Source organism: Vanellus vanellus, assembly GCF_965231255.1.
Source record: "Vanellus vanellus genome assembly, chromosome: 1".
Classification (NCBI taxonomy): domain Eukaryota; kingdom Metazoa; phylum Chordata; class Aves; order Charadriiformes; family Charadriidae; genus Vanellus; species Vanellus vanellus.
Window position 1 is genome coordinate 86,945,551 of NC_138905.1, and position 288,358 is coordinate 87,233,908.

A 288,358-nucleotide genomic window follows, 5' to 3' on the forward strand; every position below is an offset into this window, starting at 1 on the left:
TACTTGGTTTGCCCAAATGATAATCAGTTAAGATCATGCAGGGAATTTTACAAACATTAGGTGAGGCATGACAACCCGTGATTACTCAATAGTGCCTTTGAGCTCATAGGCTTTTGGGAAAGCCTGCTCCTTTTGTATTGATACTGTGTGCTGTAAAATTGAGCAAGTTTGGAGAGGGAAAACTATTTACATCTGACCTCCTAGAATGAATTTAAGATAAAATTATAGCCAAACATAAATATATGCAAGTATTTTCATGCAGGGGGTATAATACAAATTTTCACAGAGGCTCTTCAGAATGTGATTAACTTATGAAGTCTTCCCACCAAGTTCACTAGCAATTAGTTCTCCTTCACAGGTTAAAGTCAAAGCCCTAAGTAATAAGGATGAATCTAAGGAAATGTTTCAGAATTCTATAATCGATTATCTTTCTCTTAATTTTACTTAATTGATTTAAACATCATCATCCATCAGGTTCCATCAGTCATCAATCCTTTTCCATTCTGTAGCTATTGTATGAACTGTATTCCAATGCAAATTGTGATATGTGGTGTTAAGATCATCAGAATCAAAAGGATACCAGTTGAATAGTTGTAGTGACTTTAAATTATTTTTTCTTTTACCTGCATTTCTTGTGTTTTCTTGTTCATGTTAATCGATTGTCTATATTTGTTGTTACACTAGCTGATTTTGCTTTGAGATTCCTTTTCAGTTAGTTTTGTCTTCTCCTTCCCTCAGACTCCCCCTCCTCATTCATCATCCCATTTGTGGTGTCTTTAGTGCAGCCCATCAAGAGTAAGCATTTTCAAAAAGCTTTTTCTTCTTTTAAGCTTTAGTGCCTAACTAAAGAGATGGTTGCTAAGAGATTGTGGAAAGTGTCATTAAGAGGGTCTGATTTGCTCTTTTCCTTACCTTCCATGCACAGGTTTCAGATCAGAATTTGTGAGTAAATGGGATAGCAGCATCCTAAAATATTCCTGTGCTGAGATTGTGACAATGGACAGAATACAAGGAAACTGTGCCAGTCCTGGCCCACCAGGAAATGCGGAGAGGAGCAGGACTGGAGAACAAGACTCAGGACTAACTATGTTGGAAAAAGCACATGAGTTCTTTCAGATTTGTGATGTGGAAGGCAAAGGCTTCATCACTCGTCAAGACATGCAGGTAAACCAAAACTGACTAGGTGAAATGCACAATGAGAGAAGCTCAAAATGCCCTTAATGAGTTGAGACTGGTTAATTTAGACTTAAAAATTGTAACACCCTCCTGATAACTTTAAAGAGATATCTAGGATTTAAAATAATCTCTTTGAAGTCTTACATAATGCTTGCGTTTGTTTCCACAGATGAAGCAACAAAAAAGTGGAAAATCAAAGTAAGTGAAGTTTAAAAAATGCCCCAGGAATTTAATTTCATTCTCGCTGAGAAAGTTGAAACTCTGGTAAATTCATTACTTTGCGATTTGCCGCAGCATCATGGATGTATTTAGTCCACCAATTTTATCCTGTTTTTTTCAGCAAAATTGTGTAAAGAAAGTCTTTCACTTTGGTTTCATCTGCCAGACAATGGTGAACTCTCAGCTGGATCACATATATATGTAGGAAGTATAAAGGAACAGTATTTTAGCATTATTCAGTGTTCACAATAATCTTACCAAAATGTTCTTAAATTGTTTGAGGGGCCAAAATCAGATTTGCTGAAAATGCAAGCAAAGCACTTTTAACTACCTATGTTGGAAAAGCAAAAATCTCATAGTAAATTGTTCAAATTACTAGCTCTCAAGAGCTTTCTGGGCAGTTGTGTGTGGCTGAGTTTTGTGATGACCAGTGCTAATTCTGCAAAGTTGAAAAAAGACAGGAGTGCAGATGCTTGCTCTGCTGTCGGCTTCACCAATATACTCACATTACATACATTATCTCACTGAAGTAACTGAATGCAAACAAACAAATATGTTGTTACTGTTAATTTTGGTAAATTCAGACCCATAGAGAAGTTAATGGATTATAATTTTATTATCTTTCCAAAACCTGAGTGGAATAGTTTTACCTAGTGAAAGACCTGTATATATATGTAGGTGTATATAAAAGCTATTAATATTTGTTTTTACAAGGAACGTAAAAACATTTGTTTCTGTTTTATTCTAAGTGTTATGCTTAGAGTGCTGATAAATTTATACTTCAGGTTCTAAAATGGATGTTGCAAAAGATGCAGTAGAAAAAGGGTTGCAAAGGGTTGCAAAGAACAGATAAATTACATTTCTTCTGTTTCACCATGAGTATTTGTTTACCATATCTGACAACTTCAGTATGTATGTAAGTGTCTGGTTCATCTAAATACAGAAATAAGGGTGCTCAGAACACTTGAGAAGATGTTTCTTTATATTTGCTTTTATTTCCTGCTGGTCCGATTAAAGATAATACTACCAATACAGACCTTTTTAAAATACTGGATTATCCTTATTCCACTCAACACTTTCGTAAATCAAGAGTAATTCAGCTGAAATCAATGTGGTTCCATTGACAAAAAAAACTGGGGTGAGACCCCTGTCCTCCATTTGACTTTACAGTAATCTAGTGACAGTGAATAAAAATTATAAATGAAAATCTTCTACATTAATTCCAGCAATTCAGAAACCCTGATTCTTTGAAGCCAGTGATAGCTTTCTCATTTTCCCATCTTCCTTGTAATTCAGTAGTGGATTAATAGAGATTTATTTGGACACCAGTGACAGTAATCTAGAATGTTTTCGAATGGATTTTATTAACATACAAAATAATGATGTTTTATAATGAACAACTGCACATTAGACATGTACTGTTATAGGTATTCATTATGCTTGATTAGAATGTCTAGTTATCTGCAATCTCTTTATAGCAAATGTGAATTCAAAATCAGTATAGTTGATTTTGATTGCACTTTTCATGATGTTCATTCCCTATAGCAAAGACGTAACTCAATAAAGTAAGTAATTTTTTTCCTTAAAAGGTACTAAACATTGATCACCTTTGCATTGTCTGAAAGCAAATTCTTCTGCCTGAGACTTGAAACCACAGCTTTGCACTGTGGGCCTTGAGGTTATCATGAATAATAAGAATTAGTGTTGCAAAATGTTTTGGTTTAATGCATATAGCAGAATTGGATTCAGATCTTGCTCTTAGCTATTTGACCTGTCCTTTTATTTAGCAGAGTAAAAGATTGGTGTTTTCAAATAAGTAAGCATAAAGGTCATGAAAGCACAAAGCACACTGGGTGGCAACGCAGATAATTTCTCTTAAAGCTCCAGTGGTATCTTTGGATATGTTTTATTTCTTTTCTTTTCTTTTTTTTGTAGTTTTTAAGAGCCTCATGTTGAAAGAATCTATGTATTTTTACATTAAGCCCAAAGTGAGCAAATAAACAAAAGCACGCCTATGAAACCAACAATAACATTTTGTTTTCCTAACAAAAAAGAAACTACCTTAAAATTTTTTTTGAAGAATAAAAACAAGAGATTGGGAAAACTTTGACTTAATCTTAGTAACAATGGTAAGTGTGGTCCCAGTTCATCAAAGTCAGTAAATTATCATCAGGGAGTTTAATGGAGCAAAATGTTGGTACGTTCTTCAATATCTCTTATTTTCAAAATTTTTTCAAGAAAATGCAAGTAAATGTGGTGTTTTCTACTGCAAAAATAGTATAATTCAGTTCAGAATTTGAACTCTGCAATAGAATGCTCTAGCTGTAGTTGGAGAAGCATGTATTTATCAGTCAGGTTTGCAACAAGACCCACAAGCAGTTGCACTGGAGTAGCAGGTGGGTCTGTGTTGTATCACTGATGGAATAACTTGTTTAGACTGGATTACATCAAGTTTTCTTAGTTTTTTTGGAAGCAAGCAGCAACGCACAATTAATCCTGTTCAGAAAGCCCTTTGGGACTATTTCAGATAGTTTAGAAGTTTCAGATGCTTTAGAAGCTTGGTTGCTTTTCCTTCTCAAGATCACCCTGGAATTCCTTTCATTATTCTTCCCTTCAACTCATACAGGTTTATACCCTAAACCCTTCATTCCAGGCAGGGAAGTTCTGGTTAATACACTCAGCCAATTCTTACCTTGGTTATATGGCCTGGTATATTGAATAGTGGTTTCTATTGTTCTTGGTTTGCATAAGATACTTTCTTTGGTGTTAAATCCCTTCCCCACAGTGGAACGGATGAGCACTTTTGTTCTGATGGTCTTTATCAACCTATTAGCTTGCAATTTTAATGTTATATATACAATAGGAGTTCAGGGAAGAGATTAAAATATTAACTAATAAAGCAGAAGACTTCACTAGTGTATATTTATATTGCTTCCCAAGTTGAGGAAAGGTTTTACTCTTCCTAGTGCTGTCTCCCAGTAGAAATCACGCTATTGTAGTTATTTGCCACTCCAGTTTCCTCCTGTTTCTGGGAATCTGTCTATACTGTTAAAAGAATTACAGTAAGACCATTAGGCCCAATTTTAAAGAAAATATTTTTTTCTTTTATGCCTGTCTTTAGATTCTTAGAAAAAAAAAAGTGATTTTGTGGAGCTATTTTGATGAAATTTTGTCATTTTTTGGTGTGAGCATGCTGCATTTCAGAAGTAGTCAGGAACTACATTTAACTCGTTACAGGAGCATCAGGTTTGCTCCTTGGACCATGGGGCTTTCTTAGCTTTATTTATTTATTTATGTACACATTTTAAAGCAGCTTTAATTAGGACAGTATACCCCTATAATGTTCTTGTTTAGGGAATCTCTTGCTTGACCTCATGACAAGGAAGGAACTAGGCATACAGTTCTGACGGCAAGTTTGTCCAGCTATATGATAATGAAGGCATTTCACTAAGATAATCAAGTCATCTCACCAGGATGCTGAGACTCCACCTCAAGTTCTAACTCTTCCCTATGTGATTGGAATATGTGTCATGAGGAGATTGTTCTCACTGATTTGTCGTAAAGGATTCATAAAGGCAAACAATGAAGTCATAAAGGCAAATAATGAAGTCATAAAAGCAAATGTCCCTCAGTTGATCTTGTTTTACTCTGTGACATATTTGAATTTTCACTCTGGGAAACAAAAGGGCCCATCCTTTTGTATAATGGATGTTCTGTAGAACCTAGTCGTCCTCTCATCCTGTAGTATTGGGTAAAGTTGCTGCGTGTTTTGTCGTTCCAGAGGCTGCATGCTGAGTTACCTCTTAGCCTGGAAGAGCTTGAAAAAGTTTTTGTTACATTGGATGCCGATGGCAATGGCTCGCTTACCCCAAAGGAGTTCACCACAGGATTCAGTGAGTTTGGAAAGCATGTCTCCTGTGTAGAGCTTTATTCGTATTCTGTACTCTCCACATCAATAAAGAAGCATTCTATCTTAACAGTACATTTAATGATGCACACAGGGAGCCAGACTATTTCCTAGATATAGCAGATATATGTAGCAGATGAAGAAGTGTTAAAATAATGTCTATAAATAGACAAAGGTCTCCAGGGTCTTTGTCTCCTGTGTAAGATGGCAAGCCATGGCACAATATGAGACATATGATGCAACCATCTGAATTACACCTGTTTTAAGCCATGGAGTAGATCTATGAACAAATTTTGGAAAAGTTGCTTTGGGGGGAAAAAAAATTGTGTGGTTTATTTCATATCAGGTCGTAAGACCTGAGAGGTAATTAAGATTATCTCCAAGATTAATGTAAGACAATGTTGAAAATGTGTTAATACCACTATCCTTACAGCTGTGGGAATGCTTTCTACAAGAAATTAATTCTTCAAGTCATGTTACTTTATTTCAAAACAAAACAGGGTAAGGCAATTATTATTACGGCGTGATTGGGGCTGATATGTTCTTTGTAACTCCCTGACTCTTACTGTCATGTTCTCTGTGTTTGTGAAAGGGTTGTTTTCTCCCCAGCTGTGACGTTCCAGATAAGATGACAATGTTAGTGAGACTGTTTGGTTGTTAACGCAGAATCATTTTTGTACTTAAATTTTAGCTCTGCTGCCTGTAAGCGTCAGGTTTAAGCATTTTCTCAAGAAAACTGAATCTCTTCTATGTGTGAATTGTAACATTAAATCTCCATTTAAATACTATGTATAGGCCCCGCAAATAGGACCTTCATTTTTGTTTGCAAATCATCAATCATTTGAAATTTTAATTCTCTCATGTCACACCCCTCCCATTTTAGAGCTAGATCAAGTATCTTAATAAAGAGTATACTTTAATCTGCAAATTGCCATGATTTTAAAATGAAATAATGTTTTACTGCTTTACTTTTCATAAGTAAATTATACATATTTCTTAGTTAATTGAACACTATTTTTGTAAGTAGTCCCTGCAAAATCAAAATTTTCTGTTCAGGGAGTTTGTAGGTGGCTTTTATCTCCAGCAGCTGCAGAGCCTGGGGATTCCTCCTGCCCAGCTGGTGGACCCCGGTCTGGAGGCCCAGCTGGATGTGGCCACTGCTTCCCTGTTTGCAGGTTCAACTGATAGTGAAGTTAAAGTTGTATCCCAGAGACACCCACACATGCACACACACACACAAAGGACATGGATGCACACTGCCACAGACAAGGTGCTGCCTTCAACAGCAGCTCTGTGTAGAATTTACGTAAAACGTAAGGATGGACAGTGTAAAGCCTGCTACATTTTAAGCTGCTACATAGGAATGACAGGTATTTTCCAGGGATCCAGGCTAGGTAGTCATACCTTTGGCTAGCTGATGATGTTGGCGTTCCTAGTAGAAGCAGAAGCTGTACTAGATAAAGGCTGCTTTAGAAAACTAGAGAATGGAGAAAGCAGAGTAGTGTCTGAATAAAACTTGTACTGCACCAATTAGTATAGGAGAATTGTGTTCATATCTGTAAATGATGGCAAATCTGAAATTTACTGTAACCTCTCTTTGCAACATATTCTGTTGTCTCTGTGGTCAACATGCTCTGCTGGGTGATAGGAGAAAAAAATGTGCGATAGAGTTGATAAAACCATAAAACCACACCAGTATTTCTGTTTCCTTGTGTCTATGGTGTCTTCTGTACTAGAATTTAGAATATAAGATCCTCTGCTGAAAATCTGCCTAGATTGCTTAAAAATTCTGACTTGCAGATATTCAAATAAAATAGCTGGCACAATTAGAATTTGATGGAATGTGTCTGGTCTTCCCGAACCAAGCAGAAGTGCATTGATTATTCAAGTGGCAATTTCACTTCTGCATCCTCACTGTACAACTACTGTACTTCTTTCTTCCTTTGTTTTTATGGTTGTAGCTAAAAAGCCTGTAGCTGTTTGTTTTAGTATTCTTTGCAGGTCTCAGTATTTTTGGCTCTCTTGTCTGTATCTATACCCTTTTTATCTCCAATTCTAAGATACTTTCAAGCTTCACCTGTTTGTTAATTTACTTGAACCCTTCAGACCGGTTGGTTTCAGTAATATCTATTCTTGCTTAGCCTCATGTGTAATTTTAACTGAATCAACTCATATGTCAATCCATGGTTATTTCTTATAGTCAATTCTTCTGTAGTGTTCTCAACACTTCCTAGAGCAAATACAAGGTAACATCATGTTTTGTTGGCTAGTGAAAAATTGTTGAGAACATCTCATAACTTTCATGAAAGTCTCTCATGACTATGATGTGGTGTCAATAGCCAGGAATAGCTGAATCACAGATTCACAGAGTGGTTGAGGTTGGAAGCGACCTCTGGAAGTCATCTGGTCCAAGCCCTCTGCTCAAGCCGGTTGCCTAGGGATATGTCCAGATGGCTTTTGAATATCTCCAAGGAGGGAGGCTCCACAACCTCCCTGGGCAACCTGTGACAGGTGCTTGGTTACCCTCACAGTAGAAAAGTGTTTCCTGTTATTCAGATGGAACCTCCTGTGTTTCAGCTTGTGCCTGTTGCCTCTTGTCCTGTCACTAGGCACCACTGAAAGAAGCCTGGCTCTGTCCTCTGTGCACTCTCCCTTTGTGTATTTATATCGATTGATTATATCCCTGAGCCTTCTCTTCCCTAGGCTAAACAGTCCCAGCCCTCTCAACCTTTCCTCACATGAGAGATGCTCCAGTCCCTTAATGATCTTCATGGCTGTTTGTTGGACTCTCTCCGGTATGTCCATGTCTCTCTCTTGTTCCGATAAGCCCAGAATTGGACACAGAACTCCAGGTGTGGCCTCCCCAGCACTGAATAAAGGGGAGGGATCACTTTCCTTAACCTGTTGCCAATACTCTGTCTAATGCAGCCAAGGATACCATTAGCCTTCTTTGCAGCAAGGGCACATTCCTGGGTTCTGTTCAACCTGGTGTTCACCAGGATTCCCAGGTCCTTTTCTGCCAAGCTGCCTTCCATCAGGATGGCACCCAGCATATATTGGGGCATGGGGTTGTTTCTCCCCAGCCGCAGGAATTTGCACTTCCTCTTGCTGAACTTCGTGACGTTCCTGTCAGCCCATTTCTCCAGACTGTAGAGGTCCCTCTGGGTGGCCACACAATGCTCTGGTATATCAGCTGCTCCTCCCAGTTTGGTCTCATCTACAAACTTGCTAAGGGTGCACTCTGCCCCATCATCCTGGTCATGAATGAAGATGTTAAACCGGACTGGACCCAATATCAATCCCTGGGGTACATGATAGTCACTGGCCTCCAACTAGACTTTGTACCAGTGATCACCACGCTCTGGGCCCAGCTATTCAGCCACTTTTCAGTCCACCTCCCTGAATGCTCATCCAACTTCTCATCAACAGCTTCTCTATTAAGGATCTTGTTGGAGGCCTTACTGAAGTCCAGGTAGACAGTATCCACCACTCTCCCCTCATCTACCAGGCCAGTCACTGCATCATAAAAGTTTATCAAGTTGGTCAAGCATTACTTCTCCTTGGTGAACCCATGCTGACTGTTCCTAATGATTTTCTCATTCTTAATGTATCTGGAAATGGTTTCCAGGATCAGGTGCTCCATCACCTTCCCATGGATCAAGTTTAAGTTGACTAACCTGTGGTTCCGTGGGTCCTCTTTCTTGCCCTTCTTGAAGACTGGGGTGACATTTGCTTTCTTCCAGTCTTCTGGCACTTCTCCTAGTCACCGTGATCAATCTAAGATTATCAAGAGTGGCCTCACAGTGACGTCTTCCAGCTCCCTTGTCACTCCTGGGTGCATCCCATCAGAGCCCACAGACTTATATATGTCTAGTTTATTTAAGTATTCTCTGGCCTGACTGATCCTCTTCCACCAACTGTACATCTTCCTTGCTCCAACCTTTCTCTATGACCTTGGGGTCCTGGGGTTCCTGAAGGCCAGCCTTGCTAGTAAAGACTGAGGCAAAGAAAGCAGTCAGTACCTCCACCTTTTACATGTCCTATGTAACCGAGTCCCTCATCTTGTTGAGGGACACATTTTCCCTAGTCTTCCTTTTGTCTCCTGTGCACTTTTTTTTTTTTTTAATTATTACTTTTTTTACATCCACCTCCAGATGCAATTCTGTTTGGTCTTTAGCTTTCCCAGCTTCATCCCTGCAAGCCCAGACAATGTTTCTGTATTTCTCCCAGGTTACCCATCTTTGCTTCCACCCTCTGTGTGCTTTCTTTTTGTGTTTGAGTTTGACCAGGAGCTCCTTGTTCATCCATGGAGGCCTCTTGGCATTTTTGCCTGGCTTATTCTTTGTAATGGAGCTCTCGAGCTTGGAGGAGGTGATCCTTGAATATTAACCAGCTTTCTTGGGCCCCTCTTCGCTCTTGGGCCTTATCCCAAAGGACTCTTCCAAGCAGATATTTGAAGAGACCAGAGTCTGCTCTCCTGAAGTCCAGGGTTATGAGCTTCTTTTTCACCCTTCTCCCTGCCCTCTGGATCCCGAACTCCACCATCTCATGATCACTGCAGCCAAGGTTTTCTTTTGACTTTCACATCCCCAGCGAGACCCTCTTTGTTGCTGGATACAAGGTCCAGCAGAGCACCTCTCCTCATTGGCTCCTCTGTCACTTGGAGGAGGAAGTTATCGTCAGTGCATTCCAGGAACCTCCTGGTTTGCTTAGGTCCTACTGCATTGTCTCTCCAACGGATATCAGGGTGATTGAAGTTTCCCATGAGGACCAGGGCCTGTGAACGTGAGGCTGTTCCTACCTGTCTGTAGAAGGCCTCATCCGCTTGTTCTTCCTGGTAGAGTGTCCTATAGCAGTTACAGGCCTTTGCCTGTCCTTTTTCAATCCTAACCTATAAGATCTCTATCAGCTCCTTCATCCATCCCACAGAGTACTCCATGCATTCCAGCTTCTCTCTCACATAAAGAGCAACTCCCCCTCCTCATCTTCCATTCTTGCCCCTCCTAAAGAGCCTGTATCCGTCCATTGCAACACTCCAGTCATGGGAGCAATCCCACCACATCTCCGTGATCCAATCTTTCCGTTACTAATAGAAATATCCCAAATAGATGAAAGAAACTACAGTAGGGGTCAAGCTTAGAGGAATTCAAGTGCATGTGAGTCAAATGGAGGGAAATAAGTGTTTATAAAATGAAGCTTTCTATATGCTGTTTGTACAGGAATTTGAGGCGTGCCTTTGGTCATGCACTAAAAAGAATGTTAAAATAGGAGGTACATTTCATTAGTAGCAATGCTGTGGTTATTTTAGATTCCTAACTTCTATTTAAGCATATCAAGAAATAAGGCCACAACATTTATAAAGTGCTTTTTGCTGTGATTTATGTCTTTTGTTTATGGAGATCTGAATTTTTTCAGTATATTTGTGAATAATGAGGTGAGTGATTTACTGAACATTAGACATTAAACTGGGCAAAAAGTCAGGCATAGAACTCAGAGATCATCGTGCCCTGCCTCATCCTTTTGTTGTTTCATTATACTCCCTTTTTGTGCAAACGAGCGTAGGTGTTTCCCTCACAAATTATATTTACTGTAAAAGTTCAGCTTTAGTATGTTGCTCTTCAATGACATTGCTTCTTATAGTAAGTTCTGAAAATGCTAACGTGTGTAATTTCTAATTCTTAGGCCAGTTTCTTTTGGGGCAGATTGCTTTGAATAATGAGATGATGCAGCAATCAGGTGAAACAGCCTGCCCACTTAAATGCAAAGAGACCATGAGTGATGATGAGGATGAAGAATTCCACTTTTCAAATCTGATGGATCGGCTTGGAGCTAAAAAGGTTTTGGATGAGTGAGTCTTCGCAGCAATAGTTATAGATTGTATGATCTTTTATGGTTTGGCTCTGGGTTTGATTTTGATGGAATCCAAGATGAATGATGAGAACCATGGCTGCTCGTAACACAGTGATTCTTTAAAAATCAATTTTCTTGGTTGCCAGAGTTGATAAAATGCCATTCAACCAACATTTCCAAGAGCAAAACTGTTATACTCCAGGCATATGAAATGTATGTTTGTGCCGTATGAAAGCTATACTGTTAACGCACTGTCGTAGCATGGGTTTTGAACATAGATAATTACAAGCACGTAATCCACAGATGCTACTGATTTTCAATCAAACAATGTGTGATGAGTGCTTTTTTGGCAAGGGCTGTGTTTAAAGTGCAACAGTTAACTGTAAGAATGTTTTCTTCCCTTTTTCTGCTTTTTCTCTCCTCCATGGATAATTGCATGCTGTGATTATTCTGATAACACTACCTCTTCCAGGACCAGGATGACTTACTCTGAAACACAGAACACAAAAACTATACTAAGAGCTTCTTGTGGGTTGGCCTGACACTCATTGGCCAATCACAATGAATGTTCTAGATCAAAAAAAGCATGGGGCAAAAATGGGAGAGAGTCTGGACAGATAGTAGGAATGGTTAAGAAATGCATCAGTGATCCTTACCATGAAGTAGAAGTCCTCACCAGTTCTTCTCTTCACCTGACTGCCTGTTACAGGAAAGAGTTGATTGGAAGTCACCCTGAAAGGCTTTCATTATGAAAATATTTTTGTCACTCACTTTTTTTAGCCTTATCCTCATTTTGTCCTGTAAATGTAGCACTGTTTGCTGGCTAAGTTCAGGCTTACAATGTGCATGGAAGAGAATGAGTCAGGAAGAAACAAACAAAGTAAGTTGTTTAGGAGAATTTTGGCAAAGTATTTAAAAACCCATTATCATTCACAGTTGAACATCTTTTTTCCAGTATCCACTGAACAGATTTGGAAACAAAACATTCTCTTGGTAAATCTTTAAATCACAATTTTCAAGATGTCCTGTTCTGATTTTTGTAACAGTCCCACTGTGGAATTAAAACAGGTTGAAAATTAAAGAAGACAGTGCAAATGCAATTTGTTAACTTGTCTAAGTAACTTAGGAGACAGGGTCTCATTAATTTCTCATGAGGAAGTGTTTTTGATTAGCTTTCCCACTGCCCTCTCCCCACTAGATTAATGGGAACTTCTTTACTTCTAAGAGAAGTGACAGGATGGTACAGCGTATCTCGTCTATCTGCTTTCTTATCCATTCCTTTTTAGATGAAGTGTCTGGCAAGGCACCCACTAAACAAGTAGTTCCTGTGATTCTCTGCATGCATGGCCAAACTTTATGATGCATTTTTTTGAATAAATGCAATTTATTCATCATTTTCAAATCTGGCACTGCTAAAGTAGCCCATGTTTTTAATAAGCCTTGTGTTCTGACTAGTGATGCTCTTTAACGCAACATGCTCTGAAGCCTCCATCCACTAGGATGCTGTGAACATTTATTGCAGCCCAAGAAATGTTCCCTCTTAATGAATCCTTTATGATCTCTTCTTTCAGTGAGAGTGATGTGAAGCAACTTTGGTTGCAGCTGAGAAAAGATGAACCTCATTTACTTTCCAGTTTTGAAGAGTTCCTGGTCAGAATTTTTTCCCAGCTCCAAGAAGCAGATAATGAAAAGAATGAGTTGGAATACGCTCTAAAAAAGTTAGTGCTTCTCTTTTTTGGACTGTTCGCATAGTTTTACAACAATCTTACCTACTATTTGAACCTTTGAAGTAAACAAGGTATTTCAGTGATGAACTGAGGACTGTAATCGCAATAGTTCCTGTAACATAACATAAAGAGTACCAGTAAAATTATTTATACTGCAGAACTGGCTGAAATTAGCTTTTCTCTTCCAGTTAACAGATTTTGTTGTTTGAAATTCTTTCACAGATGTCTATTATTGCATTGCAGTTTTAAGACAATATTAAGCAATTCACTTCTAGTTAAATCAGTTTGATTCCAGAGGACAGTCAGATTTACCACTAAATCTGATAGATTGTCTGTGTGCTTTGCAAACATTGCGTGCAGATAAGCAGTAAATCTGGATTAACTGGCCAGAGAAATGAGAGGTTTAAGATATTAAAGCAGCACAAAGCCCTCATACCAGTGAAAATGTAAGTTAACAGATATATATAAAACAAATATATGAAATAGAGTAAACAATATATATTGGGTTTATATATAAAAACATATATAATGTGTATATAAAAACAAATCTATAAAATACATAAAAAACAAATATATAAGAACTAAAAATTATTAGGTCATCCTTTAATATGTTGCTATCTAGAGGGAAAAAAATTATGATGCTATATCTAAATAGAATACAAAATGATGCTTATAGTTGAAGTTCTCTTGTATTTTTATTATAAAGTGTCACTTCTGAATTTCACATTCTTACAGATTGATTAATAAAGGCAAATATATTGTTGAACGTTTACTTTGTTTGTTCAGCACTGTCCTGGCTATTTTGAGAATGTGACAAGGCTTCTGAAGAAAGAAAAACTAAAAACATATGGTAATTAAAGACAATTGGTTTATATTGATAGCAACATTTTCATCTAAGTCTACAAATATGGTTTTAGCCTTCAGACAGCTAGTAATTTGTAAACAGCATAAAGACTAGAGATTATTAACAACCCTATGTAGTGACGGGTTTGTTTTGTGGTTTTGTTTTTTTTTTTTGTTAGACTCTTGTCAGTGTTTTTTGGGAACTGAATGAATAAATTTGTCTGTTTAATAGCTGTGATCAGCACAGAGGTACATGGAGAATACATTAGCATTACCTGACTTTTCTGGCTGACACGAAATCTCTACCTTGAAAATACATTGGTTTTTTATGCCTTTGTAGTAAAAACAGGTTTTAGCTATTTTCTTGGGTTTGTTGCTCCTGATAACACCTCTAATTTCAGTACATAGATCATTGTTTTGTTTGTAATCGATATCTGGAAGGAGCTAGAACTATCAGAGGAGTAATACTGTCTTTGGTGACAGTGGGGCTGAATGACTTATTTTACACTATATACAAATAACAGCAAAGCTTGAGACAAGACTATATAGAGGGGGAAAAATTTTATTTTTTATACCCTCATGCGTATTCTTAGCACTAAGATGCATGTGCTCACATACGCTGGCCAGGATTTACTGTGGGGTCACAGAAGATAAGAGATACTGCATATTGAGGTCTTATAATCATGGAATCACGGAATTTTCAGAGTCGGAAGGGACCTCTAGAGATCATCTAGTCCAACTCCCCTGCTAAAGCAGGATTGCCTAGAGCACATTACTCAGGACTGCATCCAGGCGGGGCTTGAAAATCTCCAGAGAAGGGGACTCCACAACCTCCCTGGGCAGCCTGTGCCAGTGCTCTGTCACCCTCACCGTAAAGAAGTTTTTCCGTGTATTTGAACGGAACTTCCTGTGTTCTAACTTGTGCCCGTTACCCCTCGTCCTGTTACTGGGAACCATTGAAAAGAGCCTGGGTCCATCCTCCTTCAACCCACCCTTTAGATACTTGTACGCCATAATAAGGTCTCCCCTCAGCCTTCTCTTCTCCAGGCTAGAGTCCCAGCCCTCTCAGCCTTTCCTCATAAGGCAGATGCTCCAATCCCTTAATCATCTTAGTTGCTCTTCACTGGACTCGCTCCAGCAGTTCCCTGTCCCTCTTGAACTGGGGAGCCCAAAACTGGACACAGTATTCCAGTTGTGGCCTCACCAGTGCAGAGTAGAGGGGGAGAATGACCTCCCAGGTTCTTCTTGATTGGTGACAATAGTACCCTTTGGAAGTGGAGAATGAATGTGATCTTCTATCTTTCCTTCCCAACCCACCTCTGTGAATCTGTTCTCAGCCTTTTGTCTCCTATAGGCTGTGCTTTTGTCTTAAGTTGTTCCCTTTATTTCTAAACTGGATGACTGAGAAGTTGTCTTTTGCCTTTTCTTCTGGAGCTTTCAAACACGCATATTTTCATTCATGAACCTGAATCTGTAGTCCCAGGGGTTTCCTCCCATCCTGATTCAATAGATACAGTATGCTGCTGCTGTTACTATTTGTAGGTCCAGCTAGTAGTGAGGCTGAACATATATTCTTGATACACACACACGTAGACACACCACACATGGGGGACTGTGCAGACTAATACTGATTAGAAAGCATTGCCCCTATTGGCAACCACCTAAACACAAGCAGCATTCACACCAACATGAAGATGAGAGCCTGATCCTGTTTCTACCATCCAGTTTATCAGGAGTGAATTTTATTAGTGAAAACATACACACATACAGCCCTCCCCCACACTTACTTTATTCAGAAATAAACCTACATTCACAAATCCTTTGAATATTAGCATGTACTGTAGTCTATCTAATGTCCCTGCCTGCACCCCGGGCCCCTTACCCATTCTTTGGCTCAGACTTTGGGTCTTTCCAGATGTGGGTCTCCTTCTACTTGCCGACTGGTTCAGCTGGTTTGAAGTTTGCTACCAGAATGTGTTCATTTGCTTGCTCATTAACAATCACTGATCCTTTGGATAGTAGCATGAGGGTTTTTAAGTCCTTGCTGAGACCTTAGTCCCTTTACTTCCCATTGTTAGCTCAGACCTTGAGTTTTTCCAGATGGAGATCTCCAGCCTTGCTGGCTAGTTCAGCTTGAAGTATGTTAATGAATGACACCCACACAGAATAGACATTGAGTTCACACAGTTAGAAATAGAATGTAATAAGAAGATAGCATAGTCTGTGATAATCGGACACAGGACTTGAACAGACAAACATACTAACCCTCAGATTGCTTAAACTTGACTAAGCCACTTATCTCCCCTTAACATCCACCTTGGTCCCTTTCTCTATTGTCTCCTCATAAATAAAAAACTTGTCCCTAAATACTTTTCTTGACATTGGTCCCAGTTTTTCTACATCTGTATGCAAATTTCACGTTTCTGATAGTGGTACCTAAGTAATCTTGCCATTATATGGTGTTACTGATGTGGTTATCTAGATGTAGTTTTCCTTGGCAAAATTCTTCTCCCCAAAAGGTGCCAAATACTCTCCTTCAGGTAGCTATGAGGTTGGCTGTTTACTGCATAACTCCTCCTAGAACACCTGTGAAAGCCATCCATCAAGGTGCTATCTGTAAGTGTTGTCAGTTTCTCACTGTTATTTGCCATGTCCAGCAATTTGTCATATAATGTCTAGTAGTTTCTCATGCTCTGTTCAGTTAGTTAATCCTCAGGCTAAGACCTAGTCATCTCAATACTTTAACACTTAATCTATATAAGTGTTAACATGTCTCTTACAAACCTGTTTTCATAGAGCTCAGTAAACTTATAAATAAGTTTATAACACATACGTATAACATGTAGCATGATCCTGCACAGAGGAAATTTGTGGTACTTTTTTGGATGTTACTCAAAGGCATATCTCCCTGTGATTTTTTATTTATATATTTATTTATTTATATATATTTGTGTGTATATAAATATCAGTGCAAACTTTTAAAGAAACCTTCTATATAGCAAGTAAGTTTTTTTTTTTTTTCCTAGGAAAAGATGTTGGTAACTTCTAAATAGTCTTGAAGAAGGGATTTGAATATTGTACTGTCTGCTGCTGACTCTCTTACAGATACTAGTATTTCTGTCCTCTGAACATGTAAATTATGGCACTGTACACACTTAGTGTGTGACTATTTTTATTACTTAATAACAGGCCATAATTTTTTCAGGTATTAAAGGTCTGCTTTAGTATTTCAGGTAAATTGACTGACTCTGATTTTGTCAGATGTTAACCTCACCTCAGTTTTATATTTTATTTTAAACAGTTAAGATGATTGTTGGAGAAGAAAGTTAAAACCTACCACTGTAATCCCTCAGTTAAAATGTTTCAACAAAGATTCCTAACAAGATATCAAATGTATTCCTGTTACACTCACAGGAGAGGTCTATCAGTGCATCAGACACATTCTGTGCGGTATAGCCATGGGCATGTTTTTCCTTTTAGGTGATCTGTAATTCTGGTTCAGTAGAACAACAGTCAAAATACTGCTGATGAGTTTTTGCATAGAACTGAATAGACTTTAATGAAGAAAAAAGCAAAAGGCCACATTTTGATCTCAGAATTGGTGTTCTTCTCCTCACTGGTGTTTATCATCATAAAGGAATTGATGATGAGCTGTTCCCTGTATTTGTAGATTTCAAGGCAAAATAAAAATATGAGATTTAAACCATCTCCTTTTAAAAATAGTAATTTTCTTCTTTGTTTCTTTTAAGGGGAAAGAATCATAGAATCATAGAATGGTTTAGGTTGGAAGGGACCTTAAAGGTAATCTAGTTCCAGCCACCTGCCATGGGCAGGGACAACACCTCGCACTACACCAAGTTGCTTCAGCCTTGTTTTGAACACTTCCAGGGATGAGGCCTCAACAACTTCTCTGGGCAACCTGTTCCAGTGTCTCAACACCCTCAGAGTGAAAAATTTCTTCTTGATATCTATTCTAAATCCACCCTCTTCCAGTTTGAAACCATTATTGCTCATCCTATCGCTACATGCTCTTATAAAAAGTCCCTCTCCAGATTTCTTGTAGGCTCCCATCACATACTGGAAGGCCGCAATAAGGTCTTCCCAGAGCCTACTTTTCTCCAGTCTGAACAACCCCAACTCCTTCAGCCTGTCTTTATAGGAGAGGTGCTCCAGCCCCCTCATCTCATCTTCATGGCCCTCCTCTGGACTCACTCCAACAGGTTCACATCCTTTTTATGCTGAGGACTCGAAAGCTTGATGCAGTAATCCAGGTGGAGAATTGGGCAGAGAAGAACCTTATGAAATTCAGCTAGGGCAGGTGTAGGGTACTGCATCTGGGGAGGAATAACCCCATGCCTCAGTACAGGTTCAGGGCTGACCTGCTGGAGAGCAGCTCTGTGGAAAGGGACCTGGGAGTCCTGGTGGACAACAGGATGACCATGAGCCAGCAATGTGCCCTTGTGGCCAAGAAGGCCAATGGCATCCTGGGGTGCATCAAGAAGAGTGTGGCCAGCAGGTCGAGGGAGGTCATCCTTCCCCTCTACTCTGTCCTGGTGGGGCCGCATCTGGAGTATTGTTTCCAGTTCTGGGCTCCCCAGTACAGGGAGGACAGGGTACTGCTGGAGAGGGCCCAGCAAAGGGCTACGAAGATGATTAGGGGATTGGAACGTCTCTCTTATGAGGAAAGTCTGAGGGACTTGGGTCCTTTTAGTCTAGAGAAAAGAAGAGTGAAGGGGGATCTTATTAATGCTTATAAAAAAGGGAGGGTGCCAGGTAGATGGGAACAGTCTTTTTTCAGTGGTGCCCAGTGATAGGATAAGAGGTAACGGGCATGAACTTGTATATAGGAAATTCCACCTTAACATGAGGAGAAACATCTTTACTTTGAGGGTGGCAGAGCACTGGGACAGGCTGCCCAGGGAGGTTGTGGAGTCTCCCCCTCTGGAGACATTCAAAACCTGCCTGGATGCCCTCCTGTGCAACCTGCTGTAGGTGACCCTGCTCTGGCAGGGGGGTTGGACTAGATGATCTCCAGAGGTCCCTTCCAATCCTGACCATTCTGTGATTCTGCGGGGTCTCACCAGGGCATAGTAGATGGGCAGAATCACCTCCCTCAACCTGCTGGCCAAACTTCTGATGCAGCCCAGGATACGTTTGGCCTTCTGGGGCTGCAAGCATGAAGAAGGACCATTCCAACAAAATGCATGAATAGCAGTTGTGAAACACAAAGAGTTCACATTGCAGCTACATGAATGGGCAGAAATTAAACCCTTGTGAGTGTGTTGATCCTGAACTCATCATCTGAATTTAGTGAACTCATGTTACATTCCATTTTGGTTAGTGTGCTCAACAACAGCTCTATTTCCATTTCGTCTCCATCTCTGTTTATTCCAGATCATTACTGGAAAGAGAAAGATCACATTATCAAATATTGCTGAAATTATGCAATTATGCATTGAGTAAAACTGGATGGTATGATCCCAGGGAATAGAGATTTTAATCAAAACATTTAGCATTTTTCACATAACAATGATGTGCCCTTATGGCTTTAATTATTCTCCTTTGACTGCATGTAGGGAATATTTGCCAACTAATGTGTTGGATTATTTTTTCTGCTGCTTGTTAGTTACATTACTTATAATTGTTGCACTTTTGATTATAACAGGATATTATTTTATCTTTCTATTTAATTGGATCGGAGTTAAGGATGGTAAGCCATGGATGAGACGCTTGGGGAGTATTTAGCCTGCGGAAATGGCATGTGCTTATGTGCCAGACCAACTAAAAAGATTCCTACATTCAGAAGTACCTCCTGGATGTAGTCTTGATGGTGCTGCCATATCCTTTGATTCCAAACACAAAAGAGGAAAGAAACATCTAAATCACCAACTTAATAATATGGGACTAAAGTTATTCTCCCTGTCACACAGAAGCAAAGAAAATCTTTATGATTCCCATGGAAACACTGACTTCTGTGCAATGTGTTCTGTCTGTGCAAAGTTACAGGGTTTTTCAATACATTGTCAATCTAGCCCTGATCAAAGTGACATTATACTTCGTGAATGCAGTATTTTTAAATATGGTCTTAGCATCTCTGCCATACCTTTCTAAATAATTAATACTTCATGAATTTATGTAATTTTATTCCATTGATGAATGCTAATTTCTTATGAAGCATTTTCTTAGTTTTAAGAAAGTAAAATTTGAGATCAAAACATGACCTGACTTTGCACTATAAGGGGAGTAAGGCAGCAGAAAAAGCTTCTGGATTTTCTGGCACTCTCTTTTGGAAGCATTGCGGTCACATGAAGAGGCCCTTGTCTGGGCTGCTTTTCTCACCTAATCAGAGTTTACAAAAATCTGACAGCAATCATTTTCCTAAAATTGGTGTAGCTTGATATTTGTTTATTGCTGCTGTAAATCCTGAGAAAATTCCTTCCCCCTCATTTTTTACCTATGACTAAAAATGCAAACTGGCAGTCAGGTGTTCTGATGTTGCTTGGCTTTTACTGAGAAGATAATCAGGCCTTTAATAAGTGAAAACATAGACTATGTAGAGCATTAGGTACTGAAAAAATAATAGATACCCAGGTTAAAAAATTAACGTTTTGGGTTTTTTTTTTCTACTGTATATTTCCTGGCTTGCTTTTATTGATGTGAATGCCTTAGGAGATTATGTACTTTATTTGTAGCATGCATTCTGCAGATTGCTCAAAGAACAGCTCTAGCAAGAGGAATGCGGGGGAATATACAGTAGTGTCACATAATGGCTCTATTTATCTCTATTAAAAGTCTTTCTAGGATGGCCTCTGAGTTTGATGCAAAGTGCTTTTTGCTTTTCAGTTTTTTGATTAATGAAAATAGAATAAAATAGAATAGAATAGAACAGAAGCAGAACAAGGCAGCTGTCTTGTTCCCTATCAACAGTTAAATATTTTCTGCCCAAACTAAAGCATCTGCTCAGTGTAATCCTTCATGCATCAAACTGCGGTGATATTAATTGCAATATTCTATTGGAAAAAGTGAGCTTTATAAGTTCTTCTTTTTTCCTACAGTCAGATACACTTCTGCATAGCGTATTTATTTCTGTTCTTCAGCTGGGCTTTTCAAATTTGTTTTGGGAAAGCTGTTAGAGAGGCAGTAAGGCAGCTTTCGAGAAGGACTTTCAAGAAGTCCATTCTAACTAAAATGTCGTAGGTATGATAGAAGTATCTCATTCAGTGCTCTTGAATGGTGAAGTTGTAGTTGTAGTTGTAGTGAAAATACTTCTAACTGGCAAACTTAGGCTCTGATATTCTTAGTATTGTCACTAGGAAGCTCTGTTCCTTAAACCTAAGATTTAGTAGTCATTAAAACTGCATAGTGAACAGCTGCTTTATACAGAAATATCAGATGTGTAGCTTTATTAGCCTTTGAGCTGTTGAAGCTTTCCTTCCATGAGAAAAAAATAAAAATTTAATCTGTGACCTTTGCTGCACAAAAATTCTTATTTTCTTAACCCTAGAACATTCTCTGGAGTCTTGTGTTAAGTCAGAAATGTGGAGCTTAATATAAGCCATGACTTGAAGCAGCGCTACAAAGACTCATTCAGTATACTTTTATCTTTAATAGGAAAATTGCTGCTTATGATGAAGAAATTCAGCATCTCTATGAGGAAATGGAACAGCAAATCAAAAAGGAGAAAGAGCAGTTTCTCTTGAAAGTGAGTGTCTCTTTGTTATTGTAGCCATGGATTCTGCTGCCACTTCCAGTGATTTTATACTCATTGTGAGTGTGAAATGAAAGCCCACAAAATGTGTTTCACAACAGAATAAGAAAAAAACATCATTTGCCTCCCTGCTCCTTTTGTACTGATCCAGGCTCTGCAGCTTCAAACTAAGTGACTTGTTGGATGCAAGGAGCATCTATGTCCTGTGCTCAGTGGTTGGCATGTAGTAGCAGCTGGCGTTCTTTTGAAAGTCAACTGAACTACAGCCTCATTGTATACTGCTATAGGTCCAACTTCTGGCCACAATTAAGAAAAATGCTCTTTGAGGTTGTGAAGAGCAGCACTAATCCTGTTGAGTTCTGCAGTCTCTGCTTTTGAGGAGGGGCTAAGTTCTCACTGAAGAGCAACAACAGATAAATCAAGTGATGGTAATTTCTGAAAACACCACAGCTACTTGCAAAATAAACATAGGTCAGATTTTTTTGTCACTGCCATAATGCTTCCAGAACACCTGATAATTAATTTCCTTTTCTTATGAAGTCTTCTTTAAATCTCCTTTCCTGCTCTTCTAGTCTTTTCTTTGGATTTTTCCATCCTGCTTTTTTTTTTTCCTCCTAAAACAAGGGAACTAACAAGAACTCCCAGTGTGCTCCAGGAAAGAGTGATCTTAGAATCATTTAGGTGGGAAGGCACCTGTGCTGCTTTTAACTTTCAAACTAGATCAGGTTCCTCAAGGACTTGTCCAATTGAGTTTTGAGAATTTTGATGGAGATTCCACAGCTTCTTTGGGTGGCTGGGTCAACCAATCATGAGCTACTGGCTCATGCCTCTTTGTTGTCTTGAGAGCAGTCAAATGAATCAAACCAATATATGGTTGGTACACAAAACGTTGCCAAAACTAGTGGATATCCATCAATTATTGCCTCCATTCTCAATCAAATATGATATCTAAAAAATTCTTTTGTGATCCAAATCATAGAATCATGGAGTGGTTAGAGTTGGAAGGGACCTTAGAGATCATCTAGTTCCAACCGCCCTGCTCTGGGCAGGGACACCTTCCACTAGACCAGGTTGCTCAAAGCCAACCTGGCCTTGAAAACTTCCAGGGATGGGACATCCACAGCTTCCCTGGGCAAACTGTTCCAGTGTCTCACCACCCTCAGAGTAAAGAATTTCTTCCTAATATCTATTCTAAATCTACCCTCTTTCAGTTTAAAACCGTTAGTCCAGTCAGAGTAGACCAACACCCCCAAGTCCTTCTCCTCAGGGCTGCTCTCAATCCATTCTCCGTCAAGCCTGTGTTTGTACTTGGGTTTGCCCCAACCCATATGCAGCACCTTGCGCTTGGCCTTGTTGAACGTCCTGAGCTTTGCATGGGCCCACCTCCAGCATGTCGACTGCACCACACAGCTTGGTGCAAACTTGCTGAGGGTGCGCTCAATCCCACTGTCCATGTCACTGACAAAGATGTTAAACAGCGCTGGTCCCAGTACCAACCCCTGAGATATGCCACTCATCACTGCTTGCCATTTGGACATCGATCCATTGACAGCAATTCTTTGAGTGTGGCCATCCAGCCAGTTCCTTATCCACCGAGTGGTCCATCTGTCTCTCCAATTTAGAGAAAGGATGTCATGCAGGACAGTGTCAAATGCTTTGCACAAGTCCAGGTGTATGATGTCAGTTGCTCTTCCCTTATCCACCAATGCTGTAACCCTGTTGTAGAAGGACACCAAATCTGTCAGGCATGATTTGCCCTTAGTGAAGTACACCTTCATTCCAAGCTGAGAGCAGTGTTTAGTGGTGGATGAGATGTCGCTTTTATATAAAGTTTGTATATCAGCTGAAGGATAAAAATTATTTGCAACTTTGTCTGACAGCAGTTGTTGTGGAAGAAATGGTTTCTATGATCTTAATAGCCCACAACTGAAATTGTATTGAAAATCCTAAAACAACAAAGACTTTTCCGTAAGCAATGATTGTTGGATCTCCTAGTTAGTTGTGTATTTGAGGTAAAACCATTTCTTTCAAGCGTTTTCATTAAAGCTTCCCACTGAAGCTTTTTACGGTTTAGTCAGCATTCACACTAATGGTTGTCAGACACTCGAAGTATTGTTTCTTGGCATGACTAATTTGGGATTTGGGGAGATCTGACTGTTAAATTCTTTCTCTAATGCAAAGTCTCACAAAGACTTTACAGCCTGGAGAGATGCATTGATGCCATATAAAAGGGGAATTATTATGGCTTGAATGAAGAGCAGCTCATGAAGAATAGATTTAAAGAAATTGGTAAGATGCAAATAAGTACAAATTGTAGCTATTTACGATACTTAATACCCTGCTGACTGAAGGTTGCACAAAAGGGGCAGTTAGTCTGTTGTTTTCTCTTGCATGTATATTCTTCCACATAAGAAGCCAGTTAACATGCTTTTGATTACCCCATTATGTGTTCTGGTGAAGGGGAAAAGCATGTAGGAACCACTGCTGTCTTGAGGGAATTTGTATTTTTGTTTAGAGGCATTTTCTTAGGGACCTTAGAGAGTAGAAGGCTGTTGTGGAGGAATAGGACAGATTCGCAGTTGATATGAACTGCTGGAACCCGATTTTGCTCAGGGAAGGTCTGACAATTTGTCTTAGCTGAGGAGTGCCTGAAGGAGTAATCCCAAGTAAGGCAGGGAATTCGCAGTGATTGCAGGATACTTAAGTAGTGGACAGATTGATATAATTGCTAAGTGAATGTCAGAGCCTGAAGCCCAGTTCACTTTCTTACACCGGTGGAACATCTGTGACAGATCGTTGTTAGTGAAGGAATTTAAAGGTAGCAAGTATTGTTTCTTTTACTGCATCCTGAGTTGCTGGGCTGTGTGTCAGTAGCCTGTATCTCCCACGTCAATCCTGATATCTTGTATATGAGTTGCAGTATGACTCCATAATAATTTAATTTTGTCCAGCTTGTTTCCATCAGTGCATTCTCATCAATTCTGTGTGTCAGTGGTTGGCTGGTTCAGGAAACCAAATATGCAGAAAGCTATTCACTTATTTCCTGTGTTTCTTCTGCTTGTTTAGCTCTCTGAAACAGCTCACTGCTGCAACAGATGAGCATGAATGCTAGTGTATAAGAGGATGAACGTATGTGAAGCTGGAAATGGGAGAATGCATTCTAGCTTCATTGATTTAGATTGGCTAAGCTGCTAAGGCTTGTGCCTAAGAAGACTTCTGCCCACTTTGTAGACTTGATGCCTACTCATGTGCAATCATCACATCCTGTAGCAATTGCAGTCATTGAAGTTGCTGAACTACACCAGTTTACAGAAGCTCAGAGTCTAGATTAGTGAGTGATACCATCCCTAAACTGAGTTCTATCGGTAACTTGTTACGTTCACTGTGAAAAGCCTATTATTTTCATGCCTGATTCCTTATGTCTCCTCCTGTTGATGAAAATTAATCCATTTCCTCTTTGAATTTTGCAGGACACAGAGAGGTTTCAGTCCTACAGTCAAGAGCTGGAATGCAAGCTCCTGTCAAAAGAACAAGAACTGGAACAATTGGTTCAGAAACAGAAAAGGGTATTAACCAATATCCTTCAGAGTTAAAAAACAGATGATTTTTTTTTTGTTCATATGGTTTTCTTTAGGTACTATTTTAGGTCCCAAAAATCCAATTTGGTGTGATGTGGTTCTGCCAAACTGTGACCCTCTGTTGCTTTTGTGTTGTGAGTGTAGATACCTGAATGCATTTAAAAGTGGAGTTGTGACTGCTAGACCTCTACGTGTGTGCTTAGGAAAAATCTATTTTACCATCTTTTTTTCCTTTTATATGATAAAATGAAAAAAACCCAACCCCCAAACCAAAAACGCTCCAGGTATTCTCCCCAGGTACTGGGTTAACTTTATGAAAACGTAGCAGAATTCCACTGCCTTCAATGTGCTAGGAACTGGCTTAATGCCCAGACAGCTCAAAAACAGAGAACAATGATTTGGGTCTTACAGCGTACACTTTTGCTCAAAGCTTGTACCAACTACTCATTTACTTGTTTTGGACAATTCAGCACTATGAACTTGAAATGCTCCCTCCTGAACATCCTGCTCCTGATACATCTCTGTGATAACAGTTTATAGAGGTGCATGGTTCTTTTGCATGGTAACAGCTTGTCAAGTTCCCATATTAAAGCCTGATATGTTTTACTTCTTAAAATGCATGGTGTTCTTGGCAAAGCAGAGTATTTCTGCCTATGTAAACTTGCTGTAAAGTGTCTCCAAGGTCACTGCATGGAAGACTAGATATAGGAAAAGGGGGTAGTGCTGGAATTTAAAGGGCTAAAATGGAATGCTGTGAAACCAACTCCCTCTGGAGAATATGCATATGAAATACATGTAAATTTTCTTTTCCTGGCAGCAGTGCTTGGGAGAGCCAGTCCTGGGAAGTAGGAGAGAAGTAAGAGGGGAAGGGAAAAGAGGAAAAAGAAGTTTGAGGGCATTTTCCTAGTTGTGTGTAGTTTTTAGATCCTCTTCTGAGGAATGAATACAGGTGCTGCTGAAGCTGATGGGAATTGTAGACTGTACTTGAGTAAGAGGGGAAGCAAACCTGTAGCTTACTATAATTATGCAAGTTAGCTGATGAGGATACAGGACTGAACTAAAAGGCCATTACATAATTGAAATCAACTGAATGATGTTAATTATCTTTCTTCAGTTCCACTGTGAATCAGAATGGATGTCATTTTATGCAGGCTATTTACCACATTGCAGCACCATAGTGAAATAATCTATACTTTGAAGATGTCTGTGGGAGCACACAAATCAGGCATTTTTAGTCTGAAGTGAACTGCAAAAATATAAGACATTATTTATCATATATTTGTAATGATTGTATTTTAATATTCTCCTTTTTTGGTTGGGGAATTTTTTCTTTTCTGCTTTAAAGCTACGTTTAAAACTTAGTTATCAACCAGTAGTTCTGTAAAACCCTTTTCCTGTGGTTCTCTGAAATATATGTGTTCTGAATTTGGTATGAAACCCGCAGAAGCTATTCTGTTCTATTAGTATAAGATAATTGGCTTACATTCAATTTTTAGCCTGGTCTAATCGAGTAATACAGGCAGCAGTATCAGGAAGTTTTTTCTTATGATTATGGTCTACGTTTCCTATTGTCTACTATTGCCTATCATGGAGAACATAAAACAATATCTGTGTTATTTTTATTAGTATTATTTTTTATCTAATTCTATGTTTTCAGTTTTTATTCATTGCATTGTTTATTATTAATAGTATTACTGTGTTTTCTATTTTATTTGTAATTTCTATTATTTATCATTTCACCTCTCCCTTATGAATTTGCATGAGTCTCAACAAGGGTGCTTTTGAAGGACGGGATCTCCATACTACTATAAAAATTAAACTATCCTAGTTTATTTTTATGGAAAAGAAGCTGTGTTGGACAAATGGAATTCACCACTTCCAATGAAGTGATGAATGTGATAATTTTATTCAGATGATTGATGGCATTTGAATCTTTCATCATTCAACCAGCTGATTGGTACCCATTGTCAATCTTATATGTAATATTTGATAATTTTTTTCTGATATAGCAGCCTAGCCTGTTTATTTAAATGCTTAACTTAGTGTAGTTAGAGACAACATTTTGTACATATACTGTTCTAATTCCTAATGATTGTCTATGAGAGTGACTCTCATCTTTTCTCTGGTCTGTTTTTGTAATACTATAACCTCACTCATTTTCTGGTATTACTCTTCATTCACCTAGATATCAATGTGTGCTATGTCTGTTCTTGCAGATGGTAATGGTAGCTTGGTTTAATTACAACTACCATGCTTGATTATATGAGAGAACTTCTTGGGAGTAATGCAAATGCTTTTTTCCAAACTTCATTAATAAGTCCCTTTTTCCCCTTTCCCCTTTCCCCTTTCCCCTTTCCCCTTTCCCCTTTCCCCTCCTCTCCTCTCCTCTCCTCTCCTCTCCTCTCCTCTCCTCTCCTCTCCTCTCCTCTCCTCTCCTCTCCTCTCCTCTCCTCTCCTCTCCTCTCCTCTCCTCTCCTCTCCTCTCCTCTCCTCTCCTCTCCTCTCCTCTCCTCTCCTCTCCTCTCCTCTCCTCTCCTCTCCTCTCCCTCTCCCTCTCCCTCTCCCTCTCCCTCTCCCTCTCCCTCTCCCTCTCCCTCTCCCTCTTCCTCTCCCTCTCCTTCTCCACTCCTCTTTGTGTAATTATTCCTGTGTTGGAAACTATTATAAAAAATGTGAAAGAGAACTTCCAAAGACTTCAGTGGGAGCTGATGATGGCTACCATTGCAATTACATTTCCAGGCCAGTTTCTGTGTAAGTTTTCAGATGGCCATGGTAAGTGGGATTTCTGCCTGAAATTTGTTGCTCTTAAGCTTTTTGAAAGTTCATCTTTGTGTGATCACTTTTTGCTTCTCCCAAAACCACTCCTCTGGAATGGAAGCAATACTCAGGTACTGAAGGGATCTATCAATGGATGTGTTCAAGGCCAGGTTGGATGGGGCTTTGAGCAACCTGGTCTAGTGGGAAGTGTCCCTGCCCAGGGCAGGGGGGGAGGGGGTAGTTGAACTAGGTGATCTTTAAGGTCCCTTCCAAGCCAAACCATTCTGTGATTCTGTGATTCTAATATATGCCAACATTGCTCAGCAGTAATTTGATGCCAAGCTTGTCAGTGTTCCATATGAACTGTGAGCTTGCTAAGGCTACAGTTCAGCAAACAGGTTAAGCTGGTGCTGCTGCTGAGATAAGTGCTACTCTTGTTCCTGACCTTTCACAATCCTAGCTAGAAAGTATTTTCTGCTTTTGTTTTGAACCTGGGTCTTAAGGTTGCATTCAAAACCAAGACGAGATCAACAGCAGTGTTGTGGAGTGTGAACAGACTGGCAGAGCTGGGTAAGGATAGATTTTGGTTTGGTTGAGCTCTGCTTGTTGGGATGTGCAAAATGAGAGTTCTAAGAAAATCCTCTGTTGTTTCTCTGATCTGGAGGATTGAACTCATCGTTGTAATGCTCCTAGTACATTTTACATCCCTTGAAACACATAACACTTTTTTTTTTTTAATATATATAAAAGCGCTTTTATATCTTCAGGTCAGCAGTGCCTTCCCTAATATGAAGTGGACTAATTTTAGTCTACGTAAGTTTTGCTCTGTCATCTTAATTTGCTCAGTTAACCAGGGAGAAGCAGGTGGAACTGCTTTACGTACCAGAAACCACTGTCTTCTGCTGTTATCTGTTTCACAGGGAAGGTGTATCTTTCCTTTGTATATACTTTGCAGAGTGAATATAAAAGTGACTAATAAAGCTCTGTTTCACACTTCTTGGCAGATTTAGCTGAAATGGCAGAAAGGTTACTACTTGTTGATATAATGGGGATGGGAAGGTTTATCAGCTACCAGATTTAAATAGAACAGTTTTTAGGCAGAACTCTGAATTGTTCTGTGTAGGCCTTGTCATTGTGGGAAATTGTCTAAAATAGCAGTTGTGAACATCAACTAAGTACTGCTAATCTGCTCTGTAAACACCTTTTTTTGTGGTTTGTCCTGGTGCATTTTTGAACTGGATGGAATTCAGTTGTTGAGTGGAACGGATTTGGTTTTGTGTAACATAATTATGTCTGTACACAGAGCAGTGTAAGAGCACTATATGTGTTTTATTCATATGTTGGCTTTGATAGAAAGCTTCCCTATTCAACTAACCTTTAAGACTTGAATTGAAAGCCTTCAAAACCAAGAGGGCTCAGTTAGTTATCATACTTTCTGTTTTCTTCCATCCCAGTTAGAGCAGCAATGTACAGAACTTCTCAGTGGCAAAGAAGAAACCAAAGTAGAGAACACCAAGCTTAAGCTGACTAACCAGGAGCTGCTGAGAGACCTGGAGAGAACGTCCCATGAACTAAGCCTGGCTCAACAACAGTTACAGGGGCTTCAGCAGGAAGCATCAAGACTACATGAGGAGAAGGAAATGTAAGTCTCCAGCTGCAGTGGTTCTAGTGCATTTGCTTAGCATGCCAGTAAGCCTCCTTCTCATGTATTCAGTGCTGCGGTTTAAGTTTGTGTTATAAGCAGAAACCACCAGCAAAACCAAGTGCAGATCTAGTCATTTTTCCCCAAGTAGTTCAGCATGTTTTCTGTAGTGCATCTGACTTCTACAGAATCATTTGCTACTTCAAAATGTCAATGTTCTCCCATCCCCCATTTGTTGAAGGTGTTTGGAATTAAAAATCAGTTTATATGGTTAAAAAGTATGTCTTAGTTTTGAAATACCAGTGAGATACCTTACAGAAATTACAGTTGTGGCACATGATGCTCCATCCTCCTCAAAGCTAAGTCTATATGAAACTTGCTTCTCAGAATGTACTCTGGCTATGAGATGGCTAGGATGTGCTTCTTTTCTGCATCAAAAGCAAGTTTAATACATCATTTCTGACCAAGAAGCCTGGCTCGCAAGATAAAACATAGTTTATGCAGCTAAATATCAATTCACAATAGGCCTTATGGTGACCCAGAACCATCATTTTGGGGTTCCCGGTTCAAATATTTTCAATTTCAGATTCTGAATCTGAATTAAAAAATATTTTCCAAGAAAGCATATTTACAGTTCACATTTTGAGGGATGGAAGTGGCCTTTAAGTGATGGATCAATCTACCTGTCTTGCTCCAGCCTTCTGAACAAAGCAAGTTACATTACCCTGAAGCGGTAATTGGCAGAAGTGTTCACTGAAGTCCATTTAATGGAAGATAGTTTTAAAAAAATGCTGAGGGATCTGTAAAACCCTCTTGTTGCTGATGGAAAGCACATGGATGCCAGACTGTGGTGCATATCTTGCCAGACTCTATATATTTCAGCAATGAACTACGTAACTCAGAGCTGGGGTTGTTTGGCTTATTTCATTATAGAGCAGAATATCAGATCAAATGTCATATTCTTTTTCTGTTAAGCTTTGTGCCAAACTCTACTTAGTTTTAAAAAATTAATTTTTCTTGAGGGTATAAATAACGAACTTTGTTGATAAATGGTTATTAAAGAACGGCCACTGTGCTTAAGAACACTATTTTTAGTTTTGCATGTTTGATGTGTATTTTGGAAGTAGACAGTAGAAATGTTCCTCCTCAAGGTGGTTTGTTTCCTCTTTGAGGCCTCTCTTTTCAGATCCAGAGCAAAGACTGTGGAATGATCTGGTCTTAAAGCTACAGAGGAAATCTGCCCAGTGGTCAGACTGCTGAATAATACTACTACTGCATTTACAAAGCACTTTGGATTCAATAGTGTTTTATGGAATTAGAGCTCAGCCCTACTCAACTGCACCTGCAGTGTTGCTTTAAACATCTGTGTCAGTCTGGTAAGACCTGAGCTGTTGAAGCAGGTGTAATGTTCAGACTGTGCATAGGGAGAACTTGAGGCTTCACTGAAAGGCAAAAAGCATTTAAGGCCAGACACCGAGTCGCATTAAGTCAAAGTAATTGGTGTAAATCTAGTGTAAAAATCTGAGATGCTATGTCCAGTGATTCAGGCAGAATAACTGTTAAAGTCAGGAACTGAAAAGAAATTGTAGGGAATGTAGATATGTGAGCCTGACATATGGTTCCAGCAGCAAGATAAACTCTAATTCTAGATAAAATGTTACATGGTCTTTTGTGGCCATGAGTGAGAAGGGTTTCAGCAATATGTGTTCTCTGAATGATGCAAGTGCTGGTATCAGCTCTCTGGATGAAGAAATTTTAAAGCTGTAGTTTTTTTTTAAAGGAACCTCTACTTCTTCTTCAAACTGCTGTGGTACTGTGGGCCTTATACAGAATAAACTTTTTTTAAATTAGTAACCATTCATGCAGAATAAAGTCCACAGGTTTGTAGAAGATGAAATCTCTAATGTGGATGCTCCTAGGGGGAAGCATTTTAGCAGTGCTGTTACCATGATTAGAACAATTTTATTTCTTTTCATTACAGGGAGGTGTACCAAGTGACAGAAACCTTACAGAGAGAGAAATCGGGACTTCTGAAGCAGCTGGATTTTTTAAGGTAATGCAGACCTTACATTCAAGAACTTCTTGCGTCATTCTAAAGAGGTACATTAAAGGATGAAGTTATGTTGGGATAAGTACTGGGTGTAGGTGTCCAGGTGTTGGCAGTGGGGTGCCGCGGGGGAGGCCTCCATGCTAAAAAGGAGCAGCCAGGGCCTGCCCCATGCCAGGCACAGATCGCTCTGGTTGGCTTAAATGGATCCACCACAGGGCACAGCTGAGCCCCTCAGCCAAGATGGTAGCACCTCTGGGAAAGTGTGTGCAAGAAAGAGCAGAAAATGCTGCGCCGCAGTTGAGAGAGAGGAGTAAGAAAAAAAATACATGAGAAACAGCCCTGCAGACACCAAGGTCAGTCCAGGCGTTGGAGCAGATTCCCCTGCAGCCTGCAGAGAGCCCACGTAGGAGCAGGCCCATGGAAAGAAGCTCATGCAGGAGCAGGCTTTCTGGCAGGAACTGCATCCCGTGGGGGACCGACACTGGAGCAGTCTGTTCCTGAAGGACTGTGCCCTATGGAAAAGATCCATGCTGGAGCAGATTGTGAAGGACTGCAGCCTGTCAGAGGGAACCCGCACTGGAATAGTGTGAGGAGGAAGGATTAGCAGAGAGGAAGCATTATGGACTGACCACAACTCCCCCCATTCCCCATCTCCCTGTGTCATGCGGGGTTAAGAAGGAAGTAGAAGAGTCGAGAGTGCAGGAGTGAAGATGAGCCTGGGAAGAAGCAGGGGTGGGGAGAGGATGATTTGAATTTTGTCTTTATTTCTTGTCATTCTATAGTTGAGTCTGTTTTGTCTGTGATGGTAGTTGATAAGCAATTTTCCTGTCTTTATCTTGACCCACAAGCTTTTCCATCTGTCATGGTTTAACCCCAGCTGGCAACTAGGACCATACAACCACTCACGCACCCCTCCTCCTCCACCCCTGCCAAGATGGGTAGGGAGAAGAGGGAGGAAAGGAGAGGAAAAAAAAACCAACAAAATGAAACAACTAGACCCTCAAAAACAACACCTCTGGCCTGAGATAAAGACAGTTTAATAGAACAATAACAAAAAAGGAAAATAACAACAATAACAATAACAATAATGACAAGTCACTCTCACCACCTGATGAATTGGTGAAATTGGCACCTTCCTGAGCAGTGATCGCGAGTAACCCCCCCCCTCCCCCCGGGCTAACCCCATTTATATACTGAGCATGATATCTATGGTATAGAATATTCCGTTGGCTATTCTGTTGTTCTGTTTATGCTCCTTCTCAGCATCTATGGGAAGCTGAAAAAACTCCTTGAAAAATATAAACATCATCTGGCAACAACCAAAACAATATGCATTATTGACATGCTTTTCATACCAAATTTGAAACACAGCAACCACTAGAAGGAAAACTTACTCTATTCCAGCTGAAGCCAGGACACCATCTTATTTTCCCCTGTCCTGTTGAGGAGTGAGAGTCAGAGAGCAGCTGGGTGCACATCTGGCAGCCAGCCAAGGTCAACCTGCCATGGGATAATGACCCAAAAGATAGCAAAAATGGTTACAAAAGACAATATATCTTTTCTAAGCCCCATTCTGGCACACAGTAGAAGGCAGTACACATGAAAGATTTGCTTTGTTTTGGCTATTCGGTATTGTAGGTCAATCTCCATTCCAAACGTCAAATATAAAACAAGACAATGGTGAACTGTTTTAAGCTGGTTCTGTGGTAGAAGCCTGGCCACAGGAGACTTGAAGCTTACTGAAAGGCTCTGTTATTTTTAAAGTGATGTGAGTACAGCCAAAATGAAGATTCTTTCCCCAAAATAGTTATTTGTAAAATAATAACAAAATATAGTTAGCTAATTTTCTCTGTAACATTTCTGTATTGATAGACTTTAAAGTTTGGAGTTCTGTTCAGACAACTGTAACCCTCTTTTTACTGTGCAGCAATGTTAGTATTTGTTTGCTCAATGGTAAGTTTGCAAGGGCTATAGAACGTACTTGCCTGTAGGCCTTCATTCACTGCATTTCCTTCAGGAGGCCTCATTTTAAAGTTACCTAAAAAGCTCCTATGCTTGAGGAAAGGCTCTTACTTTGCCGTGTGTTTCCCATGGGCCACTCCATGTGGTGTGCTCCTGTCTGCTGCTGGTAATGGGGTCATAGATAGAAACATCTAACAGCAGAGGTTGTTTCTGTTCACCAAGGCCGTAATGGCTGCTCAGTCTCTGTTGTGGCCAGGCCAGCAATAGATGGGGACAATGAATGATGTAATAAGCAGGTGCGTTGTTAGATCTGATCAGAACTGGCTGATTGCCTGGAGTCTTCACTTGACATTTTAATCTATTCTGCATAATGAATGGAAGATGGATGTTTTCACAGGGAGACTTTTCCATGGCAGCTACAACTGTAGCTCTCAGAGGGACATAACTGGCCTTCACAGCTGTCACCAGTTGGATAGAGATGGTGTTTATTACACTCTTTCCACACTAAGAAGTCATCTTTACTATGAAAAGCTTTAAACATTCTAATTTAGAATCAGAGAATGGTTTAGGTTGGAAGGGACCTTAAATATCATCGAGTTCCAACCCCCCTGCCATGGGCAGGGACACCTCCCACTAGAACAGGTTGCTCAAGGCCCCATCCAACCTGGCCTTGAACACTTCCAGAGATGGAGCCTCCACAACTTCCCTGGGCAATTTGTTCCAGTGCCTCAACACCTTCATAGCGTGAAAAATTTCTTCTACCCTCTTCCAATTTGGAGCCATTACCCCTTGTCCTATCACTACATGCTCTTATAAAAAGTCCCTGTCCAGCTTTCTTGTAGGTGCCCTTCAGATAGTGGAAAGCGGCTATGAGGTCTCCCTGGAGTCTTCTCTTTTCCAGTCTGAACAACCCCAAGTCTCTCAGCCTGTGTTCCTAGGAGAGGTGCTTCAACCTTCTGATCATCAGTTTAGAGTAAGAGAAGGCATATTGACCAGAACTGATTTCTATGTGTTAAGGGATTTGTTTTGATAAACTACAGAATGAAGGTGAGATGCCAGCTGGCTTTAATCAGCATAGCCCTACTGGAGATTCAGTGGCCCAGACAGACAACTGGCGGTGGTGAGAACATAAATAAAGCATGATCAAGGGTGGAGGTATGCCAAATTAAAGTGCATTTGTCTTGCCTTTTATACTGCCAGTCTGTCTGTTAGTGCTGCATAGAAAAGTCAGCAGTTTAAGTACTTGGCCTCAGTGTTGTTTTTATTTGTGTTCTCTTTGCAGGGAGAGGAACAAACATCTGAAAGATGAACGTGACATATTCTTACAGGTAAACAACTATTATTTTCAAACCTAGTGTTGAGCAAACGTATCAGAACAGCCTCAAAAGAAGGAGATCAGAAGGCTGTTCAGGAGACAAATTCCTGTGCTACTTAAATCTTTCCCCATTCCTAATTTATATCATCTTTTTTCTCACTTGAAAATAAGATTTTTAAATTTGCTGAACAATTTTAAGAGCTACATTTTTAGAATTATAAAGTTGGAGCTATCTTGAAAGAGATAAATATATTTTATAAGAAGCTAAGGATGCAATCATGAGCAGATGAAATAAATAACCTAAAAATTGAACAAACTATTCAGTCAAGAGTAGCTAATATCCTGAAATGTTTATGCAACAGTGCAATATCTGGGTACCTGAATCAGTACCTGAATACCTGTCGATACTGGGTAAGAGCAGATCACATTAACTTTTTATCCAGCAGCAGAGAATGGGCTGCTAAGAAGTTCCAGAAGTACCCTGGCTTAAGGAGACTAAGGCCACTTGGTTTAGACTTGTTTGTGTTCTAGTTTCTACAAGAAGCTGCTAGAGTAAATTACCATATATCTATTGACTCCTTTTCATGATATTATGCTGTTTTATTGTGGTCCACTTAGTTTACTAAGAAGATGAATTCTTGCAGGATCTGGAGTTTCCATGTTCTGGTTATTTATCAATCAGGACTTTGACACATTATACCTCTAGGATTTTTTTCTACATTTTTTCTTTCATATTCATTACATTATTTAAGCATTAGAAATAAAGGCAGTTAACCATAAGGAATGACGGGTGTAAATGAGTAAGAAATATTCTGTATTTCTGCAGAAATGCAAAACAAGTGTTCCAAAAGCCAGCTGGAAGCAACGATCAGGGTCTGTCATTGGGAAATACATAGAGGGCAAGATGCTGCCTAACAGGTAAGAACTTTTTTTCATGTGTTCCCGTTTGAGTACAATGAGGCTTTTAGGAAGATGTGGATTGTTTTCTTTCTGATACCTTCAGACTTTTCAAAGCATGTATTTCTAAAGTGTCTGTCACTGTAAGGTTACTGTGCTTTTTAAGAAATTTGGAACTGAAGAGGCTAATTTTCACATAAAACAAGTGTACTGTCTGCAAAGGCAAGAGACTTCTCCATTGTGGATGAATATATGCTGGGAGGCACAAAAGCTTGCTCATTACCCCATGTTGATGGGGTATAATGTCCTTGGTAACTCCCTGAAAGAGTGTACCTCCTCCCCTCCCATTGTAGAGGACAGCAGCCCTGTTGTAAGGTATGGGATGTGGAACGAGTAAAACATGGAAAATTTAATTCTTAACTGTGTGGTTGCAAACTTGAAATCAACAGGAGCAAGATGTTGATCTCAGTGAAACTCTAGCATGTTTCCTTTGAGACAAGAGAAGCTGGAAAGAAGACTAGTATTTCATTTTGAAATAGCAAGTAAGACAATGTTCCTGCAGGCACAGGGTCATGAAGTGTAAGGAGGGAAAGCTTTCAGAGACACAGATTAGTAAGTTCAGTACTGACAAGTGGAGCCTAATTGGCAAAAACAATTATGGCACAAAAATCAAAGAAAAATTTAGGTGGGAAGGACCTCTGTCTCTAGTCCAATCTCCTGCTTAAATATGGACCACTCCAAAACTGGATAAGGTTGCTTGGGGCCTTGTTCAGTTGAGTTTTTGAACTTCTGGATGGAGGTCCCACAGCCTCTTTGGGCACGTGTTCCCTTGCTGCACCAGTCTCATGAAGAAATTGTGTTCCCTGTATCAAGCCAGCACGTCTCTTATTGTAGCTTGCATCTGTGGTCATTGCGCACATCTGAGAAAACTCTGGATCTATTTTATCTACACTCTCCCTTCTCTTGAACCCCCACTTAGCCTTTTTTGACATCCGTATTAAACAAACCCATCGCTCCTCCTCCCTGCTAAAAAGAGAGTTAGATTACACATAGAAAGGGTTGGGGGGCTGTTTTATTCTTCCAGAATAGAGGGGGAAGGGAGTAGGAAATCACAGTAGGAAACTTGCTTTACATATTCCATGAGGTTAGAAATTAGGCTAGTCTTATATTTTGTATTCTGGTTCAGGTTTTCCCTGTAAGTTACTAGCTTTCCCCATGATGTTTATAATTATCAAGCACACTATGTATATATACATACATTGTATGATTAGCTGACTTTTCAGTAGATGTTCGATTGAATCTACTATGCTTGCTGTAAGTAGTAAAAATCATGGGAGATTAAATTCAGTTCCACTAGAATAAAACAGTAGGAATAAAACCAGGTCCATTATATTTTTGTGATGTACTTAATTTTTTCTCTGTCTAGCCATTCATTTGAAGAAGACGATGTTTTCTATAACTCAAAGAGAAGGAATTCTGCTGGACTGAATGGAATTCTCACTGTAGAGCCTGATGCTGGAGCCACTGGAGGAATGTCTAAAGCATCGCATCTCCAAAGAATAATATCAATTGAGGAAGATCACCTACCCCAGCTTCTTGACAGGCTGGTTGACAAGCAGCTGAATAGATGGACTGGAGAAGATGAGAATACTACTTCTGAGACAGAAGTGGATAAGCAAAACACAGAACAATCAATGGAACTCTCACCATCATCTTCTAGAGAGCAGCATGTAGGGAAGGAAACACTGTCAAATGTAAGGGGGCAAAAGGGACCTCACCTTGAGAATTGTGTGCAGTTCTGGGCCCCACAATTTAAGAAAGATGTGAAGGTCCTTGAATGCTTCCAGAGGAGGGCGACAAAGCTGGTGAAAGGGCTGGAAGGCATGTCCTGTGAGGAGCAGCTGAGGACTCTGTGTTTGTTTAGATGGGAGAGAAGGAGGCTGAGAGGTGACCTCGTTTCTCTCTATGGCTTCCTGAGGAAGGGAAGTGGAGAGGGAGGTGCTGATCTCTTCTTCCGGAGATCCAGTGATGGGACGTGGGGGAATGGTTCAAAGCTGTGTCAGTGGACGTTCAGACTTGACATTAGGAAACATTTCTTTACCGAGAGGGTGGTCAAACACTGGAACAAGCTGCCTAGAGAGGGGGTCAATGCCCCATGGCTGTCAGTGTTTAAGAGACATTTGGAGAATGCCCTTAGTAACAAGCTTTAACTTTTGGTCAGCCTTGAAGTGGTCAGGCAATTGGACTAGATGATCATTGTAGGTCCCTTCCAACTGGAACTATTCTATCCTATTCTATTCTATTCTATTTTATTCTATTCTATTCTATTCTGATCTGATCTATTCTATTCTATTCTATTCTATTCTATTCTATTCTATTTGGAAAATGTGAAGTAGTGTTGAAGGGTAATGCATTATTCTTAGAATCTTAAATTATTTAGTTTTCTGTTTTTAAGTTAAAGCATGATAAATTAAGCCATTGCATTGAGAGATGGAAATATACTGCAGATAAATGTTGATGATGCAAAGAAGGGAAACGCAACCTAAAGGAGGGGTAATTTCAGACAATGCGTGTATATACCTACGTCTGAAGGACTGTTTAGGAAAAGTGAAGTTAAGCCTAGTAATAGATGACACAAGAAGATCAACTGAAAGGTAGCAATTTTCTAAAAAAAGAAGCAACTCTTATTTTGAAACGTTGGTGGTGGGTTTTTTTTTGTCAAAAAGTGACATTTCTCATGTTCTGATACTTTTGAGTCTGCTTTGGTAGCTCTTACACTATCTGAGAAATAATGAGAGCAAATATCATTACTTTTTAATTATTTTTGAGAAGACTTTTAATTAGTAAATTGAAATCCAGATTTTTTTTTCAGCTCTAGCTTGTATGAGCATGTTAACAATGAATTCACCATGCAGTAATAATCCTTAAAACAATATGCTGGAAGGTACGTTTCTTTGGAGCCTAAAATCTTTCTTGCACCCCTATTGCTTCAGAGCTAGCTGTGCTTGTTTTCTAATTTTAGTGTCATTGTTAAGTATTACTCATTTTTAGATTCTTGAAGCACATATTAAAAAGATTAAAGTATGGGAAAATAGATATACTTAGTCATAATTATATAGTTCTTTTAGAAGAAGCAAGCTTATCTTGAAAATTATGATAGGATTATGCCATGGTTACATAATAAATTCTAAGTGGTACATTTTAATAAAAAGTCTAGGGCACAGAACAGAGCTTCATCCTTCATTGTGATTTATACAATGCATACTTCTTGCTTGCTGTATGACTTACTTCATATCACGTTTTCAAAGTATGGCATCATTGGACTTCAGGAGAGCAAAAGCCAGGTAGGTCATCAGATTCAGCTAATACAAACCTGTCCTGCCTGCTCTCTTTCAGCAGTCATGCCCCTTGAAAGTACATCGTCTCACCTGGGTAGGAACTGGGCATTCTCTCAGATGTTTTTTCTTATATTGTTGGGTTTTTTCTCAAAACCAATTGAAAGCAAGAAGGGAGGGCAGAGAAGAAATCATAAAATACCTTCTGCCTGGTTGTTGAAAACATTTTCTTTCAGTTTCTAAAGAAACATCATGAGAGTAAACAAGAAGTTCATTTCCAAAGGTCACTTAGAACTGGGAATTTTTTTTTTTTTCCCCAAGAAATGTCAGTGCTTTAGCCCAGCCCTTCATTTGCGTTGGGTTTTTGCTTGTTTTTTAAAATTCAGTTTAAAAAAACATGCAGCAGAATACTCATTTCTGGTAAACTGTCCATGGGACACCAAAATATGTGCATGGTTGTGCATGGTCCTCTTGGCCTGCTGACTAGGCCTGCCAACGACTATTTAGTTGATGACTTTCCATTTTTAGGACAGTCTTTAGGCTGTGGAAGTGTCTGACCGCTGCCACTTTGTGTGAGTAGTGTGTCTCCTTCAATACGCCAGCTGTCAAACTCTAATTAGAGTTTCTCATACAACTTTGCATTGCCTAAATGATAGCTCTTGGGATCACCACTTTTTGACCATGAGATTTAGATGTCAGAAGTGATCTTGTTCCATACAGTGCTTGCACACTGACAGCATGCCTGGGCTAGGAGGAGTGGTATTCAATTAGTAAGTGTTTACTGGGCAGCTCTGCATATAATCCTCAGCTGCAGCTGAAGAAGACTTCAGAAAAGGATAACTCCCTGCTTACTGCATCGTGAGTTGTGAGGTGTGAGTCTTGGGGCCATACATCAACCAGACTGTCTTCTGCAGCCAGTCCTTCTCTCCCCTCATGTTTTGCTGCTCAAAGGATTTGCAGTGGGAAGGAGCGTAGGATCTAGAAATACTTGTGCAAAGGAGGCAGAATGATTCCATGCAGTTGTTACATATGTAGCTCACTCAGATATGAAGTCCTGTCATTCTCTGTTTTGCAGTAGGAAGACGAAGGGTCTGAGACAACCTGTATTTTTCAGTTCATCGCTATTTGTGTTCCCATAGTCTACGTGGCTTTGTATTACTGCATTACATGATCTCATTGCTTACTATACTGAACTCGGGCTCCTAGCTGCTGGCATTAAGCCTTCCTATTCACCATACATTCACAATCATTTAGCCGCTAATCCTTTATGCCCTACCGCATGTTTTAGGCAAGTAGAACCAATGTAAATTTTTTTCTCCTTTTAGAATTGAACAAGTCCATTTCCATCCTATGGAAGGTGACTGCTGAAAGTGTCTAAGTATTTGCAGCAGTACATGAGGCCAGCAACTGCTCTTTTGTTAACAGTCAGGTAGAACATTTTTCTGAGTGGCTATGAAGATGAAGCTGCAGTTAGGATAAGCAGAAATGTGATTGGGAAAACACCTGAAGGAACCATAATGGAAATTAAAGCAAGATTTTCTGTCCAAAACCTCTACCTGAGATGCAATTCCTCTCCCCTCAGTTCTTTCAGTATGGAATATGAACCACTATGTTTATACCTGCTATCTTCCACATTTGTGTTAAATTGCACAAAAAGTAGGTATACTGCTTGACCTGGCTACTGTTTATTGAGGACCACGCAAAAGACACATCTGGGGAAGACTTTTTCAGGCTGCATTGTAAGCTAAAGTAAATTTACATCCTGCTGCTATTCTGTTATTCCATCAGCACTTTGTTGAAGCAGACTATGAAGTAGCTCTTCCCTTAGTATAGTGTTGCTATGCAGTTTTAGAATCAAGTTTGATTATTAAGGTTATTTTCATGAGTGGACTTAATACATCTCCATGAAAAATGACTGCCTATTATGTTGGGAGTTGAGCTGAAGGCCGCTGGTGTTTTTGAGTGCTACTGAGGTGTATATGACCACCAGGGACAAGGTATTTCAGGTCATATAGTCCATATATTTTGTTAGTGTTCTCAGAAGCACTTTGAAAATGGTGCCAAGCTGATGATTGTATGTTAACTTGTTTTATTTCCTAGAGCATACAGACTAATAAGCTGGGAAAGTTTTTCAGCGGAACTGAAAATGTGCTTTATATAGATGTATGTGTATTACTAGCAGCCTATAGTTGCAGTGGGGTTTGGGATTTTAATAGAAAAGGAGAAGTGAACAATGAGATGTTCACTTCCCCATCAAGTGCAGCTCTGTATTGTTTCTGCAAGGCTTCAGTACATTTGTAGAAAACATTTGCCAGGCCAGACTTCAATGTCCCATTCAAAGGACTGTCGGGCAGTGAGTTCAGCTCTGATGTCTTCTTGAAGTCAGCAGTCTCAGGGATTTTGTACCTCAAATGCCTGGCAGAGGGCTTTTTCCTCCCTTCCCTTCCCGTCCCTTCCCTCCCCTCCTCTCCTCTCCTCTCCTCTCCTCTCCTCTCCTCTCCTCTCCTCTCCTCTCCTCTCCTCTCCTCTCCTCTCCTCTCCTCTCCTCTCCTCTCCTCTCCTCTCCTCTCCTCTCCTCTCCTCTCCTCTCCTCTCCTCTCCTCTCCTCTCCTCTCCTCTCCTCTCCTCTCCTCTCCTCTCCTCTCCTCTCCTCTCTCTCCTCACAACCCCTGGCCCAACAAACTCATGCCAGGAGCATCCATGATCTTGCTCCCCTTCTTGCAGCACTAAGAACAAACTCACTGTCTCCCTCTTCCTCCCCCACCTTTGCACAAAACAGAAGAGGCCAGCTAGGTCGCCCCCTGCAAACCAGATGGTGCTACAGTGTTCTTCCCTAAGCAACTCCTGAGCTACATACAGAGGTCTTGAGAATGATGACCTACTTGACAGAGGATATAAATATTCTCTCCAGCATGCACTTAGCTTAGCCTGCAGTAAACAGGACATGAACAAATTGTTCTTCTTTCTGCTTAAAAAACTAAATGGCGGAAACACAGCTGAATGTTTACAGCCTGATTAACTGGGTCTAATTCTCTGTCTGTCTCTTTCCCCTGTGCTTCTGCCTATAATGTTAAACAGATGTAGAAATGCAGTAATTCCGTGGAAGCTCTTAGCTCCACAGTAGTAGCAGAGAGAAGAATCTGGTGATAGATGGCATAAGCCAAAAAATTGTGACTTTGCTTCTCTTATCTAGGTGAAGATGTGCTGTTTCCTTTGTGTCGTTGGTATAGGGTTAAACAACAGAGCAGACCTGTGTTAAGCTTTATGGGTTTTGATTTGCAGGGATGGACATAAACCATGTTCTTTTGGGAGTTTCCTGCATTTTTCACTGCAGTCTCATGTCAAGGTTCATATTCAATATGCTTCCAGAGCTCAATCCAAATCACTGCACTTCAAACGATATGGAATGATGCATGGCAAACATTTGAAATGCTGAGTTATTTTAAGAAACAGAATATTGCTTTATGAGTAATGTTGAACGTGATAGGATAAAATCTCTTATTTTTCCCATCTCAGTTAGCCTTCAAGACAAGGCAAATTGGAGAGGTAGCAGGATTTATAGAGCAGTTGGAGACTAATGTTTGCTTTTACTTGAAGGAGGAGAGAATAAACTCTGTCCCAGACCGCTTGTTCAAGATTATTTTTGTGGGCAATTCGAGCGTTGGAAAGACTTCATTCTTAAGGCGATTTTGTGAAGATTGTTTTTTCCCAGGCACAGCTGCTACTGTAGGTAAGTTTAAGAAACATTATTACTATTACTATTTTTGTTCCAACAGTACTTAGCAGCTTCTACTGAGATCAGGCCCTGTGTTATAAAACAGAAACATACAGATGTTGTAAAAGTCATTATCCAAAAGGAGAGTAGGACATGCAAAGTGAGTTCTAAACTGGGAAGCAGATAATTAATGGAGACATTTCAGAGTAGATTCCATACTGAAATCCTGGCAGCACTGAAATAAATCAGAAAAAATTCTATTGATTTCAATGAAGCTAGAATTTCCTTATAGGTCTCACTGTTCTGAAACTGGTATCCTGTCCTCTGGACCGCACTGTGCTAACCATCCCACCGCCATACCCCATCTCTATCCCTCTAAGTAATCTGATTTTGTTTTAAAGAGAAAGCAGAACATCTGAATTACATTTGAAGATTTAGCATTATGCTAAGCACCAAATAAATGTGTTGGACCAGTGTTTTCAAAGCCAAACATTTCAAAGCCTATATGGTACTTATATTGCCTGAAGTTGTAAACTAAACTTTCAAAAGTCAGACACATAATCAGACACATAATGGGCACAAGTTAGAACACAGGAAGTTCCGTTCAAATACACGGAAAAACTTCTTTACGGTGAGGGTGACAGAGCACTGGCACAGGCTGCCCAGGGAGGTTGTGGAGTCCCCTTCTCTGGAGATTTTCAAGCCCCGCCTGGATGCAGTCCTGAGTAATGTGCTCTGGGCAATCCTGCTTTAGCAGGGGAGTTTGACTAGATGATTTCTAGACGTCCCTTCCAACTCTGAAAACTCCGTGATTCCGTGATAATCAAGGTACAAAAACTGAAGTATAGATTGTTGCAATGCAGCTGAGTTACTGTAAAAGACTAGATTCATTATACTTGGTCTGTATTTAGGTCTTACTTATTCTGCAGCATATATGAAACAAAACTTGTTCACAATAAAAGGTATTTAGATTAATGGGTTTGTCTTGCATTTGTGACAATCAAAGAACATCCAGGCGAGCAGTTGCTGTAGCTCCCTTGACTTATGGGGTAGATAAAGACACACGAGTTTAAATTCCTACTGGTATGTTGAGTGTCTATGTTCACATTAGGGTCAGAGAAGATCTGAGATACAAAGATTTAAATTATTTTTGGCACTATGAGGTATTTCACCTGGCCTTCAGCTGCTATTTTGGAAGAGAACAGGTCTCCTGGATGGCCTGCCAGATTGAAACAGATGTTTTGAATACCAGATGTCATCTCAGACAGCACTAGGTGCCTGTGAGCAAACGGATGAATTCTACCCCACCATCCTCTCTCCTAATCAGTCCAATCAGAGAGGCCTAGGGACCAATTAATCTGACCCTTGATGCCTACTGCAGGGCGAGCTTACTTATTTCCTAGACTCCTAGCTCTTCATTGACTAGATCTTAATTAACTGTAATGGCAGCATAGACACTTACATGTAACTGTTTACATTTAAGAGTCTGGTGCTATATCTTAGCCATGATGTCTTGTAAATGGCTGATATGCTTCCCTACACTCTGGGATCTTACACAGTGTGTGCAGCTGCCTGGAGCTTCCAAAGGAAGCACCGGAACGCATCTGACCTTTTCATCTTTTGGCTGGTGGTCCAGTGTTCTTGCAAATGCAATGGCAAGAAAGTATTTGTCACAGCTTTCATTTAGTCTTCACATCAATGAGTTTCACAGGTGTGGACTATGGCTGTCAAGATACAGACGGTTGAAAAGTCAAGTGAACAAGCAGGAGAAGAATGTTACTGAATTTCTACAGAATAGCTCAAATTTCTTCCATTGATATACAAGCAATGGATTTATCCTCCACTCAGATTTCTTAACTGCCCATTGAAGGAACATGGGCTTGGATGCTTCTTCATTAATGCCAGTGGTAAAAATCCCATTGATATGGAAGAAATTGTTGATGACCTACTGAGGTCCCTTCCAACCTGAATTATTCTATGATTCTCTATGATACAGTACAATGTGATACAAGAAAATGCAGGTTGTCATTAGGAAGAGGCAGTGATTGATTAATATTTAAGACTAATTATTGTTATAAATATCCAGAAGATACTTATATTGTCACAGGTTAGGGGAATTGGGAGAAGATTAATTTAAAAATTTAGATAAATTAATTTTTGTCTCACTTCCATTTGGCCACATAAAAATTAGGGGACTAACCTAACAGTAGTCAGCTCAACTTCTGTGTTCCGTAGCGGGGAGGAGGTTCTCCACATATTCAATCCATTTATCTTCAGCATTTATCTTAGGTTCCACTGTCCCCTTAGTGTGGTGCCTTGTGTTTTTCCACTGACTGTAGAAGGTGCCTATGTGGCTAGCTCAGACTAAACACTGAAATTTCAGACAACTGGAGTTATACAGCATGAATTCCAGGCTAAATGGCTTAGACTGCTGTGGACTGTCAAATGGACCCTTGACATATGTATCCTGATTTGGAAAGTTACTCATTTTACAGCTTTTACAGAATTCAACTACTCTGTTAACATTCAGTATTTTATTACTGAAGAACTTCAGGCAAATAAAAGCTCTTGTTTTTCTGTGATAGTTAGAGACTATGGACATAATTTTTAATGAAGTATCTATCTTGTTCGCTCTCTGGAATTGTTTGTATTTGCTGGATCAGGGTTTCAAAGATCAAACTGAGCATATAAAGAGACAACCTACCTTGTATTTCTGTTACAGGTGTGGATTACAATGTGAAAACCGTCACGGTAGATAATACCCGTGTAGTCCTGCAACTCTGGGACACTGCTGGCCAGGAACGGTGAGAAACATTCTGTTGTGGTTTAACCCTAGTAGTCAGCTAAGCACTACACAGCTGCTTGCTCACTTCCCCATCCAGTGGGATTGGGGAGAGAATCAGAACTGTGAAAGTGAGAAAACTCTAGTTGAAATACAGTTTAATAATTAAAAAAAAAAAAAAAACACAACAAAAAAAACCAAACCCAAAACCAAACACCAAACCTACCACCACCACCACCAAAAAAGAAAAAATAAAGAGGAAAAGAAACAAAACCAAGAAAAAATGCAAAAAATCCCAGTTGTTACCACCAACCAATTGATGCCCAGCCAGTCCCTGAGCAACTGCAGCCTCAGCCAGCCTCTCTTCCCCCTGCAGTTTTATTGCTGAGCACGTCATATGGTATGGAATATCCATTTGGTCAGTTGGGGTCGGCTGTACCAGCTGTGTCCCCCTCCCAACTTCTTGTACACCCCTGCCTACTCACTGGAAGGGCAGTCCAAGAAGCAGAAAATGTCTTGATGCTGTGTAAACACTGTTGAGCAGTAACTAAAATGGTGTGTTACCAACACTGTTTTCATCACAAATCCAAAACATAGCCCCTGTACAAGCTAGTACAATGAAATTTAACTCTATTGCAGTCAAAACTGGTACACATTCTAAGATTTTGTTCCTTCAATCATTTGTTTGAAGATTAGTAAGCATGGACTTAATCATGCTTCTTGGGAGAGAGACAAATATAGGAGTACTCTTAATACATCCAGTGAATTCGCAGTTTAGATCATCCCCTAGCAGCAATAACGTGCTGATTTGGTGCTAAGTGTCTATAGAAAAACTGCAAATCTGTAAAAGAGATTCTTATTAAAGGTCTTAAAAGTGTAGTACCACACGATTTCTTTAGGAAGAAGGCTGATTTTAAAATGTACCTAGAATTATTTCTATAGCAGAAAATGCCTTAATAGCTCAGAAAAGAAGGTTTTTTTTCACCAAGACAATGTCTCAATCCTTGTCTAGTTTATGGAATTTTAGAATACATATATTAACCAAATTAACAAGGGTTTCACCCTTACTAAGACTTGATAATTAGAAGAAACTGTATGGCAACCTCTTCCTTTGTGGGGGTGGCAGGGGGAAATTACTATAAAATTTTACTTATATTGTCAGATTGCCGCTTCTGTTGAAGAGAGCTATAAACAGGTTCTTACTTGTAGGTACCGAAGCATTACCAAGCAGTTTTTCAGAAAAGCTGATGGTGTCATTGTGATGTATGATATAACAGCAAAAGACACATTCACAGCTGTCAAGCAGTGGCTGATAAGCATTGAGGTAACATGACATAACTTTAACTAAACTAACTCTGGTGGCATTATTCTCTACCTTCTTCTGGACAGGGAGCGTTAGCAGGGCAAAACACAGACAGCAGCATGTTTCTTGTGCTGTCACAATTACATTTTTGTTAGTGATTTTGGTCTGCAGTTACCAGTAAAGCTGTTTTTTGTAATCTCTGTGTCTATGAAAATAATCACAATTCCAGGGTTTTAAGGACTTCAAATGAGTTCTGGGGAAAGCCCAGCATGGAGTTCTCTTATTTCACATAAAGGTTATCTAGCTGATGACTCCCATTGGATCACCACTGGCAGTGGGAGGTGCTTTGGAGCAGTGATGATGATCTGATGATCACTGATTGTCACTAGCAGTTTAACAACCAAGTATGTAGCTCACGGGATATTGACTGTGTTGTGAAGCTAAGCAATAACTTAAAGCTATAGTATCTATATTAGTGCTATAAAACTGTTATCGTACACAGTTCAGTTTCCTGGGGATCATCCTTTCAACCACATGAAAACAAAATCATAGCCCATGTCACAGAGTGGCTTCAGTTAATTAAATTTTTTTTCTCTTGGTATGTATATTTCTCTTGTAGCTCATAGACAACGTATTGGGAGTGCAAGCACCTGAATTTGCTTGTGGCCAAAATAAAAAAAAAACAACACAAAACCAGAAACTGAGGCTGCTGCCATAAAGGACTGAGTTGCTAGAGAGAACAAAGTGTGACTTCCTATTTCCTCACTATTGCAGATTATTGTTGCTAACAAAGTAGGGATAAATTGGTATGCAAAGATCATTTAGTCTGATTTTATTGGACATGTGTTCTAGTATAATACACTGTTTTCTGTAATGGCCAATAGGTGACTTTGCAAGTTGAAGTTAGGACTCATTCATTCAGAGAATCACAGAATGGTCAGGGTTGGAAGGGATCTCTGGAGATCATCTAGTCCAACCCCCCTGCCAGAGCAGGGTCACCTACAGCAGGTTGCACAGGACGGCATCCAGGCGGTTTTGAATGTCTCCAGAGTGGGAGACTCCACAGCCTCTCTGGGCAGCCTGTTCCAGTGCTCTGCCACCCTCAAAGAAAAGAAGTTCCTCCTCATGTTAAGATGGAACTTCCTATGTTCAAGCTTGTGCCCGTTACCTCTTGTCCTATCACTGGGCATCACTGAAAAAAGACAGTTCCCATCCCCCTGGCACTCTCCCTTTAAGTATTTATAAGCATTAATAAGATCCCCCCTCAATCTTCTTTTCTCTAGACTAAAAGGACTCAAGTCCCTCAGTCTTTCCTCATAAGAGAGATGTTCTAATCCCCTAATCATCTTTGTAGCCCTTCAAATATTTCCAAACAGGCAGAGTTATTCCTCATCTGAGTAGCTCTACTGAAGTAATAGCAGCATGCATTTTGTAAGATTGGGCTTATTAGGTATACGATATTAATAAATCAGTGATTGTTTTATAATTCAGTATGGTAAAAGCTAGAGGAGAATTCCAGGTTTTGATCCAGAAAAATCAAATACTGTGGTCAAAGTCTTTTTCCAAACTCTAACAGTTCACTCATCTTTACTGACTAATTTTGTTTACTACAAACTATTGCTAAATTGAAGACAGAAGGCCAAGGGCATTTACTGCTGCAGCATTCAACCCACTTTATGAATGTACTCATTTTGATAATTTTAACCATTTTCAGAATGAATTTTGATTCATGCCTATTCCGTGTATTTTGGGGGGCCTATTCTGTGTATCTCTTCATTACTTCATGTAATTTATTTGGCATAATTGTACCCAGGTGTTGTCATTATATTCCTGTCCACGTAATTAGAAAAGCAGTGGCTATAAACACACAATGTCAGAGCCTGTGTAGCATGGTAGTTTTCTCTCTTCCATTTTAATAAAGTGTCTGATGAGCTTCTGTGCTGTTATTAAAAAATGCCAAATTAGTGCAATCTCTAGCGTTCTGTCTTTTTCTTGCCTTTTATCCAACTTTAATTCCTGACATGTTTGTAAGTAAAACAGCAGGTACCTGGCTTATATGTGATGTCTTAAATGTCTTGTTGCAGTGTGACATTTGTTAGTTTTTAGGCTCTTGATCTGTGATTTTTTAAATACAATGCCTCAGATGATATTTGTTCTTTGTTCTGCAGGAGACAACTGGGGAGAATGTACCTGTGCTTTTGCTGGGTAATAAAACTGATAATGAAAAGGAACGTGAGGTCCCTATGGGAATGGGAGAGCATCTTGCTAAGGTACTATAGTTAGGCGAGAACCCCTTAAAAAACTTGAAGGTGAAGGTTTTAAAATGGAGTCTGAAAATGTCTAAATTCATAGAAATACAGATTTATTTTAATCAGACAAGTATTTTTAAGGATTAGAAAGCCCACCAGACTCATCAATTCAGCTCTCAGTGATGTAAGTGCTGATAATTATAGTAGTTATAAAACTGTCTAGATGAAGAAAAACCAAAAAGTGAGTGGTGTGAAAATACCTGAGAATTCACTCAGTCTCTTCTCTCTCTCTCCCCTCTCTTTCTTTGTTCTCTCTTTCTTTCTGTTTTTTTCCTCCCTTCTCTTCTTCTCTCTCTTCTTTCTCTCTTATCTCTTTGGATAGATTCTTTACAGAGAGATAATTTGGGGATATTTTCTCCCTCCTACCTCCTGTAAAACCACAGAAGACCATCTGTTACTCCTATGGTAGGAGTAGAAAACATGTTTACTTTTAGTAACTTTCCATCAAGGAGATAAAATAAGTAGAGTTAACAGTCTGCGTCTACCAGAACACTGGTGATCCATGGGCCATAATTTAAGCATTAAGGGACTGCAAATAGCAGATACTTCTTAATATTCCTGTGTACCCATGCTCATCAATTTTTCTTTTGAATCTCTCTATAGAATGCATATAGTTTGAACAGTAATGCCTCCAGAATATTCATTTATTTAAAAATAAGTCATCCCAATGTTCCTGAGAAATGAACTGAGTTGGTAGGAATTTACCTAAATTAAACAATGTGCTGGATTTCACATATGTACTTGTTTCTCCTTTGAAAATAGATTTACAGCTCTGCTTGCTGGTAACAAAAAAGGATATTTTCAAAATTTGAAATACATCTGAATTGTTCTTGGTTTATAGGAAAGATTGCTGCTGGGCACCTCTTTGTAACTGAAAGAATTAGGCCCAGATCTCTTTTTATCTTATTTGATTATTCATACAGCCTTTTACAAGCATACCTCTGTATTCAGGTTTGTGTCCATTATTTTATTTTTCTAGGGGAGTAATATCAGTCTTGAACTTCATCGCTCAAAGGTTCTCCCTTTAGGAAATCTGCTTTATTTTCTTGTATGCATGGAAATGCAGATAGTTTTGAGGCGCTGGAGGCTAGGAGGGACTCCAGGGTGTAACACTGAACCCTTCTGTGAAAAAACAAATGATGCATGAATGCTAAATGGACAGAGTAGGTGTCTTGCATGTCATTTAGCTCTCTTAAAAAATTGTACTAGTAAAACAAAGATGAATCATTCTAATAGATAGAACTCACAGCCCACCAGGCCATTAATCTTAACATGTCATGCAAGAAAATAGAACGTTTTGCATAAGTAAAACAAAGAAAGTTGTCAAATTAAAGATGGTTATAATCAAATGAATGGATCTGAATGAGTCATTTGAATCCTTGAATGTGCTACCCGAGGTAGCTAAGGGAAGGAATGATTAATGACAATGGATTAGTTGAAAAGCAGTGTAGATATAATTGAATTATAACAATTTGCTTGTTGAGCTAATAATAACCATGAATTTTAATGAAATTTTAATTCTTGCTAAATAGCCATGTAATTCCTATGAAACCACATACCACCGTCTCTATTAGTGAATGCAATTGAGTTACTTATTTTGTGAACAATCCCATGAATTACTCCCCGATGACCCAAAATACATGGAACTAGATGCTGAGCTGATACAAATATGTATAGCCATATTTGGTGAAAAAAACTCTGAACCTCATTGCAGACCACAAACCAGATTAGCCTTTTGATCCTGAAGTCCAACAGTGTTTATGGACTGTTTCAAAGTCTCACAGGACGGAATCATTTGTACCTGTTTTTTTTTTTTCTATAGTCAGAGTGGAATGTGTACTTTCAGAGGGCATTCCAGCCCAGCCATATTAACTCTTGCTTTGCGTCAGTCCCACATCTTACAAGTTAGTGTACTACAAATTTGGTCAGAAACCCAAGGGCTGCCATTATAATGCACACGTCACGTAACATCTTTGCAAGGCAGGCAGCACAATTCATTATTAAAAGGAAGAATGACAGTCTGAAGGGAGTCCTTTCAATTCCTTGTCATTTGAGAAGACTGGTAGTTGCAGTGTATGTGTGATAGCCCGGGAAAGGGGGAATAGGATGCGGATAGCGATTCTGGGAAGGCATCATAGGGGACAACAAGGTTGTGATGCAGCCGATCTGTAGTTGGATGAACTAAAGAGTAAACATCATGATGGTAAGGAGAATTTTACAGTATTGACTTTGCAGGGAGAAACGGCAGACACAAAAGAAAACGTTCACATGCAGTACAAGAATGACCTGATGGAAAACATCTAAAACTCTCTTGATAGAGCTACTGGGAGTATAAAGAAAAAGAGAGAAAGAAAAAAAAGTCAATTTCACCTTTTTTTTTGTAGAAGATGCAGAAGGAAATCTGCATTTAACAAATTTCTAAATGCCAAGTCCATTTGACCTTTTTTGTACAGGATGCAGAAGGAAATCTGCATTTAACAAATTTCTGTTTAGCTTAGCTTGATCAAGACTTCATATGAGCACAACAAAAATACAGAGTATTTAGATCATATTGTGAGCATCCAGGAGCATCCAATGTTCTATTTGAGTGGATTAGTGTAACCACTGAAGATTATTTAAATAAAATGGCTTATGATATAGGTGCTGCTCAGGCATTCAGGCAGCATGATTTTATTTTGGCCCTGCACAGACTTCCTGGATGATCTTAAATGGGTCAATAAATCCTTCTCTATCTCTGTTCCTCAACTATAAAATAAGATAATAATGCCTTTTGTCTGCCTGGACTTTGCAGACATGGGATGAGGACTGTTACTGTGTGTCCATACAGCGTCTCCTTTATTAACCGTTGGTGCTGTTGTTATACAAATACTGCTAATGAGGGAGCTATTCTTCCCACAGTGATACTACCTTACAGGACAGAAGTTGCCCAGCTCCATCTGGTAATAATTCATTTTCCTCCCTGTTCTTTAGATGTCTGCTGATTTGTATGTAACTTTTTAAAATGAAGTAATTGCCAGTGGTCTTCAGGTTCAATAGTTAATTGCCGGATGGAGATGTCTGGCATTTCCTGGCTTATTAATTATATGTGTCCTGCCTTCTGCTACTTTGTTCTCGTTGTGTATTCTATCAATTAAAGTTCCCTCCCTGATTCAAAGGAATGACACTTTGTATTTCCAGGCTAACTCCTCCTCCAGAGAAGGACCTGTTTGCCAGACTGAAAGAAATAAGCAATTAATATCAATTGAGTTTAAATTATTACCTTTCATCAATAATTTGTCTTACTCCTGGGATTCGTTGAAAAATCCATTCAGATTCATGCCAGCATAAATTATGTCATCACTGAGAGTTTGCCTTTAGTGAAATTCTGTTGTATGTGGGGAGGATGAAGTAGTATCACTCTCTGCTTGACTGACGTGAAGTGCCTAGATATTGACCACAGTAGGTTTTCTCTTAGAGTTCTGATCAGCTGAACAGAAAAAAAAGGAGTGTAAATTTTGTTGCAACCTTCTATTTGCATAGCTAGCAAGAAATTTGAGCTGGTCAAAATTTATCTTAAAACTTTTCTAAGGAAAGCAAGAGAATCATAGGGTTATATCATTGTAAATAGCATACAGAACACTGTTTAAAATAAAAAAAAAAATCAATGAAATATCCATCCAACACTAACATTGCCTGATTTCTTCCCTTCTCTGCTCTTCTGTGCTTATCTGCCACCCAGAAATTACTACAAGTGGTTCAATCCTGATGTTCACTAGAACAAACCATATAACCATTTACAACATATTCGAAACTGACATTTGATAACATTGCACCACTTTTTAGAGCTGCTAAAATGAACTACCATATTTATGAAACTTCTTTACTCCACTTTTTGTCTTTGAAATTTCATGAAGATGATAAAAATTTCAAAAAGCTGTCCAAATTTGAAAGCATTTTAATGGGAACTTTTGAAAACTGCATTGTAAGTATCTTATGGAGGGCGGTTAAATAAGTACAAATGCAGTAACCACAGTTAATAGCAAACAAATTAAAATATGCCGCCATGTGATTGTAATTTCCTAAGCTACTAACTTATTTATTTGAATGTTAAGCTACTGTCATAAATAGCAATAAGATACATAGAAAAGTGAAAAGTGAACAGAAATTTGAAATCTGGATGGGTAAAAGGGCAGTTAGTATTTTGGAGAGAATAATCTGTCATTCCCTCTCAAACTTCTCTTGCCATCACAGCTGCTAGGTCAGGCTTTTCTGCAGATGATCTCTTGCATTTATTGTGGTAAGGCTTCATTCAGCTGAAGTGCTGAGAATGTCTCTGGGGCTTGATCATTTATCCATTATTCTTACTTGCAAAGCTCCCAGGGGCTATAAAATCAAAGGTGCAGGCTGACTGCAAAAGAAGATGCAGAAAATTTTCACAAATACAAAAAATGAAATAGAATTAATTTGTTCTTATATTTTGCTGAGGTTATTGACTGGTCATTTGCTGGAAAACATTGGTCTCAAACTGTTGAGTACAGAAACACTGCTGCTGAAGCTTTCCAAGATTAAAAAACCAATAATAAAATACTGGAATTATTTTCATCTGCTTTGTCAAGCACTCAGCGATGTACTAATTGCCTCATCATCACAAGGAAAGTTCAGAAGACTTCAATACCTTATAAGGCGTGTTTGTGTTTCAGCATGTGAGAGATCAAACACTTCTAGCAAAAGCCACTGTATAGAACAAATGCCTGCTAAGAAAGGCATATAGTTGTTATCTTGGTGGTATGATTGAAATTCTTTTCTTTTGTTGCTATTTACTGTTAGCTCTAGAATGAAATCCTAATTTTTCCTAAAATGATCTTTTTCTTTATTTGCATATTTCAGTATATCTGTGTTGCTTTTTTAAAGCTGGAGTGAGATATTGTGCAAAATTAATTGAAATGGTGTTTCTGTTTGATTCTAGGATTACAATTTAATTTTCTATGAATGCAGTGCATATTCTGGGTACAATACCAAAAAGTCTGTGCTTCACTTAGCTAGGTAAGAAGAAAACATAATCTATGAGTTCTATATGTGTCTGGCTTCCCTGTCACTGACAGAGTGAATTCCAATTATTAAATTAGTTTGATAGGAACTTACCCTGATGAAATATTTGTTCCTTTTAAACTGGTCTGTAGCTTGACCCTGTTGCTCCAAATGAGCAGTTGCTTCGGTTCATAGAGTCCAGTGTAAGCTAGTAAAGCTCTGTGTAGACCCAGAAACACCTGAATTGTTGCTAGGAAAGCTGAGGGCCTGGGATGTTGTGATGGTTCTGGCAGGAAGTTCTTGGAGGTTTGAAGAAATATGCTTGGAAACGGATGCTGCTGAGTCCTTGCAGCAGAACACTGGATGTGCTTCTTTCTTCCCTGTGCCCATTACAGTTCCAATCCTGCTGTCTTCCTGGGGACTGGGAAAGAGGGAGAGGTGAGGTTTTTAACTTATATGAAGGCTAGGGATAAAAATATGGGTAAATCTGTCCCCTCTGAACTACTTACAGAGGTGGAAACACTAGGAATGAATTGGCAGGTATTGTTGCTATAGTTAGTGAAATTTTGTGAATGTGTCAGGTAATTGATAAATGTCTAGGTAGCCAGATGTAGTTTTGTTTTGCTCCAGCCTCAAAAATAACAAATGAAAGTCACTGATTTGAGTCTCTGTAACATACAATAAATGCTAACAATCAGCGCCAACTACATTTTTCTAACTAAATGAACAAAGACGGTTTTGTGATGGAGCCACCATAATTGTACTTTTTTGTTTGTTTATTAGTTCATAAAAATGTTGTCATCTTCTGTTAATCTCTGGACAATTTTATAGGCTTTGGGGAAATGTTTTTCTGTTTTGATCTCTTATGGGTATTTTCTCAAAAGTATTGTTTCTTTCCCCCAGGATTTTAAAGGAACATGAAGATAAAGTGAAAGAGAAAACCATTGAACTTCAGTCTGATATGAATAAAAAGTCTTGCTGTATCAGGACATAAAATGCTGGGGCACGTTTAGACAAATATCATACATTTGTATGACACTACATGGCACCATCAGATTTGCTTTATCTTCCAGATATTTCTTCTTCTGTGTTCTGGGTATAGGTGTAAGTGAACCTTAAAATCCTTGTATGTTCTGATCTTCAGTTTTACAAATATTGTCTTTAGTTAATTGACAACATATTTGGGGCAGTAACGGTCTTTTATTCTGTTTGACGACTAACAGCACTGAATCCTGCTTTGTGATCAGTCTTGTAGAAGCTGCCACATTATTAATAATGAGAAATAATTTTATAGGAAGAAAACTACTTGGAATATGAAGTAAATCCTAACTGGTGTGGATGACCTGTCTTCTGAATACTTCTGTCTATTTCAGTGGTATCTAGATCCTGATTTTGTACTGAACTTTGTGACAGGTTTTTAAAAATTGAAATAGGTAGCTGGCTGGTTGTTTAAAAGCAACAGGCCAGCAATCGCAAAGCATAAGGTGAAGCTTAATGTGAAATATATGTGAACAAAGGATTGCAGAACCATAAAGACTTTCATAAGTAGCATTAACTAGGTTATACTACACATTGTTGCATATACATAAGAAACCCTTTCTCCCACTTAGATGTGATGAATAAGGTATAATTAGAGAAGTCGCTGAGATACCATACAGGCTTGCTGAGCTGTTGCCAAATAAGATGGCATGTTTCCATGGTGAGGTGGTGCTATGCAAATATTGGCAAGGAATTGGCTGGATGGCCTCAATCAAAGAGTTGCAGTCAACAGCTTGATGTCCAAGTGGTGACCAGTGACAACTGGCATTCCTCAGGGGTTGGCGCTGTTTAATGTCTTTGTGGTTAACATGGACAGTGGGATTGAGTGCACCCTCAGCAAGTTCACACCAAGCTGTGTGGTACAGTTGACATGCTGGAGAGAAGGGACACCATCCAGAGGGACCTGGACAGGCTTGAGAGGTGGGCCCGTGAAAACCTCATGAAGTTGAACAAGGTCAAGGGCAAGGTCCTGCACATGGGTTGGGTCAAACACAAGCACAAATACAGGCTGGATGGAGAATGGATTGAGAGTAGCCATGAGGAGAAGGACTTGGTGGTGTTGGTGGATGAAAAGCTCAACATGAGCTGGCAATGTGTGCTCACAGCCCACAAAACCAACTGTATCCTGGGCTGCATCAAAAGAAGCATTGCCAGCAGGTTGAGGGAGGTGATTCTGCCCCTCTACTCTGATGTCCTGAGACCCCACCTGGAGTACAGCATCCAGCTCTGGGACCTCCAACATAAGAAGGACATGGACCTGTTGGAGTGAGTCCAGAGGATGGCCACAAAGATGATCAGGGGGCTGCAGCACCTCTCCTATGATGACAGGCTGAGAGAGTTGGGGTTGTTCAGCCTGAAGAAAAGAAGGCTCTGGGTAGACCTTATAGTGGTTTTCCAGTACCTAAAGGGGGCCTACAGGAAAGGTGGAAAGGGACTGTTTATCAGGGAGTGTAGTGGTAGGATGACAGGTAACAGTTTTAATCTGAAAGAGGGCAGATTTAGATTAGATATTAGGAAGAAATTCTTTACAGTAAGGGTGGTGAGGCACTGGAGCAGGTTGCCTGAGGAAGTTGTGGATGCCCCATCCCTGGAAGTGTTCAAGGCCAGGTTGGATGGGGCTTTGAGCAACCTGGTGTAGTGGGAGGTGTCCCTGCCCATGGCAGGGGGATTGGAACTCGATGATCTTCAAGGTCCCTTCCAACTCTAACCATCCTATGGTCTAGCTTAGTTTTCAGAAACAGTGGAGTCATGGTAGTGCAGTACTTTGGCTCATTAGTGTTGCACTCGGAGCAAATCAGCCTGTGCTCTTCACCATATTTGACATGGCTATATTGCTTTGTGTTGCAGCACATGCTCTGAACCTCTGGCTATCATGTGCTATAGAAGTCCCAAAGCACTCTGTGGGCAACTTGAACATTCAAATCAATTTGCTGTCATTAGTGCTTGTTGAAAACACATACCTACATAGGAAGCTCATTTCACTGGTGTAGCTGGTTGTAGACAAAGCATATTATGGCCAAATGAACATCTCTTTATCTCCAGAATTCTGTCACAGGAGGTTTCATGCCAAATGTTGGAGGCAGAAATAGTAGATCTTTTGAGGAAGATTTTAAGAAACTTTCCAACACTTAAGGAATCAAAAATCTCACCAAAATCCAGTGAGATATTGCTCTCTTTAGCAATATTAAGAAAAAAATCTTCCTCATGTACCTAAATATGTGACTGATTTTTCAAAAGCATCTGCCACACATTTCCCTTTGGTTTATTCAAGACCTGATAGCACTGAGGTAGTGTTTGAGAAATCAAAGCCAGAAGAATATGTTTTAGAAAATCGTGCCTCACCTTGGATCATAAGAAACTCAAATGTCATAATTGCTTTTGGAAGCCTTTGTAGAATATAAATGAAAATGAGAAACTTGAGAGTGGGTCACCCAGCGAGCACATGATCAACAATTATTCCTGTTGGTATTTGTCTTCACTGCATCCAGCTATGGTGATAAGCAGTCAAGAATGATTATTCATGATGGTGGGCTTGTTGGGAAAATGGAATGCATAGTATAATTTATTTCATTAAAATATCAAACAGAACTCTAGATTTTATTATGTGAGGCTGTCATGTTTTCAATCCTTTTTCTAAATGTTATCAAAAAGTTATTTTTCATTTGAATAATGAATCAATTTGAAACTAAAGATGAAAGGTAAACACTAGCTTTATAAGTAACTCTATTTTGGGATCAAAACTTCATCAGTAATTAATTGTGCACTTGGGATTTCAGTCTGATCAAAGGTATTTATCTAGTGCCAGGAACTGTATGATAGAGGTTTGCAAAATTTCCTCTATAGCAATTCCTATATCCGTACCAGCACTCAAATATACTTTCCTATGAGTTGGGATCCAAACATGAGCCCTTCCCCTATCAAGTGGAATAACCAGGATTTTCCCTCTATAAGGAATGGTGGATGGACTAAGTAGCCCAGGATGAGCGGGTTTTTCCTTTGCTGATTCCTGAGAGTCTGCTCATGCAAATGAAAAAAAAACAACTCCCCTTGTGAGGTGCCTAAAACCCCAAAGGAGCAAAATGAGCATCCATTAATGAGAATCAGTAGGCTTTCTGTTCACTTCCCAGGGTTGCTTCTTGAAGTCCATTACTGGTTGTAGAAGGATGAGTCACCTATTCAACTGTTACACGTTACCCATCATGGAAATCTTCTCAGAAGTTAATCCCCTGTGTTCAGTCCTGGCTGGAGTTGAACTAGTGCAAACCCCTAATTTAAACCTCAACAAAAACAACTGTTTATCCCAATTTCAATTAGTGAAGAAGTGCTATCAGTTTAAATACTGGCTTTGCTAATTGACTCTGAATGATCTGTTCCCCTGCGGTAGGGTGCTTCCTACCTCATCAATATCAGAACTGGCAATATTTCTTCCAGCCTCTGTCAGCCTCAGGAAGGCAGGTTGAAGGCTTAATTTCAGCTTTACTACCAGTGATTCTAGCCCCACTAAACTCCAAATTCAGAACTTTAATTTTTCATTCCCTGAAGTTCATCTTGGTTTTGGAGGAAAGTGACACGTGAGATGGATCTTCTTTATGTGACTTCTACAGGATCATTTTTATTTGAGCATCTTTTAGTGCACACTGAGATCCTGCTAGCAGGATATATGCAACTTGAGGGCAGACAATGCTAAGGAGCAGCTGAATCCTGAGGTGAAGGGGATTTCTTTTTCTTCATCTACTTGAGCCAAATATGGCGTGGTCTACGACCCAGGAGGTGTCTCCTGTCTCAGACTGATAGCTGTGGCTGCTGCTGTTCCTTTTTGCAAGTCCAACCAAAACCCTATCTGAGTACATATGGCAAAGATGCCTGTACACACACCACACTAACGTTATCAGCCGCACAGACAACGCAAAGAGCAGTGTCTTCTCTGCTTGTCACCCACTTACACACAAACAGCATTCCCATAAATATAGACATAGGTAGCCCAATCCTTCTCTGCCTTTCTAACTGATCAAGATTGAAGTTTGCTGATTGAAATATACATGTACACAACTCGTATGACTTGCAGTGCTCTGTCTCCACCTCTGCCCTCCCTGTCTCCCCAGGATCATGCAGCAATTTGGTAGAAGTAAGGTTCAATAAAAAATACTGGATGGCCTGCAGTTATGGGGTGCGGGGCTCAGTCAGATAAACTCTGACCAGCAGCTTGCTTGTTGGCCACTTTTGTTCTACCTTCTCTTGATTTTTTTTCCCCGTGCTTGTTCTTCTTCCATCCACCTTGACCCCTCCATTACTCTACCCTTCATATCCCAAAGAAACAACTTGCCCCTAGTAGCTTTTTCCCCAGTAATCCCACATCTGCTGCATCTATACCCATACATGTTTTATATTTCTTCTACTATTACTTGGTCACCTTGGCTTTATGTGATATTATTGATATAGTTACTTAGGTGCTGCTGGCCTTGCAAGTTTCCAGTCCCCCAAAAGTCCTGACTATTCCCTTCCAATTATCTGTGAAGTTAGTCAGTCTTGAAATTATAGTATAATGACCCCTTAACCACCTGTGAAGTCCAGCCTTTGCTCACAGTGCTATCTGTAACTATTATCAGCTGCTCAGTCTGTTATTTGTTATACTCTGAGTTCCTCATGGTCTTTTTGGTTAGCTAAACCTCAGGCCAGGTCCTGGTCATCTATCTGCACACCTTAACAAACAGCAATTCTTTGTTGAGTAATGCTCACAGAAGAGAGGTATGACTAACATGCTACAAGGCTCTACTTCTGTACAGATTCTGCAGGTCAGGTGTACACCAAAGTGCTATGGAAACTGTCAGATTCCAGTGTTCCGTGATGCTTACTGATCCTTTGTGTTGCTGGGTTGCTATCTTCTTACTCTCCACCGGGGTTTTATACCTCCTGTCAGTATTTTTCTCAGATCCATCAGAAAGCTAAAACTGACTTAATAGCTATGAAGCTTTCCGTTTCCCCTTTTCCCCTTTCCAACTTTTCCCTTTTTCCCCTTTTTTTCCTTTTTCTTTTTTTTCCTTTTTTTTTTTTTTTTCAGTTTTGAATTAGCTTTAGCTTGCTCACAGCTCCCCTCTTCTCTCTCAAAAGCCCCCCTCCTCCCCTCCCTCCAACAGCTTTTTTGGTAAAGACAAGCCAAAATCATGTTGCAGCTGTGCATTGTGAAACCGGACTCTGGGTCATGCAGTCTTGTCTCATGGGTTATGTAGAGGTTTTTGGAGATACAGATGATGTCTTTGTACTGAAAGAGAAATTAATCAAAATGTAGTAGACGGGAATACCGAGCAGAAGTGTATTTCACCTATTCGTATTATGCTCTGGGAGCACAAAACCATCTTCACTTAGAAGTGACTAAAGTGCTGATATAGAAATCTTTGAATGCAAGTATCTGCACTGCTACAGAATGTTTTAGCTACAGAGTGTTGTTTTGTTTCTTCTGTCAGACTCTTCCTGTCTGAAATTCAACATTCATAGCTGGTGTAAGTTTGGTGACTGTAGTATCTTCTTTTAGGGATGTGTATTACTCTTGAAAATTTGCCTTACTAAAATGAAAAGTACTAAAAATAGTGAATAAGAAATTCTGCTGAAAAGTTGCTTCTTACACTCAGCAGGCTTCGTCCTTCTCTCAAGTTCACCGATATAAATCCTTGTCCTGGTTTGAGGTAAAACAGAACCAATTTTCTGTTCAGTAATTTTACTTCTCAGTTAAGTCTCTTCTAACTAACTGAACTCTCTGAAATTAGCAGCATATTTTTCAGACTGCATCTGATTCTAGCAGAGATAAGGCCTGATGTTTGTAGTTAGTACCAAGGAACGGTATGCAGAGAGGCTCCTGCTTATACTTACTACTGTGACAACCAAGGTCAGCTCACTTTGTTATGCACCAACTTGGAGGGTCAGAAGCAGAAGAGCATAGAGGGGTTGCACCTCTGGGGAGGATTGGACAGGACAGGTGACCCAAAACTGACCAACAGGGTATTCCATCCCATCTGCCTCATGCTCAGTATAAAAGCTGAGGGATCAAAGGGTCAGCCCTCTTTCTTCAATGGCCGGCGTCCGAGGAGGACTCTGTCTGCCTTTGATCCTGATCTGTGCATTCCTGGATCTAGTTCCTGAGTTCAGCTCCTGTCTGTCGCTGAGTCCAGGCCGGGACTTTCCCAGTGCCTGTTGGTGACATGATTGTCATCCTGGGAGCTTGATACGGTTTGTATATATTGTATAGATTTCATTATTTTCGTATTAATATTATCTTTCTCTTATTTTATTATTAATATTTCATTAAAGAAGTTTAGTTTCTTTTCAACTCATAAGTCTCTTTCTATCTCATTCTTCTCACCCTTAAGGGAAAGGTTGGGGAGAGCATCTTTCATTTGCCTTAGTGATCATCTCAGCCCAAACCACAACACTCCTTGGTTCAGTAATGTTTCTTCTGATGCCGCCCTACACACAGTAAATCACAAGCAGTGCTCATGTGTGTAAACTCTTTGAGAGGATGATCAGTTGGTAGGAGAAAGCGAGAAATGAATCTTCTTGGCCTGGTCAGGTACCCAGTACTGACAGATCTTCGAGTACCACACAGACTACAAAGCCCGTTTGCATGTATATAACACAATGCTCGTAGCCCTTTGTAATAAGCATCTGTTATAGGCTGTACGTAGCAGTGGGCTGCTGTTGTGACCTGAGCAGGGGAGATCATGAACTACTGTGTGCCAGTCAAAACTGGTTCCAGCCTGCCCCGGTGCGAGCCAAGCAACAGTAGAAAAAAAAAAAACAACCCATTGCACTCAACAACCTTACTCAGAGAAGTGTACAGCACCTCCCCACGTAACATATTTAAGGAGTAATCTGCAGCTGTTAAGGTGGGGATACTCCACACACAAGGAATGTGTCAGGAACAGACAACATTGAAGAAAGTTTGCTCCTGAAAGAACTGCAGCCAGTGGTCGTTTCCCATGCTGGAGCAGGGACAACTAAGGAACAGGGCAACTGGGATCCCTGTGCCCAGGACAATGGGAAGCACTGAATGGCAGAAACCATAATGTTTGGGATGGCAGAAACCATTACGCACACTGCCTCATCTTCCCGTGCTGCCTGCTGGCTCACTGGATGAATTCTGACAGACAGAGTGTACCTCACAAAATAAAGGAAAATAAAGGAAGCCGAGACTCAGGGGCAGAGAAGAGAAAAAAAAGTTCATTGATATGTGTGTCTAATTGTTTGCATTATTTTTTGTTCCCCAGTACTTGAATCAACAGTAAAAGATTTATGCTGGTTGGTAGTAAATTAACTCAGGTAAAATTCCCCATCAGACTGTTTTTGTTTGCTACATCTGTATATTGGCAGAATTTTCTACCACGTCAGATCATTATTGAATAAATCCACTTCATCATCTGCACAAGTGGAAGCTTGTTTTAGAAAGCAGAAGCATGCCCATAAAGCTCATCATAGCAACTTCCTGAATTCATCCACAGCTGTCGAAACAATGGATCTTTTTTACTATTGAAATTACAGAAATTGCAATGCCAATTGCATATGTTCCTGTAAAAAAAAAAAAAAAAAAAAAAAAGCCAAACAAAAAACCCCAACCAAAACCAGAAAGATGGGCACTTTGACCTGTTTACACTTCAAACAGCTGAAGTTCTTTTAACATGAAACTGGTAAAAGACATCTGATTTTTGTATGATGAAAATAGACATCACAAGGAAAAAAAAAATCTGTAGGCTGTTTACAGGAAAGGAATAAAAGTTAATTCCTGTCACTTTAATACTGAGTTAATATGGGGGAGTACATACCAACTAACCTGAAATATTGTGACACTGATTCCTTCCAAATGTACTGGAAGTGAAAGGTCATCTGATTAGTCAGACAACCATTGCTTCTCTCCTTTCAAACTGTGAAGAGGGAAGTGTTTCAAACAAGTTCAGCTATACTGAAAAACTGTGTTCAGCTTCTGCATTCATCAGTCTCCTTCCAGTGCCCTTTTGGCAACGTGCTCCTCCTGAGCACAATTATTGCAAGTCTTTTCCCATTCCCAGAAAAATCCACATCCAGAAGGGCTTTCTCACTGGTATTGAAGCCAGTGGAACTGAGACATTAAAATAGAATAGTATGCAGCTCTGAGTATTACTCAAGTACTCGTATTACTTGAGCTGCTGTTTGTGTGTATGTGGGTGACAAGCAGTGAAGACACTGCTCTCTGTGTTGTCTGTGTGGCTGATGACGTTAGTGTGGTGTATGTATCCGCATCTTTGCCATGTGTACTCAGCTAGGGTTTTGGTTGGACTTGCAAAAAGCAGCAGCCAAAGCTGTCATCCCTCGATGACATACTGTGTTGTGCCCTGGGTTTCCACATTCTATCTTGTGCCATCTTTATCTCACGTGTTGTGAGATTTGTGTTCTTTTGCTCTGAGCATACATAATGAATGTCTTTTCCATGTCTGTAGCCACTTCTTTTATTTCGCTTCTTTTTTTGCTGTCTTCTCAATGACATTATCAGCTTTGGAAAATCACAGTCTGCCTATTTGCAGGATTCAGTACTCCTGTAGAACAACACTTAGATCTTGCTTTTGCAGAGCAAATCAAGTATATGAATTGGGAATGTGAATACTGCTATATCTGTTATTAAAGCTCAGGTGCCATTTTTTTTAAGGGGGGGAGAGTACAAGTTGGGTTTGTGACTCACTGTCCCTGCCAGTCATTACTCCGTTTTACCTTTTATATGAGAATTCTGCAGTAAACCCGTTTAAGTTACTGCCTTGGCAGAATCTCAAGAAAAAAACCCCAAACCAAACGATAATTTCCTTCTGCATTACTGAGCTGAACTAGCCCAGCAAAATCTGACAAATACTGGAGCTAGTGGGAGGATATGGGTGGAAAAACACAGCTAAGATCACAGCTGTGAGAAAAGAAGTCGAGAGGGGCGGGCAACCCATTTTCAGTAGCAGCAAGGTGTTTAACTGCCTCATCTGTTTGTAACTTCATCTTTAAATACAGATAAATGGAACTGGACGTGAAACCATTCTTGCTTCTCAGGTGGCTTTGAGGGCCAATGCTGAGCTCAATATTGCTGCAGCCAAATGCCGGTTTGGATACCTCTGCTAGGGGCTGAAAAACCTCAAGACTACCATTGCATAGCTCAGCTGCAAAGCTCAGTGTGGCTCTCCTGTGAGTGTGAGTGCACTGTTCTGTTTCTGCATGGCCTTGCTACCCATTGTTACAGGTGCAAATGACTGAATTACGTTGTACTGCACTACAAGACAGTTTTGATCCAGGTCCTTTGAACCTAGACTATTAAGTCTCATCAATTGTCATAGCAACTCCGTATTGTATGGATTTGTATTATGAAGCTGTAATAAGGCTGTTGCTCCTCCCTTTGAAATAAGGCATAAATCACTAATGCAGCTTCTCAGTGACAGGACTCCTTTAAGTCTTATTCTAACAGAGAAACTGATTTGCATTAAATGGCACATCTGTCAGCAGAGAAAGACGAATGATAAGAGTGAAACTTTCTACATGTATGCTATAGGTATTTTATTTGTAACAACACTGTAAAGTCACCTTCTAAGTTGAAATGCATTGGTGTCATTAAAGCCCCAGGGGAGGTTGTGCAAGCAATTACTATCCTCAGGTAGGATGTCTGAAGCTCTTGCTTTTGTCATGTCCACGGCCCATGTAGGGCATGCTGTACAGAAGCTGAGTGCTACTCACATCAAGGCAAATAGAGAATATATACACAGATGGTTAAGTTGTGGAAATTTTGCTTAATATTTGTTCCTCATTGACATGATTCTTAGGGTTGGGTAGAACAGTAGCTAAAGCATCTTTTTGTCATTGCCGTGGAGACGATGTAGCTGTGCAAACATAGCATACTTAGAGTTCTGTAGGGTGCCGTTGATCAAGAAAGTGGAGTCATACAAAATCAGCATTACAGACATCTATCAAATGATTAAAAATTATCTGCTGGCAGGTCTCAAAATATAATGCTACGTAAGCAAGGCTTACGTTGTAAAATGTTGTAAAATTGATATTAACTACAAAAATTAAATGCAAAATGTAATTGAAGCAACCAAGGAAACCTGCTGCTGCTGAAGTCCTCTATACTGCCCCAAGCCTATTTATTTACCTAATATTAAAATAGAGCAATAGTAACTAGACATGTTTTATCTACAATCAATTGAAGAACTCACCACCAGACAATGTAGATTTGTTGATAAGTAGGTTATTCCTGTCAAGAGCATGATGAACTGTAGGCCTGGTCAGCAAACCAAGAAAACCACTTGGAACTGCCAAGATCAGAGGAGAAGTAGGTAAAAGGTAATTCCGGCAGGGCGAGATCATGACCACCGGCTCATTGACCACCTACCCAAATGACACCACCTACTCAAAAGAGAACAGTGGAAGAAGAAGACGGAGTTTGCACACTAATTTACGTGGGAAGCAAAGAAATCTTGACCAATCATTAAAGAGAATAGCAACGAATATGGATTAATTGTTTGAATATGTAATAATCAATATATAAAAGTGGAGTTTATTGAAACTAAGGTGTGCTGCTGTCTTGGGACAAGCACACCATTACTGCGCATTAATGGAATAAACTTGGAAACACCTCTGCTCTGTGTGTTACTGGCTTGCACGCTGGGTAAAGAACCCAGATTTGGGACAACATGGTCTATTGTGAAGGGGAATGTGTTTTATTAGCTCTGCTGATAGCTTATAAAATCTCCATCCTTGGAAGATTTCAGGACAGGTTTTACACAAAGCCACAGTGATTTGACATAGCTTTGGAAAAAGTTCTGCTTGGAGCAGTAAGTTGGATGAGAAACCTCCAAGGTTTCCTTACAACCAACATTTCTGTGGTACAGATGGAAAAATACAGATAATCTTTTAGTCAGGCAAACCTTGCTGCATGTCTACCAACATTAAGGCCTAACAGTCTGAGACAGCTGCAACACCTGCAACATATCATCCAAGGGTGCTATGAAAGCACTCTACAGTGCAAAACACTTGCAAGAAAACAAACAGTCCTGTCTTCCGGAAGGGCAAGAAGGAGGGTCCAGACAACGATACTGCAGTAAGCCTTACCACAATTTCTAGGAAAGTGATGGAGCAAGTAATCCTGGAAACCATTTCCAGACACATGAAGGACAAGACGGTGATCAGGAATAGTCAGCATAGAATTGGGAAAATTGTGCTTAATGAACCTGGTAGTTTCTACAATGAGATGGCTGGCTTGGTGGATGAGGATGAGTCCTGGATGTTGTTTACCTCAACTTTAGTAAGGCTTTTGACATAACGTCCCATAACATCCTTGTTGACAAGGTGACAAAGTACAGGTTAGATAGTTGGACAGGAAAGTGCTTTAAATACTGGCTGAAGGACTAGGCCCAGAGGGTCTAAAGAAGAGAAAGCTCAAGAGCGATCTTATCAGTGCGTGTAAATACCTGATGGAGGTGGGGAATGAAGCCAGACTCTTCTCGGGAGTGCCCAGTGACACAACAAGAGGCTGCAGACACAAAGTGAAACACATGAAATTCCATCAGAACACAAGAAAATACTCTTTTTTACTGTGGAGGTGGTCAAACACTGGAATAGTTTTCCCAGAAAGGTTGTGGAGTGTCTAACCTTGGCGATATTCAAAACCAACTGTAAATAGTCTTGGGAAACCTGCTCCAGCTTGTCCTGCTTCAACAGTGGGGTTGGACAAGACGTTCTCAAGGGATTGGTAGATCACAGTGGTACTTTTTGGCTCCTGAAATTCTGACTCTATATAATGTTCACAGCCCCATGGGACTAGCAGGATCTCCAGGCTGACTAGATTCATCCTCACTCCCACGGGCAATTACATGACTGTGGCCCATAATAAAAAGAACACATGACACACAGGCAAATAAGAGTTGAGGACAGCTTAGAAGAAAAGTTTGGTTTTGATTTATAAGTGGATTCCCTTTTTCTATGTATCACTGAAGTACAAGCTAGAAGAAGAATCTTGAGATGAATGAAAAGAAACAGCGTATTGTGTCAGTACTGTTGAAAGAACAAGGATGGGAAGAACATAACACAGTGTCAATGTTCTGGCAAGCAGAAGTGAATTTTGCATTTGGAGACATGAACATTAGATTGGAAGGGTCTAGGCGTTTGCCCAGATCAAGACCAAATGTCCCTCTGCTTAACAGAACTTCTACTTAATGGTACCATTTAGCAATAGAACTCAAATGGAAAGTTATCCCAGAAAATGTTATGCTTTAATGTCTCTATTACAATTGTTAGTGGAAAGCGTCGGACCAATTTACCTGGTCTTCTGAATATTTTTGGAATATTTTCAGAAGTTGTTTTTCAGTTATCTCCACATCTTTACTGGTAAAGGATACCTTCAGTTTTTTAATTCTGCCGCTTCCGTATCCTCAATTCAAAGCTCAAAACCTGTTGTCATCATGTGTTTTGTTGTTGTTTACTTGATATACGAATGCTGCTGTTTCAGCTTCACACAACACTTACGTTGCTTGCCTGCCTACGCTCATCCCATAGGAAAGCAAGCAAAATAGCTATTTTTTCTGAGATGCTCTGTCAGTGGTGGTAATAGTGATCATAGAATAATCAGACAATTATGGAAGTAAATAGTTTTTGCTTTAATGAGGTCTCATTAGCTAATGACATTGATTTGTCAAGCCAATAAATGTGAAAAATATGCCACTATGATGATAAAGTACTTCTGCTGACTGATCAGCATTACAAGTTACTGTTCACAGTGAGCTACGTATGCCTTTTTGGACTGCCATTTCATATTTGTGCATCAAAATGGTAAAGCATGTATGGTTTATGATTGTAATCTTAACACAGGGGTCCATTTCTGGACCCAGAGCAGTGCTGTACTGGAAATGCTGGTGGTTCATTGGAGTAAATGGAAACGGCTAAACATGAAAGCACAGAACTGAACTGCAAAAGAGGATGTTCTGTTTTCCACATGAGGATTCAGGGGTCAGCTGAGGCTTGATTTTGCTGACTGCTGTGCTTCTAAAAGAGGGTGTGTGTGATGATTCAGAGGAATGGCTTGGATTGTAACCCAAACCTGTATGTTCTGTGAGGAAGTAAGACTCACTTTCAGTTGTAGTTGTCATTTCAAAGCTAACACTGTTTCTTTCTGCTTCATAATCATACCATAGTTGTCTCCAAGCTTTCGCAAAAAATGCAATCTTCACTGAAAAATGAGAAAAATATCAAACATACTAAGAAAAGGCAAAAGGAAAGGAGTCAGGGAAATTGTATCAGTACCTGCAGAGACTGCAAAGACAGACAAGAACAGCAGAGATTGTAACAATTTTGAGATCACAAAAAGCCCTTTCCTTTCCCTTCAGCGGTATCTGGACCCTGGAATAAATTTTGTCTAAAGGACGGGTGCTCTGCTTTAGCAGTCATCTGTGAGCAGTGATCTGCCCCTTTCTCCATCTCAGCTGTGTATAGCGTATGTCTTTTTTTGCCCTTTTTATGTCTATCCCCAGAAACAGCAGATATTTTCAGGGAACAGTTTTGTTCCCTGTAGGCATACTACTGCCCTGGCTCACCTTCAGTCAACATACTGTGCAGAAATACCAACATTCTGGGGCATCTCTAGCTGATGATTCACATCCTCTTTACTCTAAAACAATATATGAAAAATTACTTTAAAGTAATGTGTTGGGTTTTTTTTTTCTTTTACAATGAGGCTATTAGAAAACAAAGTTACTGTTATATCAGATCTGAAACATCAGGTTTGTTTCTTTAGATGCTTTTAAAAAATACTTGTAAGTGCTGTAAATTCATACTTAATTTTTAGGAAGTTCTGATCTAAAAGATTTGTTTTCCTCCACCTGGCCCCTGCTTTGGGGATTAACCTCTGAGATGACCTCTGAGAAATGTTGAAAGGAAATGTTTCAAAAAAGACAAAAAACCTCCCACTTTTCCAGTTGGAACCAGTCTATGAATGCTTAATGCCTAATGAAAAAGAAATCACCTGGCTTTGTTGTATGTTCAAACCAGGCAAGCGCACACGCTGGCATAAACTTATACCTCATATGCCAAATTACTCATAAAATGTGTCCGCCATGCCACCAACACAAAACGCTGAGAGAACCTGAAGTTCTCTTTAATTAGTGAACCTTGGAGCTACATTCTTTGCAAAACCCTTAGATACATTTGTTAAGCAGTGTGTAACAGCAGCAATATATGTAACGGCCTCTGTTAGAAAGAAAAAAAGGGGTGGGAGGCATTACAGGTGAATAGGTGGTGTAATTCATATGAAAGGCTCAGATGCAATCAAGGGTTGTATGGGGAAGAGAGGAGCTGCTGTGAGGGGACTAAGGTAGGAATTAAGTGTGGGGGGAGTTACACTGAAAACAGAGCCAGGCTCTTCTCAGGGGCACATAGTAAAAGAACAAGAGCCCACGGTCCCAAGCGATAACGAGAGAAATTCCAGTTGAACATAAAATGCTTTCTTGTGAGATTAACACAACATTGCAACAGCTGCCCAGAGAGGCTGGGCAATCTCTGTTCTCGGAAATGTTCAGGACTTGCCTGGACAAGGCTCCAAGCAGCATGAGTTATCGCTGAAGTTAGCCCTACTCTGAGCAGGCAGTTAGACTAAAGACTTGCCAGAGTCTCTTCCATTACAAATTATTATAAGATTCTATGAGTTTATATAGCAAAATGACTCCAGCTGCTCTGTTCTGCTGTCCCCTTTGAATTTTGTATACCTTGTCTTTTCTCCCTCACCTCACCCATTGCCTGTGGCTAAAGTAATCTATTCTTATTCAGCCGAGAAAGGATTTCTGAGTCTCTGACTCCACGTGAACAAGGGAACTGACAGACTGATAGCAAGTAGGTCACTCTGGTGCCTTTCTGCACCACAGCCCTCACCACCCCTTCTCTCCCGCTGCTCCTGCCTGCAAAAGAAAAGCATACCTACCAATGAAAGCAGCCTCCTAAAATTTCCCATTTCTATAATGCTCACGGGTCTTTGTAATTCGAAAGTAATTATAATATTGTGTCGTTTTGTCTATTATACCAGTGACACTGGCACATGCTTTTGTTAAGTAAGTCTTTCTTTCCCAAGTTTTATTTATACTTTTTCTTTAAAAAAAGTGTAATCTGATCACAGAGAACATATTACATCTGTGATACTTGAACTTACTGATTACGCAACACAGACTGATTGTCCTGTATTATACTGAGTTCAATCCATATGAATTGGGCCACTTACAATGTTATGTTGACAAGATGTTGAAATGACAGTATATATATGCATTTTTTACGTAAGTAGTATGTGTGGGATGTATTTCATAGGTAAAGGAGAGTGATTGTTAGATTATCTTCTTAAAGCCAGGATTTATTCTTATTATATACTTAGAATACCATGTGTCCTTTATAAAATTACCTTCTAAGTGAAGGAAGTTTCTCTTGATTGTCACAATTAAATTTGTATGTGGTAAATTTATGAATTAATATTAAACTTAAGACAGATCCTGTAAGAAATTGTCTTCGAGAAAGTTCTTCAAACTAGCTCTGTAGTAAAAAACATTCTGTCTCAGGTAATATTCTTGTCTATACTCTGGACCTTTTCAACCCCTAGTAAAAATCTAAGGCAGTGTAAAAAGGCTCCAAACCTCCCAATTCTGCACATAGGAAGGTTCCTCAGAAGAAGCCCTGCAAAAACCAAACCAAACTGAACAGAACAAAACCAAACCAAAACTGTGAAACTTTAATAACATCTGGCAAGGTCTAGTTGGTGCTATGAATAAAAACATGGATGGGGGAATAGAGTCATACTATGCTGTTCTGTAGAGAACCTTGAAAACAGAGTGGCCTTCACAACATTAGGGACTACATCCCTAATCCCACAAGCACTGCAAGTGTGCATTGCACAGTGCCTTTTAGAGGCATGCTCGGTATCTAGCTTTTTTGGATGCTCCTTTGTGTTTCAAGTGACAAGACGATCCCTGAGAAAAGTTTTAATAGTTTTGCTTTAAGATCAGAGTCAAAGCAGAATTGACCTCCTTTCTCTTTTCTCCAGCGCTGTATTTGTCACTCATCAGGGACAATCTTTTGTGTACATACTGTATTTCAGTTTCTTTCTCATGCTCTGTCCTCAGCTCGTGATCTTCTTTTCCTGTCAGCTTTTTAACATATGTCTCTTTCAGACGTCAACAGTCATTTTGCCATTAGTATTTTAATGCAGAGCTTTGAAGATCAGTGGCTTGGGTTCAACCCTGGAGGACATGATAGACCCTTTTACTCAAGCCTTGAGAAGATTAGGCTCAGACTCTGTGGTAGTTACGCAGACTTGTTGGGTAGCTGAGGAAAGCCCACCAGCTTTGCACACCTGTTTCACTAATGCTGACCTAACACATCCGATGTATGCTGAACCCATGGATGCTTTCAAAACCTTAGTGGTAGGTAACACCTATGATGGCCTTGGAAGCCTAAATTTTCTTTTTGGTCACTGTGATTTGAAGACATTCAGTGCTGCGGTAGGAACTCTCAGTTCTTTCTGTGGTAGAGGAATGTGATATGCTTTTGATGTGAAGAAAAGCACCAGCCAGTTTCCCAGGGCTGAATGTGACTGAAGTCTGGTCATCACCCCAGAACTCTGCCATGAACAACATCAGCAAGGACTTAATCTTGCGATACCGAAGTGAATGGGCACTTGTTGCAAGAAGACCTACATTTCACTGTCATTAGGTGAAAGATGAGGCTAAAAGGGCAGTACACAGCAGTGCTTAAAATACCTCTCAAACTGGTTAATGAGCTGTTCTGATCAAGTTTTCTTTGCTGCTTCTTGTCCAATGCTTTCTGTCAGGCAAAAAATGACACAATCTCAGTAAAGGCAGGAAAACCCTTGTGAATTCTCTTTTTTTTGGGGTGGGGTGGGGTGGGTGGTGACTTGTCTTTTATTTAAACAAGGTGGGGTTTTTTTCCTTCTTTATTATTCTTTTAATACTGAAGATATTAAAGATTCATGCAGTGGGCAAGATGAGTGGGTAGTTTGAAGTGCTCTCAAAGAGTAAGTTAGACAAACAAAGCAAGAGTCTTTCCTCTTCATTTATAGTCAGCTGGCAAAGATGAAAACATTGTCTGAGTACCTATATAAATGGAGGGGGCTGAGAAAAAATTTGGTACAGTTCCTTACCTTAAAGTCCGAATACCACAGAAGTGTTAGTAGAAATGGGCTTCTAGAGGTTTTCTGGTCCAAATGGTTACTGAAGGAGTAGCTGATCTACTGATTCCTTGAAAATGACAGCAATATTTGACAGATAAAATTCTAGTCATTTTGTGAGGAAAGTTGTTCACCCTCATTCCAAGAAAATAAAAGTGCTTGAAAACAACACTGATGAACTACACTGCAAACGGTATCATTTACTGCTGAATTACTGTTTAATTTCATTCTACAAAGACACCACGTGATACACTCCCTAGACCAGAATCTTAAGACCGTAAGAAAATGGAGGCACTGTACAGTTTTTGTGAAGGGAAAAATAATAGAAATAGGTTTCTAAAAAGTGAGAAGTTGACAAATACTGGCAAAATACATCTTCAAGTATGCTTTATTTGCAGGTAATTAAAAAGATTTTTAGGCAAAAAACTAGTCAATCTCATCCAGTACATGATAGAACATGATTTAGTGCCTAATGCCAGACTAGACTGGAAAATGGGATAGGACCACAGGTAGGCAGGTAGGTAGATAGGATGCAGTTTTTGATGAATTACAAGTGATTAAATGGTCAACATTCATATAGTAAAAAGACTTGATACATATGTATGAAGAATTATAAGCAGTTAATATTTTAACTATACACAGGCGATATTGTAAGAAAAACAAGGGGTGTAAGAGGAGGGAAGAGTAAGAGAAGCTACAGACACCTTAGTAACATCAGAAGCCATAGACATTTTTTTTAAAGACATTAGCTCGTTCCTGCAAATCACTGCACTCTTGAGAATAGTATTTGCAATTTAAAACCTATCTAAAACATCACCAAAAGGAAACACTAATTCCTATTTTTTTTGAAAATTATTTTGTATTAAGAATCTTGCAAAGAACTGAAATATGGCATGGCCAAGAAACATGAATTACCCACCATTTCAGAGACTTTGCATTCATCACATTTAAATACTAGCTGTCTGATTTCAGAAGGTCTCATGCAAAATCCAGCTATAAAAATTTACCACAGAGTATTTTCAAGGATAAAAAGCTAATGTTTTTTAAAGCTCTGACAGACATCCAGTTGTGAAGGTGAATTTTAAAACTAATGGTCCACATTTTCCAGAGGACATTCAAAAAGATAGTTGTTGAACTTTCTGTAAATGCCCAGCTCTTATCTACACTTTGCATGGAATATTTACCAAAGCTACACTTTGGACAGTTAATGGAATATATCACTGCCTAGAGTAGTGCCAGAGGTAACATCATTATCTTTCCATAGTGCATGATGAGAATTAAATAATCACAAAACAAATTCCTATTATGAAATGACATTTTCTTCTCATATACAATATATATATTCCTTTATATTGAGTATAAGCCCAGTAGTACTATCACAGTAATGTGCTGTAGTAGTCTTTCATAGTGAGAAAACTGCCCTAATCATCTTTAACATGCAAAGCTTGGAAGAACCAGAAATTCACAGTAAGTAGTACAATTTGTATATGCATCTTCTGCCATCCTAAAGTTAGCCAGAACACTCAAGACTGTTGCTTATTTTTTCCTATATGTTTGACAAAAGCTACAGTTCTGTATACTGTACATTCACAGTGGGATCCCAGCCCCCTGTACAATCTGCAAGAAGGATCAGGTTACCACCTTCCATCAGAGTAAGCATTCTAGTAGTTAATATAATAATCTTGTGAACAGTTGTTCCTAGCTTGAAGTTCAGCAGTTCAGGCCTTGATAAAATTCTCCTTTTCACCTCTCTGAAAGGTTTCCTGCTAGCGCATTTTGTAGTCATTAGATACTGACATTTCGCATAGCTGTCCTTTAAAATCCAGGTCTACTGTGAAATCCAGGTCACGCTGTAAAAAGATTTAAATGTAACATATAAGTGAGACTGTAAATTTAGTGTATGAATTCAGTTATCATTGCTTGGATTGAAAAGACCTGCAGATTCAAGAGATACCTACTGTGGTTTCTAACTTCTTCTGTTTTTAAATGTTGCTAACACTGAAAAAGCAGGATATAGGATGTGTAATAGCATTCAACATACAACCTATGCCTAGGGCATATTTGTGTATACTTCTTACGGCTAATTTTGTGTCCTGGTTACAAGTAGGAGGCTTCTGAATTGCTGTGCTATCATACATATTCTATAACAAATTTTTAGGGTATCCCCCATTGAGATGCTCTTGATCTAGGGCAAAGGGCTTTCACACTAGGAGTTATTCCAGAATAGATCTAGTAAACTTCCCATTGTAGAGAAGTCCTCAGTCATTTTTTATCTTATAATGGTGCGGTTTTTTGGAATGAGACACTACATAGCCCTGCAAAATGAAGCTGTCTCTCTACAGGCTTTTGAAAGTCTTCATGTTTCAGAAGAACAAAGCACTAACAAATCCTTTTGAACCAAGGTAGTCTCTCTGTCTCATAATAACTGTCAAGAACATGTTAATTTTAGCAACGAAATCTGCATTCAGGTGCTTACTGCTGTGCAAACCAACTTAAAATATTTTATTGATTTTTCCCTCAAAAGAAAATTGATACATTCAGCCCAAAAGAAAAAGTTCCAGTCCCACAAGGACAACATAAAGGTGGAAAACAGACTGTTTTCCTCTACTTTCACAGCAAGTGGTAGCTTCAGGAGTGAATGCGTTTGTTTTAATGCCAGGTTTATTTTCTGTTTATTTCTTCCCCTGTATCAACACTACTATGAACACCATATACAGTCTGTATTCGTTACAAAAAAGGAAAAGTAATGCAAAAAAAGGAAGGCAATGAAATATTAAATATTTGCTGCCGTTAACAAATGAAATATTTCAATAATTACAACTGCACGGATGGATTATAACCAGGTTATTTTAATGGCTGTATGTTGTAATAGAAAATGAAGAGATTCTCCTCAAGGTTTTTGGCAGAAAATGGTGCCACTGTTTCTCCCAGAAGCCATACTTGTCATGTCTTGCTCTTCTACACAGACATGGGTTGTCCATCAGACCATGTCTCATAGTCTCCTTACAAGTTCAAAGAAGCACTGAATAACTGACATACTTGGTGAGGGATTCAGCCCATAGCAGAGAAATTGAGAAAGTTTTCACCAGCCACGATAGTGCGATATCCATCATGTTTTAGTCTTAAATAAAACATCTGTATTTTCTGTGGAAAGCCACAATTTTCGAAGAACCACATCACTTGATTAGTGAGTTCAAGTACATTTGATCAGTAAATTCATACAGACGTTCAGCTGAAATCTGTTCCATCATTTCCTAAAGAAAACTTCTTGGGCACTGAGTGGGAAATATGGCTATAGATATGGAACTTCCTCTTGATCATCCTGTGTTGGCAGAAGGGATCTTACCACTGATTTAAGTGACAGGATGAAGATACCCTCGCCTGCTTGTGTCACAAAATTTGAGCTAAGCTGACCGCAGAGGGCAGCTGACTCGGTGGTGTACTTGAATCATTTCTTCCTTCCCATGCTAGCTGGTTTGCAGACTGAGTTCTTTAACATTAGCACTGCATTATCATTGCTGTCACCAGCTTTGGTGAAGCTGTGACTAGCGTTCTTACTAATAAATACGAATTTAGAGCCTTTAGCATGCTCATTGTTTTACTTGTACGCATTTTATTTACAGCTAATTATAGCTTGTGATCGATAGAGTTGGAATTAGAATCAGTGATGCAGACTCACCACATTTTTTGCATTTGGTTTCATGGATATAGTCCCATAGATTTCTTCTCCTCGCCTGACAGTTAAATAGTCCTCTAAGTAGAAGACAGTTTGCTTCCAGTGAGTATAGGGAGCATCGGGTGCTAAAAAATATATATGGGTATTATTTATAGGAATTTCATCTTTGTCTTACAAATGAAATTAAGACTTGGGAACAATTGAAAATAGCCTTTCTTCTCATAAAATGCTTTAACTTACATGCTATATTAGCAAACATGCTTTACAACAACACAATTCTATTGACTATGAGTGAAAGTGAGTTGTCTTCCAATTTTTACTGGAATATGTCAGATGTGCATCACACCCAGCAAGAAGGATTCCACAACGGGGGTTACTGGGCTTTCAACCCACATACATTCAAATTGGGGGAATCTTTACCACTAAGTGCTTTAAAAGTCAGAAGTCTAAACTAGTTCAAAACCACAATTACACAAAACCATGAAAGAAAGGTTCATCAAAAACGATTAATCACAGTGACACAGATGGTCCCTTTGACTCGTGATCCCGGAACAGCAGATTTTACAGTTTTCAGGAAGATATAGCTGGGGAAAGGACACTTGCACCTTGACCTGGCTTTAGACTTTTTAAAGGCATATGCTATGGCCAATTTGCCAGAGATGGATACTGGACTAAATAAATTTCTAGTCTTGCTTAGCAGAATCACTTTGATGACCCGCTATTTCAGGTTTTTATTTTATTTGTTTGGTTTTATTTCTGATTTAAATTCAAATCTAGAGCAGTGCATAATGAACTTGCATTGGTTACTTCTTGTAGCTGGCATTCTTGCAGTTAAGAGCATCTAGAAACCTAAGAATAGCTGTACAATTTCAAAGACTTCCTGATGTGGCAAAAAAACCTCTGATAATTTTTTTTTTTTCCCATTTGTTTCCCCAATCACTTTTTTGATGCAGACATGGGCCTACTGTATTGAATCATGCTAATAATATCTTAACACTGTTTAATATAACAATGATCTCATTTCATTTCAAAATCAATGTTTCAAAAAAATATTTGGCTTTAGAAATTGTTTGTGACTGGGGAAATGAAGCTTTTTAAAAAACTGTGACGACAGGAAATTTTAACATTCCATTTTTTTTCCAAAATTCTAGAATCAGAAGACTGGTATAAACAAACTTTTGTCAGAAACTGTGTTGGCAAACTGGTATCTTCAAAAAAAAATATAAAAATTACCAGATAATTTCTGGCTATGTGACTAGACAGTTTTAATGCCTGTTAATCTCAATTGCTAAATGGAGAGATCTTCTTGCCGGAGTTCAGATCCAGAATGTGTTTCCCATGTGGACATGTCTCTGTAAAATTTCTAACTGAAAATATGTCAGAACTTATATTTTAAATCATAACCGCTATCTTGTACACACACACGCGTACGTGTGCACATGCCCTTATGCTCTTATGCTCTTAGGTGCTTCTCTCAGGCTCTTCTCAATGGTTCCCAGTAACAGGACAAGGGGTAATGGGCACAAGTTAGAACATAGGAAGTTCCGTTCAAATACACGGAAAAACTTCTTTACGGTGAGGGTGACAGAGCACTGACTGGAACAGGCTGCCCAGGGAGGTTGTGGAGTCCCCTTCTCTGGAGATTTTCAAGACCCGCCTGGATGCAGTCCTGAGTAATGTGCTCTGGGCAATCCTGCTTTAGCAGGGGAGTTGGACTAGATGATCTCTAGAGATTCCTTCCAACTCTGAAAACTCCATATTATCCGTATTATCCGTATTACTCCGTTATTATGCATGGCTATCTTCCTTAGAAAAGCCTGACATATCTGGAAACTTGTGTTCCATGAACAAGGTGTGTGTGTGGAATGTAGGCACAGGTCTTCAAGTCCACTCCAAATCACACACTTACTTTCTTCATAGTTTAAAAAAATAACATATCAATGAAGTAGCACTCCCTCGTGTCCTACAAACTTGGATGTTTTACTGAATTCAGTAGAGTTTTGCCATCAGACACTCGCTGAGAATCCAGACCAGTCTTCTAGACAGGGATGTCTATTCTTTCAGTTACAGAAGGCCAAATGACCTTTTTATGGAGTAACTTGTTCCACACCTACCTTATGATGATGTGCTGAATAGAGACTGAGAACCACTTTCCTCAACCTCCTGTCTAAACTCATGCTAATACAGGTCAGGATGATTAGCCAGATTTGCTGCAAAGGGATTCTTCTGATTCATGTTCAGTTTGTTGCTCACCAGAATCCCAGACTCTTTTCCAACAAAGCTGATTTCTATCCAGTTGGCCCAAGCAATAGCATGGAGTTGTTTGGTTCCATCTGCAGGACTTTGCATTTGGCTTTGCTGAACTTTATAATGTTCTAACCAGCCTAATTTGAATCTGTGTACATCTTTCTAAATATCACATCGCTCTATCTCATCATCCAGGTTGTTAATAGAGATGTGGACAAGTCATCAAAGATGAAAGGATCTGAGAATGGGAGTGTATGATGAAACATTCAGAATCTCTGAAGTAGCAGCCTGTGGGAGCTACTTTTTATGCCTATTCACCGGGATGTCTAAGAGTGAAGCGAAGAATGCCTGGGTTTGAGGGCCAGATTCGCTGATGGGACACATTTGACTTGAAAACGTTAATCAAATATCCTAATCTATTAAATGGATGTTTCTTAAAACATGTATGTTCGTATGCACACAACCAGAAACACAATCCATTATTCCTTTGTGGATGAAGCCACATTCTCAATGACATAAAAAACCTTTCACATCGTTCTGGAAGTATAAGTACGAAGGTAGTTTTCAGTTAGCATCACAACACAGTAACTACACCCTTCGTTCAAAGCTATTTTTTACAGAAAACTGGAGGTTTGACTATATTACCTTTTAGAAAAGATTAACGGGCTGCCTTCTGCTGACAAAAATCAGCCTTCTCTGGAAAAAACAAATGCTTAAAACCTAAAGTGTTTTCCACCTTAGATAATTTTGTTCAGCACGAACTCAGAAATATTAGCACTTCAGGATACGGCTACAGTGCCTCACAGATTGTTCGTGTCTCCCTAGCTACACTTTGTTTCCCAGCACATACTGACACCTATCATGGCGTGGGAAATACTATAGAATAACACATTTACAGAATGACCAGGGAAACACGGTTACTGAAAAATATAAGAATATGAGGTACCAAATAACATCATCCATATGATTATACTTCTAGAATAAAATATAAACATTTTAACAAAGTACTTTGAACCTCATGTAAAGTGTTGAGAGGTCCTACGAAGGATTAAAAAAGAGATTTCTAATCTTATTTAACCTATATCAGGTCCCATTTACACCTGTTTTAGTTGTGTAATGGTGCTAACTGCAACCAGCACCAACCGTAATTTGTTGTTCTTGACATTAAAGCAGGTTTTTACCTTTCTTGCAACACTGTCTGGTTTATTCATTCTAGTAAACAATGCCCTACAGGAATGGAGTTATTCCTTTAAATATCTGCTCACCAAGCTAAGTTAGTTTCACATTTGGGTTGTTAGAGACGATTTACATAAGCAGTATGTGTGTGGTTGTATCTTGGGAAAAAAAAAAAGATGGTTTTGTTCTAGACTCTGAGATAAGCAAGAGCTTTTGTTGAGTTTTGGATTTGGGGGAAACTAGGGTGAAGATCTGCTATCTCTCACTGAGCTGACAATTCCCTGTGTAATATGAGAAAATCGACATAGGATTTCTATATAACTGGTGATGGGCATAAACTCCTGGGTCATAATTCCCACTGAGCTCTAAGCTTGGTAGCCATTGTGGAATCCTGCCTGTTTTTGCACAATTCCTACAAGCAGTTGTCCTTTCCCCATCCTGCTCACTTCCCTCAACGTGACAATAATTTTTATCACTTTTCATCAAATCAATTTTTATCAATTTTATTTATATTTAATACTTTTATTATTAATTCAAACCTGGTGGTACAGTAAACCTCCATGTACCTACTGATTAGTAGCACTGATATACTGAGCAATATAAATGAAATTAAAAGAAATAGAAATTACCTGTAGAAAATCCCATTTTCTTGTGGCACTTTGTAAATTCAATATTAAAATAGGTGACCAAGGCATGAATGTAATCATTACGCTGAATTTGGAGGCAGAATGCAGAAGTAAATGCCAATTCTTCAGTCTTCACCGTATAAATATCTACTTCCTGTTTTGAGGAGAAAGAAGAGTTTATTTACACGCAGATGTCTGGGACTCTAAGGTAAGTGTTAAGTGACGTACTTAAGCATTTTATGTAATGATCAGCAACAAAGACAACTGGCAGCCCTTTAACACTGTAAGGAATCAACGGTACATTTGAATATATCAGCAAATGATCCAGTTACCTGACTAAGCTGACAAAGTGTGATAAGAAAGGCTACTCACAGAAGAGTGCGTGTCCTTGGGAATGGCAGGGAAGGGCTGCGGGAGCTGGAGAAAATCCAGGTGAATCATGTTTTGACAAATACAGGCAAAACGGATCTTGAAATGGAGATAAAGGTCCCAGTTCTAAGACCTGATGACAGTCATCAGGGACTGTCAGCATTAGGAAAGATGGCAGAGTTGGGTTTTTGATAAAAATGAACTTCTGTATTTTTTTTAAGCATCTCTGAAAGGGAATGTGCTTTGACTGTGTCAAGCAGTCAAAACATTTGAGGCACGACAGGGGCCTGCTTCTTACAGGTAATGCTTTCTAGTCCTGATGATCGATACCAAATAGTAAGCACAGGGATCTTGCTCTTGAACTAGACAGAAGCAAATCATGTAAATTGTACTCTGGCTTGATTGCAGTAGTTGGAAGCAACTAGATAGCTTATTCCCATCAATATTTAAATCTCACTGTTCAAGGCTTAAACTGAGGTTTTTGGGGGGATCTGATTGTCCCAGCTAGGTATGGCTTTTATCTGGGTTGTTTCCAAAACTTGCAGTTATGACAGGGAGGATACTAAGTCTGAAATACTGTTCATTGTATTCTAATGCTATGGGGAATGTTTCCTATCAGTGCACATTCTGATATCCTCCTAAGTGGATCTGGCTTCACTGTCCTTATTGTCCTTCTCAGGGAATATTTGGCAAGAGCCAGATACCCCCAAAATATTTTTCTCTCTGTTATTTGGAAAGTCAGTATTAACAACAAAACTGCTTGTGCATACATAGAAATAGAAGCTTTGTAGGCAGAAATCCAAATTTCTTCTACTCTACTCTACCAACATAAGCCAGGAATCATATCACTGACCTCACCAGCAATAATACTTCAGACTCACAGTGCAAAAATGGAGAGCAGAGTGTAGAATGTCCATTAGAGGGCTCTTTTAGCAATTGCGTTCTATAATCTCTTAGAAGTCTGCAAAAATAGACATCAAAAGATGCAGCCATATTTCAGTTACTGAGGTCTTTGTATGGACCACATAACGTCTTTCTGAGACTTAGAAAACTTATGGTGAGCTGATTTAAGCAAGCTATAGTTTTGGCCTCTCTAATTAGCATTATTGCTCAAGAGCAGCTTAACCATAATGAAAATTATTCTACTACATTACAATGGCACCCTGAGTTACTAGTGCTTATAAGCCACCCATGATTGTAAGTGGCAATTTAAAGCTGGGATAGCCTTAAATTTTTTTTTCCGCTCCAAAGCAGATAAAAAGAAAAAAAGCACACTAGGAATAAGAATTTCTGAAGTCTCCTGGCAGACTTCCATAACAGCCTGCAAAATTTGCTTTGACAAGCTAGACTGGACTGGTGGGTGATGCAGATTTCTGTAATTTTTGGTTTAGCGGTATCACTGTGAGGAAATAGTGATTTAAGTCTGATGATGAGGCACATAAAAAGGTTCTAGTTCCCTCTCTCTGACCTGTGTTGGCTCTGCAGGGTAAAGTGGAACCAAAAGCAGTAGGAAATATTTTTATTGGAAAAGTTAGTGGAAAAGTCTCAGAAATATTGAACATATGTGCTGGATAAAATGGTGGTCATTTTTGCAGTCATTTTTTTAAGGACAGAAACGTGCTTTTTTTACTATGCAAGATATGAGATGAATGTGGTTGGTTTTTTTTATTAATTAACATAGTTTTGAAACTGACTTGATCCTATTTTGGTGATCTCTTTGACTTGTACTCTGGCTACTATATATTCTTATATTAAGTGTCACTGCTCATTGAATGTTAATTACAGCTATAGCACAGGGGAAAAATGCTATATCTTTGCATAAAATAAGTGGAAAAGTCATGATTTATCAGATTTCATTCAGATTTCAAAAACAACAATAACAAAATGTGCATAGCGAAGCAGGGATCTGATCAAAATACAGCTCAATTATACTAAAAAAATAAAAAGGAGAGCATGAGCATGGAGATCAGGAAAAGATTCAAATCTTAATGAATGTCTTGTTTTGGTTGGGTTTTTTGTTTGCTTGTTTGCCTGTGTTTGGATTTGGGGTTGGGTTTTTTCCCCCCTTCCTCTCTCCCATTGCACCAGCTGTCTTGGTTTGGGCAAAGAAGGAAATGGTCACCCCAACATAGTACATGATGGTGAAGGCAGTGCTAATCATAGCAGATAAAGTTGCTGAACTGATGTAGAAGCTGGAGGACGGGTGGCATTGGTACAACCAGTATTGCCAGCTTCAGGAGAAGGTTTGATCTGAAGGCTGAGAAGTAAAATTAATGGCTAGGGAAAGGAGAAAGAGTCAAACCCCCCTTTCTAACAAGCATTGAAAAAATTACCGGCATTGTCAGTTGCACACGTGCATACATATGTGAGGGGAGCACCGAATGCAATAGTCAACCCCCAAAACACACTCGCTTTTCCAAAAGAAACTTAATTTTCTTTTCCTTCTTTTCTTCTCTTTTCATTTTTTTTTTTTTTTTAAGAATGCAGAGAACTAACAGTATTAATGCGGGGAGAGAAGAAACAACATTAAATTCTGAGTGTTTTGGGGGAGCATTGAAAGGAAGAATAGAATATCTGACACTGTTTTGACTAGATATTGCAGCATATGTTGGTTTTCTATTAGATGAAATAACAGGGAAGGAAGTGTAGCTGTAGCTTCCAGATAACAGAGACCACAGTACTCCTGCCAGGGCCCCTCTTCTGCCATCTTTTCCTGTTTGCACAGAAGGAAATACCTGAAAATTACTAGGGTGCTTGGGGTTTTGTTTTGTTTTGTTTTGTTTTGTTTTGTTTTGTTTTGTTTTGTTTTGTTTTGTTTTGTTTAGTTTTGTTTTGTTTTGCTTTTTTCGGGAGAAGGTGGGAATGGACAGAGTTAAATCTGAGGATGTTGAAAAGAAAGACCAGGAAGAACTTGGAGAAAGAGTGACAGGAAAAGCCACTTAGGAAAGGGAAGGGACATTTTCATGTGGAGAAAAGAGTAGAGAAGAAAAATGGGAAAAATAGAGCAGTGTTTGAAGAAAGATGGAAAATGTGTGGCATAGGTGCCTCTTGCTTTACTTTAGTAGAAGCTGGGAGAAAGGAATGCGATTAGGAAGTTCACTGCAATTGCAGTGGAGGAAGAAATAAGTCTCATGAGGAACGCCTTGTCCTAAACCTTATGGGTCAAGATTACTATGGGAGAAGGATATGTGACTCATCGGAGCTCACAGAAAAGTGACTCCCATGTGGCAGAATCTCTCTAAGCGACAGTACCTTTTGCAGAAAATACTGCAGGTCCTTTGAAATAAGGCTTCATACATGTGAATTGCGATATTTCCAAAACAGTGGAAACTTCTCAAAGAAATGAATATTTGAGCATATAGGTCAATGTTTTTTTGCTATTATGCTATGTTAAACTGATAAACAAGAATATTGCATAGGGTGGGGTTTTTTTTGTGTGTGCAAGGAAGGCAGTTTGTGCTTTAAGTAGCATTAAACTGTGTAATCTTAAAGTGGTGTGTGACCTGCAGGAGCTTGAAACTGTTCCTGGAAAGTGTGGGACAAATGGGAGCATAAAAGTAGATTTATTTCTTTTTTTAGTTCTTTGTGGCTAGATGGGGGAGGATATTCAGGAAAGTAGTATTTTTATTATAAACTGCATGTGGCATGTTTTTCATTCTTGTTTGGTTTTGTGAGTTTTTGCCACTCTCTGCAGGTTTTTCTACAGCTGTGCGAACAATTGATTTATTGCTATTGTAGTCAGCGGTGCTGACAACAAATCAAAATTAACACGGAGGAAAAGTTTTGGGTCAACCCAAACCCATGTGCATTTCTCTAATGTGCAAGGGGATCAGAGAAGAAAGCACAACTGTTTTACTGAGTTTGAAACAAACTTCCATTTTTTCAGGAATGTTATTGAAAGCAGTAGGCCCTGAGGACACTTGAACATTTTTCCTGAGATCAGTTATTGACTCTGGTGTTTGAAGATACCTTGGTCCCACTATCCTTCCTGGCTGATTTGGTTTGGAATTTAAACAAAGGACTCCTACTTGCCAGGAAAATTCCTGTTGCTTCCACAACAGAGAAGATGCCCTACTCCCTGCATGCACCATCCCAATGCATAGGTGGATTAGTGGCTAGAGTTCCTTGAAGGGTTCAAGACTTGGGTTACATCCAATTCCTCAAGAGCACAAATGACGAAATTTTACTCAAGACAGCGCTCTAGATAACTGTCATGGTTACATAGCATGGAGGGGTTCATGTCTTATTTTGCTTAGAAATAACTGTAGACCCTGACTGGTCTGTCAGGAATGCATCTAGTGACTAGTCCATCTACTGACTCATGTATAGGGAACCCAGACTCTTCCGGTAGGCACCTTAAGTTAGCTGGTTTTGAGTTGAATACACCTGTAAAAATCCCTTTGTGAATCTAGGATGAATAAGCTGTGCTGTCTTGAAATGCTATAATAAAACATTTGAATCAATAAACATTATTGTTTTGTTTATTCTCAAATGTTTTCTTAGGCTAATTTTATTCTCTGAATTCACAAATATTTTCAGGATCAAAGAAATGCACTTTATATAAATAAACCACATGCAAAAGTAAATTAAATTAACAAAAGAAATGCAGCCTCAGTTTTTCCTACTTCCATATTGCCAGCTTGAACAAAAGCCTTTCATTGACAATTTTCTCTTTTTTTAGCAATCAATTTGTGAGATTAGGGAGAGATTCTGGAACTGAGAGTGGTTTCTGCTTGTGTAGTTATTACCGTCTTTGCTCCCAAGGTGCCATTACATGGTAAAGCACAATTCAGTGTATGGACAAAATATGTCAGGCCATGTACTATTAAATATAAAACCTGAATAGGAACAGTTTGAAAAATTTTGTCTGTCTTCTTAAACCGAATTACTTTCAAGGCCTTCTAAAAAAAGCATTAGATTTGCACTTCATTTAAAGGCATGCAGCTTTTATACCTTTTTATTCCAGAGATGCCAAGCCATTTTTCCACCTGATCTCTCACTTTCCAGGCATATTTTATGTAGTCTAAATAGCTGTTTATTTTGTGTGCTTTGCAATTTTAAATTGCTCTGGCTCAGGCTGTTTTCAGACACAAGCATCTTATGTTCCCCTCAGTGCAGATGGACTGTGCATGCATACCTACTCAACCAGAATTTCTACTTCTGCTTCTTTTTGCTGCTTTCAGTAGCAGTTCTGCAGACTAAAGGTATGTCTTTCCTTTTTGAATATGGGAATACTTAATGCAGTGTTTGTCACTGGCAAAAAGTGAAAGGGAAAAATTAGAACTGAGTCTTTGGGATAAATGAGCACACTGTTGGATTCATGGACCTGATCCTACCACTGTTACTGATGCGGACAGCCTTATTCATGAGAGTAGTCCCACATGAGGAGGATTCCTTCACATGGAAGGAATTTTAGAGCTTTCATGTGTTCCTGCAGGCTATGGATTCTTAGCCTGGTCTTGTGAACAGGGAGTAGTGACCATTCTGTCTTATATGTAGAACAGGGTACAAGCTAAGCTCTGGCTGCAGATGTTGGGGCTAGGAGAGCACAGTAACATTCTGGATCAGGCTAAGAATTGGGAAGTTATACAAATAAATTAGGTTCCAATTCTGATCTCATGCTCTGGAGTAAATGAGAGCTATTTCGTCAGAGCTCACCAATTCATAAACTGATGTTTCAGCCTTTTGTATTGCAAACAGAATTAATTTACCTCTTCTCCTCAGCAGCATTCCATCAGCAATTTTCAACCTCTATTTACAAGAAGGTAGGGCAATTAAAATTCATATCTAAATACACCATATCTTACTTATCCAGTATTTGCACAGGTATAATTTGTAAGAGTCTTAAGTTACAGTTAGCAGTAGGTAGATGAGTACAGAGTCACAAGGAGCATCTTGCTTTTGGGCATTCCACAAGTGCTCAAGGCATCAATGGTCATCGTTAGCTCAGGTGACAGTATTGGGCATGTGCAACATCCTAGTACTGACTAATTTAAAACTGCACAATTTTCCTTCTTAGTGTGATAGCATTCTGTGATGATGGCTTCTGCAGATAATCAGAAGCATACAAAGATACTAGTAAAACATAAGCAGCAGGTCTCCAAAGAATCCTACAGTTAGGTGTAAACATTCATAATTAGGTATATTTGGAATTACCAGACCTTTATTAAACAGGCATTGGTCACCACTTGCTTTGGATCTACTATGTCCACCAAAGGCTCCTTCATGGCAACATCCCTAATACAGGTCATGTCAAAGCCGTACACATTCTCCCACCCTGTCAATGCAAATGGATGTGTCAAAGATTAGCAGTAATAATAAAAATATTTTTTGTTTCTCAAAGCATCTTTCATTTGAAAGAATTTCTACCATCCCCTAACTTTCATGTCTCCTCTTTTTCTCTTTGCTCCCTGCCCCAGTTGTCTATCATCATTGCTGTTTTACAGATAATGCAGTTGTGGCAAAACAACCCCTCAATGAACACCTTTGAACAAGTGCCCCCTGTTTTTTGGTGTCCCCAAAAGTGCATTATATGACATTTGTCGATGATTTTCATGGCTTTAAACATTTGAGAGCATTGCCCAAAATCACATAATATGTCAGGATGAGACTTGGGAATAGCTGCCAAGATTATTCTATCCTTCCAGTAGGACTCAAACCACAACACCTATCCATTCTGGTTAATATTTCCTTTTTCAACCAGCAGTTTATATACTCTTTTAATTACTTAAGTAGTCTTAGTTTCAGCAAGTGAATTACTGACAGGAGTAGATTACAGGTGTGTTTCAATATTAGGGGCATCCAAATTTTAATCTGCATGTATATTATGACAAAAAAGCAAAATGTCCACTTTCTAAAAGACTTAAAAGCCATAGCGATCTTCTATATTTGAACTGTTCTTCTGATTGTCCCAATAAATGCTTCTTATCTTGCTGACGTTTTTTTGTCTTTTTTTTTTTTTTTCTTGAACAAATAGTACCCTAGGGAAGAGTACACTGGCTTTGCTTTTAAAATCGCTTCATAAAATGAAAAAAAAAGACCCTCCAAAAAAAGTGAAATCTTAGGCTTATGAATCATAGGGGTCAAGGTCCATTCAGTGCTCCATCTGAAAGTCTAAACTGAATACTGTGAACTTTCAAAAAGAATGTTTGAACACAAGCAAGGTAAACCAATAAACAGCAATAGTGAGCACATTCGAAATGTCTTGTTTTTTCAGAGCATAGCATTTGAGCTACTGGTGTTCTCAGAGGACTATGATTGAAAATGTAGTATGAACAAAAAACCTGTGTATCTCTAAATTGGAACAAATCTGGACATGAACAGTTCTTTGGTATGTTATCCCTTTATTAGGCTGTGAGTTTCTCAATATTTCAGGGGAGCTGGTGATCAAAACTTTTGTTTCAGGCATGAGCATGGGAGAACTTCAGATTATACTTATAGAAGCCACATCTTATTATGTGCTTGCTCAGAAAAGATTAACTAGAAAACCCTAGGAACCCTAGGAACAATTTATTAACAAATTTGTTTTGTTGCTGCCTCCATCACTTGATGTACTTCAGCCTTTGAAATATATGCCACAGTCTGGATTAGACAGAGACCTGTCACAGGAATTAAAAGCTGAAACTATATGTTTTACATTTTAAAGGAAATTAGAGTAACTGACTCTAGTAGTATTTTGTGGCATTAATAAAGTTTGAGAAATCAGGAGTCAGATTTTTTTTAGAAACCTCAGATTGCATTATTTCTTAATCAATACGATGGTTCTTGAGTGCCCTTTGAAATGCTCAGCCCTGCATCTTGCACGAAGGCAAGACTCTATCCACCTTAAGAGAGAAAAAAGAAAGACGGAAAACTGAAACATAAGGAGACACTATCAAGGATTTATAAAATGAAAAGAGATACACGATGGTGGTGTAAAGAGGTAGTGAGATGCAAATAACAAGAAGACACAGAGGTATAACAAGTGAGGGGGGAAGGGAAATCAAAGATGAAATCAGAAAAGAAAGTGTCTTAAAGGAAACCAACATTTTAGAAGAGAAAAGGAACCTGAAACATTTTTTTTTAAATGATGAGAAAATAAACCAGTTGGAAACAGGTGTATTGTCTGTGAGAAAAGAAAAAGGCTCATGGCCTAGAAAGGAAGGGGTTCAAAAGCAAGGTGAAAGAAGACATGAGAGATTTTTTTTTAGGCCAAAATGGCTTTGATTTCTTTACAAAATGGATGCCTCATACATCCTTTTGAATCTGTAAATTTTGTAAGGAATTTAGCTATCAAGGTCATCACATAACTGAGGAGAAGAATCTAGGTTGTGCTTGACGAGTAGATATCATTCTCCCTGGCACCTACGCAGACATCTCGTCACTGCCCCACTGCACTGGGCTTGCTGTTGACCCGAAATGGCAGTTTTGACCCACTGGCAGTGCTGTGTATTGGCACTGAATTTGATTACAGAAGCACCGAACTTTCTTTTCTGAGAAGAGCTGAGAGGCAAGGAACGAGGAGTTAGGCATTTTCATTTAAAGGTTGTCTGAACCCACTAATTTTACCCATACTTTTGCATAGATCCTTAGTTAATAGAATTGCTTAGGAATTTTGTGATTTTTTTTTTCCCTAACGGAAAATGCCTTAATTGAAATTGACCAGCTCTGAAAAATAAATAAAAACCAAAAAAAAGAAAAAAAAAAAGAAAAGAAGAGTGAAATAATGTAGAACTTATTAATTTCATCAAAATGATTATGACCAAATAAATGCAAACTCGGGTGACTTGGGGAACAACAAGTTGAATGTGAACCAGAGTGGTGATGAAGGTGAACCACACGCTAAGATATGAGGAGTGTCCAAGAAAACTGGGTTTGCCTAGCCTGACTAATGGTGGGATCTAGTTGCTATCTGCTGCTACAGAAACAAAGAAGTCAGATTCAGGTGACAAGGGACAATGAAGGCAAGTTTCAGCAAGGAAAATTCTGACTGGATATTCAGAAACATGTTTACTCCTGAGACTGCTTCACCATTTGAACAAGCCCAGAGAAGTTATGGAATCTCCATCTCTTGACTCTGTAGGGCATGGCCCTGGGTGACATGCTTTAACTGTGAAATCTGGCTTGCTTTGAGCAGGAGGCTGGAGTAGGTGACCTGTAGAAGTCACTAAGAGCACTAATTATTCATTTAAAATTCAAAGGAAAAAAAAAACATTTTAAATGTAAAGGTCTACATCAATTTATTCATGCATCTTTCCCTTGTGCACTTTAAATTACTGCAAGTTTCCTGAATTTATCACCAGACTAGAGTTTTCTCAGTATTCATGTTTATAATGGAATCCTGACCTGGTCAGCGTGATTTCTTGGCTTAAACTTTGCTAGTGAAGAGATTACAGTAGGCCACTATAAATCAAATATTTTAGGGAAATAAACATAGAAAAGTGTTACTCTTAGGTGTTTACTCACAGTGAATTTTGAAGTCCTTGTACTGTCTGTCTTCAATTGCTACCACGTACAAAGCAGCTCGGTCTGGAAACATTAGCCCTCCAGGTTTCTGTTGATGAATTGTGGGGAAATGGATCTCGTAATCTATTCACCTGACAAAGACATCACATTTTGAACTGCACATACAAAAACCAGACAAGCAGACTTGCATGCCTTTATTGTTTTTTCCTTCAGATTGTCACATCAGCTTTAATCTCAGCAACTCTTGCAGCCTGTGGCAATGTCATTAGATAGTGTCTATACGAATTTCACCAGCGGTTAATCAAAAGCAAAGCTCTTTCACTGAGATTCCCTTTGTTAGTCTTTTCATTAAAGCCTAAGAAATGGCACTTGGAGATGTAACTGTGTCTTGTTATGGTGACAGCAGGAGAGGGAAGGCTTGAAGTCAGACAATAAATGACGATTGCTCCAGCAAGGAGTATGACATGCAGAGCACCTACCAGCCACTTGTCTCGGGCGAAGATGACTGTGTTTAACATTGACTCATAGAACAGACAGTAACCCATCCACTCGCTGATGATGATGTCTACTTTATCCACAGGTAATTCAACTTCTTCGACTTTACCTTTAAATATTGTGATTACTGAAAAAAAGAATCCAAAGAAATATGTTTCACATAATAAAACACCTCACTAAGCTCCTTAGTGGTGAATGTCAGGCTGACCTTTTTGATATGATTCTATTCTTGAATGCCCGCAGATAAGGTGTGACTCCACGCGACTCAATGGATTTTATGCGATTTTAAAACTACTTGCAGTAAATACAATAAACAGTTTTAGTATCAGTATAAAAGGGAAAAAAAAACCCACAAGCCAACAACCAAACCCAAACACCAAATAAAAGCCATATATAAAAAACAACAGAAAAACAGGCCTTACCTGGTAACCTGCATGATCTCGTTTAAATGCCCTTTGGAATTTGGAAGATTTCTAGATCATTGACCAAGTAATGCAAAGAATCCACCTAGATTCCTTTAAACCCTCTATGGTTACACGTACATGATCTCATCACTGGCGTATTAGAGATTTATGGAACTAGGACCTAATTCTCATCTGCTTTTCAAACATTATGCTCAATTCACAATGAGGAAACTAAGGCTTATTACTTCCATGAATTCTGTGGACCTGACTCAACTGAGAAAGTCACATCTAGTCTGACAGTACACAAACAAGAAAGTTTGTACAAACAGCGCTCTCTCATGAAAAATGATTTTACATTCCTCTCTGCTTCATGATTGAATCCTTTATAACATACCGGCATTCTCACTCTGAATCTTCTATCTGTTTTAGACTTGCTAAATTTCCACAGTTATCTAAAGTGAATGCTGGAAAACATTGCTGTCAGGTATTTTGTCACCAAATTGGTTTAAAGGAAATTAAAAAGGTTGCTAGAAGTTTGATGTAGTAGAATACCATATCCTCAGAGACACTATTACAACACCGGGCATTAAATTACTGACAGTACTGTATACTACTTAGAGGAGACTGAGTATGCACTGCAAAAGCAAATCGACAAGCAATTAATAGAACTGGTTGATACTAGAACAAATATTTTGCTTAAAGAAAAATTAAATGCTGGCCCGCATTTAGTTCAGTTGTAACAAACAATTTTGTTTTAGGATCATTACACAATTCACTGATCATTCTTGCATTTTTTAAAAACGTATTTCCTATTTACAAATGAATTCTAAATTCTTTAGACAAATAATTTTCCACTTGTGTTTGTCTGCTATTTATATGGTTTGTTGCAATGGGTAAAGTCTCATGGTTCTGGATTCTTCCTTGACAAAGCAACAGATGCACTTGAAAACCAGGAATAAAGTGAATAGGGAATATTTTACTTTCCGTTACTAATTGATAAGATTACTGTATTACTCTTAATAAACGGCAGGTTTTAATGATGGCAATTTTTATTGATGAAAGCAGTCAACATTTAGTTTGGGGAAGATGAAGGTACTTTCACTTAGCTAGAACTCTGTTGAAGAGTCAAAGCATGGGTTGAGGGATTTTTTAGAACTCAGCCCAGGAAAAATGAGGTTTTGCCTTTTCAAAATACATGCACTACTAGCTAGTATTACTCTAACCAGATGTGGCCACTTTATTTGCATAGCCAACTTTTAATCCAGACTGGCCCCCTGAGAAGTTGGGAACACTGATTCAGACTGGTAACACAAAGTGTCAGCTGGTAAGAGCAACCTGATTGGAAAAGAGCAGAGTTCTCTTCTTCCCTTTTTTCAAACTTCCTTTCACAGTTAGTAGCTCATTAGTTCATCTGTCGTTATACTGAAGACTCTTCATGTCTATAAGCTCTAGCCCCAGGTTCTCTTTTCTCCTGAGAACTTTCACTGCCACAATTCTTTTGGAGTGAATTTTAGCACTGTTGACAGCTGCCAGAGTGAAACACCTGCAGACTCCGAAGCCCTCTGTGTATACCTAGAACAGCCACAGTGTAAAGAGCAGCAGCAGCAGCAGCACAAGTTCCTCCCACCTCCCTTCACTTTGATGAAACATCTTCATAAGGCACTATGTGGGAACAGCTTGTGCTGTCCCCAGCTGTATTGTATCTGTTCTGAAAACAGTGGGTTTTCTCTTGGCTCAGCCCCTTCTGCTGACTCTGTATTTCTCTAAACAATTAGCGGAACAAAAAGAAAAATTTCCATAAGCAACAAGAGCCTTTGGCTCGGTACCTGGGTGCATTAAAATAAAAGTGAATGTGGGTCAGTGTAAAGTGTGCATTTGTAAATGTTAGTTCAGTTGTGTAATTTTATATTGGAGATGAAACCACAGTCCAGGCGAGTCTCCTGCCAAAGGGGAAGGGTCTCTGCTTCTTCCTCCACAGTTTTTCCAAGGACTTGCTCCATGCAGTAACAGGAGCCAGAAGCAGAGATAAATACCTTCTGCAACCTCTGGAGCACACTGGATCCTTCTTATTTATTCTGACAATGGCCCCTTCACACACAAATCCTGTTGCTGGAAATCTAAATGTGAATGTAGGCTGTTTGTGTAGCTATTTGATGAAAGGCCATTCTGGGAATATATGGGCTCCGCACCAAAGGTGCAGGATAACCACACTAAGATTAGCACCTCATTGTTTTGATGCTTTATCCCTACTGTGGAGGAAGGTATCTTCTGGTCCTTTGTTTCCTTCTTTTTCTGAACCAGAAGTTGCATACACGGGCTGGCCTCTTATATCCCATGTCACTGCTATTTCTTTCACGCTATACCACTTGAATACGCATGTTGTCCAATAAATTCTCCTCCCAAACAGCTCTGTGTTAGTCAGAAGCTCCCAGTGACAGCAATAAAAAACTAGAGCAGATCTAAACCAGAACAGAAATCTCATGTGCTAGCGTAGCAGCGGCGCAGACACCGCTAAAAGGGGGAGCAAATGATACAGTCCGGCCAGCTATGACCTGCGCTGCTCTGCAGCAAAGGCAAGCTCTTCACAAAGGGCACTTTCAAACAAGAACTGTCTCACAGCCTCAGTTAAAAAAAAGCCTGATTTTTTAGGTTGTTATGAAGATATCTTGTGTGTAGTGATTTGGAGGAGGACTGAAGACATGAAATAGAGCTTGTTGGAGATTTTTTGTTAAGAGTTTTCAGTAGGTTGGGGGTATTTTTAGCATTTTTTTAAAACCAAAGTGTTTCCACATCCCTGGAAATTTCAACAGTTTTCCTTTCAAGAAAAAAAAAAGTTTCCTATGATACTGGTATTCTGAGAATTGGACATTTTCATTTGTGTGAGGGTGTGTGTTTCAATATGAATTTTTTTAAAACTATTTTTTCTAAAGTTGAAAGTCAGAAGAAACTCAGTGAAAAATCTGTATTAATATTGTATTAATTGCTTTGTAACTTATTTCAATTTGAATGTAAGTGCGTGTGTGTATGTTGATTCCATTTAAGAGATAAGGTGGAATTCAGATGGCAGAATTAATTTGAAAAGTTCAGCTCTAATATGGGGCCTTCTTTCTGTTTTGCTAAATCAAACTGGCAGCTGATGAGTCCTATTTGCTTCTGTTATCTGTGAGCCTGGAAATAAATGTAAAGGTAACTTCTCCTGTGAGGAACTGTCGTACTGCCTAGAATGAGATGTTTAGTTTTGTATTTACATAAGTAAATTATGCAAAACTACCATTTACATGTTAAGCACACAACATAAATTAATCAGAAAAAACGAAACAGTTATCTTGTCTTTCTCCTGAAGAAATTATTTTTATATATGCCTTACTATTGTCCAAGTGGTTGGCCTTGATAATTTTTTCTGAGTAGTCAGATATACTTGAGCATTCAATCTAGGAAAAAAAAGAAAAAAAGAAAAGCAAGAGGAAGAGTAATTATGTGTTAAGAGATCTCAGCTATATGAATAAAAACAAAATCTACTGAAAGCAGCAAGGACTCTACAGAGCATGTAACCATTGATAAAGAGTAAACCAAACCTGTGTGGGGCAGGATTATGATCAGTGATATCTTAATATTTAAATTGCAGGCTGTGCTTGAGTTAAACTGGCTCATATAGAAAAGTTTGGTTTTAAAACTGTTGAAATGTGGAAAAAACAGGTCCTAACTACAAAATTACATAATTTATTAATCATATTATTTGATTTATTCCTCCTACTTTAGGGTATTGCCTCCTCCCCTCCAAAAATCTGCTGAAGGGAATGAATTAGCATGGTGTTACATTTCTTCACGTATTCTAAAACAAAATACATTCAAACTTCATGAATGATGTTAAAATTCAAACTATACCAATACTGGTCTGTGTCAAGAAGCAATTGGTTTTCTCCATGAAAAATCTATCATCTTTGGCAATGTACGCTATCAAAAAAGAATACAGACATTTTACATGTAAGAAATCACTGAAATTATTGTATTTACAAAAACATCCAGATCTGCATGTCCTTTCTTATGACCAGTTCTGTGCTTTTACTAGGAAAGAATTACAAAGTAACTTCTAGTTTTAGATTTGCCATTAAATTTCTTTAAAATCTGAGTTCTAGCATAAAGCCAGTGTTTGCAATGACCTTTGTTATCTTTTAGAGAAATACTGCATTCCATTAATCTCTTTGGTTTTTGTGCCCTTTTAAAATCATGAGGGCCAAAGTTGCTGGTAGTCACCTAATCTGTTCCTAATTTAACTGTTCCAAATTTGACATTAAACTGCAAATAATACTTTGTATAATCCATGTCTCTCTAATTCCCCTATGGGAAAGTCAAATAGAATTATATTACCTCTAGTGGGGTGTTTTATATATCCAGTGAAAAGGCAAACTGCGCTTGACCTCACAAATGGCAGGACAGTGGACGGAAGTACACACACATCCCTTATTCTTTCTATATAGCCCATGAAACATCTAAGCATAATAGCAGTTATAATATCAATCCCTGTCCCCATGGGAACAGAAGCATTACTTCTACTTAGCTTGCATGTGGATGTAAAACGTTCCTTAAGATGTCTGACTCAATGGCCTGAACATAAATCAAAACTGGCATGTAGAAAGGAACACCTGAGTGCTAGTCCAGACAGTCCAGGTAAGAATTCACTTGGGGAGAATTCCACCCCTTTTTCTCCATCCAGCTTCTTCTACCCTGACTGTAAACTGTATAGACTATATGCCTTATCTATACTTACAGTCATTATAACATACTCAGTTTTCCTGTCTGTATTCACAACTGCCTGGCATTTTCAATTCCATTGCCCATTCTTTTTGCTTGTTTTGGATGATTTTTAAATAAAGTATGGGTATGTAGGTGTTTGTAGGTGGCTTTCCAACCTTTCTAAAGAAAAAGATGCAAAGAAATAAAAAAGTTCTATTTCATGAATCACTACAAGTTTCTGAAAATCAGTTTCATTCTCAAAGAGGCAAAATAATAAAAAACAACACTCAGATGTTCTAGGAAGGAAGATACATTTCAGAAAATAAATTTGCTTTAGGGTGAATAAAGCTGTTCATCTCTATTTTGACTTGGACTCTATACTGTGGTAAAACTATATTTTAAAAAGCAACTCATTTCAGAAAAAGAAAATACTGAATTCTGTAGGTAAAGAAATAGGAAAAAAATTCAGTGGTGTTGTTTTTTCCCCCCAGTTCTCTTTCAAGTCAGTGATCTGCTCAAATCTGTCCAATTTTACAAAGCATTTGTATTTTACGAAAACTGTGTGTTCCAATAAAATATGTCCGTACCTCAGTTTACAATCACAGAATCATAGAATGGTTTGGGCTGGAATGGGCCTTCAAAGATCATCTAGTCCAATCCCAATGCCATGAGCAGGCCCACTTCCCACTAGATCAGGTTACTCAAAGCCCTGTCCAACCTGACCTTGGACACTTCCAACGATCTGGGGTCCACAAATTCTCTAGGCAACCTGTTCCAGTGTCTCACCACCCTCATCGTAAAAATTGTCTTCCTTATATTCAGTCTAAATCTACCCTCTTTCAGTTTAAGGCCATTGCCCCTTATCCTATCACTATAGGCCCTGGTCTTTCTTCACCTTTCTTATAAGGCCCCCTTATATTTTGAGAGACCACAATAAGACCTCCCTAGAGCCTTCTCTTCTCCAGGCTGAACAACCCCAAGTCTCTCAGCCTTTCTTCTTAGGAGAGGCGTTCCATCCGTCTCACCATTTTTGTGGCCCTCCTCTGGACACACTCCAACAGGTCCATGACTTTCTTGTACTGGGGACCCCAGAGTTGGATGCAGTACTCCAGGTGGGATCTCTCGAGAGTATCACTTTTCTCAACTTGCTGGCCAGACTTCTTTTTAGGCAGCTCAGGATACAATTGGCTTTCTGACCTGTAAGCACACACTGCTGGCTCATATCCAATTTTCTATCCACAACTGTTCCCAGTCCTTCTCTGAAGGGCTGCTCTCAATCTATTCATCACACAGTCTGTAATGACATTGGGGTTTGCCCTGATTCAAGTGCAGGACCTTGCATTTGGCCTTGTTGAGCTTCATGCGGTTCAAACTGGTCCAGTTCTCAAGCCTGTCAAGGTCCCTCTGGATTGCATCCTTTCCCTTAGTTGTATCAACTGCCCCACTCAGCTTTTTGTCATCTGCAACCTTGCCAAGGGTGAGTGTCTACTTTAATTTTTCTTCTCAGTCTTCAATCTAATGCCGTGAATGTCTCCTCTTTTACTGGGGTCCTCTTCTGAAACAGTCACCACATTCCCAGACTTCCTTTTCCCCTGGGCTGTGTCCTCATCACCACCTTTTTATCCAAATCAGCTAACATCTGACATGTACCTTCATTTTATGTGTCTGTTTAACTCCTCCTTACCTACACTGTCTTGTTTGTCTGAAAATACAATAGAATTCAGATAGTTCTACTGCAGTGATTGTTCTGAGTTTTGTATGACTAAATGCAGCAGATGAACCAGTGATTCAAGGGATAATTGAATGTATTTGTTTGTCCCCCACTCACCCCTCCCAAGCACCAACAGCCACATGCCAATCCTATCTCTACATGTCTTACAACACCTCCCCAGTCAGATGAACATCATTGCACGATCTACTGCTATCGTCCCACAATGGTTAGGGGTCAGACCACATGAAGAAAGAAGAAAAACTGAGAGGACTGGTTCTGTTCAGCTTGTAGAAGAGATCCCTCCAGTCCAATAGCTATGTTCAACTATCTAAAAGGTGACTGCAGAGAAAACAAAGTCAAACTTGTCTCTGATGTGCACAGTGACAGGACAGAAGGCAGTAATCATGAGCAGCAGCAAGTGAAATTCCCACTGACTGTAGCAACGGAATAGCTGCTGAGAGAGGGTTTAGAGTCTCCATCCTCAGAGATTTTCCAAATTGGACTGGGCAAGGCCTTGAGAAACCTGATACAGGTTTAAACTTAAGTCTCCTTTGAGCAGGAGGTTGGATTAGATACTTCCAGAGGTCTTCTAAACTAAACCTTTTTATGCGTCAGTGATTCTATGATTTACACCCCTCAAAGACCCAGAGATGATTCTAGCAGCTGGCTGAGGTAGTGGCAAGGAATAAGTTCTAACAGTGAGTAAGAGGGGATAAGAAGAACTAGACAGGGTAGTGGATGAATTTGAACCTGAAGAGGTAAAGAGTGAGAAAGACGAGAGTGATTTCAGTGGCACCGTAGTCAGAAAACCAACACTCTGCATTTGTCAACAGTTCCCACATCATGCTAATTGAAAAATCACATCTAACCACACAGAAGAAACTGGAACATCTCAGCTCTGTGTAATAACTCATGGAAAATATTTGCTTTTTAAAAGGAATACTCGCAGCTTCCATTGGCACTCTTTGACAACAGAACCATAAAGTCTGAATTTGACTGTAATATCGCCACTGCCAGATCTCTGAAAGACCTGCTCTTCCAACATAAACACAACTCTGCCAGCTTGCTGTGTGACAGGGTTCATGGGGAAGTAGCTCATGTGACAAGAAGGTTGTCTGTGACAGGACTCTTAGGCTGTAGGAGAGCAGTTTCATATCCAAGTGAGTTCCCTTGAGAGCTAAGCTTCCTGGATCGCACACCTCTCGGCTTCAGCACCGAACAGTGCACGGGTGAGCTGATACTGGTGTGACGCTGAGATTTATAAATGCCTGAGGTACAGCCTGAACTGTCAAGAAGTCCAAAGCAAAAAAAAACCCAACACCAAACCCACGGAAAATATTTACTTTCCTTTTACTGGGTGAATTTTCTGCCAGTGAGCTGGCTCACTGTAGAATCAGATAAGCACCAGCGCCAGCACAAGGGAGGGAGGAAGACCATATGGCCAGGGATCTGGGAGATAGGTGGGAGCACAGCATCATCATTTTGCATATGCTTATACTTTCACAGCACTGCAACATCCTTGCGTGAGACCTGCATTCCTGCATCAGAGAAGGCTACAGGTTTAGTCTCCCTCAGGCTTTGAGATAATAAATTGTATACTTGGTTTACAAGAAATATATTCTAGCTGCCAATTCTGTATATTATCTCATGCTTAAATGCCAAACTTTTGCTAGCACTTTCTCATTTCAGCTACCTATACTTCCATGCTCTAGTCTGACACTCAGATGAGGCACTCAGAATTAACACTGGATTTTGAAAAGATAAGACTGAGAATTAAACACGAGTCCTTGCATTTCATGTATCATTACCAGTAATAAAGATCCACAATTTAGATACTCAGTGACATCAGTGTCTTCAAGTGCACAGATGTAGTCAACAAATTTTAATAAAAGAAGTCAAAGAAGTACAAAGAGAAATGGAATCTGGTTCCCCTTTTCCATGTTGTGCTGTGTCTGCACAACAACAACAACAAAAACCAAAAAACAAAAGCCCAAAGCAAAAAAAATGTGTATTTGTCATTTTACGGTCAGTACAAATAACTCTGAATATACTTAGGAAGCAAATCTATGCTCACTCTAATGACTTCAGCACATTCATGCTCCTGGAGTTCAATGTATTTAAGGTAATCATTCCCTTCTGCCTCTGAAGAGCGTTATTGTTGGCACAGAAAACACGCACGTGCTTTCTTGCACAATTTGCTGAGTTGTAGTGTACAGGGAAAAGTGTATTAAAGAAATTTGTTTCCAAGACTACAAAGTTGCAGAACTTGAGAATTTAAAAAAGCAAGATAGTTCCTTTGATCCCTCTGAGTAGGAGTGAGTCCCTTCAAATTTTTTTTTGCAGCCAAGAAGGAATGTGTATATGTACCAGATCATCAAACGTTCCACACAAGAAAAAACATTATATCTCGATTTGGAAAAGGCACACTACTGCAGGACATAGCAAGCAACAGAACTTCACTGCAGTCACTATAAATCAAGCCATACAAGAGCTTGGAGAGAAGAATTTCAAACCGAGACAAGTAAGAAAAGGTAAATCACAAAGTCAAATTCTCAGGCAAAATGCTCAAACAAACTCAAAATATGACAGAAAGTCTTCTTACCCCATATACCTTCTTGGCTCCTGCCTTTGCAGCAAACATGGAGAGGATTCCTGTGCCACTTCCAACATCAAGAACAATCTTATCTTTAAAAACATGTTTATTGTGATACATTGAGTTTCTATAGGTTAAGGTGCGCACTTCATCTTTCAACATTTCCTGTGATAAAAAAAAGAAAGCACTGTGTTATTATTTGAAGTGCTTATATGCATTCAACACTGCTGCTGAATACATTCCCTTATTATAATTTAAGTGTTATTAACACACAACCTGAGGAGTTTTTCAAGTATTTTAGGGTGCATACATCAAAGCAACTATAAAATGCTAGCTACTTAGAACTGAATTATTAAGAAGCAGCATGGTGTCCTTTGTACAATTTTATTTCTCTAAATATTACTTCACTGTTACAATTGACAACCAGAATGTAATCTAACTGCATCACTGCTTTGGGCATAGGCAGAAGCCAGACAGAAATCCAAGCTTTCCTTTTCTTTCACAACCTGGTGCCTCAGTGGAGGAACTTTCTGAGGCTCCTCTTTGAACACAAAAGAAATCAGTGCATAAACCACGATTAGACAACAGTCTTGATAGCTTTGCCCAAGGCGACGCAGGAAGCCCATAGCGGAGCGTAGAGATACTGTGCTTGCTGCTCTTCTGTTCACTCATTCAGCAGTAGTCACACCTTTGCCCTAGTTTCCATTTTGCTCTTAACAGACCTAGAGAAGCCCTGCCTCGTTACCTGTTCCATCCCTTGCCAGATTCATGTCCAGATGTAATTTATCTTTCCTAACCTGGGCCCTGAAATTACTTCTGGGTCCTCTATCCTTCTTTTACAGTTTGAATTTTGACAGGAACTTCTTGTTCATTCATGCAGGCCTCTTGCCACTGCTGCTTGACTTTCTGCATGTCGGGATGGACCATTCTTGGAGGAGGTGCGCCTTGAAAATCAACCAGTTTTCCTGGAGCCCTCTGCTCTGCAGAACCATCTCCCATGAGATTTTTCCAAGCAGATCCCTGAAAGTATGAAGACTGCTCTCTCAAAACCCAGGGTTGCCAACAAGACAAACAGCATGGCTCCTAAAAGAGCATCCATGCTCTCAGGATCCTGAACTTCACCATCTCATGGTCACTGCAGCCAAGCCTGTCTTGACCATCACATCCCTAGGTGGTTCATTTTTTTTAGTAAGTATCAGGACCAGCAGAACAACCCTCTTTCCCCTCCCCACCCCGGCCCCAATTCAGGTGATCTATGCATGGAATTTGTCATCATGCACTCCAAAAACGTCCTGGATTGATAATGTCCTGTTCTGTTGCCTTTCAGCAGATGTTGGGGTGACTGAAGTCTGCCATGGACCGGAACTCAGACTCATGTCTCAGATATGAGATATGAGATATGAGACTTCTTTCAGTTGTCTGAAGAAGACCACATCTACTTCTTCTTCCTGATAAGGTGGTCTGTAGCCGACACCCACAACAATGTCAACCACGTTGATCTGCCATTTAATCCTGACCCATAAGCTCTCAGCTGGAACATCATCTGTCCCATAGTGGACATGATTCCATGCATTCAGCTGCTCTGACTTCCTTCTTACCTCCCCAGTCTGTCCCTCCTAAAGAGCCTGTATCCAGCTATTGTGACATTCCAGTCATGTGAACAATCTCACAGCATCTCTTTGATCTCTGTGAGACTGTAGCCAACTGCACACTGACCTCTAATTCCTCCTGTTTATTTCCCAGGCTCAGTGAACAAGCACTTCAGAGAAGGTCTATGTCATGGGGATTTTCCAGAAAAGGTCTGAGACCTTCCCCCATAATGCTCCCTCTTGGCACTGCCTTTTTTGTATGCTTACACTTGGGGTGGGCCCTTTATGCTCTCTTTTATTGACTGACTATGAGGTCTTGTCCACACCACCCCACCCTCCATCTTTTGCTTACCAACTTGGTCCAACAGTTGGTCATCATCTCTTTCCCCTGTCATTCCTAGCTTACAGATCTCCTCACCAGGTTGGCCAACCACTTGGCAAAGATGCTTTTGGCCTGGTTTGTTAGGTAAATTCCATAACTTACTAGCAGACCTCAATCTTCAAAGAGTGTCTCCTAGACATAAAAGCTGAAAACTTGTCATTAACACCAGCTGCACAACTTTTCACTTCTCAAGTCTTTATTTGCACTGTTAGAATTGAGGCAAAAAACCACCTGGCACATCTTGCTGTTGATCATCATCCAAAGAGCCGTGTAGTCACACTTGATGTGCTCTAGGTCTCATTGGTGCTCATGTGGAAGAGCATCACTAGTAACCCAAGGCTGGACAAATGTCAGCAGCCTCTCTACAATGTCCCAGATCCAAACACCTAGACAGTAGGTCAGGTCAGCAGATGGGAGCCTCTGTCCCCTGGAGGAGTGAGCCTTCCACTACTGTCACTTGTCAGTTCCTCCCAGTGCCTCTGCGTGGCTCAGGGCCAATTGGTTCTGATTCTTCATTGGATAAAATTTCCTGCCTCTCATCTACAATGAAGGCACCAAACCTATTCTGTAGCTAGAGATCTGAGGGTGGATCAGCAGCCTTCCTCCTGTTGACAGAAGTCAAAAGTTTACAGCCTTCACCATCAGAGGAGTCTCCACTTCCAAACCTGATAAGGACAGACTCTGACTGCCCCTCCTTTCAGTACAGTTGGGCATTTAGGCTCTTGTACCTTCAGGATCTTGGAGAAGATCTAGTCAGCCCCTGTCGCTGATGCTGCAGTCTGCCAACCTCCTCTAGCAGCTCCTTTAATTGTTGACACAGATTCTCTACCAGTGCACACCTGCAGGCAAGCAGGCAACCTCCCACTTCCCAGCCTCAGCAAGAGACCCCAGGTACTCCCTGCACTCCCTGAGACCTACAGAGCTGCATTCTTCCATCAGGAGCTCAATCTCATTTGAGGTCTCTGATGAGTCTTCAATATTTCTCTTAGGTCTCCCTCCATTCTTGGATTGAGTTTCTGAATGCTACACTGGCAAGATGTAACTGGCAGATAGAAATCTTCTGTTTATGTATACACCCCACCAACAACTACTAGAGTAATAGAAATAAGTTCTACTTGTTATGCAGTTTGTGAAAAGTGCCACTCATTTCACATTGTTCACCTTTTTGCATCCTAGTCTTTCGGATCCCATCCTCTTGGATTACGTAAATATAAAATATTAGTGTCTTCTTTAGAATTGGCCTACAGTCAACTTTTTGATAGTAAATACGGTCCACTGTGTATTTTCCATTCTTTCCAGGAGTTTATTTACTGGAGGCTATTGGGCTATATGTTCCCATTAATGCAACCTGTGCATCCAAGTAACGTGCCAGGAGTCAAGAAATTATTTGGCTTCCCATGTCAGTTGAGTAGCTGTTCTGCTGGCATCCGTACTCAAATATGCAAGAGAACAAAAGACCTAATTTAGCAACAAGGTAGTTTCCATGTGTGGTTGGGTTAGTTTGCAGCCCTCGTAAATGCACTAAATTCATGCGCTTATATGAAGATCACCACTGCACAGGCTCTGCGAAGAACCCATACACATAAGGATCTAAGTGGGACAGAGGTTTTGAGTACAGGTCTCTAGAGAAGTGGGTGATATCTTTAGCACTTAACCAGATTATACAATCTTCTGAAGAAAGGCAGAGGAATATAATCATGAGCAAGTGGGAGGGGCATAAACTAACTAATAAATCAAAGAAAACATGATGATGATGATGATGTAATAATTGCTGAAATAAAAACACATATTACCTCGTGAATTCCAAAGTGAGCATAGGAATCAAAGTAATAATCCCTGGATGTCATCTCTTCTGGATTGATGAGCTTTGCCATCTTTCCTCGGCCTGGGCAGCTTGGTTGCAAGGGGACATGTATAACAGATTGAACCGGCTTTGGAACGACAGTAGGCTGAGGTGGCTGGGACGGGATGGGGCAAACCTAGGAGAACACAGAATATTGTGAAGAGGCATCATTAAAAGAAAACATTTCTCTCTATGTCTAGCACAGTGATATTATTATAACTAACCAGAAGATAGTAAAACCAGCTATCTGGGACATCATAAGTGAAATTTAGGCTGCCTTCTCTTCCTGGCTCTTTAACTTATTTGCTCTGTCTTGGAAAATTTCCTTAAAGGCTTTTTTCCTTGATGTTCCTCTGCAGATACTTTGCACTCATCAGTGCAAAGTCATGACAAAATTATTGGTGTTGGCTGAAGTGGGTGACTCCAAACATCGACACAAGGCAGTTAAGAGCTAGGTTTTCTCTGTTAGTGTCTTCTTCTGTCAAACTGCCACAGCTTTGTGAGAGGTAAGTTGTAATACGTAAATAGTTCCCTTGCAAACAAGAGCTCATAATCAAAGGATTTTGAACACAGCGTTGCCGACAACGAGGACAGGATTCACAATCTGTTCTTAATTGTCAGGTAATGTATCTGGCTGTATTGATGAGGTAGGTCTGAGAAAGCTCAAAATATCTGAAAGTCTCTGACACTATCTGAAAGACTCTCAGCATGCCCAGAAAGGGCTGTAGGAAGCTAGTGGGATATGTGATCCCTTAGTTTAGCTTCCTGTTGTTGGGAGATGCAGGAGTTCTGTGTTACCGACCCCCCCGGCCCACTGCACTTCATTTTTCCTTGCATATTGCACCTCCAACACCAAAATTTCACTAGAGACAGAATGCTCACACCCCCTTGACTCAGATCAGGTCCATAAGCACCTCTACATCTTTCATCCTTAACATGAAGCAAAATGCTGAAAACTGAGAAAGACTGAGCACGATGCTACAGCTTCACAGGGGCACTAAGTCATGTGCAAATTATGGGTCAATAACTTCACACATTAAGAAGGTCAATCCTACATAAAATACGTCACCTCCTCTCGTACTTTTTTTTTTTCAGATTTAGTAGATTCCCAGTGGGGATCAGATTTCCCTGAATGTCTCCTGGATACTTTCATAAAGTTCACTCTATCTTCTACAGCTTGATACTGCGAGACATCAACCCCTTGTACACTCTCTGAATAGAATCAATTAGCCTACTTTAGTTTACTTCAATATATATAAAAAAAAACCCGAACACGTTTTTTCCCTTGATCATTATAAGATTTAAATGTGTCATCTTTTGATGGTTTCTTTGGCCCATCTGTGAAAAATAAATACTCGTGGTTTATGTTCCTGTAACACCTTTGTCCTCAAAGATCCAACAGGGCTTTATAGGTCTTTTCTACTTCTGATGTTTTCAACTTTATCACCTCACCCAGTTCATCTCCCACCCAGAATACAATTGTTCCCAATTGGTATTTGTATTTCTGCCCAGTCAAGTTTTGAAATGTGCATCTGCAGTCATTTCTCTTAAGAGACTATTTCATTGCCTGTTCATTGCAAGCAACACCTTGACAGCTCATTCTGTCAAGGTGTTGCTTGTAATATTCAACCCTTCCAAACTTAATCCCGATACTTCTAATTACACATATGAGGTTATATCCTAACATTTTTCTCCATTGGTGTACACACTATCAAATTTTTGCAGTTACCTTGCCCTGTAGTCCCTTCTGTATTTGTCTGCTGGATTACAAAGACTTAAACTGTAGATACTCAGAAATTTGTTTTAATTTAACACAAACTCTGTAAGGTCTTACACTTTTCTCCTGAATCTTGCTTCACATCATTTTACAAGTGAAATATGTAAATATAACAGTCACTCAACTCTTCATTCTGTTCCTGTCTTAGGTAAGAAGATCTCCAGACACAAGATAGTACATCACAGGCAATTGCTCAAAAGCTGCCTATTGGCGAGAAGATCTGCCAGTGTTTGTAAATGAAACCAAAGAGGTATTAGCATTTCTATTGCTGTCAGATGTGGCTTGCTGTACAATAGAAAGCATTTTCTACAGGAAAAGAGACTAGTCTTGAAGACGAATCTTCTGTCTGGGTCTCAGGCTGTATCAGTTCTGCTCCTGGCTGCATGGAATTTGGTTATGAGAACAAGGCTTATTCTGACTACATTTACAGAATGAAACTAAATTCAGCAACTCAGGCTAGGAAAGTTTGTTTGTCATAAAGGAATTAACTGTTATCTCACAATCTGCAAGACAGCTGAATTCTGCTACAGCCAAAGAGTGGCAAGATAGATAGATTTTTTTAGGCTACTGAGGCAGTATTAGGCCTCTGACTCACAGTACTTTTCAGGTTTATCTAAAGTACCTGAAGACTTACTCCTCTCAACTGTCCATCCACATCTCTGCCAGACAGTACATATCCCATGTAGCAGAACAGTAGAAGCCTCGTAGGTCTGCTTCTCAGCTGTCTTAGTTTGTAGCCAAGAAGCCTGTGGTAAAATGTGTTGATGGTGGCTGTGTGACAATGTTAGGCTTTGAATACCATTAGGTCATGCACTGTCCATCCTGTGCTATGGGCATCATAGCCTCAGGCAGAAGGGGTAACAGAAAACCGGATAGGGGTGGTGATCTCAGGCAGCAGCACTCTGTCACAGGGACCTTAAACCAGCTGCTTCCTTTCTGGTTTAGGCATATTAACATAATGCAGACCTTTCTAATTAAAATGATGTAATTTTTTGCAGCATCTGTAGTACCCACTGCTATAATTTCTGTGTGTGGCACTGTAATTCTGAATCTCCAAGGCAAGGTCTCAATTACAAGAATAATTTTGTGAGGGGGGATCAGGAAATCCCTCTGTCATAGATTTGCTATAGGCACTGTGAACAATTTCAGTCAAGAATAACTCAGGTCCTGTGAAAACAAATACCTGGGGAAAACATATAAGCGCAACAGACAATTACAAAATAAAGAAATGTAATGAAAGCTATTATTTGTATCAGAAACAATAAAGTATACAGGTGTACAGCTCTGTGCTTGCTAAACTAGAAATAGCCTGTCCTCATAGGAGAGATGTTGCATCTCTCCGACCATTTTTGTGGCCCTCTGGACCTGCTCCAACAGGTCCATGTCTTTCCTGTGCTGAGGGTTCCAGAGCTGGATGCAGTACTCCATGTGGGGTCTCATGAGAGCAGAGTAGAGGGGCAGAATCACTTCCCTTGACCTGCTGGCCACGAGTCTTTTGGTGCAGCCAAGGGTACAGTTGGCTTTCTGGGCTGCAAGTGCACATTGTTGGCTCATGTCCAGCTTTTCATCCACCAATACCTCCAAGTCCTTCTCGGCAGGGCTACTGTCAATCCCTTCAACCCCCAGCATGTATTGATACTGGGGGTTGCTCCAACACAGGTGCAGGACTCTGCACTTGGGCTCACGAGGTTCACATGGGCCCCCTTCTTGAGCTTGTCCAGGTCCCTCTGGATGGCATCCCATCAACTGTATCATTCAGCTTTGTGCCATCTGCAAACTTGCTGAGGGTGCACTCTATCCCACTGTCTATGTCACTGATGAAGATTTAAACAGTACTGGTCCCGATACGGATCCCTGAGGGTCTGTGTTTACTTGCAGGAAACAAAATTTCATTAGTTTCCTACCAATGGAAAAACCTTTTTATGCCAAGGACGTGAAGTTCACAAGGAGTGCAAAATGGCCAGAAATTAAGGGGTTCCAAGAGAGACCAGATGAGACAAACATTCAACTGCAGACAGACATTACTGCTAGGAAACCAGGATGTTATATATGTCTGCATTAGGTACGTGTTTTCGGGAAGTAGGGCCTCCAAAGACCAGTAAAGAATGTTTGCCTCTCATTTTGGATTTTGTTTTTCTTAGTGGAGGCTTTATGTTGTTTTATTTCTCAAAATCAGGATGAAATTGCCAGTTCCTCAGCAGTATCAAGCTGCTTTCTGCTTGATAAAAATTAGGCTCAGTTTATTTTAAATTGCAGATAACTATGAGTTCAATGCAACTCTCTAAAACTGCAAATCTAGCCAGGCTCTGTAAGAAAACTGGGAGAGAGAAGCAATTCTTAAAACTGCTTGCTTTGAAGCTACTCCTTTTTCAGCCACTTCAAAGACAACTGCTGCTCTGAACCTTCTATATGGAGTTTCTGAAATACCAGATCAACCTGTCATAGACAAACCTGTCCATTTATTATCAGCAGGAAATTCATTGTCCTTTACAGACCAGTATAACTTAGAGTACATTACAATTGCTACATGTTACCCCTAAGGTAATGGTGGTAGTAAATATATTGTGAAAATACTGAGGCATGTTCTGAAATCCAAGGCTCTATTGTTTGCCTCTGTCCAGAACAACTGATACTGAGCAGTCATACAAGGAACTTGATTATACACCAAGTGTCCAAATCCTCAAAAAGTCAAAGTAAAAGATGCAAGCAGATCTTCAGTATGATAAAGGCATGGTTAGCATATTTAGGCTGCAGCAGAAATAACAGAATCACAGGATCACAGAATGAGAGGGATTGGAAGGGACCTCTGGAGATCATCTAGTCCAACCCCCCTGCCAGAGCAGAGTCACTTACAGCAGGTTGCACAGGACGGCATCCAGGCAGTTTTTGAATGTCTCCAGAGTGGGAGACTCCACCACCTCTCTGGGTAGCCTGTTCCAGTGCTCTGCCACCCTCAAGTAAAGAAGTTCCTCCTCATGTTAAGGTGGAACTTCCTATGTTCAAGTTTGTGCCTGTTACCTCTTGTCCTATCACTGGGCACCACTGAAAAAAGACTGTTCTCATCTACCTGGCACCCTCCCTTTAAGTATTTATAAGTATTGATAAGATCACCTTTCAGTCTTCTCCAGACTAAAAAGACCCAAGTCCCTCAGCCTTTCCTCATAAGAAAGATTTTCCTGTCCCCTAATCATCTTCATACCTTTTGCTATACCCTCTCCAGCAGCTCCCTGTCCTTCTTGAACCAGGGAGACCAGAACGAGACACAAGAATAACACCGAGTAGCAAAGATCACAAAGGTTTGCAAATCTGTTACTTGTTGTTTTAAAGTTAAAAAGGAATTTAGATATCTAAATGTCAGTACAAGACAGCAACTGTGATAGCTTTGTGGATCTGACCCACAGTACTCTATACCGTCAAGATTCTTAATGGGGACTATCTATTGGAGAAAAGCCAGAATCTTAGTGACAGGTCACAAATTAGGCAAGCAAATTTCCACTTGGGTATAAGGGAATACTTCTTCCCCCTAAGAGGTTAAGCACTGAAGGAAATGCTTAGAGGGTCTGTGGGGTCTGCAACCTTGTAGACTGCAACACTTAGCTGAAGAAGGTTCTTACCAGCCTGATCTAGCTTTAAAGTCATCTTTTATCTGAGCTGGATGCCGGACTAGATGATCGTCAGAGGTCTCTTCCACCCATGTTATTCCATGAGAGTAAGACACGCACAGTTATATTTGTACCATGCAGGAGATACAGGTGCCAATGGGAGAATAAACTTATAAACCTCAGCCTAGTGTAGATTATGGGGTGGTTGATAAATTCAGGGTTATAGATTTGTACACGCAATAGGAACAGAACCTGTTTTCATGAGATTAAAGAAGGCACACTATGAGAAAAACATGACGACGTGACACTCTGGAAGGAAAAGCTTTTGAAGCTACATGTAAGAGAATTGGACTGAAATGATAGGAAATGAGATGACAGAATGTAAGGATGGGAGTGATGTTAAGTATCTATAGCATTTATAAAAGTCATAGAATCATAGAATTAGAATCATAGAATTAGTGAGGTTGGAAGGGACCTTTAAGATCATCAAGTCCAACCATTAACCTACCCTGCCCTAAGCACCTCATCTACCCTTTTCTTAAACACCTCCAGGGATGATGAATCCACCACCTCTCTGGGCAGCCTATTCCAATGTTTAATAACCCTTTCAGTGAAAAAATGCTTCCTAACATCCAATCTAAACCTGCCCTGACATAACTTGAACCTGTTTCCTCTTGTCCTATCACTTGTCACCAGGGAGAAGAGGTCAGCTCCCATCTCTCTAAAACCTCCTTTCAGGTAGTTGTAGACGGTGATAAGGTCTCCCCTCAGCCTCCTCTTCTCCAGGCTAAACAACCCCAGATCCCTCAGTCGTTCCTCATAAGGTTTGTCCTCCAGACCATTCACCAGCTTTGTAGCCCTTCTCTGGACACGCTCCAACACCTCAATGTCCTTCTTGTAGTGAGGGGCCCAAAACTGAACACAGTACTCGAGGTGAGGCCTCACCAGTGCCGAGTACAGGGGGATGATTACTTCCCTAGTCCGGCTCACCACACTATTCCTGATGCAGGCCAGGATGGTGTTGGCCTTCTTGGCTGCCTGGGCAGTTCTAGACCATTCTGTGTGTCAGTGCACACAATAAAAATGCTCTTCATCCTATCTGCCCTCTTGACCACTTTCTGCACACTACAGTGCAGCTTGGGTACAGTAGCAAAAAACAGGTGACAAATTGTAGTTATGGGTGTTGATGTTTAACTGAAGTTCTGTTCCTTTTTATAAAGACGGAGATTTTGCAATGCATAGAGTAGAAGATCCAGTGCAGGGCATGAACAGTCCTAGTTTAGCATAGCACAGAAGAAATATGAGAGAAATGTATTACTGTTAACGGAAATTTACTCTTTGCAAAATACCTCAAGAAAGGATAGTAAAGCATTATTTCAAAAGTGCCGAGAGGTAGCTCTCTTTAGGACAATGTTGCATTTTGATTATATTTGGCTTATACCTTCTTGGTTTGTAAGATCCCTGTTACAAGGAACAGCTGGAGAAATTACTTGTGCTTTCACCTATACTTTATGTAGAGCAGATGGTCTACCATTAGACTCTGTTGCCCATCTGTTTGTTTGAAGCCCCTTAAGCCTCATGAGCAGTGAGCTAAGTTGCACAGTGAGGGGTTTCTCAAGTGCTGGCTAAAGTCTCAAACCTGCTTCTATTGAAGGCAGACAGTTTTGCAGCTTCAGCTCAGTGGAGGAATCATGTTTTAAAACCATTGCCCTCTGGTGGATAATATTAAAGTGAAGTACATCTGGCAGACAGCTAAATTCATTCTTCATTTCATGGGGTAGAGACCTTTTGTGGCCCTCCTCTGGACCCGTTCCAACAGGTCTGTGTCTTTTCTGTGCTGAGGGCTCCAGAGCGGGACACAGTACTCCAGGTGAGGTCTCATGAGAGCAGAGCAGAGAGGTAGAGTCATCACCTCCGACCTGCTGGCCACATTTCTTTTGATGCAGCCCAGGATATGGCGGGCCTTCTGGTCTGAAGCACATGGATATATATAGTATAGGGATATATACAGCATATGGATTTGTTACAGTGTAACGGTCTCTGTCACGAGTCAAGAATCTTAAATGTGGAGAATTATGCAGAGGAGAATTGTAAAACTCATGAAGGAGGCAAGCTGTGATGTCTTGTGGCTGGATGTTCTGTGGTTTTGCTTCCATTCTTCAGTCTAATTAGGAATGAAGGAGGTGGATATACCCAAATACACTGATTATTTTGACACAAGATTAACACCTACAATTAAATCTGGTGGGCTGAAAAATAAAGGCTACACCATCACGGCTACAGTGTTTCTGAGAGACCTTCCAGACTTCTCAGACATTTTCTGGCTCAGTACCATATATCAGGACAGTTAGGAGCAGCATGCTTTCTAATAGAGCTCGTCTGGATTTGGTGCCTTGCTAAGAAGTATGGGCTTTTGGGTAGTATGTTACAGCATCCTTTCTCCTGTCCCAGGATTGAGTCTGAAAAGTTGACTCTGGTGTGTAGATCACAGAGCAGCACAAACGGCAAACAGCAGCCTCACAAGGCCAGCGGCTCTCGCAGGTTGCAGCTTCTGGTCTCATACAGCTACGTCTGGCATGGTAACACTGCAAGTTCCTGCTTTCCACTGGGGCATGCCATCCCTTTTAAGGATTCATGAAAGGCAAATAAAACCAAATGATGAAAAAAAAAAAACCCTTTCTACCTTCCTATTGTTTTAAGCCTCTCCTTTTCTGACTAAAGAAGGTGAGAATTTCATTTAATTTCTCATTCTTATTCATTTGGTAGAAGCCGAGGCATTACAGCCGTGAAAACCAGGAAGGTGCCTTAACAAGTGGTCCTCAGCCTATCAATGTTGACTGAGTGAAATTCTGGTATCATCATGGGAATTTAAAATAAAAACTGGGGTCAACAGTGAGAGCTAAGAATGTTATTGCCAGCCATATGTTACATAATTGGTATTACTTCTATCAAAATCTGAAGTGCACCTAATACCTAAAATAGCCATTAAAGGCCAAGCCACTTCAACTGACTGAACACCATGGAATACTTGTCCTTCTCTTCCATTCAATTATCCAGAAAAAAAAGCAGTAGGTATAAACTATGTTGTATGTTTTCCTGCAACAGGTTTTCCTTCTGAGATTTCTGGGGTTTGGGAGTTTTGACAGATCTCTTCTCTTTGCAGCACTACATCCAAAACTCTTTCGAACTAAAGCAATCGAGATGTGCAGATAGAGGAAGGGGAAACAGCCCGTTGTTCTGACAGGGCTATTAGAGGCTCAGCTTTCGTGGTAGTTCAGAGGGAAGGTTTGAGGTATGTCTATTGCTTGTCTATTCTTGAAAGTGACGAAAGAGGAAAAGCTGATAGAATTTTCCATTTGAATTAGGCTATAGCCTCTGGGAAATAAAGAACTTTTCCAAGTTTAGTGTCATTTATTTCTGACTTGCCTTTCAGGGAGTTGCACAAGGCTAACAAATATCTCTGCGTTAATAAAATGCATCTGGTCTTTCAGCCGATTTTAAAATATTGGTCACAAACTCAAGGAATCTAAAACTAAACCATATCAATTTCATTCCTGAGCATTCGTTTCAGAGTGACCTCTGTATTTGGTAGTGACAATTGTTAACGTTAAAGACTTGCGCTGATACTGATATTTTGGTGTCCCATCTGGCCTGATCAGGCAAGTACTTCTATACCACCAACTAACACTCAGATACATTGTTCTGTTTAGAGGCTGAACTCACGCTACCACTTCCAACTCCCATGATCAGGTTTGGCATGGCAGAGTGAGAAGGTTGCGAACATCCCATATTGCTGGAACAGCATTGGCTTAAAGTACAGATGTTAGTCTATCCCTTCCCCTTGTATTCTGCAATACAATTACCCAAACAGCACCAGTCTTTGAGACACGATGGAAACCCTCATATTTACGTGTGGCTGTCTGAGCGGAGCCTTCAAGTCCTGTCAATCCAGCACTAGTTCTGGGGCACCAGAAATTGTTCCATGCTATGTTTCCCTGGGAGTAGCTCAAAACCTATATTGTTATTGAGCAAGTAATGATTCAGTTCCTTGTTTTCCTGTAATGTGGACCTCAGCAAATAATGAGGTAGTTTTCTAGGACTGCCTTTACACAAACTAGTTGTACTCAATGGGAGGAAGATCTAGGTTTGTCACTGCTCTGTCCGTGTTGGCCCCTTCCCTTCTATGTGCATCAGTAGGGACTCCTCAATGTCACCTTCTTCCTACCGTATAGCTCACAGTGTAGACAGGCTGCACTGGAGAATAAAAAGACTGCCCTTCCACTTCTCTGCGGAGTCCAACATTCAGTGTGCAAGGCCCTATAAAAGAAGCTTCCATAATGTGTGGTGCATCACCCAGGTAAGCTGACGTAACTCCACGTAAATTCTGAATTACAGCCTATTTATCATCATGGCTATGAAGCCAAGAATGGAGCATAGGGATCTATTGTCAGAACATTAGGGGCCTGTTAACAGATGGTAGTTAGTTGTATTTTAAGGAGGACTAGGCAATCCAGCTCTTTCTGTGAAAACAAACAAACAAACAAACAAAATTAGTTTTAAGGACAAGACGATTTTCTGAGGCATGAAACCCGAGCTTTGTTAGCTGTTCTTTTCACTTTGTGACCAACTATAAGCCAGGGAAGACATGCTACTGTTATCTGGAAGCAGCAAGCAGAAATGTAAACGCAACTGATGGTTTGTATTCATCTCCAAGTGAAGAGAGATATTCATGTGCCAGATTACTTAAAAACTCCTCACATCACAAGGCACAGCTTGTTGTAGAAATAGCAACAGAAGTTATAGGAGCCTGGACTGAAAATACCAAAGTTGAACACAGTGAAGAGGAAGAATTTGTTGCAGATCCTTGCATAAAGAGTTATGAAGCTACGAAGCCAGAGAGGTGTGAACTTTCCATTGTGATTTTCTTCTTGGTTGCTACTGTCAACTTATGCAGCAACAACCAATAAGAAACCATGATTCTTGCTGAACAGAATCATGGTTCCAGTGATGTACAAATAAATAACAAGTAATATAACCCCTCATGAGAAACTCCTCAAGACGGACACAAAACAGAAAGGAAACAAAAATAGCTTTGTAGTACCAACCTACTTTACATCACCTCGGAAAAAGCATGAGAAATATGTTGAGAAAATGGGAAGGGGCTACAGCCCCCATTATTGATACGATTCTTGTAGGGGAAGTAGCTGTACCACTAGACAGCCTTTTCCCTGCCCCATCATCATCTTGACTGACTCTCTAGTGACATAGGGAACAAGAACCAGAAAGTGTTAATCAACTATAGAAACAGCTATTTTTAGGTCCTTTCTCAGTATCAGGCAGTAAGCTGAAATTCACATGAAAAAGTAGAGCTCTGCTATTTTTAGAGGCTAATTATTAACAAAAATAACCAGAGTATTCTATCTGTTCAAATTATTTTCTTAAATTAGCAGAAAAGTTAATGGAAGCCCTCTTCTGCTTAGCAAATTTCTAATGCGCTGATCCGTGAAAGTCACTTTGCATCTGATATCCTAGTCATTCTCTTCGCCTCTCTCTGAGCTTCAGATGCTTCACAACAGTTCTAGGAAGACATTATATTCTGTAGGCTTTGCTGAGCTTTAGAGTGTGGGAGGGGAAAAAAATTCCAGTTGATCACCTACTCCATGTCCTAGCCAAACTTTTGATCAATGCAGTTTCAGATGTAGTTCAGCTCTAGAGGAGGTCTCTGTGTAAGAAGTATCCAGGTTTAGCTATTACTGCTTTTTAACCTCTGCAGGACAGATTAGGACAGAAAGGAGAACAAGACTGAGAAATGGCAGTTCCTGAGCTGAAGTGCCAGAGAAAATCAGCACACTGATTTACAGCCCAGTGCAGCTTCAGAACTACCAGCAAACAGGCACCAAGGAAGTTCAGGAAGACACTTCCCCTTGAGATTTACAATGAAGAGTGCATCTTCTCCTCCCTCTCCAGGCTTACCTTGGAGTGAGAATGTATAAATTTTATACTGAATGATTACAGGTTAGTTAAAACAGCACAGTCTACCTTGAACCACCTCCATTGCTATTCATTAAGGGGTTGTCTCCATCCTGGCTGTTGCTGTTCACATTTGCCTTTCCTTTCTTGCTGTTGCCATTTTCATAAGGGGTTGGGTGTTTTGTCTCAGCACTTCCATTGGTGCTGATTCAGAAGGCAGCATATGTTATTTTGTGCTGAGAGCGGGTGCACGCTTGGCTAAGACTGAATGGAAATCCTTGCCTGATTTATGGACACAATGTAGAATGCTTTGTCCACAAAATCCAACCTGTGACTGTCCTGGCAGCTGTCGGTGCCTCTTTGCAACAAGCAACTGCTACTTGTGCTGCACAGGGTCAGCTGAAGCTGAATCCTTCCTGCAGGTCTCTGGCACGCAAGGGCAGCCTGCGTTCTGCTACCCCATTCCTGTAGCCTCCATGCACCCTTTCATGCTTTTCTGTTGATATCCTGTGTGGGTCCCGATTGCTTCTTCTTCTTGTGAAAAGATTTGGCTCTGCCCAGTGCCTTCACAAGAGCACGCGAGCAGCAAGACTTGCAGGTATGAGCATGAGAGGTTCATCTTTCCCTTTACTTATGCAGTAACAGAGAAGTAATTCAAATGATTGCTGTAGAATCACTAGACTGAAGAAGTGTCTTCACTTAGAAGAACTGTAGAGCAAAAAGGAAATTACTAGAGACAACGTGAGCAGAAAATGTAACTGACAGTAGGAAGGTCTGTAGAACTTGGCTTCTGTTCAAATTAGTCTTGCATTGATGCTGTGCAAATAGGCTGATTACCATTAAGGCTAATGTTCTCTGATTAAAGTGATTCTGACCTGTGATTTTCACGGATTCATGTCACTTTTCTTAACCCGAAATGCTCAGAGAGTGAATCTCAGCTTTACAAAGGTTTTTACTATTCACAGTTGTGAAGAAACCTTGAAAACGCCGAGTCAAAGTTTCCAGGTACTGAAAGGCCTACAAAAGGAACGCATTGACGCAAATCCAGTGTCTTTTTTTAGCCAGTCTGATCAACTTTCCATGTACAAGGTTGGCATTATTGTTCTTTAGCCACAGTATGAGCACATGATGTACAGCAACGCAAAATTCTTTACTGCACCAACCCCACCTGTGTTCCAATGGTGGAACAGGCTTTCAGTTTGTCTTGCTTTTTGACGTGTTGGTAGATGGGTCAAAAAAAAAAAAAAAAAGCCATCAAAATCTGTGCATTGTGTAAGATAACTGTGAGTCAAAGGATAGGACTGAAAGTTTTGCTTGCTATTTTTCTGAACATTAACATGATTTAAGAAACAGGGGGAAAAAAGCCAACAAAAACCAAAAGAAGAGAGAAAAATAATAGAAGCAAAAATACTGTTTCCCTACAGCCTGCTACTGGCCATGTCACTGAATTCAGATCTGCCAGACCTGATTTATCCTGTTCGTGAATCTCAGGACCACAAGAACAGCATTTGGCTCACTGCAGTACTATTCATACCTCATTCCCAAGAAAGAAACCTCTTTCCTAGTCTGTCTAGTGGTGATTGTTGGAAGCTACAATAAATTAACGGGGAGAGTGGGAGAAGATTCAAGGTGATTCAAGGTTTTATTGATGTGGAAGAGTGCTTTTGCGTTCCTTTTTGGAACATACCAAGATTCTTGGGATCCTGTTTCTTTAAATATTTTTCCTTTTCATGCAATGATTGGCAGCTGAGTGGGATAGAGGAGAAAAAGCATCAGCTCTCACTTCTGAACTGGCTGCACATTCAGAATTAATGGGGAGGGAAATCTTTCTGACAGCAAGAAGATTCTGAAAATGTGAAAAACACAGAAAAAATGGATTTTCCATAGGACTATGAATCAGGGGCATATGTTTTCAGGACTGTCATACAAATGATAAAAAACTGTGTTTGGTCTGTTAATATTACTGAAGGTTGACAGCCGAGCCACTCTAGGCTCTGTCTATGATCAACAGAAAGAATGAGGCTTCTTTAAAGTATGATTCAGGTTCGAGATGGGCAGAGTTGCCGTTCAGAGGTGTTTGTCTCTGTTGATTAGACAGGACAAGTAGGCCACCAACTCGGACACCTTGTTAAAGCATTTGAATTTACGTGAGCAGAATCCAGATCCTAGTTCACCCATTTAAAGTAAAATAATAACAACAGCAAATAATAAAGATTTGTTGATCCAATGATAGAGAACATCAGGACCCTAACCAATGAGTGGTGCATATTTGTTAAAATAGCATGGAAAACAAATTACTGTCATCAAGAAGATCCCAAAGAGTGACTTGAATAACTCTTGAACCTCTTCACGAACTTAAACATTGCAAAAGGCTTGTAAAAATGTTTTTTCTTGAAACACTGAATCACTGGAGGTAAAAACATTCAGCACCAAATTAAAAGCAGTGCTTATTTTTCTCCTTTTACTGACAACGTAGTAATTTTCAGCAGAATTCTGAAGCATGATGCAAGTCAGAGGAGTGCACTGTTCTGCCACTAGCAGCACGACTGACACAAATTGTGTATCACAAGGAATAAGGTTTCTTTTGAAGACCATACCATGAAGAAAGATCTAAATGATTAAAAGACAAAGGAAGAACACAGGAAACTGACAACAGCACCTCCCCCACCTCCTTAAAAGGGTCCAAATAAACAATGCCATCTTTATTCTACCTAGGATTTCTCACTATAAACAGATGATTAAGTAGAAATTTGATCTTAAATTGGTGTCAGAGATAGTGAAGTCATATCCAGCAGTTAAAAGACTTTAATGCAACGTGATAAAAGCTAAATATAGAATTGTTGGCAAGTACATAATGTAACTAATTGTCTTGATTTCCTTTGTTCTGGATTGTGCAGACTGTACAATCCAGCAACTGTAATATATTGTTGGACCTTTTCATTTTTTTGAGACGTCAGTTCATCAGGTGTAAAAGAAAACAAAGTCAATAGAGATGTGAACATACTCAGTATTTCACAGGAGTGAATGTTTGAGGAAACCTAGGGACTGTTTTCCTTTGTTACAGATTCCTAAATTTACCAGATTTTTTGAATATCAACCAAGGAAATAAAAAGAATGCAATGCATTATATATATGTGTGTGTGTGTATATATATATACAAAAAGATCTTAGATTTCCAATTCTATTTATATCTTGTGTTTGATTTCACAGAATCAGAGAACAGTTATGGTTGGAAGGGACCTCTGGAGGTCATCTGGTCCACGCCTCTGTCCAAGCAGGGCCACATCATGCCAGTTGCCCAGGGCTACATCCAGATGGCTTTTGAGTATCTCCAAGGAAGGAGGCTCCACAACCTCCCTGGGCAACCTGTGACAGCGATCAGTCATCCTCACAGTAAAAAAGTATTTCCTGATGTTCAGATGCCACCTCCTGTGTTTCAGTTTGCACCCATTGCCTCTTGTCCTGTCACTGGGCACCACAGAAAAGAGCCCAGCTCCATCCTCTTTGCATCCTCCCTTCAGATATTTATATAAATTATTAAGATCCCCCTGAGCCTTCTCTTCTCTAGGCTACACATTCCAAACTCTCTCAGCCTTTCCTCATAGGAGAGATGCTCCAGTCCCTTACCCATCTTTGTGGCCCTTTGTTGGAGTCTCTCCAGTATGTCCATGTCTCTCTTGTTCTGATGAGCCCAGAATTGAACACAGAACTCCAGGTGTGGCCTTCCCAGCACTGAATAAAGGGGAAGGATCACTTTCCTTAACCTGCTGTCAATACTTTGTCTAATGCAGCCGAGGATATCATTAGCCTTCTTTGCAGCAAGAGCACATTCCTGGGTTCTGTTCAACCTGGTGTTCACCAGGATTCCCAGGTCCTTTTCTGTCAACCTGCTTTCCAGTTGGGTGGCCCCCAACATACACTTGTGCATGGGATTGTGCATGTGCGGACTTTGCAATTCCGCTGGTTGAACTTCACGAGGTTCCCATCAGCCTATTTCTCCAGCCTTGATTTGGTTATTCAGATTTATTTGGATGTAAAATCGGTGTTTGAGCTATTTTCCGATTTGAGATCACCAAACAAGGAAATGGGTAGAAACAGGAATCACATACTAGGTTTCCGCTTTCTGGCAAAAAATATTAATTCTCTGTTGCTATTTCACTCTTCCTATACACTCACAACTCACATTTCCCTTAGTGGAGCTGGAAGTGGTAGTGGCTTTTAAGAGAAACTTTGACCCCCAGTGGTCTCTGTGTTTTTAATAGGGATTAGACTTTCACACCTCAGATGCAGCCAAGAGGCCCTAAATATAACACATGGCCTGGAAAATATAAATGGTGCTTTACAGAATATGATTAATATTTACATTCATTATGACGTATCTTATAGAAAAATGTATTGCTACTGACTTAGGAGAAACCAGCTGCTAGAAAACTGTTCTCATTCTTTATACAAAAGGTATTCTGTGCACACAGTACAATTCAGAACTGCTAAATCCTGTTGAAAATTGTCACCATAAATAGGTACTTGTAGCATTTATTTCTGTCCTTCTAAGATTGTACTGGTCATGGATTTATATAGGGATATAACTTTGGCTTTGAAGACAGACGGGTCTTGATCATACATAATGAAGAGCCTAACGGTGACTTCATGATTACTATTACATTGAGATTTGAAATGAAGCAAAACAGATACTTTATTTTTTAAGACTTAAATGGCTTAATACATTATCCGTATTTGGCACAGTTAATCTACAAGGTACAACTGTGCCTGATCACTGCAGCCTGGCCTAGCTTCTTGTATCTTCTTATTAAAGAATCACTTATATCTTCTTATTAAAGAATCACTGGTGACCTTCTGCCTCTGCCCACTGAAGAGGAGGACGGGGGCCTGGCTGTCTGTGGATTTTCTTTTATGTGAGCAGTGTATGTAGATGCTGTTGAAGGCAGTGCCTTGTCTGTGGCAGCCTGTGTGACTGGCCATGTCGGTGTCCTCTGTGTGTGTCTGTGTGTGTGTGTTTGTGTCTGGGATGAGTGCGCAGCCTCGTCACTGGTTGAACCTGCCAACAGGGAAGTATCAGCCATGTCCCTTAGCCTGGCCACAGGCCCCGGGTCCCCAGGGCACCAGGCTGGGCTCCAGTGGCCAGGCGGGAGAGGTCCTGGGCCAGAGGAGGTGGGCCGAGCTCCTTACACCACTTAACAGTATGTAAGCAGAGAAATATTCAGAAATTTATACCTATGGCTTTCAGAAGTACCCATTCAGCTCAGCGTCTTCCTAGTTGCTGCATTACGCTCTCTGCAGCTTCCAACGTCTCCTCGCAGAGGTTCAGTAGTGTGATTCAAGGCCTAGCCAATGACCAACTGGCCAGATGTGTAACCCTTGCTTGGGGTCATGAAAAAAATCCTAAACTGTAAGAGAGAGTTTTGACAAAGCCTGTAGTATGGAGCCATGAAAGATAAAATCGGGTGAAATGCAAATTTAAAGTTCAAGGATTCAGGAAGAAAAACAATACCATGAAGAGACATAACATGCTAAGGGAATCTAAAGATGGCAACAGCAACATGAAGCAAAATGAAACAACATAAACATTTCCAGCAGCAGCTGAATCTGACCCTTCACCACCTGCTTCATGATTACCTGGCCAGCAAAGACTCTTTGTGTGTCTTATGTTGGGAATGAGAAGCATATTAGTGCTTTGCCTAATAACTTGTTGATCCTAACTGCCTTTGATATGTTAGACAATAAATAATTGCTTTGTTCTTTTGAGATGTATATATTCTGCCTAGAAGAGATTCTCTGGGTATGGTGAAAGGTGCTTGAACAGAGTGATTCACAGGGAATAATAGCAACAGTGCTTAAATTTCTGAAGAGGTTTTGTAGAAAAAATAGTTTGGGAACCAGACTTTTACATATTTCTCAATGTATTCATACTGGCAAAAATGTTCAAATCTATGACCTCTGTGAGAGTAACTAAACTGTATTTTCATTGAGTTGTTCTGACTTGCAAGTGTGCTGTCTTACTCTCTGACCTCTAAGATGTGTAGGTGTTACAGAATTTAAGCAAACAAGACCAGTTACATTTAATTGCTGAATCAAAGGTGTGAATGCTTGGAAGCGATCTAAACTGAAACAGACAAATATTTTTAAATGCTGGCTTTCCGAATTGGGAGTTTGTATTTCAAACAGCTCATCAAGTTGGTTGAATTTAAACTTACTTTAGAGCTTTGTTAGCACTATATCTGAAACATGAGCTTGTGATTTCAACTTGAAATGGAAGGCCATATACTCCTGTAATTCTCCACAGCTAAACTGAATTTTGTGAGAACAACCATACAGAGGAAGACAGTGAATATAAAGGATGTTATTGAATGAAAAGCTAGGACTTTTCTGTGTGTCCCGGTTTCAGTTGGGATAGAATTAATTTTCTTCCCAGTAGCTGCTGTGTTTTGGATTTAGTATGAGAATTATGTTGATAACAAATATTGTTTTAGTTGTTGCTAAGTAATGTTTACACTAAGTCAAGGATAGAAGCTGAAAGGGAGCATATACAGGACAAACTGGCCAAAGGAATATTCTGTACCATAGACGACACACTCAGTATATAAATGGGCGCTGGCCGGGGGGCAGGAATCGGCAATCACTGCTTGGGACGGGCTGGGCAACCGATCCTCGAGTGGTGACAGCAATTTCTGTTGCATCACTTTATTTATATATTCTTTTACCATTACTATCATTATTAGTTGTTCTTTTCCATTACTGTTCTATTAAACTGTCTTTATCTCAACCCAAGAGTTTTTGCTTTGTTTTCTTTTCCCCTCCTTTTATCCCTCTTCTCCCTACCCGACTGGGGGTGGAGGGGCATGAGCAAGTGGCTGCATGGTCCTAGTTGCTGGCTAGATGCCATGAAACTGCCTTTTTAAACATAGAGTTTCTCTGTCAATGGATTTATATATATATAAAAACATTTTATGTGGTATAAGACTTTAACCAGGTTTTATCATTTTACAGTATACGAGCCCACATTGGCACAGTAGAGTCTTCTCTGACATAGTTCTAGTAACACAGACAGCGTTGGTGCACAAAGAAATGAAAGGCACAGCACAATATGCAGTTTGAATTTATGTAAATATAAAACATTGTGTGTATATGTATAAAGACACAAACACACGATAAGTAATTTTGTAAGTAAGCACATTAATGTGTCTTTAAGGAACTGTATGCTTTCCTGGGTGGCTGAAATGACAAATGATCCCAACCTTAAGGCAGTTATTGAATTATTAAAAAGCACAGTCTTGCTCAGTCAGAACTAGTGTTGTGTATTGCATTTGCCCCTATTATTTCCCTATTTACAAGCTGTAAAAGGGTGAATTGATTCACTCTCCTGATGGCCTCCTGCTACCTCCACCTACAGTTTCTTGACTCCTGACATTTGTTGAATCCAACAACAGAACAACGAAGTGCAACAAGAAAATATTCCGCAAGTACACAGGCACCAAAAGGGAGAGTCAAGGAAACATGGGCCCATTGCTAAATGGGGCAAGGGCTCTGCTGACAAAGGATGTAGAAAAGGTCAAGGTACTCAGTGTGTTCTTCATCTTGGTCTTTATTGGTAAGACCAGCCTTCAGGAGTCACAGTGTGATTCTGTGACTTCTTGACAGTAAATTTAAGTATATATTTCTACTGTTCCTGCTTTTATAGAAATGAGCAGCTTCTCTGGATGTTGACTGTATTTCCCTGTCTTTCCTTCCTGCCTTCCTCCCTCCTCTTCCTTCCCTACTTTTTCCCTTCCTTTTCATCCACTCTCCCTCCCTCCCTCCCTTCTTCCCTCTGCCCACCTGCCCACCCACTTTCCTGCCTGCCTGCCTTCCCTCCTTCTTTGCTTTTCCACGTTCACAAAATAATTGCATTATGACCTTTGATCTCCAGTAAATTTACAAAGCACACTCTTTCATGACTAAATATAGTATTTTCCAGAACAGAGCTTTTACTTGAGGGGAACTTCACGTTTGCCACTTCTAAACCCAGAAATCTAAGAGATCATCAGACTTACACAGAGCTGAAAAGGATCTAGCTGAAATTTTAGTCTGCAACATACTTTCTTGCACAATAAAATATGTTCCCTTGTTCGTCTGCTCTGCCCAATAACTGTTCTTGTACCCCAATTTTATTATTCCACACCCTTGGTCTGCTGCAGGTTTGCAGAGGACCTAGCGGGTTATATCAAAGCCAATGGAATTGAAAGGGTAACGATGGCCCGTACCTTTTTTTAAAGCTCAACAATACAACAGGCAGAGCACCCCTAACAATTGTTGAACACCCCCAGCTGCCTATAAATCCAGCTATGCCCAATCAAGATTTCAACACTGTGACTCTTAAGGAGGTAATTATATTATGATGTGGCTAACACTATCTCATTTGAGTTCCTCCTGAAACAGCTGTTCCAGCTATACAGTTACACAAGATGCAAATTGTGGGTAAGAAGCAGTGCTGCTTTTCAGATTTGACTGGTCTCTTTCTAGGGGAAGTAAGAAAGAAAAGACTAACCCAAAATACAAAATTAAAACATGCCAGATACACAGCTGGGCTCACTCACAAAGGATTTCTGCAGAATACACTTTATTGGCACTACCTGGCCATGTGCATTTAATCAGCTAGTCTTCTGCTAGAAAGTTCTTTCAGTTAATATTCTTCTTTTCCATTCTCATAACATTTCTGCAGAGTTCTTAGTTAAAAGGAGGTAAGCAAGATGCTATATAATACAATGGTCATGGGCCTGAGAAGATGACCTGTAAGAAGAGATTACTGTGTGCTGAAGTTGTTGTATTTGTGGAAAAGGAGGCTAAGGGACAACCTAATAGCAGCCTGCAAGTACTTGGAAGATAGTTAAAAAGAAAATGGAGGCAAACTCTTCTCGACAGCAGTAGATGAGATAACAAAGTGCAAAGGTCACAATTTGCTGTTTGGGAGGTTCAGATAGGACAATAAGAAAAACTTTTTCACCGGGAGGTCTGTGCAGCACTGGAAGGTTGCCTACAGAGGTAGTGCAATCTCCGTGCTTGGAGATTATCAAGACTTGGCTAGAGACAGCACTGGCCAACATGATCTAATGTTGGTGACTGTTCTACATCGAGTGTAAGGTTGCATGAGATGTTCTATAGATGTTCTTTCTAACCAACACTTCTGTGTTTCTGCAATGACACTGAATGTGATCACTATCTGTAAAGGACTCAGTGGCGTTACCCCTGATATACCCTGGTGTAACTGAGATTAGAGTTAAAAAAAAAAAGTATGTATCCTGTACTTCAGACAGGGTGATGTCTAATATAGGGCACAATCATGAGGTCCTCAAGTAGTTTAGAAGGAGTTACGGGAATAGTTAATTACTTCCCTATTTGTGACTAAGGAAAAGCACATCAATAGCTGGTCTTTATCCCAAGCTGGGGTGAAGGTTCAGGGCAATGGATTGATGAACAGTACAGGGATGCCTCTAGAAACAGAAACAGATAGCAGCGTCTCCTCTCCTCCTTTCTAAGTGAGAAATTAAGGTCCACAACAGAAATAAGTTTGGACTGGTGGATTGTTGTTGGAAGGCCCTGGCTTGGTCACACGTTGTTCTGGGCTCTGATACTGGGTTGGTATTAGAAGCAATGAAACATAAGACGTATGGCCAGAAAAAAACAAGGACAGAAGAACTGCTAGGCCACAAGGGACCCAAAGCATGCACTGTGGGCACTGAAAGAACACTTCAACACTAATCCTTGGAGACCACTATGTATCACTGCTTCCCAACCAGTATATGTTTCCTTTCATTGTACTGTTACAAGAGAGGGAAATGTTACTTTTTCTTTTAAAAAGGGGAGGGGGAACTGTGACAGAATGATTCAGATATTCTTGGATCCTTGGACAGGACAAGGAGAGCACTAGGAACTTAAGTGTATGGTCCAGACCAAATAGTATGCTGAATGTGAAGCTTGCCAACTGCACTATGATGAAGAGCTTATAAGAAATAAATAAAGCCATCATCCTTCATCTTTCTACACCTCTTAAACCTCCATTTAAAACTGAAATACTAAGGGTGAAATAGTGCCCATCCTCTCACAGTCACTGTAAAGTGAGAAAGTTGTCTCAGCTCCCATAAAGCAGCTTGAAAGTGACAGCATGACAAGAGACTCCATGAAGCCAGCCAGTACCTGTTCAAGAGGACAGGAGAGAGCCCAGGTAGGCTGTGATTAGTCAGCAATTGCTCCATTCTGGCATGGAGAAGACACCTTTGTGGCCATCAACTCAGCCACTTAATGGGAAATCTCCTCTTTGCTTCCTTCAGATGAAGGCTTCTTGTTTCTATTGTTTATTGTAAGCTCCCTTTCGGCGTGGAGGTAGAACAACTATAAAGGTGGTCATTTACAGAATTTCTTCCACTCTTCTCTCAAGAATTTGGTGCTTTTCACACGCTGAGGTTGGAAAAAAGAGTTATTGCTTCTGTGCAAAGTGCTCGCTGGCAGGGAACCTCTCTTTCGGCGTTGCCACAATGACACAATATGGTCTGGCCCATAATGTCACCAAGATGAACCATACCCTTTCTAAAAAATGCTAGTCCTCTTGACACTAAAGTGCTGTTCACTAGAACAACCCTATGCTGGCAAAAGATGATCCACGCTAAGATATCTTTATCTTGAAACTCTGCTTTGAATGATTGCTGTTATTCTTTATTTCAGCATAAATGGGGTTTGATCCTATTTATATTATTAATACCAAGCAAAAGTCATTTCTGCAATGGGGCCAAAATATTATGGTCAAAGTCTTGAGATTTTAGTATTAAATTTGACAAAGTATTGCAATGCATTTAACTACACTGAGATCTTCAGCTGAGCTAAATTAATGTTCTGCACAGCTGAAGTTCGTAGGAGAAGATGGCTCAGAGCCATATTTCCTCTCCCCCACTCCAGAGTTGGCTAGAAACCAGAAAGGCCCCCAAGACTATATTAGAGCTGCCTTGTTACTAGCCTAAGTGGTCCTCGTAGGAGCATTGTACAGGATCAAAATGTGGTGAAGTGCTTTAACTCAGAGTTGCCTCCGCAGCCCTTGGGAATTTGACTACACCCACAGTGAAAGATTCTTCACTGACATCGTGGGTCAGCTTTCCGACTGCCTCGTCAGCACTGCAAAGCATCTACAGCACAGGCACCGGTCTGGTCTCTACAGCTCACTCATAAACTACTTGCACACACCCGCTACCACAACTTTTCCCCTTCAAAGTTATGTGACACGGGCACGTGGCATACTGCTCAGGGAGCTGGAAAGGTATGTCATAAGCTGCTTCTTCAGCCACCTGTCTGACAGCATGCCAGACCTGTCATGGCTTCTGTTAGCATAAGAAGTACACCGCACAGCAGCGCTATTTCTCTCGGGTAAACATCACCCACTGATTAATATTCATTCATATATGGTGTTCTACAGAAATTTAATAACACCACATAACAATCTTCTACAGCACCTTTTGCCAATAAACCACAGAATTCAACAGTATGAATGGGAAAGCTCAGAGGGATTAAATTGTACCTCCAAGATCATCCAGTGTAACAGCCAGGAACAAAACTGATGTTTACTGAATAAATTCAGTCCACTGTGCTCTCTTAGGCACACTCTTGCTCCGCTTCTCTTCATTTGTACTTTGATAACTTACTAAGGTGAAAACACTCTTCCGACTCATGAATCACAAACAGAAGCTCACGATTTCAAGAGATTTTATAATTTCTTCCCCCCTCAGTAGTGGTATGGCTGGATTTCAAACAGACAGGACATTGTCATCTCCCCACTTCTCAGAACAGAGCAGTTATTTTCACAGACCTGGATCTCATGATACCTCACCAGATATAGTCATCTGTATGGGGAAGCACGTCCATTATGCCCATTACCCTAAATCTTCAAAAAATTTTTTTTCTAACCAAACCCCAAGCTTTGTATAATAGGATGTTCAGTGAGGACTCTATTTTGCTATCATTAATAAATTACCTAATGTCTGTATTCTTGGCAGTCAAACGGGCATCTTTGCTCTCTACAGACACTGTGAAGTCTTCAGCATAAGAATTACCTTTATGAAGTCACTATACACTTGCATTTGCACAAAACCAGCCCAGTTTCAGGTTCTAGAACTGTTTCAGTCTATGATTAACCTGTTACGTGTAGATGTATGTGTCTGTTAGATGTGCACACAGACCCTGGAACTTTGTGCTATTCCCTTCACCTGGCATCGGTTCACAAGCCACATTAAGGCACACTACTTCTGAAATCTCACTTCTTTCAATTTGTTTCCCATCACTGATACCGCGCCTACTATTCATATGGCTTCCATTGAATACATTTAAAATAAAAAGACCCAGAAACCCAAAACTACAGCAGGTCAGCACCATGAATTTTGCAGAATCTTTGTGCATATGTTCTGCAAAGAAGAATTTCTCTTTCACTTTTTTTCTCTCTGAGTGCCTTTAATTATTTGCAGAGAACTCAATGCTGGATCTGTTATTTATGCAAACAGTCCTGTCTTATTTAGACAAGTCTTCTTTCCCGACTTACGTAGAGAGGATATTTTTTATATCTTGAGCAGAGATTCTACAGCTTTTGTTCCAGTGGAACTTCTTTTGAGGTTCATGGGATGGCCAAGGGGAACAGATGGGCTGAATCTTTTTTCCCTGTGCACACCAAAACAGGGATCCCAAACCGTTCTAGCAAGCTTCCTACTAGCGGGACACCTATGACCTTCAGTGAGCCTCTAAATAGAAAAGACTTGCAATTTTATTCCCCTCGACTTTTATTTTTATACCAAGCACCGTGCACTCTCAGGCTGCTATAGACACATACAAAAAACCACTGGTTCCACTTCAACTGTGGCAGACAGACTGATATCAGGCTGTTATCGGCACAATAAAATTACAAAACTATTCTGAGCCTGATCCAACAGCACCTGTAGCAACACCTCCATGCACTTAACTATGTTTTGTATCATGATATGAGGCTATGGGGATACTGGTAATGTAAATGTCTGGACAATCTGGTACCACGGGAGCACACTTCTGTAAGCTTCCTGGTAACACCAGGTGTCCTCCTTGCCTGGAAGTAACACCAGTGAGCCATTGCTTTTCTACTCTCTTGTATTCGTGTTTCAGGAAACAGTATTGTCTTACTGTAGCTTTGGTTTTCCCTTCTCTGTATTTGCTGCCATCATCTCTTTAAGTTCTTCAGGCTCATTGGCTAGCACTATGGTCATCAGAAGGTAGTTAAGGGAATGAAAAGTGTCTCATGCAGTGTCTATGTTCTTTATCTTAATGTATTTTCTTAAACTGTCCTACTGCTGAAACAGTATACTGCCATATTTGATCAAAAGTTTGAGTAATCCTCTAAGTTGTGGTAGATTTTAAAAAAAAATTAAATTTACTGTGAGGCTGTATCATAAGTAATCGGCTCAAATCAATCTGAGTGAGAACCAGAAGGTTTTTGGAATGATTTGGAAGTGGGACATTTTGACCAATTGTTAAATGTTTTAATTCTTCATCTGTCATTATCGCTGACATTGTTTACATCACCCCTATCACCATGGCATTCAGAAATTTAGTGAGTATCAAACCATGCTTATTCCTGATGCCCCATTGGTTTCAAATGAAGCATATTATACCAATTCCCAATTTTCTCTGATACTGTGATAAGTCCAAAAATGAGATGCTTTTTCCCATACTCCTTCTGCCACAGAACATTTGCTAACTTCAGGAGAAAGTTAGAGAAATACGGGTTTGAAGGTCACACTGGGATCATATGACTTTGCTAAATATAGACGTGAAAACTGACAAGTGAAAGAGCTTCAAAGGTCTTGGCGTATTTTGCTCGATGCACTGCTAAGTCTTAACATCACAAATATGAAAATTAATAAAATAGAAAATATCTTGGCAGGTGTTATGAATGGATCTCTTCTGATTTGCTTAAGGTACAAGCACAGCAGGATATGCCTAATCTGCAATTTTCACTCTCATTTCACAAATCTGTCACTGATGGATAGGCTGAGGAGAGGAAGCACAGCATTTTAATATTCCCCATAACCTGTATGCAGCATTGGAATGAAGCTGTCGTCAAGAAAGCTTTCACCATAAAATGACATTGCAGCCTGCGCAGCATCGCACAAGCGGAAAGAGCAAGGCGGATAAACAACAAAAATGTACTAACAGGGAATCGAAATAGAACAGGAATAGTTCAAGAGCTCCTCTCACCTATCTCCCCTGTCTAAAGAGAACTGCCAGTGCAAAACGGCTTGGAAAGGAACTGGCTGTGCTCGTACATCTCTCCTTGCAACGCTGCCCAGGATCCTGGGACCTTTCATGCAACATCTGCCGTTAGTACTATGACAGTTTACAGATGTGCAGCCAGACTCCTTGCTATTTATAGACGCCTCTTCTGCAAACACTGCTCCACGGGCTCGCAATGCAGCAGCAGGCACGGTCTTTGATTTAGCGCTCACATCCCGTTCATTCAAGGAAATTGTGCTCTTCACCTGGCGCGGCAAAGGAGGCGTATTTATGAAGGTCAAGCAGAGCGCGCACTAGCAGGAGGAGGACTGTGGAATCCACGAGGGAGCAGAACACCTCGTGGGAGGGCTATCCGAAGGGAGACATTTAAAGAATAAAGGAGGAAAGTCGTGTGCTCGCTCGCGCTCAAGCCGTGCTTTTGTTCTTTATTGCCCCTTCAGGGCAACTGGGGGGGCACTCGGCGCCGCCCGTGCAAAGCTGCTGAAGTCGGTTGGGGTGCGATGTCCCCGGGGCTCTGTACGCGGCTGTGCTGCGTGTCGCTTACCCGTGTGCTAAGTGTTCAGTCAGAGCGGTAGGCACAGCCTATTTATAGGAACGGGGAGTTTGGCACAGGCTTGCACTTTCGCCTCTCTCCCTCTCCCGTGCTCCCAGAGACGCTGGGATTGCATCCTGCATCCCTCTGCTTTTCCCGACCCGAGACCTCGCACACTGCTCTCTCCCCTGAGAAGCCTCAGCGGGGCCAGGACAGCCCCAGACAAGTAAACGCGACCCCAACGGCGCTGAGACGGGAAAGGCTGAGGAAACGCGAGGTAACGGGGCAGGGGGAGGCGGGTTTCTGGCAGAGGACCCGAGAGCCCGCAGGGTGCCCCTCGGCCCGAAGGCGACGCGAAGCTGCTCTCGGCGCTGCTCGGCCCCGCCGGGCGCGGGGGGGGGATGCTCCTCCTGCCCTCCGCCCCCGCCCCGGGCAGCGCCGCTCGGCCACATCCAGGATGCTGCAGAGACGCGGGTGCCCCCGAAGTCCCCCCAACAATCCCAGCGAAGGCTCCGGGGCGTTCTGCCGGGCGAAGAGCGCTCAGAGCCGGCCAAGGGACTGCCGCAAGACACCTCCGCTGTCCCTTTCAGCCTCCCCGCATACACAAATACGCGCCCCCCCTCCCCACCGCCGCACAGACCCTCCTCCCCGCCCGCTCCCCCGTACCCCGCACGGAGCCTCACCCCCGCCCGGCCCACCCAACGCCTCGGGGAAAGAGCCGTCAAGCGGCGGCGGCTTCCGGGAAGCAGCGGGAGCGACGGCGGGGTGCAGCGGGGTGCGAAGTCTCTGCCCGGGGGGCAGGAAGCGGGGAAGGAAGGGAGGGGGGCGGGGGGAAGGAGACCATGGCAGCAGCGGAGGCAGCGGCTGCCCGCAGGAGCCGGCAAAGTTTATCCGCACTTACTGCCGCTGCCGCCGCTGCCGCCGCTGCTGAGGGATCTGTGCTCGGGGCGGGGGGAGCTCGGGCGCCGGGCTCTTCCTCGCATCCTTACCTCGGTGCTGTCGGCAGCGTTCTCCGCCATTTTCCTCCTCAGGAGCAGGCAGCGGGAGGAGTGTTTCATTCCCATAAGAGCTAGCCAAGGGGTTGGGGCTCGGAGGTTGGGGCTTCGGTTTGTGTTTTCCGAGCTCTCCAAACACGGCTGTGCGCCAGAGGACAGGGAGCAAAACCAATAAACCTGGAACCGGCGATAAATCAATCAGCTTTGTCCTTCCTGCGTCGTCCACGGGAATGTTTCGTCGCCCCTTAGCATCGGGAGCTCCTGGGGCACTTTCGAGTCCTCCTCTTTCTCCCCTCTTCTCCACCTCCAGTGAGCTCTCGGGATGGGCAGGGAGAGGCGGCACACGCTCCGGGTTAAACTAAAAGGCTGTCGGGCTGTGAGTCCTCCCCTTCAGAGAAAGCAGTCGGGCTAAACAGGAGAGAAGCACCAGCTAAACTGAACTTGGGCGTGCAGTGACCAGCTGGGCATCTTTGTGTCCTGTGGCTACTCTTCCAGAGGCAAAGGGAGCCAGAGCCAAAGCAACAGGACAAGGAAATCATAGCCCTTTATTTTCCTCCTTTGGGCGTCTTTCTTTCTCGCAAGGTCCCAGGAAACTTCCCTTAAAGACGGTCACAGAATTTGCCACCCTCTTTCTATGAATGGCTTCTGAAATAGCAATCCCCCTCCTCCTCCCTCTCCCTCTCCGCTCCCTTCCCTTCCCGCTTCCCTCTCCCTACCCCTCCTGCTCTTGGGCAGAGCTTGGTGCCCTTCTCTGGGAATCGCGTTCACGTGTCTTTGGTAGGAAAAACCATTCCATCAAGCTCCCCCCACCCGTCGCCAACACCCTCTCACACACGAGCACGCACTCACGCGTACGCACACACACATTGTCTCCCTCTCACACAACGCGCACGATTCCTTTCCTTCCCCATCCCTCCTCTTCTTTCGAATCAGCAACGCTTTTCTTTGCAAGGACTCTCGGCAAGGTGCTCAGAGGGCAGCCCAAGAAGCCCGCTCCAGCTTCTCTCCTGCGAGTTAAGTAGCAAACCTGCTCGCTTGATGTATCTCCTCGGGCGTGTGCTCCCGGCTTCTGTTTTACTCGAAGTTTTCCCAGCAGGATCCACGCTCCGTCTGACAGCCGTGAACTCTGGGAATACGGTCCCGATCCGGACGCGGCTGGTGCTGAAAGAGGGGGGTGGGGGATGGAGGGGGCGGAGGGAGAGGTTTTGCTGGGGAGGGACGGGGCTAAAGGTGTTGTGAACTTCTCTTTCGCATTTGCCTAATGACATCTTCCTCCGTGGGAGTGCATTGCCACCTTCCCCACACGCTCATCGTGCTTTCACTCCTCCGGGCACTTTCTAGTTGTGAGCTGTCAGCTGGGAGGATGAGGTTTACCTCACTGGTGTTGCTGTGGGTAAGGGCGGGAGAGGGGGCGTATTACATAATTAATCCTTCCAACTTCACTTTCTGCAGCTCCATCTCCAGCCCACTGTTCTCACGTTTCTGTTTTGTTTTTATACGGAGGAGGTGAGAAAATAATGCTGGTGTGGGGGTGTGTTGCTCGAAGGATTTCAAGGACCAGAATGGGATGGCTGCTCTCTGAACAGTTTGAAATCATTTCCTCTGAGGGTGCCAATGGAGACCTGAAGAAAAGGTTTGAAAGATTTCTTTCGATGCCTATTTTAAGCACGTAGCCAGCTCGGATGCTGGGTCAGTAGCAGATGATGATAGATCTGGGCTTCTGAATTTCTCTCCCCTGCAGCCCAATTTAACGTCTTTTAATTAGAGTTTATCCTCAGCTGACCTCTGGAATACTGACATACCACGAAGTACTGCCAAAGCAGCAGTAGGTCCCCGGGCACACAGGAGGCTGACATTTTCCTGGGGGCCACGGAGTGGAGGTTGGGAATGTGAATTAAAGAGCAGAGAGGAAAAGTATTCTCCTACCCCCCAGGGATGAGGAGGTGGGGCCAAGAAAATTAAACAGGCAAATTTCTCCCTTTTACTTGACTGACCCTCACAAATTCTTGTTTGGACACAGATCAGTAGGTATGCGATAGATTTCAGGGATTTCTAATAAATCCCATAAAAGTAAGCAACCCAGGGCAGCAGAAGGTGTGTGGTATGCTGAAATGTCAAGTGACAACGAGAGTGCGCCATGTAGGGCACAACTGTACTGCATGAAAAGGTTTCAAAATAAGAGAGTATGTTATAGACACGCATGCCTTCCAGTTTGAGACTGGAACTCTGTGAGATACTTTGCAGAGCCATTTGAGCATGTGTTTTTTCTCAAGCCTCTGATTTCCTGCTACTCCTTGCAGCTCACATTTATTCTAACACCTCAGGTTCTTTCATTAGCTCCACACCACTGCTAATTTTTTCAATAATCGTCCACACCTCCTGTGTTTATAGAGTTTTATTTCACACCTTCTAGGCATGGGGCTCAAATGATGATGGAAGGAGATGTCCCCTCTTTTCTTTGGGACATTCATCGAGCTCTTGAAGGTCTTAAAACCCTTCAAACATGAGAACCCTTATAGCCATTGCCGATAGAAGCTATGTTAGAGTGTTCCAAAGCTACCCTCACAATCTTGGGCTATGGAACTCTTTGTCATTAAGGACTTCCATTTCTAGGTGGAGGGATAAGGAAACAAAATAATCCGCAATTAAAAATTTAACGTCTCTGCAATCTTTGTCAAAATGTTTTTCTCTGCTCTGTTATATGTGGTGGTTAGGGAGTGCACGAAGATTTAGTCAGCGTGCATGTGGGCTAACCTCCATAGTTTTAGTGTGTCTTCTCTATTTTCAGGTGATACGCACAGCTAAACTCAGCCTAATTAACTCTTTTAAAATAAACCAGTGTTCTATATAGAGAAAAAGAATTTGATTTTTCAAAACTACTCCAGGACATATTTTTCAGTTTTCTCTGACAGCTGGGTCTGTATTTCTGGTACAGCTCAATCACTCTTTAGCTAGCTAAATGAGGCAACAGATTTTCAAAAGCACTCAGCAACTGGCAAAACTGGCAGGCAGAGATGTAATGTATCCTTCCTTCTTCTGCTTCAGATACTGCGTGACTGGCCCTGGCACCTATTCTTATCCTCCTCCACCTCTTTGTCAACATAGATGATACCTGACTGCTCATCCCTGAACGTGGTGCTGATGCGTTACAGGTACCAGGAAAACCTTGGAGCCTCATGGATTCCAGCATAAGGATGAATGGTTTGGTCCCGAACTCCTTTGGAAATCTGCCAGGTGGTTGGTGTCCTCACTCCTCCTTTTATGTTCTCTATGTGGTTGAGGAAACCGCTTTGAAAACGCACACCGTTTGCTCTAATCTGGCGTATCCCAAAGGGAAAGTGATTTGTCCTTCAGGACTATTTTGAATCAGTCATGGGTAGAAGTTATTCCTTGCAAGAATCCCTTAGCAGTATCAGTTAAGAGGCTGACAGCAGCACGTTTACACATACAGAAGTCTGTGTGCACACAGATACTGGGAGAGTCCTTCAGTTGGGATATGCGCCTCGGCGCAAGTTCCTGTTGACGCTGAAACTCACAGGAACGCTGAACTTGAGGAATATGAGCCTTCATACTCTTTAGGGGACAAATTCTGCCCTCCGACAGGGGAATGCAAATCCTGCCGACATCTGTGGTTACCTCAGGGTAAGAGTCGGCCATTGCAGCTGAGCTTGGGAACATATTTCTGATCCCCTGTTTTGTTAGATCTCAAGAAAAAGAGTACTGTCACGAAGAAAATGTCATGGTAGTAGAAGTGCATCTATAAGAAAGCCAGGAGATGTCAAAAGCGTCTTCTGAATCTAAATCTATAAGGTATATTTACGTACATGTGAAGGTCACAAAGTATTACAAATGGAGTGGAGTGGTGCTGAAGAGAAAATGGAAAGGGAAGCATTTGTTACTTGAGATTTCCAATAATAGCAGCTGTGGCTGAGGCTGCTTTGCTACTTGCTGAGCGTGGCAGTAATACTGTGCTGGCCCTCAGAATATTCGGAGTTATTGCCAGCTTTGTCATTAGCTTGAATGAAGTCCAAGTGTCTGCAGTTGAGGTGGGATAATCCTGTGCACGGGTACAGACTGCGAAATTGCGTAGCAGTCCTGATGGAAAGCATCTGGTGGGTTACTGGGTGGGGGTGGAGCTAGGTTGAATGTGACTCATCATGCCTTCTCACTGCATAAAAGGCAACCTGTATCGTTATCTACATTAAAGGGAAAGTGGCCAGTAGAGCAAGGGCAGTATGATTCTCTCGCTGCTTGGCACCGGTGAGACTGCATCTTGTATTCTGTGTCCAGTGCTGGATCCCCTGGTTCAAGAGGGAAATGGATACATCGGAGATGGTTCCGTGAAAGATTACTATGGTGGTCTTAGGGCACTAACCTCTGAGGAGAGTTGAGCTTGTTTGGTTTGGTGAAGAAGAGGTCAAGGGGCACCCACCAGTGGCTTTAAGGACTGGATCTAGGATGAGCCAAACTCCTCTTGGTGCAGTCAGATGATAAGAAAAAGGGCAACAGCCCTTTCAGTATTAGCAAAATATTCAAATTAGCAAAAATTAGCAAAAAATTCAATATTAGGAAAAGAAATGTCCCTCTATATAAAAAGCCCCAAACCTTTCCTTGTGCTTTATACATCAAGGAAAGCCTTTTTTTGAGGGTAACATCAATGAAATATGGGATCTGCTAAAGATAAAGCTAAGGACATAGACGAACAGGGGAACACTTTTTTCCTCTGATAAAATCTTTCTCCCCAAAATATTTTTGGGGGGGAAGACGATGTAATGAAGTTGCTGCTGTGATGATTCCAATTGAAGTAGGTAAGAATTACTTCAAACATAAACAATTTGGCATCAATTCAAGTAGGAGGCCATAGCAGTGCTCCAATTGAACTATGGACAGGAAATATAAAGATAGATAAGGAGAGGAAGAAAAAATATGAATAAGGAAGGAGGGGAGGTCAGGTGGAGGACTGGCAGAAGAGTACTGGCAGAGAAGGAGAAAAAATAGGTAGCAAAGTTCCGCAGAGGGAAGCACAGGGTAGCCACAGCAGGCAAAGAAAAGCGATGAAAAGGCTGAAGACAGGAGAAGGTAAAATAGAATAGCACTTTGTGTCACAGGAAATATTCATATGGCCTGGAACAATGTTAAACTGTGACATTTATTACATAGGAATGTTCTGTCATATAAAACAGAGTCCTTTCATTGGGTGTTCCATACCATCCTGCCACACCCGTTTCTGTAGCTTTGGTCATCTCTTCCCCAGTCACTTGTTCACAAGTCATAAGGAGGATTAAACCAGGAAATTCCACCTTTCTTAACATCTTGCATCTTGATGAAAGGAAGAAGATAGAGCATAATCATAGGGTAGGATCCTTTTGTAGTATCACTTTGCATTGTTCTTTCAAGTTAATAGCACTATATGAGTTTATAAGAACTGTGATTTTTGCCCTTTAAGTGAAAAACTGCCATAAGTGATGAGCCAAGGCTAACTAGTTCTCATAATGTTTTTTCTTTTTTTTTTCTTTTTCTTCTGCAGTCTTGAGAAATTTACTGGTTTTGAGTGATGTTTTTTCTTTCCCTGCTATTGAAGGCAATATAATTGGTCAGAAATTCACAGTGATTTCCTTTGCCTCAAAACATACCTTATGTTTGGCAATCTCTCCAATCTCTTCATGCATCTTCTATCCCCACTATGTTTCTCAAAAATGCCAGTAGTTCAAATATTGCTCTTATTTCCTGCCATTCATCCATGTTCATTCTGAAGTGAACTCTGATTGACACTGTGGATTTAAATGCCTTGTTTTATTTATGGTGTTCCTTCCTGGTCCTTTAGCTTTCCTCATTAACTTCTTTTTCCCATGTATCATCTTCTTATCCTTCTTCATGAACACGAATGCATTCCAGTCTTCTCCTGGGAATCCTTGCAGTTTTCAACCATTGATGCTAGGTTTGAGTGAGGAAGGTTAATGGCTAAACTGATCTGAGATACCCACTGCCACAAGCCAACAATATCATAGAATCATAGAAGGGTTAGAGTTGGAAAGGACCTTAAAGATCATCTAGTTCCAACCCCTCTCCCATAGGCAGGGACACCTCCTACTAGACTGGGATGCTCAAAGCCCCATCCAGCCTGGCCTTGAACACTTCTAGGGATGGAGCAACCACAACTTCCCCGGGCAACCTGTTCCAGTGCCTTACCACCCTCACTGTAAAGAATTTCTTCCTACTATCTAATCTAAATATACCTTCTTCCAGTTTAAAACCATTACCCCTCCTCCTGTTGCTACATTCCCCGATGAAGAGTCCCTCCCCAGCTCTCCTGTAGGCCTCCTTTAAGTACTTGAAGGCTGCTATAAGGTCTACCCAGAGCCTTCTTTTCTCCAGGCTGAACAACCCCAACTATTTCAACCTGTTCTCATAGGAGAGGTACTCCAGCCCCCTGATCATCTTTGTGGCCATCCTCTGGACTCACTCCAACAGGTCTATATCCTTTTTATGTTTCGGGCCCCAGAGCTGGACGCGGTGTTCCAGGTGGGGTCTCATGAGAGCAGATGGGCAGGGTCACCTCCCTTGAACTGCTGGTCACACTTCTTTTGATGTAGCCCAGGATGTGGTTGGCTCTGTGGGCCACAAGTGCACACTGCTGACTCGTTTTGAGCGCCTCATAAACCAACATCCCCAAGTCCTTCTCCTCAGGGCTGCTCTCAATAGTCTCCACCCAGCTTGTGTCTGTGCTTGGGATTGCCTCGATCCACGTGCAGGACCTTGCACTTGGCCTTTTTGAATTTCATGAGGTTCACACAGGCCTACCTCTCAAGCCTGTCCAGGTCCCTCTGGATGGCATCCCTCCCCTCCAGTGTCTTGACTGCACCACTCAGCATGGTGTCATCAGCAAACTTGCTGAGGGTGTACTCAATCCCACTGTCCATGTCACCAACAAAGGTGTTAAAATGCACCAGTCCCATTACTGACCCCTGAGGAACGTCACTCGTCGCTGGTCACCACTTGGACATCGAGCCGTTGACCGCAACTCTTTGAGTGTAGCCATCCAGCCAATTCCTTATCCACCGAGTGGTCCATCTGTCAACTCAATGTCTCTCCAATTTAGAGAACGGATATAATGGAGGACAGTGTCAAATACTTTGCACAAGTCCGGATGGATGATGTCAGTTGTTCTTCCCTTTTCCACCAATGCTGTAACACCCTTGTAGAAGGCCACCAAAGTAGTCAGGCATGTCAGACCCTTTGTGAAGCCACGTTGGCTGTCACAAATCACCTCCTTGTTTTTCCATGTGCCTTAGCAGAGTTTCCAGGAGGATTTGCTCCATGATCTTGTTGGGCACAAAGGTGAGACTGACTGGTCTGTAGTTCCTCGGGTCTTTCTTTTTTCCCTTTTTAAAAATGGGTGTTATGTTTCCCCTTTTCCATTCAGTGGGAACTTCACTGGACTGCCACAACTTCTCAAATATGATGGACAGTGGCTTGCCAACTTCATCCCCCAGTTCCCTCAGGACCTGCCGATGTATCTCATCAGGTCCCATGGACTTGTGCACCTTCAGATTCCACGTCTCAAACATGGTCTACTCCTACAGTGGGCAGTTCCTCATTCTCCCAGTCCATGCCTTTGCCTTCTGTGACTTGGGCACTGAAGCTAGAGCCCCGGCTGGTGAAGACTGAGACAAAAAAGTCATTGAGTACCTCACCTTTGTCCATGTTCTGGGTGACCAGGTCTCCGTTTCCTTCTGGAGAAGGCCCACATTTTCCCTAGTCTTCCTTTTGTCACCGACAGAAGCCTTTCTTGTTGCCCTTGACGTCCCTGGCCAGATATAACTACCTGGGCTTTAGCTTCCCTCACCTGATCCCTGGCTGCTTGTATAATTTCTCTGTATTCCTCCCAGGCTACCTGTCCTTGTTTCACCCTCTGTAGGCTTCCTTTTTCTGTTTGAGATCGTCCAGGAGCTCCTTGTTCATCCATGCAGACCTTCTGACGTTTTTGCCTGACTTCCTCTTTGTTGGGATGCATTGCTCCTGAGCTTGGAGGAGGTGGTTCTGGAATATCACCCAGCTTTCTTGGGCCTTTCTTCTCTCCAGGGATTTATCCTATGGTACTCTACCAAGCAGATCCCTGAAGAGGCCAAAGTCTGCTTTCTTGAAGTCTAGGGTAGCGAGCTTACTGTGTGCCCTCCACTTGAACTCCACCACCTCATGGTCACTACAGCCAAGGCTGCCCTTGAGCTTCACATTCCCTACCAGCCCCTCCTTATTGGTGAGAACAAGGTCCAGTATAGCACTTCTCCTCGTTGGCTCTTTTATTACTTGGAGAAGGAAGTTATTGTTGACGCATTCCAGGAACCTTCTGGCTGGCATATGCCCCGCTGTGTTGTCCCTCTGTCAGATATGAGGGTGATTGAAGTCCCCCATGAGGACCAGGGCTTGCAAACATGAGGCTGCTCCTGCCTGTCTACAGAGGGCCTCGTCTACTCGATTGGGTGCCTGTAGCAGACCCCCACTGTAACATCACTTGTCCCTGCCCACCCTTTAATCCTGACCCACAAGCTCTCGGTCAGTTCCTCATCCACCCCCAAGCTGAGCTCCATGCACTCCAGCTAGTCAATGACATAAAGGGTAACACCCTCTCTTCGTCTATTGCTGGTATTGGCATCAAACTGGTAAGAGTGGGACGGACTGCAGTTCCCCTCCCCTGGCAACTCCGCTTTAAAGCCGTCTTCATGAGCTTGGGAAGCCTCTGATGAAAGATTCTCTTCCCATTCTCTGACAAGTGGACCCCATCAGGCCCTAGTAGACCAGGTTTCTCAAAGCAAGTCCCATGGTCTAACAAGACGAACCCCTGGCTGTGGCACCAGTCCTGTAGCCATTTGTTGATTTGCCAGATTTGATTTGCCCTATCAACCTCCTTCCCTTTGACTGGTAGGACTGATGAAAAAACTATGTGTGCCCCAGAGTCCCTCCCTGATTGCCACTCCCAGGGCTCTATAGTCTTTCTTGGTAGTTCTCAGGCTGCTCCTGGTTGTATCACTGGTGCCCACGTGAAACAGCAGTGGAAAAAATTCAGAGGGCTGTACGAGGCTTGGTAGTGCCTTGGTGACATCCCTGTTACAAGGTAAGGAACACACCTCCCTAGAGAGTGCATCAGGTCAGCAAATGGGTGCCCCTGTACCTTTAAGAAGACAGTCACCTACTACTATCACCTGTCACCTTTTCTTAGTCTCACTGGTTGTTATATGGAGAGCAGATTGGGTTGCCTTACTCAGCTCCAGCACCTCTCCTGATGCAGTGGGTCTTTCCTCTTTGCTCTGCAGAGCTGTGAAGTGGTTCTGCAAGGGCACCGCAGGCTTCAGAGGAAGTCTCTTCCTCCTGCTGGTCCTTGCTGTCACAAGCTTCCATTCTCCTGTGCTACTGGCCCCCGTCCCTTCTGTGTGTGCTGGTGTGGGGGGTTTTGACTGTTTGGCCCTGGGCTGTTGGTCCACTGCAGACTGTGCTTGGAAGCAGCTAGCTATCTCCTTCTCAGCCTCCCTGAGGCTACGCAGCCTCCTCATGGCCTCCTGCAGCTCAGCCACCTGCTGCAGAGGTCCTCCACCTGGGCACACTGTTTGCCAGCCGCCTATCTCTGCCCCAGGAGAAAGGATGAGGCACCTCCTGCAGTTTGACTATATATGTCCAGGGCTTGGTCAGATAATTCAATGTTAAGTTATAGAAACCTTGTCATGAACTGAACCCTTAGCTAGGCTTACAGATAATGAAATAGCAGAGAACTACCTTGTCCCTTGCAGATTCATCACCAGATTTTTTATATTTTATAAGGTTGTAGACTTAATTTTATTTACAAAGAGAAACTCTATTTTGCAGTTAAAAAACTGAAAACTTAATCTAAATTTGACCAAAATGTTCCTTCCATTTTTTTTTCATTGTGAGTGCTAAACTCTTAAAAGTTGCAATTGGGTCAGCTGGAAGAAAGTCCTATTCTAACAATGTCTATAAAGGCCACCAAAGTGGGTCTCCAATCCTCTATGGATTAGAGGAGCTAAGCAGGCTACTGAAAATTGAGATTAGTCCAATGGCTGAGATAAACGGGCATATCATATTATGTTAGATGTTGACCTGCATAAGTCATCAAACAGCCTTGTTCAATTCCCACCTAACTTTTTAAACCATTACAAATCACATGCACTCAGAACAGACAACAAATTACCTCTGAAGTTTGATAGCAAAGTGATCTCCAAGTTATGAGGAGCCTAAGAAATATGCAAAATATTTTCCCATATAACATAAGAAAACCATGGATATACTGGAGTGAGTTCACTAAGAGCCACAAAAATTATTAAGTAACTGGAGAGCTCTCTCATATGAATATAGGCTTAGAGCGCTTGATGGGAGAGAGGGTAAAGGAGATGGAGCCAGACTCATCTCAGTGGTACCCAGCAAAACGAGAATTGGAAATGGGCAAAAATTGAAATATGGGATGTAAAAACATAAGAAAAAAAACCTTTTTTATGGTGAGAGTGTCCAAAGATAGTTTTGGAGTCTTCTTCTTTAGAAATATTCAAAACCTGACTATAAACGAACCCAAGCAACTTGCTCTAGTTGACAATCCTTTGAGTGGGGGCTTGGACTAGATGATTTCCAGAGGTCTTTTTCAACCTCAATGATTCTGTGATTCTGTGTGATTATGGAAGATCTATGAAAATCAATTAGATGGCTCTGTCAGGTCCAGCAAATAGCCATCTGTCTTCTTGCTTTCTCTTCCATACTACTTCTGAAGCCTCGAAAAGATAAGATTATATATGTACACTCTCATACCAAGGTGATTTGGTAAGTGCAGCCAATGTTTTCACAGAAAAAGTATGCTGAGAGAAGACTGTTTCTTGCATTCTCTTCTTGAATGCTCAGAGGAAAGATGGCATGTAATTTTGTTTGAAGAGCTAAACCTTATTATAATGCCATCCCCCATAAGCTATCAATGGGTAGACAATATGAAGTAATACTCAGAATCATGAACCCATCTTTACTGAAATGAAACACAAATCACCGGCTTCCATCCTATCTTGTCACTTTCTGCTCTAGTGTGATAGCTTTTAAGAAACTTTCCTTTCTGAGAAAACCTCTACCTTCTTCCTTATATTGTTTGCTGGAATCTGAGATGGAATTTCTAAATTTAAATAAAAGACCCGTTTCTGTTTTGTTTGCCCTCCTCTCCTCTCCTCTCCTCTCCTCTCCTCTCCTCTCCTCTCCTCTCCTCTCCTCTCCTCTCCTCTCCTCTCCTCTCCTCTCCTCTCCTCTCCTCTCCTCTCCTCTCCTCTCCTCTCCTCTCCTCTCCTCTCCTCTCCTCTCCTCTCCTCTCCTCTCCTCTCCTCTCCTCTCCTCTCCTCTCCTCTCCTCTCCTCTCCTCTCCTTTCTCCTCTTTCTTTCCTTTTTTTTTTCCCCCTCACTTTTGTTGAGGGATAGACTTGATTTCTTGCTAGATTGGAAAATGGTAGAGGTATTTATTTGCCTTCAGTGATATGCTTAAGGCTTCGGAAGCACTCTTGTAAAGCATTTTAACTGGAAGATCTATGAAAATCACTTAGATGGCACTGTCAGGTCCAACAAATAGCCATCTTTCTTCTTGCTTTCTCTTAAGTAACTATCTTATACAGTAAGTCATTGTCGTGGTTTAACCCCAGCCGGCAGCTAGGACCACACAGCTGCTCACGCGGTTCTCCCCCTTCCCTTCGGAAGGATAGGGAGAAGAGGGAGAAAAGATGGAGAAAGGAAACGGGAAAAAATCACCTCGTGGGCTGAAATAAAGACAGTTTAATAGAACAATATCAGAAAATTACAATAGCAGCAATACTATTACTACTACTACTACTACTACTACTAATGGTAAAAGAATATACAAGACACAAGTTGCTCTCACCACCTTGTAAATCAGTGAATTGGCACCTTACCAAGCAGTGATCCCAGATTCCTCCCCCCTCCTCCCCGCCAATCTCCCTTTATATACTGAGTATGATGTCTATGGTATGGAATATTCCATTGGCCGTTCCATTGCTCTGTCTATGCTCTGCTTTGCTTAACAACAACTAAAACAATATGCATTATTGACATTCCTCTCACAGCAATCACTAGAAAGAAAATTAACTCTTTCCCAGCTGAAACCAGGACAGTCATGCTGCTATGTCTCACTTTTTCCTGTTGTGAACAATTTTCTTTAAACATATGCATGTCTTCCGCTGTCACTGTTGACAAGCCACCAACTGTAACTATGATAATGGGTTGGCATTTTTTTTCTTCCTGGTTTGGTATTTTCCTTCCTCTTCCATTAAGGAAAATTGCCAAAATGCTGCTGTCTCCCCCTAAAACATAAAAAATAAGAAAGTCTGATCAGTACTGTGTGTATTTCATGAGCTGAGAGAAACGGAGCTTATTTTCCAGAACCAGTCTAGAACTTAGCAAAAATAAGGTCATACTTCTTCACAATGTTGCCTGATGATGGTCCTCAGTAAATTGGATACAGTCGTACTTTGGCCCTGTTATATTGTGGAGTCAGCACTGTGAGGTGCTTAAGATGATGATTCTTCTGGCTGCAAACAGAGCTCAGCCTCCTGGGTTATTGATCTGGTTGTGGACTTTGGCGATTGATGTGGTTGTGGACTTTGGCAGAATCTAGAGATTCTGCTAGTTCATTTGTGGTCCCTGCCAGAGAGAAGATTGACTTAAACTAAACTCTGCATGATACAGGTGTAATTGTGTGACCTAGGTGTTAATGGTGCACATCTTCTCTCTTTCTTCAAACTAAATAAACTAGAAGATGGCAGAAGCAAAAGAGCCAAAATTAAGAAGAACATGAACTTTATATGTGGTATACTTGTATTTTCAGGGAAAAAGACATTTTATGAACAATTTCCCTCTGGAAACACAGGTCATACAATACAGAAATACAGGTATAATTGTTGAAGTTAGAGAAGTCAGCAGAGAAATCAGTTAGTACAGAAGAGTTGTTCACAGACTGATGATGGTGAAAACTTGCTTCTGAGAAGGGAAAGGGAAGGGGAGTAAGAACATAGCCAGTACTACTAAAGGCCAGGCCAAGCTTTCTTAAGCAAAGAGCTTTTGATACTAGGTATTTTTGTTACACATGTGGCCTAGAAGAGCCCATCAAGCTCAGAACCCCATTGTTGCAGGTATTGCCTTTCAGATTCTGCTTTGCCACTGGTAGTTTGCCACTAACTAGAGGAGAGCAAAGCATTATTTCCCTGATTCTTGCTGTACACTTGTGCCAGAGAGCTTGAGTGAATTACATGCAACATACAACAAACTCCAGGAGGGCTGGGCCAGAGCCAGTTTTCAGGTCTATTTCAGTAGCTGACAGGATCTTCCTGTCCATAAGAACTGGCATGCTGGAAAAAACTCGAAACAAAATTCAAGCTGCTAGATGACAACAGTACATCATTAAAAATGGAGGATTTAGGAAAAAAAAAGTGATGCAGAATTAGAACTCTTCTTGCTTACTAAGCTAATTTGTGTGATACAATCTTTTTCATTAGGAACACTACCTGCTACAGTGTGGAAAGAAGAAGAGTAGAATGGATGGGTTTAACAAGAAGAGTAAACAACCACAACTCCATATGAAAATGTTCTTATCTTTACTGCAGTCTTTGGATCTGCAGGAAGTTTGACAAAATATGTAATCTCTTCATGACAAAAAATATAAGGAAGTGGCACATTCTGTCCCTTGCACCTGGTACATTCTGGAAATGCATACAAAATGATGATTTATAAGCAGTAAATCCATGTGTGTACCAAATTCCAAAGAACTACCAGCTTGGTGAGGAGGAGAAAGGAAACCTACAGCAATCTAAACCACGGAGGATTCATAAGTAGAGGTTAGAAATTAGTAGGAGCCCTCTGAGCAGGAAGTCTGGAGCAGCCAGCTTCTAGGGGCAACACGGCAGGGATTCTTCCTAGTTTTAAGACAGCACACAATATCTTATGAACATTTGCTGAGATCATATAAATGCATTTTTTTTTTTTACTCGCCATACTCAGCACTGAAAAGATAATATAAACACAGGCAAGATCAATGTCAGGTCGTTGCAACCAAAAAAGAATTCCAAATTAGAGGCTATAGAAATTTTTACATGATTTTTCTATTTTATTTTGAACAATGTAAAACACAAGGCTACAATCAGCTGATAAATTTTGCTATTTCTGCACAGAGAAAAGCACCCTTTTCACAATACTTGCAAGTAATTAGCTCTGGGTGCTTCTTTAAGATTCCCCATGTGTAAGAAAACTTTTCTGCCATCTCTGAAAGAAACAGCTACTGGTGAAGCAGTGTGGCGTGGCCCCAAATGTAACAGCTGGATAGAAGCCTCCCAAGTTTATGATGTCTAGTATTTTGGATTCAGATGGGGGAAGAAGAATTTATGTCATGCTGCCCATCAACACCAGCATCAGGACTTTTCCACAAAACATCAGCTCAAATTTTACCATAGAGCAGATGAAAACCCTAGCAATTGAGACGTGAGTGGGGCTGGCAGGAATACAATACCCACAGCACTGGAATAACATCAGTGAAGACATTGCCTTTGATACACGGCTGCTGTTTAAAATATGGCACTACACTTTGCAGAGGCCACCATCCATTCCTCTCCATGTTGAAGGAATATATGAACAGTCTTATTGACCTCCACAGCAGAACTTCAGCTGTTGACCCTGCAGTCATATACACAGATTTAGGAAATCAAAGCTTAAAAGACATGAAAATCCTTATGCTTTTTGTACACTAAGACAGTTAACGCATATTTTCAGGGCTCATCTATGGGTTGCCACTAAGAAATTTCCCTTTGTGGTCAATATCACCTCTCCGCCTTTACATGGATCTTGTAGAGCACCAACTGGTGGGGACTTTTTGCTTTGTAACTGTGCTGTGTTTGAACTGCCAGTAACAATGATCATTATTATTAATGATTTGTTATTAATTATATATTATCATTACAGTGACACAAGATAAGCCACTGTGTGCCTGAAAACCAACTGAATATCAACATCACCAACATTAAAGATTAGCCCGAACATGAACAACATTTCAGGGTGAGGTGACCTCTTGTTCAGCCTCATTGATCCCTAGCTCCACAGACATGTTCTAATTTCTTTATGGTGCCCACATTATTGGTGCAGCCCACTCCCCTAAAATTCATCCCACTCTGCACTTCTTAGGATGTGATCAGCAAACTTTTAAAGTGGGAATATAAGCCTGTGGTTTTTTTTTTTTTAATTTAATATTCTTTCTAGTCACATTTAAACTTGCTGTATTGATTTCATTATATCTTATTTTAAAAGTGTATTGTACAAGGGGCCAGAAGGAACTGCACAGGCTTGAAATACTTGCATTTGAGCAGGAGGACATGGCTTTCCTTACTTGCATCACAAATTCATGACAGAAGAACACTAGTCCAATGAGCTTAGTATGGCACAAGAAGTCATATTTGGTAGACAGATGTATTTGGTAGACAGAAATAAACAGAAAAAGAAATGGAAAATAGTTCATTTTTAAGTGTCTACGTGAATAAATTTCTAAATACTTTTGAGTATTAGGAATATCTGGGATCCAAAAAAAACATTAAGTACACACTTTAATGTCAGGCTTTGGTCCCATTTAATTTATGTGCCTAAGCATTCTTCCTGGCCAGTTTCTTCTGAACTGAGGTTTAAAAAAACATTTTAAGGATATGGGCTTAATCTTCTCCTAACCTATCATGATGTAAGAATGATGTAACAGGTTTGTTAGCGAGACACTAGTGAGCATCAGATCCGCTGACTACAAGGCCAATTAAATAAATCACCTTTGTCTTATTGTCCACATACAGTGAACTGCAGAATTTAGGTAAAAAGAAAACTATGGACAGTGGAATGAAACATATGTTTCAAACTGTTCTGGTCATCTAACAAATTGCTATAGAATACCATGGAGAGTATCTGTTAAAATATGGCAAATAAAGAGAGAGACTCCAATATGACTCAACTATATTTTATCTTCTTTAGTTTCTTGACACAAAAGATTTTAAAATTTGGCTTTTGTTGTATAAGATTTCAGTTTCAAAATTTTCCAAGTGAAAAGAGTAATTAGTTCCTATGACAGAATAAAAAAATTGCCAATCTCAATTTAGATTTAGATTTAGGAGTTTTCTTTGCCAGGTTGCAGTTGATATTCCATATTGACATCTTAAAACGCAGGATTTGCATTTTCACAACTAGGCTCACTCTGTTGCCAATGTATGTTAAGTAATTTCATTGTATATTTAACCCAGGGAATAATACCAGACCACTATGGCTGAATTCAATCACAGAAGTGATGACAAGTCAGTTTGCACCTTAACAAGAGAATATCACATTCCCAAAAGAATGAAAGATGAACTCTGCTCATCATGCCACATATGCTGCAAAGGAGAGCTGTACCGTGCCGAACTGTATTATTTGTATTAACTGTATTATGGTGATCTTTTTCTTGATTAAATCTAAGCCAGTAGGATATGGTTTCAATTGCTAAATGTTGATGCAGCTCAATTTTCACTTCTTCAGCCCTGTCCCTTCTCTTTAAGACCTGCAAGATATTTTCTGCTCGGTGTTGGCATCTGCTCTCTTCCTTTCTCCAAGCTTCCCTTGTTCCACGCAAAACCGCTATCACCTGCTACAATTTCTGATCCAAAGGCAGATGAGTGTGGGTAGCCTGATCTTGAACAGAAATTAAAGATGAACTACTTCAATCAAAATTAAGTGTTGATTTTAACAGTCAATTGTAAAGAGACAAATGCAGCAATCCTAATTAAACACGAAGGGCCTGACTCTCAGGTCCCTTGAGCTAAAGGTACAAAGCACAGGCCAGACAGCACCAGAATGTTTCACATACACCATTCCTGAGGGATCACTATCATTGGAGCTACTAAGAGGTAGGGCTACAAAAACCTTCCACTAGGGGATGCTGAGAATGCTTACGCCGTTTCAGGATTATGCATCTTAATGCAGTCTTTTAGGCAGTGAATATTGGTTATGTAAGGGCTCTTGCTTCATAGGGGAGATGAAGGAATCTCTAACTATTTTAAAATGATAAATGAATCTTTCTTATCTTGACTTTTTGTCTTTTTGATGTATACAAGTTATAAATCCCAAGAAATCTGTCTGATCTGTTTATAAAGTGTCATATTAAAATCTATGCTAGAGAATGCAGAATGATTGATGTTGTCATTAGAGACAGTAGATCTCTGTGTCTGCTGATATGAAAGAGTTTATTTCTGGGTGCATTTTTTTTCTAGAGAATTTCAATGGGAATATGTGCTTGAGTGAAAAAAACTAATCAAAAATTTAAGAATCGTTTGCTTTTTTAAAAACTGTAGATACATCTGTCCTTCCTCCCTTTTAATGGTTCCTTAGACAAGCAAGGCATATTTATAGCTTTCTCCATGTATTCTCTCCCCTCCAAACAGACCCATCAGAATTTCTTCTTTCTCTCCCTTTAAACTCTTTCTTTATGGGAATATCTGTCTCTAAGGACATGTCTAGAACTGCCCACAGGAGAATTCTGTCAGCTCCAGGGAGCAAGAGACTACTGGTGTGTGTTATCAAAGTTTAATACCACAGGCCTTTTTTGCTGGCATATTCCTTTAAAAAGTTGCCTGATTTTTAATTCTTCACTTTAATATTCCTGAATGTAATCCTGTTGAACTTCTTTCTGAATATTTCCTACCAATCACATATCTGCCTCTAAAGTTATGTTTTCTGAAACCTATTCATTAACATACTCCTAACACCTTTAGCTCCCTTTAATATCTTCAGGTTTTATCAATATTTTGCAACACCTCATTAAATAGACTTACTTTTGAATTTGACCAAATACATTAACCCCTTTCCTACAAAGGTAATCAAGGATAATGAAGAATATAACCATGGTAATGAGAACTAAGCAACTCTGAGAGTCCTTAGTGATCCTCAACTTTATCATGTTTCGGTTCAGAGCCTCTTATGTTTCCTTCCCACACCATTACAGTACTTCCTTTCTATATCTTAATCTCCATTTGATTTGCTTCTTAAATAAGAACAGTGCAGAAAAATCTGCCCCAAAAGGAAAATACAGACGTGTCAGAGAAGAATTCTAGACTCTAAAGGTTTTACACTGTACTGCTAATGATAAAGTTTTGGCAACCAATGAGCTGGGAAGCTATAAATGAAATTTCTCTGCATGTCTGTTTTCGTGGGAGTGAGATGACATATCACTGGTTCCTCTTCCCAGATCTTTGAACCCTGTAACTTGTAGATCTGACTTTATGATATCACCAGAGGAAGTTCAGCCAGTATTAGCACTCTCTATTAGGTGTTAAGGAGAGCTTTTTCTTCCCACAGCTTGAATATCTGCTTTGCAATGCGCTTAGAAGGGTCTCACTGCTGTCTCACTTTAAGCACACATGGAATGCTCTAGGTTGGACAAAACCCACCCCTTTTCCTTTTTTTCATGGAAAAAAGAAAATGAAAAGATAGTAATGATATTTTACTTACCTGTCAGAAATCATTACTCACTGCAGGGGAATGAGCAAACAGGAATTTTAAATAAGAAATTAATATGCAGTTCTGCTCTAGAAATGGCTATCTAAAAATGGTTCTTATGCAGCATATTCTTCTTGATGATGTTGCAGGAAAGAATGGGACTGTGATACATAAGGCACAGGTACAAAATACAAAGCACACGGGAGGCTATCAGATTCACACCTCCTGAGACCCTTAAGACTCTGTATCAGGAAGAATCATTAACACCTTGGGCTATTTTAAACCCAACTAAACCCCAATATAACTTCAGCATTATTGTAAATTTGCATCTTTGATTTCAAGGTGAAATTTAAAGAAATAAAAAGGCCAATCCACCAAAACTCAACTTAGTTTTTAATCTAAGCAAACGTGCTACAGAATAACTGAGACAAAGCACTTTTTTCTGCAGAGAATCATACTTCGTGTGAGGATTGTGAATACAAGCATGGTTTGTGCATCACTGTCAATGGGATGACTTCTACAGCAGGTGATTGACCACAACTTTGCTTTTGCAGATGCAACTTATTATGGTCTTTTTCAAGAGTACAAGTTTTCATCAGATCATTCCACAAAAGAAAGCGCATTACCCCAAAGGAACAGCAATTTATTAACACAGCAAATGAGCTAATCAAATTAGACATGCCATTCTTTGTCATACATAAGTGAATCTCAGAAAAATTTCAAAGCACTTTGCGGTTCCTACCCCAAGTATATTTCTTTGCTTTCAAAACCACTGGTCACAGCTTTATTTGTCTGAGTTCTGTTTAAAGAACAGAAATGCAATCTACACTATTAAACACCCAGCAAACAATAAAATTAGTTGACCTACATGCCATATAAATCATCAGCTAAGGAAAAGGAGAAACTAGACCAAACAATAATACATTGGATTGCTTTTTCAAGCAGAATCACACAATGCAGAGACGTCCAGTGACAATTTGGATAAGAACTCGGGTCTTCATAAGCAAGCTCTGGTGTTTCCTTGTTAAAGGAATAGCGTTACCCAGATTCCTTCTGTCCTTGCTGCTAGAAATTTTTCATTCAACCACTGAATAAAAAGAAGGCAACGCATGCCCATTTCTCAAACTCTCCCATTCACAGTATGATATTTTAGACCAAACCGCTTTTCTTGGCAGAGCATACTACACTACAAGGTTTTCCACTGAAGTGGTTGATATGAAGGCTCGTGTTCCCTTTCATCACTCTTATTCCCATGACAGACGCTAGTAGGGTAGTGGCCAAGAGGGAGAGATACAAACAGGAATCTGAACTGACAAAGCAATAGTCAGCAGATTCTTCTGTCGGAGGCCTTAGACTCCACAAAAACTACTTTCCAGAGTTTTTCATCTCATATAATGCCAAGTTCAGTACATCTTCAAAAAGGGTAACCTTTTCATACGCATGTACTCCTTTGCATTGAAAAGCCTAATCCCAGGATATACTGTCAGTCATAAATCTGAGCACTTGGTTACCTGGAGAACTACTGTTGTTAGTAACTCTTTGTGATCCAAATGTGCAGGCATTAACTAACGTGAATCAGAGAAACTTTTTTCCTTTGAGAAAACAAAGTAATCGATTGAAAATCACTTTCCTTGAGAAAATATATTGGTTCTCTTTTTGACAAAAGGAACTTTTGCTATTGACTATGTGTGCATCTCTGAAAATGTAACTCTCTTAATTGTAAAAACCTAAACTGTAAAATCTGTAAGTTAAATATTAAGATTCTGTTAGGAAAAAAAAAGAGTTGCGATTATATAATCCAAATAATGTTTGGCTTTCAATGCCATTGGAAAACATATTTTCTCTTTAGGTGTAACTAGGCAAATTAAGCTTTGATCATATTTTTTTCTAGATTTACTCTGAGAATTTGCCCCTAAAAATAAACTCTGAAATTAAAACATTCTTCATGAGCGTTATGTTCTGCTTATGAATGTTTTAAAATGAGATAAACCTTCTGACAACCTCATAAAAATCAATCAAAGCCACTGATGATCAGATTCCGTGCAGAATACATCAACTGACAATGCACTATTCATGTGTCTCACTGTCTTCTGTTCAGGTTTCTCCTGTTCCCATCAATCCATCAGTTGCCTTTGGCATCTAGTTCTGTATCCTCTAGATACAGAAAGAACAGTCACTTCATTTGAGTTGGTTCATCTAGGGCTGCTTAATGTTTGATTTATCCAAAATGGAAAAATGGACAGATGTTGTTAAAAGAACAAAGCAAACCAAACCAGAACAAACCAAGTTTTCATTTTCCATTAAATCAGGCATGGTGATCCAAATCAATGTATTTCTATTCTGTAACCATAGCTAATAGTTATCTTTCTTACTGAATGATTCTGTTTCAGTGTAGGTAATTTCATAAACTACTTTATTCTTATGTAGCCAACATCTTTATAGCAGCTTCACTCAAGCATAAAATCAATTAAAATCCTTTTTTTTTTTTTAATTTTGAGTTGAATTCCATTTCTTTTCAAAATGGTGCTTAACATATATTATGAATAAGTAAGCTTTTCATCTACCAAATAGGAAATTCACCATTTCTAAAGACAGTAAAAATGACAAAAATAAGAATCTGATCTGAGTGCTTTAACAATTGTGTTTTCATGCATGATTGCTTCAGCAAATTTACAGAGACAATATGTCTTCTTGGCTAGTGAAAGAAAGGATTGTAGTATTCAAACCTAGGAAGATACCATCCTTATAAAAGAAAGTATCTAAACAGTATAAAATAAACAATAAGATCATGCGAATGAAGGTTTCCCTCTTCAAAATGTTTTGGACACACTCAAAATGATTTATTTCATTTTTCTGGATTTAATTTATTTTACCCTGCAAAAGGAGATGAAACCGTATTCTCTTACATAACTCACTAAGGTATTTCCAAAGGTGATTTATGTCAGCCTATTTATGCTAATGTTGCAATTCTTACATGAAGTAGATTTGACCATTTGTAGCTGTGGATCAGCAGCAATTCTAGGTAGAAAAACCGTGTTACAATTGGATGAAGCTGTTTAAAATTAAGAATTACTTTAAGCTTTCTTTGGGAAGCTGGAAAAATGTCAGTAAACTTCCATGTGCAAGTCTGATAAATCTGTGGGGACACAAATTCTGAGCTGGAATCCAGGGTTTGCACGGGAGAACAGACTACACTTAAATTTAAGATGGGATTCTTATCTACATTTCAAATAGTGATCACTTACAGGGTAAAAGCAGGTAAAGATCCATTTGCATGTTTTCAGAAATTGCATATTGCTTTATTTACAAGAACACAATTTATTATCTTGGTGGCAAACTCGGCACTCCCTACTCCCTGCCTAAGTCATGTGCTTAAGCGCAGCATGACTCCGCGTGGCGGCAGGACTAAACCTTGAGTCATTATCAGAAAGGCTTTGCATGAACAGGCTCAGAGACTAAATGAAAGTATCTTGAGAAAGGTCTGACAGAATAGAAACAAGACACTTCCACAGGAGGGATGTAGGAAAGTCTGCACAGCTTCTTCCTTCTTTAGTATTGAATGATTTCAGCCTCCAGAGCTGTCAGGCCAGTACACGACACAAGTCCTAAAATCCACTTAAAACAGCCATCAGATTTTGATAAAAGCATGCTTTTGCTTGACTTGCCAAGAGTTCTGAAGGAGTCTCATAATTAAGATGCACAATTAATTTGATATACAAAGCCTCCTGTGCTTTTTTGACATCTGCTTTGTAAAGTGTCTCTCGCTAGCGAAAATCCAGCAGAAACATTTTGTTCATTGTCACTTCCATTTTAACAGTTATTCAGAATAGCCTTGCAATATGCTAAAATATTTATTTCTCATTAAAGGCTGTTGTGGTTTCAGTTGGGATAGAGTAAATTTTCCTACTAGCAGTTGGTGTAGTGCTATGTTTTAGATTTGGGATGAAAATAGCATTGGTAAAAGACTGACGTTTTCAGTTGTTGCTCGGCAGTCAAGGCCTTTTCTGCTCCTCATACCACCCCGCCAACAAGCAGGCTGGAAGGGCACAAGAAGTTGGGAGGGGACACAGCCAGGGCAGCTGACCGCAACTGACAAAAGGGATATTGCACACCATGTGACATCATGCTCAGCATATAAAGCTGGGGGAAGAAGAAGGAAGGAGGGGACATTCACAGTTACGGCATTTGTCTTCCCAAGTAACTGTATGCGTGATGGGGCCCTGCTTTCCTGGGGATGGCTGAACACCTGCATGCCCATGGGAAGCAGTGAATGAATTCCTTGTTTTGTTTTACTTGCGTGCACGGCTTTTGCTCTATCTATTAACCCTTCTTTATCTCAACCCACGAGTGTTTTCTCACTTCTACTCTTCCAATTCTCTTCCCCATTCCAACTGGGTGGGTGAGCAAGCTGCTGCGTGGTCCTAGTTGCTGGCTGTGGTTGAACCATGACAAAGGCACATAGTCTTATTTTCAAGTCCTCTGCATTCTCTGCCCATCCAATAAATGTGTTGAGATAATCATTGGCTTTGTATGGCAATCCTTTTTGTACACTGCATTGCACATATTAGCTATAGATTTTATCTTGGCATCCAGCATTCCTACATAGTTTGGTCATCGGTTCTTTTTCTTTTGTAATGCATCAAGTGACAGGGTTACTGTCATATGCATGTTTGATATAAGCATGAGGACAGGAAAGAAAATGAGGCTAAGGACCCCATTTTTTCTTTTCATGGTTCCTCCAGTTTTGTTAGGAATGTGAAAATATCATCAAGAAGTGAGCAACCGTTTAACTGAAGAACGTTCTCTACTGTGAGAAGCCTCTGATGTTATGTTCGTTAGTTGAGTTTCTTCCACATATTTGGGGGGTTTGCTTTTTACATATTCAACTTTGACGCATTTAGGACTTCTGAAGCCATTATCTTTTAAAATTTCTTTTTGAGATGCACCAAAATCTTTCCCCCAAGGGTAATAAGAGTCAAGAATCTTCTGCTTTAAGGACACGCTTTGATATCTAGGCACAGGAAGTGCTAGAAAGATGTTAACATATTGATATGCAGAAGTAAAACCATCCAATCCAAATGCTGTGCAAATGATCCCAGTTAGAAAATATATACAATCCAAGTCCTTCATTAAGCACTTCTATTTGGAAATTTTTAGGCATTTGGTCTTAAACATGCATTAATTAGCACAAACTTATGTAATCATGCCTAACTAATGATCTTAAAATGTTACAGACTGGCATATTGAACTTGGCTTTTGTAATGCACTGGAATTTTCATGCTTATCTAAAGGGATAGACAGAACACCACTGGTCATTTAGGTCTCAGTGCCTTTGAATGAAGCTGTTTTGTGGGCTGTCTTGAAAGTTTCTGGAGAGCGTCTGGGCTTATGCAATCCTTGCTAAAGTCAATGCATCAAACCCCAAAGTCTTCTATCTTCACGTAATTCCATAAAGCTCTAGGAAGTCAGTATTTTTTAAAAAGAACTTTCTCCAAACATGTCATATTTTTTTCTTAACCCAGCAACTTCTTCGTTTTTTTCTTCAAAATTTTTACTCAGATATTGAGATGGTTATTCACTTGCCACAAATCGTATTTCTGGTAAGCAAAAAGTAATGTCAAACCAATATAATTTCCGTTATTTTATATAACTTACTGTCTTTTTTAAATAGTATCCTGGTTTTCTTTCTTTCCCTGTTTTCTTTATTGAAAATATAAAAGCAAGACTAATTAAAGGAAGTAATGGTCACAATTTTTGTGACATTGGATTCTGTCTTTTCAGAGTACCTTGAGCTGAAAAACTAGTTTGGGATCTGTCCAGTGGGAACTGATGAGTGCTCGGTTTTTCCTAAAGTATAAACACAGGGTTTGCACTAATTGAGTTCAAAGAAGATTTTTTACCAAAGGTCTGGAGGCAAAATTCTCTTGTTATTGACAGAGTTTAGACTGGATGGATTTAGACCAAAGTTAGGTTTCACAAAAAGAGCGGTATTTATTTTAAATAAATAGCATACTAAAGATCTATGAAATATTTCTATGGTGTCGGCCTAGCAGTTGTATTTAATATGTCTTAACCTTTGTGATTCACCCTCTAAAGTTTATTTGAAACAACTAAAATTGGACTGCTGATGTTATTTGATGTGGACCATGCTGGTAGGCACTCCAGTGAGAAACTGGTATCACAAAGACAAAGTTAATGAATGTTCAGAAGATGCCCAAAATTCTAAGAGCATAATTCTGCAGGGTATTTCTGCAAATCCCACTCCTCTCAGAAGGTGTAACAGAGTGAGATTACTTCCAGCCACCCTGTATATCTCACAAATATTTTGTTGTGCTTATAAAAATATCTGAAAATGCTAGGCTAAAATAAATGGGTTTTTTGTGACACCCGGGATGGATTTCTTCCATATGGCATGCTTCTCATTCCATCCATAGAGAGCGATAACTCCTTTTTGGTCTTTCAAGCTATTACGTACTTTCTTATCAGAAAACAGCTATATTCCTGAAGGATGTTCACATTAGAACTTCTTGCTTTACGTTTAGATAAATGGAAAGCCGCACAGGTGGCGTAGTAGCCAGTACGAAGAGGAAGCTGCCTGCCGGCTCCTTTGTTACAACGAATGGTCTGAGTTTATGCTGTGTCCAAGGAATGTGTGCAGCACAACACAAGCCTGAAGGCCACGCAGCGCGTGCAGCACAGCACAAACCGGGGCCTATTCACTAATTCCTCAATGTATAGCAGTCTCCTGGTCAGGATCATTACAGCAGGTAAACACATTTTTTTTCTGAAACATTAATAAAAATAGATGATTAGACATGTTTACCTGAGGTTATCTGCTACATAATTTTATGACTCTGCAATTACAAATACATTTTAGATAGCTGAAATGAACATAATCACATTTTACTTACATTTCCCTCCTAGTATTTACTTTTCATAACACTTCAATGAATATATTCTTTCATTCTTCAAGTTACCTCTGTTCTAACATCTGACTACTTAATCAAAGTCAAGCACCAGTCATTACACAAGTGGTTATACTTGGACAAGAGAAATTTGTTCCTTCTTCAAAGGCTAAAGTTTTCTCAGAGATAAATTGTCTGATTTGCACGTACACTAAGTTTCCTTTACAAAGCTTTGATTGTGAAAGAGTCTTTAAAACAACTGTAGATATAAGAGACTTTATTTTTACACTGTAGAAAAAGCAAAATGCATGGGAATCAAAAGATGGCTCTTACTCATCACAGGCCTGATGAGTAAGAAAAAAATTGAAAAGAAAGGGGAAAAAGAAAGAGGGTAAAGCAAAAGCTGCATGCACAAGCAGAGCAAAAAGAAAGAATTAATTCACTACTTCCCATCAGCAGGCAGATGTTTTGCCATTTGCAGGAAAGCGGGGCTTCATCTCTCTTAACTGTTGTTTGTGAAGATAAGCACCGTATCTCTGAACCTCCCCTCTTTCTCCCCTTTCCCCCAGCTTTTATTGCTGAGCACATCATATGGAACATCCCTTTGGTCAGATGGGTTCAGCTGCCCTGGCTGTGTCCTCTCCCAGCTTCTTGCATACCCTCAACCTACTCACTTGGCAGGACCGTGTGAGAAGCAGAAAAAGCCTTGACTCTGTAAGCACTGTTCAGCAATAGCAAAAACTATGGTGTACTATCAACAATGTCTTTGGTCACAAATCCAAAGCATAGCATCGTATGATCTGTTATGAAAAAAATGAACTCTCTCAGCCAAAATCAGTACAGCGTGTCAACAGGCACCTGCATTTACTTTCCATGGTACACTTAACGAATTGGACTGAGTAGGTAGAGGCCAACTTGTTCTCAGTCAGGGCTCCAGCGAGGCACTGTCAGTCATGGCCATGTGGTTGCAGTCTCTAAAGAACTGCAGAAAACTCAGTAAACTTTCAGGGCCTTGGAGCATTGTGACAGACAGGGTGTATGTCACCCTCTGTGATCATACAGGGTGACTCAAGCTAGGGCCAGCCCTGACAGTGAAGAGATTATTACTGCTGAGTGACTAACATCTGTCAGGTAGTCCCTGGAGAAGTGGCAAAAATTAGCCATATCTGACAAATATATCCCCATGCCCTCACTCTCGTGGTTTGGGAGGGTATAGTGGGGGCTGGGGTCACCATGGCATAGGTGCCTTCTGCAGGTTTGGAGGTCATTCTAAAGCTGTGGGATAGCCGTAGGCTCCTGTATAGCCTGCGGGCTAGGATCCATGGTGCTCAGCTCAAGGCTGAAGATGGTCTGAGCTAACAGGTGGGGAAAATGCTGTGAAGATTACACAGAAAGTTACAATCTGGTCATGGAAAATCGAGCCTGTTGATGCAGCAAGAACCCTGACACAAAATAATAATGTGTTTTCTTGACCTGCTGGCCTGGCCTGGCCTGCCGTGGCCTGACAAATGGGCCTCCATTGTGTAGAGGCAGCAAGTGGGGCAGGTGGATAGAAGGAACAGCCTGGGAACTTTGCATGCTACAGAGGCCTTCCACATGCTTATCAGAATACTATGTAGAAACAGAATCGGACAATAATGTAAATCAGAAGACAGCTCTCAAGGCTGTTGAAGAGAAGTTGTGGATGCCCCATTGTTGGAAGTCAGGTTGGATGGGAGACCTGGCGTAATGAAAGATGTCCCTGCCCATGGCAGGGTGGTTGGAACACATGATCTTTGAAGGTCCCTTCCAACCCAAAGCATTCTATGATGCTAAGGTCAGCTGTTATGAACTCCTGTTCAAAGCAAAATTAGATCCAACTGTGAAGTTAAATCAGCTTGCTCAGGTCCTTATCCACACAAATTTTTAGAATATCAAGGAATTCCACAACGTTTCAGGGTATTTGACTACCTTCACACGGAAAAAGATTTCCTGCCATCTAATCAGAATTCCTCATGTTCCAACTAATGCCTCATGCACCCGTAAGAAAAGCCTGCTTCCAACTTCTGTGTACCCCCCTATTAGGTACATAAGTGCCATAACATGTTCCCTGAAGCTTCTTGTTTTAGGACTGAACAAATGTAACTTTCTTTGTATGCCAGAAGCTTCAGTCCCCTGACCATTTCAGTGGCCCACCGTTGGACTTACTCCAGTATGTCAATGACTCGTGCGATGTGGAACCCCAAACTGCACACAGTACTCCAGATGTGGTCACACAAATGTGTAATAGAGAGGAATAAACACTTCCCTTGACCTGCTGGCTACATCGTTGCTCCTGCAGCCCCACTATGTCCTTGATCACCGTCTAACACAAGAGCAAATTGCAGAATCCCCAATGTCCTGGTTTGAAGTGAAACAGAATGAATTTTCTGTTCAGTAATTTTACTTTGCAGCTAAGCCTCTTCTAACTAACTGAACTCTCTGAAATTAACATCATATCATGCAGACATTGTTCGCTCTCAGAGCGATAAGACCTATATTTACAGCTAATGCCAAGGAATGGTATGCAGAGAGGCTCCCGCTCATACTTATTGCTGTAACACCCAAGGGCAGCTCACTTTGTTATGTGCCCCACTGGAGGGCCAGAAGCAGAAAAGCATAGAGGATTCACACCTGTGGGAAGGACTGTACAGGACAGGTGACCCAAACCTGACCAATAGGGTATTCCATGCCATCTGCCTCATGCTCAGTATAAAAGCTGAGGGATCAAAGGGTCAGTCCTCTTTCTTCAATGGCCGAGGAGGACTCTCTTCATCTGCCTTTGATCCCCATATGTGCATTCCTGAACCCAGATCCGCAATCCAGTTCCTGCCTGTCGCTGAGTCCTGTCTGGCACTTTCCCAGTCCCTGCCAGTAATGTGATCTGATTGTCATCCTGGGAGCTTGATACAGTTTTGTATATATTTCATTATTTTCTTTTTCTTTTATTATTAATATTTCATTAAAGTAGTTTAGTTCCTTCTAAACTTCTAAGTCTCCTTCTCTCTCTCCCTCTGCTCCTTGGAGAGAGAGGTGGGGGAGACCATCTGTCATTCGTTTCAGTGGCCAGTCCAGCCTAAACCGCGACACCTAAGGTCACCAGCTTGTTTTTTGCAAAGTTGCATTCTATCCTGTCAACTCCCAGCATGTATTGCCGCACAGGATTCTTCAGTCACAGACGGAGGACTTTACATGTGCCTTAATGAGGCTTGTGTCATTTCTCCAGTCTGCTGCGGTCCCTCTGAATAGCACTTCTACCCAGCATCATAATGCTCTATATAATCTATGTCTAGAGCACAGGAAACAGCAGCAGTTTCTTCCAATCCTTTCTGCTCCTCCTCTTTCAGTCAGATGAAGAAGCTTTTCACTGAAGAGATCTGCGTTAGATTCTAGTACCACAAATTTATTAGTACATAGAATAACAAGAAAAAAATGCTGTTATTAAAATTGAAGACCCCGCTAAAATAAGAAACTCTAGATCCAGATTGATAGCCTAGGTCATGTGAATATTGCAACTTTGAGTCCTTTTTCACTTCTTCAAACAAAACTCACTTGAGCTTAGAGGTTTCTCATGAACCTCTTTGGCTTTCAGTGGAAAAAAAAAATCCCTGCTTCAAAGAGAGAGCTCTCTTGCTTTTTCTAGAACAGTCCTAACACACAAAATTTTAGAGCTGAGTAAGTTCATCCTTATAGCAGCTAGAGCTCCTAGCAAAGCTGAATATTTGATATGTAAGTTAAAGACTAAAGACTGTTTATCCCTTCTAATCCAATTCTTCCATTTGGAGAAAATGAAATAAAGCTTCTGAATATTCAAAATGTAGTAGATAAGTATGGGAATATTAATTTTTTTTCAGAGTTAATTCCTAAAAGGGAAAGGTAATGTCAACTAAGGCAGATTCCTGAGAACCAGAAGAAAGTAAATGTCACTATTATCTTCAAGAAGGGCAAGAAGGGAACTACAGGCTGCTCAGTAGTAATTAAGGGATGGTCCCTGATAGCTGAATATTAAAGATATGCTAATTTAATAATTTTAGGACTAAGAAAACCTTTGGCTGGTCCTTCTAAATTTATTTAACCCAAGACAAGACATTATTTAAAAACTAAAGAGCAACATCACAAGGTTAAGGGAATGTTTATAAACAATACACATAAATGTATAAATCCAGATGCAAGCACCAGTCAGGATGGAACACAGGCCAGAAAGAATGAAGAAGGAAAGACAGTATATAATTTGAAAGAAGCTTGGAATACAAGAATAAAAGAAATATCGCTACCTTACCAAAGTGGATGGCATAACCACAAGCATCCAGTTTCCAGAGTCAAATAAATGACTCTAAGCAATCGCTTTAGTTTAATTCTGTGGCATTTGACTTTGATGGAGTACCTTATGAAACACTAAAATTTTCAAAGGCATTGCCTTCAGGTAGTTTCTATGTGTGGTTTGCAAATGAAGAGAAAGCAAACTGGTTTGCATTACTGCATGTAGATTAGTTAGCAAGACAGCTTTTGCAACACATGAGCAATAAAAAACCCCAAAGATATAACACAAACTTCAAAAATTTGCTGAAAATTGAAAACTAATTCCATGTTTTGCAATGCAGAAGGGTCCAAGTTGCACACCCAAGCATAGATACACTTAATATGGTGTATTAGTGGGCCAAAGTAGTCAAAACTGTATGTGTGTGGCAAGAATCTGTTTGATCAGAATGAATGAAGCACCAGCCAAGACAATGAGAATTTGGTAGGAAGCACGATGCTCATGTGCATGCATCTGCCAGTCAGATACAAGACAAATAGCAAGGAAATTGGCTATAGTTAGCAAATGATGTTCCAGTTGGTATATCAAGGGGAAAGAGACTTGCTGAGAAACTGTATCTAAAGAAAGGTGGCAGTTCTTATAATACTCTTGTAATACTTGTATGACAATGTCTGACATCTCTTCTAGCTTTGCAAATTTTCTAACGGCACCATCAGTCCAAAGAACTAGATAAACTTCACTACAGAAGGAAATTAGGTTTAGGTTAGTGTCCTGGTTTGAGGTAAAACAGAACCAATTTTGTTCAGTAACTTCGCTTCTTAGCTGGGCCTCTCTAACTACTGAAATTATCTGCATATTGTGCAGACAGTGTTCACCCTCTCAGAGTGATAAGACCAATTGTTTATAGCTGATGCCCAGGCACGGTATGCAGAGAGGCTCTTGCTTACACTTATTGCCATAACCCCCAAGGCCAACCAGCTGTGTTATTTGCCCCGTTGGAGGGTCGGAAGCGGAAAAGAATAGTGGGGTCCCACCTGCGGGGAGGAGCGGACAGGACAGGTGACCCAAAACTGACTAACAGGGTATTCCATCCCACCTGCCTCATGCTCAGTATAAAAGCTGAGGGATCAAAGGGTCAGCTCTCTTCCTTCAATGGCCGACGTCTGAGGAGGACTCTGTTTGTCTGCCTGTGATCCTGATCCTGAATCCAGATCCGTAATCCAGTTCCTGTCCGTCACTGAGTCCAGCCTGGGACTGCCCCAGTGCCAGCCGGTGACGTGATTGTCATCTCGGGAGCTTGATACGGTTTTTTATATATTTCATTTCTTTTTATTTTATTATTAATATTTCATTAAAGTAGTTTAATTCCTTCTAAACTCATGTGTCTTTTCCCTCCTCTACCTCTCTCTTTGAAGAGAACTAGAAAACTAGTACTAGTACTAAAAGATGTGCTCAACTTCCTTATCTCTTTGTAACACTTAAAATACAGTACTTTAATACTTGTCCAATTTATAGCATTACAGCTAGGTCTGAGAACTTTCTGTGATAAATGGAACGTGTTGTCCTGAGACTATTAGGTAATATGACACTATCTCCACTTCCTTATACTTATTTATACATGCATCCAAAATTTCTTTTCCTATGATTTTTTCCTGTCAAAACAGCAAATTATATATCACAGTAAAGAGACGGAACGGGATGCTGTACTTCATCCAAAGTCAAATGAGCAAAGGAGGTCATCTAGCTCTGATAGGAGGGTTCTAGCTCATAGCTCCCAAGACAGCAATTTCTTAGGCTGATAACAGCTAAAAGATGCAAAGTGGTGCCTTGCAGGGCTGTCAGAATTTACCATAGACAGATCTGCATGTTTCGTTACAGAAGAGGCTTCACTTTCAAGCTGATTTTCAAGAACCAATATCTGCTCCAGCAATTCAAAGACTGTGGTGGTAAAATAGATATTTTTTTTGTTAAATGATAGAATTCTCTTTGTATTTTCTTGCCACTGTAGATTAGTTAACTGTCAAAATATCGGTTTTTGTAATAGTATTTCCTTTCCTTGAAAAGCAACACTTACAGCAAACACAGACGCCAATGTTACCTCTTGAATTTTTAATCCTGTTGCATTTTGCAATCAAACTGGATCTCTCACCAGTTTTTACTGTTCCTATCAAGTGAAAAGACTGTGATCTACAAACCTGAATGACAAGATCAGTGCACTGAAATCATCCACGCTGCAAAAGCGCTCCACTTTGATCTGGTTTGTCCTGACACAAAATAGTTTATTACAACTGCACAGTTGGCACTTAATTAGGCTTGTAAAATAATCGTGATGTCTGTATCTTGAATAATATATGATCTTGTGTTCAGAGTGATGAGAACACTGCCATAGGTTGACATAATGTGACACACTGTGCTCTGTAAAATAGCAAAATGAGTTGGAGATATGGACCTTGAACGTGGATGTGCCTTTGTGTTCACATGCTAAAAAAGAGTTTTTCTGTTCCGCACCGCGGTTTATCTATTTTGACTGTAAATTATTCAGAGCATGGGCTTTCTCTTCCCTGGGAACAATGTGCACTCATCGCATCTGAACTTCTTAAATGATAATTTAGAATAAATAATAAGCCTAATCAGGTACACTGATGTAAAGCATCGCTCTTCAGGTACTAACACAGTGAGTGTTTTATAAAGAACCTGCCACTCCCTTACTGATTATTTTAAACAGGTGCATGAAAGAGAGTCCAAAGGCACAGTTGCTGGCAGAGGAAAGATCTTTTCATACTTAGCAGGGAGAGGGAGAACCTAGGAAGTTACTACAGCGCCTGTGGTCTTTCCAATCCAGACTGAGGAGTGTTACAGGGAAACGTCTCTAACAGGGTAGCATAGTTTTGGTGCCAAGCTCTGCTTAATTTATTACACTTGCTACTGATTTGGAAAAGGGAATTTAGAGCTTTTACATCAAAAATCCTCCTGGACGTGGCTTGCAAAATCAAACAACAACAGACTTCACAGGTTAAAAGAAAAGGATGCTACAGTCGAGAAAAAAAAGCAGAAAGAGGGAGAACTGGGGAACACAACACACCTTGGAGATGTCTAGCTAATTTTAACAGTTTGAATTTTAATTAGGGTATGATTTATTGCATTTTATATTCTTCAATTCACAGAGCAGGGCTGGGGCATTTTTTAAATAGCGTTATATCTTACAAATACTCCATGGACAAAGAAACCAGGAAAACAATAATGCCAAATGATCCTAAAAGGTTTTGTGGACAGCAAATTGAATATATACTTGAAATATGATATAAAAGGAAGGGAAAGAAATAATGTACTTTTGAACAGCATCTTCCAAAGTAGCATTTCTTACATAATTAAGGGCTAGTATTTTGCAAAGTTCTTAAACATATGCTTAACTTCAAGGCCCAGTGTAGCTTTGAATAAAGTGGTATGTTTAGATTTAACTGCAGGACTGCAGGTTTGATTTGTTCAAGAACTAAGGAATATCATGTGGTTGAAACTAAGTCACACTAAACAAATAAGCAGAATAAACACTTAACAGTGAGTGTAAGATTAGAGCCCAGGCCACCACGTACTAGACACACTACATCATTAAGTTGGCTTGATCCCCTTATATTCTTATGTTTTTTTTTTTTTTTTGTAAAATACAGAAAGAGAAAAATGAAGCTAGAACCATCACACACGCTACCGAGCATACCAGCTAAAGCTGTTAGCTGTCTCATCCCAATTCCTGTTTCAAAGGAAAAATAAAATAAAACAAAACAAGTAAAAAATCCAATACCAACCAAACTGACAAAACAAAAATCCCAGACACATTGATACCAGCTTTGAAAACATAAATGCTTCCTGAGGTTCTGGGATTCATTCTGCAGTCCTGACACTATGTAAACAGAGAAACAAATTACCCTGTGTAATTTTGTTAGTATTATAGCAATCAGACTCATGACATTGCTTGGAAGCACCAATGAGAGATTTGACAACCGCGAGAAGGTGGGACATTTAAAAGATGTAAATTATCTGTCAGGAAATATTAAATTTGATTATCATCTTTTGGAAACCTTTCCGTCAAGAAAAAATGCAGAGAACACAAATTACTCATTCTGCAAAAAGCTAATAGTCTAATGTTCTGTTTTTAATTAAAGCATTAAGTTGGACAGATACCCCTACTCATACATCAGTACGTCAACAGGTTATAGAGAAAGATTTCCTCTTGGCAGTTGGTAATTGTTTGTCCTGAACCATGATGGTTAACAGCTCTTGGACTTTACTGTAGGAAAATAGGGATAGTCATACGTAAGTGTAAGTATTTTTCCAGTCACAATAAATGTATGTCACAACACTGTTCAGTGAGAGGAAGTTCCATAGGACATAGTGGCAAATTTACATTTGAATGGATGCCTTTTATTTCTGTGTTCTAAATAAAATGAACCATCTGCAGCTAGACAATGTATCTAAAGGTAGCATGATCCAAAGGGCTCTGAGGTAAAATATAGTAATTTCCTTTGATATCAGCAAGCAGTAGAGTAGGTTTGTTCAACAGTTAGTATCTCATTCTGTTAGAAATGCAAAACCTGTTCATCTCAGTCTCCTTTCTGCACAGGAGTAGAATTTCACTCTTGAACTGCCAGAAGAAAAGTCCATGATTTTTATGAATATTTTTTATTTGCAGGTGTTCCATGAATAGCTAATAGGACTAAATGAATTATAAGTACTCATTGTACTGGTTTTGGCTGAGACAGAGTTCATTTTTTTCATAATAGATCATACAATGTTATGCTTTGGATTTGTGACCAAAGACATTGTCGATAGTACACCATAGTTTTTGCTATTGCTGAACAGTGCTTACACAGAGTCAAGGCTTTTTCTGCTTCTCACACAGTCCTGCCAAGTGAGTAGGTTGAGGGTGTGCAAGAAGCTGGGAGAGGACACAGCCAGGGCAGCTGAACCCATCTGACCAAAGGGATGTTCCATGCCATATGATGTGCTCAGCAATAAAAGCTGGGGGAAAGGGGAGGAAGAAGGGAGGTTCAGAGTTATGGTGCTTATCTTCACAAACAGTTAAGAGAGATGAAGCCCCGCTTTCCTGCAAATGGCAAAACATCTGCCTGCTGATGGGAAGTAGTGAATGAATTCCTTCTTTTTGCTCTGCTTGTGCATGTAGCTTTTGCTTTACTACCCATTAAACTGTCTTCATCTCTACCTGTGAGTTTTTGCACTTCTACCCTTCTGACTGCCTCCCCCATCCCACCACAGGGGAGTGAGCGAGTGGCTGTGTGGCGCTTAGCTGCCTACAAGGGCTAAACCGCAACAGTACGCTTTTAGTTATTTCCTCCTCCTCAACATCAATGTTTCTTTCATAACTGTTCCCAATCCTGCATTATGTTCTTGTACCAAATATTCTTGGTATACCACATACGCTTGGATAAGGAGACTAGTTAATTAAATCAATTAGCCGTGCTACTGAAATTTTATCATGAAAACAAGAATCCTCCCAAATCTTTCTTCCATGCTTATAGTATTAAATACTGTAGCTTTCAAAACTCCTTCTGCGACTGTCTCTTCTAAGCCAAGTGGGTCTAGCAGGTTAACTGCTTCTCACATAGAACTATTCAGCCTATGCTTCTCAACTTCCCATCATTTTTACTGCATGCATCTAGAAATGTCCCATATATGTGCTATTTCGGAGTGACCAGAGCATTCCTGAGGAACGTATACCACCATACTACAAAGAAAACATACCGCTGACTATGAGGTGGTCTTACAGATGATCCATGATTTTATGTCTCTTCAAGAGGGAAGAAGTAGGAATTTGACCTGAAACATAGGGTGATCCTACATCTTCATCCTATTAGTACCAAACCTTTCATCACATATCCTTACACCTCCAAATCAGAAATCCAATCCCATATTCCCATCACTGCCACTCATCTCACCCAAAAGAAGAATTATCCTTATTCACCGCCACCTTGCACTGCTACGTTTCCTCCGTTCTTTATCCTGCACTTCCCTGCTTCCATGTCTGCGATATCCCTCTTTGCCTCAACATCACCACTCCGTCCTGGTCTGTATGTTTAGCACTGAGTTCCTGCAGAAGCTTTAAAGCATCTAAAGATGTCAACTCACATGGGGAAACATTACCAACAAGCAGAGATATCTCCGAGCAAGGCAGCTCCTACACTTCAAGAGTTGATGGAAGACAAGCTGGTGGGGGCTGAGTATGGGTTGTTTTGGTGGCTTTTCCTGAGGAAAACTACACAAGAAACAAACCAGGATTTGCTGTACAGTAAACTGCTGTGTGTTGATTGCAATATTCTGTCATTTTCCCCTTCCTTTCCACTGACACTGTTATTCTGCGTGAGAGACATCGGTTAAAAACAAATTCACTGTATCTCTTTGAAATTTCACACCAAAAAACCAAACCAAACCAAACCTAAACCTTTGGAAGAATTTTCGGGAAAACAAATGCTGGGAGAATTTTAACATTTTTGCTAACTCTAAACCACTGACTAATTTTTTGAGGTTTTTTAAAAATCCTGATATGATATGTGGTACAAGAAAGATTTGGGCTGTTTATAGTGAAGGTAGGAGGTGTTAAAACTGTAAGAGTTGCACTTCCAGAAAACTTTAAAGAAAATTCAGCCAGGTATTACTGCATGTATTGGCAAATTTAGGAGTAAGGAAATAATTAATAAAATTGTTTGGGGTCCATGTGAGGGCCTGAAAGCATCCTAGAAGTTGCAGACAGGCATTTTATGTTGCATTTTGTGAGGGGCAAGCTAAAACTCCATTAACAGTTTATGCAAATTAGACCATGTAAAATCAGTTAACACTGCAGTTAATAGAAAACAGGTGAAGTCAACCAAGCATAGAGAAGTTAGTTAGACAAGTTGATTCAGAAATGGAATATAATATTTTATTGAAAGCTGTAAACTTGAACAAAATGAATGCCCAAAGGTAAACATGAACAGTTGCTACCTGTCAAATGTAGTGGGAAAGAAGGAGAATCCGCATGTAGTAGTACACTCAGATTTTTAACTTCTGATCTAAGGTACACAAAGAGCAGTGAAGGCAAGTGCAAAGAGTACTGTAAGAACACAATGCTCTCAATCTCAGTGACTGTTGTTCTGCACAACCAGTTATGTTTTGTTTGAAAGACAACACGCATTTCCAGTGTGCGAACAAAATACAGACCGCAAGACAAATAAAGTGATAAACCAAAAAGAAAGATATAAATTTCACATTAGAATCAGGAGATACATAGTCTTGAGAAATACCTAATAAAAGCTGACAGTGCTGAAGTAGTGAAACCCCCAAAAGGTGACAAAACTTTAAATGCTGCTGTGAGAGCAAGGAGGGGCCAGGAGAGCACTCAGGTTTAAATTGAAAGGTCGAGTGGGAAAGATGAACGTACTGTTTTACAGAAAAGATTTAAAATAGGCATCTCAAAAAGGTACTTAAAGTCAGATTGTAGTCACTTATTTAACTAAAAACTGGATAACTGTAGGGAATATTGGAAGCTCTATTCCAAAAGTGATTACATAAAAATTGCACCTTCCTACTCAACAGATTTGATTGCTGTGTTTATTCAGTCAGATCTATTTACCTCAAAGACAAAAATATGCCTCTACAACTTTTTATTCCTGTCCTGTCTCCTTGCAGAGCCCACACAATTCAGCCAGGGGTCTAGATGTTATTCATTCTTGTGCAACAGCTAAATTACTTTGCAAGTTTCAACCAACTATACTTGTAAGAGCAACCGGAACACGGATTCAGTGCAAATATTACTGGAGTTAAGTTTTACAGTCTGCATTGTGGAGTAGGCCAGAAAAGATCTTATTGGTTTCTCCTAGTCTTAAAACCTGTATGTAAAATACTGCCATGCCTAAAAATCATGGTGTTTTATTGCTGACTTCAGTCAAACCTAAACATATGCAGACAGAAATTAATTCTCAGTCTCTTTCTGTCATTTGTTGGCTTGAATGCAATAGACTTCTAGAGAATGAATTTCTTTGGTTGGTGGTGTAGCTGTTAAAGAGACTCTCCAGATTCTCATACGTCCTTTACTGTTTGTAATATCATACGAAGGTATGTATTTACAGAAAAAATACAGAATGGACATCTCAGAAGGTACTTAAATTCAGATTGTACTCCCATATTTAACTAAAAACTGGATAAGATATAACTACTCCAGTTACCAATGCAATATGAACTACAGAGATTTAACCCTTGATTCTCTCTATTATTCTTCATTCAGTCTTCTAGCCTTCCCAAACTGACACATGAAGTTTTCCAATTCAGTGTGAATGTATTCAATTTTAGAAAAGGTGGTTGGGGATTGATTAGCCTCATTAAAATTCTCTATTGCCACCTCAAGCTATTCTTCCCAATAAAATGCACGGAAAGTCCCACTCCAAATCTGCCCCATCACGAAGTAGAAAAAAATGGGCAATATAATTTCACAGAATCACAGAATCACAGAATCACAGAATCACAGAATGGTTGGGTTTAAAAGGGACCTGCAGAGATCATCTAGTCCAACCTCCCTGCCAAAGCTGGTTAACCTAGACCAAGTTGCGCAGGAACACATCCAGGCAGGGTTTGAATCTCCAGAGAAGGAGACTCCACAACCTCTCTGGGCAGCCTGTTCCAGTGCTCTGTCATCCTCACAGTAAAGAAGTTTTTCCTTATGTTGAGATGGAATTTCCTGTGGTCCAGTTTGAGCCCATTGCCTCTTGTCCTGTCACTGGGCACCAGTGAAAGAAGTCTGGACCTATCTTCTTGACATCTGCCCTTTAGATATTTATAAGTGCTGACAAGATCCCCCCTCAGTCTTTTCTCCAGGCTAAACAGACCCAGGTGTCTCAGCCCTTCCTCATAAGAGAGATGCTCCAGTCCCTTGATCGTCTTTGTAGCGTTCTGATGGACTCTCTCCAGTAGTTCCTTGTCTTTCTTCAACTGGGGTACCCAGAACTGGACACGGTGTTCCAGATGTGGCCTCACCAGGGCAGAGTAGAAGGGGAGGATGACCTTCCTCGACCTGCTGGCCATGCTCTTTTTAAGGCACCCCAGGAGACCGTTGTCCTTCTTGGCCGCAAGGACACATTGCTGGCTCACGGTCAACTTGTCCACTAGGACTCCTAGGTCCCTCTCTGCAGAGCTATTTCTGATGTAATTGCTGAGGTAATTGATTATTTCTCAGCTCAAAATAAACATAAGTAAAGCGTTTCCATCTTCCAGCTGAAGAGTCTAATGACATGAAAATCTGTTCAGAAAACTGCATAATCCTACAGAAAGCAAATGTACCACTTAAAATAAAAAAAAAAGTCTAACATAATTTATGGGTCAGAGCTGATTTTCAGTCAATGGTCAGGAACACACACACTCTGACACCTGGGTTATTACTAGCAGCCAGGCCCAAAACATTCATGGTGTAATAGGTCCCAGTGACTGAGGCCTTGTTTAAGCCAAACAACTGCACATTGTATTTGGGCCCTTTCTGCAATACTGGCCTCCTGCCTACGTTCCTGCTCTTTGCACCCATTGTGCAGGTTGGCACACTATGCAAACACACCTTTCAGTTGCAACGTATGCACATTCAAAGCAGGATAGAGAAGGATCTGGGCATGAACACAAAAAATGTGGACTGGATGTTTTGAAGAAGGGGGAAGTGGGCAGAATGAGAAGGATGAGAGAGACGTGATCAAAACAGTTACACTGTCTGAAGCAGTGATATTAGCAAGAACAGCAGAAAGAAAAAGGCCAAGGAATTCGGGACATAAAAGAGGGATTTCTAGGAAATGTACTACTGTGGAGGTGCTACAGAGGGAAATGCCACAGAAAGAGGCTTCAACTAGATGAGAGCAATATCTGAAAGGCATACAAACATAAGTTAAAAGTCAAAGTGGAAGTGGTCCGCGGTACATAATATAGCAAGAGGAAAATACCTATCTTACACAAAGTCCTGGTAGCAGGACGTGGGCAAACATTAAAGGTGAACAAAATCTGGATCTTTCAGACAAAAACATCTGCGTAAGAAGTCAGAACTGAGGTGAAATAGGGCAAATAAAGAATAATGAATATACTGTTCCTGAGAGGCAAAAGAAATGCAAATTTTCTGTTCAGATTGATGGACTGGAGGCAAAATGACAGTGAACTGGGAATATGAATGCCATTGACATAATGAACTCTGAGTACTTGACTAAGTGGCACTTGAGACATAAACGTTAAACTTTAATAAAGGCAATTTCCTAAGTGCTACTAACATACAGGGCATGAACCAGACCTCTGTTGTTATATACAGAAAACTAGAGAGAGGCCTCATAACCTGTTTTTGCCCAAATAACACTGGTGGGGCTGAGAAGTAAACAGGAAAGAGCTGAAGCTTATCAAATTGGCAACCATGTCTTTGATTTAAATTTGAAATATGAAGGGTTTGCTTGTTTGTTTTTTTTTTTTTTCATTTTTCAAAAACAGCAAATACAATCAAGTTGTTTATACACATTTTTAACTCAGGAATTATTTTCAAAGAACAGTATTCATTTCCCTATGCTTTTTTCCCACCAATATAAAAATCCCACACAAAAGCAAATCTAAAAAGCAAGCAACCCACTCTTCCTCAACACTGCAGTACAGCTACCTGTTTTGAACTAAGCTATAGCCAAAAATATTGTAATTTAAGCAGTAAAGAAATTTTCAGAAAATTTCAGGGAGGTTACCAGAAATAGTCATCTTTAAAGCAAATGCAACATTTCCCTCAAAAACATTCTGGCTAGTTGGGAACCTCTGCTGAACCTTTAAACACAGGGAAAACAACTTTCCCTGCCCCACCGAGGAAGCCTTGCGTCCAGCTCTAGATCTTCTCACCTTTGTACTGAAATAATAAGGAACACACAGATTCCCTACTTTGCTAGCTGTGCAGCAAGGATCGAAAAGGATTTTAAGGATTTTAAGGGATGTTACCACAGCCATTTCTGTAGTAGTTATTTGATTCTGACATGAGATAGATCATCTAGTTATTTTAAAGACCCTACTAGAAAAGCAGTTTAATACTAAATGGTTCCTCTTTGTTTTAGAGGATATTCAGCATGCAATATCAAAAACATTCAGTTATTCCAGCAGGCTTGTTAGGTCAACACTAAAATGTTTTGCTTTAGGGGACAAGTCTTGCCTCCTAATTATGGGCCTAATTTTGTTCTCACTGACATCAAGATTAAATTCATTACGGTCAAAAGAGTTTCACTGCAGTACTGGCATGAGGGAAATTATACCATGGCAATCTGCTGTAGCCAAACCTACATAATAACAACTAAAAGCCTCCTTTCGCTTGCTTAGTAATTCCAGTCAGCTGCATATGGTCAAAAATGTGTTTTCCGTGGCATTTCTAAAGCTCCAACGAATCACGTAGGAAGCTCCTAAAATTTACCTGCTCTCACCTCCCTTCTTATTACTGTGAGCTACAAAACCTTAATAAAGGCATGAATGTCACCTTTTTCTGTCATGGGTGCTTTGTTTGCTGAGTTGACAATCCTAAGGTAGCTAATGTCATGGAATACAGACTTAACCAAATATAGATCCAGACTATTGACTGTACTGAAACTCAGAATCCCAGGCATATGCATTTGGCATTTTGAGAATACTATTGTTCATATTTTCAATTTTTATGCAATTCTAGATTTATCAACACTTAATACTGGCAAGTCCTTGTCAACTCCTCAGTGAGCTCCAAAACTGCTCTGTGCTGGCAATTAAGAGTATACATTTTGAATAAGAACAAATAAACAAAACCTGAGACAATAAAAAAAAAGTAAGTCTGCTTATTCGTGGACTTCTAAATGAAAACTATTCCAAGGATAAGTGATAAATGGAGAATTATTTGAGTCTAAAATTACAATATGTCTTTCTTCCCTGCTATGAGAAATAAAACAAATGTACAGAAATGCATGGTAAGCAATGATGTATCTATCCTGATTAGTGAAACCAAACAGATCCATCCAGTAATTCTCAAAAAGAATGTTTGATATTTGGATAGGATCCATAAGGAAATAAAATTGTATGGGTCAAGGTGGGTGATACCCTGTTTCCAGCAGGGGTAGGGTTAATTTTCCCAAGGATCTGGCATGGGACACAGGTATTCCATTCAATGGGCTGCCATGCCCAGTATATATCTGGCTGGGGGAAGGGGCAGGAAGTCCTCCTGGGGGAGTGGGCTGGGGCTTCCCCGGGTCTGGTCAGTGAGTGGTGGTACAGGAATTGTGTTTTGTACATTCCTCTATCAGTATTATTGTTGTTGTTTTTTTCTTTCCTTTGCTGTTCTGTTAAACTGCCTTCATCTCAACCCACGAGTTTTGCCTTTTTCTTCCGATTCTCCCCCACAGCTGTGGGGGTTGAGTGAACAGCCACATGGTTCTTTGTTGCCAGCTGCGGCCAAACCACAACAGCCCTTTTTGGCACCCAACGTGGGACTTGAAGGGTTGAGATAATGACAGATCTGACCAGAACTTTTTAAAACAAATTTGTTATATGCATTTATTGTATTAGTTAAATAGTCGCTGGTCACAATGTTACTTTGTTTGTTTGCATGGCTGTGTTATGCAAATTCTTAGGTGCTTCATATACTCCCTGTGATGCTGTTTATCACCTCTGGGAGAGGGATCAGGATTATCATTTTGCTGGCCTGCATAATAGCAACTTATAGTATGATAACATCACTATTCAGGTGTTTACATTGGGATGTTTATGCAGCATTGCTGTCCTGCCCATACCTCAGGTGCCATCTCTCAGAATATTAATAATCGCACCCAGTCTATGGGGGAAACAGGGGAGGATACTTTCCCCAGCCCTTTCATCTCCCTTTTCTCCTTCAGGCCAGGTATGACAGCTTTTGAGAATTTTGAATATCCTTGGGATGCTCAAACCATCATGTTCCTATTGCTATGTCTCCTAAATGTGTTTCAGGTCTTGTTTAGGGTTAAACAACTATTTAAGACTATCTGCCCTGAGGCTGGATGGTCATGGGTGGCATGGCATGTAGGAGAATATGGGCAGGTATCTAGAGAACTTCTCACCTTCAATGGTCTGGAACTTCACCGCCAAACAACTTCAGGACCCTGATAAAGTGAGAATATTTGAAAGGAAAATGCTGTGGCTATTCCAGAGAGGGACAACTTGCTGCACTGTGCTGGTCCCTGGCCAGTATCTACCAAACACTGCTTGGTATTATGCAGCACCCTCAGGGGAAAGAGAGTGAAAACAGACCAATAGGCACTGTGACAACTCCAACGCCGGGTGGGAGGCACTGTGGCTATTCCAACCCCGGTGGCAGGCACCAGCCCCAGTGACAGGCAATGTGGCTACTCTAATCCCAGTGGCAGGCACTGCAGCTGAACCAGAAAACCATCCCATGCCAGTATCAGTTGCCTCTATACAGAGAAAGAAATAAACGTAGAAATCAGTTCGCTTAGTAAGGGATGATGACGAACCAGGGCAATCATGATAACAGGAGGAGAGGCAGAACCAGAGATAATCACCTGATCCCTCTCCCTGAGTGAGCTGTAAGATATGCAAAAAGCTTTCAGCCAACTTCTGGGTGAGCACATCATCACCTGGCTGCTCCGATGCTGGGATAATGGAGCCAGTAGCTTGGAATTAGAGGGTAGGGAAGCCAAGCAGCTGGGATTTCTGTCTGGGAAATGGAGCATTGACAAGGCAATTGGGAAAAAAGACACAAGCCCTCAGCCTCTGGAGGTGACTCCTGTGAGGCGTGAGGGAAAGATGAAGGAGCTGATGTTGTATGTCATCACATCAGTGAACATGTATGTCATCCAAGCAAGTGGACCACCATGGAAAGAGGTATACAGTACCTGAGGGAATTAGCCATGTGGGAGATGATTTATTATGACCCAGACAATGCTCAGTTACCCACAGATCCTGATGAAGTCCAATGCAGAAGGCCTATGTGGCGGAAGTTTGTATGGAGTGCTCCATCATCCTATGCCAACTCATTGGCAGTGATAGAATGGAAAGGCGAAGAGGGACCAACAGTGGATGAGGTGGCAGGAGATACAAAGAAAGTCTTTCTTCCTCCCTCATCTCAGCTGTGGAGAAGCTGTGCTGGAAGGTCCAGCAACTTGAAGAGAATATGTCCTATTCCCCACCGGTATGGGCCAATATCTCAGCTATTAGGAGCAGGTGTTTCCCTGCTCAAGAGAGAAGATATAGAGGGCACACATCACAAGGCACCCTGTGGTTTTACCTGCATGACCATGGAGAGGACATGAGGAAGTGGGACAGACAACCTACTTCGAACCTACAGGCATGGGTACATGAGTTGCAAGGAAAAACAATCACAAAAGGGGATCCCTCCAGGAAAAGTGACACTCAGGTTTCCAGCGGGCAGTTCCCCGGACAGAGTAGAAGGCCTGATCTTACTTCTGGTCCTCTTGAAGGGACTTCTGAGTCATTTCTGCAAGAAGTGAGTAACGGATACTATGATCAGGATAAGAGGGGCTCTGCTTCCAGCCAGGTGGGGGAAAAGGACAACCAGGTTTATTGGGCTGTGTGGATTTGGTGGCCTGGCGCGTCAGACCCACAAGTGTATAAGGCTCTGGTGGATGCTGGTGCACTGTGTGCCCTAGTACCACCAAGTTATAGAGGGGCAGAACCCATTTGTATTTCTGGAGTCACAGGGGGATTCCAACAGTTGACTGTATTGGAAGCTGAAGTGAGCCTGACTGGGAAGGAGTGGCAAAAGCATCCCATTTTGAATGGACCAGAGGCTCCATGTACCCTTGGCACAGAATACTTCAGGAGAGGGTATTTCAAGGACCCAAAAGGATACTCGTGAGCTTTTGGTATAGCTGCCTTGGAGACAGAAGACAGCTGTCTACCTTGCCTGGTCTTTTGGAGGACCCTTCTGTGGTAGGGTTGTTGAGGGCTGAAGAACAACAGATGCTGATTGCTACCACAACAGTGCATGAGCGGCAATATCGCACTCACCGAGACTCTCTGATTCCCATCCATAAGCTGATTCGCCAACTAGAGTCAAGGAGTGATCAGGAAGACCCGCTCACCCTTTAATAGTCCTGTATGGCCAGTGTGAAGATCTAATGGAGAATGGAGGATAACAGCAGACTATTGTGGCCTGAATGAAGTCATGCTACTGCTGAGTGCTGCCATGCTGGACATGCTAGAACTTCAATATGAACTGGAGTCAAAGGCAGCCAAGTGGTATGCAACAATTGATATAATCAATGCATTCTTCTCAATCCCTTTGGCAGCAGAGAGCAGGCCACGGTTTGCTTTCACTTGGGGGCCCACCCAGTACACCTGGAATTGACTGCCCCAGGGGTAGAAATACAACCCTACTATTTGACATGGACTGATCCAGACTGCAGGGGAACAGGGTGAAGCTCCAGAACATCTGCAATTGACGACATCGTTGTATGGGGCAACACAGCAGAAGTTGTTTTTGAGAAAGGGAATAGAATAGTTCAAATCCTTCTGAAAGCTGGTTTTGCCATAAAATGAAATGAGGTCAAGGGACCTGCACATAAGAATCATTTTTTAGAATTAAAATGCCAAGATGGACGCCATCAGATCCCAATGGATGTGATCAGCAAAATAGCAGCTATGTCTGCACCAACTTGTAAAAGGGAAACACAAGCTTTCTTAGGTATTGTGGGTTTTTGGAGGATGCATATCCCAGATTACAGGTTGTAAGCCCTCTTTATCAAGTGACCCAGAAGAAGAATGATTTTAAATGGGGCCTTGAGCAATGACAAGCCTTTGAACAAATTAAACATGAAATAGTCCATGCAGTAGCCCTGGGACCAGTCCGAATGGAACAAGATGTTAAAAAATGACTTGGCCAGATGGTTGGCTTTGGGAATGTTTCTTCACAAGTATCTGGGATAATTAAGAGAGGAACTTTCTGAGACGTTCTCATGGATAACAAAGATTCTATCCTTGAGTTGTATGAAAAGGAACACCTAATCAAAGAGAGCAGGTGTTGTGTCTTTCTTTGAAGTTAAACATCCTGGAGTAGATGAGTGTATGAACCTTGAGGATACTGCTAATCTACCACGTTTTGAAAGGCCTAGTTCACTTGGCAGAAAAGTGACCCATAGACCAAGAAGACCCTTGCCCCTGTGAAGACCCTTCCCTTGAGCAGGTGCAGTAACTGAGGAGAATGACATAACCAATATTATAATCATACTTAAATTACTAAAAAATCATTGTAACTGGGAGTGTGCTACTTTGTAACTTTTGTGTGTAAATACAATAAGAAAGCCGGCATGGGATGTGCATGATCTGTGGAAATACTCCATGGTGCACCCCAGCCAGAATAAAGCAATGTCTCCTCTCTGAGCATAGTCTCTGTGTTTCAGGAGAATCGGGACTTAGACCTCTTTTGCAGGTAACAGTTTTTGGCAACACAGATGGGACTGAAATTTTGAGATTGTACATTGCTCGATTCCTGCTACCGCCTGTGGGAATTGCTCATTGGACTCCAGTGCACACCAGATACCTTGTCCAGGGACTCCACTGCGATTTCCCTGAGTGACTGGCTGTATTGGATCATTAGACCGAGACATTGCTCATCGTATTTGTTAAGGGTATCTTTTTGGTTTGGTGCCGTGGTTGATTTCTCTCTTGCATTATTACAGTGACAACCGGAGTAGAGAGACTGGTTTTCTGTTAGTGCACTTTGGTATTTTATCATGAATTGTTATAATGGGAAATACTGTATTTTCCACGGAACGGGGGGTAGTTAAGGCATCTACTTTGGGATTTATTTTAAGTCACTGGAGCAAATTTGGAGGAGTCCCCCTAACTTGGAAGAAATTTATTATGTATTTTAATCAATGGTGGCCGAAGTATACTCTGGAAGATCAGAACTGGCCTAAAAATGGAACTCTGAAATATAATACTATTTTACAGCTGGTATTAGTCTGTAGGAGATAAGGAAAATGGGATGAATTATGGTATACTGATACATTCTTTTAATTGCAAAATGATTTGAAAAGTCGGAAAGAATGTGGTTTGGTAACGAAGGATGTGAATGTGCTAGCTTTAGAGAGTCTCAACGAGAAACCACTAAAAAGACGTTGCTCTGCATATAGTATAGGACAGTGATGTCCGAAATATAAGGAGATTCCAGAAGAGATGGAAGATGTGCAATTGTTGGTAGCTCCTAGAAGAGCGCCAGGTGATAGCTATCAGGGTCTTGAAAATAGGGATGAAGAAGGTGCACAAGGAGAAGGGAATGTTGAAAATAGTAGTGATTAGGAAGGAGATCAAGGAAGGGATTTCGGTCCTATAGTGGGTCAAACAAGGAGAGGGGGAGCAAGAGCAGCTCTGCAGGCACCTCTGAGGCAGGCAGTAGGACCACAAGGGGAACCAGTGTACGTTAAGGTTCCTTTCTCAACGACAGATTTAAAGGCTTGGAAAGAGATGGCAGCAACTTACAGGGAGGATCCTGGAAAGGTGGCTAAAGTAATGGAAACAATAATTGAGAATCATGATCTGGATTGGAAGGGTATTTATGTGGTATTGGGAAATCTGATGACATATGAGGAGCGAAGGGCAGTGTTAGGTAGGGCTGAGGAAGAAACAGAAAGAGCACATGCTCAGGATGCACAGGCAGGATAGAGGATCATTTCCCTTCCACCAACCCCAATTGGGATCCGAATAATCAGGCTCAGAGGTTATTGTTAACTTAATATCAAAGACTGATATTGTTTGGTGTAAAAAACACAATACCGATACCTACAAATTTCTCACAAAATTATATCAGGTGGTGCAAGGGAAAAGTGAGTATCCATCTGCATTCTTCAACCGTTAATGTGAAGTAGCCAGAAAATATACAGAATTAGATCCTGAAAAGAAAACAGACGTATTAACTTTTCTAAATTTTTCATGAGACACTCTAATCTGGACATTTGAACAAAGTTGCAAAAGATATAAGGAGCAGAAAAATTGATAAATTATTAAAGGCAGCTTGAAAAGTGTATAATAATAGGGAAGAAGAGGAGAAAACTTCAACTTCCCAGACGTCTGCTGGAAATACAATGCAGCAGAGAGGGAACAGTCATGGAGGTTCCTGGAGTGTGTGGAAGACAACTTCCTAACACAGCTGGTGAAGGAACCAACTAGGGGAAGTGCACTACTGGACCTACTGTTTGTTAACAGAGAAGGTCTTGTGGGGGATGTAAAGGTTGGAGGTCGCCTTGGGCAGAGTGATCACGAAATGATAGAATTTTCAATTCTTGATCACGTAAGGCGGGGAGCCAGCAGAACTGCCACCTTGGATTTCCGAAGGGCAGACTTTAGCCTGTTTAGGAGCATGGTCGAGAGTGTCCCTTGGGAGGCAGTTTTGAAGAGCAAAGGTGCCCAGGAAGGCTGGACATACTTCAAGCAGGTGCTCTTAAAAGCGCAGGAGAAGGCCATCCCTTGTCTCTGTGATTAAAAGGTGACAAGAAAAAGAGCAGATTAAGAAAGAAAATAGGAAAGCACAATTGTTGGCTGCGGCTATAGCCGAGGGTAACAGAAAAGGCAAAGGACAAAGAGGTGGATTTCGAACAGCTTGCCCCTCCGCAGGAAATTATAATAAGATCCCCTTCAGGCAGGAATTGAGTAAACCTCTAGATAGGGGCAAGTGTGTGTATTGTAAACAGAAAAGACACCGAAAAGGGGAGTGCACACAGATTCTGGCTCAGGGAGTTCAGGAAAATCCACGAGTAGCAGATTTGTTAACATTAGACCAGGATTTGGATTGATGGGAACAGGGGGTGAATTCAAAAGACACCCCAACAGAACCCCTGGTTACCGTAACATTGGGGAATGAGAAACTAAAATTTTTGATTGATACAGGAGCCACATATTCAATATTAAACACATGTAAAGGTGAATTGAGTAAACAAGAAATGCCTGTGATTGGAGCAACAGGGAAGAAAGAAGTAAGACCATTCTTTCAACCAGTTAAGTGTTGAATTGGAAAGAGTTTTCAGTTGTAAGTTTCTATATATTCCTGATTGCCCAATGCCTCTGTTAGGGAGGGATTTGCTAAGTAAATTGGATGCCCTAATAGCCTTTGAAAAAGGCAATATACATATATAAATACCAAAAGAAAAAGCCTTGGAGGCGCAAGCTTTTCTGTGACAGGAAGAGACACCTGAGGCTGGAAAGATTCCAGAAGAAGTAGTGAATGCGGTAACTGGTAACTCCTTCGGTGTGGGCTTCAAGGATTCCCAGATGATCCAAAGCTGCGGAACCGGTAACGATTGCTTTAAAGCCTGGAGCTAAACTGGTAAGACAGAAACAATATTAAATTAAGCTGGAGGCCAGAAAAGGGTTAGAACCCTTGATTGAAAACTTTATGCCTCACGGACTTTTGCGAGAATGTCAATCAGAATATAATACTCCTATTTTGCCAGTAAAAAAACGCATACAAATGAGTATAGGTTGGTTCAAGATTTATGAGTTGTGAATCAGATTGTGCAAGATGTCCACCCTGTGGTAGCAAACCCTTATACACTCTTGACCACAATGAAAGAAACTGATCAGTGGTTCATTGTCTTAAATTCGAAGGATATTCTTTTGTATACCAATAGAAACGGAAAGTCAGAAACTATTTGCATTTGAATGGGAAAACCCGAGAACAAGGAGAAAGACACAATTGTGCTGCACTGTTCTCCCTCAAGGATTTAAAAATAGCCCGACTATTTTTGGAAACCAATTGACAAAAGAATTAGAGAGCTGGCAAGAGGAGAATCCAAAAGTAATTTTGCTGCAGTATGTTGATGATACCTTGCTAGGTACCTCCACGAGAGTCAATTCCATTTGCTGTCTGCCTTCTGAATTTCTTGGGAGCAGCTGGTTACAGAGCATCCAAGAAAAAGGCTCAAATTGCTAAAGAAACTGTAATTTATCTTGGTTTTACTATTGCTCAAGGAGAACGGAGTTCAGGTACAGAAAGAAAGGAAGCAATCTGCCAAATACCGGAGCCAGCTTCGAAGCGAGAATTAAGAGCATTCCTGAGTATGGCCAGTTGGTGTCGCCTACGGATCAGGAATTTTGGATTGATCACCAGACCTCAGCGGTGCTGTGAGAGGTACCGGGAAATTTTTAGAATGGACAGCTGAATGTCAGGAAGCCTTCTATAAGGTATCTTCGATACAGAACACCTTTGGTCCTAGATACTGCCATGCACAGCTTCCAACTGGGAGATTGGGTCTACCTGAAAACCTGGGATGAAGAACCTTTGAAAGAACACTGGAAAGGACCTTTCCAAATCTTTTTAACCATTTATACAGCAGTCAAGCTTGACGGAGTGGAACCTTGGATTCACTACACTCGAGTCAAGAGGGGAATCCCACCGGACAGGTGGACTGTGAAGTCCACTGAGAAGAATCCTTTACAGTTAAAATTTAAGAAAATTAAGTACATGAATTGTAATGAATTGTACCTGGGTTACAGTAGAATCTTATCTTTATATTGAGTGTATACAGAATTCTACCTTATTGGGTATTGGGATTGCAATATTCTTCTGCCTTTTGGGTATGTATTTGCATAGCCATGAACTGTTTAATCCTAGGCTTGTTGTTGTTAAGTGGCATAGAATTAACAATGATCCAGACACATCAGGAAGATTCATGGACCAAGAATGCACACCTTGTGGTGATTCAAAAGTTAATGAGAGCAGTAAGTAGATCTTATTGTTGGGTATGCTCACATTTTCCTGAGAATTCGAACAAAGGAATTCCCATTACGGGAATACCCATTCCATTTAACACCTCCTGGAACAACTTATGTATTGGGTCAAATCTTACAAAAATAGAGAACCCAGATCTTCGAAAGTGGAACATTAAGAATCCAGAATTCCCATATGTTAAATGCATAAGCACAAATAAAACTTTGTCACCTGGGAATGTGTCAGTAGGACACTCCATATTGTAGTCAGTCTACGCCATTGAAGAGAAAGGCTAAAACAGCTGGACAGTGGTCCACTCCAAAAAGCACTGGATGGTATTGGTTATGTGGCTGTACTGCTAGAAAGATATTACCTCCAAATTCAGAAGGGACTTGTACCCTGGGAGCTCTGATCCCCAATGTAACTGTAATAGAAAAGCTAGATCAAAACTTCTCGATTAAGACTTATATGAGAATACAAAAAAGAAGCAATCCTTTAATTGAAAGGCCAACAGGATTTCATTCCTTTGTTAGATGGTTTATACCTTGGTTAGGGGTAAGTGAATTGGAAAAAGCAATTGTGAAGATTTTGGCTGAAACGGAGATTATAGAAAATAGAACTATGGATGCAATTACTGCACTACAAGATGAAGTCTCTCAAGTAAGTAAAATAGCTTTACAGAATGGAATGACTTTAGAAATGCTGCTGGCCTCACAAGGGGGAGTTGGTACAGTGATAAACACCAGTTGTTGTGTTTATGTAAATTGGTCAGGGAGGATTTCAACCAATTTACATGAAATTTGGAAATGCACTAAAGTTTTACATGAAATACAAAAATCTAACACCTCTTTTGGATTTCAAGAATTATGGTCCTGGTTAACTTCCTGGATTCCTGAATTGTCTCTGTGGATCAAAAAGCTAATAGGGATATTGATTTTATTTGTGAGCATTTGTGTGCGTCTTTGTGATTTTACAGTGTTGTAAGACAATGAAGGGGTAAGACTTAATAGATAATATATCTAAATTAAGTCTCAAAGGGGGGAACTGTTGTCTTGTAGTTAAAATTTTAGCCATTTTTGTTAAGATTAAAGTTGTTAGCTTTAAGGCTGTTAGCATTAAAGTTAGTTAGGCCTGTTATCTATTAGCATTAGCTGAACTTCTGATATAGGGTCTTGTGTATGACCATTTTGTTATAACATGGCCAGATGGTCGGTCTTGGGAATGTTTCTTCACAAGTATCTGGGATAATTAATAAAGGAACTTTCTGAGATGTTCTCATGGATAATGAGAACTCTATCCTTGAATTATATGAAGAACACCTAATCAAAGAGAGCAGGTGTTGTGTCTTTCTTTGAAGTTAAACATCCTGGAGCAGATGAGCATATGAACATTGAGGATGTTACTAATCTACCATGTTTTGAAAGGCCTAGCCCACTTGGCAGAAAAGTGACTAAAACCCACTTGCCCATGTGAAGACCCTTCCCTTGTGCAGGCGCAGTAACTGAGGAGTATCCCCTCTAATCTACTCTGGTGAGACCCCACCTGGAGTGCTGCGTCCAGCTCTGGAACCCCCAACATAGGAAAGACATGGACCTGTTGGAGTGGGTCCAAAGGAAGGCCACAAAGAAGATCAGAAGGCTGGACCACCTCTCCTGTGAGGACAGGCTGAGAGATTTGGGATTGTTCAGACTGGAGAAGAGAAGGCTCCGGGGAGACCTTATAGCGGCCTTTCAGTACCTAAAGAGGGCCTACAGGAGAGCTGGGGAAGGACATTTTACAAGGGCATGTAGTGATAGGATGAGGGGGAATGGCTTCAAACTAGAAGAGGGTAGATTTAGATTAGATATTAGCAAGAAATGTTTCACTTTGAGGGTGGTAAGGCACTGTAACACGTTGCCCAGAGAAGCTGTGGAAGCCCCATCCCTGGAGGTGTTCAAGTCCAGGCTGGATGGGGCTTTGAGCAATCTGGTGTAGTGGGAGGTGTCCCTGCCCATGGCAGGGGGGTTGGAACTCAATGATCTTCAAGGTCCCTTCAAATCTAAACCATTCTATGATTCTATGGCATAACCAATATTATAATCATATGTAAATTACTAAAAAATCATTGTAACTAGGAGTGTGCTACTTTGTAACTTTTGTGCATAAATACGACAAGAAAGCCAGCATGGGGTGTGCATAATCTGTGGAAATATTCCACGGTGCACCCCGGCCAGAATAAAGCAATGTCTCCTCTCTAAGTATAGTGTCAGTGTTTTGGGAGAATTGGGACTTAGATCTCTTTTGCAGGTAACAAAACCATAATACATTTGAATAAAAATGTCTTATATCTGCAATGTTGTAGCTTTTAAACAAAGTTTAATTTGTGAACTCAGAGGATAGTCTAATTAAGGAAAGTAGATCCAACTTGTACAGGACAGTGGTAATAAACATCTCACAACTAAACAGTAAACTCTGCCAGCAAGGTGTAAGACCACTAAATATTGTTGAATGGAAACAGCTACAGAAGCAGTGTAAGAAATACAAATACGATTCTGATACCATAATCAAAACATAATCTGATCATTTTAATGTAACCCTGAGGCGAATTAGTGGGAAATAAAAAGGGTGGTGATTTTCATCAGTTTTTCAGTGTCAACACCAAGCATTTACTAATTTCATAGCACTCAGCTGAGACAATAAAAACAGGGCAGTGAGAGTTAGGGTCTGCTTGCAGCCATTCAGTGACACTATAGTTCTGTTTAAAACCCCTAAAGAAAGAGGCTGAAGTTTAACAAAACATTGTTCTTTAGCCTGATTACATTTATCTTTGAAGGTATACTACGTTTTTAGTAAAACCAAACCAATCAAAAAAAAAGGGGGGGAAAGAAAAGAAAAAGAAAAGGAAAAAACCCTAAATACATAGCTGTCCTAAAAATGCAACTGTTATCTTTTTCCTATTTTAAGCTTCTTTCTAGTTTAGCATCTGTTTTCATTTTACAGGGACTGAACTAGGAAACATTAGGGCTTGCATTCACCAGGAGGGTTATAAAAGCAGGATGTGTTCAACATACAGAATGCATTTACAAAATGCTGTAGACTACTGTGGTGCTTCTGAGTAACTGAAGACATTTATAATAACACAATAAAACTGACCTCTGCATATCATAGGAATAACTTAAAATAAAAAGAATAAGAGCATAGCTGCAATTACCACCCTTCAGGATTTGGCAGAGATGAGTAAGCAATGGCAATTTTATCCACTACTAAAAATTCTTGCAAGTCAATAAATAGTGGTCAGCAGTACTGAAAACATTAATAGGAAGCATACTGTAGAAAAAAATGCTGTAACATTCTGGACATGGACTTAATATCCTCATGTTTTAGGGTTTTTCATGTCTGATTTTTATTATTCTATATCAAATCTTACGCTGTCAGATGGATTCTTTGCCTACATCTGCAGTTGCATGTAAACCATTCACTGACACACTGAGAACTGCTTTCTCTCAACACATTCAAGTTTGAACGTTGACTATGAGGCACCTAAGATGCTAAGAAAGCTCAATCTTTCTGGAGTCAGCCTGTTGCCATCTTCACATAGTACCTCGTCCAAGAAGGAAGTGTTGAGATGAACAAGTGTCAATTTCTTGAGTGATGAGGGCAGAACCAAGCTGAATATCACACACCCAACAACAGTCAGTTGCTCGTTGTTGACCCTTTGAGAAGCAACATGTGTTGTTTCAGCTCCAGAACAGAAGCAGTTCTGATACAAACTTACATAGAAACTATGGTGAAGGATGTTTTCTCTGAAGAGAGATCACAGGGAGAAGACCTCTCTTCATTACTACCATCCCATATTCTACAACCTCCTCATATTGTCAATCATCACATTCAAAATCCTAGTACTTGCCACTATTGCTCTTGGTTTTTGTTCTGCTGATTTTCCATCTCATTCTTTTGTTGGCTATAGTTACGTAAACTGTAAAGACACTCCTTACAGGGCTCAGAGACCCTCATAATCTACACTGCCAACACCATAGCTGTCAAAAAGACAGCTATTCCCTGTCAGCACACTGCTCTCTCACAGTTGGAGCACTGTTTTCACCACAAAGTATAGAAAATTCACTTTATGCGAGTAAGTTTTCAGGTGTGAATCGTGAAGTTTGAACAACAACAACAAAAGGAACCGTTGCAGTTCTTTATGTCTACTACAAGGTAATAAAGGCAGGAAAGGAAGGGTCAGATTCCACTACTAGACCTGTCCAAGAGTCAGCTGTCTGAACATCTGTCATTCTTGTGAAAAAACTTTTACAGCATTCTTCTTTTACTTTTACCATTCCCAACCAGAATGGGATGTAAAGGTAAAGTGTTCTCTCTTGCACTCTATAAAGGGCTATGTATTGGTAGTATGATATATTAAACAATACTAACAATTGATTTTTTGACCTATAACTCATAAGGTTTTGTTGTATTCTAATTGCACAAACAATTTTATGAAATACCACGTTTAAGCTTCAGGTGAAAGGATAGTCAAAATAGTTTTTGTTTACAGTTTAGCCGTCACTCCTTGAAATACAATCTGGAATCTGAGCCAAACTAAGTTTCCTTTCCATTGCGATGAGCAACAAAGTTCTGCAGAATAAATTAGGAACTCAGTGGCATCTATGCAAATGTACCACCTCAGTCATGTTCTTGTAACAACTCCCAGGGAATTCTATTGAGTTTCTGCTGTAAATGATTGTCTGCTAGGTCAAAAAGACTGATAATGTGAAAGAAAGCATATCATCACTCTCTCAAAGTGCTCTGATTGCTCTCTTCAGGCTTTGAAGGAGAAACAGAGATAAAAACTAGCAAAAAGAGGTATTTCAGTAACTACAGGGAGGAAATGAATCTGAATATACACAGGGAACAAGCCCATTCAATAAGAAGATACCATTTTTATGTAGACATTTATCACAATAGGCTGACTACGCTGACTACCTGGAAGTCTCTTATAATAATACAACATAATGAAGCCAGTTGGAGGTAATAATTGACAACAATTAAATAGACTAACCAAATGCATCACGTTTTCAGAAAAAAAAATTAAACATTCTACCTAGGAGAGAATTTCCATATTGCTTTCAAATATAATATACAACCTATAAAAATATTAATATTTTTAAGATTATGATTTTTTTTTCAACCAGTTTTTTTTTTTACTTTCAAGTTTAAAAGTTTATAAGGTAAAATTGCAAAATGCCTAAATGTGTTCACTGAGAGTTGACTTTTCTGATTTAATTGACACCCAAGACTGATTCACTTTTACTGGGTATTCCAAGATATTACTACTTTCTATTTGTTAGTTACTACAGATTGCCATAGATTCTCATGTCCATTGTAGAGTAACCATGATAGATATGAGCCTCAGACACTCATGTTAGTGGTCTGGTATTATAACACAAATCCATTTTAAGCTATGTTTTAAGACAATGGAGTAGACCATGAGACAAAGTGCCTAAAAATTATGCCCATCCACTTCTGCAGACTCTATTAGGGAATGTTAATCTCAGTCAGAGAAGCACCGTGTGAAGCAAAAGTGGAGATAATTAGCCAGAAAATTACTTCTGGAATGAGGTCATTAAAAAAACATCAATGATGTCTGGACTTTTAGCTTCTACGTGTGATGGAAACTGAGTGTAGATTGAATGTTACATAGGATACTAAATAAAGAACCTGGAAGCTACACTGGCAACTGATGAACAGCCATAAAGCCAACTCTACTCTTTAAACAAAAACTTTATAAAGTCAATTTAATTTTCATCACTAATATATCTTCTAGCTAGCCCTATGAACCGATATTAGCATTGGTTTTGTATGAACAATCTCATGTTACTCTTAAATTACAACCAAACACAAAAAATCCTTCCCCAATACTTTGAAAAAATTAAAAAAAAACTTGAATACTGATATTGTATATTCTTGTAGGATCTTTCAGGTTAAGGCACCTTCCTCTCTATAGAAGTCAGACCAGAGTGCTTTTCTCTCTAAGACTAGTCACCAAAATTCATCTCTCCTAAGCAGGCACCTCGCACTACCAGCTCATCAAATGGCATATGAACTTTGTCAGAGGACCACCTTGCCACTGTCTTGATACTCTGCAGTGTTGGACATTGCAAGTGTGGTCCAGGGTCCCATTAAGGCTTCATAAATGGGAAAGGCAGTCAGTCCCTTATTCACCATTCATTTGATAATCACCCTTAGCACAAACACTTCAAATAATGAACCTATTTACAATAAATTTAAGTATAAGCAACATGATTGCAAAGCTTTCATGTTTCTGGATTACTGACTGCCCCCCATCTCTTTAAAAATAGTAGTGTCTCTCAGGGAAGCCAGATGCAGTCACATTCCTCTCTGAATTCAGTGCTTGATTAAATCATGAGCAGATCATCAGACCATGATGAACAAACCACCCTCTATACCAAATGATGTTAAAATCATCAAAGTAATGTCAGAAATTAAAATCTCAAAGTAAAGTCTGACTGAGCCTAGTAATTTCTAAACATGTATGCATTGTTGATTACTATATCATATACAACCATAAAAAGTAGACCAAAGCGTATGACTCACTGAAGTCTGCTGGCTGAAATTGCTGGTTGATTACATTCATATTCTGGGGATTATGAAGAGATTTATGGTAGCTGATCCTAACTCTGGTTTTGAGGGATAATATTACAACCTTATCGAGTCAGGTAACGAATACCAAACCAGAGGCATTGGCATCAAAGTGTATCAACATATATCAACATCAATAGATACATAAAAAGTATGTTTTAATCAACAAAAGTACATAAAGTCAGTATGAAAAACTAGCCAATTGCTGGTAGAAAATACCCCTGCACAGGTTACAATGAGTTATGTATATGGCTTTATGACAGCTGCCTTTCAGTCAATACACCTTGAAGAAATTACACTAGAATAGCATATATTCAGACCTATATTCTGTATATTTTCAGTTTGCTGCAAAACTTGAATTTCACTATAAACGAACTATAATCTCCTAAAGAAAACAATCCAGTAAAGTTTTATCATGTCTGTAGCTATTAGGAACCACACATATAAAGATCTCTGGAAAAGGAAAGAATAAAAATAAAAATTTGGCAGAACTTGCAATGTAAGTAGACTGCTGGCTTATTTGTCAAGTTAGTCAGGTCTGGTACGATGCTAAGTAATAAAAGGACACCATAATCTGCACATGATATTTCATATGCAAATTTATGAGATCTGAAAATAACCCCAGTAGATCAATAGAGTCCTAGTCTACTCAAGGAATATTAGCATGGTTTTACAGACAGACAAACTGAGGAACCCTGCAGTCCTGTGACACCTGCAGATCAAACAAGCAAATGCCAAGAGCAGAAATATAACACCAGATTTGCTGTGCTACTTTCCCTAAAGAGAATAGGAAAAAAAAACAAAACAGAACAACATCCAACATTTATTAAAAAGCTAAACTCCAAACTACTTTATTGTTGTCTCTTCTCTTCTCTTCTCAATGCAAGCTTTTATTTTCACTCTTCCATTACATACTCATAATCGTATTCACATAACAAACATATATTCCTCTATCACAACATTTCACACAGCTGTATTTGTTCACCCACTCTTTGATGCCCTGCATCAAAGCAGTGGCTGGGTGAGAAGCTTTTTTCATCTAAGGCCATGTTTTGATTGGTTGGTTGGGATACTATAGGGATGTCGCTGCTAAGGAACAATCACTAGAACCTCACCACAAAAATAATAAATTCGTTATATTAAAGTGCTGTATATATTTATTATTTAAAATAGACACGTCTAACTTCAGGCCAACTGCTGCATATTATTAAAGCATTATAATATAACTCCTAATATTTTTTCACCCCATTTTCTGTATTTTTCTTTTTTAACTAAAAACCCTACACATTTGTTCAAACAAAAAATCAAACCATATGCCTTTGTTCAAGAGCAGTCCTTTACTATGTGCTTCAACTAAGACAGATCCATTAATGTATTCAACCATCTACTTTCTACCTATCTGCTTCCACCTTGCTGTTTCTAGTATTATCCCTTTGGTTTTATATTTAACATATTAGACAATATTTCTTCCGGTTCTGTTTGATTGTTTTGTTTTTTTTTTTTAATGTATATAAACAATTTCTAATAGGAAATACTTGTTTAAATCAGGCATTTAATTTTCTTCAAGAACCAGATCCACAGTACCTAGGAAGAAACGAGTCCTAATCTGATGCATGCTTTTAGCTGCTTTCACAATAATAAAGTTAATTAAGGCTAATAATACTGGTGCATGAAGCAAATGGGAGTGGTAATAAAGGCCAGCTGCAAATACAAGCTGGCGTTAACTTAATAAATGACCATACAATTTTTTTTCCTTTTAGGCTGTGTTAAAACCTGGCTGTCAATATAAATGGGTGAGCAGAGAAGCAGGCAGAAGAATCTCTTTCCCTGGTTTCTGTTTCTTTGTAGCTTTTTTTTTTTAATTATTATTTAAACACAAACCATGCAATTTTGGCCCCACTATGGTCAAGTGGGCAATTTATAATTCATCGGTCTTAAGACTGGAACCACAAAGGGATTCTGCACTAGCTGGTGAATTCTGCTTCTGTTTAGAGGCACTAAGTTGAAAACATAATGGTTATAGAAAGTACAGATGGCAAATCCAACGGAGGTTATGGAGCTATGTACTGGAAAATACCAGAATTATTGTGTTTGAAGGGCCATCAATGCACTTAATTTGGAGAACAGCCAGGCAGAGGTGCGGCAGAAGGGGACATCAAACTCAGGTATATATTTTCTTCAGACAAAAGGGAATATTTATCCTGAAAAATCAAATTGGCAATGTATCCCAGCACTTAGCAAAATCTGAGATGTTTTTAACTCAAAGAAAAAGTCATCTTTAAAAAAATTTATTTCCCAACAGTTCGTTCAGAGCACTTGACAGGCCTGTATATTGGTGTCATGACCTTGCCTCCTATGTCACCAGGCTTTTGCTCCAGTTCTGAAAATCATAGAATATTTGGGGTTGGAAAGGACCTTGAAAGGTCACCTAGTCCCATCATGTGTGGTGTTGTCCACACTCCCCTTGCAGTGAGCAGGGACAGCTTCAACTAGATCAGGTTGCTCAAAGCCCTGTCCAACTTGTGTTGTGTGCTTGTATGTTTGTGCTTATATGTATATGTATGGATTTAGGATACCCTACAGTAAGTTAGTGTGAGTCTTACCATCTTCGAATCTGTAATTCAGTCGCTGTTCAATTATTTTGTTAAATCGTCTTGTAAATCTTTAAATCGGTTAATTATGAAGTGCTGCTAAAACTTAACTCTTGATCTACCTCGAATCATTAGTAAATTTTAAATTGCTACTAAATCATAGCTGTGTCAAATATTTCTATCCACGACAATATAGCATCCTGAATGAAGGAAGCAGCAGCACGGGATAAAAAGCTACGTCAATACACATGGGGAAACATACTTGATCCTCCTGTTTTTAGTGAATGATTTTAATCGTATGTGGCTGGTCAATTGCAGTCTGCCACTGCTAGAGATTATGTGGTTCTGGAGATTACAAAATATTCTTAGCAGTGACATCTGGACTTTTGAAGAGATTCAAAGAATAGGTGTTTTCTCAACATCCCCTGAGTTAATGGAGCTGAAGTGCAACATCATGGTTTTCATCGTAAGTCACTGCTGGCAGCAAATCTTGTGCCTTGCCAGCGCAACTTTTTGTTTCCTGAGACAAAATGCCTCCTACAGTTCTCCAGAAGAACTGCAGCTGTGCACAGTTACATACCTATGAACAGGTATGTAAAAATATATGTATGTTGGCTCAGAAGACCACGAACTCTTTTTACAAAAACGGATACTGTCTTTGTAATCTTTTCATGCTTTAAAAATAATGAAATGCGGGAAGCAATTCTGCATTCCCTGTCAAAACCTGTGTTCTGCACTAGCATTGACATCATCTTGACTTAACTGCCTACCTGAACTAAGGACAATATATTCAGGCAGGGGAAGAGACTCAAGAATGCTATCTGCCTGGCTGCCAGATCCTCCTGCCAGAGCCATCTGTTTGAGAGACATCACGAGTTGTTCCATTACATTCTAGTTTTCCAAATTAAAGTGAGTAGAATTTATCTACTTATTTATTTATTTTAGTATTTTATTGGTGTGCAGTTTGCATAAAAGAAATTCCTATAATTGGGGAAATATACTTAGGCTTTTCCTTTCAGGTCTGAAAAAAGATACCAGTCATTCAGTGCATCCCCGAACTACGAATAACTGAGTCAACAACCATGGAGCTTTGATTTTTGCTATTATTTGGTCCAAGTCAGCTTCTCTTCACGTCTGAGTAGCCCAGGGCAAGCCAAATTCTCCTCTTGTGGTTGACATCAATGGAGGGATTCTTCAGTAACACCAATGACAGTGTGAACATAAATCCTACTCAGTGTCAACTTCAGTTAATAGAAGGGGATCCTTCAGACAGGGTCCAAGATCTTTAGCCCTATTTTAGTTGTCTTTCCATCAGTTAAACAATTCAGACGGTACACGAAGCACATGTGTGTGGGGGGAGACAAGGAGGGGGTGTTGCCCTTTATGTCAACAACTAGCTGGAGTGCACGGAGCTCTGCCTGGGGATGGATGAGGAACTGAGAGCTTGTGGGTCAGGATTAAAGGGAGGGCAGGGACAAGTGACGTTACAGTGGGGTCTGCTACAGGCCACCTGACCAGGAAGACCGAGTGGACGAGGCCCTGTGTAGACAGACAGGAGCAGCCTCATGTTTGCAAGCCCTGGTCCTCATGGGGGACTTCAACCACTCCAATATCTGTTGGAGGGATAACACAGCAGGGCACAAGCAATTCAGGAGGTTCCTGGAATGCACTGATGATAACTTCCTTCTCCAAGTGGCAGAGGAACCAACAAGAAGAGGTGCCATGCTGGACCTTGTTCTCACCAAAAAGGAGGGGTTGGTGGGGAATGTGAAGCTCAAGGGCAGCCCTGGCTTTAGTGTCCATGACGTGGTGGAGTTCAAGATCCTCAGGACGGTAAGGAGGGCACACAGGACGCTTGCTACTTTGGGCCTTCAGGAGAGCAGACTTTGGCGCTGCTATGGCCTCCTACTACTTGATGCTAAACTGTCAAAGTTTGAAGTAATTCTTATGTACTTCAACTGGAATCATCATAGCAGCAACTTCATCCCATCATCTTCCCCCAAAAATTACTTTGGGGAGAAAGATTTTATAGAGGAAAAAAGTGTCCTTAGCGTTATCTTCAGCAGATCCCATATTTCATTGATGTTACCCTCAAAAAAAGGCTTTCCTTGATGTATAAAGCACAAGGAAAGGTTTGGGCTTTTTATATAGAGGGACATTTCTTTTCCTAATATTGAAATTTTTGCTATTTTTTGCTAATTTGAATATTTTGCTAATATTGAAAGGGCTGTTGCCCTTTTTCTTATCATCTGACTGCACCAAGAGGAGTTTGGCTCATCCTAGATCCAGTCCTTAAAGCCACTGGTGGGTGCCCCTTGACCTCTTCTTCACCAAACCAAACAAGCTCAACTCTCCTCAGAGGTTAGTGCCCTAAGACCACCATAGTAATCTTTCACGGAACCATCTCCGATGTATCCACTTCCCTCTTGAACCAGGGGATCCAGCACTGGACACAGAATACAAGATGCAGTCTCACCAGTGCCAAGCAGCGAGAGAATCATACTGCCCTTGCTCTACTGGCCACTTTCCCTTTAATGTAGATAACGATACAGGTTGCCTTTTATGCAGTGAGAAGGCATGATGAGTCACATTCAACCTAGCTCCACCCCCACCCAGTAACCCACCAGATGCTTTCCATCAGGACTGCTACGCAATTTCGCAGTCTGTACCCGTGCACAGGATTATCCCACCTCAACTGCAGACGCTTGGACTTCATTCAAGCTAATGACAAAGCTGGCAATAACTCCGAATATTCTGAGGGCCAGCACAGTATTACTGCCACGCTCAGCAAGTAGCAAAGAAGCCTCAGCCACAGCTGCTATTATTGGAAATCTCAAGTAACAAATGCTTCCCTTTCCATTTTCTCTTCAGCACCACTCCACTCCATTTGTAATACTTTGTGACCTTCACATGTACGTAAATATACCTTATAGATTTAGATTCAGAAGACGCTTTTGACATCTCCTGGCTTTCTTATAGATGCACTTCTACTACCATGACATTTTCTTCGTGACAGTACTCTTTTTCTTGAGATCTAACAAAACAGGGGATCAGAAATATGTTCCCAAGCTCAGCTGCAATGGCCGACTCTTACCCTGAGGTAACCACAGATGTCGGCAGGATTTGCATTCCCCTGTCGGAGGGCAGAATTTGTCCCCTAAAGAGTATGAAGGCTCATATTCCTCAAGTTCAGCGTTCCTGTGAGTTTCAGCGTCAACAGGAACTTGCGCCGAGGCGCATATCCCAACTGAAGGACTCTCCAAGTATCTGTGTGCACACAGACTTCTGTATGTGTAAACGTGCTGCTGTCAGCCTCTTAACTGATACTGCTAAGGGATTCTTGCAAGGAATAACTTCTACCCATGACTGATTCAAAATAGTCCTGAAGGACAAATCACTTTCCCTTTGGGATACGCCAGATTAGAGCAAACGGTGTGCATTTTCAAAGTGGTTTCCTCAACCACATAGAGAACATAAAAGGAGGAGTGAGGACACCAACCACCTGGCAGATTTCCAAAGGAGTTCGGGACCAAACCATTCATCCTTATGCTGGAATCCATGAGGCTCCAAGGTTTTCCTGGTACCTGTAACGCATCAGCACCATGTTCAGGGATGAGCAGTCAGGTATCATCTGTGTTGACAAAGAGGTGGAGGAGGATAAGAATAGGTGCCAGGGCCAGTCACGCAGTATCTGAAGCAGAAGAAGGAAGGATACATTACATCTCTGCCTGCCAGTTTTGCCAGTTGCTGAGTGCTTTTGAAAATCTGTTGCCTCATTTAGCTAGCTAAAGAGTGATTGAGCTGTACCAGAAATACAGACCCAGCTGTCAGAGAAAACTGAAAAATATGTCCTGGAGTAGTTTTGAAAAATCAAATTCTTTTTCTCTATATAGAACACTGGTTTATTTTAAAAGAGTTAATTAGGCTGAGTTTAGCTGTGCGTATCACCTGAAAATAGAGAAGACACACTAAAACTATGGAGGTTAGCCCACATGCACGCTGACTAAATCTTCATGCACTCCCTAACCACCACATATAACAGAGCAGAGAAAAACATTTTGACAAAGATTGCAGAGACGTTAAATTTTTAATTGCGGATTATTTTGTTTCCTTATCCCTCCACCTAGAAATGGAAGTCCTTAATGACAAAGAGTTCCATAGCCCAAGATTGTGAGGGTAGCTTTGGAACACTCTAACATAGCTTCTATCAGCAATGGCTATAAGGGTTCTCATGTTTGAAGGGTTTTAAGACCTTCAAGAGCTCGATGAATGTCCCAAAGAAAAGAGGGGACGGTCTGCATCTCCTTCTGTCATCATTTGAGCCCCATGCCTAGAAGGTGTGAAATAAAACTCTATAAACACAGGAGGTGTGAACGATTATTGAAAAAATTAGCAGTGGTGTGGAGCTAATGAAAGAACCTGAGGTGTTAGAATAAATGTGAGCTGCAAGGAGTAGCAGGAAATCAGAGGCTTGAGAAAAAACACATGCTCAAATGGCTCTGCAAAGTATCTCACAGAGTTCCAGTCTCAAACTGGAAGGCATGCGTGTCTATAACATACTCTCTTATTTTGAAACCTTTTCATGCAGTACAGTTGTGCCCTACATGGCGCACTCTCGTTGTCACTTGACATTTCAGCATACCACACACCTTCTGCTGCCCTGGGTTGCTTACTTTTATGGGATTTATTAGAAATCCCTGAAATCTATCGCATACCTACTGATCTGTGTCCAAACAAGAATTTGTGAGGGTCAGTCAAGTAAAAGGGAGAAATTTGCCTGTTTAATTTTCCTGGCCCCACCTCCTCATCCCTGGGGGGTAGGAGAATACTTTTCCTCTCTGCTCTTTAATTCACATTCCCAACCTCCACTCCGTGCCCCCCAGGAAAATGTCAGCTTCCTGTGTGCCCAGGGACCTACTGCTGCTTTGGCAGTACTACGTGGTATGTCAGTATTCACAGTATCACAGTATGCTAGGGATTGGAAGGGACCTCAAAAGATCATCTAGTCCAATCCCCCTGTTGGAGCAGGAACACCTAGATGAGGTTGCACAGGAAGGCGTCCAGGCGAGTTTTGAATGTCTCCAGAGAAGGAGACTCCACAACCTCCCTGGGCAGCCTGTTCCAGTGCTCTGTCACCCTCACTGAGAAGAAGTTTCTTCTCAAGTTTAAGTGGAACCTCTTGTGTTCCAGCTTGAATCCATTACCCCCCTTGTCCTATCATTGGTTGCTATTCCAGAGGTCAGCTGAGGATAAACTCTAATTAAAAGACGTTAAATTGGGCTGCAGGGGAGAGAAATTCAGAAGCCCAGATCTATCATCATCTGCTACTGACCCAGCATCCGAGCTGGCTACGTGCTTAAAATAGGCATCGAAAGAAATCTTTCAAACCTTTTCTTCAGGTCTCCATTGGCACCCTCAGAGGAAATGATTTCAAACTGTTCAGAGAGCAGCCATCCCATTCTGGTCCTTGAAATCCTTCGAGCAACACACCCCCACACCAGCATTATTTTCTCACCTCCTCCGTATAAAAACAAAACAGAAACGTGAGAACAGTGGGCTGGAGATGGAGCTGCAGAAAGTGAAGTTGGAAGGATTAATTATGTAATACGCCCCCTCTCCCGCCCTTACCCACAGCAACACCAGTGAGGTAAACCTCATCCTCCCAGCTGACAGCTCACAACTAGAAAGTGCCCGGAGGAGTGAAAGCACGATGAGCGTGTGGGGAAGGTGGCAATGCACTCCCACGGAGGAAGATGTCATTAGGCAAATGCGAAAGAGAAGTTCACAACACCTTTAGCCCCGTCCCTCCCCAGCAAAACCTCTCCCTCCGCCCCCTCCATCCCCCACCCCCCTCTTTCAGCACCAGCCGCGTCCGGATCGGGACCGTATTCCCAGAGTTCACGGCTGTCAGACGGAGCGTGGATCCTGCTGGGAAAACTTCGAGTAAAACAGAAGCCGGGAGCACACGCCCGAGGAGATACATCAAGCGAGCAGGTTTGCTACTTAACTCGCAGGAGAGAAGCTGGAGCGGGCTTCTTGGGCTGCCCTCTGAGCACCTTGCCGAGAGTCCTTGCAAAGAAAAGCGTTGCTGATTCGAAAGAAGAGGAGGGATGGGGAAGGAAAGGAATCGTGCGCGTTGTGTGAGAGGGAGACAATGTGTGTGTGCGTACGCGTGAGTGCGTGCTCGTGTGTGAGAGGGTGTTGGCGACGGGTGGGGGGAGCTTGATGGAATGGTTTTTCCTACCAAAGACACGTGAACGCGATTCCCAGAGAAGGGCACCAAGCTCTGCCCAAGAGCAGGAGGGGTAGGGAGAGGGAAGCGGGAAGGGAAGGGAGCGGAGAGGGAGAGGGAGAGGGAGGAGGAGGGGGATTGCTATTTCAGAAGCCATTCATAGAAAGAGGGTGGCAAATTCTGTGACCGTCTTTAAGGGAAGTTTCCTGGGACCTTGCGAGAAAGAAAGACGCCCAAAGGAGGAAAATAAAGGGCTATGATTTCCTTGTCCTGTTGCTTTGGCTCTGGCTCCCTTTGCCTCTGGAAGAGTAGCCACAGGACACAAAGATGCCCAGCTGGTCACTGCACGCCCAAGTTCAGTTTAGCTGGTGCTTCTCTCCTGTTTAGCCCGACTGCTTTCTCTGAAGGGGAGGACTCACAGCCCGACAGCCTTTTAGTTTAACCCGGAGCGTGTGCCGCCTCTCCCTGCCCATCCCGAGAGCTCACTGGAGGTGGAGAAGAGGGGAGAAAGAGGAGGACTCGAAAGTGCCCCAGGAGCTCCCGATGCTAAGGGGCGACGAAACATTCCCGTGGACGACGCAGGAAGGACAAAGCTGATTGATTTATCGCCGGTTCCAGGTTTATTGGTTTTGCTCCCTGTCCTCTGGCGCACAGCCGTGTTTGGAGAGCTCGGAAAACACAAACCGAAGCCCCAACCTCCGAGCCCCAACCCCTTGGCTAGCTCTTATGGGAATGAAACACTCCTCCCGCTGCCTGCTCCTGAGGAGGAAAATGGCGGAGAACGCTGCCGACAGCACCGAGGTAAGGATGCGAGGAAGAGCCCGGCGCCCGAGCTCCCCCCGCCCCGAGCACAGATCCCTCAGCAGCGGCGGCAGCGGCGGCAGCGGCAGTAAGTGCGGATAAACTTTGCCGGCTCCTGCGGGCAGCCGCTGCCTCCGCTGCTGCCATGGTCTCCTTCCCCCCGCCCCCCTCCCTTCCTTCCCCCCTTCCTGCCCCCCGGGCAGAGACTTCGCACCCCGCTGCACCCCGCCGTCGCTCCCGCTGCTTCCCGGAAGCCGCCGCCGCTTGACGGCTCTTTCCCCGAGGCGTTGGGTGGGCCGGGCGGGGGTGAGGCTCCGTGCGGGGTACGGGGGAGCGGGCGGGGAGGAGGGTCTGTGCGGCGGTGGGGAGGGGGGGCGCGTATTTGTGTATGCGGGGAGGCTGAAAGGGACAGCGGAGGTGTCTTGCGGCAGTCCCTTGGCCGGCTCTGAGCGCTCTTCGCCCGGCAGAACGCCCCGGAGCCTTCGCTGGGATTGTTGGGGGGACTTCGGGGGCACCCGCGTCTCTGCAGCATCCTGGATGTGGCCGAGCGGCGCTGCCCGGGGCGGGGGCGGAGGGCAGGAGGAGCATCCCCCCCCCGCGCCCGGCGGGGCCGAGCAGCGCCGAGAGCAGCTTCGCGTCGCCTTCGGGCCGAGGGGCACCCTGCGGGCTCTCGGGTCCTCTGCCAGAAACCCGCCTCCCCCTGCCCCGTTACCTCGCGTTTCCTCAGCCTTTCCCGTCTCAGCGCCGTTGGGGTCGCGTTTACTTGTCTGGGGCTGTCCTGGCCCCGCTGAGGCTTCTCAGGGGAGAGAGCAGTGTGCGAGGTCTCGGGTCGGGAAAAGCAGAGGGATGCAGGATGCAATCCCAGCGTCTCTGGGAGCACGGGAGAGGGAGACAGGCGAAAGTGCAAGCCTGTGCCAAACTCCCCGTTCCTATAAATAGGCTGTGCCTACCGCTCTGACTGAACACTTAGCACACGGGTAAGCGACACGCAGCACAGCCGCGTACAGAGCCCCGGGGACATCGCACCCCAACCGACTTCAGCAGCTTTGCACGGGCGGCGCCGAGTGCCCCCCCAGTTGCCCTGAAGGGGCAATAAAGAACAAAAGCACGGCTTGAGCGCGAGCGAGCACACGACTTTCCTCCTTTATTCTTTAAATGTCTCCCTTCAGATAGCCCTCCCACGAGGTGTTCTGCTCCCTCGTGGATTCCACAGTCCTCCTCCTGATAGTGCGCGCTCTGCTTGACCTTCATAAATACGCCTCCTTTGCCGCGCCAGGTGAAGAGCACAATTTCCTTGAATGAACGGGATGTGAGCGCTAAATCAAAGACCGTGCCTGCTGCTGCATTGCGAGCCCGTGGAGCAGTGTTTGCAGAAGAGGCGTCTATAAATAGCAAGGAGTCTGGCTGCACATCTGTAAACTGTCATAGTACTAACGGCAGATGTTGCATGAAAGGTCCCAGGATCCTGGGCAGCGTTGCAAGGAGAGATGTACGAGCACAGCCAGTTCCTTTCCAAGCCGTTTTGCACTGGCAGTTCTCTTTAGACAGGGAAGATAGGTGAGAGGAGCTCTTGAACTATTCCTGTTCTATTTCGATTCACTGTTAGTACATTTTTGTTGTTTATCCGCCTTGCTCTTTCCGCTTGTGCGATGCTGCGCAGGCTGCAATGTCATTTTATGGTGAAAGCTTTCTTGACGACAGCTTCATTCCAATGCTGCATACAGGTTATGGGGAATATTAAAATGCTGTGCTTCCTCTCCTCAGCCTATCCATCAGTGACAGATTTGTGAAATGAGAGTGAAAATTGCAGATTAGGCATATCCTGCTGTGCTTGTACCTTAAGCAAATCAGAAGAGATCCATTCATAACACCTGCCAAGATATTTTCTATTTTATTAATTTTCATATTTGTGATGTTAAGACTTAGCAGTGCATCGAGCAAAATACGCCAAGACCTTTGAAGCTCTTTCACTTGTCAGTTTTCACATCTATATTTAGCAAAGTCCCAGTGTGACCTTCAAACCCGTATTTCTCTAACTTTCTCCTGAAGTTGGCAAATGTTCTGTGGCAGAAGGAGTATGGGAAAAAGCATCTCATTTTTGGACTTATCACAGTATCAGAGAAAATTGGGAATTGGTATAATATGCTTCATTTGAAACCAATGGGGCATCAGGAATAAGCATGGTTTGATACTCACTAAATTTCTGAATGCCATGGTGATAGGGGTGATGTAAACAATGTCAGCTATAATGACAGATGAAGAATTAAAACATTTAACAATTGGTCAAAATGTCCCACTTCCAAATCATTCCAAAAACCTTCTGGTTCTCACTCAGATTGATTTGAGCCGATTACTTATGATACAGCCTCACAGTAAATTTAATTTTTTTTTTTTTAAATCTACCACAACTTAGAGGATTGCTCAAACTTTTGATCAAATATGGCAGTATACTGTTTCAGCAGTAGGACAGTTTAAGAAAATACATTAAGATAAAGAACATAGACACTGCACGAGACACTTTTCATTCCCTTAACTACCTTCTGATGACCATAGTGCTAGCCAGTGAGCCTGAAGAACATAAAGAGATGATGGCAACAAATACAGAGAAGGGAAAACCAAAGCTACAGTAAGACAATACTGTTTCCTGAAACACGAATACAAGAAAAGCAATGGCTCACTGGTGTTACTTCCAGTCAAGGAGGACACCTGGTGTTACCAGGAAGCTTACAGAAGTGTGCTCCCGTGGTACCAGATTGTCCAGACATTTACATTACCAGTATCCCCATAGCCTCATATCTTGATACAAAACATAGTTAAGTGCATGGAGGTGTTGCTACAGGTGCTGTTGGATCAGGCTCAGAATAGTTTTGTAATTTTATTGTGCCGATAACAGCCTGATATCAGTCTTGTCTGCCACAGTTGAAGTGGAACCAGTGGTTTTTTGTATGTGTCTATAGCAGCCTGAGAGTGCACGGTGCTTGGTATAAAAATAAAAGTCAAGGGGAATAAAATTGTAAGTCTTTTCTATTTAGAGGCTCACTGAAGGTCGTAGGTGTCCCGCTAGTAGGAAGCTTGCTAGAACGGTTTGGGATCCCTGTTTTGGTGTGCACAGGGAAAAAAGATTCAGCCCATCTGTTCCCCTTGTCCATCCCATGAACCTCAAAAGAAGTTCCACTGGAACAAAAGCTGTAGAATCTCTGCTCAAGATATAAAAAATATCCTCTCTATGTAAGTCGGGAAAGAAGACTTGTCTAAATAAGACAGGACTGTTTGCATAAATAACAGATCCAGCATTGAGTTCTCTGCAAATAATTAAAGGCACTCAGAGAGAAAAAAAAGTGAAAGAGAAATTCTTCTTTGCAGAACATATGCACAAAGATTCTGCAAAATTCATGGTGCTGACCTGCTGTAGTTTTGGGTTTCTGGGTCTTTTTATTTTAAATGTATTCAATGGAAGCCATATGAATAGTAGGCCCGGTATCAGTGATGGGAAGCAAATTGAAAGAAGTGAGATTTCAGAAGTAGTGTGCCTTAATGTGGCTTGTGAACCGATGCCAGGTGAAGGGAATAGCACAAAGTTCCAGGGTCTGTGTGCACATCTAGCAGACACATACATCTACACGTAACAGGTTAATCATAGACTGAAACAGTTCCAGAACCTGAAACTGGGCTGGTTTTGTGCAAATGCAAGTGTATAGTGACTTCATAAAGGTAATTCTTATGCTGAAGACTTCACAGTGTCTGTAGAGAGCAAAGATGCCCGTTTGACTGCCAAGAATACAGACATTAGGTAATTTATTAATGATAGCAAAATAGAGTCCTCACTGAACATCCTATTATACAAAGCTTGGGGTTTGGTTAGAAAAAAATTTTTTGAAGATTTAGGGTAATGGGCATAATGGACGTGCTTCCCCATACAGATGACTATATCTGGTGCGGTATCATGAGATCCAGGTCTGTGAAAATAACTGCTCTGTTCTGAGAAGTGGGGAGATGACAATGTCCTGTCTGTTTGAAATCCAGCCATACCACTACTGAAGGGGGGAAGAAATTATAAAATCTCTTGAAATCGTGAGCTTCTGTTTGTGATTCATGAGTCGGAAGAGTGTTTTCACCTTAGTAAGTTATCAAAGTACAAATGAAGAGAAGCGGAGCAAGAGTGTGCCTAAGAGAGCACAGTGGACTGAATTTATTCAGTAAACATCAGTTTTGTTCCTGGCTGTTACACTGGATGATCTTGGAGGTACAATTTAATCCCTCTGAGCTTTCCCATTCATACTGTTGAATTCTGTGATTTATTGGCAAAAGGTGCTGTAGAAGATTGTTATGTGGTGTTATTAAATTTCTATAGAACACCATATATGAATGAATATTAATCAGTGGGTGATGTTTACCCAAGAGAGAAATAGCGCTGCTGTGCGGTGCACTTCTTATGCTAACAGAAGCCATGACAGGTCTGGCATGCTGTCAGACAGGTGTCTGAAGAAGCAACTCATGACATACCTTTCCAGCTCCCTGAGCAGTATGCCACGTGCCCGTGTCACATAACTTTGAAGGGGAAAAGTTGTGGTAGCGGTGTGTGTGCAAGTAGTTTATGGGTGAGCTGTAGAGACCAGACCAGTGCCTGTGCTGTAGATGCTTTGCAGTGCTGACGAGGCAGTCGGAAAGCTGACCCACGATGTCAGTGAAGAATCTTTCACTGTGGGTGTAGTCAAATTCCCAAGGGCTGCGGAGGCAACTCTGAGTTAAAGCACTTCACCACATTTTGATCCTGTACAATGCTCCTACGAGGACCACTTAGGCTAGTAACAAGGCAGCTCTAATATAGTCTTGGGGGCCTTTCTGGTTTCTAGCCAACTCTGGAGTGGGGGAGAGGAAATATGGCTCTGAGCCATCTTCTCCTACGAACTTCAGCTGTGCAGAACATTAATTTAGCTCAGCTGAAGATCTCAGTGTAGTTAAATGCATTGCAATACTTTGTCAAATTTAATACTAAAATCTCAAGACTTTGACCATAATATTTTGGCCCCATTGCAGAAATGACTTTTGCTTGGCATTAATAATATAAATAGTATCAAGGTCGAGAGTGTCCCTTGGGAGGCAGTTTTGAAGAGCAAAGGTGCCCAGAAAGGCTGGGCATATTTCAAACAGGTGCTCTTAGAAGCACAGGAGAAGGCCATCCCCGTGTCTCAAAAAATGAGCAGATGGGGAAGAAGACCAGCCTCCTAAAGAGAGAGCTTTGGCTGGACCTCAGGAAAAAAAGGAAAGCTTACTTTCTCTGGAAAAGGGGGTTGGCAACTTATGAGGACTATCAAGATATAACAAAGCTATGCAGGGGGGAAATTAGAAGGGCCAAAGCTCAATCAGAACTCAGCTTGGCCACTGCAGTTAAAGACAACAAGAAGAGATTCTTTGAGTATATCAATAGAAAAAGGAAGACTAGGGAAAATGTAGGCCCACTGGTGAATGAGACAGGTGCCCTAGTGGTGGAAGACTCAGAGAAGGCAGTGTTACTGAATGCATTCTTTTCTTCGGTCTTCACTGCTAAAGCTGTCCCTCAGGAATCCCATACCCTGGAGGTAAGGGGGAAGGTCTGGAGAGAGGAAGATTTTCCCTCAATTGAGGAGTACCATGTCAGAGACCACTTGGCCAAACTGGACATTCATAAGTCCATGGGCCCTGATGGGATGCATCCACGAGTGCTGAGAGAGCGGCAGATGTTATTGCTAGACCACTCTCCATCGTCTTTGAAAGGTCATGGAGAACAGGAGAGGTGCCTGAGGACTGGAGGAAGGCTGACATCACTGCAATCTTCAAAAAAGGCAAGAAGGAGGACCCAGGGAACTACAGACCGGTTAGTCTCATCTCTCTCCCTGGGAAAGTAATGGAGCGACTCATTCTGGATGTCATCTCCAAACACGTTGAGGAACAGGAAGTTATTGGAAGTGGTCAACATGGATTTACCAAGGGTAAATCATGCTTGACCAATCTGATAGCTTTCTATGATGTTGTAACTGGTTGGCTGGATGAGGGGAGAGTCGTGGATGTCATCTACCTTGACTTTAGCAAGGCTTTTGACACTGTCTCCCATGACATCCTCATTAGGAAGCTGAGGAAGTATGGGCTAGATGAGGTGACAGCGAGGTGGATTGAGAGATGGCTGCGGGACAGAACTCAGAGGGTTGTGATCAGCGGCACAGAGTCTAGTTGGAGGCCTGTAACCAGTGGTGTCCCCCAGGGGTCAATACTCGGTCCAATTTTGTTCAATATATTCATTAATGACCTGGATGAGGGGACAGAGTGTATCCTCAGCAAGTTTGCTGATGATACCAAACTGGGTGGGGTGGCTGACACCCCAGAGGGCCGTGCTGCCAGCCAGCATGACCTGGACAGGCTGGAGAGCTGGGCAGAGAAGAACCTAATGAGGTTCAACAAAAGCAAGTGCAAAGTCCTGCACCTGAGGAGGAAGAATGCAAAGCACCAGTATAGGTTGGGGGCGGACCTGCTGGGAAGTAGTTCTGAGGAGAAGGATCTGGGGGTCGTGGTAGACAGTAAATTATCCATGGCCCAGCAATGTGCCCTTGTTGCCAAAAATGCCGATGGAATCCTGGGCTGCATAGGGAAGAGTGTGGCCAGTAGGTCGAGGGAGGTCATTCTCCCCCTCTACTCTGCACTGGTGAGGCCACAAGAGGGACAGGGAAGTGCTGGAGCGAGTCCAGCGAAGGGCAACTAAGATGATTAAGGGCTTGGAGCATCTGCCTTATGAGGAAAGGCTAAGAGAGCTGGGACTCTTTAGCCTGGAGAAGAGAAGGCTGGGGGGAGACATTACTACTGCTTAGAAGTATCTAATGGGTGGGTTGAAGGAGGATGGAGCCAGGCTCTTTTCAATGGTTCTCAGTGACAGGACGAGGGGCAATGGGCACAAGTTAGAACATAGGAAGTTCCGTTCAAATACACGGAAAAAATTCTTTATGGTGAGGGTGACAGAGCACTGGAACAGGCTGAGTCCCCTTCTCTGGAGATTTTCCAGAACCGCCTGGATGCAGTCCTGAGTAATGTGCTCTAGGCAATCCTGCTTTAGCAGGGGAGTTGGACTAGATGATCTCCAGAGGTCCCTTCCAACTCTGAACCTCCATGATTCCGTGAAAACCCATTTATGCTGAAATAAAGAATAACAGCAATCACTCAAAGCAGAGTTTCAAGATAAATGTTATTTTTTTTCAAAATAAAAAATTTTCAAACAAAAAAGTTTCAAAATAAAATCAAGATAAATCAAGATGATCTTAGCGTAGATCATCTTCTGCCAGCATAGGGTTGTTCTAGTGAACAGCACTTTAGTGTCAAGAAGACTATCATTTTTTAGAAAGGGTATGGTTCATCTTGGTGACATTATGGGCCAGACCATGTTGTGTCATTGTGGCAATGCTGAAAGAGAGGTTCCCTGCCAGCGAGCACTTTGCACAGAAGAAATTACTCTTTTTTCCAACCTCAGCGTGTGAAAAGCACCAAATTCTTGAGAGAAGAGTGGAAGAAATTCTGTAGATGACCACCTTTATAGTTGTTCTACCTCCATGCCGAAAGGGAGCTTAGCAAGACTGACTCACGTGCCTTCCAGAGCTTCACCCTCACCCTAATTGTGAAAGATGAAGGCTTGTGCCATTACTGGTACAGGCAGAGAAGAGAAATAGGTAAAGGTAAAAAGCATTGAGCCTCATCTTTTAATAAGATTTTGCCTTAGCCTTTCTGAGTTTTCAACAAAGTTTAGTCAGTTGACAGATGAGGTGATGAACAGTTAAAGGGGGTGAATGATCAAACTGTTTGCTCCTGCCTCTGTGGAATCCTGGTGCCTGCTGTCCTGCTCACTACCTTTAATGCCAGCTTTATTTTGATCTAGAGTTTAGGATAAAATGGGATTGTCCTTTCCATAATTTTCTTTCTTCTTTGGGAATAACCTGTAAACAATAGAAACAAGAAGCCCTCATCTCAAGGAAGCAAAGAGGAGGTTTCCCATTAAGTGGCTGAGTTGATGGCCATGAAATACTTAGTATTTCAGTTTTAAATGGAGATTTAAGAGGTGTAGAAAGATGAAGGATGATGGCTTTATTTATTTTTTACATGCTAGGTTTTTCATGTCCCCGTTGTGATAAGTACATCTCAAAAAATCAAAATTTTCAAAGGTGTGTAAAATTTTATCTTTTCCATATTTTGCATATTTCTAGAAATAGAAACTGAGTTTGAAAATCTGGAATAGAAGATGTATTTATCTTCATTTTTTTTCATCAAGAATTTTGAGATATAGAGACCAGAAGTGCAAGTAAGGCAGACTCACTTGAAGAAGCACACACTGACAAGTTTGCTTTTTTGAAAACTCTGTTAAGTGCAGAAATTAAAGATAATTTTGCTTTGTATTTTGAGTGTGAAATGTTAGGTGATCACAAATAAAATCTCAATGTCTTTGCTTTCCAAAATGAAGAGAATGTTTCAGTAACAAAGCATTTACAAGGGAATTATGGTGGGAATAGAATGTTTAGCTAAAAATTTTAGACAGAGGTGCAATAAAGAAGATGAGAAGACTGTTCTCCCTCACTTATAATATCCTGTCCTGCAGTTAAGACTTGCCCTTCTAAGTTTGCATATATTGAGGACTGCATTGTGCCTAGGTCTTTTCCTCCCAGAGTGAATTATGGTTTAAAATGGGCATTACCACCTTTTCTAGCCATTACTCACAGAAAAGGTGTTCCTTAAGCTTTTCTGAGAAAGGATGGGAAAAAAACAAAACAAGTTTGGAAGAGGGGGCATGGAGGTGTATATTTTCTAAGACATTGTTTTATACCACTATCCTCAGCTTTTCCTATTGGCAAACTCGTCATCGTAGTGCAGTTGGCAAGCTTCACAGTCAGCATACTGTTTGGTCTGGACCATACACTTAGGTTCCTAGTGCTCTTCTTGTCCTGTCTGAGGATCCAAGTGTATCTGAGCCATTCTGTCACAGTTCTCCCTCCCCTTTTTAAAAGAAATATAGCATTTCCCTCTCTTGTAAGTTCAGCCTTCTAGACCTAACAGAAGCATTTTGAGAAAATTAAAGTGTGTATTGAATGGCCTACACTTCTCTTATAAATGGCACTTGGATCTTGACCTCAGTGCTCTTCATTGATTTAGTTTGACTGATAAATGCACAACTGAGAGCAAGGTGTCAAGAGAATGAAATGCATGTGCTGCTGCTATCAATGAAAAAATCAGCAGCAACAACGACAACTTAAACTACTGAGATAGTGGTCTAGGTTATACATTAATATCTTCTGGAAATTGGTTACATAAATGAGTGAACAGAAGAGCAGTATGTACAGTATCTCTACGCTCCGCTATGGGCCTTCTGTGTCGCCTTGGGCAAAGATATCAAGACCGTTGTCTTACCATGGTTTATGGACCAATTTCTTTTGTGTTCAAAGAGGAGCCTCAGAAAGTTCCTCCACTGAGGCACCAGGTTGTGAAAGAAAAGGAAAGCTTGGATTTCTGTCTGGCTTCTGCCTATGCTCAAAGCAGTGATGCAGTTAGATTACATTCTGGTTGTCAATTGTAACAGTGAAGTAATATTTAGAGAAATAAAATTGTACAAAGGACACCATGCTGCTTCTTAATAATTCAGTTCTAAGTAGCTAGCATTTTATAGTTGCTTTGATGTATGCACCCTAAAATACTTGGAAAAACTCCTCAGGTTGTGTGTTAATAACGCTTAAATTATAATAAGGGAATGCATTCAGCAGCAGTGTTGAATGCATATAAGCACTTCAAATAATAACACAGTGCTTTTTTTTTTTTTCATCACAGGAAATGTTGAAAGATGAAGTGTGCACCTTAACCTATAGAAACTCAATGTATCACAATAAACATGTTTTTAAAGATAAGATTCTCCTTGATGTTGGAAGCGGCACGGGAATCCTCTCCATGTTTGCTGCAAAGGCGGGAACCAAGAAGATGTATGGGGTAAGAAGACTTTCTGTCATATTTTGAGTTTGTTTGAGCATTTTGCCTGAGAATTTGACTTTGTGATTTGACTTTGTGAAAAATTTGTCTCGGTTTGAAATTCTTGTGATGATTGACTTTGTGAAAAACTTGTCTCGGTTTGAAATTCTTCTCTCCAAGCTCTTGTATGGCTTGATTTATAGTGACTGCAGTGAAGTTCTGTTGCTTGCTATGTCCTGCAGTAGTGTGCCTTTTCCAAATCGAGATATAATGTCTTTTCTTGTGTGGAATGTTTGGTGATCTGGTACATATACACATTTCTTTTTGGCTGCAAAAAAAATTTTAAAGGGACTCACTCCTACTCAGAGGGATCAAAGGAACTATCTTGCTTTTTTAAATTCTCAAGTTCTGCAACTTTGTAGTCTTGGAAACAAATTTCTTTAATACACTTTTCCCTGTACACTACAACTCAGCAAATTGTGCAAGAAAGCACGTGCGTGTTTTCTGTGCCAACAATAACGCTTTTCAGAGGCAGAAGGGAATGATTACCTTAAATACATTGAACTCCAGGAGCATGAATGTGCTGAAGTCATTAGAGTGAGCATAGATTTGCTTCCTAAGTATATTCAGAGTTATTTGTACTGACCATAAAATGACAAATACAAATTTTTTTTGCTTTGAGCTTTTTTTTTTTGTTGTTGTTGTTGTGCAGACACAACACAACATGGAAAAGGGTTCTTTGACAAAATTGTTTATTAAAATTTGTTGACTACATCTGTGCACTTGAAGACACTGATGTCACTGAGTATCTAAACTGTGGATCTTTATTACTGGTAATGATACATGAAATGCAAGGACTCGTGTTTAATTCTCAGTCTTATCTTTTCAAAATCCAGTGTTAATTCTGAGTGCCTCATCTGAGTGTCAGACTAGAGCATGGAAGTATAGGTAGCTGAAATGAGAAAGTGCAAGCAAAAGTTTGGCATTTAAGCATGAGATAATATACAGAATTGGCAGCTAGAATATATTTCTTGTAAACCAAGTACACAATTTATTATCTCAAAGCCTGAGGGAGACTAAACCTGTAGCCTTCTCTGATGCAGGAATGCAGGTCTCACGCAAGGATGTTGCAGTGCTGTGAAAGTATAAGCATATGCAAAATGATGATGCTGTGCTCCCACCTATCTCCCAGATCCCTGGCCATATGGTCTTCCTCCCTCCCTTGTGCTGGCGCTGGTGCTTATCTGATTCTACAGTGAGCCAGCTCACTGGCAGAAAATTCACCCAGTAAAAGGAAAGTAAATATTTTCCGTGGGTTTGGTGTTGGTTTTTTTTTTGCTTTGGACTTCTTGACAGTTCAGGCTGTACCTCAGGCATTTATAAATCTCAGCGTCACACCAGTATCAGCTCACCCGTGCACTGTTCGGTGCTGAAGCCGAGAGGTGTGCGATCCAGGAAGCTTAGCTCTCAAGGGAACTCACTTGGATATGAAACTGCTCTCCTACAGCCTAAGAGTCCTGTCACAGACAACTTTCTTGTCACATGAGCTACTTCCCCATGAACCCTGTCACACAGCAAGCTGGCAGAGTTGTATTTATGTTGGAAGAGCAGGTCTTTCAGAGATCTGGCAGTGGCGATATTACAGTCAAATTCAGACTTTATGGTTCTGTTGTCAAAGAGTGCCAATGGAAGCTGTGAGTATTCCTTTTAAAAAGCAAATATTTTCCATGAGTTATTACATAGAGCTGAGATGTTCCAGTTTCTTCTGTGTGGTTAGATGTGATTTTTCAATTAGCATGATGTGGGAACTGTTGACAAATGCAGAGTGTTGGTTTTCTGACTACGGTGCCACTGAAATCACTCTCGTCTTTCTCACTCTTTACCTCTTCAGGTTCAAATTCATCCACTACCCTGTCTAGTTCTTCTTATCCCCTCTTACTCACTGTTAGAACTTATTCCTTGCCACTACCTCAGCCAACTGCTAGAATCATCTCTGGGTCTTTGAGGGGTGTAAATCATAGAATCATTGATGCATAAAAAGGTTTAGTTTAGAAGACCTCTGGAAGTATCTAATCCAACCTCCTGCTCAAAGGAGACTTAAGTTTAAACCTGTATCAGGTTTCTCAAGGCCTTGCCCAGTCCAATTTGGAAAATCTCTGAGGATGGAGACTCTAAACCCTCTCTCAGCAGCTATTCCGTTGCTACAGTCAGTGGGAATTTCACTTGCTGCTGCTCATGATTACTGCCTTCTGTCCTGTCACTGTGCACATCAGAGACGAGTTTGACTTTGTTTTCTCTGCAGTCACCTTTTAGATAGTTGAACATAGCTATTGGACTGGAGGGATCTCTTCTACAAGCTGAACAGAACCAGTCCTCTCAGTTTTTCTTCTTTCTTCATGTGGTCTGACCCCTAACCATTGTGGGACGATAGCAGTAGATCGTGCAATGATGTTCATCTGACTGGGGAGGTGTTGTAAGACATGTAGAGATAGGATTGGCATGTGGCTGTTGGTGCTTGGGAGGGGTGAGTGAGGGACAGACAAATTTAGTTATCCCTTGAATCATTGGTTTATCTGCTGCAACTGGGGGTCCCCAGTACAAGAAAGTCATGGACCTGTTGGAGCATGTCCAGAGGAGGGCCACAAAAATGATCAGAGTGATGGAACATCTCTCCTATGAAGACAGACTGAGAGAGTTGGGGTTGTTCAGCCTGGAGAAGAGGAGGCTCTGGGGAGGCTTTATTACAGCCTTTCAAAATATAAAGGGGCCTTATAAGAAAGGTAGAGAAAGACTTTTTACCAAGGCCTATAATGATAGGATAAGGGGCACTGGATTGATCTTAAACTGAAAGAGGGTAGATTTAGATTGGCTATAAGGAAGACAATTTTTACGATGAGGGTGGTGAGACACTGGAACAGGTCGCCTAGAGAAGTTGTGGACACCACATCATTGGAAGTATTCAATGTTAGGTTGGCTCCGTGCTTTCCTGGTGACTTAAACCTCAAAACAACCTTTTTTTCACTCTCATCAGGGCTGGGTTCCAAAATAGCGAATATTCCACGATTGCACCCACAGCAAAGGTGCCTGGAGGGAAAGCTGTGGCTTGTTCTCACTCTCCCCTGGAAGCACTTTCATCGCCCCACAAAGCTAGGGGCTCAGCGCCTTCCTGCCAATGTAATCATCAAAAGGTTTTTTTCACAGTCACGGAGTCTGGGCTCAAAAATAGCAAACATCCAGCCATTGGTCCCACACCAAAGGTGCACGGAGGAAAAGCTGTGGCTTGTCCTCACAGTCCCTTGGAAGTGCTTTCATTGCCCCACAAACCTAGGGGTGCAGCGACTTCCTGGCGACATAATCCTCAAAACAACCTTTTTTCACTCTCACCAGGGGATAAATCCAAAATGGCAAGCATTCACCCCCGAAAACTAGGGGGTCCGCGCTTTTCTGGCAATTTTTATCTTCAAAACAACCTTGTTTCACCAGGTCTGGGCTCAAAAAGTGCAAACTTTTAGTGATTTCTCCCACACCAAAGGTGCCTGGAGGGAAAGCTGTGGCTTGTCCTCATGGTGCCCTGGAAGCACTTTCATCACCCCACAAACCTAGGAGGTCCACACTTTCCTGGCAACGTAATCCTCAAACCAACCTTTTTTCACTTTTAGCAGGTTTGGGTTCTAAAAGAGCAACCATCCAGCCATTGCTCCCACTCCAAAGGTGTTCAGAGGGAAAGCTGTGGCTTGTCCTCAGTGTCCCTTGGCAGCGAGCAAGGGGATGAGGGAGCAATTGCTGGATGTTGGTAATTTTGAGCCCGGCTCTAGAGATAGAGGAGAAATCTGTTTTCTGGAAAAATGAAAGCGCTGCTGAGAGACAGTCAGTCAAAGCAACAGCGTTCTCTCCTGGCACGTTTTATGTGGGAGCATTTGCTGGACTTCTGCATTTTTTGAGCCCGGCTCTAGAGACGGAGGAGAAATATGTTTTGTGGGACTATGAAAGCGCTGCCAAGGGACAGAGAAGATAAGCAACAGTTTTCTATCCTGGCACCTTTTGTGTGGGAGCAATTGCTGGACATTTGGTCTTTTTGATCCTGGCTCTAGAGGGAGGAGAGAAATGTGTTTTGTGGGGCTATGAAAGTGCTGCCAAGTGACAGTGAGGGCATGCAACAGTGTTCTCTCCTGGCACTTTTGGGGCATGCAACAGTGTTCTCTCCTGGCACTTTTGGTGTGCGAGCAATTGCTGGACGTTTTCAATATTTGGAGAGTTGAAACAAAGAAGCAGTTTTGGCTCGCATGAGAGATAATATGTGCAGCAAAGCAGCTTAATGAGCATCTGGAATGGAGAAAGACTTGTCGATGGAATTTAGAAGACCTTGAGACAGACAGAGAAACCTCTGCAGCAGACGCTCTATTAGGAATTTATCACTCAAAAGACAATATTTGATACCATAAATGTTGCTTTCATATGGCAAATCACAGAATCACAGAATGGTTAGGGTTGGGAGGGACCTCTGGAGATCATCTAGTCCAACCCCCCTGCCAGAGCAGGGTCACCTACAGCAAGTTGCACAGGATGGCGTCCAGGCGGTTTTGAATGTCTCCAGAGTGGGAGACTCCACAACCTCTCTGGGAAGCCTGTTCCAGTGCTCTGTCACCCTCAAAGTAAAGAAGTTCCTCCTCATGTTAAGATGGAACTTCCTATATACAAGTTTGTGCCTGCTCTTATCCTATTGCTGGGCACCACTGAAAAAAAGACTGTTCCCATCCCCCTGGCACCCTCCCTTTAAGTATTTATCAGCATTAATAAGATCCCCCCTCAGTTTTCTTTTCTCTAGACTAAAGAGACCCAAGTCCCTCAGCCTTTCCTCATAGGAGAGATGTTCTAATGTCCTAATCATCTTTGTAGCCCTTTGCTGGACCCTCTCCAGCAGATCCCTGTCCTTGAACTGAGGAGCCCAGAACTGGACACAGTACTCCAGATGCGGCCTCACCAGGGCAGAGTAGAGGCGGAGGATGACCTCCCTCAACCTGCTGGCCACACTCTTCTTGATGCACCCCAGGATGCTATTGGCCTTCTTGGCCACCAGGGCACATTGCTGGTTCATGGTCATCCTGTTGTCCACCAGGACTCCCATGTCCCTTTCCACAGAGCTGCTCTCCAGGAGGTCAGCCCCCAACCTGTACTGATACATGGGGTTATTCCTCCCCAGGTGCAGTACCCTACACTTGCCCTTGTTGAATTTCATTAGGTTCCTCTCTGCCCAACTCTCCAGCCTGTCCAGGTCATGCTGTAAGGCAGCACAGCCTTCTGGCATGTCAGCCACTCCTCCCAGTTTTGTGTCATCAGCAAACTTGCTGATGGTACACTCTATCCCTTCATCCATTTCACAGAATCACAGAGTAGTCAGGGTTGGAAGGGACCTCTGGAGATTATCTAGTCCAACCCCCCTGCCAGAGCACGGTCACCTACAACAGGTTGCACAGGACAGCGTCCAGGCGGGTTTTGAATGTCTCCAGAGTGGGAGACTCCACAACCTCTCTGGGCAGCCTGTCATTGATGAATATATCGAACAGGACTGGACCCAGTACTGACCCCTGAGGGACACCACTCGTTACTGACCTCCAACTAGACTGCACCACTAACCACAACCCTCTGAGCTCTATGTGCCAGCTGCTGTTCAATCCACCCCACTGTCCATTCATCTAACCCACAGTTCCGAAGCTTGCCTGTGGGGATGATTTGGGAGACAGTGTTGAAAGCCTTGCTGAAGTCAAGGTAGACAACATTCACTGCCCTCCCCTCATCCACCCATCCAGTCACACCATTGTAGAAGGCTATCAGATTAGTCAGACATGACTTCCCCTTGGTGAATCCATGTTGACTACTTCTGATAACCTTCTTTTCTTCCAGGTTTTTTGAGATGACAACCAGAACAAACTATTCCATCATCTTTCCAGGGATGGAGGTGAGGCTGACTGTCCTGTAGTTTCCCGAGTCATCCTTCTTGCTCTTTTTGAAGACTGGAGTGATATGGGCTTTCCTCCAGTCCTCAGGCACCTCACCTGTTCTCCAGGACCTTTCAAAGATGATGGAGAGCGGCCCAGCAATGACTTCCCCCAGTTCCCTCAGCACTCGTGGATGCATCCCATTAGGCCCCATGGACTTGTGGATATCCAGTTTGTCTAACTGATCTCTAACTTGTTCCTCATCAACCAAGGGAAAGTCTTGCTTCCTCCGGACTTTCTCTGTTACCCGCAAACTCTGGGACTCCCAAGGACTGGCCCAAACAGTGAAGACAGAAGCAAAGAAGGCATTCAGCAACTCCGCCTTCTCTGCATCATCTGTCACCACGGCACCTGTCTCGTTCAACAGCGGGCCCACATTTTCCCTAGTTTTCCTTTTGTCTCCTATATACTTAAAGAAACCCTTCCCATTGCCCTTGTCATCCCTTGCCAGGTTCAATTCCAAGGCTGCCTTGGCTTTCCTTGTTTCATCCCTGCATACCCTGACAGCATTCTTGTGTTATTTTCCAGGCCTATTTGACTGCTACTTGACTCTCTACCAACGAACTGCATCCAGGGACAATCAGGGAAGGAAGGAAGAAGAGAGAGGCCATTCCAGCAAACTACTTCAATGCTTTCAAGCCATTATTCACCAGGCAGAGAAATTTTAAATACTGAAAACCAAAATTACTAGGCAGATGTAATATTGCCAGACATGCTGACAGGAGAGCTCATTGCAAAGTAACATGACCCACTTTGCCTCCCCCCACCACAACCCTAGCTCACCAAGAACAGAGAGAGCCAAGAGCTGTTTTTAATGGACATCGGACAGACAGACACCTAGAACAAAACTTACTGTTGAGGATGCTGCCTTTAGACTTCTTACTTTTTTGGAGGCTGATGTACTTGAACTGAACAACAGGGATAAGCCAAAAAGTAGTCAATGTCCTTGCACTAACAAAATACCACAAGTGTCCAAAGACAGATGCATTCCCTGCGCTCAGTCCCACCTATCCCACAACTCAAAATCTTCCCAAAGCAGACAAATCCACCTTGCAGATAAGGCGTTAAGCCATACTGCAGCCAACCACACAGACCACACACCAAACAAAGGCACAGGGAGAGCCAAGCAAGAAACTCAAAGGCAACCCTGGCCCCAAGTTTGAGCTAGAAGCATTGAACTAGCACAGGACTACAGCCACCACTGCTGCCAAACACAGCTGAAACTGCCAATTACCTTGCATTTTTACATGTGTCCTGGTGATACACATCTGCCTTTCTCTCCTACTTTGTGTTCTTTAACAGAGGAACACACACAGAGAGGGAGAGAGAAAGAGAGAAATGCAAATGAACTAAACTACAAAACAATATCATCAACTACAAAGCAAAAGACCCAGCGAACAGCTGTCAGCTTATAGGGAGAAAAGCAGGTGCAGGAAGAAGTACACAGAAGTTTTTACAGGGGAAGACTTAGCACGAGACTAAAGATTTGTGATCATATCCCATATCACAAGAAGGCAGAGGATGCTGTCAAAGCTGGTCTGACATGTGCCAATACATAAATAATAAATTCAATTTGCTGTTTCCGTCTGGCTTAAAAATGTTAACTTACATCCCTCTCCTGTTTCTAAATATCCAAATAGTGAACCATCGCTGGAAGCCTCATTCACTAGACAGTTGTCTGACAAACTGCTTCGTGACAAAAAGCAACAAGAAGATTCAACAGGAGCACAGGCTGCATGAATTCAGTGCTTGCCAACAGTCTCAACTGAGAGAATGAGGTGAACCCAAGAAAAGTTAGAGAAATTGCCAAGTGATGTAAGTGTCATGGCAACCCCACTGGCAGAAAACCTCCTGAGCTTCAGCTAGACTTGGAAAAGGATTTCCTAGCGCCTCTTTCTTCCATGGCTATCCCAGCAACCAGCAGTGGAGCAGTGCTGCCCTGCTTCCCTCCTGAAGCACTGCTGAGCGAAACAGCAGGCACAAAGCAAAAATCAGCCTCAATCAATGGCCCTGAGTGGTCTGCATCAGAGATTTAAAAGAAGGAAGCAGGCAATTAAAGTATAAACAGAAATATATCATTTACTACCAAGGCAGAGCAGAGAGCATGGTGTGTACTCTAAACACGACAGACATGATTTCACCTCAAACAGGGCAAGTTAAAAACATTTGAGTGTTGCACCCTAGCTCTTCTCAAGGCTGGCCAGATGGGTACCCGAGCTGCTGAAACAAGCAGCCAGAGAGCACAGCATAATCCCACTGGTGCCCAGCACCTTACAAGGTGCACTGCTGGCACTACCGCAGGGACAGGGTTTGTTTCCACTGGAGCAGATGCTGCTTTCAACAGCTTTCAACCCAGCAGCATCCACAAACTGAAAAGAACCCTTAGGCCTGGTAGCATAGCTTAAATCCAGATACACCCCACACCTGAGAGCACCTCCCAAACCAGGCAGTGTGCACCTGATGCAGCAACACGTCCAAACTCTGAAGTTTCCCCTGAAAATGGTAGCACCCACCAGACCCAGACACACATCCCAAAACCCGTCAACAACCTCCAAACCCACAAACACCCCCAAGCCCATGGGCACACCTTAAACCTGCCAATGGTCCCCCAAGTCCAGAAAGAACTGCCAAATGTAGAAACACCCCCAAACCAGGTGGCTTCCCCCAGACCAGGCAGCATCCCCCAAAACTGGCAGCACTGTGTAGCCCCAGTGGAGCACAGCCACCCTGACCCTGCACCCCAGTTGGGCTGAGGTGGCTCAATGGCAGCAGGAACAGCCTTCAGGCTGGGCCCCCCCAACTCGGTCAGCACAGGGATTAGAGGTCGGAGGACGGAGCTTGGGGTGGCCCAGACCCAGCAGCACCCTCACCCACAGTCTGGCGTTGCTTCTGCCTCTCCCTGGCACATGCCAGGGTGCTGGCATCCAGTCAGAGCACCCTGGGCAAGGCTTGCCCTCCTTGGGGCAGGGAGCACCCTAGGGGACAATGGAGCTGTGCCCAGAGGTGGGGAAGAGCTGTTGCAGGGCAGTGGGAAAGGGGCGGAGATCGTGGGACATGGGTGAGCTTGCAGCACAGAGCACAGAGCCCCGAGGTGTGAGGCTTGCCTGTCCCCTCAGCAGTCCCAGGCAAGCCCCTTCCTCCCCTACCCTCTACTCACGTCACCAGGTCACACTGACACATGGCTTGAGCCCAACAGCCCTTTATCCAGGCCTTGAAAATGGGTCACAATGTCTACTGTGACATTGCCACCACCTGTCTGCATGTGCCCCCCAATATGGGCAGAGGCAACCTCGGCTACCTGTCACCCATGGCGATATGGCCACTACTTCGCAGGGGTAGGTTTGGAGTTCTGAGGCCACAGCTGAGACCTCAGCACCCAAGTCAGGGAGGTGCCTGCTCTTGCACCTGTATAGGACTGCAGTGCTGGCACAGGTCGCCCAGAGAGTTTGTGGCATCTCCAGCCTTGGACACAGGCCCAACCTAGCTGGATAAGGGCCTGGGCAGCCTGCTCCAGGAGACCCTGCTTGAGCAGGCACTTGGACTAGATGGTCTCAAGAGGTGCCCTCCAACCTCAATCATTCTGTGAAAGGTGGCCTTACATATGTTGACAGGGACCTTGTTGATCGCAGGCACGTCTAAAGGGGTGAGAATGGGATCAACTGTATGGGCGTGTGGAGAACATTAAGTATGGGGACTAGGATGCACTGAAAGAAGGAGCGTGATCCTTGAAAAGTTTGGGCTTTGGGGACATTGCAAGCATGTGGTACCAAGCGTGGAGATGGGGACCTCATTCTGTGTGGAACTGGTCACGGCACTGAGCATGTGTACTGGGTTTGGATGAGACAAAGTTAACATTCTTCATAGTAACTTGTATGGTGCTATGTTTTGGATTTGTCACCATAACAGTGTCGCTAACACAGTGATGTTTTATCCATGGCTGAACAGTGTGTGCACAGTGTCAAGGCCTTTTCTGCTTCTCACATAGCCCTCCAGCGAGTAGGCTGAGAGTACACAAGACGTTGGGAGGGGACACAGCCAGGACAGCTGACCCCAAATGATCAAAGGGATATCCCATACCTTATGACTATGTTCAGCACGTCTTCAAAGCCACCTTTACATTGTAGCTTTTTCTTTTGTGACATGCACAAAACAAAAGGAGGGAAACTTTAAATTGGAGCAGAATAGCGTGAAAGGCAAGATGATAACTGCAATACGATGTGCTTAGGAGCATGAACACTATCTGAGACTATGAGCTTTTACCTCAGGGTTGGTGTGACCTAATACCCAACCTAAGCCAGGTCTTACTGGCTGAGAACAGCCCATATTGACAGCAAAACAATAGAAGATTTACTCTGCAATGATACCAGGCACATAACCACAGCCAGAACTGCAACCGATTAGAATCCAGGATAAACCCCTCCCAGCTGCACTGGACATCAGTTTAGAACAATGAGGACTGACACACCATTGACCATATGTCTGTACCACCTGCAGGGGACAAGCATATACTGATCCTGCATAGGACAAGTACATAACAATTACATGAGCAATAGTAACTGATTAGCCTACCCCTTAACGTGAGTGGTTTGATTGGTCTACACAACTGTATTGTAACATATATAGATCCTTCTTTCTTCTGTATTAAGGTCCCTGTGCATTAGTCTAGGGAACCACTATGCGCATAGCTAAAATAGAAAAGAATAAATTCCTTTGGTAATTCTATGCTGTGTCCTTGCCTCCCTCCTCAGCCAGCAAAGAACTGACTTTTAGAGGTCCCACCCCAGATGGGACACCGCTGACTAGCCCAACTGACCACATTGCTACACTCTTCTGCAATTGAACATCCTGCTGCCAGCAAGAAGGTGAGTTCACCTGGGAACTTGAATACAGGGGGTAGTGAGTGGAAGAATCCTCTTTGGGCATTAAAATAGGTATGTTAATGATAAGAGGAGGACTTACTACAGTGAAGGTATTTGCCTTAGAAGATGTTCTAAAGGATAGACCAAAAATAGATGGAACTCATGGCCTCTCAAGAAAAAGGGCAGAACAGTTATGCAATTAAAGCATCTCTAGGTGACCTCTGTTGGAAATATAGACCAACAATGGGCAGACTGGATGAGGCTAGACAGAGGTTGTTGCGTCTACAATTAGAGAACCAGTTCCCAGGTGTTGAGAATGTTAGGATTAATAGCCTTGCTTAGCATTAGAAGCTAAAGCAGTTGAAGCCTTAGGCCACAAGAACTGACCAAGAGTAAACTTTATGATAAAGCTAACATTGCAAACAGAACTAGCTGAAACCAGCTGATAGAAGCAGAATGAAGAAGACTACAACCAAGAAAACAATGAATGAGGTGACTTCAGAAGAAGGCCAGCCAAGAAAATCAATAAGAAAACAAAAGACTATTGGCCTGAATTGATTGGACTTGGGGATCAGGTGACAGGTGTTACAGGTATAATAGGGGTGCATGATCTGTTTGTTTATTTTATTTCTTAATGAGTTCATGAAAAATAGTTTAAATCACAGAGTGCGTTGTACTGTAAATTTGAGAGATACAAAGACACTGTGATACATAGAGCTCCTCTAATTGAGAAGAACCTTCTACTTGCTCGGTTACTGCAAGTTCATCAGCTACAGATACAGCAGCAGCCATTCCTTGCCATTTACCCTGTGTTTTATGAAAACTTGCATGGGGATTGTATTCAGGAGCATTCAGGATAGGAGAGAATCACAGAAGTCTGTATTCAGTAGGCATTCCTATATAGGTCAAGATTAAAGGAAAGGCACGGGCAGGTGATGTTACATGCCACATGACCAGGAAGACCAAGTGGACAAGGCCCTCTATAGACAGGTAGGAACAGCCTCAGATTCACAAGCCCTCGTCCTCATGGGGGACTTCAGCCACCCTGATATCTATTGGAAGGGCAGAACAGCGGGGCATAAGCAATCCAGGCGGTTCCTGGACTGCATCAACGATAACTTCCTTCTCCAAGTGGCAGAGGAACCAACGAGAGGTGCCATGCTGGACCTTGTTCTCACCAAAAAGGAGGGGCTGGTGGGGAATGTCACACTCAAGGGCAGCATTGGCTGCAGTGACCATGAGATGGTGCAGTTCAAGATACTTAGGGTGGTGAGGAGGGCACACAGTAAGATCACCGACCTTGGACTTCAGGAGAGCAGACTTTAGCCTCCTCAGGGATTTGCTTGCTGGACTACAGTGGGATAAATCCCTGGAAGGAAGAGAGGCTCAAGAAAGCTGATTAATATTCCAGAACTGCCTCCTCCAAGCTCAGGAGCGATGCATCCCAACAAAGAGGAAGTAAGGCAAAACCAGGAGGTGTGTGTGGGTGAACAAGGAGCTCCTGGACAATCTCAAACAGGAAAAGGAAGCCTACAGAGGGTGGAAACAAGGACAGGTAGCCCATGAGGAATCCAAAGAAATTGTCTGAGCAGCCAGGGATCAGATTAGGAAAGATGAAGCCCACATAGAGGTAAATCTGGCCAAGGTAATCAGGGGCAAGAAGAAAACTTTTTATAGGTATATCAATGACAAAAGGAAGACTAGGGAAAATGTGGGCCCGCTCAGAAAGGAAACAGGAGACCTAATCACCCAGGACATGGAGAAGGCTGAGGTACTCTGACTTCTTTGCCTCAGTCTTCACTGGTAAAGGCTCTAACCACACCACCCAAGTTGCAGAAAGCAGAGGCAGGGACTGGAAGAATGAGGTACTGCCCAAGGTAGAAGACCAGGTTCGAGACCAGCTGAGGAACCTGAAGGTGCACAAGTCCATGGGACCTGATGAGATTCATCTGTGGGTCCTGAAGGAACTGACAGATGAAGTTGCCAAGCCAGTATCCATCATATTTGAGAAGTCGTGGCAGTCCAGTGAAGTTCCCAATGACTGGAAAAGGGAAAACATAACCCCCATTTTCAAAAAAGAGGAAAAAAAGAAGACCCAGGGGAGTACAGGCTGGTCAGTCTTACCTCTGTGCCTGGCAAGGTCATGGAGCAGATCCTCCAGGAAACTCTCCTAATGCACATAGAAAATAAGGAGGTGATTGGTGACAGGCAACATGGCTTCACCAAGGGCAAGTCATGTCTGACAAATTTGGCGGCCTTCTGTGACAGCGTTACAGCATTGGTGGATAAGGGGAGAGCAACAGATGTCATCTACGTGGACTTGTGCAAAGCATTTGACACTGTCCCACACGATATCCCGGTCTCTAAATTGGAGAGACATGGATTTGACATCTGTCCGAATGTGGATAAGGACCTTATCCAGTCAGTGGATAAGAAACTGGCTGGACAGCCACACTGAAAGAGTTTTGGTCAAGGGCTTGATGGCCAAGGAGAGACCAGTGATGAGTAATGTTCCTCAGGGGTCGGTACTGGGATCCGTACTGCATCTTTGTTGGTGACATGGACAGTGGGATCGAGTGCACCCTCAGCAATTTGCTGATGATACCAAGCTGTGTGATGAGGTAGACACACTGGAGGGGAGGGGTGCCATCCAGAGGGACCTGGACAGGCTGGAGAGGTTGGCCCTTGCCTACCTCACAAAGTTCAACCAGGCCAAGTGCAAGGTCCATCATCTGGGTTGGGGCAATCCCAAGCACAAATACAGGCTGGGAAGAGAATGGATTGAGAGCAGCCCGGAGGAGAAGGACCTGCGTGTGCTGATTAACAAGAAGCTCAACATGAGCTGACAATGTGCGCTTGCAGCCCAGAAGGCCAGCCGTATCCTGGGCTGCATCAGAAGTGTGGCCAGCAGGTCAAGGGAGGTGATTCTTCCCCTCTACTCTACTCTAGTGAGACCCTACCTGGAGTACTGCATCCAGCTCTGGAGCCTCCAATATAGGAAAGACATGGAGCTGTTGGAGTGGGTCCAGAGGAGGGCCACAAAGTTGATCAGAGGGCTTCAGCCCTTCTCCTGTGAAGCCAGGCTGAGAGAGTTGAGATTGTTCAGCCTGGAGAAGAGAAAATGCTGGGGAGACCTTATAGCAGCCTTCCAGTACCTAAAAGGGGCCTACAGGAGAGCTGGGGAAGGACATTTTAGAAGGGCATGCAGTGATAGGAAGAGGGGAATGGCTTCAAACTGGAAGAGGGTAGATTTAGATTAGATATTAGCAAGAAATATTTCACTTTGAGGGTGGTAAGGCACTGAAACAGGTTGCCCAGAGAAGCTGTGGAAGCTCCATCCCTGGAGGTGTTTAAAGCCAGGCTGGATGTGGCTTTGAGCAACCTGGTGTAGTGGGAGGTGTCCCTGCCCATGGCAGGGGGGTTGGAAGTCAATGATCTTCAAGATCCCTTCCAACCTAAACCATTCTATGATTCTATGAGAAGTATAGAGATAATGAAAAACAAATCCTTCACATCCATTGTTGCCGTTCATGGAAAGGCTTCTTTGTTAAGAAGAATGGACGATATCACTTACACTGGGGACAGCTGCTGTGAGTATTTCAGTGGCAATTTTCAGTGGCTCTGTAATCTGTTAGTCACCACTTGCCATTAGTTTTTTTTCCTGGCAATAGAGGAGAATTGCAGGGGGAATGAGACTTGACAATGATTCTCCATTCTTCCAGCTCCTTTATCAATTCACTAACAGCATGAACAGCATCAGAAGGCAATTTGTATTGTGGAATATAAACTAGCTTGCTATGGGATAAAAGAGCAGATGTTTGCAGCAGATTAACAGTCAGGGATGCATTTGTAGGAGGTAAACTGTGGGGCAGAGAGGATGGTGTCCATATTTCCCATTTTCCCCATGAGTCCATGCACAGCTGAGCCTTCAATACAGCCCTACCTAATATATTATCAAAGCCTAAAAGTAAAGTCAGGCAGATTGTCTGTCCATTAGACAGAATTAGTTTAGCCCTGACAAGTGGGTGGGTAGCAATTCTCCCATTAATGTCTATAACAGAAATTAACTGCTTGCTAAGCAGGGACTATCTTTTATAAGTGTCCTTATCTACCATTACTATTTGGACTTCCTGTGTCAACGACGACTGTTGTAAGGTAGCAATTGTTAACTGTGACCATCACCTTGGGATCCTTAGCAGTGGGTGTAGAGGCCACCAGTACTGCCACTGAAACCAGCCCTTCCTCTAGTTTCGAGCAGCTCCCAAGCCTGTTGACAGCTGTCAAGGTGTGCGGATTTTCCAGTGAGATTTACGCCATTGATTATATAGAAAGGTATTGTCCATGGTGAGCAATTTGTTTACACTTCACTAATATTAATGTGGTCCCAGTGAATGTTAAGGAGACAGCTACACAGCCTATTGGCAACTTTGGCTGCTTTTTCATGGATTCTCAATTCCAGTGCCAATTAAGGTTAGGAGGAGGTTAAACCAGAACCCAGAAACATCTCTGTCCTTTTGGCTCTTGCAGGAAAACTAAGCAAGACCAGTATGACCAGCTAACTGGTCAAAAAGGTACAGAGAGCAGCCCCAGTGGAACTGGTACATGAAGAGAACAAGCCCTAGCAAGAGGTTGTTTAATTCCCCAAGTGGAGCTTTCAGTGAGGTTCCACTGGGGAATGTTCAGTCATATTGTTGGGGGTGGGACTGGGGGTGATGGTGAGCATTTGTGTTGCTGCCTGCTGTTTCTACAGTAGGAGTATACTGCCTGTATGATTCAGTGCACTCTGTCAGCTTTTATGGCGATTCTGTAGTACCTGAGTGCATGCTGATAAATAGACAAGATGTTCTGCTCCAGAAATGGTTCTCTGTAACTGACTGAAAGACTCATGAAGATGAGTCTGCAAAATGTTCCAAGACCCTGCTAGTAGAGAGGCACTACAAATATTAAATATTTTGCCCCGAGGACACTGACTGCCTCTGTCCTCCATACCATAGCCTATGGATGTACCCAGAGAAATGTTGCACAAAGAAGGTGTTCCTGAAAGTCTTTATTTTTTTGATAATTTTTGTATGTCCAGTCCCAAAACCAAAGAAAATAGTGAGGAGAAAAAACCGGTCATATAGAATGAGAGCGTCTCAGTTGGCAGACATAGTGTCTCGGATCCAGGAGACATAATTGCAAACCTTAGTGTAAACCCCGGGATAGCCTCTCTGCGCACATCCAATACCCCAGGAAACAATGCCCTGGAGCTGCCCGTTGCAGACTACTGGACCGCCGGAATCCCCCTGTGCACAGAAAGGATACAGATATTCAGCAAATGATATCAGTGCTAAGTGATGAGCCAGAGATCCCAGAAATCACTGACATTCGAGGGAGCTCCACTGGGCTTTTTCCGCACAGAAGTTCTACAAAGGTCATCTCTGATTGCTACTCTACACCTTGTTCTATGGTGCCTTACTTTAGTGCCAAGGACATGCCAGCTAAGGATGCCGGGTTTTGACGAATGCAGTCCTTGGCAGACGCTTGGGATATGAGTGTCTTAAACATTATTCTGCCAAATATTTCCATGGAGCTAGGCACAAGTCAAATGCAGAGCAATTGTGTCAGGTGTGTTGCTTGTCCAGACTGCCTGGATCTTGGCAGATTGGCTATTTCATTGTTGGTGAGTCCAAAACTAACCTTTGTGTCCCAGGCTCTAAAGTCTCCGTGATTACTTTTGACTCTCTGATGCATCACTCCTCCATTTTCAGTCACTTAATGTGCAAGTGGTGGCATAGTCGGCTTGTAGAGGCTTAGGGCAGAGGTACTTGCCATCTCAAAAAGTGGACAATGGCTAACTGGGCGGAAAAAACCCTAGCCTCCCTCAATAAGCAACTTTCACCCTAAGTCTCCTCTGTTGTTGAAAAATGCAACCTTCACAGCTTCCAGTGCAGTGAATATAGCGGATTGTGTAATACGATGGCCTCTTCTACTAGCAGAAGGTGGGAGAGAAACATATGGGAAAGGAGAGAGTGATGTTTTACCTGGCAGGAGTCTTTCCCTCCCTCCATGAATCCTACACACATCATGTTCTTGGTAATTTGCCGAGGGTAGGCGCTGGAGCACTCGCTTGCGGAGAGTACAGGAGCCTTCAGGCACTGCAAGGTGTCTGGATAATTACCTACAAGAAAATAGAGAAAGGTGGTTGATGACATCTCTGAGTTCATTTCAGAGCCCACAGAAGATGTTTCTGAACAGGAAAGTAATCCCTGAACAGCCTGTTCTAGCGGTTGTCATTTTTCCTCTGAATAGTAATCATGGATTCCTTTGTTTAGTTGGAACTGCAGTCATGCTCATTTTTCTGGTACCTAGAAAATCATCAGTTGGCCAGTGTGGAGCTAAGACCTGCTCTTGTAGGCCATATGCTGGAGGAAACCTGGGCCTCAGGAAAAGCATCCTCTCCTCTGGTGCAGGTTTAGTTTTCGTAAGTGGATTAGACATGAGTCACCAATCATACCTCTGACCATCAGTGTCAGAGAATGCAGCTCTCTGGTAGTAATTTTAGATCCACGATCACAGATTTTGATCTTGTTCTCAGAGAAGTGACAACTCTATTGCCATGAGTTAAATTGCTAGTGCTTGGCACTGCACAGCTGATAGCACCAGGCCACAAGATTTATGGCAGTGCGAACAGCGCATAGGTGACTTAAGTGATTTCATGTTCGTAACACAGAAGACGAGAAAGACCTTAAAAGGATTGCCTTTAGAGTGGTTAAATCGCTACTGTCCTATACAGACTGATCCCTCCAAAAGTCCTGTGCCACAGCACTTCTCTGTGCTTTCCCCTGTACTGGGTGTGGAGTTGATTGTGAGGCCTTAGAGAGTCTCCCGGTCCCTCGTGATGCCGTACATTCGCAGAGAGTACTCACTGCCATTGCTGAGCGTGTTGCCCCAGCCAGAGATTAGGCATGTGGTGCCTGTGGCCACACAGCTGGTCGGCAGAGGAACCGTTTGGACCGCTCGGTTGAGCTGGGCTGGTACGTCAAGCTTGATGAGCATGATGTCATTGTCCAGTGTCATGGAGCTGTAGCCAGGGTGGCGGATGACTTTAGCTGAGTTAATGAACTGCTGTGTCGATTCTGTGAGTTCCAGGTTATGTTTCCCGAGCTGCACTTGGATGCGACTGGAAAAGAGAAGGAATGGCATATACTTTACTGTTCCTGACAGATTAGGAGGAACCTCCCCGTCACCGTATGCACTCGCTTCAACATCGCTGTTGCAATAGCTGTTATCTTTCATGCAGGTTGTCTTTCCTGTCCTATGCTAAGTCCTGGGGATCCACACTCCCAGTACAGGGGGTGAATTTCTGCAGGTTTATTTTGTTGATCTGGGACAAGTTGAACATATAACAGTGCTTCATACAAACATTCTGAGAATGCTTTAGCCAGATTAATGCAATTTATAAGCCACTCATTGCTAGCTTATCACATTGTCATTTCAGAAAGTGCTCTGCATTCACAGAAACCTTTGCAGAAGTGGTAAATGCCTTATTATGTCTCAGCCCAGCTTCAAGAATGAGCCAGCCATTCCTTGGTTGTCCCCTGACAGAACGGAGTCACTTACGTATTTGGCTCTCACAACTCGCAATTCCGGCTAGAAGTGAACTGGAAGAAAGAAGTAGGTTACGGAAGAATACGTTTATTTTGCACTCACGATTTGTAGCAGTGAGCAGCTGACACGACCCACTGGCTGCTGATGAGGGAACCTCCACAGAAGTGATACCCAGCATTCAGGGAGACCTGATAGGGGACAGAGTTCGGTGCACAGGTGTAGCCTCCCACGATCTTGTCATCATCATCATCAGCGTTGATGGGGAGGGCAACTGGCAGGTAAGAAGTGGCATATGTCAACATCTGGCATAAGGAATCTTGTGCCCCTGTGACTGACTGAAGCATCTCACTTGTAGGCTCTACTTCTATGAAAACTGATGGTATCAGTGTTGGGCAAGCGCTCGCCCGTAGACCAAAAATGTACATGAGCTTTAGGACCTCCTGGGCCAGAGGTGTTATCTTTATACTTCCTAGTCCTTAAGAGAGAGACAGGCTTTCTTCTGAAGCTATGGACACATTTCAGTATTCCTGGGTCAGGAAGTCAGGTGACGGCATTCCTTCCCCATTTTGTGACACAAGCAATGACGAACAGACAGCAGCCACAAGAAGTTGCAGTGCTCTGCCTCAAAACCTTTGCGAGTTGAAACTGGACTTCAGTTTCCCACAGCAGACTACCTCGCAAATTTGCTCAGAAAATGAGCTGCCTTATAAATTAGAGAAACAGAAGTAAAAAATATACTCACCAGCCACCCCAATGAAGGCGACAAACAGTAAGTATTTCATGATCTTGACACAGCCTCAAGCTCAGTGTGGTAGACTGGAAGTGTGAGCCGCTAGAAATACACTTTGTGAAATGGCCTTATCTCTAGCCCAAGGTTTTCTCCAGACAAAAAGCACACAGTGGAAAATTTGAAGATCCAAATGTGGTCATTAACAGGTGCTGGTAGAAAGTACAAATAGCATATCAGTTAATCATAAACTTTTCCTAAGATAGAGAACTATTTTACATTACTTCAGAAGGCAGCCTTCAATTTAAAAATACATTTGGGCTTTGGAAGATGTGTAGTTGTTTGTCTGTCTCATTCTTATACACAGCACCTGTTGAGAGCAACCCTTAAACCCCTTTGAGATTCCTCTGTGCTGATGGTCTCATTCTTAAAAATACACATTTTTACTGGAAGCTGAATATTGTGTTGGTAATGGACAGCAAGATACTATGCATTTATCTTGAAATCAAACCAAACCAAACCAAACCCCAAACCTCTCAGTGTTAAGTTTGTTAATTTTATTTTAGCAAATTGCTTTTCTTGAGTCATGTGTGCGTGTGTGTTTTTATCATATAGAACACAGTGTTTTCCCAAATAAAAATACGGAATTTCAATGAGGGCAATAAAACTATTCTGTGTGTCATGTCCCTCCCTCTCCCCAACTTCAATTTTTCATAGATGGGAATTCTCACCACATCTCTCTGCAATCATTTCTCTCATGTAATCCGTATGATAATATTGGCCTAACACCATCGAGCGAGCGGCTGCGTGGTTCTTTGTTGCTGGCTGAGGCCAAATCATGACAACCTAACACCAAAACACATTTTGTATTTAGCTTTGAAGTGTTCTACAGATACTGATTTCTTTGTCCAAACCATACTGTTGGCATAGAGACAGGCTGTCATTGCATATTTTGCACAAGGACCTGGGTGGACTTGTTGGGTGATGTGAGAGGATGGGGAGGTCTGATGCGTACCTCATGGGGATTTGATTTTGGGTGAGAATAGCCAATGAATAAATTTTATGATGTTAAATGTTAAATAACCTTGCTGGGTATGTTGTCATTATTATGGCTATCAATGGTACTACAGAAGAATCACCCAAATCAATGACAGATGGACTTTGATGAGACCGAGTAAAGTGCAGTGATGATGTAATAAGAACTGATCTCAGCAGCTGGTGCCCAGCAATTTCCTTGAGATCGACATTTTCAACCTGTGGACTGTGGGCATGGACTGCATCGAGTACAGCAGTCACGAGCTTCAAATACAGCACACACCAGTTCAGCACCACACACCATCTCATGTGCCCTGAGAGACTGTTCTCATCGATGGAGCCTACCTTCATGGACTAAGTGAGCTTAATGGACATTTTGGAGAGATGGCCCATAGACTATGGGAACTGTAAGATCTGTGCGTGACATAGATGGTATGGAATAAGGGGTGGATAATGTCCTGGTTCCAGCAAGGATGGGGTTAATTTTCCCCAGGAGCCGGCAGGGGAGGCAGGTATTCCATACCACGTGAGCCATTCCCAGCTATAAGAGGAGCTAGCCGGGGAGAAGGGGGCAGTCGCCACTCAGGGGCAAGCTGCGGCGGTGAGGGTCCGGTCAGTGCGCTGCGCGGTGGTACTGTAATTGTGTCCTTATACTCCTTTATAGGTGTTATTGTTTTTCTTTCTTCTTCCCTTTGGCTGTTTTGTTAAATTACACTATTTCAACCCGTGAGTTTTGCCCTTTTTCTGCCGATGTTTCCCACGGCTGTGGGAGTCGAGCGAGCGGCTGCATGGTTCTTTGTTGCTGGCTGAGGCCAAATCATGACAACCTAACACCAAAACACATTTTGTATTTAACTTTGAAATGTTCTACAGATACTCATTTCTTTGTCCAAACCGTGCTGTTGGCATAGAGACAGGCTGTCATCGAGTATTTTAAAAGAATATTTTTGAAGGAAAAGTTCTCTCTGAGACTCTCTATGCTACTTGCTTAAATCAACCAGAACACACTACTGGCCTCTTCCCAGGGTACTGACAGAGCTCATGAACTCTGTCAGTTTGTATTTCTAGAAATCCCTGTTGCTAGTTCCCATATTTCAGCCAGCTGTATCATCAAAGGACTCAGAAAAAGTAAATATGTTTGTCCAGGCTGACGCAAGATCCTGGGAAAGGGAAACGTGGTAAGACTATGGGCTGACAGGAGAGAACTTCCTAGGAACATAAAGCGGGGGAGTTTCTGCAGCTGGTCTTTGTAGATCTCACAGAGCTTGGTGGTGGAGGCACCACTAATTCTCTCTTCCCAAGCCTCTCCTGCCTGGGAACAGCTGGTACATTCTCCAGAGATTCTGATCCTCCAGCTCTCTGCACATCAGCAAACCTTCTTTCACAACCTCTTGGCCTGGTCCTTTGTGCCCGCGTTTCTCTTTCCCCAGTGGCACGGCATTCGGCTTTTCTTCTGTTTCCACCCATGTCAGAGACTTGGACTCCCAGTCTCTCAGAGAGACAGAGGAGGTAGAACATGAGAGGGCTGTGTAAAAGTAATAGTGGCCTGGAGAGGCTGGGGAAGGATGGTTTACTTGCTGTCTCTTCCTGTACAAGAATTAAGGGGTCGCATGCAAAGTTAGGGGCTTTGGCAGGTTCAAAGGAAACAAAAGACTCTTCCTGCTTGTTTAGGACATCTGTGAACCCCTTTCCACAGGTTTTTGTGGATGCAAAAGGTTTACACGGCCTCCAAAAATGAAGGGACATCTTTGTGGAAGAAAAATCCATTGAGGGCTATGAGGCTGAAAGACACCCCACGTGACATCCCTCGTCCGCAGGAACCACGTGGTGTTGGACAGTTCCCTGCCACTATATCCCAGTAAGAGACCAAAGAGAACTGCGGAACCCTCCAGACTCTCACTCATCTGGCAGAGTGTCTCACCTCACGTAGAGGAGGACAGTTAGGGCTGCCAAAGCCCTGCAAGAAAGTTTGGAGAGTTCCCCAAACTCATGCCTTCATTTGCTGGAGCACAGAGTGGGCCTGGGAGCAGCTGAACCCTGTTTGAGCAGGATGGGAGGGGACAAGTCAGGACTCCCCTGACAGTGCTGCTGTGTTGTTCTTGTTCAGGCTATGGCGGGAAGTGGGCATGGGGCGTAAATCATGGGAACTTTTGCCCTACCGTTTCCTAGGTCTGGAAAGGGCTTGCTTAGGGAGTAAAATATCCCGCTTTCCTAGGCAACATAAAGACCCCTCGGAGCATCTCTTTGCAGATGATTCCTCTTGTGTTCAGGCACTAGGAGTTTCAGAAGTGGGGTCCCACACCCACTCCAGGTGTGATGGAGCAGCCTGAAACCAAATGGAGGGACAGATGGTCTGCAATATTCACAGACATCTGGGCTTCTCCACAGCCATGGAAAGATGCGTTATTGCTCTGAGTCCATGGGACAGAGGCAATGAAAATTCATGGGGCTTTTATTAGACCACTCTGTTGCAAATGGCACAGTCTAGTCCATGGATCCCATATTCCCAGGTAATGTATCGCTGGATCTGATGATCCTTGGATTCACGTGTTCCTGGGTCCCCTCTCCACGAGGCCCACATCTCGGGCCCTTCTCCAGGGGATTTTTTTGGTTATTTTTTTCGGTTATTTTTTTCTTACCCCAAAGAGATGTGGAGGAATCAGGTGTATTCTCCAATCATTTTCTGGACCATTCTCATTTAAGCTTTGCATCGAGCAGGTGGGCGTTTTGGACCTGACTCAATCCAGGTACCCTGAATTCTTCCCCAGTGCTTGGACACCCCGGGGCCTCATTCTGTTTGTGGGGACATTCTGATCCTGGCTAATGTTAACGCAAGCAGAACCTCCATTTCAACTTACGCTACCGCTGGAGAAACTGCCAGACCCTCTGATGTTGCCATGAAAGCTACTGACATTCTTCTGGGGAAAGAGTATAGGTTTGGAGGAGGGGAACTAAAATGTCCAGGAAACACATAACCAGATGTGGAAGATCTGCAAACCCTCACTCCCCGCAATGCCAATGCACTGTATGGGCACATTTTCTGCTCATCTCCCTCATTGCTGCAGAGCTGTGGCATCTACCTCCACCTATGGAAGCCTCATCGTAGCCCTAAATGCTCCTCTTCCTGAAAATTGTTGCCTCCCATTTGTTTGGGGACCTAATTTCCCCTTGAGCCAAGGGTATTGGAGGTCATGTCCACATGGAGTCCACTGCTGCTCACGGCATTGCCACTGAAGCTGTCAGCATTCTGAAAGAAGTTTGGCTGAGTCCTTGCTGAGTCTTCCTGAAAACCCAAACCCCACTGCTTAGACATTTGTGTGAGAAAGACACCTCTGCCTCTAGTCTAAACCTCATTTTCCCTCTCTGTGGCTCTTCCCAGGCACCACGGTACCTAGGGAAAAGCTCCTGTTACCTGAAGAGCTGCTATGATGCACGCCAGCACCAGAAGACCAACAGTCGGCGATGTAACACAAATGTGCCCCTCCATTGCTCTTTCCTCGAACTGGGGGACCTGTGCCCTTCAGGTAGTGTTTACCATGATTTAGACCCTGCCAGTCATGGACAGAGCTGCTGCAACCCCAGACTGAAACATGAAGCACGGTGCACGAGAGCATGAAGGGCTTCCTATTCCACAGGGGCAACTGCCCCATTCCAGAGCTGAACTGAAGTCCAACAGGCATGGGACCAGGGCAAGGGTGAGAGCACTGTCTCCTCCCCTGCTTAGTCTCCCAAGCCTCAAGTTCAACCAACACCTTCTCGGGGAAGAAGAGAGGGAGATGCGATAGGACTGGGAGCCGGGACAGTTGGGTTCTCACCTCAGTGCCAGAGAGGCGGTAGGAAAGGACTAGGAGGCCCGTTGCCCATAGGGGTGTGACTTAATCTGTTGGGCCCACCCACAAACCCACAGGATGGGGCGAAGACTCAGTCATTTTCACACTGTCATTCGCAGGGTTTTTGTGTTACCTTACCACACTAGAGAGATGTGCCCTCTGACCAGAGTGGAAGGAGGAGAAGGAAGAGGAGGATAAGAAGGAGGAGGAAAAGGAGGTAGAGAGGGAGAAGGAAGAGAAGCAGGAGGAGGAGGACAAAGAGGAAGAAACATAAGGCGAAGAGTTATCTGCTCCATGCCCAGTGCCAGAAGGAATCCAGACGTTGGAACTGCTGGTCTATGTATGCCCAGCTGTATACTTCTTTACTCATGCAGAGGTGATGCATGCGATTTGAGGTGGAGCACAGACAACCTTTCCATTTAACATGCTGGGTGGCTTATTTGTCCCATAAACGCCAGGGAAGAGAATGCATGGTTGGACCTGTGCAGTTAAGATTTTGACCACGAGGTGACACTAGTAACTGCTGAAAGAGCAGGACTCTCATCTACAGGCAGCTCCTCCGATGTGCCTGGAGGGGTTTCCAGCCGTGGCTCAGCAGGCATGTGGCACCTCACTGAGATGCTCCAAAAGCTGAGTCCTAGCCATGTGGCTGTCCTTCTGAGCAGAAAAAGATGAGGGCGCTGTGGAGAGGATGCCAGTGGCCTGAGTGTTGCGAGCCTGTGAGCAAAGCCATAGAGAGGTGTCACCGGTAGTGCACGAGTGAATGAAATTGCACTGGACAGCTGCTTTCAAGACCCTAGTGGTCTCACTGGCTGCATCCCAGCGGCAGCGCCCCCGACCCCTCTGGAGGACAAGCTCAGTTCGGCCAGAAAAGGAAGCCGTTTTGGACAGATCGTCTCAGGGCAGAGAGGGCAATGGCACAGATGGTCTCAGTTGCTGAGTGCTCCTTGAATTTGGCAGACAAATTTGCCAGCCCTGCACACACACACACATGCATGCATGCACATGTATACACACAGTGACTCCTCATATACCTCCCATCCCCATCACAGTGATCACCGCACAGGACGTGTGTGTCCCCAGCCTGGTTGGAGTGGGCTAAGGCAGGCACAGGAGGCTGAACACCTCCTGTACCTGCAGTGCCTGTGTGTGGGAAAGGCGGCTGGGAAAAGCAGCCAGCAAAGTAGTCCGGGACTGCTTTTTTCCTGCCCCTCCTGGTCCCAGGATGAGAGGTGTTATAGTTAGGGATAGCGTGGGGCATCTGAGACATCGCTCCCAGCTGGAACCTGCCGGTACTGTTCTGCTCTTCATAGAAGGGGATGGGGGTCGAGAAGGGGCCCTGAGAGCCCTTAGCAGGCGGAATGCTTGGGCTGTTCTGGTGTCTTTCCTGGTCCTGCCTCCCACTGATATTAATTGCTGTGCTCACATTGCTGAACAGAGAAAAAGCACCCTCACACAGCCAGGGGGAAAAAAAAATTCAAGAGCCAGCTGCGTCTGGGGGAGGGAGGGAAAATTCATGGGAAAATGCAAAAGACCAATGTGTGCCCTTCATACCTCATTCCTTCTGCTCTCAAGGACTTCTGAAAGAGAAGGGGAACTCTCAGCATTTCTCTGCCTTGCGCACACTCAGAGTCCCCTGCAACCTCTGCATAGTTCTGTCCATGCAAACCCCTTCTCCCCTCCCCACGCACCACCCTCCCTCCCCCCATCTCCCTTCTCGGTGGGGTTTATGGTTTCCTGTGACTGTGTGCGTCATTCCCCAGTGTTCCCAGCCAGCCAATCCTCATCCTCACTCAGTGCTTCCTCCTCGCATGTCTCTGGGCAGCTACAAAAGGCAGGTCCCTGAGAGGACAGGAGCTTTTCCCCCATGGGTCCCTGCTGGTTCTTTGTGGCCATGCTGGCCCCTCTGGGTAAGTGAACTCAACTCACCCCTGAGCACCTACATCGATTCCACTGATGCTGTCCCAGCTGCGTACCCACTTGCTGGCAGCGCTCCCTCCCCCAAAGCTTCCTGTGCTGAGAATGGGCAATGAATGACGTGCGCAGGAATCCCTGAATCTCCTGCATGGGCTCTCTATTTTTTCTGGCCTGTCCGACAGAGATTGGAAACTCACCTGCAGATCTGAAGAGCTGTCCCATCCCTTCCACTGCTCCCTAGGCTCTCCTTTTCCTTCTCGCCCTCTTCTCTACCAACCCGCAGTGCTTAGTTAACATTTTCCCATTTTTTCCTCCTCTTCAGCGCTCCTCCTTTTCTCTTCCAGCGTTGGCCCTGGAGCAGTCCCCAGACACAGTGATACGACAAGGCCAGTCCATGGATCTGACCTGTTCCAAGAAGAAATCCAGCAGTTTAGCTATGTCCTGGTACAAGCTGCCTTTGGGGAAGGACTCCAGGCTCATTCTAGTGGCTTCTGCAACTGCAGGTGGTAAAGCAGATGTGGAGGAAGGTTTCCGAAGCCATTTCAAGGGCAGCGAGATAAAAGGAGACGGGATGACCCTCTCGATAGAGCATGCCTTTCTCAATGATTCTGGCACCTATTACTGTGCTGAGAGTGATACACAGTGGCTTGGCTGCTGAGGGGGCTGAGCGCAAACCTGCTCCTGCTCAAAAGGAACCTTCTTTCCTTCTCCTCAGCGCTGCACAAGGCAGGATGATCCCTCCCCACTCATTACTTCCTCTGCTTCCTAGCCTTCTCTTCATCCTCTTCTCAGACTCTGAGATTATTTGTCCTGCTTTCTCTCCTTGCCACGCCACTCCTGCTTGCTTGCCTCTTCATTTAACTCTCATTTATATTTACATGATATTCACTTGGCTGCTGATGGAGCTGAGCACAAAGCTGTTCCTGCACAAATGTGACCTGCTTTCCTTCTTATCAGTGCTGCATCTTCTTCTTTCTGTCGCTCTTCAATCTGCACTCCGCTGGCCTCCTCTCATTTAACGCCAGGCAACCCTGCTCATCATTCTCACTGTCAAACAGAGAGGGTGCTTGCAGGAGTAGTTCTTGGTGCACCTTTAGATACAAGTGAGGCCAGGCACGTGGTGAGATAGCCGGTACCAAGCGGTAGCTGCCCACGTGCTCCTCTTTTACAACGACTGGTCTGAGGTTATTGTGTGGCCCAGGAGTAAGTTTCCTGGTAGGTTAGAGTGTTATCTCTGTCCTAACACACAACAGCGTGTGTCACAGACCAGCACAGGGCACTCCAGCAGGTTCCCACACTGCAGTTTCTCATACCACCCTATAGACGTCTCAAGGCCTAAGCACAAGGCCCAGCAGAGCAGGCATGCCCTGGTCAACATCGCTAAGTAACTCCTGGAACACCGTGTGTTCTGCAGGGCTCCCAATGCACCGCCCTACCACCTGCACACCCCAGGGTACCCCACGTGAAATGGAGACCCCTCCTACAGACACATCAAGCACATGTCTCAGCTGGAGCGCTGGGGGTGTTGTGAGGTGTGGGACTGTGGCATTTCTTCTCATTACCTGCACAATGTACCCCACCCTCTTTGTTCGCGTCTCCCTTTTCTTTTGAGGAATCTGGGGTCATTCCTGAGCCTCCTGTAGGTAATGGAAAGGAATGAAATGAAATACGCTTGACCTGCAACAGAGGTTCTGGGAGCTGCAGGCGTTGCTGCAGCCTTCTGCTGAAAGGACACAAGGGTACCTCTTCATGCAAAGCCCATGACAGCCTTGAGCAGGCAGATCACTTGCTCTTTTGTATGGGCTGTGCTTCCACTGCCGTGCATTGCTGGGCCCACAGCACGGCACAGATGCGCAGAGGCTCTGTTGGGCCTCTGACACACAGCGAGTGTGTCAGTGTACACAAAGTGCGAGCCTCACTCCCTGCCTGCAGTGGTTTCCCACAGCCGTGGGTGGTGAACAAGGCTGTGCCCCACGTAGAGGGGAAGACAGGATTTTCTCCAGCTTTGTCCATCCTCGTCCTGCTGCTCCTTTGCAGGATGCTACAGAGAAGAGAGTCCTGGCTCTTCTGTGGCATGGAGGAGGTAAGTCTGTACCAGCACATCCTGCTTGGATACCCTTCTGCTCAGGAATTGCTCCCTGGTGCAGTCTCCCAAGAGGCAGTCCCAGTGCAGAGCCAAAGGCAGCCTTTTCTCTCCTTGACATCTGCCTTTGGAGGAAGAGAAGAGCAGTTATGGAACCCCTCCCTGTCACGCTACAACAGGCACCAGGATGACAGGTCAGCAGCCTTTCCCATACCTGGGCTACGTGACGAGCAGCACTGGGATAAGCAGAGAAGATTCCACGTTGCATCTTCGGGCTGAGAGTGTGTGAGTGTGAGGGTGCTAGAGGGGATACTCAGTTGAGGGGCACAGAAACAAAAACGCCTTCCTAAACACTCTTTCTCTCCCTTTTGGTGCCTCTCTGTGCATCCCTGTGCCGTGCACACACTCAGGCTGCCGCACAGCCCCATCGTGCTCCCCTGATAACGCTTCTCCCCCACCGATGCATACACACACATATACACAGCAGGAAGTCAGTGGAGCAGGGCACGTGCACCTCGTTCACATTGCAGTTCCCCAGAGTACAGATGCCTCACAGGCAACCTGGGGCTAAGCACACTGCCGTGCGTGCAGGGGTCTGAGTTCCAGAGTGTGGGCAGGACCATGCCACTGAGCAGTTCTATATGTGTGCTGGTTCCTTGGCCCCAGTAGTCTCCAGGGAACGGGCACGCTGGGGTGCACCAGGGTCCCTGAGTGATTCCGCTACCCCATGGCCTGAACACTCTGAGGTGTGCAATGTAGCCCAGGTCTTGATGGTATCCAAGGATGAAGCATGGTCCTGTAGGTGAGGATCCCCAAGCTGCAAGGTGCTCTGTGTCAATAACCCACCATACCTTTGATTCTGCTAGCCAGAATGGAGCTGTCAGGGCCAGGAGCGGGATCATTCCCCCATCCTGCTCCACACTGGGAGGCTATAGCTGTGGATTGGAACAAGCTTGCATCTCCAGTAGAAGGGAGATGTCCATCAGGGGTCTTGGAGATGGTGTGCACTGGAACAGAAGGCAGGTGAGGAGAGATTGAGCGTTCTGGGTTTGTCTGGCCAGAAGGCGAGAAGGTAGGGGTGCAGCCTCTCATTCCCTGGCGGGAGCTGAGGACGGGTTAGGGCCAGACTCTTCTTGGAGGTGCCCAGGAAGGGACAGAAAGGTGATGGGCACAAGCTGAGATGGGGAAATTCTGCTGAGGCAGAGGGACAACTCCTTTACCAGAGGAGTGAGGCAGGCCTGGGACAGTGCCTGGTACCTGAAGGAGTGGTTTGCATGTGGAGAACCTTTCCAAACTGCCCGTTTCCAGGCCCTCAGAGACCATTCCCCCATCCCCCCAGTTACCTCTGTGAGCCTTTGGTCTATTCCTCATTGCAGTACAGCTTTCAAGAAGAATGGGGGAATGTTTGGGTGAGAGGGTCTTTGTGGTAGCCACATAGACTGCTGGTCCTCCATGAATGTCCTCCAAGAAAGACAAATGCGCGTTAATCCTGTCTGGTGATGGGAAGATGGGGATAGAAATGTCCTCTCTGTGGATGGAAGGTGCCCTCTGTCCCTTTTCCCTACGCAGACCATTTCATGGTTCAGGTGTCACAGGTGAACACCTTTGCTGAAACCAGTTCTGCGGTTCTTATAAAAACCCTGTGATTTCAAAGATATTCTAGTGGTGTCCTATCACACAGGATGCCAGTCTTTGATCTGGGCCTCAGGTTTTCTCCAATATGAGTGTCCTCAAGCCTTGACTTATGTCTAACGCTCCTTATTCCATTAGACCTCAGCTGCCTTTCAGCCACTGAGGCTGTGCTCTACTCTACCTGGACCTCAGCTCACAGCCCCAATGGCAACACAAGACTGCCTCTCAGGGAACGCCGGCATCCAGACTCCCAGCCCCTAGAACTTCCTGGGAGCACAAGACGTTTGACTGGAGCCCCGAGTTCGCAAACAACCGAGGAGGCTCCTGAATCACTTTGGGCTCAGTGACATACCCAGGAGAGGAACGCAGGGGCCACCAGCTCTCCCTGTGACCAATAGTGGGCACATCAGCAAAAGAAAGATTCCAGGCAGGTGCTCCCTGCCTAGGCTGGTGGAATTTGGGACAGTGAGGCCTCCTTCTGTGGCTCAGAGAGCACAGCACATGACATCCCACTCAGTCTCCACGCAAAGACCAGCTCATCCACATGGCAGATCCAAAGTCTCTGCTTCAAGGCCCTGCCTCCTTCTGACCTCCTCACAAAACACCACCCTCTCCCCTCTTCCATTCCACCCTGCTGCGCCCTTTCCTCATTTGTACAACGCCATGCATCCTCTGTCCTCCCAGCAGAGACAAAATGCTGAGCAGTGACATCAGTGCTTTCCTCCAGCTCACATAGTTGCTTTCAGCCATCCAGGGAGCTACAGGCGAGCGTGAGCATCAAAGCCCACAGTAAAACATGCCATGCGTTGGCCAAGGTGGTGCTTTGCATGCAGGAGACATTTCTGTGCAAGCTGGGAAGTCTGTCAGCGCACATATCTTTGGCATCTCTGTCACCTATGAAAACCCAGATGCAACAGAGCTTTGGAACAGCTTCTTTCAAGTTCCTCCTCATCCTTTCACCCATGAGCAGAACCATGGAGCACTATGCTTGTAAAGCTGCATATCACAGTGCCTTCAGAGCCCTGAGCCAGGCAGTTAAATGTGAGACTGACAAAGAATGAGAAAGCTTCTATGGAAAAGAGCAGCATCAGCCCAAGGTCAGTGTCATCTGGGAAGGATGCAGGTGAATGGATGTGGCTGTGTATTGATGAAACACGGCTTCATTGCTCTGAGTGTGTGTTCCAGCAAGCATTCCTCTTGCTCCTTCCCTTCACTTTCATGAGGTCGAGGGACATGCCGACCATGTCAAGGTACGCAGGTCTTTCCATCAGCACGCTGCTTTTTCTGTTACGAATACAGAGAATACAGAGAAAGTGTTAGAGCAGGCAGGAATCAGGCGAGGCAAGCAAAGGCCCAGAGTGAATGAAATCTGGCCAGGGACATCAAGACAAACAAAAAATCCTTCTATAAGCGTGCCACGGAGAAAAGTAAGACTAGGGAAGATATGGGTCATCTCTGGAAGGAAACGGAAGAGCTGTTCCCGTGCAATAGAGAGAAAGCTGAGATACTCAATGACATTTTTGCCTCAGTCTTCACTGGCAAAGACTGCAGCCACACTACTCATAATGCAGAAGGCAAAGGCGAGGACTGGGAAAATGAAGAGCCTCCCGCTGTAGGTGAAGCTCAAGTACAAGACCGCCTAAGGAACCTGAAGGTGCACAAGTCCATAGGACCTGATGAGACACATCTGCGGGTGCTGAGGGAACTGGCAGACGCAGTTGCTAAGCCACTATCCACCATATTTGAGAAGTCGTGGTAGTCCTGTGAAGTTCCCACTTACTGGAAAAGGGGAAACATAACACCCATTTTAAAAAAAAAAAGGGAAAAAAGAAGACCCGGGGGACTAAAGGCCGGTCAGTCTCACCTCTGTGCGTGGCAAGATCATGGAGCAGATCCTCCTGGAAACTCTGCTAAGGCACATGGAAAATAGGGAAGAGATTGGTAGCAGCCAACATGGCTTCTCCAAGGGCCTGACAGATTTGGTGGCCTTCTACGATGGGGTTACAGCGGTAGTGGACAAGGGAAGAGCAACTGATGTCATCTACATGGACCTGTGTGTTTGACACTGTCCTGCACAATATCCTGGTCTCCAATATAGGAGAGACCTGGATTTGACAGATGGACCAGTCAGTGGATAAGGACCTGGCTGGACAGTCACACTGAAAGTGTTGTGATCAAAGACTCAATGTCCAAGGAGAGATCAGTGACAAGTGGTGTTTCTCTGGGGTTGGTACTGGGGACTGTGCTGTTCAACATCTTTGTTGGTGACATGGACAGTGGCATCTAGTGCACCCTCAGCAAGTTTGCTGACGATACCAAGCTGTGTGGCGTGGTAGACACGCTGGAGGGTAGGGACGCCATCGAGAGATAGCTTGACAGGCTGGAGAGGTTGGCCCTTGCCTACCTCATGAAGTTCAACCAGGCCAAGCGCAAGGTCCTGCACCTGGGTTGGGGCAATCCCAAGCACAAATACAGGCTCGGCAGAGAATGGATCGAGAGCAGCCCTGAGGAGAAGGACCCGGGCGTGTTGGTGGATGAAAAGTTCAACATGAGCAGGCAATGTGTGATCGCAGACCAGAAAGCCTGCCATGTCCTGGGCTGCATTAGAAAAAGTGTGGGCAGTAGGTCAAGGGAGGAGATTCTTTCCCTCTGCTCTGCTCTGCTGAGGTCTCACCTGGAGTACTGCGTCCAGTTCTGGAGCACTCAGCATAGAAAAGACATGGAGCTGAAGTCAGGCTGAGAGAGTTGGGATTGTTCAGCCTGGAGAAGAGAAGTCTCTGGGGAGACTTTATTGCGGCCTTCCAGTACTTAAAGGGGGCCTACGGGCGAGTTGGGGAAGGACATATTAGAAGAACATGCGGTGATATGATGAGGGGAATGGCTTCAAACTGGAAGAGGGTAGATTTAGATTAGATATGAGGAAGAAATATTTCACTTTGGGGGTAGTGAGGCACTGAAACAGGTTGCCCAGAGAAGTTGGGGAAGCTCCATCCCTGGAGGTGTTCAAGTCCAGGCTGGATGTGGCTTTGAGCAACCTGGTGTAGTGGGAGGTGTCCCTGCCCATGGCAGGGGGGTTGGAAGTCAATGATCTTCAAGGTCCCTTCCAGTCTAAACCATTCTATGATTTTATGATTCTCTGATCCTGCTAGTTGAGAGGTACTACAAATAATAAATATCATGCCCCGAGTGACATTGCCTGCCTCTGTCCTTCATATCATAGCCTATGGATGTACCCAGAGAAATGTTGCACAAAGAAGGTGTTCCTGAAAGTCTTTATTTTTTTGATAATTTTTGTATGTCCAGTCCCAAAACCAAAGAAAATAGTGAGGAGAAAAAACCGGTCACATAGAATGAGAGCGTCTCAGTTGGCAGACATAGTGTCTCGGATCCAGGAGACATAATTGCAAACCTTAGTGTAAACCCCGGGATAGCCTCTCTGCGCACATCCAATACCCCAGGAAACAATGCCCTGGAGCTGCCCGTTGCAGACTACTGGACCGCCGGAATCCCCCTGTGCACAGAAAGGATACAGATATTCAGCAAATGATATCAGCGCTAAGTGATGAGCCAGAGATCCCAGAAATCACTGACATTCGAGGGAGCTCCACTGGGCTTTTTCCGCACAGAAGTTCTACAAAGGTCATCTCTGATTGCTACTCTATACCTTGTGCTATGGTGTCTTACTTTAGTGCCAATGGCACCCCAGCTAAGGATGCCGGGTTTTGATGGATGCAGTCCTTGGCAGATGCTCTAGGATATGTTTGTCTTAAACATTATTCTGCCAAATATTTCCATGGAGCTAGGCACAAGTCAAATGCAGAGCAATTGTGTCAGGTGTGTTGCTTGTCCAAACTGCCTGGATCTTGGCAGATTGGCTATTTCATTGTTGGTGAGTCCAAAACTAACCTTTGTGTCCCAGGCTCTAAAGTCTCCATGATTACTTTTGACTCTCTGAAGCGGCACTCCTCCATTTTCAGTCACCTAATGTGCAAGTGGTGGCATAGTCTGCTTGTGGAGGTTTAGGGCAGAGGGACTTGCCATCTCAAAAAGTGGACAATGGCTAACTGGGTGGAAAAAACCCTAGCCTCCCTCAATAAGCAACTTTCACCCTAAGTCTCCTCTGTTGTTGAAAAATACAACCTTCAAAGCTTCCAGTGCAGTGAGTATAGCGGATTGTGTAATACGATGGCCTCTTCTACTAGCAGAAGGTGGGAGAGAAACATATGGGAAAGGAGAGAGTGATGTTTTACCTGGCAGGAGTCTTTCCCTCCCTCCATGAATCCTACACACATCATGTTCTTGGTAATTTGCCGAGGGTAGGCGCTGGAGCACTCGCTTGCGGAGAGTACAGGAGCCTTCAGGCACTGCAAGGTGTCTGGATAATTACCTACAAGAAAATAGAGAGAGGTGGTTGATGACATCTCTGAGTTCATTTCAGAGCCCACAGAAGATGTTTCTGAACAGGAAAGTAATCCCTGAACAGCCTGTTCTAGCGGTTGTCATTTTTCCTCTGAATACTAATCACAGCATGTGTTCCTTTGTTTAGTTGGAACTGCAGCCACTCTCATTTTTCTGGTACCTAGAAAATCATCGGTTGTCCAGTGTGGATCTAAGAGCTACTCTTGCAGGCCATATGCTGGAGGAAACCTGGGCCTCAGGAAAAGCATCCTCTCCTCTGGTGCAGGTTTAGTTTTCGTAAGTGGATTAGACATGAGTCACCAATCATACCTCTGACCATCGGTGTCGGAGAATGCAGCTCTCTTGTAGTAATTTTAGGTCCACGATCACAGATTTTGATCTTGTTCTCAGAGAACTTACAACTCTATTGCCATGAGTTAAATTGCTAGTGCTTGGCACTGCACAGCTGATAGCACCAGGCCACAAGATTTATGGCAGTGCGAACAGCGCATAGGTGACTTAAGTGATTTCATGTTCGTAACACAGAAGACGAGAAAGACCTTAAAAGGATTGCCTTTAGAGTGGTTAAATCGCTACTGTCCTATGCAGACTGATCCCTCCAAAAGTCCTGTGCCACAGCACTTCTCTGTGCTTTCCCCTGTACTGGGTGTGGAGTTGATTGTGAGGCCTTAGAGGGTCTCCCGGTCCCTCGTGATGCCGTACATTCGCAGAGAGTACTCACTGCCATTGCTGAGCGTGTTGCCCCAGCCAGAGATTAGGCATGTGGTGCCTGTGGCCACACAGCTGGTCGGCAGAGGAACCGTTTGGACCGCTCGGTTGAGCTGGGCTGGTACGTCAAGCTTGATGAGCATGATGTCATTGTCCAGTGTCATGGAGCTGTAGCCAGGGTGGCGGATGACTTTAGCTGAGTTAATGAACTGCTGTGTCGATTCTGTGAGTTCCAGGTTATGTTTCCCAAGCTGCACTTGGATGCGACTGGAAAAGAGAAGGAGTGGCATATACTTTATTGTTCCTGACAGATTAGGAGGAACCTCCCCGTCACCGTATGCACTCGCTTCAACATCGCTGTTGCAATAGCTGTTATCTTTCATTCAGGTTGTCTTTCTTGTCCTGCACTAAGTCCTGGGGATCCACACTGAGATCTTACCCACCCGTGGTACAGGGGGTGAATTTCTGTAGGTTTATTTTGTTGATCTGGGACAAGTTGAATATATAACAGTGCTTCATACAAACATTGTGGAACAAGGGAAACTGCTATCATCCTGACCTCATTCCTATTCTGGTTCCCCAGTGACTAAGTTTTAACCAGATTAATGCAATTTATAAGCCACTCATTGCTAGTTTAGCACATAGTAATTTCAGAAAGTGCCCTGCATTCACAGAAACATTTACAGAAGTGGAAACGGCCTTATGATGGCTCAGCCCAGCTTCAAGAATGAGCCAACCATTCCTTGGTTGTCCCCTGACAGAATGGAGTCACTTACATTTTTGGCTCTCACAACTCGCAATTCTGGCTAGAAGTGAACTGGAAGAAAGAGTTGGTTATGGAAGAATATATTTTTTTCACTCACGATTTGTAGCAGTGAGCAGCTGACACGACCCACTGGCTGCTGATGAGGGAACCTCCACAGAAGTGATACCCAGCATTCAGGGAGACCTGATAGGGGACAGAGTTCGGTGCACAGGTGTAGCCTCCCACGATCTTGTCATCATCATCATCAGCGTTGATGGGGAGGGCAACTGGCAGGTAAGAAGTGGCATATGTCAACATCTGGCATAAGGAATCTTGTGCCCCTGTGACTGACTGAAGCATCTCACTTGTAGGCTCTACTTCTATGAAAACTGATGGTATCAGTGTTGGGCAAGCGCTCGCCCGTAGACCAAAAATGTACGTGAGCTTTAGGACCTCCTGGGCCAGAGGTGTTATCTTTATACTTCCTAGTCCTTAAGAGAGAGACAGGCTTTCTTCTGAAGCTATGGACACATTTCAGTATTCCTGGGTCAGGAAGTCAGGTGGCGGCATTCCTTCCCCATTTTGTGACACAAGCAATGACGAACAGACAGCAGCCACAAGAAGTTGCAGTGCTCTGCCTCAAAACCTTTGCGAGTTGAAACTGGACTTCAGTTTCCCACAGCAGACTACCTCGCAAATTTGCTCAGAAAATGAGCTGCCTTATAAATTAGAGAAACAGAAGTAAAAAATATACTCACCAGCCACCCCAATGAAGGCAACAAACAGTAAGTATTTCATGATCTTGACACAGCCTCAAGCTCAGTGTGGTAGACTGGAAGTGTGAGCCGCTAGAAATACACTTTGTGAAATGGCCTTATCTCTAGCCCAAGGTTTTCTCCAGACAAAAAGCACACAGTGGAAAATTTGAAGATCCAAATGTGGTCATTAACAGGTGCTGGTAGAAAGTACAAATAGCATATCAGTTAATCATAAACTTTTCCTAAGATAGAGAACTATTTTACATTACTTCAGAAGGCAGCCTTCAATTTAAAAATACATTTGGGCTTTGGAAGATGTGTAGTTGTTTGTCTGTCTCATTCTTATACACAGCACCTGTTGAGAGCAACCCTTAAACCCCTTTGAGATTCCTCTGTGCTGATGGTCTCATTCTTAAAAATACACATTTTTACTGGAAGCTGAATATTGTGTTGGTAATGGACAGCAAGATACTATGCATTTATGTTGAAATCAAACCAAACCAAACCAAACCCCAAACCTCTCAGTGTTAAGTTTGTTAATTTTATTTTAGCAAATTGCTTTTCTTGAGTCATGTGTGCGTGTGTGTTTTTATCATATAGAACACAGTGTTTTCCCAAATAAAAATACGGAATTTCAATGAGGGCAATAAAACTATTCTGTGTGTCATGTCCCTCCCTCTCCCCAACTTCAATTTTTCATAGATGGGAATTCTCACCACATCTCTCTGCAATCATTTCTCTCATGTAATCCGTATGATAATATTGGCCTAACACCATCGAGCGAGCGGCTGCGTGGTTCTTTGTTGCTGGCTGAGGCCAAATCATGACAACCTAACACCAAAACACATTTTGTATTTAGCTTTGAAGTGTTCTACAGATACTGATTTCTTTGTCCAAACCATACTGTTGGCATAGAGACAGGCTGTCATTGCATATTTTAAAAGAATATTTTTGAAGGAAAAGTTCTCTCTGAGACTCTCTATGCTACTTGCTTAAATCAACCAGAACACACTACTGGCCTCTTCCCAGGGTACTGACAGAGCTCATGAACTCTGTCAGTTTGTATTTCTAGAAATCCCTGTTGCTAGTTCCCATATTTCAGCCAGCTGTATCATCAAAGGACTCAGAAAAAGTAAATATGTTTGTCCAGGCTGACGCAAGATCCTGGGAAAGGGAAACGTGGTAAGACCATGGGCTGACAGGAGAGAACTTCCTAGGAACATAAAGGGGGGGAGTTTCTGCAGCTGGTCTTTGTAGATCTCACAGAGCTTGGTGGTGGAGGCACCACTAATTCTCTCTTCCCAAGCCTCTCCTGCCTGGGAAGAGCTGGTACATTCTCCAGAGATTCTGATCCTCCAGCTCTCTGCACATCAGCAAACCTTCTTTCACAACCTCTTGGCCTGGTCCTTTGTGCCCGCGTTTCTCTTTCCCCAGTGGCACGGCATTCGGCTTTTCTTCTATTTCCACCCATGTCAGAGACTTGGACTCCCAGTCTCTCAGAGAGACAGAGGAGGTAGAACATGAGAGGGCTGTGTAAAAGTAATAGTGGCCTGGAGAGGCTGGGGAAGGATGGTTTACTTGCTGTCTCTTCCTGTACAAGAATTAAGGGGTCGCATGCAAAGCTAGGGGCTATGGAAGGTTCAAAAGAAACAAAAGACTCTTCCTGCTTGTTTAGGACATCTGTGAACCCCTTTCCACAGGTTTTTGTGGATGCAAAAGGTTTACACGGCCTCCAAAAATGAAGGGACATCTTTGTGGAAGAAAAATCCATTGAGAGCTATGAGGCTGAAAGACACCCCACGTGACATCCCTCGTCCGCAGGAACCACGTGGTGTTGGACAGTTCCCTGCCACTATATCCCAGTAAGAGACCAAAGAGAACTGCAGAACCCTCCAGACTCTCACTCATCTGGCAGAGTGTCTCACCTCACGTAGAGGAGGACAGTTAGGGCTGCCAAAGCCCTGCAAGAAAGTTTGGAGAGTTCCCCAAACTCATGCCTTCATTTGCTGGAGCACAGAGTGGGCCTGGGAGCAGCTGAACCCTGTTTGAGCAGGATGGGAGGGGACAAGTCAGGACTCCCCTGACAGCGCTGCTGTGTTGTTCTTGTTCAGGCTATGGTGGGAAGTGGGCATGGGGCGTAAATCATGGGAACTTTTGCCCTACCGTTTCCTAGATCTGGAAAGGGCTTGCTTAGGGAGTAAAATATCCCGCTTTCCTAGGCAACATAAAGACCCCTCGGAGCATCTCTTTGCAGATGATTCCTCTTGTGTTCAGGCACTAGGAGTTTCAGAAGTGGGGTCCCACACCCACTCCAGGTGTGATGGAGCAGCCTGAAACCAAATGGAAGGACAGATGGTCTGCAATATTCACAGACATCTGGGCTTCTCCACAGCCATGGAAAGATGCGTTATTGCTCTGAGTCCATGGGACAGAGGCAATGAAAATTCATGGGGCTTTTATTAGACCACTCTGTTGCAAATGGCACAGTCTAGTCCATGGATCCCATGTTCCCAGGTAATGTATCCCTGGATCTGATGATCCTTGGATTCACGTGTTCCTGGGTCCCCTCTCCATGAGGCCCACGTCTCGGGCCCTTCTCCAGGGGATTTTTTTTGGTTATTTTTTTCGGTTATTTTTTTCTTACCCCAAAGAGATGTGGAGGAGTCAGGTGTATTCTCCAATCATTTTCTGGACCATTCTCATTTAAGCTTTGCATCGAGCAGGTGGGCGTTTTGGACCTGACTCAATCCAGGTACCCTGAATTCTTCCCCAGTGCTTGGACACCCCGGGGCCTCATTCTGTTTGTGGGGACATTCTGATCCTGGCTAATGTTAACGCAAGCAGAACCTCCATTTCAACTTACGCTACCGCTGGAGAAACTGCCAGACCCTCTGATGTTGCCATGAAAGCTACTGACATTCTTCTGGGGAAAGAGTATAGGTTTGGAGGAGGGGAACTAAAATGTCCAGGAAACACATAACCAGATGTGGAAGATCTGCAAACCCTCACTCCCAGCAATGCCAATGCACTGTATGGGCTTACCGCAGGCTCAGTGCTTCTCTAGGGCATGGAGGATCTTTCCCTTTCCCCAGAGAGCTCCAATCTCCACATAAACTTCTGCCCTGAGACCAGAATCTCTTTAAACAGTTTTTGATCTCTTTAGGCACATTTTCTGCTCATCTCCCTCATTTCTGCGCAGCTGTGGCATCTACCTCCACCTATGGAAGCCTCATCGTAGCCCTGAATGCTCTCCTTCCTGAAAATTGTTGCCTCCCATTTGTTTGGGGACCTAATTACCCCTTGAGCCAAGGATATTGGAGGTCATGTCCACACGGAGTCCACTGCTGCTCACGGCATTGCCACTGAAGCTGTCAGCATTCTGAAAGAAGTTTGGCTGAGTCCTTGGCTGAGTCTTCCTGAAAACCCAAACCCCACTGCTTAGACATTTGTGTGAGAAAGACACCTCTGCCTCTAATCTAAACCTCATTTTCCCTCTCTGTGGCTCTTCCCAGGCACCATGGTACCTAAGGAAAAGCTCCTGTTACCTGAAGGGCTTCCATGATGCACGCCAGCACCAGAAGACCAACAGTCGGCGATGTAACACAAATGTGCCCCTCCATTGCTCTTTCCTCGAACTGGGGGACCTGTGCCCTTCAGGTAGTGTTTACCATGATTTAGACCCTGCCAGTCATGGACAGAGCTGCTGCAACCCCAGACTGAAACATGAAGCACGGTGCACGAGAGCATGAAGGGCTTCCTATTCCACAGGGGCAACTGCCCCATTCCAGAGCTGAACTGAAGTCCAACAGGCATGGGACCAGGGCAAGGGTGAGAGCACTGTCTCCTCCCCTGCTTAGTCTCCCAAGCCTCAAGTTCAACCAACACCTTCTCGGGGAAGAAGAGAGGGAGATGCGATAGGACTGGGAGCCGGGACAGTTGGGTTCTCACCTCAGTGCCAGAGAGGCGGTAGGAAAGGACTAGGAGGCCCGTTGCCCATAGGGGTGTGACTTAATCTGTTGGGCCCACCCACAAACCCACAGGATGGGGCGAAGACTCAGTCATTTTCACACTGTCATTCGCAGGGTTTTTGTGTTACCTTACCACACTAGAGAGATGTGCCCTCTGACCAGAGTGGAAGGAGGAGAAGGAAGAGGAGGATAAGAAGGAGGAGGAAAAGGAGGTAGAGAGGGAGAAGGAAGAGAAGCAGGAGGAGGAGGACAAAGAGGAAGAAACATAAGGCGAAGAGTTATCTGCTCCATGCCCAGTGCCAGAAGGAATCCAGACGTTGGAACTGCTGGTCTATGTATGCCCAGCTGTATACTTCTTTACTGATGCAGAGGTGATGCATGCGATTTGAGGTGGAGCACAGACAACCTTTCCATTTAACATGCTGGGTGGCTTATTTGTCCCATAAACGCCAGGGAAGAGAATGCATGGTTGGACCTGTGCAGTTAAGATTTTGACCACGAGGTGACACTAGTAACTGCTGAAAGAGCAGGACTCTCATCTACAGGCAGCTCCTCCGATGTGCCTGGAGGGGTTTCCAGCCGTGGCTCAGCAGGCATGTGGCACCTCACTGAGATGCTCCAAAAGCTGAGTCCTAGCCATGTGGCTGTCCTTCTGAGCAGAAAAAGATGAGGGCGCTGTGGAGAGGATGCCAGTGGCCTGAGTGTTGCGAGCCTGTGAGCAAAGCCATAGAGAGGTGTCACCGGTAGTGCACGAGTGAATGAAATTGCACTGGACAGCTGCTTTCAAGACCCTAGTGGTCTCACTGGCTGCATCCCAGCGGCAGCGCCCCCGACCCCTCTGGAGGACAAGCTCAGTCCGGCCAGAAAAGGAAGCCATTTTGGACAGATTGATTCACAGGGCAGAGAGGGCAATGGCACAGATGGTCTCAGTTGCTGAGTGCTCCTTGAATTTGGCAGACAAATTTGCCAGCCCTGAACACACACACACATGCATGCATGCACATGTATACACACAGTGACTCCTCATATACCTCCCATCCCATCACAGTGATCACCACACAGGACGTGTGTGTCCCCAGCCTGGTTGGAGTGGGCTAAGGCAGGCACAGGAGGCTGAACTCCTCCTGTACCTGCAGTGCCTGTGTGTGGGAAAGGCGGCTGGGAAAAGCAGCCAGCAAAGTAGTCCGGGACTGCTTTTTTCCTGCCCCTCCTGGTCCCAGGATGAGAGGTGTTATAGTTAGGGACAGCGTGGGGCATCTGAGACATCCCTCCCACTCTTTCCTTTGTCATGTTTGGGAACATTCCCAACTCTGCTGCAGAGTGTAAGAGAAACTAACTGGGATTCACCGTTCCTCGCTGGAAAGCAGCTGGAACCTGCCGGTACTGTTTTGCTCTTCATAGAAGGGGATGGGGGTCGAGAAAGGGCCATGAGAGCCTTCAGCAGGTGGAATGCTTGGGCTGTTCTGGTGTCTTTCCTGGTCCTGCCTCCCACTGATATTAACTGCTGTGTTCACATTACTGCACAGAGAAAAAGCACCCTCACACAGCCAGGGGGAAAAAGAATTTAAAAAAAGAGCCAGCTGCGTCTGGGGGAGGGAGGGAACATTCATGGGAAAATGCAAAAGACCAATGTGTGCCCTTCATACCTCATTCCTTCTGCTCTCAAGGACTTCTGAAAGAGAAGGGGAACTCTCAGCATTTCTCTGCCTTGCGCACACTCAGAGTCCCCTGCAACCTCTGCATAGTTCTGTCCATGCAAACCCCTTCTCCCCTCCGCACGCACCACCCTCCCTCCCCCCATCTCCCTTCTTGGTGGGGTTTATGGTTTCCTGTGACTGTGTGCGTCATTCCCCAGTGTTCCCAGACAGCCAATCCTTTCTCTCATTTCATGTCCTGCCCAACCCCAGTATGTCTAACAGGTCTCATCCTCACTCAGTGCTTCCTCCTCACATGTCTCTGGGCAGCTACAAAAGGCAGGTCCCTGAGAGGACAGGAGCTTTTCCCCCATGGGTCCCTGCTGGTTCTTTGTGGCCATGCTGGCCCCTGTGGGTAAGTGAACTCAACTCACCCCTGAGCACCTACATCGATTCCACTGATGCTGTCCCAGCTGCGTACCCACTTGCTGGCAGTGCTCCCTCCCCCAAAGCTTCCTGTGCTGAGAATGGGCAATGAATGACGTGCGCAGGAATCCCTGAATCTCCTGCATGGGCTCTCTATTTTTTCTGGTCTGTCTGACAGAGATTGGAAATTCACCAGCAGATCTGAAGAGCTGTCCCATCCCTTCCACTGCTCCCTAGGCTCTCCTTTTCCTTCTCGCCCTCTTCTCTACCAACCCGCAGTGCCTAGTTAACATTTTCCCATTTTTTCCTCCTCTTCAGTGCTCCTCCTTTTCTCTTCCAGCGTTGGCCCTGGAGCAGTCCCCAGACACAGTGATACGACAAGGCCAGTCCGTGGATCTGAGCTGTTCCAAGAAGAAATCCTCCAACACAGCTATGTCCTGGTACAAGCTGCCTTTGGGGAAGGACTCCAGGCTCATCCTAGTGGCTTCTGCAATTGTAGGTGTTAAAGCAGATGTGGAGGAAGGTTTCCGAAGCCATTTCAAGGGCAGCGAGATAAAAGGAGACGGGATGACCCTCTCGATAGAGCATGCCTTTCTCAATGATTCCGGCATGTATTACTGTGCTGAGAGTGATACACAGTGGCTTGGCTGCTGAGGGGGCTGAGCGCAAACCTGCTCCTGCTCAAAAGGAATCTTCTTTCCTTCTCCTCAGTGCTGCATAAGGCAGGATGATCCCTCCCCACTCATTACTTCCTCTGCTTCCTAGCCTTCTCTTCATCCTCTTCTCAGACTCTGAGATTATTTGTCCTGCTTTCTCTCCTTGCCGCGCCACTCCTGCTTGCTTGCCTCTTCTTTTAACTCTCATTTATATTTACATGATATTCACTTGGCTGCTGATGGAGCTGAGCACAAAGCTGTTCCTGCACAAATGTGACCTGCTTTCCTTCTTATCAGTGCTGCATCTTCTTCTTTCTGTCGCTCTTCAATCTGCACTGCGCTGGCCTCCTCTCATTTAACGCCAGGCAACCCTGCTCATCATTCTCACTGTCAAACAGAGAGGGTGCTTGCAGGAGTAGTTCTTGGTGCACCTTTAGATACAAGTGAGGCCAGGCACGTGGTGAGATAGCCGGTACCAAGAGGTAGCTGCCCACGTGCTCCTCTTTTAAAACGACTGGTCTGAGGTTATTGTGTGGCCCAGGAGTAAGTTTCCTGGTAGGTTAGAGTGTTATCTCTGTCCTAACACACAACAGCGCGTGGCACAGGCCAGCACGGGGCACTGCAGCAGGTTCCCATACTGCAGTTTCTCATACCACCCTATAGACGTCTCAAGGCCTAAGCACAAGGCCCAGCAGAGCAGGCATGCCCTGGTCAACATCGCTAAGTAACTCCTGGAACACCGTGTGTTCTGCAGGGCTCCCAATGCACCACCCTGCCACCTGCACACCCCAGGGAACCCCACGTGAAATGGAGACCCCTCCTACGGACACATCAAGCACGTGTCTCAGCTGGAGCGCTGGGGGTGTTGTGAGGTGTGGGACTGTGGAATTTCATCCCATTAACTGCACAATGTACCCCACCCTCTTTGTTCGAGTCTCCCTTTTCTTTTGAGGAATCTGGGGTCATTCCTGAGCCTCCTGTAGGTAATGGAAAGGAATGAAATGAGATACGCTTGACCTGCAACAGAGGTTCTGGGAGCTGCAGGTGTTGCTGCAGCCTTCTGCTGAAAGGACACAAGGGTACCTCTTCATTGCAAAGCCCATGACAGCCTTGAGCAGGCAGATCACTTGCTCTTTTGTATGGGCTGTGCTTCCACTGCCGTGCATTGCTGGGCCCACAGCACGGCACAGATGCGCAGAGGCTCTGTCGGGCCTCTGACACACAGCGAGTGTGTCAGTGTACACAAAGTGCGCGCCTCACTCCCTGCCTGCAGTGATTTCCCACAGCCGTGGGTGGTGAACAAGGCTGTGCCCCACGTAGAGGGGAAGACAGGATTTTCTCCAGCTTTGTCCATCCTCGTCCTGCTGCTCCTTTGCAGGATGCTACAGAGAAGAGAGTCCTGGCTCTTCTGTGGCATGGAGGAGGTAAGTCTGTACCAGCACATCCTGCTTGGATACCCTTCTGCTCAGGAATTGCTCCCTGGTGCAGTCTCCCAAGAGGCAGTCCCAGTGCAGAGCCAAAGGCAGCCTTTTCTCTCCTTGACATCTGCCTTTGGAGGAAGAGAAGAGCAGTTATGGAACCCCTCCCTGTCACGCTACAACAGGCACCAGGATGACAGGTCAGCAGCCTTTCCCATACCTGGGCTACGTGACGAGCAGCACTGGGATAAGCAGAGAAGATTCCACGTTGCATCTTCGGGCTGAGAGTGTGTGAGTGTGAGGGTGCTAGAGGGGATACTCAGTTGAGGGGCACAGAAACAAAAACGCCTTCCTAAACACTCTTTCTCTCCCTTTTGGTGCCTCTCTGTGCATCCCTGTGCCGTGCACACACTCAGGCTGCCGCAGAGCCCCATCGTGCTCCCCTGATATCGCTTCTCCCCCACCGATGCATACACACACACACACACAGCAGGAAGTCAGTGGAGCAGGGCACGTGCACCTCATGCCTGCGTGCAGGTGTCATTCCCCACTGCTCCCAGCCAGCCAACTGCCTTCTCACATTTCAGGCTCTCTCTCTCACTGCCCTGCCACCCACAAAGAAACGTTTCTCTTCCTCTCTCAACCTTTCCTCTTCATGCATCCGTGTGCCTGCTACGCCAGGCTGGTTGCTGCAAGGAGGTGGCCTTTCTCCATGGTTCTCCACTGGTTCCCTTGTGCCCATGTTGTTTTCTGTGGGTGAGTGAGGTTCTCTGCAGATATAGAAATTGTTTTTTCCTGTCCCATTTTAATACTTCAATTGAGAGCACTGAAATCATTATTTGTCGTAACAATTTTGTCATTGCATTTGAATCTGGTTTGTGTTTGCTTTTTTTTCTCCTATATGTGTCTCTCAGAGAAAGGGGACACTGTGCCATAGCTTGCTGACATCCTTATGTCACCCCATGCCATGTCATACTTCAAGGAAGGCTTTTTGTGTCCCCTTCAATGCGTTTCACTCCTCATAGCTCTTCCCTTCTGTTTCCAGGCCAGGCTGTCCAGCAGTCACCAGACACAGTCGTCCGAGTGGGAGACTCTGTGATTCTGAACTGTTATAAAAAGGAGAATGTATTCTCAGCCATGTACTGGTACAAGTTGCCCGTGGGGAAGGATGTGACTCTGCAGCTGGTTGTATACTCAGTGGAAGGTGGTGTTGCAAAGATTGAGAAGGAATTCAGAAACCCCTTCCAGAGCAATGGGACTAAGGGCAGCCGCTTGTCTGTGGAGATAGACTATGCCCTACTCAATGACTCAGGCACATATTTCTGTGCTGAGGCAGATGCACATTGACTCAGAAGCTGGAGGGGCATAGCACAAACCTTTCCATGCAAACAGGGATCTGCCCCCAGCACACACACAACCCTGTATTTGACAGTAACCCATTTTGTCCCCTTGCCCTCCAGCTCTGCCTACTGAAGGAAAGTGGTGGTTATCATCTGTCTGTCTTCTGCCTTCTGCCTGGTCTCTAGTTTCTTTCCTATTCTATCCCATCTCTGAATTGCCTTTTGACCCCCCTTTCATCTTCTACTCACTGCCTCGCCTCATTTCTCTGCCGTCCCTAGACTGCCTCTCGCTTTCCTCCTCCACTGTCTTCTACTCTGTCTTCTTCCCCTTTCTTCTCTGTCCTCTCTCACACCTGTACTTCTCCCATTTCCTATATCCTCTTCCATTTCTTCTCCCTTTCAGCCTGTGACCCTAACTCTTGGGTAAGCAGGATGTGGAAGAGTTCACCCAGGCCTTTCCTTCTCCATCAGCTGGAAAGCCAAGGCCAACCCAGAGTTGAATCAGGCAAGGCATGCCAGAACTGAGCATTGCTGTGTGTGCTCGTGTGTCTAGGAGATTCAAGGGTCTCCTGGGATTGTTCACATTGCAGTTCCCCAGAGTACAGATTCCTCACAGGTAACCTGGGGCTAAGCACACTGCCGTGCGTGCAGGGGTCTGAGTTCCAGAGTGTGGGCAGGACCATGCCACTGAGCAGTTCTATATGTGTGCTGGTTCCTTGGCCCCAGTAGTCTCCAGGGAACGGGCACGCTGCGGAGCACCAGGGTCCCTGAGTGAGTCCGCTACCCCATGGCCTGAACACTCTGATGTGTGCAATGTAGCCCAGGTCTTGATGGTATCCAAGGATGAAGCATGGTCCTGTAGGTGAGGAGCCCCAAGCTGCAAGGTGCTCTGTGTCAATAACCCACCATACCTTTGATTCTGCTAGCCAGAATGGAGCTGTCAGGGCCAGGAGCGGGATCATTCCCCAATCCTGCTCCACACTGGGAGGCTCTAGCTGTGGATTGGAACAAGCTTGCATCTCCAGGAGAAGGGAGATGTCCATCAGGAGTCTTGGAGATGGTGTGCACTGGAACAGAAGGCAGGTGAGGAGAGATTGAGCATTCTGGGTTTGTCTGGCCAGAAGGCGAGAAGGTAGGGGTGCAGCCTCTCATTCCCTGGCGGGAGCTGAGGACGGGTTAGGGCCAGACTCTTCTTGGAGGTGCCCAGGAAGGGACACAAGGGTGATGGGCACAAGCTGAGATGGGGAAATTCTGCTGAGGCAGAGGGACAACTCCTTTACCAGAGGAGTGAGGCAGGCCTGGGACAGTGCCTGTACCTGAAGGAGTGGTTTGCATGTGGAGAACCTTTCCAAACTGCCCCTTTCCAGGCCTTCAGAGACCATTCCCCCATCCCCCCAGTTACCTCTGTGAGCCTTTGGTCTATTCCTCATTGCAGTACAGCTTTCAAGAAGAATGGGGGAATGTTTGGGTGAGAGGGTCTTTGTGGTAGCCACATAGACTGCTGGTCCTCCATGAATGTCCTCCAAGAAAGACAAATGCGCGTTAATCCTGTCTGGTGATGGGAAGATGGGGATAGAAATGTCCTCTCTGTGGATGGAAGGTGCCCTCTGTCCCTTTTCCCTACGCAGACCATTTCATGGTTCAGGTGTCACAGGTGAACACCTTTGCTGAAACCAGTTCTGCGGTTCTTATAAAACCCCTGTGATTTCAAAGATATTCTAGTGGTGTCCTATCACACAGGATGCCAGTCTTTGATCTGGGCCTCAGGTTTTTTCCAATATGAGTGTCCTCAAGCCTTGACTTATGTCTAACGCTCCTTATTCCATTAGACCTCAGCTGCCTTTCAGCCACTGAGGCTGTGCTCTACTCTACCTGGACCTCAGCTCACAGCCCCAATGGCAACACAAGACTGCCTCTCAGGGAACGCCGGCATCCAGACTCCCAGCCCCTAGAACTTCCTGGGAGCACAAGACGTTTGACTGGAGCCCCGAGTTCGCAAACAACCGAGGAGGCTCCTGAATCACTTTGGGCTCAGTGACATACCCAGGAGAGGAACGCAGGGGCCACCAGCTCTCCCTGTGACGAATAGTAGGCACATCGGCAAAAGAAAGATTCCAGGCAGGTGCTCCCTGCCTAGGCTGGTGGAATTTGGGACAGTGAGGCCTCCTTCTGTGGCTCAGAGAGCACAGCACATGACATCCCACTCCGTCTCCACGCAAAGACCAGCTCTTCCACATGGCAGATCCAAAGTCTCTGCTTCAAGGCCCTGCCTCCTTCTGACCTCCTCACAAAACACCACCCTCTACCCTCTTCCATTCCACCCTGCTGCGCCCTTTCCTCATTTGTACAACGCCATGCATCCTCTGTCCTCCCAGCAGAGACAAAATGCTGAGCAGTGACATCAGTGCTTTCCTCCAGCTCACATAGTTGCTTTCAGCCATCCAGGGAGCTACAGGCGAGCGTGAGCATCAAAGCCCACAGTAAAAGATGCCATGCGTTGGCCAAGGTAGTGCTTTGCACGCAGGAGACATTTCTGTGCAAGCTGGGAAGTCTGTCAGCGCACATATCTTTGGCATCTCTGTCACCTATGAGAACAAGACGCATCAGAGCTTTTGAACAGCTTCTTTCAAGTTCCTCCTCATCCTTTCACCCATGAGCAGAACCATGGAGCACTATGCTTGTAAAGCTGCATATCACAGTGCCTTCAGAGCCCTGAGCCAGGCAGTTAAATGTGAGACTGACAAAGAATGAGAAAGCTTCTGTGGAAAAGAGTGGCATCAGCCCAAGGTCAGTGTCATCTGGGAAGGATGCAGGTGAATAGATGTGGCTGTGTATTGATGAAAGAAGGCTTCATTGCTCTGAGTGTGTGTTCCAGCAAGCATTCCTCTTGCTCCTTCCCTTCACTTTCATGAGGTCGAGGGACATGCCGACCATGTCAAGGTACGCAGGTCTTTCCATCAGCACGCTGCTTTTTCTGTTACGAATACAGAGAATACAGAGAAAGTGTTAGAGCAGGCAGGAATCAGGCGAGGCAAGCAAAGGCCCAGAGTGAATGAAATCTGGCCAGGGACATCAAGACAAACAAAAAATCCTTCTATAAGCGTGCCATGGAGAAAAGTAAGACTAGGGAAGATATGGGCCATCTCTGGAAGGAAACGGAAGAGCTGTTCACGTGCAATAGGGAGACAGCTGAGATACTCAACGACATTTTTGCCTCAGTCTTCACTGGCAAAGACTGCAGCCACACTACTCATAATGCAGAAGGCAAAGGCGAGGACTGGGAAAATGAAGAGCCTCCCGCTGTAGGTGAAGCTCAAGTACAAGACCGCCTAAGGAACCCGAAGGTGCACAAGTCCAAGGGACCTGATGAGACACATCTGCAGGTGCTGAGTGAACTGGCAGACGCAGTTGCTAAGCCACTATCCACCATATTTGAGAAGTCATGGTATCCTCTGAAGTTCCCACTTACTGGAAAAGGGGAAACATAACACCCATTTGCAAAAAAAAAAGGAAAAAAAGAAGACCCGGGGGACTAAAGGCCGGTCAGTCTCACCTCTGTGCGTGGCAAGATCATGGAGCAGATCCTCCTGGAAACTCTGCTAAGGCACATGGAAAATAGGGAAGAGATTGGTAGCAGCCAACATGGCTTCTCCAAGGGCCTGACAGATTTGGTGGCCTTCTACGATGGGGTTACAGCGGTAGTGGACAAGGGAAGAGCAACTGATGTCATCTACATGGACCTGTGTGTTTGACACTGTCCTGCACAACATCCTGGTCTCCAATATAGGAGAGACCTGGATTTGACAGATGGACCAGTCAGTGGATAAGGACCTGGCTGGACAGTCACACTGAAAGTGTTGTGGTCAAAGGCTCAATGTCCAAGGAGAGACAAGTGACAAGTGGTGTTTCTCTGGGGTTGGTACTGGGGCCTGTGCTGTTCAACATCTTTGTTGGTGACATGGACAGTGGCATCTAGTGCACCCTCAGCAAGTTTGCTGACAATACCAAGCTGTGTGGCGTGGTAGACACGCTGGAGGGGAGGGACGCCATCCAGAGATAGCTTGACAGGCTGGAGAGGTTGGCCCATGCGTACCTCATGAAGTTCAACCAGGCCAAGCGCAAGGTCCTGCACCTGGGTTGGGGCAATCCCAAGCACAAATACAGGCTTGGCAGAGAATGGATCGAGAGCAGCCCTGAGGAGAAGGACCCGGGCGTGTTGGTGGATGAAAAGTTCAACATGAGCAGGCAATGTGTGATCGCAGACCAGAAAGCCTGCCATGTCCTGGGCTGCATTAGAAGAAGTGTGGGCAGTAGGTCAAGGGAGGAGATTCTTTCCCTCTGCTCTGCTCTGCTGAGGTCCCACCTGGAGTACTGCATCCAGTTCTGGAGCACTCAGCATAGAAAAGACATGGAGCTGAAGCCAGGCTGAGAGAGTTGGGATTGTTCAGCCTGGAGAAGAGAAGTCTCTGGGGAGATTTTATTGCGGCCTTCCAGTACCTAAAGGGGGCCTACAGGCGAGTTGGGGAAGGACATTTTAGAAGAACATGCGGTGATATGATGAGGGGAATGGCTTCAAACTGGAAGAGGGTAGATTTAGATTAGATATGAGGAAGAAATATTTCACTTTGGGGGTAGTGAGGCACTGAAACAGGTTGCCCAGAGAAGTTGGGGAAGCTCCATCCCTGGAGGTGTTCAAGTCCAGGCTGGATGTGGCTTTGAGCAACCTGGTGTAGTGGGAGGTGTCCCTGCCCATGGCAGGGGGGTTGGAAGTCAATGATCTTCAAGGTCCCTTCCAGTCTAAACCATTCTATGATTTTATGATTCTCTGATCCTGCTAGTTGAGAGGTACTACAAATATTAAATATCATGCCCCGAGTGACATTGCCTGCCTCTGTCCTTCATATCATAGCCTATGGATGTACCCAGAGAAATGTTGCACAAAGAAGGTGTTCCTGAAAGTCTTTATTTTTTGATAATTTTTGTATGTCCAGTCCCCAAACCAAAGAAAATGGTGAGGAGAAAAAACCGGTCACATAGAATGAGAGCGTCTCAGTTGGCAGACATAGTGTCTCGGATCCAGGAGACATAATTGCAAACCTTAGTGTAAACCCCGGGATAGCCTCTCTGCGCACATCCAATACCCCAGGAAACAATGCCCTGGAGCTGCCCGTTGCAGACTACTGGACCGCCGGAATCCCCCTGTGCACATAAAGGATACAGATATTCAGCAAATGATATCAGCGCTAAGTGATGAGCCAGAGATCCCAGAAATCACTGACATTCGAGGGAGCTCCACTGGGCTTTTTCCGCGCAGAAGTTCTACAAAGGTCATCTCTGATTGCTACTCTATACCTTGTGCTATGGTGCCTTACTTTAGCGCCAAGGGCACCCCAGCTAAGGATGCCGGGTTTTGATGGATGCAGTCCTTGGCAGATGCTCTAGGATATGTTTGTCTTAAACATTATTCTGCCAAATATTTCCATGGAGCTAGGCACAAGTCAAATGCAGAGCAATTGTGTCAGGTGTGTTGCTTGTCCAAACTGCCTGGATCTTGGCAGATTGGCTATTTCATTGTTGGTGAGTCCAAAACTAACCTTTGTGTCCCAGGCTCTAAAGTCTCCATGATTACTTTTGACTCTCTGAAGCGGCACTCCTCCATTTTCAGTCACCTAATGTGCAAGTGGTGGCATAGTCTGCTTGTGGAGGTTTAGGGCAGAGGGACTTGCCATCTCAAAAAGTGGACAATGGCTAACTGGGTGGAAAAAACCCTAGCCTCCCTCAATAAGCAACTTTCACCCTAAGTCTCCTCTGTTGTTGAAAATACAACCTTCAAAGCTTCCAGTGCAGTGAGTATAGCGGATTGTGTAATACGATGGCCTCTTCTACTAGCAGAAGGTGGGAGAGAAACATATGGGAAAGGAGAGAGTGATGTTTTACCTGGCAGGAGTCTTTCCCTCCCTCCATGAATCCTACACACATCATGTTCTTGGTAATTTGCCGAGGGTAGGCGCTGGAGCACTCGCTTGCGGAGAGTACAGGAGCCTTCAGGCACTGCAAGGTGTCTGGATAATTACCTACAAGAAAATAGAGAGAGGTGGTTGATGACATCTCTGAGTTCATTTCAGAGCCCACAGAAGATGTTTCTGAACAGGAAAGTAATCCCTGAACAGCCTGTTCTAGCGGTTGTCATTTTTCCTCTGAATAGTAATCATGGATTCCTTTGTTTAGTTGGAACTGCAGTCATGCTCATTTTTCTGGTACCTAGAAAATCATCAGTTGGCCAGTGTGGAGCTTAGACCTGCTCTTGTAGGCCATATGCTGGAGGAAACCTGGGCCTCAGGAAAAGCATCCTCTCCTCTGGTGCAGGTTTAGTTGTTGTAAGTGGATTAGACATGAGTCACCAATCATACCTCTGACCATCAGTGTCAGAGAATGCAGCTCTCTGGTAGTAATTTTAGATCCACGATCACAGATTTTGATCTTGTTCTCAGAGAAGTGACAACTCTATTGCCATGAGTTAAATTGCTAGTGCTTGGCACTGCACAGCTGATAGCACCAGGCCACAAGATTTATGGCAGTGCGAACAGCGCATAGGTGACTTAAGTGATTTCATGTTCGCAACACAGAAGAGGAAGGACCTTAAAAGTATTGCCTTCAGAGTGGTTAAATCGCTACTGTCCTATACAGACTGATCCCTCCAAAAGTCCTGTGCCACAGCACTTCTCTGTGCTTTCCCCTGTACTGGGTGTGGAGTTGATTGTGAGGTCTTAGAGGGTCTCCCGGTGCCTCGTGATGCTGCACATTCGCAGAGAGTACTCACTGCCATTGCTGAGCGTGTTGCCCCAGCCAGAGATTAGGCATGTGGTGCCTGTGGCCACACAGCTGGTCGGCAGAGGAACCGTTTGGACCGCTCGGTTGAGCTGGGCTGGTACGTCAAGCTTGATGAGCATGATGTCATTGTCCAGTGTCATGGAGCTGTAGCCAGGGTGGCGGATGACTTTAGCTGAGTTAATGAACTGCTGTGTCGATTCTGTGAGTTCCAGGTTATGTTTCCCAAGCTGCACTTGGATGCGACTGGAAAAGAGAAGGAGTGGCATATACTTTATTGTTCCTGACAGATTAGGAGGAACCTCCCCGTCACCGTATGCACTCGCTTCAACATCGCTGTTGCAATAGCTGTTATCTTTCATGCAGGTTGTCTTTCTTGTCCTGCACTAAGTCCTGGGGATCCACACTGAGATCTTACCCACCCGTGGTACAGGGGGTGAATTTCTGTAGGTTTATTTTGTTGATCTGGGACAAGTTGAATATATAACAGCGCTTCATACAAACATTCTGGAACAAGGCAAAGTGCTATCACCCTGACCTCATTCCTATTCTGGTTCCCCAGTGACTAAGTTTTAACCAGATTAATGCAATTTATAAGCCACTCATTGCTAGTTTAGCACATAGTCATTTCAGAAAGTGCCCTGCATTCACAGAAACCTTTGCAGAAGTGGAAAAGGCCTTATGATGGCTCAGCCCAGCTTCAAGAATGAGCCAGCCATTCCTTGGTTGTCCCCTGACAGAACGGAGTCACTTACATTTTTGGCTCTCACAACTTGCATTTCTGGCTAGAAGTGAACTGGAAGAAAGAGTTGGTTATGGAAGAATGTATTTTTTTCACTCACGATTTGTAGCAGTGAGCAGCTGACACGACCCACTGGCTGCTGATGAGGGAACCTCCACAGAAGTGATACCCAGCATTCAGGGAGACCTGATAGGGGACAGAGTTCGGTGCACAGGTGTAGCCTCCCACGATCTTGTCATCATCATCATCAGCGTTGATGGGGAGGGCAACTGGCAGGTAAGAAGTGGCATATGTCAACATCTGGCATAAGGAATCTTGTGCCCCTGTGACTGACTGAAGCATCTCACTTGTAGGCTCTACTTCTATGAAAACTGATGGTATCAGTGTTGGGCAAGCGCTCGCCCGTAGACCAAAAATGTACATGAGCTTTAGGACCTCCTGGGCCAGAGGTGTTATCTTTATACTTCCTAGTCCTTAAGAGAGAGACAGGCTTTCTTCTGAAGCTATGGACACATTTCAGTATTCCTGGGTCAGGAAGTCAGGTGACGGCATTCCTTCCCCATTTTGTGACACAAGCAATGACGAACAGACAGCAGCCACAAGAAGTTGCAGTGCTCTGCCTCAAAACCTTTGCGAGTTGAAACTGGACTTCAGTTTCCCACAGCAGACTACCTCGCAAATTTGCTCAGAAAATGAGCTGCCTTATAAATTAGAGAAACAGAAGTAAAAAATATACTCACCAGCCACCCCAATGAAGGCGACAAACAGTAAGTATTTCATGATCTTGACACAGCCTCAAGCTCAGTGTGGTAGACTGGAAGTGTGAGCCGCTAGAAATACACTTTGTGAAATGGCCTTATCTCTAGCCCAAGGTTTTCTCCAGACAAAAAGCACACAGTGGAAAATTTGAAGATCCAAATGTGGTCATTAACAGGTGCTGGTAGAAAGTACAAATAGCATATCAGTTAATCATAAACTTTTCCTAAGATAGAGAACTATTTTACATTACTTCAGAAGGCAGCCTTCAATTTAAAAATACATTTGGGCTTTGGAAGATGTGTAGTTGTTTGTCTGTCTCATTCTTATACACAGCACCTGTTGAGAGCAACCCTTAAACCCCTTTGAGATTCCTCTGTGCTGATGGTCTCATTCTTAAAAAGACACATTTTTACTGGAAGCTGAATATTGTGTTGGTAATGGACAGCAAGATACTATGCATTTATGTTGAAATCAAACCAAACCAAACCAAACCCCAAACCTCTCAGTGTTAAGTTTGTTAATTTTATTTTAGCAAATTGCTTTTCTTGAGTCATGTGTGCGTGTGTGTTTTTATCATATAGAACACAGTGTTTTCCCATATAAAAATACGGAATTTCAATGAGGGCAATAAAACTATTCTGTGTGTCATGTCCCTCCCTCTCCCCAACTTCAAGTTTTCATAGATAGGAATTCTCACCACATCTCTCTGCAATCATTTCTCTCATGTAATCCGTATGATAATATTGGCCTAACACCATCGAGTGAGCGGCTGCGTGGTTCTTTGTTGCTGGCTGAGGCCAAATCATGACAACCTAACACCAAAACACATTTTGTATTTAGCTTTGAAATGTTCTACAGATACTTATTTCTTTGTTCAAACCATACTGTTGGCATAGAGACAGGCTGTCATTGCGTATTTTAAAAGAATATTTTTGAAGGAAAAGTTCTCTCTGAGACTCTCTATGCTACTTGCTTAAATCAACCAGAACATACTACTGGCCTCTTCCCAGGCTACTGACAGAGCTCATGAACTCTGTCAGTTTGTATTTCTAGAAATCCCTGTTGCTAGTTCCCATATTTCAAATCAAAACTTCCACGTACAGTAGAAGTCCCTGTAGTGCACATGAAGAATATGTTAGGGAAGACAGTCTGGGTTAGCCCTGCCTCAAGCAAAGGCAAACCCATCCGTGGGATTGCTTTTGCACAAGGACCTGGGTGGACTTGTTGGGTGATGTGAGAGGATGGGGAGGTCTGATGCGTACCTCATGGGGATTTGATTTTGGGTGAGAACAGCCAATGAATAAATTTTATGATGTTGAATGTTACATAACCTTGCTGGGTATGTTATCATTATTATTGCTATCAATGGTACTACAGAAGAATCACCCAAATCAATGACAGATGGACTTTGATGAGACCGAGTAAAGTGCAGTGATGATGTAATAAGAACTGATCTCAGCAGCTGGTGCCCAGCAATTTCCTTGAGATCGACATTTTCAACCTGTGGACTGTGGGCATGGACTGCATCGCGTACAGCAGTCACGAGCTTCAAATACAGCACACACCAGTTCAGCACCACACACCATCTCATGTGCCCTGAGAGACTGTTCTCATCGATGGAGCCTACCTTCATGGACTAAGTGAGCTTAATGGACATTTTGGAGGGATGGCCCATAGAATATGGGAATCGCAAGATCTGGGCGTGACATAGATGGTATGGAATAAGGGGTGGATAATGTCCTGGTTCCAGCAAGGATGGGGTTAATTTCCCCCAAGAGCTGGCAGGGGAGGCAGGTATTCCATACCACGTGAGCCATTCCCAGCTATAAGAGGAGCTAGCCGGGGAGAAGGGGGCAGTCGCCACTCAGGGGCAAGCTGCGGCGGTGAGGGTCCGGTCAGTGTGCTGCGCGGTGGTACTGTAATTGTGTCCTTATACTCCTTTATAGGTGTTATTGTTTTTCTTTCTTCTTCCCTTTGGCTGTTTTGTTAAATTACACTATTTCAACCCGTGAGTTTTGCCCTTTTTCTGCCGATGTTTCCCACGGCTGTGGGAGTCGAGTGAGCGGCTGCGTGGTTCTTTGTTGCTGGCTGAGGCCAAATCATGACAACCTAACACCAAAACACATTTTGTATTTAGCTTTGAAATGTTCTACAGATACTCATTTCTTTGTCCAAACCGTGCTGTTGGCATAGAGACAGGCTGTCATCGAGTATTTTAAAAGAATATTTTTGAAGGAAAAGTTCTCTCTGAGACTCTCTATGCTACTTGCTTAAATCAACCAGAACACACTACTGGCCTCTTCCCAGGGTACTGACAGAGCTCATGAACTCTGTCAGTTTGTATTTCTAGAAATCCCTGTTGCTAGTTCCCATATTTCAGCCAGCTGTATCATCAAAGGACTCAGAAAAAGTAAATATGTTTGTCCAGGCTGACGCAAGATCCTGGGAAAGGGAAACGTGGTAAGACTATGGGCTGACAGGAGAGAACTTCCTAGGAACATAAAGCGGGGGAGTTTCTGCAGCTGGTCTTTGTAGATCTCACAGAGCTTGGTGGTGGAGGCACCACTAATTCTCTCTTCCCAAGCCTCTCCTGCCTGGGAAGAGCTGGTACATTCTCCAGAGATTCTGATCCTCCAGCTCTCTGCACATCAGCAAACCTTCTTTCACAACCTCTTGGCCTGGTCCTTTGTGCCCGCGTTTCTCTTTCCCCAGTGGCACGGCATTCGGCTTTTCTTCTATTTCCACCCATGTCAGAGACTTGGACTCCCAGTCTCTCAGAGAGACAGAGGAGGTAGAACATGAGAGGGCTGTGTAAAATTATGAGTGGCCTGGAGAGGCTGGGGAAGGATGGTTTACTTGCTGTCTCTTCCTGTACAAGAATTAAGGGGTCGCATGCAAAGTTAGGGGCTTTGGCAGGTTCAAAAGAAACAAAAGACTCTTCCTGCTTGTTTAGGACATCTGTGAACCCCTTTCCACAGGTTTTTGTGGATGCAAAAGGTTTACACGGCCTCCAAAAATGAAGGGACATCTTTGTGGAAGAAAAATCCCTTGAGGGCTATGAGGCTGAAAGACACCCCACGTGACATCCCTCGTCCCCAGGAACCACGTGGTGTTGGACAGTTCCCTGCCACTATATCCCAGTAAGAGACCAAAGAGAATTGCGGAACCCTCCAGACTCTCACTCATCTGGCAGAGTGTCTCACCTCACGTAGAGGAGGACAGTTAGGGCTGCCAAAGCCCTGCAAGAAAGTTTGGAGAGTTCCCCAAACTCATGCCTTCATTTGCTGGAGCACAGAGTGGGCCTGGGAGCAGCTGAACCCTGTTTGAGCAGGATGGGAGGGGACAAGTCAGGACTCCCCTGACAGTGCTGCTGTGTTGTTCTTGTTCAGGCTATGGCAGGAAGTGGGCATGGGGCGTAAATCATGGGAACTTTTGCCCTACCGTTTCCTAGGTCTGGAAAGGGCTTGCTTAGGGAGTAAAATATCCTGCTTTCCTAGGCAACATAAAGACCCCTCGGAGCATCTCTTTGCAGATGATTCCTCTTGTGTTCAGGCACTAGGAGTTTCAGAAGTGGGGTCCCACACCCACTCCAGGTGTGATGGAGCAGCCTGAAACCAAATGGAGGGACAGATGGTCTGCAATATTCACAGACATCTGGGCTTCTCCACAGCCATGGAAAGATGCGTTATTGCTCTGAGTCCATGGGACAGAGGCAATGAAAATTCATGGGGCTTTTATTAGACCACTCTGTTGCAAATGGCACAGTCTAGTCCATGGATCCCATATTCCCAGGTAATGTATCGCTGGATCTGATGATCCTTGGATTCACGTGTTCCTGGGTCCCCTCTCCACGAGGCCCACGTCTCGGGCCCTTCTCCAGGGGATTTTTTTTGGTTATTTTTTTCTTACCCCAAAGAGATGTGGAGGAATCAGGTGTATTCTCCAATCATTTTCTGGACCATTCTCATTTAAGCTTTGCATCGAGCAGGTGGGCGTTTTGGACCTGACTCAATCCAGGTACCCTGAATTCTTCCCCAGTGCTTGGACACCCCGGGGCCTCATTCTGTTTGTGGGGACATTCTGATCCTGGCTAATGTTAACGCAAGCAGAACCTCCATTTCAACTTACGCTACCGCTGGAGAAACTGCCAGACCCTCTGATGTTGCCATGAAAGCTACTGACATTCTGCTGGGGAAAGAGTATAGGTTTGGAGGAGGGGAACTAAAATGTCCAGGAAACACATAACCAGATGTGGAAGATCTGCAAACCCTCACTCCCCGCAATGCCAATGCACTGTATGGGCACATTTTCTGCTCATCTCCCTCATTGCTGCAGAGCTGTGGCATCTACCTCCACCTATGGAAGCCTCATCGTAGCCCTAAATGCTCCTCTTCCTGAAAATTGTTGCCTCCCATTTGTTTGGGGACCTAATTTCCCCTTGAGCCAAGGGTATTGGAGGTCATGTCCACATGGAGTCCACTGCTGCTCACGGCATTGCCACTGAAGCTGTCAGCATTCTGAAAGAAGTTTGGCTGAGTCCTTGGCTGAGTCTTCCTGAAAACCCAAACCCCACTGCTTAGACATTTGTGTGAGAAAGACACCTCTGCCTCTAGTCTAAACCTCATTTTCCCTCTCTGTGGCTCTTCCCAGGCACCACGGTACCTAGGGAAAAGCTCCTGTTACCTGAAGAGCTGCTATGATGCACGCCAGCACCAGAAGACCAACAGTTGGCGATGTAACACAAATGTGCCCCTCCATTGCTCTTTCCTCGAACTGGGGGACCTGTGCCCTTCAGGTAGTGTTTACCGTGATTTAGACCCTGCCAGTCATGGACAGAGCTGCTGCAACCCCAGACTGAAACATGAAGCACGGTGCACGAGAGCATGAAGGGCTTGCTATTCCACAGGGGCAACTGCCCCATTCCAGAGCTGAACTGAAGTCCAACAGGCATGGGACCAGGGCAAGGGTGAGAGCACTGTCTCCTCCCCTGCTTAGTCTCCCAAGCCTCAAGTTCAACCAACACCTTCTCGGGGAAGAAGAGAGGGAGATGCGATAGGACTGGGAGCCGGGACAGTTGGGTTCTCACCTCAGTGCCAGAGAGGCGGTAGGAAAGGACTAGGAGGCCCGTTGCCCATAGGGGTGTGACTTAATCTGTTGGGCCCACCCACAAACTCACAGGATGGGGCGAAGACTCAGTCATTTTCACACTGTCATTCGCAGGGTTTTTGTGTTACCTTACCACACTAGAGAGATGTGCCCTCTGACCAGAGTGGAAGGAGGAGAAGGAAGAGGAGGATAAGAAGGAGGAGGAAAAGGAGGTAGAGAGGGAGAAGGAAGAGAAGCAGGAGGAGGAGGACAAAGAGGAAGAAACATAAGGCGAAGAGTTATCTGCTCCATGCCCAGTGCCAGAAGGAATCCAGACGTTGGAACTGCTGGTCTTTGTATGCCCAGCTGTATACTTCTTTACTGATGCAGAGGTGATGCATGCGATTTGAGGTGGAGCACAGACAACCTTCCCATTTAACATGCTGGGTGGCTTATTTGTCACATAAACGCCAGGGAAGAGAATGCATGGTTGGACCTGTGCAGTTAAGATTTTGACCACGAGGTGACACTAGTAACTGCTGAAAGAGCAGGACTCTCATCTACAGGCAGCTCCTCCGATGTGCCTGGAGGGGTTTCCAGCCGTGGCTCAGCAGGCATGTGGCACCTCACTGAGATGCTCCAAAAGCTGAGTCCTAGCCATGTGGCTGTCCTTCTGAGCAGAAAAAGATGAGGGCGCTGTGGAGAGGATGCCAGTGGCCTGAGTGTTGCGAGCCTGTGAGCAAAGCCATAGAGAGGTGTCACCGGTAGTGCACGAGTGAATGAAATTGCACTGGACAGCTGCTTTCAAGTCCCTAGTGGTCTCACTGGCTGCATCCCAGCGGCAGCGCCCCCGACCCCTCTGGAGGACAAGCTCAGTTCGGCCAGAAAAGGAAGCTGTTTTGGACAGATCGTCTCAGGGCAGAGAGGGCAATGGCACAGATGGTCTCAGTTGCTGAGTGCTCCTTGAATTTGGCAGACAAATTTGCCAGCCCTGCACACACACACACATGCATGCATGCACATGTATACACACAGTGACTCCTCATATACCTCCCATCCCCATCACAGTGATCACCGCACAGGACGTGTGTGTCCCCAGCCTGGTTGGAGTGGGCTAAGGCAGGCACAGGAGGCTGAACACCTCCTGTACCTGCAGTGCCTGTGTGTGGGAAAGGCGGCTGGGAAAAGCAGCCAGCAAAGTAGTCCGGGACTGCTTTTTTCCTGCCCCTCCTGGTCCCAGGATGAGAGGTGTTATAGTTAGGGATAGCGTGGGGCATCTGAGACATCGCTCCCAGCTGGAACCTGCCGGTACTGTTCTGCTCTTCATAGAAGGGGATGGGGGTCGAGAAGGGGCCCTGAGAGCCCTTAGCAGGCGGAATGCTTGGGCTGTTCTGGTGTCTTTCCTGGTCCTGCCTCCCACTGATATTAATTGCTGTGCTCACATTGCTGAACAGAGAAAAAGCACCCTCACACAGCCAGGGGGAAAAAAAAATTCAAGAGCCAGCTGCGTCTGGGGGAGGGAGGGAAAATTCATGGGAAAATGCAAAAGACCAATGTGTGCCCTTCATACCTCATTCCTTCTGCTCTCAAGGACTTCTGAAAGAGAAGGGGAACTCTCAGCATTTCTCTGCCTTGCGCACACTCAGAGTCCCCTGCAACCTCTGCATAGTTCTGTCCATGCAAACCCCTTCTCCCCTCCCCACGCACCACCCTCCCTCCCCCCATCTCCCTTCTCGGTGGGGTTTATGGTTTCCTGTGACTGTGTGCGTCATTCCCCAGTGTTCCCAGCCAGCCAATCCTTTCTCACATTTCATGTCCTGCCCAACCCCAGTATGTCTAACAGGTCTCATCCTCACTCAGTGCTTCCTCCTCACATGTCTCTGGGCAGCTACAAAAGGCAGGTCCCTGAGAGGACAGGAGCTTTTCCCCCATGGGTCCCTGCTGGTTCTTTGTGGCCATGCTGGCCCCTGTGGGTAAGTGAACTCAACTCACCCCTGAGCACCTACATCGATTCCACTGATGCTGTCCCAGCTGCGTACCCACTTGCTGGCAGTGCTCCCTCCCCCAAAGCTTCCTGTGCTGAGAATGGGCAATGAATGACGTGCGCAGGAATTCCTGAATCTCCTGCATGGGCTCTCTATTTTTTCTTGCCTGTCCGACAGAGATTGGAAACTCACCTGCAGATCTGAAGAGCCTTCCCATCAACATTCCTCTACCAACCCACAGTGCCTAGCTAACATTTTTCCATTTTTCACTCCTCTTCAACGCTCTTCCTTTTCTCTTCCAGCGTTGGCCCTGGAGCAGTCCCCAGACACAGTGATACGACAAGGCCAGTCCATGGATCTGAGCTGTTCCAAGAAGAAATTCACCAGTACAGTTATTTACTGGTACAAGCTGCCTTTGGGGAAGGACTCCAGGCTCATCCTAGTGGCTTCTGCAACTGCAGGTGGTAAAGCAGATGTGGAGGAAGGTTTCCGAAGCCATTTCAAGGGCAGCGAGATAAAAGGAGACGGGATGACCCTCTCGATAGAGCATGCCTTTCTCAATGATTCCGGCACGTATTACTGTGCTGAGAGTGATACACAGTGGCTTGGCTGCTGAGGGGGCTGAGCACAAACCTGCTCCTCACAAAAGGGACCTGTTTTACTTCTCCTCAGTGCTGCACAAGGCAGGATGATCCCTTCCCACTCATTACATTCTCTGTTTCCTAGCCTTCTCTTCATCCTCTTCTCAGACTCTGAGATTATTTGTCCTGCTTTCTCTCCTTGCTACGCCACTCCTGCTTGCCTGCCTCTTCTTTTAACTCTCATTTACATTATATTCACTTCCATCAACCTTCTTCCCCTCTTTGACTCCCTTTCTCTTCCCACCTTCTTCTTTCTGTCGCTCTTCAATCTGCACTCCGCTGGCCTCCTCTCATTTAACGCCAGGCAACCCTGCTCATCATTCTCACTATCAAACAGAGAGGGTGCTTGCAGGAGTAGTTCTCGGTGCACCTTTAGATACAAGTGAGGCCAGGCACGTGGTGAGATAGCCGGTACCAAGCGGTAGCTGCCCACATGCTCCTCTTTTACAACGACTGGTCTGAGGTTATTGTGTGGCCCAGGAGTAAGTTTCCTGGTAGGTTAGAGTGTTATCTCTGTCCTAACACACAACAGCGTGTGTCACAGACCAGCATGGGACACTCCAGTGTGCCTGTGTGTCTAGGAGATTCGAGGGTCTCCTGGGATTGTTCACATTGCAGTTCCCCAGAGTACAGATGCATCACACGTATCCTAGGGCTAAGCACACTGCCGTGCATGCAGGGGTCTGAGTTGCAGAGTGTGGGCAGGACCATGCCACTGAGCAGTTCTATATGTGCACAGGTTCCATGGCCTGAACACTCTGAGGTGTGCAATGTAGCCCAGGTCTTGATGGTATCCAAGGATGAAGCATGGTTCTGTAGGTGAGGAGCCCCAAGCCACAAGGGGCTCTGTTCAATAACCCACCATACCTTTGGCTCTGCTAGCCAGAATGGAGCTGTCAGGGCCAGGAGCGGGATCATTCCCCGACCCTGCTTCACACTGGGGAGGCTATAGCTGTGGATTGGAATGAGCTTGCATCTCCAGGAGAAGGGAGATGTCCATCAGGAGTCTTGGAGATGGTGTGCACTGGAACAGAAGGCAGGTGAGGAGAGGTTGAGCGTTCTGGGTTTGTCTGGCCAGAAGGCGAGAAGGTAGGGGTGCATTAGGTGCAGCCTCTCATTCCCTGGCGGGAGCTGAGGACGGGTTAGGGCCAGACTCTTCTTGGAGGTGCCCAGGAAGGGACAGAAAGGTGATGGGCACAAGCTGAGATGGGGAAATTCTGCTGAGGCAGAGGGACAACTCCTTTGCCAGAGGAGTTTGTTATAGACCTCCTAATCAGGATGTAGAAGCTTATGAAATATTCTATAAGCAGATGGCAGAGGTCTCACGATCATCTGCCCTTATTCTTGTGGGGCACTTCAACTTCCCAGACGTCTGCTGGAAATACTACGCAGCAGAGAGGGAACAGTCATGGAGGTTCCTGGAGTGTGTGGAAGACAACTTCCTAACACAGCTGGTGAAGGAACCAACTAGGGGAAGTGCCCTACTGGACCTACTGTTTGTTAACAGAGAAGGTCTTGTGGGGGATGTAAAGGTTGGAGGTCGCCTTGGGCAGAGTGATCACAAAATGATAGAATTTTCAATTCTTGGTCACGTAAGGCGGGGAGCCAGCAGAACTGCCACCTTGGATTTCCAAAGGGCAAACTTTAGCCTGTTTAGGAGCATGGTCGAGAGTGTTCCTTGGGAGGCAGTTTTGAAGAGCAAATGTGCCCAGGAAGGCTGGGCATACTTCAAGCAGGTGCTCTTAAGAGCGCAGGAGAAGGCCATCCCCTTTTCTCGAAAAACGAGCAGACGGGAAAGAAGACCAGCCTGGCTAAATAGAGAACTTTGGCTGGACCTCAGGAAAAAAAGGAAAGTTTACATTCTCTGGAAAAGGGGTTTGGCAACTTATGAGGGCTATCAAGATATAACAAAGCTACGTAGGGGGAAAATGAGAAGGGCCAAAGCTCAATCAGAGCTCAGCTTGGCCACTGCAGTTAAAGACAATAAGAAGAGATTCTTTGAGTATATCAATAGAAAAAGGAAGACTAGGGAAAATGTAGGCCCACTGGTGAATGAGACAGGTGCCCTAGTGGTGAAGGACACAGAGAAGGCAGAGTTTCTGAATGCCTTCTTTTCTTCGGTCTTCACTGCTAAAGCTGTCCCTCATGAATCCCATACTCTGAAGGCAAAGGGGAAGGTCTGGAGAGAGGAAGATTTTCCCTCAGTTGAGGAGGACCATGTCAGAGACCACTTGGCCAAGCTGGACATTCAAAGTCCATGGGTCCTGATGGCATGCATCCGCGAGTGCTGAGAGAGCTGGCGGATGTTATTGCTAGACCACTCTCCATCGTCTTTGAACGGTCATGGAGAACAGGAGAGGTGCCTGAGGACTGGAGGAAGGCTGACATCACTCCAATCTTCAAAAAAGGCAAGAAGGAGGACCCAGGGAACTACAGACCAGTTAGTCTCACCTCTGTCCCTGGGAAGGTAATGGAGCGACTCATTCTGGATGTCATCTCCAAACACTTTGAGGAACAGGAAGTTATTGGAAGTGGTCAACATGGATTTACCAAGGGTAGATCGTGCTTGACCAATCTGATAGCTTTCTATGATGTTATAACTGGTTGGCTGGATGAGGGGAGAGTCGTGGATGTCATCTACCTTGACTTTAGCAAGGATTTTGACACTGTCTCCCATGACATCCTCATTAGGAAGCTGAGGAAGTATGGGCGAGATGAGGTGACAGTGAGGTGGATTGAGAGTTGGCTGCGGGACAGAACTCAGAGGGTTGTGATCAGCAGCACAGAGTCTAGTTGGAGGCCTGTAACCAGTGGTGTCCCCCAGGGGTCAATACTCGGTCCAATTTTGTTTAACATATTCATTAATGACCTGGATGAGGGGACAGAGTGTATCCTCAGCAAGTTTGCTGATGATACCAAACTGGGTGGGGTGGCTGACACCCCAGAGGGCCGTGCTGCCAGCCAGCGTGACCTGGACAGGCTGGAGAGCTGGGCAGAGAAGAACCTAATGAGGTTCAACAAAAGCAAGTGCAAAGTCCTGCACCTGAGGAGGAAGAATGCTAGGCACCAGTACAGGTTAGGGGCGGACCTGCTGGGAAGTAGCTCTGAGGAGAAGGATCTGGGGGTTGTGGTAGACAGTAAATTATCCATGGCCCAGCAATGTGCCCTTGTTGCCAAAAAGGCCAATGGAATCCTGGGCTGCATAGGGAAGAGTGTGGCCAGTAGGTCGAGGGAGGTCATTCTCCCCCTCTACTCTGCACTGGTGAGGCCACAACTGGAATACTGTGTCCAATTTTAGGCTCCCCAGTTCAAGAGGGACAGGGAAGTGCTGGAGCGAGGCCAGCGAAGGGCAACTAAGATGATTAAGGGATTGGAGCATCTGCCTTATGAAGAAAGGCTGAGAGAGCTGGGACTCTTTAGCCTGGAGAAGAGAAGGCTGAGGGGAGACCTTATTATGGCGTACAAGTATCTGAAGGGTGGGTTGAAGGAGGATGGAGCCAGGCTCTTTTCAATGGTTCCAAGTAACAGGACGAGGGGCAATGGGCACAAGTTAGAACACAGGAAGTTCCGTTCAAATACACGGAAAAAATTCTTTACGGTGAGGGTGACAGACCACTGGCACAGGCTGCCCAGGGAGGTTGTGGAGTCCCCTTCTCTGGAGATTTTCCAGACCCGCCTGGATGCAGTCCTGAGTAATGTGCTCTAGGCAATTCTGCTTTAGCAGGGGAGTTGGACTAGATGATCTCTACAGGTCCCTTCCAACTCTGATAATTCTGTGATTCTGTGATTCTGTGAGTGAGGCAGGCCTGGGGCAGGGCCTGGTACCTGAAGGAGTGGTTTGCATGTGGGGAACCTTTCCAAACTGCCCATGTCCAGGCCCTCAGAGACCACTCCCCCAGCCCCCCAGGTATCTCTGTCAGCCTTTGGTCTATTCCTCATTGCAGTACAGCTTTCAAGAAGAATGGGGGAATGTTTGGGTGAGAGGGTCTTTGTGGTAGCCACATAGACTGCTGGTCCTCCATGAATGTCCTGCCAAGAAAGGCAAATGCGCGTTAATCCTGTCTGGTGATGGGAAGATGGGGATAGAAATATCCTCTCTGTGGATGGAAGGTGCCCTCTGTCCCTTTTCCCTACACAGACCATTTTATGGTTCAGTTGTCACAGGTGAACACCTTTGCTGAAACCAGTTCTGCGGTTCTTATAAAACCCCTGTGATTTCAAAGATATTCTAGTGGTGTCCTATCACACAGGATGCCAGTCTTAGATCTGGAGTTCAGGATTTGTCCCATATGAGTGTCTTCAAGCCTTGATTTATGTGCAATGCTCCATACTCCATTAGAGCTCAGCGGCATTTCAGCCATTGAAGCTGTGCTCCACTCTACCTGGACCTCTCTGGACCAGACCAACCCAGCCTCGTTGTTCCCTCCCCCACTTCCTTTTGTCCCTTGGCCAGGATGGGATGGGTGCCCTCTCTGTGCCCCTTGGGACAGGAGGTGGAAACAAAGACTGGGGTCTCTCCTACATGCCACTTCATCCTGGCACATTGACCTCAGTCCTGCCGCTGAACCTGCCTTTGTCCTGGGAAGACAAATGGATGTCCCCCTTTGGCCAGTGTGCAGCAGGGGCCACCCTGTACCCCTGCCCAGGGACAATGTTCAGCTGTCAGCCCAAAGCTCTGCCCACTCAGGTCCAGCCTGGGAAATGACTGCTCTGCTCTCATGGCACCAGGTCATGGGGCACAGGTGGCTTCCCCAGAGAAGGAGAGGTCATAACCCACTTGGGGATTAACCCCGTATTCCCCCTGGGAAGTAATTACATAATTTTCTTTGGATTAATCCTATTACCCCAACAGAAATAATTCTGTAATGCCATTGAGGAGTAATATGATAACCCTCCTGAGGTAAATCCCGTAAAGCCAGTGAGGATTAATCCTGTAATCCCAAATGGGACAAAATATGAAATCCCATTTGGGATTTTTCCCAGAGTACATGTGGGAAATAAGCAGGTAATTGCAATGAGATTAAACCCATAACTGGAATTCTATTTATCTCATAATCCCAGTGGGTAATAATCCCCAAAACCCCACCAAGAGTGAAGCCAGACATGATCCTGAGGCAGAGAGCATCCACATTTTTCCCTGAGGAAGAATTACAGGGCTACAAATGGGGTGGTTCGGAATGCCTAAACCATTTTGGCCAATTTTGCCTAGAGGATATAAAGGGTTAATTTTTCTGCCCACAGCCCCACTGGCAACACAAGACTTCCTCTCAGGGAATTTAGGGATCCAGACTCTGAGCCCCCGGGCCTTTACCAGATGGACATTTTGATGCTGTGGATCTCATCAAAGAGGTTCACAGTGGGCTCAGGAGAGAGCTAGCCAAGACCGTAGGAGTGGCCCAGGGGGTTTGAAGCAGAATAGGCACCCTTGCCTGTTCTCATCATCCTCTCCGCACAGGTGGACACCTAGAGCACAGGCTTTTTATTTTACTTTCTTGGCTATTTCTGGAGTCTGGATACACCAGTTAGGGCTTCACTGGGTCTAAAAACTCCCCCTGCCCCAGCTCGAGACGTCACCTTTGGGCCCTGCCCTGCCCTGAGAAGAGGGGAGAGTGAGGTCATTGAGGAGACCTTCCGCTTCACCTGCCTGGTCGTTTTGTGTGTATGGTCTGTAACCCCCACCAGATTCCTTACTCTTTGCATGTTCCCCAGAGACTCACCTCAGCCTGCCCCATCACTGCCCTCGGTGGTGTACGTTTTCACCTGCGCATGGTGGAGAGGCCTTGGCCCCATTTCATGACCCTATCCAGACCTGTCAGCCTAGTGGAGGGAAGGGGCAAGGTGGTTGCTCCTCAGCATGAAGACAATGTGAAATCTGTGTTCACAGCACACAGAATCTCTGAAAAGGAACACAGGGAGCAAAGCACGTGTCTCACTACCATCTCCCAGATTACATAGAGCCAGTCCCCAGGGATATATGGAGCGAGGACTTGGTGGCCCTGTGTTGAGCATGATGGCTCCTTGGATCCCCTCTTTGGGGACTCTACAGGAAAGCGGTAGTACGAAACACTCTCTGAGGTGAAGTTCTCAGACACTCAGTGGGTAAACCCCTGACTAGCACTGTTGTTCCTCTTATGAGGCAGGTTATTGGCAGGGACTTCCTGAGAGCACAAGATGTTTGACTGGAGCCCCGAGTTTGCAAACAACCGAGGAGGCTCCTGAATCACTTTGGGCTCAGTGACATACCCTGGAGAGGAACGCAGGGTCCACCAGCTCTCCCTGTGACCAATACTAGGCACATCAGCAAAAGAAAGATTCCAGGCAGGTGCTCCCTGCCTAGGCTGGTGGAATTTGGGACAGTGAGGCCTCCTTCTGTGGCTCAGAGAGCACAGCACATGACATCCCACTCAGTCTCCACGCAAAGACCAGCTCTTCCACATGGCAGATCCAAAGTCTCTGCTTCAAGGCCCTGCCTCCTTCTGACCTCCTCAAAAAACACCACCCTCTCCCCTCTTCCATTCCACCCTGCTGCGCCCTTTCCTCATTTGTACAATGCCATGCATCCTCTGTCCTCCCAGCAGAGACAAAATGCTGAGCAGTGACATCAGTGCTTTCCTCCAGCTCACATAGTTGCTTTCAGCCATCCAGGGAGCTACAGGCGAGCGTGAGCATCAAAGCCCACAGTAAAAGATGCCATGCGTTGGCCAAGGTAGTGCTTTGCACGCAGGAGACATTTCTGTGCAAGCTGGGAAGTCTGTCAGCGCACATATCTTTGGCATCTCTGTCACCTATGAGAACAAGACGCATCAGAGCTTTTGAACAGCTTCTTTCAAGTTCCTCCTCATCCTTTCACCCATGAGCAGAACCATGGAGCACTATGCTTGTAAAGCTGCATATCACAGTGCCTTCAGAGCCCTGAGCCAGGCAGTTAAATGTGAGACTGACAAAGAATGAGAAAGCTTCTGTGGAAAAGAGTGGCATCAGCCCAAGGTCAGTGTCATCTGGGAAGGATGCAGGTGAATAGATGTGGCTGTGTATTGATGAAAGAAGGCTTCATTGCTCTGAGTGTGTGTTCCAGCAAGCATTCCTCCTGCTCCTTCCCTTCACTTTCATGAGGTCGAGGGACATGCTGACCATGTCAAGCTATGCAGGTCTTTCCATCAGCACGCTGCTTTTTCTGTTACGAATACAGAGAATACAGAGAAAGTGTTAGAGCAGGCAGGAATCAGGCGAGGCAAGCAAAGGCCCAGAGTGAATGAAATCTGGCCAGGGACATCAAGACAAACAAAAAATCCTTCTATAAGCGTGCCATGGAGAAAAGTAAGACTAGGGAAGATATGGGCCATCTCTGGAAGGAAACGGAAGAGCTGTTCACGTGCAATAGAGAGAAAGCTGAGATACTCAACGACATTTTTGCCTCAGTCTTCACTGGCAAAGACTGCAGCCACACTACTCATAATGCAGAAGGCAAAGGCGAGGACTGGGAAAATGAAGAGCCTCCCGCTGTAGGTGAAGCTCAAGTACAAGACTGCCTAAGGAACCCGAAGGTGCACAAGTCCATGGGACCTGATGAGACACATCTGCGGGTGCTGAGGGAACTGGCAGACGCAGTTGCTAAGCCACTATCCACCATATTTGAGAAGTCGTGGTAGTCCTGTGAAGTTCCCACTTACTGGAAAAGGGGAAACATAACACCCATTTGCAAAAAAAAAAGGAAAAAAAGAAGACCCAGGGGACTAAAGGCCGGTCAGTCTCACCTCTGTGCGTGGCAAGATCATGGAGCAGATCCTCCTGGAAACTCTGCTAAGGCACATGGAAAATAGGGAAGAGATTGGTATCAGCCAACATGGCTTCTCCAAGGGCCTGACAGATTTGGTGGCCTTCTACGATGGGGTTACAGCGGTAGTGGACAAGGGAAGAGCAACTGATGTCATCTACATGGACCTGTGTGTTTGACACTGTCCTGCACAATATCCTGGTCTCCAATATAGGAGAGACCTGGATTTGACAGATGGACCAGTCAGTGGATAAGGACCTGGCTGGACAGTCACACTGAAAGTGTTGTGGTCAAAGGCTCAATGTCCAAGGAGAGATCAGTGACAAGTGGTGTTTCTCTGGGGTTGGTACTGGGGCCTGTACTGTTCGACATCTTTGTTGCTGACATGGACAGTGGCATCTAGTGCACCCTCAGCAAGTTTGCTGACGATACCAAGCTGTGTGGTGTGGTAGACACGCTGGAGGGGAGGGACGCCATCCAGAGATAGCTTGACAGGCTGGAGAGGTTGGCCCATGCGTACCTCATGAAGTTCAACCAGGCCAAGCGCAAGGTCCTGCACCTGGGTTGGGGCAATCCCAAGCACAAATACAGGCTCGGCAGAGAATGGATCGAGAGCAGCCCTGAGGAGAAGGACCCGGGCGTGTTGGTGGATGAAAAGTTCAACATGAGCAGGCAATGTGTGATCGCAGACCAGAAAGCCTGCCATGTCCTGGGCTGCATTAGAAAAAGTGTGGGCAGTAGGTCAAGGGAGGAGATTCTTTTCCTCTGCTCTGCTCTGGTGAGGTCCCACCTGGAGTACTGCATCCAGTTCTGGAGCACTCAGCATAAAAAAGACATGGAGCTGAAGTCAGGCTGAGAGAGTTGGGATTGTTCAGCCTGGAGAAGAGGAGTCTCTGGGGAGACTTTATTGCGGCCTTCCAGTACCTAAAGGGGGCCTACAGGCGAGTTGGGGAAGGACATATTAGAAGAACATGCGGTGATATGATGAGGGGAATGGCTTCAAACTGGAAGAGGGTAGATTTAGATTAGATATGAGGAAGAAATATTTCACTTTGAGGGTCGTGAGGCACTGAAACAGGTTGCCCTGAGAAGTTGGGGAAGCTCCATCTCTGGAAGTGTTCAAGTCCAGGCTGGTTGTGGCTTTGAGCAACCTGGTGTAGTGGGAAATGTCCCTGCCCATGGCAGGGGGGATTGGAAGTCAATGATCTTCAAGGTCCCTTCCAATCTAAACCATTCTATGATTTTATGATTCTCTGATCCTGCTAGTTGAGACGTACTACAAATATTAAATATCATGCCCCGAGTGACATTGCCTGCCTCTATCCTTCATATCATAGCCTATGGATGTACCCAGAGAAATGTTGCACAAAGAAGGTGTTCCTGGAAGTCTTTATTTTTTGATGATTTTTGTATGTCCAGTCCCAAAACCAAAGAAAATAGTGAGGAGAAAAAACCGGTCACATAGAATGAGAGCGTCTCAGTTGGCAGACATAGTGTCTCGGATCCAGGAGACATAATTGCAAACCTTAGTGTAAACCCCGGGATAGCCTCTCTGCGCACATCCAATACCCCAGGAAACAATGCCCTGGAGCTGCCCGTTGCAGACTACTGGACCGCCGGAATCCCCCTGTGCACAGAAAGGATACAGATATTGAGCATATGATATCAGTGCTAAGTGATGAGCCAGAGATCCCAGAAATCACTGACATTCGAGGGAGCTCCACTGGGCTTTTTCTGCACAGAAGTTCTACAAAGGTCATCTCTGACCTACACCTCTACTCTACACCTTGTTCTATGGTGCCTTACTTTAGCGCCAAGGACATCCCAGCTAAGGATGCCGGGTTTTGACGAATGCAGTCCTTGGCAGATGCTTAGGATATGTGTGTCTTAAACATTATTCTGCCAAATATTTCCATGGAGCTAGGCACAAGTCAAATGCAGAGCAATTGTGTCAGGTGTGTTGCTTGTCCAAACTGCCTGGATCTTGGCAGATTGGCTATTTCATTGTTGGTGAGTCCAAAACTAACCTTTGTGTCCCAGGCTCTAAAGTCTCCATGATTACTTTTGACTCTCTGATGCATCACTCCTCCATTTTCAGTCACGTAATGTGCAAGTGGTGGCACAGTCTGCTTGTGGAGGTTTAGGGCAGAGGGACTTGCCATCTCAAAAAGTGGACAATGGCTAACTGGGTGGAAAAAACCCTAGCCTCCCTCAATAAGCAACTTTCACCCTAAGTCTCCTCTGTTGTTGAAAAATACAACCTTCAAAGCTTCCAGTGCAGTGAGTATAGCGGATTATGTAATACGATGGTCTCTTCTACTAGCAGAAGGTGGGAGAGAAACATATGGGAAAGGAGAGAGTGATGTTTTACCTGGCAGGAGTCTTTCCCTCCCTCCATGAATCCTACACACATCATGTTCTTGGTAATTTGCCGAGGGTAGGCGCTGGAGCACTCGCTTGCGGAGAGTACAGGAGCCTTCAGGCACTGCAAGGTGTCTGGATAATTACCTACAAGAAAATAGAGAGAGGTGGTTGATGACATCTCTGAGTTCATTTCAGAGCCCACAGAAGATGTTTCTGAGCAGGAAAGTAATCCCTGAACAGCCTGTTTTAGCGGTTGTCATTTTTCCTCTGAATAGTAATCATGGATTCCTTTGTTTAGTTGGAACTGCAGTCATGCTCATTTTTCTGGTACCTAGAAAATCATCAGTTGGCCAGTGTGGAGCTAAGACCTGCTCTTGTAGGCCATATGCTGGAGGAAACCTGGGCCTCAGGAAAAGCATCCTCTCCTCTGGTGCAGGTTTAGTTGTTGTAAGTGGATTAGACATGAGTCACCAATCATACCCCTGACCATCGGTGTCGGAGAATGCAGCTCTCTGGTAGTAATTTTAGGTCCACGATCACAGATTTTGATCTTGTTCTCAGAGAAGTGACAACTCTATTGCCATGAGTTAAATTGCTAGTGCTTGGCACTGCACAGCTGATAGCACCAGGCCACAAGATTTATGGCAGTGCGAACAGCGCATAGGTGACTTAAGTGATTTCATGTTCGCAACACAGAAGAGGAAGGACCTTAAAAGTATTGCCTTCAGAGTGGTTAAATCGCTACTGTCCTATACAGACTGATCCCTCCAAAAGGCCTGTGCCACAGCACTTCTCTGTGCTTTCCCCTGTACTGGGTGTGGAGTTGATTGTGAGGTCTTAGAGGGTCTCCCGGTGCCTCGTGATGCTGCACATTCGCAGAGAGTACTCACTGCCATTGCTGAGCGTGTTGCCCCAGCCAGAGATTAGGCATGTGGTGCCTGTGGCCACACAGCTGGTCGGCAGAGGAACCGTTTGGACCGCTCGGTTGAGCTGGGCTGGTACGTCAAGCTTGATGAGCATGATGTCATTGTCCAGTGTCATGGAGCTGTAGCCAGGGTGGCGGATGACTTTAGCTGAGTTAATGAACTGCTGTGTCGATTCTGTGAGTTCCAGGTTATGTTTCCCAAGCTGCACTTGGATGCGACTGGAAAAGAGAAGGAATGGCATATACTTTACTGTTCCTGACAGATTAGGAGGAACCTCCCCGTCACCGTATGCACTCGCTTCAACATCGCTGTTGCAATAGCTGTTATCTTTCATTCAGGTTGTCTTTCCTGTCCTATGCTAAGTCCTGGGGATCCACACTCCCAGTACAGGGGGTGAATTTCTGCAGGTTTATTTTGTTGATCTGGGACAAGTTGAACATATAACAGTGCTTCATACAAACATTCTGAGAATGCTTTAGCCAGATTAATGCAATTTATAAGCCACTCATTGCTAGCTTATCACATTGTCATTTCAGAAAGTGCTCTGCATTCACAGAAACCTTTGCAGAAGTGGTAAATGCCTTATTATGCCTCAGCCCAGCTTCAAGAATGAGCCAGCCATTCCTTGGTTGTCCCCTAACAGAACGGAGTCACTTACGTATTTGGCTCTCACAACTCGCAATTCTGGCTAGAAGTGAACTGGAAGAAAGAAGTAGGTTACGGAAGAATACGTTTATTTTGCACTCACGATTTGTAGCAGTGAGCAGCTGACACGACCCACTGGCTGCTGATGAGGGAACCTCCACAGAAGTGATACCCAGCATTCAGGGAGACCTGATAGGGGACAGAGTTCGGTGCACAGGTGTAGCCTCCCACGATCTTGTCATCATCATCATCAGCGTTGATGGGGAGGGCAACTGGCAGGTAAGAAGTGGCATATGTCAACATCTGGCATAAGGAATCTTGTGCCCCTGTGACTGACTGAAGCATCTCACTTGTAGGCTCTACTTCTATGAAAACTGATGGTATCAGTGTTGGGCAAGCGCTCGCCCGTAGACCAAAAATGTACATGAGCTTTAGGACCTCCTGGGCCAGAGGTGTTATCTTTATACTTCCGAATCCTTAAGAGAGAGACAGGCTTTCTTTTGAAGCTATGGACACATTTCAGTATTCCTGGGTCAGGAAGTCAGGTGACGGCATTCCTTCCCCATTTTGTGACACAAGCAATGACGAACAGACAGCAGCCACAAGAAGTTGCAGTGCTCTGCCTCAAAACCTTTGCGAGTTGAAACTGGACTTCAGTTTCCCACAGCAGACTACCTCGCAAATTTGCACTTCCTTATAAATTACAAAAATAGAAGTAAAAAATATACTTACCAGTCACCCCAATGAAGGCGACAAACAGTAAGTATTTCATGATCTTGACACAGCCTCAAGCTCAGTGTGGTAGCTGGAAGTGTGAGCCGCTAGAAATACACTTTGCGAAATGGCCTTATCTCTAACCCAAGGTTTTCTCCAGAGAGAAAGCACACAGTGGAAAATTTGAAGATCCAAATGTGGTCATTAACAGGTGCTGGTAGAAAGTACAAATAGCATATCAGTTAATCATAAACTTTTCCTAAGATAGAGAGCTGTTTTACATTACTTCAGAAGGCAGCCTTCAATTTAAAAATATATTTGGGCTTTGGAAGATGTGTAGTTGTTTGTCTGTCTTATTCTTATACGCAGCACCTGTTGAGAGCAACCCTCAAACCCCTTTGAGATTCCTCTGTGCTGATGGTCTCATTCTTAAAAAGACACATTTTTACTGGAAGCTGAATATTGTGTTGGTAATGAACAGTAAGATACTATGCATTTATCTTGAAACCAAACCAAACCAAACCAAACCCCAAACCTCTCAGTGTTAAGTTTGTTAATTTTATTTTAGCAAATTGCTTTTCTTGAGTCATGTGTGCGTGTGTGTTTTTATCATATAGAACACAGAGTTTTCACAGAATCACAGAATCACAGAATTTTCAGAGTTGGAAGGGACCTCTAGAGATCATCTAGTCCAACTCCCCTGCTAAAGCAGGATTGCCTAGAGCACATTACTCAGGACTGCATCCAGGCGGTTCTGGAAAATCTCCAGGGAAGGGGACTCCACAGCCTCCCTGGGCAGCCTGTGCCAGTGCTCTGTCACCCTCACCGTAAAGAATTTTTTCCGTGTATTTGAACGGAACTTCCTGTGTTCTAACTTGTGCCCATTGCCCCTCGTCCTGTTACTTGGAACCATTGAAAAGAGCCTGGCTCCATCCTCCTTCAACCCACCCTTCAGATACTTGTACGCCATAATAAGGTCTCCCCTCAGCCTTCTCTTCTCCAGGCTAAAGAGTCCCAGCTCTCTCAGCCTTTCTTCATAAGGCAGATGCTCCAATCCCTTAATCATCTTAGTTGCCCTTCGCTGGCCTCGCTCCAGCACTTCCCTGTCCCTCTTGAACTGGGGAGCCTAAAATTGGACACAGTATTCCAGTTGTGGCCTCACCAGTGCAGAGTAGAGGGGGAGAATGACCTCCCTCGACCTACTGGCCACACTCTTCCCTATGCAGCCCAGGATTCCATTGGCCTTTTTGGCAACAAGGGCACATTGCTGGGCCATGGATAATTTACTGTCTACCACAACCCCCAGATCCTTCTCCTCAGAGCTACTTCCCAGCAGGTCCGCCCCTAACCTGTACTGGTGCCTAGCATTCTTCCTCCTCAGGTGCAGGACTTTGCACTTGCTTTTGTTGAACCTCATTAGGTTCTTCTCTGCCCAGCTCTCCAGCCTGTCCAGGTCACGCTGGATGGCAGCACGGCCCTCTGGGGTGTCAGCCACCCCACCCAGTTTGGTATCATCAGCAAACTTGCTGAGGATACACTCTGTCCCCTCATCCAGGTCATTAATGAATATATTAAACAAAATTGGACCGAGTATTGACCCCTGGGGGACACCACTGGTTACAGGCCTCCAACTAGACTCTGTGCTGCTGATCACAACCCTCTGAGTTCTGTCCCGCAGCCAACTCTCAATCCACCTCACTGTCACCTCATCTCGCCCATACTTCCTCAGCTTCCTAATGAGGATGTCATGGGAGACAGTGTCAAAATCCTTGCTAAAGTCAAGGTAGATGACATCCACGACTCTCCCCTCATCCAGCCAACCAGTTATAACATCATAGAAAGCTATCAGATTGGTCAAGCACGATCTACCCTTGGTAAATCCATGTTGACCACTTCCAATAACTTCCTGTTCCTCAAAGTGTTTGGAGATGACATCCAGAATGAGTCGCTCCATTACCTTCCCAGGGACAGAGGTGAGACTAACTGGTCTGTAGTTCCCTGGGTCCTCCTTCTTGCCTTTTTTGAAGATTGGAGTGATGTCAGCCTTCCTCCAGTCCTCAGGCACCTCTCCTGTTCTCCATGACCGTTCAAAGACGATGGAGAGTGGTCTAGCAATAACATCCGCCAGCTCTCTCAGCACTCGCGGATGCATGCCATCAGGACCCATGGACTTTGAATGTCCAGCTTGGCCAAGTGGTCTCTGACATGGTCCTCCTCAACTGAGGGAAAATCTTCCTCTCTCCAGACCTTCCCCTTTGCCTTCAGAGTATGGGATTCATGAGGGACAGCTTTAGCAGTGAAGACCGAAGAAAAGAAGGCATTCAGAAACTCTGCCTTCTCTGTGTCCTTCACCACTAGGGCACCTGTCTCATTCACCAGTGGGCCTACATTTTCCCTAGTCTTCCTTTTTCTATTGATATACTCAAAGAATCTCTTCTTATTGTCTTTAACTGCAGTGGCCAAGCTGAGCTCTGATTGAGCTTTGGCCCTTCTCATTTTCCCCCTACGTAGCTTTGTTATATCTTGATAGCCCTCATAAGTTGCCAACCCCCTTTTCCAGAGAATGTAAACTTTCCTTTTTTTCCTGAGGTCCAGCCAAAGTTCTCTATTTAGCCAGGCTGGTCTTCTTTCCCGTCTGCTCGTTTTTCGAGAAAAGGGGATGGCCTTCTCCTGCGCTCTTAAGAGCACCTGCTTGAAGTATGCCCAGCCTTCCTGGGCACATTTGCTCTTCAAAACTGCCTCCCAAGGGACACGGTCAACTCACTCTAAGCAGTTTTCCAAATAAAAATACGGAATTTCAATGAGGACAATAAAACTATTCTGTGTGTCATGTCTCTCCCTCTCCCCAACTTCAATTTTTCATAGATGTGAATTCTCACCACATCTCTCTACAATCATTTCTCTCATGTAATCCATTTGATAATATTGGCCTAACACCATCGAGCGAGCGGCTGCGTGGTTCTTTGTTGCTGGCTGAGGCCAAATCATGACAACCTAACACCAAAACACATTTTGTATTTAGCTTTGAAATGTTCTACAGATACTTATTTCTTTGTTCAAACCATACTGTTGGCATAGAGACAGGCTGTCATCGAGTATTTTAAAAGAATATTTTTGAAGGAAAAGTTCTCTCTGAGACTCTCTATGCTACTTGCTTAAATCAACCAGAACATACTACTGGCCTCTTCCCAGGCTACTGACAGAGCTCATGAACTCTGTCAGTTTGTATTTCTAGAAATCCCTGTTGCTAGTTCCCATATTTCAAATCAAAACTTCCACGTACAGTAGAAGGAGATAAAGTCCCTGTAGTGCACATGAAGAATATGTTAGGGAAGACAGTCTGGGTTAGCCCTGCCTCAAGCAAAGGCAAACCCATCCGTGGGATTGCTTTTGCACAAGGACCTGGGTGGACTTGTTGGGTGATGTGAGAGGATGGGGAGGTCTGATGCGTACCTCATGGGGATTTGATTTTGGGTGAGAACAGCCAATGAATAAATTTTATGATGTTAAATGTTAAATAACCTTGCTGGGTATGTTATCATTATTATGGCTATCAATGGTACTACAGAAGAATCACCCAAATCAATGATTTTGATGAGACCGAGTAAAGTGCAGTGATGATGTAATAAGAACTGATCTCATAGAATCATAGAATTAGTGAGGTTGGAAGGGACCTTTAAGATCATCAAGTCCAACCGTTAACCTACCCTGATAAAAACACCACCACTTCTAAACCATGTCCCTAAGCACCTCATCTACCCTTTTCTTAAACACCTCCAGGGATGGTGAATCCACCACCTCTCTGGGCAGCCTATTCCAATGTTTAATAACCCTTTTAGTGAAAAAATGCTTCCTAATATCCAATCTAAACCTGTCCTGACATAACTTGAACCCGTTTCCTCTTGTCATAGAATCATAGAATCAGTGAGGTTGGAAGGGACCTTTAAGATCATCAAGTCCAACCATTAACCTACCCTGATAAAAACACCACCACTCCTAAACCATGTCCCTAAGCATCTCATCTACCCTTTTCTTAAACACCTCCAGGGATGGTGAATCCACCACCTCTCTGGGCAGCTTATTCCAATGTTTAATAACCCTTTCAGTGAAAAAATGCTTCCTAACATCTAATCTAAACCTGCCCTGACATAACTTGAACCCATTTCCTCTTGTCCTATCACTTGTCGCCAGGGAGAAGAGGTCAGCTCCCATCTCTCTAAAACCTCCTTTCAGGTAGTTGTAGAGGGCGATAAGGTCTCCCCTCAGCCTCCTCTTCTCCAGGCTAAACAACCCCAGATCCCTCAGTCGTTCCTCATAAGGTTTGTCCTCCAGACCCTTCACCAGCTTTGTAGCCCTTCTCTGGACACGCTCCAACACCTCAATGTCCTTCTTGTAGTGAGGGGCCCAAAACTGAACACAGTACTCGAGGTGAGGCCTCACCAGTGCCGAGTACAGGGGGATGATTACTTCCCTAGTCCGGCTCACCACACTATTCCTGATGCAGGCCAGGATGGTGTTGGCCTTCTTGGCTGCCTGGGCACACTGCTGGCTCATGCTCAGCCGGTTGTCCACCAACACCCCCAGGTCCTTTTCTGCCAGGCAGCTTTCGAGCCACTCCGCCCCCAGTCTGTAGCGCTGCATGGGGTTGTTGTGACCCAAGTGCAGGACCCGACACTTGGCCTTGTTGAACCTCATACCATTGGCCTCAGCCCATCTGTCCAGCCTGTCCAGATCCCTCTGCAGAGCCAATCTACCCTCAAGCAGATCAACACGCCCCCCCAGTTTAGTGTCGTCTGCGAACTTACTGAGGGAGCACTCGATCCCCTCATCCAGATCGTTGATAAAGATATTAAAGAGAACGGGCCCCAGCACCGATCCCTGGGGGACACCACTCGTCACTGGACACCAACTGGATTTAACTCCATTTACCACCACTCTCTGGACACGGCCATCCAGCCAGTTTTTTACCCAACGAAGAGTATACCTGTCCAGGCCATGAGCAGCCAGTTTCTCCAGGAGAATGCTATGGGAAACGGTGTCAAAAGCCTTGCAAAAATCCAGGTAGACAACGTCCACAGCTTTTCCCTTGTCCAGCAAGTGGGTCACCTTGTCATAGAAGGAGATCAGGTTTGACAGGCATGACCTGCCTTTCACAAAGCCATGCTGACTGGGCCTGATCACCCTGTTCTCTTGCATGTGCCGTGTGATGGCACTGAGGATGATCTGCTCCATGACCTTCCCAGGCACCGATGTCAGACTGACTGGCCTGTAGTTCCCTGGATCCTCCTTCCGGCCCTTCTTATGGATGGGCGTCACATTTGCCAACCTCCAGTCAGCTGGGACCTCCCCAGTTATCCAGGACTGTTCATAAATGATGCACAGTGGGCCGGTGAGCACTTCCGCCAGCTCTCTCAGCACCCTTGGATGGATCCCATCCGGCCCCATAGATTTGTGCACCTCCAGGTGCTGAAGCAGGTCCCTCACCATTTCCCTTTGGACTACAGGGGCTTCACTCTGCTCCCCATCCCTGTATTCTAGCTCAGGGGTCGGAGAATTCAAGGAACAACTGGTCCTACTGCTGAAGACTGAGGCAAAGACGGCATTAAGTACCTCAGCCTTTTCCTCATCCTTAGTTACTATGTTACCAGCCCCATCTACTAGAGGACAGATATTATCCTTGGTCCTCTTTTTATCGCTAATATATTTATAGAAACTTTTTTTGTTGTCCTTGACAACAGAAGCCAGGTTTAGCTCTAGCTGAGCTTTGGCCCTTCTGATTTTTTCCCTACATCGCTTTACTACCTCTTTGTAATCCTCCTGGGTGGCCTGCCCTTCCTTCCAAAGGCCATATATCCTTTTTTTTTCCCTAAGCTGCAACACTAGCTCCCTGCTTAGCCAGGCCGGTCTTTTTCCCCGACGGCTTGTCTTACGGCACACGGGGACAGCCTGCTCCTGCGCCTTTAGGACTTCCGTCTTGAAAGACATCCAGGCTTCCTGGGCTCCTTTGCCGTGGAGGACTGCCTCCCAGGGGACTTTGTCGACCAGGCTCCTGAAGAGCCCAAAGTCCGCTTTCCGGAAGTCCAAGGTGGCAGTTCTGCTGACCCCCTTCCTTGCTTCTCCCAGAATTGAGAACTCTATCATTTCATGGTCACTGTTGCCAAGACGGCCTCCGACCATCACATCCCCCACAAGACCTTCCCTGTTTACAAACAACAGATCCAGCAGGGCACCTTCCCTAGTTGGTTCTTTCACTAGTTGTGTTAAGAAGTTATCCCCAGTACCTTCCAGGAACTTTCTAGACTGTTCCCTTCCTGCTGTATTGTATTCCCAGCAGATGTCCGGCAAATTGAAGTCTCCCACGAGGACTAGAGCTCGCGATCTTGAGACTTCTCCCAGCCGTTTATAGAATATTTCATCTGCTTCCTCATCCTGGTTGGGCGGTCTATAACAGACTCCTACTACAATATCTGCCTTGTTAGCCCTCCCTCTGATCCTTACCCATAAACACTCAATCCCATTATCACCATCATTTAGTTCAAGACATTCATAACACTCCCTAACATACAGGGCCACCCCCCCGCCTCTCCTTGCTTGCCTATCCTTCCTGAAGAGTCTATAGCCATCCATGGCAGCACTATAGCTATGTGAGTCATCCCACCATGTTTCTGTGATGGCACACATGGCACACACATGATTGTCCTATCACTTGTCACCAGGGAGAAGAGGTCAGCTCCCATCTCT

At 43.0% G+C, this 288,358-nt stretch overlaps 6 protein-coding genes, 1 long non-coding RNA gene and 2 gene segments (V, D, J or C); 4 read left to right on the forward strand and 5 right to left on the reverse strand.

Moving 5' to 3' along the window:
* Positions 1-981: 981 nt before the first annotated feature.
* CRACR2A (calcium release activated channel regulator 2A) lies at positions 982-65,735 on the forward strand. The gene is made up of 18 exons (XM_082494859.1): positions 982-1,164; positions 5,177-5,288; positions 10,985-11,150; positions 12,724-12,870; positions 21,334-21,424; positions 24,901-24,996; positions 29,220-29,407; positions 31,389-31,460; positions 34,702-34,747; positions 35,561-35,652; positions 37,058-37,385; positions 42,564-42,696; positions 45,404-45,485; positions 46,673-46,787; positions 48,935-49,036; positions 54,021-54,097; positions 54,986-55,186; positions 64,133-65,735. Exons 1-17 carry the CDS (start codon positions 997-999, stop codon positions 55,074-55,076), a joined length of 2,106 nt encoding a protein of 701 aa, XP_082350985.1. The 5' UTR covers positions 982-996; the 3' UTR covers positions 55,077-55,186; positions 64,133-65,735.
* An 8,068-nt stretch (positions 65,736-73,803) lies between these two features.
* Positions 73,804-131,142, reverse strand: PRMT8 (protein arginine methyltransferase 8). The gene is made up of 10 exons (XM_082499566.1): positions 130,772-131,142; positions 103,563-103,748; positions 99,808-99,963; positions 94,128-94,191; positions 90,341-90,483; positions 89,862-89,949; positions 86,579-86,694; positions 80,052-80,202; positions 76,003-76,124; positions 73,804-74,173 (listed from the first exon to the last, which is right to left on the reverse strand). The coding sequence occupies exons 1-10, from the start codon at positions 130,844-130,846 to the stop codon at positions 74,090-74,092; spliced, it is 1,185 nt and encodes a 394-aa protein (XP_082355692.1). The 5' UTR covers positions 130,847-131,142; the 3' UTR covers positions 73,804-74,089.
* An 858-nt stretch (positions 131,143-132,000) lies between these two features.
* On the forward strand, positions 132,001-146,935 carry LOC309686858. 2 transcript variants are annotated; one of them, XR_014270589.1, is made up of 3 exons: positions 132,001-132,410; positions 133,823-134,419; positions 144,316-146,935. It is a non-coding gene; the product is annotated as an uncharacterized lncRNA (long non-coding RNA). The 2 variants fall into 2 exon arrangements; XR_014270590.1 differs by having other exon boundaries at positions 133,823-134,011.
* Positions 146,936-223,403: 76,468 nt separating this feature from the next.
* On the reverse strand, positions 223,404-226,640 carry LOC309686804 (trypsin I-P1-like; the record flags this gene model as incomplete). Its single annotated transcript, XM_082499578.1, has 5 exons — positions 223,404-223,553; positions 224,292-224,428; positions 225,177-225,430; positions 225,961-226,129; positions 226,601-226,640. 5 exons carry the CDS (start codon positions 226,638-226,640, stop codon positions 223,404-223,406), a joined length of 750 nt encoding a protein of 249 aa, XP_082355704.1.
* Positions 226,641-233,317: 6,677 nt separating this feature from the next.
* Positions 233,318-234,025, forward strand: LOC309672486 (immunoglobulin kappa variable 1D-13-like). The segment is given in 2 exons: positions 233,318-233,360; positions 233,712-234,025.
* Positions 234,026-240,443: 6,418 nt separating this feature from the next.
* On the reverse strand, positions 240,444-243,752 carry LOC309686819 (trypsin I-P1-like; the record flags this gene model as incomplete). The annotated part of the gene is made up of 5 exons (XM_082499603.1): positions 240,444-240,593; positions 241,333-241,469; positions 242,223-242,476; positions 243,073-243,241; positions 243,713-243,752. 5 exons carry the CDS (start codon positions 243,750-243,752, stop codon positions 240,444-240,446), a joined length of 750 nt encoding a protein of 249 aa, XP_082355729.1.
* A 14,451-nt stretch (positions 243,753-258,203) lies between these two features.
* On the reverse strand, positions 258,204-261,504 carry LOC309686829 (trypsin I-P1-like; the record flags this gene model as incomplete). Its single annotated transcript, XM_082499613.1, has 5 exons — positions 258,204-258,353; positions 259,092-259,228; positions 259,975-260,228; positions 260,825-260,993; positions 261,465-261,504. The coding sequence occupies 5 exons, from the start codon at positions 261,502-261,504 to the stop codon at positions 258,204-258,206; spliced, it is 750 nt and encodes a 249-aa protein (XP_082355739.1).
* A 6,994-nt stretch (positions 261,505-268,498) lies between these two features.
* LOC309672589 (T cell receptor beta variable 6-4-like) lies at positions 268,499-269,169 on the forward strand. The segment is given in 2 exons: positions 268,499-268,541; positions 268,856-269,169.
* Positions 269,170-278,445: 9,276 nt separating this feature from the next.
* Positions 278,446-281,675, reverse strand: LOC309686852 (trypsin I-P1-like; the record flags this gene model as incomplete). Its single annotated transcript, XM_082499634.1, has 5 exons — positions 278,446-278,595; positions 279,340-279,476; positions 280,223-280,476; positions 281,007-281,175; positions 281,636-281,675. 5 exons carry the CDS (start codon positions 281,673-281,675, stop codon positions 278,446-278,448), a joined length of 750 nt encoding a protein of 249 aa, XP_082355760.1.
* Between the last annotated feature and the right edge of the window lie 6,683 nt (positions 281,676-288,358).

Excerpts from the sequence above, each read along its gene's own strand:
- CRACR2A (XM_082494859.1), top strand. The coding sequence starts at position 997 with ATGGACAGAATACAAGGAAACTGTGCCAGTCCTGGCCCACCAGGAAAT. Across the intron at positions 24,997-29,219 it reads TGGTTCAGAAACAGAAAAGG|TTAGAGCAGCAATGTACAGA; the intron begins GTATTAACCAAT and ends CTTCCATCCCAG. Across the intron at positions 35,653-37,057 it reads GGCAAGATGCTGCCTAACAG|CCATTCATTTGAAGAAGACG; the intron begins GTAAGAACTTTT and ends TTCTCTGTCTAG.
- PRMT8 (XM_082499566.1), bottom strand. The coding sequence starts at position 130,846 with ATGGGAATGAAACACTCCTCCCGCTGCCTGCTCCTGAGGAGGAAAATG. Across the intron at positions 94,192-99,807 it reads GAGCCAAGAAGGTATATGGG|ATTGAATGCTCAAGTATATC; the intron begins GTAAGAAGACTT and ends TTTTTTTCCTAG. Across the intron at positions 89,950-90,340 it reads TCGCCCGAGACAAGTGGCTG|AAACCTGGAGGGCTAATGTT; the intron begins GTAGGTGCTCTG and ends ATTCATCAACAG.